This window comes from Pinus tabuliformis, chromosome 1_1 (assembly GCF_031772625.1).
Source record: "Pinus tabuliformis cultivar Carrire ecotype Pingquan chromosome 1_1, CPIR1, whole genome shotgun sequence".
In the NCBI taxonomy this organism is placed as follows: domain Eukaryota; kingdom Viridiplantae; phylum Streptophyta; class Pinopsida; order Pinales; family Pinaceae; genus Pinus; species Pinus tabuliformis.
The window spans coordinates 350,813,450-351,101,807 of record NC_142297.1 but is presented as its reverse complement, the minus strand read 5'-3'; the positions used below and the strand labels follow the sequence as shown (position 1 = coordinate 351,101,807).

The 288,358-nt window shown below is 39.2% G+C and overlaps 1 protein-coding gene across 2 annotated transcripts; it reads left to right on the top strand.

The window, feature by feature from the left end:
• The first annotated feature begins 62,237 nt into the window (after positions 1 to 62,237).
• On the top strand, positions 62,238 to 175,929 carry LOC149213032 (uncharacterized). 2 transcript variants are annotated; one of them, XM_089391937.1, is made up of 4 exons: positions 62,242 to 62,424; positions 62,759 to 62,827; positions 174,488 to 174,564; positions 174,730 to 175,929. In XM_089391937.1, exons 3-4 carry the CDS (start codon positions 174,496 to 174,498, stop codon positions 175,357 to 175,359), a joined length of 699 nt encoding a protein of 232 aa, XP_089248063.1. In that variant the 5' UTR covers positions 62,242 to 62,424; positions 62,759 to 62,827; positions 174,488 to 174,495; the 3' UTR covers positions 175,360 to 175,929. The 2 variants fall into 2 exon arrangements, with proteins under 2 accessions (XP_089248065.1, XP_089248063.1); XM_089391939.1 differs by lacking the exon at positions 62,759 to 62,827 and having other exon boundaries at positions 62,238 to 62,424.
• Positions 175,930 to 288,358: the final 112,429 nt, after the last annotated feature.

Sequence of the window (288,358 nt, the reverse complement as noted above, 5' to 3'; positions counted from 1 at the left end):
GTTTCAGTCAAAGAAGACATCCATATAAAAATTCCTCTTCACCTCACTTTCCCATGTGTCCTACCATTCACGATGCATCTACGTGCAACATATATACTCCATGTTCTCTTTCTTATCCATCTAATGAGTTATCTCCTTTATTGACACAAGGTAGTGAGTATGTCCATGATGAAGTTGAAAATAGTCTAATCATAGAGTGTTCTTCCCATTCCCCATCATCTCTTCGTGTGCATGAAGATGACTATTAAAATCAGATTATTGAAGCTAAAAAATTTGGTGAAACCTGTGACAAATATGGTTTCCATCCTGAGAGCAGTTTTTAAATCAACAACAACAACCATCCTCAAGCCATGCATGATCTAGTTCATGCTTCAAAATATGATTCTACAATTCTAGAAAGTTTCAGGATGTACTAGGGAGTCGAGGCACTTCAACGTCCATTGATGGTTATGTCAGGACCTCGCGACTTTGGTAAGCCCCCCGAACTAAATCAGATCTAGTTTCTCATGCATAATCCGTCTATCTACATGGTTTCATTCAATGTGGATCCCCGTGTAAAAAATGTTTGGTATTTTGGGTGTGATATTTCAAATTTTCAAAATTTTACTTATGACCAAATCCATGAATCTATTACAGCACATCCATCTTCATGCACATCTCTTACATCAAACTCAGGTTGGGAATGTCCATCTCTCATGAAATCATGGAATTGTGAAGTCGATCATCTCAAAGACTGTCTTTGCCTGCAATCATACTTATCGAATTTTCCCTCTCATGATCAACTCCTTAGTCTTCTTGCAAATCTTGTATTATGAATCTGCCCACTCATCACACCAGCAATCCCCCTTGTGATGATGCGCACACGAGCTATCACATGAATCAAGCTCCTCTCCCTAACTAGTTTCACGCATTTGTAATGTTGGAAGCTCTTTTAAATTCTTGTGATGACCATGATGCCTATGCAGTTTTTCACTAGTTGTAAGAAGGTGGTCTATCATGTCTAGCTCACAGTGAACTTGGTTCCATTTTTCAGAGCGTTCACAAGATTGTTCAAATGAATTTTTATTTGTTCATTTCAAACTGGGAATCTGACATCTCAACCAGCTCATTTGATCATTCCTCTATCTTGGATGACTTTCAGTCGGCTTATCATTTTCCCATCTGCGCATCCAATGATAGTTGTTTTGCGCTCTGTGATCTACAATTTTTAACATCTCTCTCTTCATATTTCTGTCAAGCAGATGAGGCACTTAAGCCTCCACTAATGGTTATGGCAGATCCTCACTTGATTTGAAAATGGGACACTTAGGCTTCTTGTCTAACTTACAAGAACCTCTCCCACTTCCAAAGCTTAAATATTCCCAAGTCTTTATGATTAACCAAAGCGGAATTAAATATGTACTTGAAAATAAGGTGTATGCTTATGGTTGTTTTAAATTGTTTATGTGTTGTAAATTGATTTGCTTAAACTGATATAAAACATATAATAGTGAAACAATGTAGCAAATGAGCATCACAAATAAGACAACAAGTTTAATATGGAGTTCACCCAAAACTCTTGGGTTACATCTCCTTGAGCTCTAGTGAATTCAACTAGGCTCTCTGGGATTATGGTCTAAGCTCTTCCACAAGATCCAAGCTCAACTCCATTGGTTTACACATAACACAATGGGCTCAGAACACCATCTTATCCCCTGGCTCTAAAGCTCTCGGCTTTCTGGCTCTAGGCTCTTGCTCTGGCTCTCAGCTCTAGCTCTGGATTTGGCTCTCGACTCTGGCTCTGGCTCTTGGCTCTGGCTCTTGGCTCTGGCTCGTGGCTCTGGCTCTTGGCTCTGGCTTTGGCTTCTTTGGCTTTCTGTAAATTTCAGCTCTCTGGCTTTTCACTTGACCTCCAAGTGACCCCAGAGACTCCCTCAGCTACTCTGCGTAGTAGCTTTTCACTCTCTCTGCTCTCTTGCTTCTGCTTTGCAATTGCCCTTGCTCTCAATTGAGCTCTCTGCCTCCTTTGAGGTACTTTTTCCAGCTTTTTGGCTACCCCAATGGTTTCTCTGCATATCATCATCTCTTTGTGCCTCTGCGGCTTCCCTGCTCCTTGTTAGTTCAACTGGCCATCTGGCTTTGTGGCTCTGTGGCTTCAAAATGCATCATTTCCTGTAAAAACACTTACTTGCAGCGTGGCATGAGGATTAGAAGCGGTTACAGAGGTTTTCGAGGCCTTCCCATAGCCAAAACCCAAAAATTGAGAAAAATCCCATTACACAGGTATTTTCTAGAAAATACACTATCGGGCGTGTATTTCGGACGTGAAATTCCATTCAATCGCCCCTAGAATTCCTATCGGGTTCGCCATTAGGTGTTATATCGCATCGCATAGGCATATTGGGTAAAATCCCAAATACACGGGAAATACGTGAAAAACCTGTCAAAATCCTTTTTTATCAGACTTCAAATTTTATCGCATCCGCCCTAATATCGCATCAGGTCCGCCTTTGGCCGCTATCGTAATCCCCACCATTGATCTGCGAGATCTTTGATCCAACAGTCGATATGCGATTTCGGGTGGCTTAAGGGTATGGAGGTTACCGGCATGAAAAGGTGGTTTTCCTCTCTCCTCCACCAGCCACGCGTCGACCAATGTGTGTGATCGGGTGGAGCCGGCCCAATACCATTTATCGCTTGAGGCCCACCCGCAATCCACCTTTGCAGAACTCAAATTTTATAAGCCGCGTCTATAATTCCCCTTCGGGTCCAACTTTATCGCTTTGGGCGTATTTCCTTTGTATTTCATTTTTTACACTGAAAAGTGTTAATACACAAAAAATCCCTTTTATCGGAACTCAAATTTTATAAACTGTGCTTATGAAATCCGTCGGGTCCGGCATTCGATAGTCGCTGATTTAATCCTAGCCGTCCATTCCTTTCCCGATCCGACGGCTGAGATTGTATGTCGTGATCACTATCGCATATCGCATCGCATACGGCCTAGGGGCTTTGTATATAACCGATGTCAATCCGCCGATCAGATAATCGACAAGCGGCATATCGCGTAATCGCAATCGCCAAGTCCAGGGTCTCGATATCGGATACGGGCCTGCCTCCGACCCAATTGATCGGATCGGCCGATCGGGGTTTCTTTCGCCTCCGCTTAAGTCTGCTTCTTTTGCCTTTTTCTGATGCGATTTCCCATATAAGGCCTTTTAGGCCATTTTTAGGGGATTTTGCCTCTTTTTCCAAAGAACAAAGGGCAACTTCTTTCTGTGATAACTTTTGCATCCTAAGTCCATTTTAGCCCATTCAAGTTGCAGTAGATTCAGAAGGAAAAGATCTCTGCAATGGGGCTATTTCCAGGAACTTCCTTGGACTTTCATTTTCCTCTGTGAGGAACACTTAGACTTAGGAGTCTATCCAAAATCCATTTTGGATCATCACTATCTTGGCATGACTTTTGAGGATGATCAGATTTATTTTTCCTTACGAGATTCCCATCGTGATCCTCTCTGTCAAATCAAAAATCCACCCTTTCATAGACCACGAGGCTGTGCAAACAACCATCATGAATTTCACAACCTAATCACTGAATGGCTGGAATCATCTTACTTGGCAAGCCATGTTTTAGGTAACAAGCTTCAATCATTCCTCGTGCTTGCTAAGAGGCTCAGTGCATATAAGGACACCCTTGCAAGAATTTTCGAGGTTTGTTTAGAAAAGGTATCCATAAAAAAGCAAGCACGTGTATTGGGTGGTTGTGACACATCTTTCTACCCACATGCAAGACCTTCCTTTCCGTGTGCAGCTTGTTCAAGTTTTTTGTATTTTCTGTTGCGCACTACTTTTTATCTGTTTTAATTGCTTGTATATTTGTGGATGCAAGTCGGGAGTGACTATAGTGGCTTCACTCTAAATTTAATTTCACATAACCGTGACCATCAAGCTGTTAGAATAGGAGTAGGATTAGTTGCATCTCAGTTTTCCCTTCCTTGTGCTCATCTTGCACTCATAGTCCGTCATCTTTTTCTTATTTTAAATCTTGTTGCTTTAGTCATTTTTCTTTCTTGTCTTCTGGTTTAGTTTCCTTGTTGTGTACGTCTTTCCTCTCCTCTTGTTTTTCATTTTGTGTTGAGTTTTTCGTTTGTTTGCACTACGCGAATAAGTGTTGTGTCTGCACTGTGTTCTGGTTTCTGAAAGGGTATGTTGTTGAAGTTCAAAGAGCCTTGTGACATTGCAGTGCTTGGCCAGTCTTGTGTTCGTCTTCTTTGTGCTTAGGTGTAACTTTTGGCCAATGAAGTGTTGACGGAAAATATGATCCATATTTAAGGAAATTTTTGGTTGAGCCATGAACCTATGTCTAGTCTAGGAAACCTCACGCCTATACTTAGTTTTCTACTCTGGTGTGTTCAAGCTTATCCAACTAGTAGAAACAGAGAAGGGGAAAATATAAATGAGCAAACCTGAATTAGAGGTCTTTATATGCTTCTATGAAGGAACAATCTCTCTTGCTCTCAATAAGTCAGGATCCCTCTTCCACACCCAAAAATAAATAAGTGCTTATGCACAATTCTCTTTCAAAAAATAACAAAGGCGAAAGAAGAGAAAGGCTTCCTATGCAGAGAGTTGAAGCATGCAACTCCACCGAGGTACTGTCCAAGCTCGCTCATAGTGAAACAATGCTTGTGTTCCTGCATGACTCCATTGGGGTACTGTCTAGGCCTACTAGCAGCGAAGCAACACCAGAGATGAAAAACTTATACTCTAAAAATCTTAAGCTCACGAGCCAAACTACCCTTCCCAATTTGAAACACTATGATTTGGCTGAATTTTATGTTTTGTTCAACTAAGTTGGTCCAAGGTGAACAGTGTCTGTCCATGGGGTAAGTGGGGAAGACGAAGTTATCCGCACAATCAATCAATCCTCCATGAAATACCAAGGTCCTTCACTGTAAATGAACCAAAATAGAGAAGCTCGTATTCAACCAGTGTGTCGCCAAGTGTTGTAGCGGCTGCAACATCCTCCAAAATTTTGGCCTACATCCAAATTTTGGAGCCTTCCTTGGTTTTTCCTTTGATGGTTGCAAACACTCGAGTTCACCCCATGAAGTGTTGACAGAAAATATGATCCGTCTATAAGGAAATTTTTGTTTGAGCCATGAACCTGTGTCTAGTCTAGGAAACCTCATGCCTATACTTAGTTTTATGCTCTGGTGTGTTCAAGCTTATCCAACTAGTAGAAATAGAGAAGGGGGAAATCTAAACGAGCAAACCTGAATCAGAGGTACTTATATGCTTATATGGAGGAACAACCTCTCTTCCTCTCAATAAGTCAGGATCGCTCTTCCACCCCAAAAAATAAATAAGTGCCTATGCACAATTCTTTTTCAAAAAATAACAAAGGCGAAAGAAGAGAAAGGCTTCCTACGCAAAGAGTTGAAGTATGCAACTCCACCGAGGTATTTTCCAAGCTCGCTTGTAGTGGAGCAACGCTTGTGTTCCTGCGTGACTCTGTCAGGGTACTATCTAGGCCTACTAGCAGTGGAGCAACACCAGAGATGAAAAACTTATACTCTGAAAATCTTAAGCTCGCGAGCCAAACTACCCTTCCCAATTTGAAACACTATGATCTAGCTGAATTTTATGTTTTGTTCAACTAAGTTGGTACAAGGTGAACTGTGTCTGTCCATGGGTTAAGTGGGGAAGACAAAGTTATCCGCACAATGAATCAATTCTCCCTGAAAGGACAAGGCCCTACACTGTAAACGAACCAAAATAGAGAAGCTAGTATTCAACCAGTGTGTCGCCAAGTGTTGTAGCATGTGAAACATCCTCCAAAAATTTGGCTTGCATCCAAATTTTGGAGCCTTCCTTGGTTTTTCCTTTGATGCTTGCAAACACTCGAGCTCACCCCATGAGCTCTTGTGAAGTCTTTTCACCCTTTTTCTTGTTTGACCAACGATCATATTTTGGCATATTGATTGTTTTGTCATGCTTGCGATCTTGTTCTGGTGAGTTTGAAGGTTTGTCTTTGTGTGTTTGGGTTGTCTTTGCTATGTAAACATCCATCATACTCACACACAAAGTTGTAAGCATTGTCACGCAAGTGTCGTCACGGTCATCCGAAGGTCTATCTCAAGTGTCGTGCTTGTCACTTTCAGCTCTAAGATAATCTCACCGAGGGCATGTTTTGTCTTATTGTACTGGTGGTCTATGTTGTCTCATTGTCAAAGTATGCTAAGTGTATGATCACAATGTCAAGTTTGCACAAGTTCACTTGCTTTCAACACAGCCATTGTCCTGAAAATTTGTCCGACTGGAAAAACCTCTTCCACTGGATCCCGACTGAATTGCACTACGCAGTCTCAGCCCTCAGTGACCTTTCTCTGCTACCCAGAACTACATAGTGCTTTAGGTTATTCTCCAGGTCAGTTGCACTGTGCAATCCCGGAGGTGAGCAGCTTGTATGCCTTCCAGAACTATGCATCAATTTCCTCCATGTCCAAATTGAACTGCACATTTCTTAAGCACAGTCATCAAGCTTCCTTCAGGTCTACCGAAACCCTGCATTTCACCAAGACCTAGGCCTCCATTGATCACTAAAACTGCAGATACGTGTCCTGCTAGTCCTCTACTAGCTTGCTCTGCACTGCCTTCAAAAACTACGCAGACATGTCCAACAGGCCTCCTATAGCCTGTCCTGCACTCATCTCCAAACTTGTGAAAATATTTCTAGATAATCCTCTATTGCCTTTCTCTATGCTGCCTTCAGAAACTACGTAGATATGTCTAGTAGGCCCTCTGCTTCCTGTCCTGCACTATTCTCCAAAATTGCACAGTCATGTCTAGCAGGGCCTTTGCTGCCTATCCTGCACTATTCTCCAAAATTGCGCTTTCATTCTCTGTAGGTCCCTTACAGTCCTATCATGCCTTGCTCTTGAAAAGTGCGCATAACTTCCCAGAAGGTCCCTTGCAGCCTTGTCTTGCCTTCCCTCCAAGAACTGCGCAAAAGTGCTCCTCAGGTCCCACCTTGCATCTACCACTGGTGTCCTTCACTGCACAATTATGCCTCCCAATGGTCACTGCGGAATTCTTCTCAACAGTGTAGGTTATCCTCCCAGAGTTCCTCATTCCAGCCTAAGCTACGCTCTGTACTGTCTCAGTGAGTTGTCCTCCCTCCCTATCACTCGAGAAACGATAACAATGCATCATGCTAGACTAGGAGGTTTTGGATTTAATGTCGTCATGTCATGATTGAATTGCAGGAACAGGTACATTAATAGATCATGGCAAGATGATGAAAGGGATGAAGAAGGAGCACACATTCTAGAAGAATTTCTTGTAGCTGGACGGATGTACCAAGCACATCAAGCAACAAGTGAAAGGAACATATGCATTGAAACATCATGCAAGACCAAGACCATCAAAGACCCTGCAACACTATGCCATGCAGAGGATAAGACAAAGCACACCAAGAGTACATCCATCACTCAACAACGCAACAACTTGACATAGACACCACAGTCATCTAGTACATGTCAATAGTGTCATGTCGAGTTGTGTCATGAGTTGTCTTGGCCACATCATCAAGATGGGCCAAAGTTGTTGTAACTTAATGTAATGTAAAGTGAAGTCCAATGGAAGCACACAATAAGTTTAAGAGTCATGTCAATTGAAAAGTCATTGTAAGTTGAACAGTCATGAGGGTAGTCCAAGAGTCACAAGGGTCAAGCATCACCCTTGGCTATATATACCCCTCCCATTGTATGAGTAAGGATTTTCACCTTGGCTCCTCCCACATAGCCTTGACAGTCTATAGTCTGTTCTTTGAAGAGTGAGGAGTGGCTCCAATGTCCCATTACTGGGACTAGTGATGTATGGTGTACATATGTGTCTTGGGACTTTTTCTTAATTCAAAACCTTGTTAACGCAAGCGTGTTTTCACATATGTTTTGTAGATGTTTGTAAGACTACTCTTTAAGCATTTGTAATGCATGTTTGCTTAACCTGTACTAATATAGTTAAACTACTTTGGTTGTTTTAGTACTTACATTGTTGAAGATGTGTTGTATTTCTTATCATCGTTGTCTCATCCCTGTGGACTACTCCGCGGGATACTAGACATGCCAACTTTGCGTACTGGCTATCACCGCTATCACATTCGTGTTGACTACTTTGTGGGATACTCGACATACCATATTTGTCTTATGGTTATAACGATCGTGACATCCGTGTGGCCTACTCTGCTAGGTGGTGTAGGTGTTGTCCCCTTCACCTCGGTTTTAATGATTGCCGCATCCGTTATGGACTATTCCGCTAGGTGTTGGACAAACCTTTCTGGTTCACGTGTGTCTCTTCCTGGGTGGTACTACTACCTCTCACTTAGATTCTTACTTTACTCTTGTTTCTGGGAAAACTAGTATTCCTAAAGAATGCTAGCCCTCTAGGTTTGGCAGCTACCCTAGAAACAACAGTTTAAAGCAATTCAATGATTTTTCTATGGGTGATAGATAAGAGAAAGATAATGGAACCAACCTGGAACTTTCGCTTAATCCCTTGCTTGATCTCTCTCTCCTTTCGCAGAACCTGCAACTCCTCCCCATACTTAACACACTTGAAGAGTACCTGCACAAGTACAGCAACAAAGAACCATCAAATCATTGTGATCTATTACAACATAAACATTGCAGAATCAGATATATAATGAACAAATGATAGCATTCACAATTGCACAATCATATGGGAGAAAAATTGAAGAGATTTATTAATAGAAAGGAGAATTAGAACCCAGTTGTCTGATCAAGCATCATCCTCCCAGCTTCAATCCTTCTTCACCTCATGAAATAGCAAGATCACACCAACAAGAATACAAAGCTCTCTCCTCAATGACAAACTATCAGTACTTCCTTGCAATTCACAATATTCCAGCCTCTAAATCTCTTGGATGAGGGATTCATTTATAGATGTTTGCAAGGGTGTGAGTCATTCATCGGGTTTGATTAGTGTCATTCCACTTGTTACAATTGCTTCCACAAAAGAAGGGATTGGAGATGGTTTCTTGATTCCCTTGGTCATCCTTCGGCGAATTCAGAGAGGCAAGTGGCATAGGAGAAGTTTCTAGAAGATTCCATGAGCGACCAACTAACAAACTGTTCCAGAAATTTGTCCATCCTTGCCCATCACACCCTATAGAAGGCCTAAACAGTATGCATCACACTTTGGCAGTGTAACACTCAGTATGCCTCGCAATTTTTCAATGGAGCAGTCAGTATGGTCCAGTTTAGGCAATTTCTGGATGGTTTCTCAGTTGGAACTTTTGGGGAATGATGTATTGGGATGACTATGTTCCTTTAGGGTATGAAACAACTCTTTTATGGGTTGATGAGCCCTAATACATCGACATATAAGTTTGGGGTTGATGTGCCCAAATATTTCTATAACAGTTGCCCCCTAAAGCATGAGGTCGTAAAAATTCATGTCGGGTGAAATGCTTTATCATGAGGATCCAAAGTTTCGAACTGGAAGGTGACATGCATAAGTTACAATACAATACACCATCATAATATGATTTTTCATGATCTAGCTGAGGGAGGCATTCCCATGCTCAGTTTTTTTTTTCATTTCATGTACATAGATCAGATAGTCGTCTGCAGATACAGACTGGTGATTCTATAGATGTAGAGTCATCATCCATGATTAAGCTGACCATCTATGTAGAGCCTTCGTACATTTGATGTTTTTATATCCATGAATATATCGTAGCTCGGATGGATGAAACTAGATTTGGGGTCTTCAAACTTGTTCAAACTTTGCTCGATGTACAAGTCAAACCATGTGAAGAGATGTTCTGAAGTTGAACATGGAAAGACATCGCCTAATTACCAGCCAATGATGTGAGCTGTTAACAGACGCGAGAGGGATCACCGATAATGATAATGATCCTCAAGGTACTACAGTACAATTCACGTGGTGTGAATACATGATCCGATGTCGAACACCACGCAAAATCTTTCGGTCGAAGGCCATTGATGTCAACTTGTCGCCGGAAGTGAGAAACTTGCCATTGATGTATGCAAGCTTCAAAGCACTGAAAGGGTTGTTTCTAAGTCAACTTCTTGGATAATGAGCTGATGTCGACAAGAAGTGACTCATCATAGGAGGGCCTTGATGTATCCCACATCTACGACACGAAACGAAGCAAATGATTTCTGGAGGTGAAAATGAACTGACGACACAAGGTTCAGGAATGGCGATCATGAAAAAAATGAAGGTTGGAGGTATTGCAGTGTATGAGACATTAACTGGATGGTGACTTCTCAACTGAATGACTTCTCTTGAACATGTCGGTGACACTGAGATGAATTGGTAGCGTTAACCCCAAAAGATGGATGGTATGAAAGACCAATGGTATGATGACCAGTGAACGGAATAACCCAACCCAACTCAATAATGGAGATGAAGTGAAAGTGTCATGTTCAAGAGTGACTTGCTACCATAAATTCTTCAAGTTTTTTCCCCTTTTTCCCCAGTCATTGCTGACCAGTACCTCTTTATTTTTTTCAAGCTTGAGGAGGATAACATATGCTTGTTCTATAATTCGCCCTTCGGGCAAACCTGTCACTATTTAATGTTTTAACAAGTCTAGCGACAGTGAAACTCGGTCTCATCTAGATGGACAAGTTTTTTGCTATTATTTTAACGAGTTTAACGACAAGGATAACTTGGTCCTTTTCATGTTTAGAGAGTTTGAAAAGGGATGAAAGAAAACTCCATAAGTTCTTTTTCTTAAAGTAATCCCTCAGGTCTGAAAAAGGATAAAATAATACAGGAGATGACATTTCCAATACTTTAACGAGCTGAAAAGGACAAGCACTCGACAATATTTTCATGTTTAACGAGTCTGAAAAGGGTTTAAAGAGGACTCTATAGTTTTCTTTTCATTTTTGAATCAAAGCTCGAAAAGCAGACAAAAGGTTTGCTTGGTGGTCAAAGATGTTCAATTCACTATTTAGCCATCAGATTCTTTCATCAGTCATTCAACCTGCTTAAAAATCCATCAAATTGATTAGAAATACATATATCTTAGACGAAAAATGAACTAAAACTAACATTTCATTTTGAAGTACATGAAAGATAAACATAAAAACTAGTTTTAACATTTCGTTTTCATCATTTCATTTCAAATTTGGGATTTGGAGCTCTGAAGCAGTTTTCCCCCTCAAATTTCATCACGCGATTTCGGGAGATCCGGTGGACCATTCTTCGCGCCATCAGGACCAGGTAGGAGCTATCCTTAAGCTCTTCATTTTCATTGCATCTTTTCTCGATTCTGAGCAAGTTTTCTAACTTTTCAGGGTCCCTAGGGTTTAAAGATTTCATTCCTCAATCATCGCACCTAGCTAGTATCGAAAGGTGCGATGCATATTAAGTTGTTAATAGGACAATTAGTATGCATCTCACCTTGCCCAAAGGCAGGGTGCGATGGGCGCAGAAAGGAAAAATTATACAGTGTTTTTCATCAAATTTTTACTTGTTTTTTGCTCAAAATCGATGCATAAAACACTGTATAAAGTCGACAGGTTTCTTTAGTGCATCCACTGTGCCCTGGTCATGTAAAGCAATCATGTCCTCCTCTTCATGTTCTCGTTCACGTCATGTGACAACCATATTGATCCAACAAATATCTGATCAGGCATTCCACATCAGAGGTAAATCTATTCCTTTCACAGTTGAGGATATTTATTTTTTGACGGGTTTGTCGAGGCGCGGTGCTGCTCTTTCACTATCAGGATTTGCTCGTGGGGGCGAATCTGTGAAAGATTACATTCGTCAGTTCTACGGGGATGGATCTCAACCCAGTAGAGATGGTAAGATTAATATCCGGGATGTTACTGATCGACCTTTAAGGACCATTATATTTACCTTTGCTAGATTAGCTAGCAGCGCGGCCTTACATTTAGCGAACAAATCCTACATGCAGTATGCCTTGGAATGCCTGGAACTGAATGTGTTCAATTGGTGTGAGGCAATACTTCCTGTCATAAAAGAACAACTATCTAAAGTAAAGAATGGAAGAACCAAGAATTTTGGTTATGGATCCATATTGACTGCTTTTGCTTTGGAAAGAATTCCGCTGATGCAACCTCAAAACATTTCACTGGGATTGCCTGCACCGAGGGAACCACGGATGCAGAGATGGGTGGACCTCATGGCTAGACGTGCTGGTCAGTCACATATCTCCTTCTCAGATGCCTTTTTCAAGTGGTTCAATCGCCAAGAGATGGTGTTTGCGGAGTATCCATATACCGGGATGGATTTCCGAGGCGATCCAGATTTGGCTTTACCAGTTGGTGAGCAGTGGAGTGCTATAGGTAAAATGATTTGACCACATCTTTGTTTTTCAGTTTTATATTGTTTTTGTGTTTTTGATGTTACCAAGACTAAACAAACTCATATGTGTGTGCAGATATTGGACCAGTGCGACCAGTGGCACGCCCACGGGAGGCAGATGATGCTCCAGCAGGGGAGGCTATAGGGAGGGTCGTTCTTCGGGATCTGGATATATCAGAGACCCTGGCAGTGCTGCAGGATCAGATTGAGGGCCTCACTCTTGTAATTCAGGATGTCAGGACCGATGGGTTACCTTTGAGGTTACAGCGCCATACCACTGGTGTATTGAGTTGTTGGACTAGGCTCCTGCGCATGATAGCACAGGCGATGACATGTTATCACCGGCATCACTGGTCTAGGATGTTTTGCTGCATTTACTTTGAGTTTCTTGGTCAGATGACCGATTTTGTCTTGGATACAAAACATTTTATGAAAACTTTCAAACAACTATCTATTTGACTTTTGGAGTTTTATTTTGGCTAAGTGATGAAATCCTAATGCAAATGTTGATGTGAAATGCCTTCTTTACATATGCTGCAAATGTCTATTTAACACATAGTTTGCTAATGAATCAGTCAATGTGTTTAAGTTTCTAGAAATGTGTTGATATTGAATGAAATCAAAATGTCTTTCCAAAATCCTAACTCTTAGGAAAATGCGATGAATAACCGGGTTCCGAACGGAATAAACGCCAGTAAGCTGTAGAATGATGAGTTGTGAATCTAGCCTAACAATGAGTCAGTGTATGCCATGTGAAATGGCATCAGAGAGAAGTTCAATCAATGCACTATACTCAGCAATGTTGTTCGTCGATCGACCAATACATATCCCCTTGAAACTCACTAACTCGCCGCTTGGAGCGAAAATGGCCTAGGCCGCAAAAGATAGGTTCCATGTACTATGACTAGCTCCGTCGGCATACCCAACAAATAGTTCTAAAAAGTATGACATCTACAATAAATATGAAGTGGATTACCTAACCAAAATGACAACTCTAAAAGAAAACACTCAAAAATGCAATAAAAGCATATGTACAATGAGTTTACTACACTTAATCAAGCATAGTAATGTTTAAGATACAACCCGTTTCGGGGCTACAACAGTGGAATCCCATCATAATCGACTAGCTCGTAGGCTCCTTTTGTCAATACACATTTAACGATGCAAGGGCCCATCCATAATGGTTCAAATTTACCTACTCTTAATTTTTCAGAGTCTCGATCATAAAGCAAGACCAGGTCACCTTCCGAGAAGACACGAGGCTTAACATTTTTGTCATATTGTGCCTTGATGCGTTTCTTATGTGCTTCGTTAGCCAATGTAGCATCACGACGGGTTTCATCCAGATGGATTAATTCCAAGAAATGAGCTTCTTCTTCAGAAGTTTCAGGAAGCAAGTCAATTGCAACCTTGAGGGATGAGATTTCGCACTGAATTGGTAAGACTACTTCTAGACCATACACCAAATGAAAGGGTGAAAATCCGGTCGCATTTCTCACATAAGTCCTATATGCCCACAAAGCTGAGTACAAGATTAAATGCCAATTCTGTTTATGGACTCCAATCATTCTTTGCAGCATGCGCTTAAGGACTTTTTTGATTGCCTCAACTTGTCCGTTAGCTTGTGGATAATATGGAGTGGAACTATCATGGGACAATCCCAATTTGGTAGTTAATTTGATCATCATGTGATTGCAAAAATGCGACCCATGATCTGTGACTATGGCTTGTGGAACACCAAATCTAGAAACTACATGATTGAAAAAAAAAAAGTGTAGCCATTTCGTCGCTGTTGTTCAATGTAGGCATCGCCTCGGCCCATTTTGTAAAGTAGTCGACAGTGACTATAATATACCCATGCCCCCTGGCTGAGGTGGGGCTACATGTCATGAAATCAATGCCCCATTTAGCAAATGGGCCAACATCAACGACTGGATGCAGTGGTGCAGGTGGTAATCTGGTTTTGCGATCGAAAATCTGACAGGCATGGCAACTTCTTACTGCAAGTATGCAATATTTGAATATGGTAGGCCAGAAGTAACCAACTCATAAGATTTTTTGTGTAGCAGCATAACCAGATAGATGCCCCCCACAAGCGCCTGAATAACAATCATTCAAAAAAAATTCGGCCTCCTCATGTGTGAGGCACCTTCGTAAAACCATATCGACACCACGACAATAAAGTATATCACCAACGATCAGATAATCTTTGGCTTGGTGTCGAGTACATCGTTGTTCAGAGCGAGAGGTGTTAAGCCTAAAAGTTTGGGTCTAGAGATACATCAGTATATCCCCGTACTACGGATCACTTGACGATATCAGAAACAGAGTCTCATCCACGATTGATACTTCTGATGTTAAATCGTTGGATGACGAGGGAAGGTCGCAAAGTAACTCTGCAAAAAAGAGAGACTTCTTTGATTTGGATTTGATGAATTCCATATCAAACTCCTACAAGATGACTATCCATTTGGAATATTTTCCCCCCAACAATTGACGTGACAAAATGTATGTCACAGGGTTGCATTCTGACACAATGGTAGTTTTGCGAAGGAGTATATAGTGTCGAAATCTCTATACTGCTTGAACGACTGCTAAAGCCAACTTTTCAACATAAGAGTACTTCCTTTCTGTATCACTAATATTGCGACTTAAATAATATATAGGATTTTCAATTCCATCATTTTCTTGCACTAAAACCATTCCAATGGTTGTATCTGCAGCGGCAAGATACAGGTAAAAGTCTTTTTGATAGTCAGGGGCATACATTAATGATGCTTTTATCGGGAATCTTTGAGAGCATCAAAGGAAGCTTGCGCGACCTGATCCCAATGGAAGGGTACACCTTTCTTCAAAATACGTGTATAACCTTTAGTGATCTCAACATAATTTGGAATGAACCTCCTCAAAAAGTTAGCTTTCTCTTGGAGTCTCTGAATCTGAAACAAATTTGAAGGTGGAGGCAAGTCAAGAATTGCCTAAACCTTTAATGGATCGAGTCGAATTCCATCCTTAGAAACTACAAAACCAAGCAGTCAACCAGAACCAACATAAAACACACATTTGTGCGGATTGAGTCGTATCTTGTAGTGTCAACAACGTAAAAATATGGCTCTCAAATGTTGCGGATGATTAGTCCATTTTCGTGAATGAGCAGGCAAATCGTCGAGATATGGTTGAACGATGTGTTTGATGTCATGGAAGGTGTAATTCATTGCCCTATGAAATGTTGCCCCTGTGTTCTTCAAACCGAAAGGTAATTTACGATATGCGAATGTGCCCCACAGACATATAAATGCAGTTTTTGACTGGTCCTGTGGGCGGATATTGATTTGATTATAGCCCGAAAATCCATCCATGAATGAAAAGATTTCGCATCCGGCACATTCATCAATAATCTGGTCGATGAAGGGTGTAGGATAGTTGTCCTTTGGACATGCTTGATTTACATCCCTATAATCGATGCACACTCTTATCATTCCTTGTTTTTTCATTACAGGAACAATATTCGATACCCAATCAGTGAGAGGAACGGGGTAAATGAAGCCAACATGCAAAAGTTTTTCAACCTCTGGTTTAATGGTAGCGGCTTTCTTTGGATGAACAGGTCGAAGTCGTTATCGTACTGGTTTGACATCTGGATACATCTTGATCTCATGTTCAACAATTCTCGAGTCAATGCCTGGCATTTCTTCATATGACCATGCAAAGACATCTCTGAATTCGCGAAAAAGAGCACAGTAGCTATCTAGTTCTGATGGAGAACAAGATTTGCCAACGTGAATATTCTATACAATATTCTGTTTGGTCAAGATATTAATGGTGATAGTCTCTTCAATGTTGGATAGATTTCACTTGGAATCTACTGTATTTATAGAATTTAATAAAAAATCAGCAATTAAAGGGTGATTGAGGTCGTTCGAATAATCTTCATTGTCATCTCGAAGGTCGGAACAATGATGATAATCTTCCCATGGTGTCTCTCCTATCATCATTGATTGGATGATTCCCTCATCTGTAGAATGTATACAAGACCAAGGATCAGAAGAGGTACCATATTCTAAAGACCTATCTACCCAAACACTCATTGAGTGTGGATTCGAGTTTGCCAAGCCCAGAAGATTGATTGCTACAAAGATTCAATGGGGCTTGGCGGCAGCGCCTCACGATGATCATCACTTTCAAAATAGTTGGAACTCTTCTTAAACTCAGATGATGTAGAAGAGATCATGTGGCAAGTTTCAACTGTGGCCACTTCTGTGAAACCAGATGGAGACGGGAGAGCAAAAGTACCCATCAAGGACGGATCTTTTAGGAGACCTACTCCAACATTTTAAAGCAATTGTGAACTTCCATGGATCAATGGAATGCTTCTAGTAGCTTGTGAAATAGTAGCAAAAAAGGCTAGTTGGTCAACGATTGTGATTTCACCTTTGAAGGGAAATGCAATCTTTTGAAAATATGTAGACACAACGACAGCCATAGCATAAACCCAGGTCCTTCCCAGTAAAATATTGTAATCAAGGAGTCCATCAACGACCTCGACTTTAACATCTACTGCTTTTCCCCCCAGTTCAACTTGCAAGCTACTTAAAATCCCATATGGAGTGTACGTTCTTCCATCGAACGTTTTTAATTTTGTTGGTGATCGTGACAAGGGTGGTGAAGCAAGAGTTTTCCAGCAACTCATTAACATAATACAGGTAGATGCCCCCTCATCAATGTTGGTTCGATGAACATTTTTATTGAGGGCTTTTACCAGTATAAGGAAAGCGAGTTGGGTCAATAACTATGGTGTATATCCATTATGATTAAAGACCACAAGATTGGAATCCGTTGGATCGATCCCACCTATTGCTGATAACAAAGCCTGCTTTTGGGAGGGACAATTTTGCAATACCTCAAGTGTCGACATAGCAGATGGCGATTGAGCCAGATCCTCCACTATATTATAATTCTGAGCAGCTCGAGCACAAGGATTAAATGTCGATTTATGTACGACTCCCTTTGGCAGCTTAATGGTTAATTCAGGAATAATGGGTGGAACAACTTCTGGCAAAGTCGTTGTCGAACCATTAGGTTGATCAGTAGCCTGGTTGTTCGACGACGATGGATTCCCATAATATTTACTCCTTGTCGATACCAAAACATCATTTTGCTTGTTTGCGATGGATAGCATAAGCACTTGGGATGTGGAAGCATTATCGGTAGCAACCATATGAGTTTCTGGGTTCAGAAACGGATCAGTCAACACTGCTGAGGTATTCGAAGCCTTCAAAAGTTTTGAAACCTCAGATCGATGTGGACAATCTCTTGTAAAATGCTCCTTGTTACATATCAAACATGGATAACGAGGAGGTTTCCTTGCCGCAGTAGGGTTTTCAGATGATTTTTCAGGAGTGGAATTCTCCTGTTTCTTCTTATTATTTTTCCCTTTCTTCTTGCCCCCTGGTTGCTTTGGATTTTTGCCTTTGTCAGATGACACAACATTAATCTCCGAGGCAAGAGAATTGTCATTTGCATTTTGACTAGAAACAGCAAGAGCTTGACCAGATGGACCTCTTGTGGTTTGTGTGCTTGAGGAACCGATCACACCATCACCAGCATGAGAGTCCCTACTCGATTTAGGAGGAGGTGGAACGGAAAAAGCTGGTCTAGGAGCGTCAGGAATTTTGTCATAGAGTGTGCCAGATTGTGTATAGATCAAATCTAAATATTGGGCACGAGCAATGACTTGCTCTTCTGTGACAACTCCTCCTTTCGCCACGTCCTCAGTGATAGATGGCAATAAGGACTTAATAAACCACTCAGCTAAAATCTAATCAGGAACATACGTCTTTACCATTCGACGATGACGCCACCACTCATGAATATGATCAGATATGTGAGTGGACGTGGTCTGTTTAAAATTGGTAAGGAGTTCTATTCCAGTTTCGTACCTGATGGGTAATTGAAAGTGGGTTAGAAAAGTAGTGGCAAGGATGGTGAAGTTATCAAACGAAGCTCTAGGCAATTCAATATACCATTTCGCTGCTGGACCAGTAAGCATTCTTTGAAAAAGGCAAAGTCTAATTGAATCATCATTTAGAGTGTTAGATGAGCACCACAAATGAAAAGTCATTACGTGATTAGATGGGTCTTCACCTGGATTTCCATTGAACTTAGGAATATCAGAGGGAAGTTTATGAGGAATTTCCGGCCACCAAGGGGCATATGCAATTGGATCATTCGTAAGCCGTTCAAATTTGGTAATTCTAGAGTTGCTACAAAAGGCAACTACTGATTCAGGTTGGGTGGAGTATACCCAGGATAACATGGAATTGCCTGAGCAGTAGGTCTTTGCATACCAACATAAGGCATTTGTTGCTGGTAACCTTGATAAGGTTGTTGGAAATAACCAGTATAGGGTGGTTGTTGATAACCGGTTTGAAAATGCGGCTGTCCATAACCTACAAATCTTTGTTGCCCAGGTCCTCGGTAGGCTTGATATTGACCAAATCCAGTCTGAGCTTGTGAACCAATCCCAAACTGAGATTGGGTTTGCTGGAATTGTGGTTGTTGATATTGCACCAGCCATGGTTGATGAACCATTTGCTGTTTCCCAGTACCAGAATATTGACCAAGTTGCGGATTGACAAGACCCGTTTGTGCCTAAGTCGTTCCAGATGAAAGAGCACTAACCTGAGGTTCCAGTTGAGCCATAGAGATAAGTGGCTATTGTATCACATCCTGAGAGACTTGAGCCTTTTGCCTCGAAACTTTAGGTTGCGAGGAAGAAGGAGCAAGTTGAAGTTGAGACACAACAGGTTGTGCTTGTGATTGCGGCATAGTCAGAATAGTAGGTGTAGTGGGAATATTCAACACAAGTTGGATTGGTTGCGTTGGATATACAACCCTTGGTTGTTCTAGCAGTATGGGTATCCAACCACTAGATGTAATTCTAGTTTGACCTGAATATTGTTGAAAACTCTCATATGGTTGTCCCCCAGAAAAGGGAGGAACGGTGAATAGGCATACTGCTCTCCATATGGCGGCAGTCCAATGTTTAAAGGATATACCGGTCTTTGATGACTGGATTGCCCATATTGATACTGATATGCAGGATCAAATGGTTGAGTTTCAACATAAGAAAAACCAAATGGGAGTCCGGATGAATAAATGGAAGCAGAACAAGGTGTCGAAGCAGCGCTTGAATGGACACCAGCTAGTGATTGATAACCAGCTAGAACAGATAGTGTACCATATAAATATGACTCAAGTGTACCAAAAAACATTGTAGGAATAGCAGCAGGAGATTCCACCGCAGTTGCATCAGATGACACATTCCTAGATGTTGATGGTTGCTTAGACATGGTTATCTTATCCAAAAGCTCTCCAAGCGATTCGACAGGAACTTGCAATGAAGTAGGATGAAAAGAACCAAAATCAGGAGTAGAAGGATACAAATGAATCCCAGTTCCAAAATGAAATGAGGTACTAGATGGGGGGTTCTCTACTATCTCCTTTATAGCAATCAGACCAGGTGGAAGAGATAGATCGTCAGGTTCGTAAAAGATTTCTAGAGTCGAAGAAGGTATAGTGTATGCAGTGATAGATACTAGAGGGGTGACACCTTCTGAATACTGAAACTCAAAGTCCAGATGTTCAAGTAAATGAACTTCAGTGTCAAAGGGAGGTTCTTGAACAACTACTGGTTCAAATGTAGCCTCGGTTTGAACTGAGATGGGTTCTGGATAAACTCTAGATGGAGTTGTTTTAGATACATAAGTGTTTACCATTACACTAGGATCAGTTCTAATGTCCTCTTGTAACTGTGGAACTTCCTCTTTGAAGGTAGATGTACCAGAAATAGTCAGAGTAACTAGTCTCTGACGGTGTTGAAACAAAAGTTTCAACCAAACCAGATGAAGTGGACTCAGTTAAACGAGACCACTTTGTCCGGATTGGCTTCGCTTCCGGAGGTAAATACAATTGACTCGCTAATCTCCGCGAACGACGGGGTTTTGATTGACTTTCTTCCACGATTGCGGATTACTTGATCAACTCAAAATTAAGGGGAAAATGATGTTATTCCAAATTCAATTAATTTTAATGACGCTTGGACACAACTTTGCTTTTTCATTTTTTAAGAGTTGAGAAAAAGCTAAAGATGACTCTAGTCTCCTTCGATTTTTAATGAGCCTGAAAGGACAAGTGCTCAGATGGACCTTTTCTTTTAGAGAGTCAAAAAGGAACGAAAGTGACTACTCTGGAGAATCTAGACAAATGGATTACCAAACCAATTGCAAAACTACAATATACACCTTGGTGATAAATTAAAAGAAAATTACCAAGGACTTATGTACAACAGTCAATCTTCCTGAATGTTGTGTTCAGTGCATTGCAATCAATAAGGCGGCAGACTCGGTTTCCTATGGATACAAGATTTAAGCCTATTGTGGTCCCCCAATATATACGTGACGGTACGGGGAGCACAAGTCCGTGCTATCACTTGTCGTATCAAGGAGGAGGAATCACCCAACCTTCAATGAAAACGATAGCCACTAGTTTTAACGATGCCAGAACATGTCACTAGCCTAGACCTCTAGATATGTTGCATTAAGTTCCAAAGCATTGTTAGGTTCATTGAAATTCATTTTAAATTTGATCTTGTTTAGAGTTTGTCTTTCAATAGTTCACCACGTAATGATGATCTGAAATTCCTAAGATGAAATCTACAATGATAAACAATCTTTGTTTATTTGAGCAATTAAAATCCTAGCTACTAGGAAAAGAAGATAAAAGTGCTTTTAAGCAAAGAGCAAAGAGCACACACTAGTGCATTTCCCTAAATCATCTTTTCGCACACAAATCATAAAATGCTAAATGCAAATGCATGTATTTGTTTTCGCCTTCCTTGATGTGAAAGATGCAAAAAGGAAGACTAAATGCAGCAAAGATCTGAAATATTTCACTCAAAATGACATTTTCAACAATTTCATCTTCAAAAGGGAAAGTAAGACTCAAAACAACACTTTCAATTTTGAATAAAAATGTTTTCGACACTTTGAATGTAACAAATCAAATCAAATGCATCAAGAAATTTTAATCGATTATCAAGCGAAGGAAGAATTTACGACACTTCTCTTTTCGATAAAAAACGACAATTATGACACTTTTTGTATCAAAGCGACAAATCGACTAAAACAACTTTTTGACAAAGTATTGTAAATGAGTAACAAATACACAAAAACATTCACTAATCCTAATGTAATTGAGGCTGATCTAAGTGATGCAAGTAAGCTTCAGTAAAGAGGCACTGTTCATAAGCAGCAAAATAACCAAACAAAACTGAAAACAAATCAAAACCCTCAATTTCCAGATGGAAAAAGAGTTCAGTCAATCATTGCACCTAGGCTTCACAAAAACTGAGATGCATCTCACTTACTACACTCGGGAGGTGCTATGCATACTGGAACACAGTGCAATGGTCCAGGGAACGCAACTGAAATCGGTTTTGGCTTAAATGTGGAGATGTTTTCAATGAATTAAGTTGGGTTTTGATGAACAATAATGAGCAAAGTATGATGGGATGTCTTGACAGGTTACTGGGCTACCAAAAGGGCATCTAGATGTGCTTGCAAGTCAAATGTTTAATTCATAAACTAAACTAGAGATTGATTGAAGCAACATTCATCTACTATGAAATTGCAGAGCAAGAGCAGTTTGAAGGCTACATGGCTAACTTCAGTCTCTGTCTATAGTTTATCAAATTGAACATAAAACAAACAATAACAACAAACATCTGGTTTCCCCAGTGGAGTCACCAAGTTGTTTATGGGAAAACTAGTATTCCTAAAGAATGCTAGCCCTCTAGGTTTGGCAGCTACCCTAGAAACAACAGTTTAAAGCAATTCAATGATTTCTTCTATGTGTAACAGATAAGAGAAAGATAATGGAACCAACCTGGAACTTCCGCTTAATCCCTTGCTTGATCCCTCTCTCCTTTTGCTGAACCTACAACTCATCCTGTACTTAACACGCTTGAAGAGTACCTGCACAAGTACAGCAACAAAGAACCGTCAAAGCATCATGATCTATTACAACATAAACATTACAGAATCAAATATATAATGAACAAATGATAGCATTTACAATTGCACAATCATATGGGAGAAAACTTGAAGAGCTTTATTAATAGAAAGGAGAATTACAACCCAGTTGTCTGATCCAGCATCATCCTCCCAGCTTCAATCCTTCTTCACCTCATGAAATAGCAAGATCACACCAACAAGAATACAATGCTCTCTCCTCAATGACAAACTATCAGCACTTCCTTGCAATTCACAATATTCCAGCCTCTAGATCTCTTGGATGAGGGATTCATTTATAGATGTTTGCAAGGGTGTGAGTCATCCATGGGGTTTGATTAGTGTCATTCCACTTGTTACAATTGGTTCCACAAGAGAAGGTATTGGAGATGGTTTCCTGATTCCCTTGGTCATCCTTGGGAGAATTCAGAGAGGCAAGTGGCACAGGAGAAGTTTCTAGAAGATTCCGTGAGCAACCAACTAACAAACTATCCCATTAATTTGTCCATCCTCGCCCATCGCACCCTATAGAAGGCCTAAATAGTATGCATCGCACCCTGGTAGTGTACCACTCAGTATGCATCGCAGTTTATCAATGGAGCAATTAGTATGGTCCAGTTTAGGCAATTTCTGGATGGTTTCTCAAATGGAACTTTTGGGGAATGATGTATTGGGATGACTATGTTCCTTTAGGGTATGAAACAACTCTTTTAGGGGTTGATGAGCCCTAATACATCGACATATAAGTTTGGGGTTGATGTGCCCAAATATATCTATAAAAACTCTCTCCCTTTGTAGTAAGAGAACCTTGACATAGTTACATTACGCACTCACCAAGCACACGTACCTTGTTGTTTGAAGATACCATCATAATGCTCTCATGTGCTAACAGCTAGAACCAAGGCAGATCTCTGAGTAAATTGCAACCGGGTCATCATACCAGATGGGACTTCTACACCAAATGGTGTGAGGTCTAGTTGGGAATTCATATCGGGGAGATTCCCTTTATTGGCAGGTCCAACACCGTCAACAAAATGGTGCTAGAAGGAGGGCTAGATGGCAAGCGATGCCCGTATAGTTTGATTTGAATCTCTTATTTAAAAATGGCTCTTCCTTGTTAGAGTCGGTATTTGCATACTGCCATCAGTGATAAAAACTCCTCTTTTATATCATATTAGGGTCCCATTCTGAAATTTTTGGTCATTCCACCTAGGACTTCATGCAAAATTTTATTCACTGATGGTAACCCAAGTCAAAAGCCTCACTCTCCCTTAAAAAATCAATACTTGTTGGCCCACCATCATGTTCTACTGAGCATACATCAATCATAAAAGGTCATTTTATCGTGTCTTTATTTCAGACAAGTCAACATGGAGTCTAGTCATTCAAGGTTCCATCAGGTCACTAGGTTTCATTTTCCAAGGTTCAAAAATACACTATTTTCATTCCAAAGTATGAGTTTTATTTCAGATTGTAATTTTATTCCAAAAAATAGAGATGTAATATTTTTTTTTTTTAATTTATGTAATTTTATGTCCATTATATGTAATAAGTTACTATTCCTAAGTTGTTAACTCAAACTCTATGTGCCAACTTCATCCAAGAAAATTCAAATGTGAAGAGTGCCAAACTCCAGCATCATCAATTTGCAAAGAAGAAAATCAGAGAGTAAAGGGTAATTAGCAAAGATTTCAAAAGGGTGAATTGAAACATTAGAAAGTGGGTTTTAAAGTTAAAAGATCAAATTCACTCAGGTATAAAGGCCTTCTTAGCTTCAAACTCAACTTCATTTGCCTCCTACCATCGATTGAGCAAAACCCAAGAGAACGTTTCTCATGATTCTCGGCGAATTTGAAAAAACAGAACATGTGTTGCGCACTTCCTTCAGGCGCTACGCACACCCTTCAGGTGTTGCGCACTTCCTACAAGCACTGCGCACTTGCCAGAGAAAGGGCACACTTCCTTGTGGCACTGCGCGTTTGTCCAAGAAAGCTAGAATCGCCTCCAAAGCTCCACCAAACTTGTATTCAACCTCCAACAAGTAAGTAACAGCTAAAGATAGCATGCTTCTTCCTCCTAAAGTCACTCTTATGGTGTTTTGAAAGTTTATTGAAGATTTGGTGTTTTTCTCACATCAAAACCCTAGTATCTCCCTCAAAACCACCCTTGAACTCTCAATTCCCAAATTTCAACTCCCCTACACTTTCATTCCCTTTCCCTAAACCCTTTATCCCAATACTCTATAACCTTTATCCCAAAACCCTAAGCCCTAGGTGCTACAACTACCTAGGCTCCCAAACCCCCAACATTGTAAACAATTTCCCCATCCTAAAAATCCATCATATTAATACTCCCTATCCCCTCCTTCATTACATAAGTCCCTAAACCCTTCTCCTTCAATTTCCCTTCCCCGTTCCTTACTCCTAAAAAACCACATTCCAACCACATAATACCTCCATAGGGTTTGATATTAAAACACCATGGCAGAAGAGGAAAAAAAACCATAAAGTGAGGGAGAAGAAACCACAAAAAGGGGGAAGAATACTCAGATTTGAGCCAACAAATCTTAGGGAACTCTTGGCATCTTCGATGGCTGTGACATCTTTCAAATATCTTGGCTGTTATGGTTTATGTGAGAAAATTCAAGCAGACCAACACCATGCTATGTTGACTAGACTCTTCATATCCAAACTCCATGATAACTAAGTTACTCTAGCTGGTGTCACTTTTAATTTATCTACTGTCATTATATCAGTGGCCACCAGGATCCCAGATGTTGGGGAGAAATGGTTTAAATAAGGTGAGTTGGAGAAACATTACTATGAGCCTTTCATAAAACCAAGGTATCGAAATAAGAGAAAGGGCTATTTTCCTTTTTCTCACCTCCTCGACAGGCCAATGATGAAGATTATCATGCAGAACTTTTCATGTGAAGGCAGATTTTATAGGCTTTATTCCTATCATATCCGGCTCTTAATGCATTTCAATAGGGTAAAATTGCTCAACATACCCTACTACGTTTTCTGGAGCATTGAAAAGATGGCATATATTGTCCAGAAAAGGGAATATGAACATCAAATGAAGAGTCCTTTTCATCATTCCCTCGTCAAAATCATAGTCCTCTATCATCTCAAAGAGTTGAACGTTGCATGGAGTACCTTCATAGCCAATCCCATATTCACTATTCCATCTATTAACAATGTTCAAAATGTCCCTTCATCATCTCATCCTTCCACCTCCATTCCTCCACCTCAGCCCATAGATCATTCATCATCATCAAATCAATCACTTTCACCATCACCATTTCATGAGCATATTGAGTCACCTAGCAAAGATGAGATCAGTGAGTCGGAGTAGATTGAGCAAGTTGAGGTCATCAAGCCTAAAAGGGCAGATTTGGGCACATTGGCACACAATTATTAGAGAGGCCATAGGCATGTGTTTGCCCCACATATTGTGGGAGGGACCTTGCCTTCTTCATCAACAAAGAAGGTACACAAAGGCAAAGAGAAGATGACAGAGACAGAGATTCAACATGAGGAAGACCTCCATGAGACAGAGCAAGATTTTGACTTGGTTGACCTAGGTGAGCATGATGACAATAAGGACACTAGCATTGTCATCAAGGAAAAATATGCACTCATCAGGGAGCTCCATATCAACTTAGAGAGGTCAAAATATATCATTTCATATTATGAGCAAGAGAATGAGCAGCTTCAAGCCAAACATGATGTCATGGAGATTCAACTCATCAAGGCAAAAAGGGAAGCAATGAAAGCCAAGGCATTGCTTGATGAGGCCTATGACAGGTATGGTGAACCTGAAGAAGAGAAAGAACCAAAAAGCAGACCTAGGACTAGAGGGCTGAAAAGAGCTCTAGAACTAGAGAAACAAAAGGAGGTTGAGCTTGCAAATGAGCTCACATGGAATGAGCAGTTTTCCATATTGATTAATGAGAACCGGGAGCATTGGCTTGATAAGGTCAATCAACATTTAGAGAACCTCCTAGACAAGGTGTTATAGCTCCAAATCTCACTCTTATGGTTTGTGATGCTGCACTTATGGCCTAGGGCAACCCCTCCTTCTAGACCTGGTCCAAAAATTTAAAAAACAGTGTTTTATTCCCTATACGCGACTTTGCCCTGTGTTAAACGCGTGTACACGCGGGTCTGTCATACCCAACCCGCGTGTATCTATTAAAACACTTAAAAAAATATAATTTCCTCTTTTTCGGGCGGTGATCGCGGGTTTACCTGCTGGATCACCTGTTAGTGCCCGTGGCCCAACTGTTCCCAACCAACTCCTAACTAAAAAACTACTTTGGAGAGGGTATAAAAAGACATCAAAGGGAAGGCCAAAGGAGAGAGAAAGGAGAGCAAGATTATTATGCTGAGATTTTTCCCTTAGACCAGGTCTGAAGTCCTTGGTGCATTCTGCACTTCCCCCATCTTGCATAGGAAACCCTTGTTTCCATGTGTATTGGTGATCATTCATCCTTGACATCATCATTGAGTAAGACTTGGAAGGAGCTCTTGTTGGAGGCTGGAGGCTGGAACGAATCCGGGAGGAAGCTTGCTTGGAGCCTGCTGAAGGTGTTCAGGTGATATCTTTCCGATATATGTACTTTATTTGCCTTTATATATAAAGAAACACGTCTTTGTTCCCGAATAATCTTTCTTTATGCTTATGAGATTCTTGTGTTGAATTCTTATGAAAGTGGTTACTTAAAGATTTTTTATAACTAACTTTATAGCATAAAGATGATTTATACATAAACTTCTATACATGTACTGTTGTGTTCTTTGATTTGTTTGTCTTGCAGGTCAAAGAAAGAAGAAGGGAACTCCAAGAAGGGTTTGCACCCTAACGGTCTTCTCGAACGTAGGACCTTAGGTATGTACCCTAAACATTAGAATTTGCTTAAAAGTAAAATGATGGCTGTGTGTGTGTTTCTTTGAATAAGCAATTTTCAGTCTGGTAGAGTCTTAGCCCAAAGGACCCTAGGGGTATTTTCCCTTCAACCAGAATTGGCGACTCCACTGGGGACAACACTCTTGTTGTTCCTAGTTTGGGTAGTCCTCAAGCCAATCAAGGCTCAGTCCCTCTGTTTGTTGGTTCTGACTGTCTGATATTTTCTTGAACTCCAAGCTTTTCCAGTTTTTCAGTTTGTCTTTTTTATTTTTCTTGAAAGACTTCATATACGCACTTTTTCTGGATTACAGAAGCGTATATACGCAAGTTGCACTAAGTGAACCCGCGTATACGCAGGTTTCCTTAGTTACAGTCGCGTATACACGCATTCTGCAAATAATTGCAGGCGCGTATATCACATAATTTTCAAGATTTGTAAATTTTCTGTTGGCTGAATGTTTGTCTGGTAGTTTGAGTCAGTTTTAAGCAGTTATTTTCCAGTAACAGTTCTCTGTTTGACAGGGGGCATCTTGTTCTGAACTCTCTCTAGTTATAAGGAGTGCTAGTCTTGTTTTTCGTTGATTGCAAGCGTCATTGATTTTTGACACACAAGATTTCTGTTTAAGAATCTTGATTGCTCTGTTTCGGCAGAGTGGGAAGATTGTCTTCAATCTTTGTGTCCATTTTGTTTTCATGACATTTGTGTTTGCTTAACGAAATCATTTTTATGACCATTTGCTCCTTCGTTTCGGGAAATTTGTTTGTTACCATTTTTCTTGAAACTTGTCTTTTGATATTTTGGACTTTCATTGCTGCTTTTGATTGTCAAAAGCGATTTCGAACACATTTTATTTTTGTTGAGTTTTCATCATTTGAAAGGTGTCAATTCACAAAAGTGTTTGGTTGCTTGTTTATCAATCATTGGTGTCAGTTTTTGAGAGCTTTCCTTTGAAAAAGACTTTTTGGTTTGATTGAAAGAAAATCTTTTGAAAGTTTTGAGTTTCGCTTTCTTAAACTTGCTTCTCATTTGATTTCCTTTTTTGCGAAGTGAAAGTGCTTTGTTTTTATCTTAAAACTTGTTTTTATTGTTTGGACGAAATGATTGGTAACACATCATCTTCTATCTAAGCATTTTAGTGGCAAGACAAAATTTGGTAAAGCAGCAACTTTCCTTCTTTATTTTTAGAGTATTCTTCGAATCTTGCATCCACATTTAGTTCTTGCATTAGGCTAAGATTTGCATCCCTTTTTATGCATACATAGCTTTGTTAGTTTTTGTGAGTGTGGAGTTTGAAAAGAAAGCAAAAAATTTTGTTTAATTTGAAGTTCCTCTGAACCCTCTAGAGATTACTTTTCATCGAACGAAAAAGTGCATGTGCATATAGTTAAGTTTTTATTAACTTCTTTTGCGTCAAAAAACACCACTAGTTTCATCTCCATTACCCTGTAACTTAAAGAACAACCTAATAAAATCAAGCGCTTAATTAAAATCCACTAGAACTTTTTGTTTTAGTTATTACACCAACAAGTTTAGGATTTTAGGGCCTTGGAATAGGCGAGTGGAGAGTTAACTCTCCAAGGCCACATAAAACGTCAAACATAAGAGTCTGATTAACGAGAGTAAATCCAATAGCGTTAGGAAGACCAGGAAAGCTCCGGATCTGGGAGTTAAGCACGAGGGTCTGTGAAGACAGGGAAGAGAGATACCCCCTCTCCTACTTGTCCGAACTTACCTCACGACTGTTCCGCCTGGCTTCTGCGACGAGTTGGTATCCATAGTTGCTCTTCCTAGGGAACTACACAGGTGGCTGCGGAGGGGAATCCCGTGGCACCTGAGGTCGACGTTGCATCACTCTCAACGGTACTACTGGAGGGCACCCTTGCGAAGCTTGGGGGCTTGCACCGGCGCAGGCTGTTGTTAGGAGGTCAGCGTAACTTCCTCTGTTACCTTCGCTGATAGGACTGGGCCGTCATTATCCCAGACTATCTTCGGAAGGCCCCTGACTCCGCTTTCTTGTATTTTGGTGTCCGGTCCTCACCACCCGGAGCGGAAATACTCGGAAGTTGTTTGACTGGCTGTATCTTTAGGGACTTTATAGTGTGTGCTCTTTGCTCCTTGTATATAGTTGGCTTTAGGTATTTTTGTCTAGTCACCTTTGGACTTTGTAGTCTGAGTGACTGGCTTGCCACTCTACCGATCTTGAAAGGCTTTTGGTCGTTCTTTCGGAAGTTGTGGAGTTGCCTCCTCAAGGGCAAAGGTTTTGATTGCTTATCCATATTCTTTGAAGAGTTATTTCTATATTCCCGCAAGGGAAAGGGTCTTTGGATCAGTTAGATATGGCTAATATTCCTGTGGAAACCAACCAAGGTACCCTTCCAAAAGGGGATCCTTGTGCTTTTCCTTTCTTTGGAAACGTTGGTACTCCCTTGATGGCCACTTTGAATATTCCTGGGTTGAATGTTGGACTACCCGTTTGGCTGTGGTCCACTCCGAATATTCCGAATGCTCTTGAAGCTTCTCCGTTGAATGCTTTATTTCAGGGGCATCATATGGGTGCTAATTGTTCATCTTCTTGCAAAGAGAAATCTGGGATTCCTTCTTCTTCTCCTTCTTGTAATAAGAAATCTAAAAAGAGGAGAAAAAGGAAGTCAAAGAAGAAGAATAATTCTATCCTTTCATCTTCAACCTCTGCGAGTCATGTTGGAGATGAGTCTTCAGTCGTTGCAAGTCATGCTGGGGGCACAAGTCTAGTCACTGCAAGTCATACTAGCACTTCATCTTCAACCTCTGCGAGTCATGTTGGAGATGAGTCTTCAGCCGCTGCAAGTCATGCTGGGGGCACAAGTCTAGTCACTGCAAGTCATACTAGCACTTCATCTTCAACCTCTGCCAGTCATGTTGGAGATGAGTCTTCAGCCGCTGCAAGTCATGCTGGAGGCATGAGTCTAGTCACTGCGAGTCATACTAGCAAAGAGTCACCGACCTCTGCAAGTCATGTTCAGGACTCTCCGCAAACCACTGCTAGTCATGTTGGCGGAATGGAGGTTGATAAGAAACCTGGACGTAGAAGTTTTAAACCTAAGTTCCCTTGTAAGATATGCAAGGGAGACCATCTTACTCATTTATGCCCTGGTATTCCAGAGGTTCAAAGGATATGGTCCGAGTCTGAAAGTACTTCTGCTCCTAGATCTGATTTGGTTTCTCATCAATCCCATCAACCATTGGTTGATAATGTGGTAAAGCCAGTGCAATCGCTGGCCGATTACACTCCTCTTTTGGGGGGTGAAGTGCCTAACAAAAGAGTCTGTTTGATCTCTAGTACAGAGTCTTCTAGTATAGGGGGCATTCCGGTTTCTTCGAATGTTCCCCCTCCAAGTTCTAAGAGTGTTTCCTTTGATTGGGATAGTCTTGTTGAGCCTCGTCTTCCTTCCGCTGCACCTTTCCAAATAAAGGTCAGGGTTAATTCCACAAATGTCTATCGATGTATGGTGGATGAAGGATCCTCTACAAGTATTATATCCTCTTTGACTTGGAAAGCTTTGGGTTCCCCAAAGTTGTTGACAGCTCAGAGTCAGTTGTTAGCCTATGATAGAAGGCCTGGTGAATCTATGGGGGTTCTTCCTCAAGTGCCTATCACTTTAGGTGGGAAGACTGTCTTAATCGATATGATGGTGGTTGATAGCCCTTTAGACTTTAATATGCTACTTGGGCGTGATTATATCTATGCTATGAATGCTGTGGTGTCTTCACTCTTTCGAGTAATGTGCTTTCCTCATAACGGGAATATTGTCACTATTGATCAGCTTGCATTTGATAATCACCACCCTAATTCGACTTTACTGCAGAATGCCCCTTGGTTTGTTCCAAGTGTTCAAGTAGACTCTACCCCGCCACGGGTCAATTATGTGGCATTGAGTCCTCAATGTTCAATTGCTTCTAAGAAGGATCCTTTGACTTATTATTCTCCTTCTTGGGACTTGGTCCCGGCAGTTGACCGAGAGATTCTTCCTATAGAGACATGGGATCCTTTAATTCCCTCTTTTGATCCTTGTAGTTCTCATGATTTCTCAGATCTTGTTTTGCCTTCACAGGAGGAACTCTTTGAAGCCATGAGTTATGACTACCAAAGGAGTCCTTGGTTTGAGCCCTGCAAGGGGTTTATTCCGAAGAGCTATTATACGTAAGCCGAAAGGTTGCGTGGTTCCCTGTACCATATTGTATATATGAGGTACGCATTTTCAAGTTTCGTATTCTATAACACAAAGATCTTATATGAAGTTTATATGTGGGATGTATTAACTTCGTGTCTAGTGTTCCTATTTATGTTTACAGAACTTGGAAGATTTCTCCTTTGGAAGTTTATGGTTGGTCCGTTCTGACAGGTATTGATTCTCGAAACTGGCATATAGGTTAGGTTTTTCCGCCTGCATTGTGCACTTATCAGTTTCCTTTACCATTTTGCCTTAGGATCGACCCCACCAAGTTATGGTGCGGAACCTTCTCATTGCTTAGAAGTATCATGACTTGTGTGGTAGAGCCTACCTTATCATGGGTGCCCTAGTTAGTACCTTGTTGTCACTTGGCACTCATGCAGATTTTTTTTATCCTTAGGCTCGGGAGTCCTCTGTAGTCCCGCCATGACTTGTGCGTTGAAGACTCATTCCTCTTAGCTTCTCCGCTTCGTTCTGGCCTTATACCCTAGAGGCTCCTATGTGTGTCGAGTTGTACTTCTGCATTGCATGTTGACCATTTGCACCTTTTTGGCCTATAGCCGGCTTCACTTGGACTCGTGTTTAAGCCAACTTTTGACCATGACGTCTGCAAAATCAACCTTGCATACCCTTGACCTCTGCAGCTTGACATACCCAGATCCGTGGAAGGAACATACCTCTGAGTGTCACTGACCAGTTTTTCACCTCCCTGCATTGAGCATAGGAACGTTCCTTTCCCAGGAACTAGATCATCTGTTTCACCGACACTCGTTCTTTCCACTGTACCATAGCATTCTTTTATTCTTTTTCCGGCTTATCAGAAAAAGACAAAAAAATTAAATATTCCAAAAAGAGCGGGAACAGGGACATTATTTCCATTTATTGTTGGCAGCTAGAGTCAGTCGTGTCGCCCTTGAACAAAGCACTCAAAACAAAGTCTCCTCCACATGGGTGGGATTTAGTTTGACTTAGGCAAGCCATAACCTTGTTATCGAGTCAGTTCTCCCCCGATTGGTTATCTCTTCCAATCATATGGAGGGTTCGTTCGTGCCTCCTGCATGACGAACTTATACAGATTCATTATATGCTGCCACATAGTCACATTGAGTCGTGCTTTTGTTCAAGGGAAGTTAGCCTGAGTCGGCCTTTCTGCGGTGTCTCTTGACTCATTTTTCAGTCGGCCATCCCTGGTTGTCAGTGTCATGTCTATCATCACATCAGTTATATTGGTCCTTCACTCGTGCCGGTTTGAGAAGGTCCCCATTGACTTCTTGCTGGCGGGTCTTGTCCTTATCGACGACGACACATTGCTCTGAGGGCAGACCTAGAGACCGCACCCTGGCCCTATTTTCATTATTGATAGGTCACCTTGTGCTCAGCATCGATCAGTATTATGGGTCTTTGACTGAGTGGTTTCCCTTGTGTTCGACATCAGCATACATTATCACACATTGGGATTCGTGCAGTACCTTGGTTTCCATTTGACCCTATTGGTGGATACCTCGCCTCTGTGTCAGCTTTCATTATTGGTTGGTTCAGAGGGTTTCTGCCGTGCGCTAGCCACATCTTGTGTACGCCGGAAACGTACTTCGGTTGGGTTACTACATCTTTTTCGTCCGATTCCTTCCACATTATTGGCCTACGGGTTACACTCGCGCTAAATTGATGGAGGATGCCTTAATGCCTTCCTTTTAGCGGATCTTTCCCTATCGACTCCGACTCATTGCTCTGGGGCAAAGATCTAGAGTCCATTTGGCAGTACCTTGGGGTTTGCAGTCATTAGTGGCAGATTCCTCGCTATCGACAGTGGGAAACCATCATTGTCTCCTGATTGATAGATTCTTACAGGTGTTCGACTTCAGCTCATCTATTCACACTTGTTAGATTGTACTGGGTACCTTGACGCTCATTATCATTATCGGTGAGTAGTCTCGCGTTTGTTAACGGTATACATCAATGACCGGTAATCAAACGATTTCTCACATGGTCGACTTCAGATCATTTATTCCCATGGTGTAGAAATGTACCACGGTGGTCGGTGAAGACCTCAGGTTGTATCAGCATTCATTGGTTCACTTGACAGTTGCTCCTGTTGCTGCTAGTTGATACCACTCCACCTTATATGTTGCAGTCAGTCATAGCGACATTCTATATGCTGGCACCTGAGTTTGCAGTATAGTACCATCCTATTCCATCATGTTCAGTTGGTACCTTATGGGATCAGTCTTTGATTTCAGTGATCCGTTGCATCTTTCAGCATCATTGACAGTTTTATATGTGATATTCAGACATGTACTTACTCATTATGATCAGATGATCCATTATGTATTTTACAGTCATTTATACTTGTATACTTAGTGGATCCGCTCGTACTTGATATGCAGACATGCTTTACTTTTCCTGAGCATGGGTATGCCCGCCTCAGAGAGTGTTTCTTTCTGATCTCCTTTCGGTGGCTTGGCAGGCTGAATTCTGGTGAAGTCCTCCTCGGTTTTTCGGCAGAGTTCCTTTCCTTGTACTTACTTAATATATTTAAGCATAAAGAAAGATTATTCGGGAACAAAGACGTGTTTCTTTATATATAAAGGCAAATAAAGTACATATATCGGAAAGATATCACCTGAACACCTTCAGCAGGCTCCAAGCAAGCTTCCTCCCGGATTCGTTCCAGCCTCCAGCCTCCAACAAGAGCTCCTTCCAAGTCTTACTCAATGATGATGTCAAGGATGAATGATCACCAATACACATGGAAACAAGGGTTTCCTATGCAAGATGGGGGAAGTGCAGAATGCACCAAGGACTTCAGACCTGGTCTAAGGGAAAAATCTCAGCATAATAATCTTGCTCTCCTTTCTCTCTCCTTTGGCCTTCCCTTTGATGTCTTTTTATACCCTCTCCAAAGTAGTTTTTTAGTTAGGAGTTGGTTGGGAACAGTTGGGCCACGGGCACTAACAGGTGATCCAGCAGGTAAACCCGCGATCACCGCCCGAAAAAGAGGAAATTATATTTTTTTAAGTGTTTTAATAGATACACGCGGGTTGGGTATGACAGACCCGCGTGTACACGCGTTTAACACAGGGCAAAGTCGCGTATAGGGAATAAAACACTGTTTTTTAAATTTTTGGACCAGGTCTGGAAGGAGGGGTTGCCCTAGGCCATAAGTGCAGCATCACAAACCATAAGAGTGAGATTTGGAGCTATAACACAAGGCTAATCAACAAAATGACATTCAGAGGAAGATGGAAAAACACTATGCCAACAGAGAAAGAAATGCAAGGGCAAAGCTCAAGGCTACAAAGGCAAAATTTGAAGCCCTAGCTCACCAAGAAGAGAAGAAGAAGCTTGATATACTTGCAGAGGCTTCGCTCCAAGCCTAGCCACACCAAAAATCAGCTCCTTGACAAATTTTGCAGCCCCCTGGCTCTTTTTTGTAAACATTGTCTCTTCTGTGTTTTTTTAGGCAATTTTATATCGGCAACATGGTCAAACGTGCAGTGCCCTAGGAGCTGCACACTTTTTTGGGGCACTTTTTGAAGAAATGGAGACCACCACTAGATGCATAAGGATAAATACATCTAAGAAAATCATTTTTCCAGCCTTAGTTTGCAAAACTGGCAGGTGAAAAGGGAAAAAGCAATCAAAAAATCATGTTTTTGCCTCAATTTTGACATAGGCGATGTGCACAGACTAGTCTTGGGAGAATCAACTTTTGGAGGGTCAAATCAAGCCCATTTTGGAAATTGAAGGCATATTTGGAAACTATACAAGACACGATTTCCAATGAGCTGTCCTGCGCTCAATTTGGACACCGGGAAGGCAGTCAAAAGCAACTTGCAAGATGGAGGGCGCACTTGACACTGTGATGGCGCAGTTGACCATTTGCCTAATTTTTCACTATTTTTCTCCAGATTTGATTTTCATCCTTGGAAATCAACTTTTTACTGATGTAATTAATATTTTAAATGTAATTATGGTATTTTTACTATTACCTAGGGTAAATACATTAGGTAAACAAACTTCATCAAGTCAAATGAATCAATTTCAATGTAATTAGGGAGGAGTCACTCAGAACTCCCTACACTCTAGGTATCAGTTCAGATTTTTGTGGATCTCTTCTTTAACTCAGGGATTTGACCCTTGAGGATGAGATAAGGTTGTTTGATGTCTATATCTTTCCTTTATTCACTCTTTTCAGAGGTTGGACTCAGTTGGATGTTGTACTAGTGATGAGAGACTATTTTATCAGATTCTTGGCCAGTATTAATAGATGAGTTGCAACTATTTCTTTGGGATACATGTGGTATGGATGTTTAGCATTTTTTTTTATCATTTGTATGAATGTTCTGTAAGCTCATAAACCATTTCATTTCTATTATATGGTAATTTTCAAGTTGATAGGCATAATGCATGTTTGTTCATGCTCTGTTTTAGGAAAGTTATCATAATTTGTCCATTTTTCTTCAGTTTAGGAAGAATACATCTCATATGCTCTTCCTAACTCCTCATCAGTCTTAAATCATCTCACCAAATCACCTTTTAAGTGCTAAGCCTCCTGCCTACCTTGCCCCTTTGAATGTTTGTAATCATATCTCATTTTCCCTAACCTAGCATCTTTGACCTAATACCCTCATCCAGCAATAACCCAATCAAATCAAATCAAAACAACCTCTACACTTTATACCTAGCCTAAAACCCTAATCCATCCAACCCTCTTGGCTGTGATTCTTTGGAGAGAGCCCTCTTTGGCCTGGTAGGGCTAGCTACCAAGTCAAAAGATTGGTCTGTGGTTACCTCAGCTGGACTCTTCCTTAGCCTTGGAGATCCAGAGGAGTGATAACATACTGGCACCATTTCTGGGGAATGAAAGATTCATTTTCCCTGGGTGTACAACAAGTTTTCATTGGAATTTGGTCCTCTGGATGATAGGACTAAGTTTCACAAAGGTTGATTCCATAATTGCAGTGTCAAGATTGTAGAGTTGGCTTCGAGGAGACAAACAAAATCAAAATCCAAATCCTGATCCAGCTGATTCAGTCAAAGATTTTCAGAGCTTGTTTGAAAAGTGAATAAGTTTACAAATCACAAGTTCAATCAAACCTCATTCCATTGGTAAGCTCTTGATTGTTACCTGTTTAAAATTTTCTCTTGAAGACATTCCTTTGTTGTGAAGTTTGAAGCTCTCTTTGTTCCGCTCAAGTCTGAAGTCTTTTACCTCACATAGTCTTTGACCCTGTTAAGATTCTGGCTCCGAAAATATATACCACGTCAAACCCTGACCCAAACCCTCCTTCTCCTGTTGATGATCTTGGAAAATTGTTAAGAAAACCTAAAATCCCTTTCCCCGAGAGTTAAAGCAAAAAATTGGAAAGGATCGCTTCCATGCCAGATCAAATACTGAGTGATGAGGATATTCCTTTTGATATTAAATTCGAGTTTTCCTTCTTTTGTTCGAAGTCTAAGTCTTGTCTTAGAGAGATAGTGTTTGATCCCATAAAGTTTGATTGATACTTACTTGCCTCAAAATCTTTGTTTAATCAACCTTCTACAACATCTCAGTTTTCAAAACTTGAGCACGAGCTTTGGTCTAATTTTGATAAACTTCAAAGCCTAGCTTATCAATTACAAATTATTGCAGAAAAAGCCTATATCCAGTATCAACTTGAAATCTTATCTTTTTCCATACCCTCTACTGCACCTCTAAAAACATCTGTATCCATACCTCCATCTTCTTCCTAGCCAACATAACCCATTGCAGTTCCCATACACCCTCCCCCAGTAGTCATGGCAAGATTTGCTCCTTTAGTATTACCTGGTAAGTTGGCATCTTTACCTCAGACCTATGGCCAGAGACTTCCTCTTTTTGATGGCAGCCCGGGAATCACAGCATAACAACATATTGGCAAAATGGCTGATTTCATTGATTTAGAGGAGGTTGATGAAGATGATGCCAAAATGAGACTAATGGCTCAAAGTTTTTCTAGTGATGTGAAAAAATGGTTCTGTGGTTTGGCAACTCACTCCATTGATACTCCTAAGAGGCTAAATGAGTTGTTGCTAGCCAGGTGGCAGGAAAAGAAGAATCCATTGCAGATCTTGGTGGAATATAATACATTGAAAAGGAATCCAAATGAGACGGTTTAGGAGTTTACTATAAGGTTCAATCAGATCTACAATTCCATTCCAGATAACATGAAACCTCCACCTGATTTGGCACTTCAACATTATCCGGATGCCTTTGATCCTAAGATGGCTTATCAACTAAGGGAAAGAGATCCTACAACTCTGGAAGAAATGCAGAATAATGCAGTGAGCGTGGAAGCAAATTTGATGATTAAAAAGTCTTAGTTGAAACATGAGAAACCAGAGAAGAAAGTAACAATTAAAGAAGAACCCTCTTCTTCCACCAATATTAAACTAGACGCACTGATCAAAACCATGGAGAGGATGGTCGACTGAATAATAAATTTAGATAGACAGCTGGAGCCACAAGTCAGAAATCCAAATTTCAAAAACCAGCAACAACCTCAGTATAGGATAAAACAAAGAGAGCAGAAAGCTCCTGAGGCATCAACATCTTAGCAACAAATTCGGACACCCTTGCAGCAGAATTATGCTCAAGGAGAATCAGAGGATGAAACATACCCGATTATCGAGGAAAACCACTTCTTCAAGGAAGATTACCATCCCATTTTCTTGACTGAAAATGAGAAGTATGTCGAGAAGACAGAAGAACCCAAAGATGAAGACTACATACTAGCAAATGACTATGCATTGGAAACCCAATCAGATGATTATCAAAGAGGATACTTGAATGCACTTAGCTCTCAGCAGAAGCAATATTCCTTGAGAAATAGGGATGTCTCGATCACTCCTATTTAGAAAAGGACATCGCAGCAGAAGGATACCCAACATAATACAAATCCTTAAGGTAATCAAAGTAAAGGTAAAGAGCTGGTAGCAACTAACCAAAACAAAGTAAATCAGCCATCTACAAGCAATCCAAACAAGGACCATGATAGTCAGAAGAAGGATCAGACATCAAAATATCTTCCCGAGAAGAGAGACATCATCCAAAGAGAGGTAGATAAATTTGGCTCATTCAATCTAGAAACTGAAATTTCAAAGTTGAAAGTGTCAATCCCTCTTACTGAACTAGTCAAAAATAGCCATTACAAGTCTGATATAGTTAAAATGTTGAAAGTTGATCCTTTGTCTGACATGGTTAATGTTGAAGATGACTAGCCTGAATTAATTTTTGGTCCAGCCATAGATGGCCAATTAGAAGATAGTGAAGTTCCTCCATTTTGCCTGAGTTTAAGAATCCACCAGTACATTCTCCATAAATCCATGCTTGACTCTAGAGCCTCCCATAATTTAATGCCCAAGGCCATCATGGAAAAGTTGGGTCTAGATATAACTCATGAATACCATGACTTATACTCTTTTGATTCCGGTAAGGTCTGTTGTCTTGGTCTAATCAAAGATTTGGTAGTATCCCTAGACCAAATCTTGGAAAATAATGTTTTAATGGATGTGGTGGTAGTTGATATACCACCACGGTTTGGTATGTTATTGTCAAGGTCCTAGGGAGCGAAACTAAGAGGCACACTGCAGTTAGACTTCTCTTATGCCACCATCCCAGTTTTCGGGCAATTGAGGAAATTGTACCGAGAAACCAAAATGAAATTCATGATAACTAGCAAGGAGAGGTCGAATAATCATCTTATAAATGTTGTACATACATATTTAGAATCATTTATTTTATATAATGATAGTGGATTGAATGATGTAGATAGTCAGCTTGTAGAAATAAAAGATGTACCAGAAATTTCTGATTATATGAGAACATTCTTAGATCAGGGAAAAGAAAATCTATCGAGTTCATCAGAACAATCATAAGACAAGGTAGAGACAGGCTCAAAACAACCATCAGAAAAGGTAATGGAAAATTCAGAAAAGCATGAAGAGAAAGTTCAGAAAGTCGAGCCAAAGAAAAAACCAGATTTACAGCCCTTGGAAGAGGAGCATGGTCTTTGGACCATGGACTTTGATGGTGCTCTTGGAAAATATGGGGCATGCATTGGCATTTGGATCCGAAGTCCACATCATCAACAAGGTGAGGTCCCTTAGAATGTTAGATTATGCTCATACAAGTTAGCTTTTGATTGCACTAACAATGAGGCGAAGTACGAAGCACTGATCACAAGTTTAAATATCTTGAAAAAATTGGGTGCACAAAGAATTTATGTGTATGGTGATTCAAAACTTGTGATCAAGCAAGTTAAAGGTGAATATCAAGCTCACCATCCACGAATGAGACAATATAGAAATGTTGTTTTAGATATTTTGAGAATGTTTCCTGAATATACACTTTCAGTTGTACCAAGGAGTCAGAATCTTATGGCAGATTCATTGGCTACAACTGCAAGCAATTTCAAAATCCCCATCTTTTCAAACAGGAAATTTGAGATTCATGTAAAGCATCGACCCTTTGTTCCTGACAACTTGCGATATTGGCAAGTGTTATGGGATGACAAGCAGGTAAATAAATTTCTTCAGAGTGAAGGAGAGTTTGAGAATTGTTCCATGGATGAAGTTTACGACAAGGATGATCAAGTCATCGAGGCAACTCAAGTTGATATACTACAGCTGAAGGACAACAATATTCTGAAAGGTCTTATACCTTTGGAAGACTTGTTTGATCAAGATGATGTAGCAAGGAAGCCCACATTGGTTCCTACAGAGAAAGGTGTTGAAGACATGAACATTGGAACAACAGACAAACCAAAAATGATCAAGGTGTCCAAATCATTATCTCCAGAGGTAAAAGAGAAACATGTTCATTTATTGTCTGAATTTCTAATGTTTTCGCGTGGGATTATGCAGACTTAAAGGAGTATGACAAGAAAATAATTCAGCATACTATCCCAATTAAACCTGATCAAAAGCCCTTTAGACAAAAGCTAAGAAGGATTAACCCAAGGTTGTTTCCATCTATAGAGAAAGAGATTAACAGACTTTTCAAGGTGGCCATCATTGTTCCTATCAGATTTTTCGATTGGATGTCAAATCTAGTTCCGACGAGAAAGAATATTGGGGAAATAAGGCTCTATGTAGACTTCAGAAACTTAAACAAAGTATCTTTGAAAGATAATTATAGACTTCCTAAAATGGACTATATCCTTCAGAGAGTTGTTGGCACTTCTCGGATGTCACTACTGAATGGCTACTCCAGTTACAATCAGATTTTAGTGCACGAGGATGATCAGGACAAGACATCATTTACCACACCTTGGGGCATGTTCAAATATGCAAAAATGCCATTCAGTCTAAAAAATGCAGGGGCTACTTTTCAACGTGCCATGGACATAGCCTTTGCCAATGAAAATGATGTTTTCTTGGTTGTATATTTAGATGATGTGACAATATTTTCACATTCAGATGATGAGCATTTGCATCATTTAAGAGTTATTTTCCAGAGATGCAGAAAGTTCGGGATCTCTCTCAACCCGAAAAAAAAGTTTATTTTCTATGGAGGAAGGCAAACTTCTCGGCCACATCATCTCAAAGGATGGCATCCGAATTGACCCTTCATGGGTAGAAGCCATTCAACAAATTGATTTCCCTCACAACAAGAAAGAAATCCAAGCATTCAATGGTAAGATGAATTTCTTATGCAAATTTATTCCTAATTTGGCTAAACATCTTAGAGAGATGACAAATATGTTGAAAAAAGATAATGATGTAAAGTGGTTCGAAGAAGCCTGCAAGTCCTTTCATGTGGTAAAACTTGCCTTGACCACTGCCCCTGTTTTAATCAGTCCTGATTACTCCATTGATTTCATAATATTCTCTTTTGCTTCTGAGCATACCATGGCAGTAGTATTAATGCAGAAAAGGGATAAAACCGAGCTGCCAATAGCATTTTTCAGTCGCAATATTAGAGATGCAGCCCTTAAGTACAACATCATAGAGAAACATGATTTGGATTTGGTAAAGGTGGTGAAAGATTTCAGAGTTTACATTTTACATTCGCATACTCTTGCTTATGTGCCTAATGCAGCGGTAAAAGAAGTTCTTGTGCAGAATGACCCAGAAGGTAGAAGAGGTAGATGGATAGAAGCATTATTAGAATATGATCTTGAGATCAAGCCGACCAAGTTGATCAAGGGTCAAGGATTAGCCAAACTCATGGTTGAGTCAAATATTCATGCTCTAGATATCAACCTTGTAGCAACATTGTCCAACAATCAAGAAGAAGTAGATCTCATTCATGTATCTGATATTTTTTTATCATCTCCACGATATTCTGATATTATTTATGTTTTGCAACATCTAAATCCCCCTCCAGGAATGTCTGAGGCTAAGAGCAAGTCATTGAAGCTGAAGGCTTCTAAATATTGCATTATGGACAACACACTTTTTTGGAAGGATCTTGGAGGTGTGTTGTTGAACTGTCTGACCGAAGATGAGTCTAAAGAGGTGATAAATGACTTCCATAAAGGAGACTGTGGGGGCCACTTGTACTGGAAGACCACAACCAATAGACTACTGAGAATGGGTTACTATTGGCCTACACTTTTTGCAGATATCTACAAGGCAGTGATGATTTGTCACGAGTGCCAAGTTTTCCAAGGTAAATGAAGACTTCTTCCTTTGCCTCTACAACTTATGTCAGTTCATGCACCTTTTTAGCAGTGGGGCCTAGATTTCATAAGCGAGATTAACCCATCATCATCCGCACAACACGTGGATATTGACAACTACAGACTATTTTACTAAGTGGATCGAAGCAATTCCAACCAGGAAAGCAACAAATTCAATTATCATTCAGTTTTGAGAAACTAATATCTTGTCCCATTTTGGTTTTCCTAATAAAATCATCACAGACAACACGACAACATTCAATTCTAAAAAGATGACTGAGTTTTGTGACAAATATAACATCAAGTTGGGACATTCAACAACATACTATCCACAAGGAAATGGTTTGGCGGAGTCCTCCAATAAATTCTTAATCAACATCATCAAGAAAATGTTGGAGGCCAACAAAAAGAATTGGCACAAAAATCTGATCAATGCATTGTGGGCAGATCGGGTGAGTAGTAAGAAATCTCTTGGACTTTCTCCTTTTCAAATATTGTATGGAGTAGATACTATTTTTCCTTCATCATTAGCAGTCCCAGTTATGAAATTGTTGCAAGAAGCAGGAAGCGAAGAGAATGATATACAATGCCAGATCAATCAGGTGATTCACCTACAACAGACACGAGATGAGGTATTTCAGAACACCTCTAAGCTCCATGATAGGATAAAGAAAATCTATGACTGGAAAACAAAGGAGGATGATTTCAAAATTGGAGATGTTGTGCTCCGTTGGGATGCCATAAACGAGGACAAGAGTAAGCATGGTCAATTTGAAAATATGTGGAAAGGCCCTTATCAAATTTCAGATTTCCGAGGGAAAAATGCTTTCATGCTAGATGAGATGAATGGAGAACCATGCTTAGGAGGACTAGTCAATGGTAGGCTCCTTAAGCACTATCTTTTCTGAAATGCGATTCTCAGAAATTTCCTGGTTTCATTGTACATAACAGTTTAACTTTCTGCAAGTGTGAAGTAGAGAATCACTGGAGTTCGGAGCCTGAAGTGAAGGCCATGGAGCTTCACTGGTTTTCTGCCATTTTCAAAGTTCAGTCGTCAGTTAAGTAAGTCAGTTTTGAGTCATTTTTTTAGTCTATTTCAAGACAGTTTTCATGTCAGTTTTTGGACACACTCTAATATTAACAATCATAGATTGTGCTAATAAGAAAAAATTAAAAGTACCTCACAAATAGTTATCATGGCGAGAATAATCTTATTAATATAATTGCCTTAGATTCTTCAACACATTTGTCTTTTGCTGATGTTATGACTTGTACCCAAAACAATCTTGAGTTCCACCTTGGAAACTAAGGGAACAAGGCTCCTATTGTTATGGTAGGTTTGCTAGTAAAGGATCTTTTTCAACCAAAACCCTTCAAATCAACATACTTATATTGCCAAAGGTCATAAAAATCATCAATATGGTTATATTACCTAAGGACGTACTCAACCCAAGGTAAAACACATAAACCATCAAAATGTATAATTAACAAAGTAAAAAATGCATGTTTTAAGGTGGACAAAAGATTGTAGATGGGCTTTTGAACATCAATTGCTAGGGCCCATCAAACACCTCTATGTATTTTGATTGATTCTTTGTTTTAGAAGCACCCCATCGAACATGCACCCTCATATCTTCTTGCTCATCATCTCCCATTTCCCTACCTAGTTTAATGATAACTTATCAATACGTAATAGAAAATTGAGGGAAACAATAAATATCATTTAATGAATTAAAATAAATTGTGCTAAATTTAAGTGATTGTAGAGATAAAGTTGATATATATTGTAAAATAGGTTACACAGATAAATAATAATGTTGGCAACTTGCACTATCAAATTCCACATCCTATAATATACCTATATTATGACATCAAACTCCATTTATAATACCTATATTATGACACATGCCATTTTGTAAAGTGGCATTATCTATATATCTATTATTGATAGACTTCACGTGTCGAGTTTACCTCCATGATATTCATTTTGAGTAAAAAACTAATGTGTACTTTGTGAAAAATAACCATGAATTCTAAATAAAAGCATATTTAACTTAATAAACTTTAAAATAAAAATAATACCTATACCTTTATTATAAAATGAACTTACAAAATAGTATCATATTTTTTGTTCTCATAAATAAATTCGTATAACCTAGCCTACATCATTTTTGTTTATGAAAAATAACATATCTATAATTGCTATTTATTTATTTATTTATTTTAAAATCAAATTTAAAAAATAAAAATAATACTTATACTGTTAATATTATTCTTTTTCCATTATTAAGTTAAATATTTATTATGACACACTCTACATTTTTCCCAAGAAAAAAACCATAATTTCATTGATTTTCATAACAAAATTATATTCAACATGTTATCACTTAGGTTGTCCTTAAAGCTCCTTAAAGGATACGGCCGAAGTAACCACAAACCAATCTCTGGACTGCAGGTCCTAGCCTACCAGCAGTCAGAGAGGGCTCTCTCTTTAGGATTTAGCTTTGTTGATGATGATTTTAGGCTAGTTATTGAATTCAGGGGTTTTGTTTGAGTTTTGATGGGAAGGATGATGCTTTCAAGTAAAGAGGCAGGGATAACATGAAGGTTTTAGAACCATTGGGCGTGGAGTCAAGGAGTAGGACTGCTGGTGCGTTTTCTTGGTCACAAGAAGGGAATATGGAGCAAGCTAGCTGCGCATGAAACAATGATTCAATCTTAAAAGGATGGAATGAGGGCTAAGGAATGAGAGGCAGTTAAGAATCTCTCGTTCAGCTTAACAGAGGGAAGGTGAATGAGCTCTATCTAGGAGCAGTGAAGAATCCCTAGATAACTGTCAAACATGAGTGAATTAGGGGAAATATGAGCCACAGGGAATTCATATTCATTACTAATCCAGATGAAAACATAAAGAAACAGCAGAAATTGAGCATAAAGGGCAATTTAAACCAAGTTTAGACTATTAATTCTTTCTACTATTTTAGATGGTATATCAATGGAAAACAAAGGTAAGAGGCACTTATTGAGTCATATTGCAGCACGAGAATTCCACATTTAATCCTTCAAAACATTAATACACAGCACACAGTCCATTCTCCAAGCTTTCAACAGTCTTTGATTAAGTAAAACATATCAGATATACAGTGCGAGTCTCTCTTGGAGCTATACAACCAACCAACCCCCTAAACAGTGAATTAGGGTTGTTTTATAAGTAAAATATCTACAAAATCAGATCTCAGACAGATCTGTTGTAATAAGTGTTTTTAACCTAACATATGTCTGAAATAAATGCAAGAAAATATCTCCGAGCTGCGCTAGGGGCAGCTGTATCAAAAAGAGTTAATGTGTTGTCTTTATGGCTCTGTGTTGATCACTTAGCCATAATTGTGCTTTGGGTTTTGATCCATGCTCTTGAGTGGTTCTGAGGTGCATTAACTGTGATGGGAGAGCCTCGATATAGCTCCACCGCTTTCTTTGACATTGTTGGAGGCCATTCAATGTTCACCTGCATTGGGAAATAGAGATTTACATTAAAAACTTTTGACTGATACTCTTTGCTGCTTCCTTGATATGCTTTGGCAAAGAATGTGCGCATTTCTCACTTCTGATACTCTTTAAATTGTTGCATCGACCTTTCATGGCTGTTGTTCGGCCCTCTGCGTGCTTTACAAACTATCTTTGCCCCTTTCTGAAACCTGCGCGAAGAAATTCTTGTCATTTTGCGAATTTCGGGCCTGTTGGTGGCCGAGCCATGAAAGGGCTTTCCATTTTGGCCTATTTCCCTTAGCGATGCACGATTAGGCACTAATCGCGCATCAAAAACTGCCTCAGATTTTCATTCCGGGCTCTCTTTGCTGCGATTTGCGCCCTTCGCGCTTTTTGACGATGACGTCAAAGGTGGGTCCCAGTACGACGGCGACGTGGCAGGGTGACATCAGCTGATGACGTTAGCAGTACGGTGGTGACGTGGCAGGATGATGTCAGCTGATGACATCAGTAGTACGGTCGGGTGACGTGGCGGTATGGTGGAGGTGATGACGTGGTAGTACGATGGCAGCGACGTGGCAAGGACACGGTGGCAGGAGGTCGACACAGGATGATGACATCATGGGGGAGACGTGGCGGTGACGTCACACGGGGGGGGGGGGGCGGTATCTGGTTTCGGGCGCACCGCTTTTGTGCAGAAGCGGTTTCGGAGGAGGGGGCTCCGCCACAGCCGAGAGGGTGACACGTGACGGGAGTGCGACGGGAAAACCGCCCATCTCCCGGATGCTAACCCTCGGCATGTCGAGGCACAAAATGACCCGCCCACCATAGATCTCGGGCGCACCAGATCGGACGGTCGGCGGCACAGTTAACGCGGCGGATGGTTAGGGATGGGGCCCGCGGCGCTTTTTATTTAAGTGTTTTAATCCGGCGGGGGGGAAAACTTTAGGAAAGTGGATTTTTGGGTTGTATACAAGCAGGGTTAAATATTTACAAGCATGACCTTAGGACAAGGGCGGGAAATGAGTATTGTAGGGTTAGGACTTGCGGAAATGGTTATTAGTGTGACCAGATGTTAGACTAACTCCAGGTTAGGACACGGAAGGGTTAGTAGGAGCCCCAGATGGACTACTATTTCTCAGACTTGATAAATATGGCTATAATGCCGAGGGGAGAGGAATATGTAATATTTTTGGGATTTTATATAGTTTTTTTGTACAGATAGGGGATAAGGAAATGATATAGGGAGCTAGATAATAAAGTTAGGAGTTAATATGAATTTGTGAGGTGAAGTGTAGGGGAGAGGCTAAGTTTGTGATCTGAAACTTTAGACATAAGAAGTGCATGGATTGTGGAGACATGTTTTTACACAAGAAATGTGGCTTCTTTTCACAGAAGAAAGTCAAAGCTTGACTTGGTGCTTTACAAAAATGAAGTGATAACAGGACTGGTTGGGCAGATCCCAAGGTCCTCAAGGGGATGTTAGTGAGTAATTTGGGGAATGAGAAGAAGGGGAAGTTAGAGATGCCTCGCTTGAGCTCCTCCAAAGAGGAATTGCCTTGCCCTGTGATCTGAATAGATATAACACTTTGAAAAGATGAAATGGATCACACAACTTGATTCTGCAACCGCAAAACTACTTACCCAGCCTACTTACCTAGCATTTTTTCTCCTTTTTTGCATGGGTGCACTTGGACTTGCAGACCCTAATTATCCTTTTTTCTTTTGACTGCCCTCCTATCTAAATCTACACTTATTTCTTCCAAGGGCCCAGATTAAGCAGTTGGGCTCCTTTGTTTCTCTACCTATCTACAAATCTGCCAAGATTAAGCTGTTTGGACAAATTATGATTCTCTATATTCTAAAACAAGAAATTGAAACCTAGGGAGGCCAAGATTGAGCTGTTTGGCCTACCCTTAACAGAAAATTATTCAAAAATGGTTAACTCATCAAAATTGGAATACAACAGTGGCATTTAGACTGGCACACTTTCATGGCCTCTTCTTTGGCCTCTTTTGGAAATATGGAGCATTGCAGCATGCAAAGTATGACATATTTGGGATGTAAAAATGTCAATCATGAAAGACAAACACCTATTGCAACAGGAGGCTAACAGTGGCTCCACTTGGGGATGGCTTTTCCTTGTGAAAAGCCAAGAATAACAGGTCAGACTGCCTTGATCTTCTATTGATGCTGTGGCCTGAAAAACTTCTTTGTGTTGGCTACTAAAAGTGTGAAACTTTGAAATATGAGCAGCCCTCTCCTCAACTGAAATATTGTGAAATACATAGCACTGCCTGCTTTCTTCTGCGTGCTTGATATTATATACAATGTTGCTTGAGCATTGCCTTTGAAATAGATCCAAAACATGGATCAAAACTAATGTATTTCCCTTAGCCTCTGATCTAGAAACAGTTGCTGATGTGAAACTAAAAAATGCTCCTCTCTTATTGATACTGTTTGACTGAAGACTGCAAGCTGCAAACAGTTTCTTTTTACCATGAATTGTTGTGATATGACAACGCTACTCTTGTTGTTTTGCTGAGATTAATGTAGAGATAGAGCTTTTAAAAATGGAATACTGGCATTGACTGTGTCTTCACAAACTTTGCTGCTGCTCCTCTAACACTCAGACTGCTTATACAAAAATAAAAACAAAGTGCTGATATATACAAATATCAATGTACAAAGAGATATATACAGAGCTGCATTGTATCCCTTAAAAGGGATCATGGTAATGTTTTAACATTCGGCCATTAACAGGGCCCTCTTCAGCAGTGCTGCCCTCTACAGATTTGAGGAAATATGTGTTATTTCCCTGAACAGCAGAAATAACAAATGGCCCTTTCCATAAAAAATCAAATTTTGCATGTTTTCCCTTGTCTTCTCTTCGTGAGTCCCACCTTAGAACTTTGTCGCCAATGTAGAAATCCTCAGCCTTAGCTCTCTTATCAAACATCTTTTTGAGCTTCTCTTGCAAAATTTGAGCTCTGTTATAGACCTGTTCTCTGGTTTGCTGAAGATGAATGGTCTGATTGATTCTTCTTTGAATATCATTTGGTTCTGCTTGGATCTCTTGTAACAGTTTGATGATAGGAGTGCCCAAGGAAGATGGAAATCTGGCCTCCATGCCATATACCAGCTCATAAGGGCTCATCCCAATGGATTTCTTTGTTGAAAGTCTGTCTACCCATAGGGCATTTGTGAGCTTTCTATGCCAGTTCTTTTTGTTTTCTTCTAAGGTCTTCTTGATAATATTAATCAGGCTCTTGTTAGATGACTCGGCCAAGCCATTACCTTGAGGGTAATAGGTTGTGGAGTGGCCCAAGGTAATGTGAAATTTATGGCAAAAACTGATCATCTTTTTGGATTTGAAAGCAGCGGCGTTGTCAGTGATGATCTTCTCAGGGCAGCCAAATCTAGAAAGGATATTGCACTCAAGGAATTGGATAATAATGGAGTCATTGGCCTGTCTACATGGGATGGCTTCAATCCATTTAGTGAAATAGTCGCTAGCTATTAAAATCCACTTGTGCTGGCCTGAGGAAGAGGGATGGATTTCCCTAATGAAGTCAAGACCCCATTGTTGAAAAGGTTTCTCGATTGAGATGGGCTTAAGAGGCAAGGGTAACAACTTTCTTTTGCCCTCAAAGATTTGGCATTTATGACATGAGATAGCAAATTTCTTTACATCTGCAAACAAAGAGGGCCAATAAAAACCAGCCCTTAAAATTTTATCAATAGTGGACTTCTAGTATAGATGTCCTCCACAGTCCCCTGCATGGAATTCTTTCATGACATTGTTAGTTTCATTCATGGTTAAACAATTAAGCAATATGCCTTCATGATTTTTCCAAAATAAAACACCATCTATGACACAAAACTTTGAAGCCTTCATTTTTAAAAATCTTTTCTTGGTTCTGGACAATCCTGGGGGAGCAAATAGGTTTAACAGTACAAAGCATATATCAGCATACCATGGGGATTGCAAAAAGGTTTCACTGAACTGTGGAGTCGCCAGCTCCTGTTCATTGTCCAATTGGTTAATGTCTAAGGCTTGAAAGTTTGTTTTGGACATCAGTTTGGCTAAACCTTGTCCCTTTATGAGCTTGGTTGGTTTTATTTCTATGTCATATTCAAGGATGTTAGCAATCCACTTACCTCTTTTGCCCTCCAACCCCTCTTGGGTTAATATGTCTTTTACAACAACATTTGGGACATAGGCAATTACATGTGAATATAAAATGTAAACTCGGAAATATTTGATTGCTTTAACAAGGGCATAAGCCTGCTTCTCCATGATTTGGTATTTCAAAGGGGCATCTCTTAAGGCTCGGCTGAAAAAGGCAATTGGCTTTTCAGCTCCTTGATCATCCTTTTGCAAAAGGACAACAGATATGGTGTGATCAGATGCAAATGAGAATATGATGAAGTCCCTATCAAATTGTGGACTGGTGAGGACAGGGGCTTGGGTTAAGGCAGATTTGATACTCTCAAAGGCTTGTTTGGTTTCAAGAGACCATTTTACCTTGGCATCCTTTTTTAACATGTTGCTTAACAGTCTTATCAATTCAGCTAGATTTGGGATAAATCTCTGTTGAGATTGCAACAAGATGATGGAGCTTAGTGAAAAGAGTCGCCTTCACTAAGTGGGCCCGCAGGCAAATTATGGCACAAGTTCTATTTTTGATCACAGTGTGGATGATCACAATGTGGGTGACCAAAGTGTGAGTGATCAAAGTGTGGGTGACCACAGTGTGGGTGATCAAAGTCTATTTTTAGACTGGCTGTCAAAAATAGAAAAGTCAAATATTATTGTCTCATAACAATATTTGGACTATAAACTTGATCTTATTCTCTTGGAGCACTTCAGTTTGAGCTACAGATGTGGCCCATGCGGATGTCAGAAGGAAGTACGCTTTTCTTATGAGTCAGTTGAGTTGTTGCATGCATGACTTCAGTTAGAACTCAATCAGTTGAGTTTGGTGGAGTTGATTGTGGAGTTGATGGAGTTGTGTTCAGTTTGACTTGGTTAAACTAGTTGTAGTTAGTCTAACTGCAAAGAGACTAATGATGAGTTGTTAAACTAATTATTAAATCATAATACAACTATAGAATACATCAGTTAACTCAGTTGCATGTCAGTGCATGTTCAGTTCAGCAGGGACAGGTGTTAAAGAATCAGATTGCTATCAGTTGTGACTATAGTTGTGCATCAGATCTTGCACAATCAAGGGATTGAGTATGCCAATGAGTTTGCTTATGTATTTGCCCAGTTTGTAGCTTCTGCTCACGTCTTACACATTGTGAGTGATTCTTTGGAGGTGAAATACGAGTTTGGTAGACCATTCTCATTCATTCTTGAGCAGGTATTGAGCAGTGGAGGCAGGTGTTTAGTCAATTTAGTGTTCCTAAATTGATGTCATTAATTGTCAACCCGGGGCTCGTAAGCTGATGAAGTGAAGGTGTACTATATGTACTTAAGCAACCTCTTAGAGCTTTTTGTCGTTTGGGGGGTGTTGTTTGTGGTTAATTTATCTTCCTAAGATGGAGTGATGATTATAAACAGATGAGTGAAAGTGTGTGTAAGGTGAATTCTAGATGAGTGAGAGTGTGTGATTGGTGGTTTCTAACTACTTGCTGAATTTGTAAAGGAAAAGAACTTAAAAGAAATGAATAACTTGAAATGAATTGAAAGCAAAGAACCACTTTCTAATGGCATTAGTCACTACTCATGTTGCTGCAAATAAAGAAAATAAGAAAATCACTTCAAAGACCAATGATAATGTTTATCTCTTCCTAACTCTCTGCTTCTAACACATAGTACTGTGTAAAACACGATTAGGAAGTAGCTAAAGACAAATCTAAGAAATGATAAAAACTCTAAATGACAAATTATAACACTACTATGCCTTTTTCCATCATACTGCTTCCTACATACATGGTTATGTGTAACAAGTGGAAAAAGAGTTAGTGCTATAAGCCAAGACTACTTCAAAACAAGCTGTAATTCATTAGTATTCTGCTCTCTTAAAGATAAACAATTCATGATAAAGAGACCATAAATCAGTTAGCATACAACTTGTAAAACTAAACTAAAAGCTAACTAGAAAACAGAGTAAAAGGGCAGCACTATGAATAAGACAACTGCAACTACCACTAGATATAAAGCAAATACACAACACACACACAATCCCGGGTTAAAAACCTGCAAAAGAACAATACTGATCAGTTTAAAATAAAGGCTGGAAATGAAATGACATGAAATCAAATGGTATGCTATTATACATGATAAAAGAAATAAAGATTGCTGAAAGCATGAAAATGAAATCAAACACTATGTACACGGGCTGTCACAGATGGGGGCCCTCCATCCACGCAGCCAACTTAGAAGATCAGCTACGAAAAGGTGAACAGAACAGTCTTCTTTTATAAAAACAGCATGTCAAAAATACAATGAAAAGTGTTGTAGGAACAGCCTTCTTAAAACAGAGTTTTTATACAAAATCAACGCAGCAATTACAATAATCAAAAAGCTAATCTACAAGCGTTGGCACACGCTTATTTATAAGCACAGAGGCAACTACTCTCTGCGTGAACTAAGCAACTACAGCTTAACCTATTAACTACGCATCAACACGCAGTCATAGATAATTAACTTGTGCAGCAAACACGTAGGTAACCCCGTGCACTTTTGAGGGAAACGGTCATCATGGGAGACAAATCTATGCTTGGATCCTGTCTTTAGCTGTCCTCGTGGCATGGAAGAGGTGCCAGCTACAGTTCCGTGTCCCAACTGCTCACGGCTCCTATGCCACCATTCAAAACTTGACTGTTTGACCGAGGGAATACCTGCGTTGACCAAAGGCATACATGACTGGTTTGGCTCAACCAATAGCATACGATCCATGTGGACATCCAACCTAACATGCCCATGTGGCTCGTTCCTTGAGAAGACACGTGGAGCATATCAAACAACAAAAAGGCTGCGGAATCATCAGATGGCTGCGGAATCGCCAGTCAGCTGCGGAATCTCTGCAAATATGTCAAAATCTAAACAAAACAGTCACACATTAGCAAAGCTCACTTGATCATGCTTAATGACATCTAATGTAATGATCTGGGTAGGTTTACAATGAAAATGAGGCAAAAGAGAGGGGTAAATGATGAAAAACAGTAGGGAATAATGGATGATGAGGTGTAAGTTAGAGGCTCTACAGCAGGCAAGCAGTGGAATAGATTTGGAGATCAGATCTTAGTTGTATTGTGTGTAACAGGTGGAGCTGGTACTGGATTGCTTGTGATAAGCATTGTACTTTGTAATGTTACATGGTCTCAATCATTAATATACATATAGTGTGGGGTTTTTAGCGAGATGCTTTCCCCGGGTTACATACTGTGTTAATGTGTGAATGCTCTTGATGTTTTATTGTTATTGATGCTGCTATATTGATGATCAACATAGAGGAGCTTACGTATTGTGTATGTATTCCGCAATAGTACATGATCAGGATAATCTCTGTTGAATATGTGTTAAATTATTCAAAATTTCTACAATATCCTTAGGAAATTAATCTTTCCAAGGAAAGCTTGCAACTCTTTTATGTTTCTTGGATATGGGATTTGGAGGATGGCTTGGATCCTTTCTGGATCTATTCTAATACCATCTTTTGATATGATATGGCCAAGTAGTTTGCCTTCTTCAAGACCAAAGAGAGACTTCTTGGGGTTCAAGGAAATGCCATATTTCCTACATGTTATGAATATTTTCCTCAAATGTTTTAGGTGCTCTTGATCAGATTTGGAGAAAGGGGTTAGGTCGTCGAGGTAGACAACTAGGAAATCATGTATTTCCTTGGCAAACGCAATATCCATTGCCCTTTGAAAGGTGGCACCAGCTTTTTTAAGTCCGAAAGGCATCTTCACATACTTAAATGTTCCCCACGGTGTGGTAAAGGTTGTCTTGTCTTGGTCATCCGGGTGAACCAGTATTTGATTGAAACCTGAAAAGCCATCTAGCAAAGATATTCTAGATGACCCCACTACTCTTTGTAGAATGTGGTCCATTTTTGGCAAGGGGTAGTGGTCTTTTAGGGAGACTTGGTTTAAATTTCTTAGGTCTACAAGTAGCCTAATCTCACCTGTCTTTTTTCTTGTGGGAACAAGATTGGATACCCATTCAGAGAATCTGATGGGTGCTATGATACCTGCTTCAAACATTCTTTTTACTTCCTTTTCAATCAAAGGGAGAAGCATAGGATTGTTTCTTCTAAGTTTTTGTTTGAAGGGCTTTTGGTTTGGTTTTAAGGGAATGGTGTGTGGATCACTGAGGTGTCATAGGACTTCAAGTCCTCATAACTCCAAGCAAATACATCTTGGAATTCTTTGAACAAATCAACATATTTGGGCTTTTGATCATGTGGCAAAGATTGAGATAGTTTGATCATTTTGGGCTTCTCTGCTGTCCCAATGTTGTGTTCTTCTATAGCAGCATTTAAGGGTTGCATTTTTGGCTTCTTGGGCACATCATTCGCATCAAACATATCTTCTAACGGAGTGAGGCCAGTAGGGAGAAAGTTATCTTTTAGATCAACGATCTCGGCCTCTATTTCGGCTATTTCCTCCAAATTCATCTGTTTCAGCTCTTCTATGTTTGCATTGTCAAAAATAGTTGGGTTCAGTATTTGTTTGGCTATTACAGCGGTTACAGCCTGCTAATTTTCATTTGTCTGCTGTTGTTCATCCGTCATAACATCCATGTCAATGTTAATATTTGAAAACTCATGCTCAAGAGTGAGGAAGTTGTTAATCTGGACATCACTTTCAAACACTTGCCAATCTTTAACATTATTTGGGATAGCATGCCTATGTTTTATCTCAGCAGTGAAATGGTGGTTTGGCTCAAAGGGAAGCTTGCATGTACTAGCAGAAGTGGCTAGGCTATGTGCATGAATGTTATGATCTCTTGAAATCTTGGCAAGCTTGGATTCAGTGAATGCATTGAGTATATTAGTGGCAGCAGTCCTATAGGCCCTCATTCTATTGTCATTGGTAACAAAGTTGCCTTTCATTTGTTGTATGATTAAATCAGAGTCACCTAGAATGGACACTTTTGCAGCTCCTAGAGCTTTGAGCAGTTTAAGGCCTAAAAGGAGAGCCTCATACTCTGCCATGTTGTTGGTGCATTTGAAATTCAATCTGTAGGCATGGCCTTTTGCATGATTGTTATGTGTATTGTGAATCCATACACCTGCCCCTGCTCCTAACTTGTTAACAGAGCCATCAAACTCTAAATACCAGGTGATTTCTTGCTTGTGGTTAGTATCAGGAGTTTCAGTCATTTCTGCAATGGGCAGATTTGAATTTTCTATTTGGGGAGGTTCTTCTTGTATGCTGGTTGCCTTAATTGTTTCGACAGTTTTATCAGTATGGGCAACCGATTCTTCATTGATGTGTGTGTCTAGTTCTAAAGCCAACGGCTTGTCATCTGTGGGAGGACTTGTTTTATCATTAAATAAAATAAAAGAATCCATATCAGAATGGATTGAGTGAATAGGAAAATTTTGGGGCTTGTCCTCACTAGTTACCACATACTTCATTAGTGTTTCTCTATACAGTCTCTTTGGTTGCCCAAAGACAGATATAGTGGCATAAGAGAGGTCTAGTTGGAGGGATCCTTGGAGTTTTTCTCCCCAAGATCTTGACAATAGCATGCCATACTTTGGTGGAATGTCAGCAACCACCACATCCATGAGGATTGTCTTGTTTGGGTATTGGACTAAGGAGACACACAAGTCTTTGATTAAGCCTAAACACTTGAACTGACTTGAGTCAAAGGAAAATAAGTCTTTGTAGGGTCTTGTAATATCAAGGTTTAGCTTCTCCATTACAGCTTTGGGCATAAGGTTGTGTGAGGCACCTGAGTCAAACATAGCATTGTGCAAGACTTTGTCATGTATGTGCAAACTGACATAAAAAGGTAGAACAGATCCATATGTTGATTTTCCATTAACTTCTGGACCAAACAACAGTTCAGGTTGGTCGTCAAGAACATTCACATCATCCTTAACCTCTGGCATTTGAAGTGATCTTTGAATTTGTTGCCTATACACATCATGTTTGGCAAGTTCAGATAAAGGGATGGATATCTTTAGTTTACCTATTTCTGCCTCTAAGTCAAATGATTTTTCAGATTGGGTTTTAATGTTTTGAGAGGCAGGCTTCCCTTTTTCCATTGGAGTATCAACAATTTGGTCTTGTTTATCAGCGTTAAGGGAAGTAATTGCTTGCGGTTTTTCAGTTTTAGGAGGGCTTTTTGGAACGCTGTTCAAATTTTCTTTCGAGGAAGAAGGTGGCAGAGGCTGATCATTAGAAGACTGCATGTCTGTGACATCCTTTGGATTAGGGACTGTTTTATCAGCAGTTTCTATGAGGGCAACCTTTTCTTTGATCTTCTTCGGCTGCTTGGTATCATTTGGTTTAACCTTTTCGAACACATCTATTGTTCTTGTCCTCAGCTTATATTGTTTGTGGACCTCATACACAGCAGTATCATAGCCTTGTTTAAAATCAAAAGACTCACCAGATTTAGTTTGAAATCGATTAAAGTCATGCTCATCTTGGTCTTGTTGAGTTAGGAAAATTTGTTGCTCAGCCTTCAAATCCACCAAATTCATGTGAGTGTCTTCCGTCTCCTCACTAGATGTAGATGCTTCAGCATAATTTTCATGAAAAGGAGGCCTTACATCATGGTCTGGGCTAGACCTACCAGCATTTGTATTCTGAGTTTTCCAGAAATTTGGGTTCCTTATGGTATTAGGTTGTTGTCCTTCCCATGATGATTTCCTCTCAACACTCTCTACTCTATCTCCCAGCCTGTGCATGCCACTGATAATAGCATCCAACTTTTGATCTAAGGCTGAGGGTTCTTCTTTAAAGGTGGTTCTTCTCTCAGTTCTAGCTCTGTTTCTTTTGGCAATTAGATTTGCCTCTACGCTAACAGCAACATTTTGCATGTCTGCAAGGGTTTGAGGGGCTCTTTCCCTCAACTGATAAGCCATGTCAGTGTCAAAACCATCAGGGAATTTATACAAAGTAAGATCAGGTGGAGGTCTTAAGTTTTGTGGTATTGCATTATAAACATTATTAAATCTTGCACAATAGTCCAAGACAGATTCTTGAGGGCCTCTTTTGATGGTGTCATATTCAGATAATATGTGCAAGGGGTCTTTCTTTTTCTCCCATCTTTTGATAAATGATTGGTATAAGGCTTCTGGGTCTGCTATGGAATTGGCTGTGAGTGCTCTAAACCAAGTCTTGACATCACCTGTCAAACTTTGGACAAAAATCTTCATTCTCAAGCTATCGTCATCTATCTCGTAGTTCTCAAAATAGTCTTGCATCTTCTTTGTATGCTGAAGGGCTGTGCAAGAACCAGTTCCATCAAAATATGTGATTTTAGTTTGATAATCATGAGGCATAGCCCCTGGATTAGCAGGTAATTGCAGGGGTGCATATCTATTAGCCATGTTTACAGGGATAAGTGGAACAATAGGGACAACTGGAACAGCTGTAACAACAACAATAATGGGAGTATGTGCAGTAAATGGAGGTGTGGAAGGAGTGCTTTGAGAGGTGGATGATGAACAAGGGGAAGTGGGGGTTGAACGAAATAAAACCTTGACAGGGGTTGGAACACAGCTTGGCTGAACTGTATCAGGGCTAAAATCAACAAAATCTTCTCTTTGCTCTAGCTTCCTGAGGTTCCTTGGGATTAAATTGGGATTTTCAAAAATAGCTGGGGGGTTTGGGTCTGGATTTGACCTTGTATAACGTGAATTCCTTTTGGGAGCCAGATTCTGAACTTGTTTTGGTATTTTCTGTGAATGTTTTTAGAATTAGCAAGGAACTGATCAAATTTTGGAATAGCTATGTATAACTTAAAACTAGCATGAAGATTGACTGAAGCAGCATTTGTTTACTCCTGTAAATGCAAAGCAAGAACAGTTTCAAAGGCTTCCTGGCTGACATTCAGGCTTCATCTGTAGTTTTAAGGAATATGCAGCAATTGGAAAATTCATTGTTGGCCCAGTGGAGCTTTCCAACTGGATTTGTGAAATTAACTGAGGATGTCCCTAGCGGAGTCGCCATTATGTTATCACTCACGTTGTCCTTAAATCTCCTTAAAGGATACGGCCGAGGTAACCACAAACCAATCTTTGGACTGCAGGTCCTAGCCTACCAGCAGTCAGAGAGGGCTCTCTCTTTAGGATTTAGCTTTGTTGATGATGATTTTAGGCTAGTTATTGAATTCAGGGGTTTTGTTTGAGTTTTGGTGGGAAGGATGATGCTTTCAAGTAAAGAGGCAGGGATAGCATGAAGGTTTTAGAACCATTGGGCATGGAGTCAAGGAGTAGGACTGCTGGTGCGTTTTCTTGGTCACAAAAAGGGAATATGGAGCAAGCTAGCTGCGCATGAAACAATGATTCAATCTTAAAAGGATAGAATGAGGGCTAAGGAATGAGAGGCAGTTAAGAATCTCTCATTCAGCTTAACAGAGGGAAGGTGAATGAGCTCTATCTAGGAGCAGTGAAGAATCCCTAGATAACTGTCAAACGTGAGTGAATTAGGGGAAATATGAGCCACATGGAATTCATATTCATTACTAATCCAGATGAAAACATAAAGAAACAACAGAAATTGAGCATAGAGGGCAAGCTAAACCAAGTCTAGACTATTCATTCTTTATGCTATTTTAGATGGTATATCAATGGAAAACAAAGGTAAGAGGCACTTATTGAGTCATATTGCAGCACGAGAATTCCACATTTAATCCTTCAAAACATTAATACACAGCACACAGTCCATTCTCCAAGCTTTCAGCAGTCTTTGATTAAGTAAAACATATCAGATATACAGTGCGAGTCTCTCTTGGAGCTATACAACCAACCAACCCCCTAAACAGTGAATTAGGGTTGTTTTATAAGTAAAATATCTACAAAATCAGATCTCAGACAAATCTATTGTAATAAGTGTTTTTAACCTAACATATGTCTGAAATAAATGCAAGAAAATATCTCCGAGCTGCGTTGGGGGCAGTTGTATCAAAAAGAGTTAATGTGTTGTCTTTATGGCTCTGTGTTGATCACTTAGCCATAACTGTGCTTTGGGTTTTGATCCATGCTCTTGAGTGGTTATGAGGTGCATTAATTGTGATAGGAGAGCCTCGATATAGCTCCACCGCTTTCTTTGACTTTGTTGGAGGCCATTCAATGTTCACCTGCATTGGGAAATAGAGATTTCCATTAAAAACTTTTGACTGATACTCTTTGCCGCTTCCTTGATATGCTTTGGCAAAGAATGTGCGCATTTCTCACTTCTGATACTCTTTAAATTGTTACATCGACCTTTCATGGCTGCTGTTCGGCCCTCTGCGTGCTTTACAAATTGTCTTTGCCCCTTTCTGAATCCTGCGCGAAGAAATTCTTGTCATTTTGTGACTTTCGGGCCTGCTGGTGGCCGAGCCATGAAAGGGCTTTCCATTTTGGCCTATTTCCCTTAGCGATGCACGATTAGGCGCTAATCGCGCATCAAAAACTGCCTCAGATTTTCATTCCGGGCTCTCTTTGCTGCGATTTGCACCCTTCGCTCTTTTTGACGATGACGTCAGCATGACATCAGCGGTGGGTCCAAGTACGGCAGTGACGTGGCAGGGTGATGTTAGCTCATGATGTTAGCAGTATGACGGTGACGTGGCAGGGTGACGTCAGCTGATGACGTCAATAGTACGATAGGGTGATGTGGCAGTACGATGGAGGTGATGACGTGGTAGTACGGTGGCAGCGACGTGGCAAGGACACGGTGGCAGGAGGTCGACGCAGGATGATGACGTCATGGGGGAGACGTGGCGGTGACGTCACACAGGGGAGGGTGGTATCTGGTTTCGGGTGCACCGCTTTTGTGCAGAAGCGGTTTCGGAGGAGGGGGCTCTGCCACAGCCGAGAGGGTGACGCGTGGCGGGAGTACGACGGGAAAACCGCCCATCTCCCGGACGCTAACCCTCGGCATGTCGGGGCACAAAAAGACCCGCCCACCGTAGATCTCGGGCGCGCCAGATCGGACGGTCGGCGGCACAGTTAACGCGGCGGATGGTTAGGGATGGGGCCCGCGACGCTTTTTATTTAATTGTTTTAATCCAGCAGGGGGAAAACTTTAGGAAATTGGATTTTTGGGTTGTATACAAGCGGGGTTAAATATTTACAAGCATGACCTTAGGACAAGGGCGGGAAATGAGTATTGTAGGGTTAGGACTTGGGGAAATGGTTATTAGTGTGACCAGATGTTAGACTAACTCCAGGTTAGGACACGGAAGGGTTAGTAGGAGTCCCAAATGGACTACTATTTCCCGGACTTGATAAATATGGCTATAATGCCGAGGGGAGGGGAATATGTAATATTTTTAGGATTTTATATAGTTTTTTTGTACAAATAGGGGATAAGGAAATGATATAGGGAGCTAGATAATAGAGTTAGGAGTTAATATGAATTTGTGAGGTGAAGTGTAGGGGAGAGGCTAAGTTTGTGAGCTGAAACTTAGACATAAGAAGTGCATGGATTGTGGAGACATGTTTTTACACAAGAAATGTGGCTTCTTTTCACAGAAGAAAGTCAAAGCTTGACTTGGTGCTTTACAAAAATGAAGTGATAACAGGACTGGTTGGGCAGATCCCAAGGTCCTCAAGGGGATGTTAGTGAGTGATTTGGGGAATGAGAAGAAGGGGAAGTTAGAGATGCCTCGCTTGAGCTCCTCCAAAGGGGAATTGCCTTGCCCTGTGATCTGAATAGATATAACACTTTGAAAAGATGAAATGGATCACACAACTTGATTCTGCAACCACAAAACTACTTACCCAGCCTACTTACCTAGCATTTTTTCTCCTTTTTTGCATGGGTGCACTTGGACTTGTAGACCCTGATTATCATTTTTTCTTTTGACTGCCCTCCTATCTAAATCTACACTTATTTCTACCAAGGGCCCAGATTAAGCAGTTGGGCTCCTTTGTTTCTCTACCTATCTACAAATCTGCCAAGATTAAGCTGTTTGGACAGATTATGATTCTCTATATTCTAAAACAAGAAATTGAAACCTAGGGAGGCCAAGATTGAGCTGTTTGGCCTACCCTTAACAGAAAATTCTTCAAAAATGGTTAACTCATCAAAATTGGAATACAACAGTGACATTTAGATTGGCACACTTCCATGGCCTCTTCTTTGGCCTCTTTTGGAAATATGGAACATTGCAGCATGCAAAGTATGACATATTTGGCATGTAAAAATGTCAATCATGAAAGATGAACACCTGTTGCAACAAGAGGCTAACACAACACATACACATACATTGTATAAGTGCATTTCTCAGATTTTGAATATGTCTTGTCACAATTTGCGCTGGTATAGCCCATCCCAAAAAAATATATAACAAATATAACTGTAGTCAAAGACCATAGGTCATGGTATGCCCACAAAATCTATCCAAAGAACATATTTCTGATCCATATAATGCCGCAAGGCCCGTTATATATATATATATATATATATATATATATATATATATATATATATATATATATAAGGACACTGACCCTCTGACTGAGAATCACCACAAAAATGCACATTGTTGAAAGGCCCAGTGCTACTATGACTGCTATCATCTATATGAAGGTGTTTGGTTCAACAAAAAAACATCAAAAAACTTGTCATTGCTTGGAATGCCTTACTCTACATTAATCTCAAAATTTTTAGAAAGTACTTTTTTTTAACAAAACTTAAAAAAAAATGATACCTATTGTGTTTTTTTACATGTGGTTCACGTACATCGGAGATCGGTGGCTACTACATCGCTACTACGTCCATAGTAATTATCTGGGAAAATCCACCCAAAGGGATCACTTCCTACTGACTCATTAACAAAGTCTAACCCACCTTTTTTTAATAATAAGTTCATAATTAATTTATATTAATTCTACCATTTTTCAAAAAAATCATTTAAATTTACGAATTAATTTTCATTTTTAATTTTCCTTTATATAATTTTAATGTAAAATCTAATAATTTTTTTATATAATTCAATTAATTTAACTTAATTTGTACAGTAATTCAATTAACTAAATGATGCAAACTATTTAAGATTCAAACTCCCTTAACTTAAAAGCTATACCAGTGATAGTCCAAAAAAAAAGGTGATAGTGGTATCATAAATCCAAAACCACCTCATTATTAATTCCTCTAATTAAAAAAAATTAAAAAACCCACACAAACCAAATAATTTACATCACATAAATAAACCATACACAAACCAAATAAATTACATCACATAAATAAACCATACCCTAAAAATGATCTATCTTTCTTTATACGATGCCCTTAAATTATCTCTTTGTACGATGCTCTATACACCCCACGTAGCTTCTAAGTTTTCCTTGGACGATCATCATCTTGAACCGAAAATTGACCTCCTGAAAAATCACCACCGCTTTTCTTTGTTAATCTCAAAGTTTGACTTAATAAACCATAAAATAAAAATAAACCGAGCGCCACAGAATGTGTATATTCCAAGATCCAACTGGCTCTTTGGTGCTCCAACGGCCTCAATTGCCGGTCACAGACTCTGTATTTCATCATCGACTCTGGAATTTTGGGTTGAGCTGATTTTGCCACTTTTTCAGGTAATCAACCTTTCTGATTTAAATAAATAGGCAACTCTCTGTTGTATTCTGAACCAGTTTGCCATGTTTTAATTGGGCTCTTGGGCAAGTGGGTATCCTTAACATATACTCTCAATAATCTACGTGTCAAAAATGATTGAGAGCTATGTCAGAGAGAGTCTATGCTATTCTGACACTGTGAATGAATGGTGCAATGAAATTTTATCGGAATATATGCCCAACCATCAATGTGCATCTTTCAGAGATTTGCCAGCCAAATATCTTATGGTCACACTACATTTTCCATAGAACTTCCCTTAAATTTGACCTAGTGCTATGTTGTTCTTATTAACAGGCTGTGTCTGATTTTGGAGCACTATTTCATTTCAGCAGCTTTTGGAAGTGAATATTTGTCCATTTAAAGGTACCATCTATGTTTTCCCTTGCCAATTCCTCTGATACAAGCATTCATTTATATTATGTGGATTAATTGTTGAACTGTTTCATTGTATGCTCACAAAGGAAATGCTATTTTGTTTCTGAATTACATTTAAATGATTCGTCGTTTGCGCTATGGTGTTCGATATCCTCTTACTGCCCTTTGTGTAGTCGGAGAAAGCTTTTGTGTATCTATGTTACCAAAAACCTGAGTAGGAGGCTTGTTTCGCATCCCGTTTCCTATTTCCCAATCCCATTGCGTCCTCACTCTTGTCATGAAACTAACTTAGCACATTATACCTCAATTTTATATACAGGATATGCACGGATCGGGTGTTAATGTTTGCTATATCGCAAACCCCTCTAGCTCTATTTCTTATTCTATTTCCATTTCCTGTTCACTTTCTGAAAATATAATTTATATTGTTGACACTTAAGATGACACATTTAGTTTATATCTCTGTTAGCTTAGCTACTACTTATAGTTTTATATTTGGGCCATAAGATCATTTAGTATGGGTGTATAACGTGAATCATCTTTTTTCTTTAAAAAGTGTGTCTGCACAGAGCAAAAGGTTAAAATTTCTGAACTCTTTCAAGGTTAAGTAGAACTTAGTTTGGTTAAAGTAGTCTGGACTGGATATTGTCTAATCATGATGGAGTCAGCAAGATACATAAGGTAAGCTATGCTTGCTCCCTTATCCCATTTTTGAAGATTGAAGAATGGTTGGAGGTCTAAGGGACACAAGTTAGTCTCCCTTGGTTCTTTGAATCCACATCCATCTCCTTTCTTTCCAGTTGTGTTGCTCGTCGACTCCATATGAACCAAAAAATATTTTGGCAAGCTAAGGGACTGATCTTTTATCCTCCATCACCTTTTTTCTTGTAAATCATTTAAACATTTTTGATAAGGTTTCACTGTCTTGGTGATCTCTTGGTTGTGTGTGTTTGGGGATCTTTTCCCTTCGATCTCAAACCTTGAAATTACCCAAAAACCCTAGCAATCCTATCTTCCACCCTAAACTCTAAACGATGTAATCCTGTAATTGGTGGTACTTGAAACAGAAGCCGTAAGGCTCTTTACTTGGTTTGACCAGACCATTAGATCCTTAAGATCTACTAAGGAGAACCCCCTTTGAGCTTTATAGGAGAGTTGGTCAGAAGCAAGGGGAGGGTTGGTGAGGTGACAATGGCCCCCTCTTAAGTACAATGGGGTTTACAGTGGGTTTCACACTTGAGCTTTGGGTTTTATCTCGAGAAGTGCAAAATTTTGCTTTAACAATACTTATCCCCAATGATTGCTCTTGCTACATTACAATTAGCAACAATATCAGTGATGACTTGAATGACATTGTATGGCCCAATCTCTTGAATGGTTTTAATTAAGGTTTCTACAATATTAATACTAGTCTTGTAACAATTTTATTTATGGGTTGAAGGAACACTGTAGCACTAGTAGACACACCAATAATATTTATTAGTGGCTTTCCTTTAACACGTGTCCAACTATCATGTACAATGGATACCCCATGTTTGCTCCAGTCATTTGTAAATTTTCTTAGAGCACTATGGATTTTGGCTCTTTCCCTATCAAGTCCCATTCTTCTAGCTTTGTCATAGTCAAGGCTCCTGTATCATTTAAGGGCACCATTGATGGCTTGCACCATTTCATGTCAATAGGTTGTGTTGTCGCCCAGATTGTACAGGCACCGTGACAATGCTTAGGACAGGGGTTGTCACTCTGATCCCCACCCACTCTGTTCTAGCTGTCTCCCTTCAACAGACTATGGGGGGTAATCCCTATGGAATGAAGTGGAGGAAAGCAAGTTGAGAATCAACTTACTTGGGACACATAGATGAGTGGCCTAGCCACTTGGTTGAAATTAAGCATGATTATTGATTAAATTAGATTTTCAATTATGAGGCCAGTGCCTTAATGGAGTCACAAATTCTTGCTTCTTATGAATTGGAACTAAATGACCGAATGGACACCGTCTACTTGAATGATTGGCTAACATATATCATATGCAAATCCTAGGACCTATGTGAGATGCAATGATCTTGGTAAATTTTAGTTAAATGCCTGGTCGAAGTGTATCCTTCCTTTAACTATTTTGAATCTAGTCTCCAAGGTAGGTTGTGGGAAGGAGGTTAGCAAGTAGTAGGCTAGGGCCTGATTAACGATACCTTCTATCACCCAATGCCTCCGGCGCTGTAGAGACTGTGTCTCTGACGACCGCAAGGTCACCATGTTAACCACCAAAGAGTTGCTAAGGTCCCTTAAGCTAGATAAGAAGGGTTGTTCTATATATTTCTATCAACCTAGCTTATGCTAGGAGGTAAATTATTAATGCAAATATAGGTCTAGTATGCTTATGCAAGAGATTAAGAGTGAGATTTACCTTGAGCTAAGATTTTCTTAAGTTGTTTAAGTACTTAATTAGAATCCTTTTAAGAGTACTTAACAATAGTGAATTGCAATCATTAGACAAGATAAAATGCTTAGAGATACAAGTGTAAATTTCAACAATATTCGACAAGATACTAAGTAACCTAAGATGCCAAATGCTAAAAATAGTCAATCAAGATGTTGATCACAGATTTATGACAATTTATACCAACACTACTACTTCAGAAAAATCAAATCTTAACAATGTTGTAACAGCAGTGCATAAACCACTTCAAATGATGAAACTTGCCCAACACATAAAACACTGAAATTCTAATGACCAACAAATGTAATTCAACTTGTTTAGATCACTTTAAGATGATGTATTCAGTAAAATTTCAGATCTGATTTCTTGATTTACAGCAGTAAGTAAAGACAGATCAACAAGATAAAACTGCCAAAAATAGATGGCCTATATGCCAAAAAATAGCAAAATACACCAGAAATTGAAAATTTCAATTTTAGGGCTTTTAGAGAGTTTGATTTAGCAATTTTCAGAACTGATATGTTTATTACAGTAGTGAGTTAACCACAAAGCAACAAACTAATCAAACCAAAAATAGATGCCCAATATTTCCAAATGTGTGTATATATATATATATATATATTTATTTATTTTCAGAAATTGAAAATATCTGTTTTTGCCGCTTATTAAATATTTGATTAAGAGATTTCAGAACTGCAGAAAATTTCAGCTATGCAGAAAATTCCATTAAGCTTAAATGTTAGATCTAGGTCAAAACTCAAATACCCAAGAGGCCAGATATTTGTGAAAATGAAGATTTTGCAATTTTAAATGACTTTGACCATTTAGATTGGTATTTTAGGGCTTAATTATTAGTAATTGGTTCGCTGTAATAAAATTGCAAAAAAACAAAAGTTTAGAGGTCAAACCCTAGGCCTAAGGCCTTGAAGATCCCACTATTGAAAATCGTTGAAACTTTAGGATCACTTTGCCGCTTCCAAAATATGAATTTTTAGACCTTAATTCTGCAAAACTGCGAAGTATTTATCCTTAAAACTTCAAGTTAGGGTTTTAGGTCAATTTAGGGCAAAAGAGGCTAAGAAAATGGAGAACAAGGCTAGGGGAGACGAATTTGCAAGGATAAAAGGCGCTAGGATGATAGATTGGAGGCTGAAATAGCAAGAGGAGGCAAAAAACTGAAAACCTGTGTGGCAATTTTTATTTTTTTTATTTTTTTTGTTCTAGATATGAATTTTGCTGTCAAATCTTCAGTAAATGTCCTTGCAAAATTGCCTAGAGACTAGATCTTACCTTCAAGGGCCTAGATCTAGCTCTTCTCTCACTTGATCCCTTGATCCAACCTGCAAAAATGAAAATAAAAACACCCAAACCCCAAATAGATACAAAATAGATCTAAAACCCCAACCCAAGTTAGAAAAATAATCTACACTTAAAACTACAAAATTATTTTACAAATTGTACATGGGTTTTTTAAATAAATTTTGAGAAAATAATTTTAAGGTATTTTTTCCTTGAAAGAATGGCTAAAACACTTAAGAAGAATTAATGCTCACTATAGCCCAAACGAAGATTCAATCCATCATATAAAAACTAGAGATCCAAGCAAAGTAACCCTTGCCCATAGTCTGTGAACTTGGAGACGAAGGATTGCGTACCTGCACACACTATGTATTATCTCAAAATAACAATATAAAGCACCACATAGGAAGTTTGTAGTCAATTCATATCACAGATCAATGACAAGAACACCTCGAGTTGCACTCCAAAGTCTTTTATTATAGTAGAAAATAATAGTTCCCAGCAGGACAATAGTTTACAAAATGCTTCAGCAACAATTCTAGTCAGAGATCAAGATGACTAGAGACTCAACTGACTCTCTAATTTATAGATAAATCATTCAAATGCAAAAATAATGGCTAGTTTCTTTGATCTTTGTCAAAATAATCTTGGCCGTTGATAAACACTTCAAGATCTTTTAATCTTGGCCCTTGATTTTTTTTATTTTGAGGAATTTTCGAATTTATTATTTTCCATTTTAATTAGCTCAAAATTAATTATTTAGAGCTAATTTTCTTAAAAAATTGACTTTGACTTAACCACCAAGGTCTAAGGGTCCAATTTTTTTGAAAATACAATATTCCCTTGGTGGAGGACTTCTAAAAATTGACTCTCTTAAGACTCACGAATTTTTCCATTTGGAGAATTTATTTTCCTACGACAATTTAACTTGATTCTAATGAATTAATTTTCTGGCTTAGGATTTAATTTTATTTTGCCAGAAAAATTAATTAAGTTTTTTTTTTGTAGGCTGTGGTTCACAGACACCCTGGTCAACGGGTGGCGCTACGTCCATGGAAATATCTGGGTTGATTGACCCCGAAGGGAATCTAGCCCCGTAGCCCACTAGCAAGGCTTGACCCCAAGGGCTTTGGGGAGATTGGACCCTGTGATCTCTCGATGGCGAGGCACTGATTTTGACCAACTGAGCTAACCCTTGGGGCTAGAAAAATTAATTAAGTTATACATGAGGGGATTTAATTATTTTTCCAACCCTCTAATATACATGATTTTTCATTTACAAGACTCAAAGTGGGAATACACATTTGTCTTAGGTCCTCAAGACACATAACCCATCTGCGATTCAATATGATCTCGTAAACCAAGTGATCTGTAATAAAATAATTAAGCCAATTAACTTAAATTATTCCCAAACCACTTTTACATTAGACTCGACTAAAACACTAGGACTCACCTTATAATTCGACAATGAATTTCACCCTAGCTTTGGGGGTTTAAGATGGAGGGAAAAAACTCTCTTCTGATTAGCCATGTCGAAAAACACAGGTAATCAGTGAAGTTAAAAAAACCTCCTAGGATGGAATTTGTCATCAAATGATAGGCTTACCTAGGTTGTTACATAGACTCAAGGTTTTACTAAGATAATTTACAATATATAACTTGCAGAATGGGATGACCATGACACATGGACTACTGATATGTGAGCCGATCATTGTTGAAAAAATTGGTGCTTATTTTGCCAGAAAAATTAATTAATTGACACTGGAGGGGATTAATTATTTTTTCCACCTTCAAATATTTTAGCCATGGTGTCTAAGTATGAGGGACCATGCATTAAAATATTTTTTTACATCAGATATTACAAATTCAACCCTCAAAGGGGGAATACATCTTTACATATAGACCCTCAAAATAATTACCCAATTCTGTGACACAACATGATCTAGTATACCAAGTGATTTATAATAGAATAATCTAGCCAAATAGCTTAAATTATTCTCAAACCACTTTTACAAAGACTCAATAGAACACTAGGACTCACTTAAGACGTTGCCAATGAATTCCACCTTAACTTTGGGGTTTAAGCTGGAGGAAAAACTCTATTGATTATCCGTGTTTAGAAACAGACATAATGCGGTGAGGTTACGAAACCTCCTAGGATGAAGTTCATCGCCAAAATCAAAGGCATATCTATGTTTTGTTACATAATTAAACGATCATACTAGCATCATTTACATTATAACTTGTAGAAATTGGGTTTACAATGATATGTCATGTAACTGGCTGATGATTCCGATCTTTAAAAAATTTTGTACATTGATTCCTTGGACTTGTGACAAAATGGGTGCAACAGATTCCATGGACTCCTTGGATCCTTCTCCATGTGCTAGAAAGAGAAGATTATGGTTTTGTGACACTTCACAGGTTGTTGATAGATATGCTGTTCCCCGAAGGACCTTCAAAGAAAGCAAGAAACCATGTTAGTTATGTTGTACCTCCGAAGATAATTCTAGGTTAGGAACTATGCCAGAGCATCTAAAATATTTTGTTGGTTTTTTTAAATGTTTGGATGACCAATGTTTTAATTTAAATAGGTGCTGAATCTTAATTAATCATGATACCAATAAAAGGGTTGTTCTTTACCTCTTGATAGAAATTTGCTTTTAAAATATGTGTAAGGCAGAAATCAAAGAATCTATGGTTTATCAGATATTCAAACATAGTATTTAATTAACCATGTGGAAAAGATGCATGTTGTTAGTTTTTGGTAGTATTGGATGTGGTCTAGCCATGAAAATTGGTGGAGAAGCTAAGGCACACGAGTTCTAAAGAACCCAGAAACTGTTTGGTGAAATTCCACCGGGATTGTGTTTTATGAAATAATTAATATTTTTAATGGGGTTTCTAAGTTTGAACTTAGGAAAATTAAAGTACTAATGTATATTAATCAAAATATGGGTGAGGATGTTCTAGAAAGCGGATCAAGTCAAGTTTTAATCTTAGTTGTTGATTAGAGACTTAATCTCGGCTGTTGAAGTCACAATGAGAAAAGTATAAGAAGGAGTCTCGGGGTTCATTTAGAGAGACACACAAAGAGAACAAATTGATCTGGAGTTTGATTTCTGGGGTAGGAAGCTGAGAATTCGAACTAAGTGATCATTCTGCAGTAGAGGGGCAGGGATAGTTCGGGAATATTGGACAGAGAGGCAGAGAGACACTAGTGGAGGCAATGCAACAATTAGAAGGACTGACGCTAGGCCAATCTGGGCCCACGCAGAGCCAGAAGGGCCAACACAGAAGTAGAAGGTGCCCTCATGTAGAAAGCCAGAATTGCCGGACAGCCGGGAAGGTTGACATAGGAGGTAGAAGAGAGTGCAGAGCTGACGTAGGGCTAGGGGTTAGCCAGTTTTGCTGCCGGATCAACTGAAATCTGCCGGGTGAAGTGAGGTAAAACTCACTAAGTTTTCCGCCATTGTATTTTCTCTGTCACTGGATTGCCAGGAGGGCATCGAACATTGTATTTAGAATTACGGCTAAATAATAGAAAACCCTAAGAGCTACTGCACCGGTTTTCCCGCATTGGGTTTTTCTGGGGACTATTTTGTCCAAAAATAACTGTGTCCTATGTATCTTGTTCTATGCTCAGTTTTCTGTTTCATGTAATCAAATTTAAAGTAGTGTAAGCTGCAGAAGTAATTTACTTTAGTATTAAGAAAATAACTTGATAATATTAAAATCAAGTAGGAGAAGTAAATTCGGTTTTTACTGTAGTAGGGGTTCCTTGGACTAGGAATTATCACACGTGTAACCTATGTTTACAACCCAACAAAATATATTTAAATTGATGAAGAAGTGACAATTTAAAGATGCAGAGGAGTTATCTCAAGTAAACAGTCCAATAAACTAATCTCTTTAATCTATTATAACTTCACAGGGAAATTCAAACAGGTTGACATTCAACCTTATCTTACCCAAATTTCTTCATTTAAAATTAAATATATGCAGAATTTACAATATGAAATGAAATAACTGTGAAAAACTCACAAGAACACAAGCTGCTTTGAGGCAAATCCAGAATCCTTTCATTAATATTAGAAAAACTTCAGATGAATACAATTCTGCTTGATAGCTTTTCCAAGGGTTCAACCCTTTGTACTTCGATCTATGAAGTATTTATACAACTTTTCTCAAAATATCTTGATTTAAATATCAAGATTTCTTTACAAAATATCTAAAAAACTGTTTACAAAAATAGTCCAAGAATATAGGAAAATTGAACTGCTCAAGCCTTTCTGGCACTGATTTCGAGGATTCTGGTGATGAATCGGACTGAAAAGGCTACTGCTTTGTTACTGAAGATTAATATATGTTTACCCAAGTAGTTGACATAATTTATCCCATCTTTCTTCACCTAGAATGGAATATTTAATTAACCTTTTATATGTTTCATCCACTTTGGTATATTTTTGGAAAGTGGGCTTGACTATAAACAGAGGTTTTATTTCATGCTTGATCAATAAGTCAAAACTTAAGCCTTCCAGGAAATCCTTCCCTATAATAGTTCCTTTTATGGTGGAAAATTTGGACTTATCTATTGCTATGGAATATAATTTCTGTTCATAATTTTCCAGCTGAATTAATTTGTCTCCCATCTCCTTTAAACCTGGAAGTCCTTTTTGATGCAGTATATTAAACTTCCTGTGGAATTTTTGAATGCTGGCCTCGAGATTCTGACATTTATTAACTAACTGTAACATTAAATTTCTTTTAGTAAGAACTCTTCTTACTTCAAGAATGGTCTTAGTTCTATCTTCAATCTCATATTCTGCCAATTCTTCTCTTGTCTTTGAATTTAAAACTTTTATCAAATCAATGGCTCTTCCTGCTTTCTGACCCAATTCTTCCTTTACTTCTTCTATTCCTCCCCTTGATTTTTGCACTAACTCTTCTTGCTCGAAAATAATTTGAATTGAAGGCCAAATTTCAGTCATGGACTCATTAATTTCTATCCAGATATTCTCCTTTGCTTGTGCAATTGTCTGTGCCATAGCAGATTCATTCTCTAGAAATTCAATCCTCTGAGTTAATCTGTGAGTTTTCTGAAGCTCTGACAAATAAACATTATCAACTTTCAATTTTTGTTCTTGGAGAATATTAAGTTGAGCTTTCAATTTTTCAATCTCCTGCCCTCTGATAGATAAATCTTCCATAGCTTGAATTAATTCAGTTGTTGTATCTGTAGACTGTGTCTCCATTGTTGTTAAAATTGGCAACCAGGGCAAAACTTCATGTGGGTCATCTTATTCATGGCTAATAATATTTTTATTAGATTCCTCTCGTCGAGAGGTGTAGGATTGATATAAAAATCATCCAATTCCGATAAGTATTCATGGAGATATGAATTTATTTTGATTATGGAATTATTATCAAGCCGACCTACAACTCATGTAGGCTCAGAAGCCCAACAGTCGCATCTTCACCCACCAACGTTGTGTATAAATATAAGAGGATTTTTCCTCATTTAGACTCACTCATCTCATCACATCTCTCTCTCTCTACTGCGCAGATATGAGTCTCTTCTCTACTGCGCTGAAATGGGTCTCTCTCTCTCACACATGTGAAGCCGAAAGTTGTTGAATCTGAAGCTGCAACTGCAGAAGTAAAGATTGACTTGCGTGGCCTAAAAGATCTCTTCTTTGGAACTGCGCTATAGGTTCATCTGAACCTCCTTTGAAAGCCGCAACTTTTGGTGGTGGAATGAAGTCAATCCGACGAACGGTTTGCAAGATATCGACTGCCCTAGTTTGAAGCCGGAAACTGCTGAAACTGAAGCTGCAACTGCAGAAGTAAAGATTGACTTGCGTGGCCTAGAAGATCTCCTCTTTGGAACTACGCTGTAGGTTCATCTGAACCTCCTTTGAAAGCTGCAACTTTTGGTGGTGGAATGAAGTCAATCCGACGAACGGTTTGCAAGATATCAACTGCCCTAGTTTGAAGCCGGAAACTGCTGAAACTGAAGCTGCAACTGCAGAAGTAAAGATTGACTTGCGTGGCCTAGAAGATCTCCTCATCTGAACTGCGCTGTAGGTTCATCTGAACCTCCTCTAGAAGCCGAAACTTTTGGTGGTGGAATGAAGTCAATCCGACTGTCGGTTTGTGAGATATGGTCTGCCCTAGTTTGATAATGAAGCCGCTAATGCTGATGCTACTGATCTAGGGTTTGCTACTGCTGATATGAATCAGATTTATTGTACTATTTCTCTCTGCTGAATTATTGAAGATAAAAGAAGATTTGATCAAAGGGTTTCCCCACACATTGTGGGGTTTGTCCCTGGCTAGCCGCCACATCTTGTGTCTCTTGTCTTGGCTTGTTTTCTGTCGATCGTTTAATGTTCTATCTGCACTTTACTTTATGTACATGTGATTGCTAATCGGTGGAATATAATAAGAAAAAGAAGTAAACTTTTATAAGCATAGAACATACCATAACTTAACATGGTATCAGAGCGGTGAAGACAAAGCCCGAGCAAGAGCAAGAGCAATCATTGAAGAGAAGATTGGCAAGGCTATCCTAAAAGAACTATGGGGTCCTCAACACTCTTTCCTGCCGAAGACAAGCTCCGTGAGAAAGCTGACTATCACGGATGAAAGATGTCTATCGATCTAACCCTTGAAGATCAAGGAGTGCTGGACCATGTAAGAGGCAATATTGTTGAGCCTTCATCAAATGCATCTGCTGCTGCCTGGAACAAATGGAAAAATGGAGAAGTCAAAACAAAGAAGATCATCCAGGACTCTATCGACAAGCGCTTGGTGGCCTACATCTCTGATCTAGACACCTCCAAGGAAATCTATGACAGACTGGTGAGTTTATTTAAAGTTAATGATGCAAATCAAGTTTTGTTTCTTAGAAATAAGCTGAGGGAAATCAAGAAGGGTAAAGATGAAAGTATGCAAGCATACTTCTTAAGAATCACCGATATCAAGAACGATCTCCTATCTATTGGGGAAACTATTACTGACAGAGAAATGGCACTCACAACTCTTGAAGGATTACCATCTGAATGGTATGTGTTTAGGACTACTCTTCTGAACTATAATGTAATCCCTGGTTTCGAGGAATTAATGGCTAGATGCATTCAAGAAGAAACAAGGGAAGAAGTGTAAGAAATGCCCATGCCTAAAGGTCCTCCTGATGCCTTTTCTTTTCATGCAAAGAAAAGAAATAATTCCGGGACTAAATCAAAAGGAAAGGCTGGACCTAAGGCTAGAAGAAAATGACGATGTTACATTTGCGATAAAGCAAGTCACTATGCAAGGGAGTGCCCTGATAGAAAGGACTCACTCTAGGACGATGATCAAAATCCCTCTGATGGCAATCAATGGAATGACAAATTCAACAGCAAAGGTAAGAGGAGAGCTGGGAATCAAGGAAGAGGACAAGCATTCAAGAAGGCCAGAAATTCCAGGATGTATTAAATGCACCTGACCTCAAAAAGAACCTAGTGTCCATCTCGGGAACGGAAGACAAAGGCTACAAGGTAACCTTCAGCGATGGCAAGGTATGTATATGGAAAAATAATGTTAAAGATGCCTTTACTCTTGGGTTTAGTGATTCATTATATCAGGTTGATGGAAGTCTGCTAGGTGTCATATCTTATGACACATCTCTTCAGTCTGAACTTTGGCATTAGAGGTTTTCCCCCCTTCATTATAGAGCTATACTCGGTGTAAGACAAATGGTGATAGCGATGCCCGAATTCTGAATAGAGAATGAAGGTGTATGTCCAGGATGTGCTGAAGGAAAGCTCAAAAGGGGACCATTCCCCTCAAGCCAAAGCAAGACCTCTGATATATTACAATTGGTTCACTCAGGCATACCTGAGGTTGGCATTAAGAGGGAGACTACTACACCACATACTCCTGAGCAGAATGGTGTGGTGGGAAGGAAGAACCGCACGATGATGGAAGCTGTCTGGGCAGTGCTACATGATCAAAGACTTCTGATGTTTCTATGGGCTGAAACTACAATCACCGTCGTATATATACAAAATTGATGCCGTCATCAAGCATTGGGTTCCAAGACTCCTAAAGAAAAGTTCACCGCAAGGTGAACAATCTTTCGACTTTGAGGAGCTCTCAAGAAGCCAACACCAGGGAACCGAAAGAAAAGGATGATGAATCAATGCCTGATGTAGAAGAACCCATGGATCTGATAGATTCTCATCCACATGAGCCTTCCTCTTCTAAGAAGAGGCCTTCATGGCTTAGGGGGATACTTGATGATGCTAAAGGACATGCTGCACCTTGAGGAACCTTCCGTCAAAGTAAGAAACTTAATAGGTATCAAGGATACCTGACCATCATGAGCACGATCCTACAAAATGAGCCTTCGTCATTCTCAGATGCCGTCAAGCATCAAGTATGGAAGGATGCTATGACCGTAGAATATGAGTCTATTATGGAGAATGATGTCTGGGAAGTAGTTCCCAGACCCTGGACAAGACAATTGTTACTTCAAAATGGCTTTACAAGATAAAGCATGTAGCAGATGGAAGCACGGAAAAGTATAAGGCTCGTTTTGTTGCTCGAGGTTTCTCCCAAAAGGAAGGTATAGACTATGACGAGATATTTGCACCTGTTGCCAGATATACGACCATCCGCTCGATCATAGCCCTTGCCGCTTCACAAGGATGGAACCTACATCAGACGGATGTCAAGACTACGTTCTTGCATGGCTCGATCAAAGAAGAGGTCTACGTGGAGCAACCCGAAGGATTTGAGATTTATGATCGAAAATCTCATGTATGCAGGTTGAAGAAAGCTCTCTATGGGCTGAAGCAAGCACCCGAGCATGGTATGAGAGGATCGATAGCTACTTGATGAAGCTGGGATTCACTAGGAGTGAAGCCGATCCTAACCTTTACTTTAAGGTTGAAGATGACAAGCCTCTCATACTGGTATTGTATGTGGATGACCTCTTTCTAACAGGTGCAGACCCTCTCATTCACAAATGTAAGAGGGAGCTGGCCTCTGAATTTGAAATGAAAGACCTAGGACTGATGCACTACTTCCTAGGACTTGAAGTATGGCAGAAGCCAAGGGAAATTTTCCTATCTCAAGGGAAATATGTGGTACATATATTGGAAAGATTTGGTATGATGGACTGCAAGCCTGTGACTACCTCGAGGATCTTAACTTCTAGAAGTTATATGGTAGTGATGTCGGACCAGATTTGGGAAATGCCTCTGAGTTTCATAAACTCATTCGCATTGATGTTCTTGGTGAACCTCCGTCCGAACATATTTTTTGCAGTTAGCATTGTGAGCTCATATTTGGTTGAGCCTCACTGGATTGATGCCAGGAATCTTCTGAGATGTCTTCAGGAATCAGGACACAATCTCTCATGGATTAAGATACACTGCCGGAGATGTGAGACTACTTGGATATACTGATGTTGATTGGGCAGGCAGTGTGGTGGATCGTAAGAGCACTTCCGGGTGCTGTTTCACCTTGGGATCTGCTTCGATATCCTGGATGAGCAGGAAGCAGAAGTCGGTGGCTTTGAGCACCGCCGAAGCAGGATATATTGTTGCTAGCATAACCTCGTGTGAGGTAGTCTGGTTGCGAAAGCTCTTCAGTGAGCTGTTTGGATTTACATTGGATACCATTGTGATTCTCTATAACAACCAGAGGTGGGATTCGATTATTGAGGAATCCCGTATTCGTCGATTGCTCCAGCAGATAGACATCATCTTGGATATGGTAAGTTGATGAGCAAGGAGGCTCCATCGCATTAAGATGATGTACAGGTTGATACACCTTGTCAAAGCCCCGAGGAAAGATCTAATCTGTGATTTTCCCAAACGACTTGGAGTCGGTAAGAAACCCTTGTACAAGGGTCCTGCATGTTGCATACATTGAGCTTTGGGAGCTCTAAGGGCTTGCGGTTATTACTGGAGCAACATACGACCACAGGGTGACTCACCCTCCCTTGGTGGTGCACACTGGAACAAGATGATTCGCTCTCTTGTGGAACAGGATGATTCGCTCTCCTGTGTAGCAGGATGATTAGTTCTCCTGTGAGGCCTGGATTGATGTGTTCTCCATGGCGATTGTAGCAGGATTGATGTGTTCTCCTGTGAGGCCTGGATTGATGTGTTCTCCATGGCGGCCTGGATTGATGTGTTCTCCATGGAAATTTTAGCAGGATTGATGTGTTCTCCTGTGAGGACAGGATTGATTAGTTCTCCTGTCGAGGCATCCTACCCATGCAGTCTGGGACTCATGGGAAGTACCTCTCATCTGATCAATGAGCAGGGAAATGAAGTTAGGGACCATAGTAGTACCGATGGACGCATCGTTGTAACTACCGTACTCCCTACGCTAGGATGACCTCCATTGATCTGGGATCAATGATACTGGTCTGGGACCAGTGGTAGGAGTTGTACCATACTATGACGCTGACTTCGGGTCGGTTGAGACTGGTCTGGGATCAGTGGTACATACTCTGAGACTGACTTTGAGTCAGTGGAGGATGATATTGGTCTGGGACCATTGGAGTTGTACTCACTATGACGCTGACTTTGGGTTGGTTGAGACTGGTCTGGGACCAGTGGTACATACTCTGAGACTGACTTTGAGTCAGTGGAGGATGATATTGGTCTGGGACCATTGGAGTTGTACTCACTATGACGCTGACTTTGGGTTGGTTGAGACTGGTCTGGGACCAGTGGTACATACTCTGAGACTGACTTTGAGTTAGTATGATACATCCTCGATCATTTCTTCTTCTTCATAATTCGGACAAAAGCAGAGTAGAACAGAACAATGCAAGAGCAGAGCAGAACAGAACAAAACAGTACAGATCAGTGCAGGGCAGATCAAGACAAAGCAGAACAGGCAAAATAGAGCGGAGCAGGGCAAGGGTCAGGCTGTACAAGGCAGTGCATTTGATGGATGAATAGTAGCGACCGATAGACAGATTGCAGATGAAGTTCTCCATGGTTGAGAGGGAGTGTTAAAATTGGCAACCAGGGAAAAACTTCATGTGGGTCATCTTATTCATGGCTAATAATATTTTTATTAGATTCCTCTCGTCGAGAGGTGTAGGATTGATATAAAGATCATCCAATTCTGATAAGTATTCATGGAGATATGAATTTATTTTGATTATGGAATTATTATCAAGCCGACCTACAACTCATGTAGGCTCAGAAGCCCAACAGTCGCATCTATTCACCCACCAACATTGTGTATAAATATAAGAGGACTTTTCCTCATTTAGACTCACTCATCTCATCACATCTCTCTCTCTCTACTGCGCAGATATGAGTCTCTTCTCTACTGCGCTGAAATGGGTCTCTCTCTCTCACACATGTGAAGTCGGAAGCTGTTGAATCTGAAGCTGCAATTGCAGAAGTAAAGATTGACTTGCGTGGCCTAGAAGATCTCCTCTTTGGAACTGCGCAGTAGGTTCATCTGAACCTCCTTTGAAAGCCGCAACTTTTGGTGGTGGAATGAAGTCAATCCGACGAACGGTTTGCAAGATATCGACTGCCCTAGTTTGAAGCTGGAAACAGCTGAAACTGACGCTGCAACTGCAGAAGTAAAGATTGACTTGCGTGGCCTAGAAGATCTCCTCTTTGGAACTGCACTGTAGGTTCATCTGAACCTCCTTTGAAAGCCGCAACTTTTGGTGGTGGAATGAAGTCAATCTGACGAATGGTTTGCAAGATATCGACTGCCCTAGTTTGAAGCCGGAAACTGCTGAAACTGAAGCTGCAACTGCAGAAGTAAAGATTGACTTGCGTGGCCTAGAAGATCTCCTCATCTGAACTGCGCTGTAGGTTCATCTGAACCTCCTCTGGAAGCTGAGACTTTTGGTGGTGGAATGAAGTCAATCCGACTGTCGGTTTGTGAGATATGGTTTGCCCTAGTTTGATAATGAAGCTGCTAATGCTGATGCTACTGATCTAGGGTTTGCTACTGCTGATATGAATAAGATTTATTGTACTATTTCTCTCTGCTGAATTATTGAAGATAAAAGAAGATTTGATCAAAGGGTTTCCCCACACATTGTGGGGTTTGTCCCTGGCTAGCCGCCACATCTTGTGTCTCTTGTCTTGGCTTGTTTTCTGTCGATCGTTTAATGTTCTATCTGCACTTTACTTTATGTACATGTGATTGCTAATCGGTGGAATATAATAAGAAAAAGAAGTAAACTGTTATAAGCATAGAACATACCATAACTTAACAATTGTTGTAGTAGCTGTTGAAGTAGAAGCCTCTATTGTTGATGTACCTGTGATTGGAACTGCTGTTAGAGGAATGACCGCTGATTGAGTTGATTGTTGTTCTTTCTCTTTTAGTAGTTTTTCTATCTCAGTCTCCATTTTCTGAATCTGTGCATTTTGTTCAATGATGATTTTGAACATATCTTCTTTCTCCTTTTCCAGTTCACTAACTTCCTTTGTTTGTGGATCTTCAGTAGATGGAAGTTTGAGCTGCTTATTTAAGACTGCAATATCAACATTCTTTCTTTTAATTATCCCCTTAGCAGCTTTTACATTACTGGGATCATATCTTAGTTTAATCACCAAATCCTCTAAAGAATTTATTTTGCTGTCTTTAGCCAAAGAAAATATTTTTGATAATTTTAATTGAGACTGGATATTATTAACTGAAGCCTGGAGTCTGGATGTTGTCATTGCTGAATTTGTCAGAGTAGAATATAACACTTAACCTGTTTGTTTATGCAAATCCATTTGATCAATAGGATGGATTTGTTCAATATGAAAAGAGAAAATGGACTTTTTGTAGTCATCTGTAGTTTTAGGAAAAGAAACTTTAGGTTCAAGGAAAGCTATTTGCATTTTTCCTTTCTCAGTATCAAAAGCAAAGAGAAGTCTGTGCTGTGATGATGCTGTTTGCTTCCAGAACTGAGAATAGGTTGTAGCTTTCAAAATTTCATTCTTCTTTTTGATTTCCTTATATCTTGCAAATATACTTGGTTTAGCCTGATCACGGGGTAATTGTCCTGTTTGGTGACCCTACAAAAATTTCTTCATTTCGAGGGAAAGTAGAAGCAAAAGGGCCTGTTAAGACTATTGTAGTCTGTGTATTTTCTTCTTGCAGAGACTCTTCTATTGGATTAGTTTTCTGCCTCTTTTTGTATATTTGGAATTCTTTCCCTTGAATTTCTGAAACCAGAGGGGAAACAGTTTCCCTTGGTCTTTTATCCCGCTTTACCTGTGGCACTGGAGTCTGTGATGTTGTAGAAGAAAGTACCTATTCCTTTGCTTCTTGCAATTTATTTTCTTGCCATTCATCTTGATTCATGTACTGCTCAGTTGCAGGTCTAGGAGTGTGAGCACAAGGAGTAGTTTTCTGCTCTACTCTCAACTTTGAGACAATTCCTAAAGGATCATATGATCATTAAAAACTGAGTGTAAATTTCATTTGTTTAAGGAGAAGATTTGCCTCCTTTGTTGCTGTTCCGACATTACAAATGAAAGGTCCAACTTGAGTTTTGATCTTAAACTGAGATTTCTTTTTGGTTGACACAAAGTGCAGCTCGTCCATATTTATCATTTGCCTAATATACTCTAATGCAAAAATCCTTATAGGAACAAACTTAGGCAATTTATATGGGGGCAATTCACATCCATATACCGTGATCTTTGTGTAGTTTTGATATAAGTACCAGACACCTGTCTTTGTCTGTTCACTGAGATGTAGAATTCTCTTAATCTCAGGTCCAATTATAGGTTTAACATCACCGTTGAGAAGGCAAGAAACTCTGTATAAAAACTGATCCATATAATCACTGAATGTGAATTCATTGGTATTCTTCCTTACCAAGGAAGTCCAATGAATCACAGACTGTGGATTTCCTTGTTCATCTAGTTTCTGCAGTGGAAATTGAAATCTATCTGATTGATGAAATAAGAACAAGTAAACCAAGATTGAAGCATGCTTGAAAACTCCTTCAGTGGAAAATTTGAGAAACTGTTCATGGATAACCTCTGCCAAAAATTCACTATAATGAAAAATAACTGAAGGCTTTTCTCTCGATGAGAACACAGATAGAAAACCTATAATTGCTTCATCAACCCATTGATCAATTTGATAGCCCAACAAACAGGAAACTATAGAAATGATTTGTTTTGTCATCTCTGGAAACATTGAGGACGAGAAAGGTGGGTTTGTTTTTGGCAATTGAACATTTTTAGGCAGAAATGTTTCAAAAATTTTAGCTCTGTGGGAAGAGTTAGGCTGTTGTAGAGTTCCATGAGGGAGTCTACAGAGAAAGGGTGCAGAGAGGCTGAATTTTGGATTTGTAGCATCTGGCATATGGATTCAAAGGTAATTGTGAATAAGATGTGAATTTTTTGGGCAACAATAGCTCTCTAACTAGGTATGTATTTGAAATGGCACCGCGAGACAAATTTTAGGAAATGGTGAGTTTTTGGAAAAACGAATTGAGGTAGGAAAGAGTCCCACAAACTCAATTCGTCATTGGGATCAACAAATTTTTGTTTTAACCAATTTTGGTGTTCGTAGAGATCAAACTCACAATTGGTTTAAGAGATTTTGTAATGCTGATCCATTGGTGATCTAAGTCAATTACAGGGGGAAGCATAGGGTTTTCCACTACGGCTTTAGATTTACGCTTTGAAGACATTCTGAAAAGAAATGGAAGAGAAGACTGTAATTACTCGGGAGTTGGCTGGTTGAAAGCTGTTTCGCTTGTTTCTTGGTTGCAGTAGCAGGCTCGGTTGCTCAACATCATAGAATGGTACAGAAAAGGAGCCGCTAAACAGGGTTTTTTATTTTATTTTATTGGCGAGAGCATTTTCCGTTAAAAATGTCCGTTAATGGAGCGGGTTCATTAAATCTTGACAACAGCTATATCCTTCAAAGGATAATTAACGGTAATATGATAGTTGAAATATGAACGTGACATTTGGCGAAGGAGGATTGGATTGGCGGGAGCGGGAATGATAGTTGTTATTTAGGCGGGATGGTGGATTTCGAAGGGGGGGTAAGCTGTAAGTGGTTTAGGTGGAGGGGAGTCCAAAATCATCAAGGGAGCGACACGTACATAAAGCGCGATAAAGGGAATCCACTTTTCAAACACCCCTTTGATTAACTATCAGAGGGGCAAGGGGGGGTCTGAAGTCATTTGAGGGCAGTCGATCTGGGCAGAAAAGATCGCGATGCTTTATTGTAGCGTTGTGGGTAACACATACGACAAACAAGTCATATCAACAAAAACTTTATTAGAAACTAACTAATCGCATTTAAAATTGCGATTTAAACTAATTAACATCATTTATTTAATATATAATGCGACATTTAAGCTGGCTCGCATGTTTTCGATTTTTCTAAGGGTTTTCATCATTTTTTTATTTTTTTGAATATATATCTATTTCTTATTTTAATCATTTTTTATATACCCTTTTTCATTTTTTTCTTTATATATAAGTTTTTTTTTGACATATAAATGTAAAATGTAGAATAATGTTACAACAGGTTCCAAGGATATGTTGTAGCCATGAGCAACATTATGAAGGATGAACCATGCACTTTTGAAGTAGTGAAAGATCAACTGTGGAAAGATGAAATGGCTGAAGAATATGAGTCCATCATTCATAATGATGTATGGTAAGTGGTTCCAAAACCACAAGGTAAATCTATTGTCTTCTAAATGGCTGTATAAAATTAAACATGGTGTTGATGGTAATATTGAAAAATATAAAGCTAGATTTGTGGCCAGAGGTTTCTCTCAGAAAGAGGGAATAGACTATGATGAAATCTTTGCACCTGTTGCCGTTATACAACCATCCGATCTATTGTGGCTCTAGCTGCTAGCCAAGGATGGTCTCTTCACCAAATGGATGTGAAGACTACTTTTTTGCATGGCTTCCTCAAGGAAGAAGTATTTGTGGAGCAACCACAAGGCTTTGAAGTACATGACCGGAAAACTCATGTGTGTAGACTGAAGAAAGCCCTCTATGGTTTGAAGCAAGCTCCAAGAGCTTGGTATGCCCGCATTGATAGCTTCTTGATGAAGCTTGGTTTTACTAGAAGTAATGTTGATCCAAATATTTACTTCAAGACAGTCCAAGGTATGCCTTTTGATTTTGGTATTATATGTTGATGATTTATTTATGACCGGTGGTGAACCTCTTATCCTCTAGTGTAAGAGGGATTTAGCTTCTGAATTTGAAATGAAAGATCTTCATTTGATGCACTACTTTCTAGGTCTTGAAGTATGGCAAAAAATAAAACCTAGTGAAATTTTCCTTTCTCAAGGAAAATATGTTGTCAAGATGCTAGAAAGATTTGGTCTGACAAAATGTAAATGCATGAATACTCCAATGGAGATGAACTTCAAGAAGCTGTGTGGTAAAGCTGCAAGTCTTGATTTGGCAAATCCTTCTAAGTATCGACAGCTGATTAGGGCGTTGATTTTCTTAGTGAACACTAGGCCAAACATATGTTTTGCGGTCAATACTCTGAGCCAATATACGATTAATCCATCACATGCACACTGGATTGCTGCAAAGCATGTGTTGAGATACCTGCATGGGACCATCAATCTTGGATTGAGGTATACTACTAAAAATGTAAGACTTCATGGATATACCAATATTGATTGGGCTAGTAACTCTGCTGATAGGAAGAACACTTCTAGGTGTTGCTTTAGCTTTCTGCCATGATCTCTTGGATGAGTAGAAAGCAAAAGTCAATTGCACTAAGTACAATTGAAGTTGAGTACATTACTACTAGCATGGCCAACTGTGAGGTAGTTTGGATAAGAAAGCTTTTTGGGGAACTGTTTGAGCAATTTCGAAACAAAACAGTTATATATTGTGACAATAAGAGTGGGATTCGTCTTGCATAAAATCCCGTGTTCCATGACAAGTTCAAGCACATTGAGATCAATACCACTATATCTGGGATATGGTGCAGAGAGAAGCAGTGAGGCTCCATCATATTGCGACTATTGATTAGATAGCTGACATTCTTACCAAGCCTTTACCAAAAGGAAAGTTCTTGGTTTTTAGAAAGCAACTTGGACTTATGGTTGTGACCCTTTTGGGAAGCAGTCACAGTTGATTGAGAACACTGAGCTGCCTTTTTCCCCTGTCAGAGCTCACATGATTAGGGAATGATTTCGGAAAGCTCTTGAGGATGAGGGACCTCTTGTGTAGTGTGTGCCACAAGAATAGGCCTCAATATGCATTTGACCCACAGTGTGGGACATGGGAAGAGCCACCTATCTGGCCATTAGGTGTAGTGAGACTTGTCTAGGATGTAGGTGTTCCACCACTTGACATTTAATGAAACTTGGTTGTGCGAGATCCTTGTCATGTGTTGACAAGTGGATACCCCCCAAGCAGTGATGAGCCTTGGATGTGCGAGATCCTTGTCATGTGTTGATAAGTGGATCCCTCCAAGCAGTGATGAGACTTGGATGTGTGAGATCCTTGTCATATGTTGACAAGTGGATCCCCTTAAACAAAGATGAGACTTGGTTGTGTGAGATCCTTGTCATATGTTGGTAAGTGGCAATCCCCCCCAAGTGAATATAGGGTGATAGATTAATCTCCCCTATTGTTTGTGGATATAGGGTGGTAACCGGAGCTCCCCTATGATGATTATTCTTCATTAGAGTGATACATCATTGTTCCAGATGATACAAAGCATAGATAAATGTAGGTGTTCCACCACTTGACGTTTAATGAAATTTAGTTGTGCAAGATCCTTGTCATGTGTTGACAAGTGGATCCCCCCAAGTAGTGATGAGCCTTGGATGTGCGAGATCCTTATCATGTGTTGACAAGTGGATCCCTGCAAGCAGTGATGAGACTTGGATATGCGAGATCCTTGTCAAATGTTGACAAGTGGATCCCCTCAAACAAAGATGAGACTTGGTTGTGTGAGATCCTTGTCATATGTTGGCAAGTGGCATTCCCCCACAAGTGAATATAGGGTGATAGATTGATCTCCCCTATTGTTTGTGGATATAGGGTGTTAGCCGAAGCTCTCTTATGATGATTATTTTTCATTAGAGTGAGACATCATTGTTCTAGATGATACAAATATTGGAACTACTACACACCTACATGCAGACTCTTAGTTAGAGCATGTGACTGCATGCAAGATTCCTTTTGCATGTTGGAACTACTACACATCTACATGCGGAGTTTTAGTTAGAGCATGGGATTGCATGCAAAATTCCTTTTGCATGATTTACTCCTTGATTTGCTCCTTCTCTAACTCCGCAACTGACTAGTTATCTCCGGAACTTGTTGTAGGTGTTGAGTCTTCTCATTGATCACCACTATAGTCATTACCTTGGGATCTTCACCCAGTAATGCTAATGAGCATTGTAACATAATTTTATATTGAATCATTCTTCTCTTCTTTCGATTTTCTTTTAGTGTTTTTGCTTTGCAAAGCTGTGTGTTCAAACTTTACTAGCTAGATTCATCTGTGCAGGTTTTCTAACACATTTACATGGTATCAGAGCCCACAGGTTGCTAGATAAAAGACGCACCAGTACTTTATTTTGCAAGTATTACAGCTTGGAGATCGAAGATTGACAGAAAAAATGGAGTTTCCCAAAGCATCGATCCTAACACCGTACAACTATCATGAATGGAAGGACCAAATGGCTCGATACCTTCGTCATAAAGGGTTGTACAGGATTACCATGGCTACAGAAGTGGAACCCACTTCAGCCATAGAGAAATCCAAGTACCTCAACCGTATGGATGAGGCCCACGGATCCATATGCATGTGCATCTCTCCAGAGTTGCAATTTCATCTATCTGCCTGCAATACTCCCAATGAGATTTGGAAAAAGGTTGAAGAGCTCTACGGGAAACAGGATGAGATGAAAGGACATCTGCTCGAAGTGGAGCTGCTATCATTGGATCCACGGAACTATGACAGAATTCAAGATTTCTTCACCAAATATAATGATCTATTGCTGCAACTCAAGGGTTGTGGAATTGACAAATCCAAGGAGGAGAGTCGCCAAGTTCTCTCTATTATGTCAAAGCTCGGACCAGAATACTCCGTCTTTGTGTCTACATTTCATTTAGTAAGGCTCGCAACAGGTAAATCCTACACTATGCCTTCTCTCAAAGAATTTATGGAATCCCTTATTTTTGAGCAAGATAAACTCATTGGCATGGGGAAAATCAAACCTCCAAAAGCACACGCACCTGCTGTGCATGATGGCAGCCACAATAAAAATCACAGATCTGATTCAAATCAGAAAAATCAGCAGCAAAAAGACAAAGGAAAAGCACATTCCCATCCAAAGAAGGAAGGGTACACCAAGCCCTTCAATGACTCCTCTGGCTCGAGAAATGAGAAAGGGAAGAAAGGAAACAGATGCACCTACTGTCAAAGAGGATTTCATCCAGAATCCTCTTGCATGAAGAAACAAATTGACCAAATGGCAGAAATCCTTCAGAAGCACAACCTTGGGGACCACATCCCTCAGGGCGCCAAGAAGAAAACTGAGGATCCGCCACACGGGAAAGGTAACAATTTTCATGCTTTAGTTGCAATTAATTCTTCTCCTGATGCATGGATTATAGATTCTGGTGCATCACATCATATGGCTGCTGCAAAGGAAGTCTATTCCTCTTTGGATGCATGCAAAGGACCTCCCATCCTCATGGGAGATGACTCACCTATTGAGGTCACCGGAAAAGGTAGAGTGGAACTTTTACACGGAAGCTTTGAAGATGTGCTTCATGTTCCAAAACTTTCGGTAAACCTGCTTTCAGTTTATCAGATCACTCATTCCGGCACCGGAAAGAGAGTGGAATTCACTCCAGATGCAGTGAACATATATGATCTACATAGCAATGCCAAAATTGCAACTGGTGAGGTAAACAATGGAGCCAGACTGTATACATTTTCTGAATTTATTGAATCTGAATCCTCCTTATTGCTTACACACGCTGATGATAGTAGTAGGCTTTGGCACGAGAGGTTTGGTCACTTAAATTACAGGTATATGCAGCAGCTAAGCAAGAATAAGATGGTGGAAGGCTTGCCAAATATCAGTTTCTCCAAAGGAGTTTGTGAAGGGTGTGTTCTTGGAAAACATCCCAGAGAAAAGTTTGACACCGGCAAGACTCACAGAGCATCCTCTCCTCTAGATCTGATCCATAGTGATCTCATGGGGCCTTTTCCTCATCCTTCCATCAACAAAGCAAGGTATGTGCTTACATTTATTGATGATTTCTCACGGTATACTTGGGTGTATCTTCTCAGGAACAAATCTGAAGTTTTTGAGCACTTTGAAGATTTCAAAGCACTAGTTGAGAGTCGAGACACAGTCAGAGAGAAAGATCAAAGCCCTCCGTACAGACAATGGGGGGGAATATGTTGACACAGCACTTCAGAACCTTTGCCTTCAGTCCGGCATACAGTTGCAGTATACAGTTCCATACACTCCGCAGCAGAACGAAGTTGCTGAGAGAAAGAATCGATCTCTTAAAGAGATGGCTTCCTGCATGTTGCATATCAAGTCACTGCCTCATAAGCTTTGGGCCGAAGCACTTAATTGTGCTAACTACATCCAGAACAAATCTCCTCATAGGTCTGTCAAGGACCAGACTCCCTTTGAGGCTTGGAGCGGCACTAAACCAGAGGTCACTCACCTCCGTGTTTTCGGCTCTCGAGCATGGGCCCGGATCCCCTCTGAAAAGAGGAAAGCTCTTGATCCACAGAGCATTGAGTGCATCTTTGTTGGATACCCTGATGGTGTGAAGGGATATCGACTCCTGATTCCCTCTACGGACAAGCTCATCATTGAGCGAAGTGTCAAATTTGAGGAAAGTCTCTCGCATGCACCTCAAGCGCCGCATGCAGACACTTTTTATCTACCTCATGTCCGAGATGATGACTCAGTGCATTCAGATGCAGATACAGATCATGCAGATGCCGAGGAAGAGCATGCAGATGCAAAGACAAAGTCTTCAGATACAAATCTAGTGCATGCAAATGATGATCCACATCCAAGCCCAGATCGGGCTTCCAGTAGTGAATCATATTCCCCTGTCATAAATCAGAGAACAAGGAGCTTACGTGAGATATATACACAAGACCAACCAGCTGCTAGAAATGGTCTTGTGGGGGATAATTCTGATCTGCAGAGGACTAGCTCAGAGTTTATTGAGCCTCCTCTTGTCCTCACTGCCACTGAACCATCGCCCTCCTGGCATTGTCATTTGGTTTAGTCTTCTGATCCACAGTCTTATGCTGAGGCTGCTGGGCATCCATCTTGGGAGTCCGCCATGGAGGAGGAGTATAACTCCCTCCTCGAGAACCAGACTTGGGATCTGGTCCCCCTTCCTTCAGGAAGGAAACTTGTCCGATGCAAATGGGTCTACAGGACCAAGAGTGCTGCAGATGGGCAAATTACCAGACGGAAAGCAAGGCTAGTAGCCAAAGGCTTCCAACAAGTGCATGGCATTGATTATGACGAGACCTTTGCTCCAGTAGCAAAGATGGATTCCATACGCCTTACACTTGCCATTGCGGCTGCCCAGCGGTGGGAAGTACATCAGATGGATGTGAAGAATGCCTTTCTTCACGGAGACTTATCTGAGGAGATCTACATGGAGCAGCCACATGGTTTCATTCAGGATTCATCTTTGGTCTGCAGACTGAAGAAATCTCTCTACGGCCTTAAGCAAGCACCGAGAGCTTGGTACGCGAAGATGGATTCTTTTCTCTTATCACAAAACTTTGAAAGATGTAAGTCTGATCCGAATGTTTACATGCTTAGGACACATGATTCTCTTCTTATCTTAGTTTTGTATGTAGATGATCTCCTAATCACTGGAAGCTCGGCTTCAGCCATTGCTACAGTCAAGAGGGCCTTGCATGATAGGTTCTTGATGACGGATATGGGTCCATTACACTTCTTTCTTGGTCTTGAGATCAGCTAGAATGCCACAGGCATCAAACTCTCTCAAGCTAAGTATGCACGGGATCTCCTCGAGAGATTTCGCATGACTGACTGCAAGCCAGCACCGACTCCTTTTCTGTCTGGGGTCCGCCTTGAGGATGGAGGTGACACTCCATTAGTTGACAGCACTCTCTACCGACAGCTAGTGGGGAGCTTATTGTACCTCACCCACTCCAGACCAGATCTCTCATACGCAGTAGGGGCAGTTTCCAGATACATGCAGGAGCCGCATGAGCTACACTGGAATGCTGCCAAGCGCATCCTCCGATATGTGCAGGGCACCATCACCTTCGGGATTCACTATGCAGCAGGCACTTCATTGAATCTCCTTGGCTTCACAGATTCTGATTGGGCGGGAGACAGCATTGATCGCAAGTCCACCTCCGGATATTCACTCAGTCTAGGATCTGGCCCTATCTGTTGGTCGAGCAAGAAGCAAGCTGCTATTGCTCTCTCTTTAGCTGAGGCTGAGTACCGAGGAGTAGTCAACATCACCATTCAGGCTCTGTGGCTACAACACTTCCTCACTGAGTTGGGCGTCCAGTTCCACCAGCCCATTGTCATCTGGTGTGACAACCAGAGCACTCTCAAATTTTGCAGGGATCCAGTACAACGGCAACGGACGAAGCACATAGAGATCCATATGCACTACATCAGAGACTTAGTACATGATCGGGTCATTGATTTGCAGTTCTGTCCTTCAGCAGAACAGACTGCAGACATCTTCACCAAGACATTCACTGAGCAGAAGTTTCGCTCTTTGCGTGATCGTCTTGGAGTGAAGGACACGATTGCTTAGCAACTGTATTTTTCTTCCTCTTCTCTTTTGATTACATTGTATTTTGAGGGGGGGTTTTTCCCACGAGGTTTTCCCTCTTTCCTCAATTTTAGTACAAGTTGCACTGTATTTTGGGTGACCTTTGGCCTTAGTTGCCAGGGCCCATTTTCTATTTTTCCCCATAGTGGTGTTCAGGGGGGGTGTTGGAACTACTACACACCTACATGCAGACTCTTAGTTAGAGCATGTGACTGCATGCAAGATTCCTTTTGCATGTTGGAACTACTACACATCTACATGCGGACTTTTAGTTAGAGCATGGGATTGCATGCAAAATTCCTTTTGCATGATTTACTCCTTGATTTGCTCCTTCTTTAACTCCGCAACTGACTAGTTATCTCCGGAACTTGTTGTAGGTGTTGAGTCTTCTCATTGATCACCACTATAGTCATTACCTTGGGATCTTCACCCAGTAATGCTAATGAGCATTGTAACATAATTTTATATTGAATCATTCTTCTCTTCTTTCGATTTTCTTTTAGTGTTTTTGCTTTGCAAAGCTGTGTGTTCAAACTTTACTAGCTAGATTCATCTGTGCAGGTTTTCTAACACATTTACAACAAAGCACAGATGAACAAAGATGAGTAGAGAATAGAGATTTTTATTGTAGAAAGAAATTCTTCTCTAGCCAAGAGGGAGTGTTGAAAATTGGCAGCTCAAGGATTAATTTCTAAAAATAGAAAGACTAAAAATAGAATTTCTAAAAATGGAAAGTCTAAAATTAGAAAGTCTCAAGATAGTAAATCACCTTGCATCAATTGGTAATCAAGTATTGTTGATGAAAAATCACTTCTGATCATCAATCAATCCTAATAGTTCAATTTCGACTTAATCATCAATATTATCATTAATATTATTACTATTATTCTTATGATACTATTATATTATTATTAAAAATAAATTCAAGTCTCTCAATCATGGCTCTCAATAATGTTCTCTTACACTCTCATTAATGCTCTTACACTCTCTTACTCCCATTAAAAGACTCGTCATAAAATATTCCTCTTACGCATGTCATAAAAGATTCCTCTTACAAGGCATGGCATGCAAGATTTCTCTTACACACTCATTAAAGGCATGTCATAAAAGATTCCTCTCACCCTCTCATCTAAGGCATGTGTTGCCTCTCCATAATGGAATTTGAATTGTCTCTCCTTAATGGCATGAGTTACTCTTCCCTAAATGGAAAATGTAACTCCTCAAGGCATGCGTATTGCTCCTCCTTTATGTCAATAATTCATTGCTCCTCCTATATATATGTGTCTCATATCATCTCACCTCACTTGTGCATTGTGAATTCGAACTTGAGAGAGAGTTGGAGAGACTTGAAGGAGATTGTGAGAGAGAGAGACTTGGAGAGTAAGAGCAGAACTTGGTGAGCCAAGGTTGATTATGTGTTTGCTTCAGTTGTTGCTACCAGTGATCTTCATGCTACAACTTGTTCAGATTTGGGTGAACTTTCTCATTCTCTTGATCTCTCATTGTACTTTGTATCTCTACTGAACTATTGATATCTAATAGAAGAAGAATCTGGTTGGGTTTTCCCCTTGTGGGTTTTTCCCTGGTCATTGGACCTAAATTCTTTGTCTCATTGTGTTCTTGGTTGTCTTCTATTGTGCATGGTTTACGTTCTATCTATAATTGCTTAACTAATACTTAAATTCAAAAAAGAGTGAAGGGATCTCAACTTGAATGGTTCATGAGGCACAATACTTGTTAAGGTTTTGCAAATGGGGTAGCAAGCTAAGTAGGCTTGATTGTGGGGAAAATTCCACAGTTAAGTGCGCTTGAGCCAGAGGCGATCTGGGATGGGTGACCTCCTGGGAAGTCCTGGTTACTGGGTGCAAGCCCCGAAAGTGATGATTGACCTATGTGATTCATTTCACTAGTTTCAATCCCACTTCTTTACCCTGGTGAGCATCACCAGATGCAATGAGTGCTAAGTGAACTATTCAAAAATCATGAGAAATTAGTCAGTTACGACTACCTCTCATGGACATGGTCATACGTGAATGACTTACTTAACATAGTTGAATCCCAAAATGATATCTAATATAATGCACTGGGTAAACCCCCATACTTAAACATAAAAAAGTTTTGTAATTTGTGATTTTTATGGCATAGAACATCAGAATTTCAACATAGTCATGTCTAGAAGCACCACTGTCCATGAACCGGGCACCCTTGGCTATAGTGCTAGAAAGGAAAGACAATAGTGAGAACTCTTTGAATCTCGCACCGAACTCATTGGCTTGAGTATTTGTAGAAGCTGCAACTTGTTGCGCCTTTCCTTTATCCTTCTTGTTCGGACACTATGAGGCATAATGGCCACTCTTGTGGCACACAAAACATTTTACTTTGCTTAGATCTTTTTTCTTTCCGTCCTGTGAAGTAGACTCTCCACCTGTATCCTTGTTGACCTTTCCCTTATTGAGAAATCGATAGGGGCAACAACTAGGGTCATTTATCTTTACTTGATTATTGCTTGTGAAGTTATGTTGTCTTTTTACTATTTTATTATGTTTTGTTCATCAAACAATTACCAAAACCATAAATAATGAAGATCACAAATAGATAATGGACACAAGATGTAGGCTCCAAGCCAGGGCAAAACCCCTCCAAGGGGAAAACCCAAAAAAATCTTCTCTTCTTATAGAATCAGATCAAATGAGGAATCCAAGACCCAAACAACAAGACCAAGACCTCCAACAAGACCCAAGTCAACCCTCCTTCCAAGCTCTTCTAGTAAGTCAAAGTCAAACCAAGTCAACTCCAACAACAAATTTCAACCCTCAACAACAAAATTTTGGTCCCCAACAACAAAATTTTCAAACTTGTAGTGATCTGTAACTTTGGTGCTATGGTAGCTTCAAAACTTTGCACGTGTGAGAGATTTAGGACAAAGTTTAGGGCAGAAACTTCGATTTTCTTTCTTCTTTCTCTCTCTTGCTTCCCAACTCCTCTTGAATTTCGCTCTTCTTGTCTTGGAGATCGAACTTGGTTTAGTGGTGCTTCAAATGAGGTCGAGCTCTCTCTATCTATACACATCTAGGAGGTCGAATTACCCCTTCCAGGGCCAAGTTGACGAGGCAGGGCCAACTTGGTCTTGTTTGTTAAAATTTGTAACTAGGTTTGATCTTCATAATATGTCATGTACTCTTGATTTTTGTATATTTTGTAAAAAGAAAGAAAGAAATTATTATTGTTATTTTATAGCATGGGTTTCATGCTCAAGGTCATTTTTATTTTAGGTCAAAGCACCCATTGTGTGCTTCTAGGGATTGTCAAAGAGTCATGGAGTCAATAGAGTCATTATCTTATGTAAAAGACCCCTTTGGGCATTTTGTAACAAGTCAAAGTATTTATTTTTGAGTAAAAAATGTAGATCTACTCTTCCAAGTCCAAGTCAGCCTGGTAGTGAAGAAGTCGGCCTCATTAGGGCTATTTGTCCTCCTTAGAAGCCTATATATAAGAAGCCATCAACCTCATTTGAAAAACTACCTCATCATTCGATCAAGGAAGCAAGACAAGAAGAAAGGAAGGCAAGCAAAGATCTAGAAGAAAGAAAGAAGGCCGAAAAATCTGAAATTTTCTCTCTATCTCTCACACGTGTGAAGGAGACTAGGGTTTTTGCTGCACCTACAAACCCTAATTTCTGATCTCTTAAGAAGGACCGAAATTTGAAGTGAGGAAGCTTATTTGATGGTCTACTAGCCTAGAAGGAAGAAGCAACTCAAGCAAAGGAGAAGAGAAGCCTAAAAGAAGCCCTAATCACCCACACGTGTGAATTACAACTACTGCAGGAGGGTCAAAAGTTGCAGACTTGCAGAAAAGGCCGAAATCTACTGTTGGGGTCGAAATTGTGCATTTTCAAGAAGGTTTGACTTTGTGAAAGAGAAGCTCATCTACAAAAGGTTGACTTGGTCTTGGAAGGGTTTAGTCTTGGGTCTAAAGGTCTTGGAATTCATCATTTGAAGATTCTATAAAAAGAGAAGAATTTATTGTGGGTTTTCCTCTCTAGGAGAGGTTTTGGCCCTCGATAGCAACCGACATCTTTTGTCCTTTTTGTCTATTGATCTTCATATTTGGTAGCTGTTTGATGATAAGAACGTTATAATAATCAAGAGAAGAAGAAGCTAATTATAAATTCTACAAGTGGAAGTAATGAACATCACAAACAATTATCAAAGTAAAGAGAAATCACCGTTAATCTAACTGCCCTAGATTTCTCGACATGGTATCAGAGCTAAGGTGATAAGGAAAGACAGCTTGAAGAACATATCAATTGAAAAGAATGCAAAAGGGCCAGACATAAGAGGAGAAGAAATAAGAAGAACTAGTCATCACATCCCAAGGCCTCATCATCATCTTAAAGAAAGGTCTCTTAAAAAAATAAAGAAGACCTAAAAGACCATACCTCCATCTCATCATCTAGAAGAAGGAAAGGCACTACACACTTGAAGCATCTTGGAAAGCCTCCCACATTCTACATCAACATCAAAAGGAGAAAGAAGACAAGTGACCTTTGAAGAAAGGATCACACCTCAAGCATCTTGAAAAAGAAGCATTGTCATTTTCGAAGAAGGAAGATCATCCCTCCCTCATTCTAAAGCTCACACTCTAGTGGAAGACATCATCATCAAGGAGGCATCTTCATTTGTCAAGTAAGTACTTTATATTCATGTCTCAATCTACAAATCAAATGACTACTTTCTGCAAGGAGAACAATAAACTTGTTGGGACATCAAACTACCTTGCATGGAAGAAGAGAATAGATTTGATTCTCACAGAAAATGAAGTTTTTGATTATGTTATGGGCTCCATCACCAAGCCTCCTCAAGATCAGGCTCAAGCATTATCAAAATATATGAAAGGAGAAATAAGGGCTCAAATAATCCTCATTGAATCTATCAAGGATTCTCTCATTTTCTTTGTATCAAAATTGAAGTCATCAAAAGAAATCTATGAAAAGTTTTTAGATCTATACTTTGTAAGTACAATTGGAGAAATCATATCCTTAAGAACTGAATTATACAAAATGAAAGTAATAAAGGAATAAAAGGGTAGCTTCATATCTCATGAAGATATCACAAATAAAATATCATCTACAAGAGCTAGGAGAAACCATGTCAGATCTAGAGATGACCACCTGTGTATTAAATGCATTAGCAAAAGAATGGGGCAACTTTGTATCAAGCATTTATGCAAAGAAGGAAGCTACACTGTTCAATGACATATGGGCTCTATGCAAAATTAAAGAAACAAGATTAAAAGCAAAGGACGACGTTGAATCAAATGAGCCAACACAAGCATTTGTAGCTATGTCAAGGAAGGTTTAGAAAATTTGAGCCTCAAAAGAAATTTCAAAAGAAAGTTAACATGTCTAAGATTCAGTGTTATGAATGTATGAATATGGGCACTACAAGAGGAATTGTCCTAAACTCAAGAAGGGCAACAAGAAAAGGAAAGAAAGAAGTGAAGCCCATGTAACCGAAGAAGTGGAAGAACCTAATGAAAAGAAAGCAAAGAAAAAAGAAGTGAGAGACCTCTACTATCAAAAGTCTCTCATATATTGAAGTTCATTTTCAGATAACAATGATGGTAGAAAAGCATTGCAGTTAAAATAGGATGCAATATAGCAGTATTGAGATAGCATCATATTAGAAGCATAAAAGGATAACTGATGTAGTAGTTTGCATGATTGAAGCAAGTCATCTAGCAAGATTGGAAGATAAGAGCTCATCACACCTCATCATCATTATATTGAAGTATTTACAAAAAAGGATCGTCAAGGTCCTCCACAAGAATCTTTGTTGAAAAGGTTCATCACTACTTGAAGAAGCAAATGTTACATAGATAGTCTACATTCCACTTAATGTGGGATCCATAGTTTAGAAGGATGAAGGTATGATGACAAGAAGTGCAACATAATGGTTTGATTGAAGTATTTCCCATCTTCAAACAAGGGAAAAGGAAGCTGCTAAAGGAAGTCTAGATGACCATATGAAGAAAGAGGTATGCATACATTTGATAACTTTTTGATAGATAGACAAAGTCATGTCTTCATTTTGTTTCAGAAAAGGATGATTGAAATGCTCTATCTCATGAGCATGTTTGAAGAAGAAGACTCCCTTATGGTTGATGCATGAAGGCATAGATATAATATGCCTTGAACTCTTCTACATATTGATAGAATCAACATTATATGACCTCATGAAGAATATGAGGTAGTGGGCAACAATTGTTCCTTTAAAGGAGCTATGTATAAAAATCCTGAGGAAGCAGTATGTGAAGAAGTTGAAAATAGAGTTTGTAAGATGCATCTACATGGATAATCAACATCTGATGTAAAGAAGGATTGGTTATGACATCTCCATGAAGAAATTAAAAAACCTTGATAAGTATGATGAAGAAGGATAACCTTGGTAATGGAAGCCTTGGAGATGGATTTGTATAGAAAAGGATGTTGATGTTGCAAAAGCAAATGATTTGACAAAAGGCCATCATAAAGAGGTAATTTTGGTTTAATGTTCACTTTTGATTTTTGAAAGAAAGCATTTGGTTGGATTGGAACAGGGCTACCAATAGAAGGTTGTAGAAATTCACCTACAACTAGTACACATAAATTTGGATGGATGATTCTGAAAGAAACATGACTTGGAAGAGGTAGCAGTATGAAGGATAACCAGATGATGACAAAGAAGGTCACTTTCAATGATAAGAAGGATGACATGACTAGTTCTACACTCTATTTTTTCTTTGAAGGAAAGTGATGAGAAAGATGGTCGAAGCCCTACAAAGAAGTTATGGAAGAAGATGGCTCCATGATGTAGAAGTTGAAGTTTATTCATGACATGATGATGCAAAAAAAGGAGCTCTACAAGCAACTGATAGTACCATGATCTCCACAGAAGAATAGATAACTGTTGTTGGAAACAAGTCCCTAGTTAAGAGGGAGCTTGGGTGTATTCCTTTCATGTAAAGGAATGAGTATTCCTACTTATCAACCAAGTCCATAAGTAGGGAGTGTTTTCGATGAGTAGATTCTCCCTAGTTGAGAGGGAGAGATAGACACATCATTCTTGTCTTCACATCATGAAGAAAGAATGGAGGATTGAATAAGCATATGAGACCGATATTTATTGGGATAGAAGTAGTCTCGGGAACCGATACTCTTTGAGGATGAGGTAGGGCATCCAAGACAAGAGTAGTCAAAGAGGAGATTCCTTGAGGATGTGTAAATCCAAGAGGGGAATGGTCCTAAAAGGAAATACCTTGTGAACATCCGGATGGGGTATGTGCCTAAAGACAACATCATAACATCATTCAAGCCCACCAAGATAGCTCAATAATACAAAGAATAACCTCTCAAGACGGAAAAATAATGAATATGATGAATTATTGGGCCATTGAGGGGGCCTGATGGAGTCAAAATGTGCCAAGTTGAGTGAAAAGGCTCCAAACATAGTGGACAAGGGGTTGGCCCTTGTTTTCCAAACAAGTCACATGTGGTGCTCCCAAGTGGGTGTGGGGGCACAATGACATCCTCATGGGTCTCCAAGTGGATTGATAATGCTTGTAAACCATCTGTAAGGGCTAGGATGATGACATATGCCCTCCTTTTGTCTCTCGTAGTGAGACACATCCTCATCTGGACCTTGGAACATCTGCCAAGTGTATGGTGCAAGTGTGGAGCCGGCTAGGCATGGTGAACCAGGTGCATCATCCTCATCCAAAAGGTGGAACACGAGCAATCACTGAATGGTGCTAGGGATCCATGAAGTGTTTTCTGCTATGGTGGAGGCCCATGGCTCTCTACGCTCACCCTACAAGTGCCAATGTGACCCTCTGGAGGGCTTGGACCCCATATAGGGAGACCAAACCCCAAATGGAGACCCACCTGCAATCCTGCATAAGATCCAATGTGTCCCCTTGCCCTCTAATACAACAAATCATTAGAGTAATCAAGTAAAAGAGCTTACAAATCATGGAATCAATTGGGCACTTCATGGTGGCATGCCCTTCCATAGTGGGCTTTGGCATGTACAGGTGTCTCCAAGCTTAATAAAGGGGTTAACCAAAGACCCTATTAGGTGGTTTCAACCTTTAAAGGGGGTGACATGTCCATGGTACATCCATCAATGGGTAGGTGGCATGTGATATAGTGATGGAACAGAGTGGGGATCAGGGGAAGGCTCCAGGCCACATGTCATGGTACAAGGGTAACTATGATGAGGGAAGCCCACACTTGGGTCTAATGAGTGTAGGAGGACAAATCGTGGTACATCAGTTATCTCGGCCTTTGTTTTTCCACCCTGCTTCATACCTTTTGCCTTTGATTGATTTTTTTTATAACCGCTCGAGGCTCCAGGATGAGAGCATGAAGTGTAGGATATAATAGTAGATTTCCCCCTTTAAGTGGGGCAAGTCATTGCCCACTAGGGTTGGGACAATCATGGGTTCCTTAAAGTGAAGGGGGCTCATCTAGGCCCATAAGAACCAGGGTGATGGCCATGAATGAGGGGTAGAGCTCATGTTTGGCTTTTGCCCACGTGTAATTTTTGTATTGCCGACCATCTTTTGCATTTTGTGGTACATATCCTATGTGAGTGGCCAAATTGTGCTTTTTCTTTTCTTTTTAGTTGCATCAACCTCTGGGCATTGTTTTGGGCCTGACCTAAAGTGTGGACAAGGGGAGGTGGAGGCTAACCCTATGTGGACCCAGCATGTGGAATCGAATGGAAAAGTGATGAATGGGGTTAAAAATGAGTGGAGGGGAGTGATGTATATGGTCGGCAAGGTTGGTCAACCTCACTCTCAGAACTTGGTCGAACAAATTGCATTCTAGTAAGCGTTCATTTTCTCAGATAGAAGCCCTCCATAATATCCATCTGCTTCTCCCCAACTAACTTTTCGATCTTTGCCTTTTGGATTTTGAGCTAGATTCATGTTCAAGTAGTGACTCAATTTCTTTCTTTTTTTACAAGACTTTCTACTAGAAGCTCGCTTCTTGTGGATCTCTTGTTTTTCTTGAACAAGGATCTCTCTCTCTCTGACATCCATTAGCTCCTTTTCCCCTTAAGCAAGTCATCATGAATGACTTGTTCGCCCCTTTGCATTTTACTAACATTCCTCATGATATTCCAGAAAGTGCCATTAATAAATTGCCTTCTTTCACGGGTAATAATGCAATCACTGCTACAAATCATCTCAATAAGTTGATCATTTTATGGAAATGTTCTGTGATTCTCGACGTTATGAAGACGTCAAGATGCAACTCTTTGTCCTTTCCTTGGATGGTGATGCTAAGAATTGGTTTTGTGATTTCCCTGACAACTCTTTTGATTCTTTACAAGCCATCATCAATGCTTTTAAAGATAGATATGGAGATCAAAAGGATTCACCTTCCACTAATTACAGTATAAAGAAAGATGACCTTGTAAAGGACATAACTATCGCGGAAGGGTTCAAGAGAACACGCCGCTTCAACCTTTTCCATATTGTAGACCTTGCGACCATTTCCATGATGAATCCCCTGTGCCATTGCAAGAAAAATCGTCGATAGTGGAAGGGCAAGGATGAAGGATCAAATTGATACTGATGATGAAAAAGAAAATGATAAACATCTTATCAAGGAATAAATCAAATGATTAAAGACATGCAATTCAGTCAAGATCAACTAATGAAAAACCATGAAGCTCAACCAGAGAATCACTCTGAGGAAATGAATTCCATGCACACCAAGTTGATAGCTATAGAAGAAAAACATGTTGAAGAGCTGAGCACCATAAAGGAAAATCATGAGAAAGAAATGAGCTCTATGCAAGACAGGGAAGTCAGTCTTCAGAACAGGTTATTAGCCATAGAAGAACAACATGTTGAGGAATTGAAAACCATGGAAATTAAGATGACCACCATGCAAGACCAGTTGATGACCATGGAGGAAAACCATGCCAAGGAGATTAATGCTATGAAGGATGAACATTCTAACCAAATGGATGCCATAAGAAATGAAAAGATCACTCTTCAGAATAAGCTGCAAATAATGGAAAAGACACAAGAGCAAAAATTTTAGCATAGATCAGATCACAAGCCTCCCAGCTCACTGAAGCATTTCCCATCTCATTGCGAGGAGGTCACTTGCCCCATTGGAAATAGGTTAACTAGGAGTGACATGGTTGAAAAAGAAATTGAGAAAGAGAAGGACTATGTATCACCTTTGACAAAATATATTCAGAATAAGATTGAGCATACTTCAGATTCTTTAGATCTTTCATCCGAGCACTTTCAAGATCAAGACAAAAAATCTACATTGGTCCCATTATTGACATCACAACCCACCGGGAAGAAAAGTAAAAAGCAGAAAAGAAGAAGGAAGAGGTTTGATGCATCTAATGGCTGAGAGAAGCTCGATATACCGATAAGTCAAAGTCCCAGGATCTTCAGAATTCAACATGGCACATCAGAGAAGCAACCCACAAACTTGCCAGAAAGTCGGCAGATGCTCAGTATGCACTATGTTGAAGACATTTGATGCCATAGGGCATCTTTGTATAGTATCTCTAACCCTACTCCCTTTCATTTATGTCATTAGTTAGTTTCCTTTTTATGCACTTATGTTATATGTTTTTACATTTCAGTTTGTTAGAGTAGATTTCTCTATTTCAACAGAGATTCTATATATCATGATGATTTTGATCGTGAGCAGATATCTATTTGAGGACTTCTTTTTTCTTGGATACATGATTTTGGATTGTCAATTCACTTCAATGAAGCAATGTGTCCCCATATGGAGCCAGATGTTGCACCTATTTTGTCACAAGTCCAAGGAAGCAGTTGTACAAAAAATTTCAAACGTTTAGAATCATCAGCCAGCCAGTTCTTATGTCATTGTAAACCCAATTTCTGCAAATTATAATGTAAATGATGCTAATACGATCATTTTATTATGTAACAACCTAGGTAAGCCTCTGATTTTGGCAAGGAATTTCATCCTAGGAGCTTTTTCGTCTCACCGAATTGTGTGTTTCTAAACACGGATAATCGACAAAGTTTTTCCCTCTAGCTTAAATCCTAAAGCTAGGGTGTAATTTATTGACAAAGTCTTAAGTGAGTTCTAGTGTTCTTAGTTGAGTCCTATTGTAAAAGTGATTTGGGAATAATTTAAAGCTATTTGGCTAAATTATTTTATTGCAGATCATTTGGTCTACTAGATCATATTGTGTCGCAAAATTGGGTAAATATTAGGAGGGTTTATAGTGAATGGGTATCCCCATTTGAGGGTTGAAATTGTAATTATTTGATGTAAAAAATATTTTAGTGCATCGTCCCTCGCAATCAGACACCATGGCTAAAGTATTTGAGGGTGGAAAAATAATTAATCCCCTCTTGTGTCAATTAATTAATTTTTCTGGCAAAAATAAAAATTAAATCCTAAGCCAGAAAATTAATTAATTTAGAGTCAAAAAATAAATTCTAGAGAAATTAATTTCTCCAAGTGGAAAATGACCAAAAATTCGTGGGTCAAAAATAAGTTAATTTTTAAAGGTCCCCCATAAGGCAAAATTGGATATTTTAAGAAAAATTGAGCCCTTGGACCTTGGTGGTTAAGTCAAAGTCAATTTTTTGAGGAAATTAATCCAAAATAATTATTTTTGGATTAATAAAAAATGGTTTTTATGAGAAATTCGAAAATTCTTCAAAAATAAATATTTTCGACGACAAAGATTAAAAGATGATCAAATATTTATCAACGGTCGAGATTACTTTGATGAGGATCAAGCCAACTAGTCGTTATTTTCCACTTGGAGGGATTTCTCTATAAATAGAAGGCATTTTGCTTCTATCCATCATCTTTGGCTGATGTAATTTTGTAAATGTTGGTGTGAAGCCACTGTTCTACTGGGAACATTTGAAATTCATAATAAAAGACTTTGGGGTTCAGTTCATGGTGTCTTTGTCTCATTGATCTGTGGTACGTGCTTTCCTATATTGTGCTTAAGTTTATACATTAGATGGTGATAAGAACATTCTAATAGATTTTGGGTCTATCTTAGGTGATTTGATTCACCATATGTCTAACAAGTTTTCTTGAAGAAAATATATAGAGTTTGCAGGTTCCCCAACCCTTGGGCTCCAAGTTCATAGACTGTGGGCACAGGCTGACCTTGTTTGGGCTTCGGGAAATTTATGTGATTTTCTTACTTCGCTAAGACTGTGGTTAATATCTATCTTTCAAAATACATCAAGCCATTGTCATTGTTATAAAAATTATTCTTCAAAAAATCTTTCAAGCATTGTATATTTGTATATATTTTGTAAATTATTTTTTAAAATAATTTTTGTAGAATAATTTTTTCTAACCCTTGTTTTGCAGCTATTTGGGGTTTGGGGTTTATTTTGAATTTTTGTATATATTGGGGTTTTGGGTATTTTTATTTTCATTTGTGCAGGTGAGATCCAAGCTATTTCAAGAAGATTTGCTGGGGTTTGAGCTAGATCTAGGCCCTTGAGGGTAAGATCTAGTCCAATTTTTTGCAGAGCCAACATCAAGGAATTTTGTAGTGATTTGGGTGATTATTGAAGATCTGAAGCAAATAATAATTTTTGAGGGTTTCAAAATTTTTTTAGGGCCTTTAGGCCCAATATCTTCCCCTCCTATCCTAGCCACAACTCTTGTTTTCTCTCCAGTCCTAGGCCACAGGCCTATTTTGGCCTTTCAAGCCTTAGCGTAGCCCCTTTGGGGCCTGTCGTCATCTTTTTAGGGCCTTCCAAGCCTGGCCATAGGCTTTTGTGGCCTCTTTCCTTCCTCAGCCGCCCTCTTTCTCCTTTCTTCCTTACCTATCTCCCTCCTTTTCCCCTTCGACTCCCTCTTTCTCCCAGCCGCAACCCCTTTAGGGCTTGCAGCAGGCCTTTAAGACCTTGGAACCCTAGGTTGTAGGCCTTAAGGCTTCTTCTAGCACCTTAGCCCCTTCTTTCCCTAGGCTGCAACCCTCTTAGGGCTTGTGACAGGCCTTTAGAGTCTAAGGCCTCCTTCCCCTTTGACCGCAGGCCTAACTGGCCTTGTTCCCTAGTCACTGCCTTTCCTTGGCCAATTGTTGGCATTCTAGCCTTCTTCTTAGCCCTCCTTTGCCCTCTTTCCATCTCTGTTTGGGTCATTTAATTTCTAAGCTAATTATTTACTTCTTGCAGCAGTATTGGGCACAAATTTGGTGGTTGCAGGTAGGAGAAATTGTGGGCAAGTACTCCATCTATCTCCAAGGTCTCAAGGCCTAAGGGTTTGATCTCTAAACCCTGTTGTCCTCGCTGTTTTCTACAGCAAGATAATTACTTCCCAATAGTGGTGAAAAATCCAAAATCCATATAAGTGACATATAAATCTCTTTAATCTATTATAACTTCACAGGGAAATTCAAACAGGTTGACATTCAACCTTATCTTACCCAAATTTCTTCATTTAAAATTAAATATATGCAGAATTTACAATATGAAATGAAATAACTGTGAAAAACTCACAAGAACACAAGCTGCTTTGAGGCAAATCCAGAATCCTTTCATTAATATTAGAAAAAAACTTCAGATGAATACAATTATGCTTGATAGCTTTTCCAAGGGTTCAACCCTTTGTACTTCGATCTATGAAGTATTTATACAACTTTTCACAAAATATCTTGATTTAAATATCGAGATTTCTTTACAAAATATCTAAAAAACTGTTTACAAAAATAGTCCAAGAATATAGGAAAATTGAACTGCTCAAGCCTTTCTGGCACTGATTTCGAGGATTCTAGTGATGACTCGGATTGAAAAGGCTGCTGCTTTGTTGCTGAAGATTAATATCTGTTTACTCAAGAAGTTGACATAATTTATCCCGTCTTTCTTCATTTGGAATGGAAAATTTAATCAACCTTTTATGTGTTTCATCCACTTTGGTATATTTTTGGAAAGTGGGCTTGACTATAAACAGAGGTTTTATTTCATGCTTGATCAATAAGTCAAAACTTAAGCCTTCCAGGAAATCCTTCCCTATAATAGTTCCTTTTATGGTGGAAAATTTGGACTTATCTATTGCTATGGAATATAATTTCTGTTCATAATTTTCCAGCTGAATTAATTTGTCTCCCATCTCCTTTAAACCTGGAAGTCCTTTTTGATGCAGTATATTAAACTTCCTGTGGAATTTTTGAATGCTGGCCTCGAGATTCTGACATTTATTAACTAACTGCAACATTAAATTTCTTTTAGTAAGAACTCTTCTTACTTCAAGAATGGTCTTAGTTCTATCTTCAATCTCATATTCTGCCAATTCTTCTCTTGTCTTTGAATTTAAAACTTTTATCAAATCAATGTCTGTTCCTGCTTTCTGACCCAATTCTTCCTTTACTTCTTCTATTCCTCCCCTTGATTTTTGCACTAACTCTTCTTGCTCGAAAATAATTTGAATTGAAGGCCAAATTTCAGTCATGGACTCATTAATTTCTATCCAGATGTTCTCCTCTGTTTGTGCAATTGTCTGTGCCATAGCAGATTCATTCTCTAGAAATTCAATCCTCTGAGTTAATCTGTGAGTTTTCTGAAGCTCTGACAAATAAACATTATCAACTTTCAATTTTTGTTCTTGGAGAATGTTAAGTTGAGCTTTCAATTTTTCATTCTCCTGCCATCTGATAGATAAATCTTCCATAGCTTGAATTAATTCAGTTGTTGTATCTGTAGACTGTGTCTCCATTGTTGTTAAAATTGGCAACCAGGGCAAAACTTCATGTGGGTCATCTTATTCATGGCTAATAATATTTTTATTAGATTCCTCTCGTCGAGAGGTGTAGGATTGATATAAAAATCATCCAATTCCGATAAGTATTCATGGAGATATGAATTTATTTTGATTATGGAATTATTATCAAGCCGACCTACAACTCATGTAGGCTCAGAAGCCCAACAGTCGCATCTTCACCCACCAACGTTGTGTATAAATATAAGAGGATTTTTCCTCATTTAGACTCACTCATCTCATCACATCTCTCTCTCTCTACTGCGCAGATATGAGTCTCTTCTCTACTGCGCTGAAATGGGTCTCTCTCTCTCACACATGTGAAGCCGAAAGTTGTTGAATCTGAAGCTGCAACTGCAGAAGTAAAGATTGACTTGCGTGGCCTAAAAGATCTCTTCTTTGGAACTGCGCTATAGGTTCATCTGAACCTCCTTTGAAAGCCGCAACTTTTGGTGGTGGAATGAAGTCAATCCGACGAACGGTTTGCAAGATATCGACTGCCCTAGTTTGAAGCCGGAAACTGCTGAAACTGAAGCTGCAACTGCAGAAGTAAAGATTGACTTGCGTGGCCTAGAAGATCTCCTCTTTGGAACTACGCTGTAGGTTCATCTGAACCTCCTTTGAAAGCTGCAACTTTTGGTGGTGGAATGAAGTCAATCCGACGAACGGTTTGCAAGATATCAACTGCCCTAGTTTGAAGCCGGAAACTGCTGAAACTGAAGCTGCAACTGCAGAAGTAAAGATTGACTTGCGTGGCCTAGAAGATCTCCTCATCTGAACTGCGCTGTAGGTTCATCTGAACCTCCTCTCGAAGCCGAAACTTTTGGTGGTGGAATGAAGTCAATCCGACTGTCGGTTTGTGAGATATGGTCTGCCCTAGTTTGATAATGAAGCCGCTAATGCTGATGCTACTGATCTAGGGTTTGCTACTGCTGATATGAATCAGATTTATTGTACTATTTCTCTCTGCTGAATTATTGAAGATAAAAGAAGATTTGATCAAAGGGTTTCCCCACACATTGTGGGGTTTGTCCCTGGCTAGCCGCCACGTCTTGTGTCTCTTGTCTTGGCTTGTTTTCTGTCGATCGTTTAATGTTCTATCTGCACTTTACTTTATGTACATGTGATTGCTAATCGGTGGAATATAATAAGAAAAAGAAGTAAACTTTTATAAGCATAGAACATACCATAACTTAACATGGTATCAGAGCGGTGAAGACAAAGCCCGAGCAAGAGCAAGAGCAATCATTGAAGAGAAGATTGGCAAGGCTATCCTAAAAGAACTATGGGGTCCTCAACACTCTTTCCTGCCGAAGACAAGCTCCGTGAGAAAGCTGACTATCACGGATGAAAGATGTCTATCGATCTAACCCTTGAAGATCAAGGAGTGCTGGACCATGTAAGAGGCAATATTGTTGAGCCTTCATCAAATGCATCTGCTGCTGCCTGGAACAAATGGAAAAATGGAGAAGTCAAAACAAAGAAGATCATCCAGGACTCTATCGACAAGCGCTTGGTGGCCTACATCTCTGATCTAGACACCTCCAAGGAAATCTATGACAGACTGGTGAGTTTATTTAAAGTTAATGATGCAAATCAAGTTTTGTTTCTTAGAAATAAGCTGAGGGAAATCAAGAAGGGTAAAGATGAAAGTATGCAAGCATACTTCTTAAGAATCACCGATATCAAGAACGATCTCCTATCTATTGGGGAAACTATTACTGACAGAGAAATGGCACTCACAACTCTTGAAGGATTACCATCTGAATGGTATGTGTTTAGGACTACTCTTCTGAACTATAATGTAATCCCTGGTTTCGAGGAATTAATGGCTAGATGCATTCAAGAAGAAACAAGGGAAGAAGTGTAAGAAATGCCCATGCCTAAAGGTCCTCCTGATGCCTTTTCTTTTCATGCAAAGAAAAGAAATAATTCCGGGACTAAATCAAAAGGAAAGGCTGGACCTAAGGCTAGAAGAAAATGACGATGTTACATTTGCGATAAAGCAAGTCACTATGCAAGGGAGTGCCCTGATAGAAAGGACTCACTCTAGGACGATGATCAAAATCCCTCTGATGGCAATCAATGGAATGACAAATTCAACAGCAAAGGTAAGAGGAGAGCTGGGAATCAAGGAAGAGGACAAGCATTCAAGAAGGCCAGAAATTCCAGGATGTATTAAATGCACCTGACCTCAAAAAGAACCTAGTGTCCATCTCGGGAACGGAAGACAAAGGCTACAAGGTAACCTTCAGCGATGGCAAGGTATGTATATGGAAAAATAATGTTAAAGATGCCTTTACTCTTGGGTTTAGTGATTCATTATATCAGGTTGATGGAAGTCTGCTAGGTGTCATATCTTATGACACATCTCTTCAGTCTGAACTTTGGCATTAGAGGTTTTCCCCCCTTCATTATAGAGCTATACTCGGTGTAAGACAAATGGTGATAGCGATGCCCGAATTCTGAATAGAGAATGAAGGTGTATGTCCAGGATGTGCTGAAGGAAAGCTCAAAAGGGGACCATTCCCCTCAAGCCAAAGCAAGACCTCTGATATATTACAATTGGTTCACTCAGGCATACCTGAGGTTGGCATTAAGAGGGAGACTACTACACCACATACTCCTGAGCAGAATGGTGTGGTGGGAAGGAAGAACCGCACGATGATGGAAGCTGTCTGGGCAGTGCTACATGATCAAAGACTTCTGATGTTTCTATGGGCTGAAACTACAATCACCGTCGTATATATACAAAATTGATGCCGTCATCAAGCATTGGGTTCCAAGACTCCTAAAGAAAAGTTCACCGCAAGGTGAACAATCTTTCGACTTTGAGGAGCTCTCAAGAAGCCAACACCAGGGAACCGAAAGAAAAGGATGATGAATCAATGCCTGATGTAGAAGAACCCATGGATCTGATAGATTCTCATCCACATGAGCCTTCCTCTTCTAAGAAGAGGCCTTCATGGCTTAGGGGGATACTTGATGATGCTAAAGGACATGCTGCACCTTGAGGAACCTTCCGTCAAAGTAAGAAACTTAATAGGTATCAAGGATACCTGACCATCATGAGCACGATCCTACAAAATGAGCCTTCGTCATTCTCAGATGCCGTCAAGCATCAAGTATGGAAGGATGCTATGACCGTAGAATATGAGTCTATTATGGAGAATGATGTCTGGGAAGTAGTTCCCAGACCCTGGACAAGACAATTGTTACTTCAAAATGGCTTTACAAGATAAAGCATGTAGCAGATGGAAGCACGGAAAAGTATAAGGCTCGTTTTGTTGCTCGAGGTTTCTCCCAAAAGGAAGGTATAGACTATGACGAGATATTTGCACCTGTTGCCAGATATACGACCATCCGCTCGATCATAGCCCTTGCCGCTTCACAAGGATGGAACCTACATCAGACGGATGTCAAGACTACGTTCTTGCATGGCTCGATCAAAGAAGAGGTCTACGTGGAGCAACCCGAAGGATTTGAGATTTATGATCGAAAATCTCATGTATGCAGGTTGAAGAAAGCTCTCTATGGGCTGAAGCAAGCACCCGAGCATGGTATGAGAGGATCGATAGCTACTTGATGAAGCTGGGATTCACTAGGAGTGAAGCCGATCCTAACCTTTACTTTAAGGTTGAAGATGACAAGCCTCTCATACTGGTATTGTATGTGGATGACCTCTTTCTAACAGGTGCAGACCCTCTCATTCACAAATGTAAGAGGGAGCTGGCCTCTGAATTTGAAATGAAAGACCTAGGACTGATGCACTACTTCCTAGGACTTGAAGTATGGCAGAAGCCAAGGGAAATTTTCCTATCTCAAGGGAAATATGTGGTACATATATTGGAAAGATTTGGTATGATGGACTGCAAGCCTGTGACTACCTCGAGGATCTTAACTTCTAGAAGTTATATGGTAGTGATGTCGGACCAGATTTGGGAAATGCCTCTGAGTTTCATAAACTCATTCGCATTGATGTTCTTGGTGAACCTCCGTCCGAACATATTTTTTGCAGTTAGCATTGTGAGCTCATATTTGGTTGAGCCTCACTGGATTGATGCCAGGAATCTTCTGAGATGTCTTCAGGAATCAGGACACAATCTCTCATGGATTAAGATACACTGCCGGAGATGTGAGACTACTTGGATATACTGATGTTGATTGGGCAGGCAGTGTGGTGGATCGTAAGAGCACTTCCGGGTGCTGTTTCACCTTGGGATCTGCTTCGATATCCTGGATGAGCAGGAAGCAGAAGTCGGTGGCTTTGAGCACCGCCGAAGCAGGATATATTGTTGCTAGCATAACCTCGTGTGAGGTAGTCTGGTTGCGAAAGCTCTTCAGTGAGCTGTTTGGATTTACATTGGATACCATTGTGATTCTCTATAACAACCAGAGGTGGGATTCGATTATTGAGGAATCCCGTATTCGTCGATTGCTCCAGCAGATAGACATCATCTTGGATATGGTAAGTTGATGAGCAAGGAGGCTCCATCGCATTAAGATGATGTACAGGTTGATACACCTTGTCAAAGCCCCGAGGAAAGATCTAATCTGTGATTTTCCCAAACGACTTGGAGTCGGTAAGAAACCCTTGTACAAGGGTCCTGCATGTTGCATACATTGAGCTTTGGGAGCTCTAAGGGCTTGCGGTTATTACTGGAGCAACATACGACCACAGGGTGACTCACCTTCCCTTGGTGGTGCACACTGGAACAAGATGATTCGCTCTCTTGTGGAACAGGATGATTCGCTCTCCTGTGTAGCAGGATGATTAGTTCTCCTGTGAGGCCTGGATTGATGTGTTCTCCATGGCGATTGTAGCAGGATTGATGTGTTCTCCTGTGAGGCCTGGATTGATGTGTTCTCCATGGCGGCCTGGATTGATGTGTTCTCCATGGAAATTGTAGCAGGATTGATGTGTTCTCCTGTGAGGACAGGATTGATTAGTTCTCCTGTCGAGGCATCCTACCCATGCAGTCTGGGACTCATGGGAAGTACCTCTCATCTGATCAATGAGCAGGGAAATGAAGTTAGGGACCATAGTAGTACCGATGGACGCATCGTTGTAACTACCGTACTCCCTACGCTAGGATGACCTCCATTGATCTGGGATCAATGATACTGGTCTGGGACCAGTGGTAGGAGTTGTACCATACTATGACGCTGACTTCGGGTCGGTTGAGACTGGTCTGGGATCAGTGGTACATACTCTGAGACTGACTTTGAGTCAGTGGAGGATGATATTGGTCTGGGACCATTGGAGTTGTACTCACTATGACGCTGACTTTGGGTTGGTTGAGACTGGTCTGGGACCAGTGGTACATACTCTGAGACTGACTTTGAGTCAGTGGAGGATGATATTGGTCTGGGACCATTGGAGTTGTACTCACTATGACGCTGACTTTGGGTTGGTTGAGACTGGTCTGGGACCAGTGGTACATACTCTGAGACTGACTTTGAGTTAGTATGATACATCCTCGATCATTTCTTCTTCTTCATAATTCGGACAAAAGCAGAGTAGAACAGAACAATGCAAGAGCAGAGCAGAACAGAACAAAACAGTACAGATCAGTGCAGGGCAGATCAAGACAAAGCAGAACAGGCAAAATAGAGCAGAGCAGGGCAAGGGTCAGGCTGTACAAGGCAGTGCATTTGATGGATGAATAGTAACGACCGATAGACAGATTGCAGATGAAGTTCTCCATGGTTGAGAGGGAGTGTTAAAATTGGCAACCAGGGAAAAACTTCATGTGGGTCATCTTATTCATGGCTAATAATATTTTTATTAGATTCCTCTCGTCGAGAGGTGTAGGATTGATATAAAGATCATCCAATTCTGATAAGTATTCATGGAGATATGAATTTATTTTGATTATGGAATTATTATCAAGCCGACCTACAACTCATGTAGGCTCAGAAGCCCAACAGTCGCATCTATTCACCCACCAACATTGTGTATAAATATAAGAGGACTTTTCCTCATTTAGACTCACTCATCTCATCACATCTCTCTCTCTCTACTGCGCAGATATGAGTCTCTTCTCTACTGCGCTGAAATGGGTCTCTCTCTCTCACACATGTGAAGTCGGAAGCTGTTGAATCTGAAGCTGCAATTGCAGAAGTAAAGATTGACTTGCGTGGCCTAGAAGATCTCCTCTTTGGAACTGCGCAGTAGGTTCATCTGAACCTCCTTTGAAAGCCGCAACTTTTGGTGGTGGAATGAAGTCAATCCGACGAACGGTTTGCAAGATATCGACTGCCCTAGTTTGAAGCTGGAAACTGCTGAAACTGACGCTGCAACTGCAGAAGTAAAGATTGACTTGCGTGGCCTAGAAGATCTCCTCTTTGGAACTGCACTGTAGGTTCATCTGAACCTCCTTTGAAAGCCGCAACTTTTGGTGGTGGAATGAAGTCAATCTGACGAATGGTTTGCAAGATATCGACTGCCCTAGTTTGAAGCCGGAAACTGCTGAAACTGAAGCTGCAACTGCAGAAGTAAAGATTGACTTGCGTGGCCTAGAAGATCTCCTCATCTGAACTGCGCTGTAGGTTCATCTGAACCTCCTCTGGAAGCTGAAACTTTTGGTGGTGGAATGAAGTCAATCCGACTGTCGGTTTGTGAGATATGGTTTGCCCTAGTTTGATAATGAAGCTGCTAATGCTGATGCTACTGATCTAGGGTTTGCTACTGCTGATATGAATAAGATTTATTGTACTATTTCTCTCTGCTGAATTATTGAAGATAAAAGAAGATTTGATCAAAGGGTTTCCCCACACATTGTGGGGTTTGTCCCTGGCTAGCCGCCACATCTTGTGTCTCTTGTCTTGGCTTGTTTTCTGTCGATCGTTTAATGTTCTATCTGCACTTTACTTTATGTACATGTGATTGCTAATCGGTGGAATATAATAAGAAAAAGAAGTAAACTGTTATAAGCATAGAACATACCATAACTTAACAATTGTTGTAGTAGCTGTTGAAGTAGAAGCCCCTATTGTTGATGTACCTGTGATTGGAACTGCTGTTAGAGGAATGACTGCTGATTGAGTTGATTGTTGCTCTTTCTCTTTTAGTAGTTTTTCTATTTCAGTCTCCATTTTCTGAATCTGTGCATTTTGTTCAATGATGATTTTGAACATATCTTCTTTCTCCTTTTCCAGTTCACTAACTTCCTTTGTTTGTGGATCTTCAGTAGATGGAAGTTTGAGCTGCTTATTTAAGACTGCAATATCAACATTCTTTCTTTTAATTATCCCCTTAGCAGCTTTTACATTACTGGGATCATATCTCAGTTTAATCACCAAATCCTCTAAAGAATTTATTTTGGTGTCTTTAGCCAAAGAAAATATTTTTTATAATTTTAATTGAGACTGGATATTATTAACTGAAGCCTGGAGTCTGGATGTTGTCATTGCTGAATTTGTCAGAGTAGAATATAACATTTAACCTGTTTGTTTATGCAAATCCATTTGATCAATAGGATGGATTTGTTCAATATCAAAAGAGAAAATGGACTTTTTGTAGTCATCTGTAGTTTTAGGAAAAGGAACTTTAGGTTCAAGGAAAGCTATTTGCATTTTTCCTTTCTCAGTATCAAAAGCAAAGAGAAGTCTGTGCTGTGATGATGCTGTTTGCTTCCAGAACTGAGAATAGGTTGTAGCTTTCAAAATTTCATTCTTCTTTTTGATTTCCTTATATCTTGCAAATATACTTGGTTTAGCCTGATCACGGGGTAATTGTCCTGTTTGAGATGTTCCTAATGGCTCTTAAGAAGCTGAAGATGCTGGTGACCCTACAAAAATTTCTTCATTTCGAGGGAAAGTAGAAGCATAAGGGCCTGTTAAGACTATTGTAGTCTGTGTATTTTCTTCTTGCAGAGACTCTTCTATTGGATTAGTTTTCTGCCTCTTTTTGTATATTTGGAATTCTTTCCCTTGAATTTCTGAAACCAGAGGGGAAACAGTTTCCCTTGGTCTTTTATCCTGCTTTACCTGTGGCACTGGAGTCTGTGATGTTGTAGAAGAAAGTACCTATTCCTTTGCTTCTTGCAATGTATTTTCTTGCCATTCATCTTGATTCATGTACTGCTCAATTGCAGGTCTAGGAGTGTGAGCACAAGGAGTAGTTTTCTGCTCTACTCTCAACTTTGAGACAATTCCTAAAGGATCATATGACCATTAAAAACTGAGTGTAAATTTCATTTGTTTAAGGAGAAGATTTGCCTCCTTTGTTGCTGTTCCGACATTACAAATGAAAGGTCCAACTTGAGTTTTGATCTTAAACTGAGATTTCTTTTTGGCTGACACAAAGTGCAGCTCATCCATATTTATCATTTGCCTAATATACTCTAATGCAAAAATCCTTATAGGAACAAACTTAGGCAATTTATATGGAGGCAATTCACATCCATATACTGTGATCTTTGTGTAGTTTTGATATAGGTACCAGTCACCTGTCTTTGTCTGTTCACTGAGATGTAGAATTCTCTTAATCTCAGGTCCAATTCTAGGTTTAACATCACTGTTGAGTAGGCAAGAAACTCTGTATAAAAACTGATCCATATAATCACTGAATGTGAATTCATTGGTATTCTTCCTTACCAAGGAAGTCCAATGAATCACAGACTGTGGATTTCCTTGTTCATCTAGTTTCTGCAGTGGAAATTGAAATCTATCTGATTGATGAAATAAGAACAAGTAAACCAAGACTGAAGCATGCTTGAAAACTCCTTCAGTAGAAAATTTGAGAAATTGTTCATGGATAACCTCTGCCAAGAATTCACTATAATGAAAAATAACTGAAGGCTTTTCTCTTGCTGAGAACACAGATAGGAAACCTATAATTGCTTCATCAACCCATTGATCAATTTGATAGCCCAACAAACAGGAAACTATAGAAATGATTTGTTTTGTCATCTCTGGAAACATTGAGGACGAGTAAGGTGGGTTTGTTCTTGGCAATTGAACATTTTTAGGCAGAAATGTCTCAAAAATTTTAGCTCTGTGGGGAAAAGTTAGGCTGTTGTAGAGTTCCATGAGGGAGTCTACAGAGAAAGGGTGCAGAGAGGCTGAATTTTGGATTTGTAGCATCTGGCATATGGATTCAAAGGTAATTGTGAATAAGATGTGAATTTTTTGGGCAACAATAGCTCTCTAACTAGGTATGTATTTGAAATGGCACCGCGAGACAAATTTTAGGAAATGGTGAGTTTTTGGAAAAACGAATTGAGGTAGGAAAGAGTCCCACAAACTCAATTCGTCATTGGGATCAACAAATTTTTGTTTTAACCAATTTTGGTGTTCGTAGAGATCAAACTCACAATTGGTTTAAGAGATTTTGTAATGCTGATCCATTGGTGATCTAAGTCAATTACAGGGGGAAGCATAGGGTTTTCCACTACGGCTTTAGATTTACGCTTTGAAGACATTCTGAAAAGAAATGGAAGAGAAGACTGTAATTACTCGGGAGTTGGCTGGTTGAAAGCTGTTTCGCTTGTTTCTTGGTTGCAGTAGCAGGCTCGGTTGCTCAACATCATAGAATGGTACAGAAAAGGAGCCGCTAAACAGGGTTTTTTATTTTATTTTATTGGCGAGAGCATTTTCCGTTAAAAATGTCCGTTAATGGAGCGGGTTCATTAAATCTTGACAACAGCTATATCCTTCAAAGGATAATTAACGGTAATATGATAGTTGAAATATGAACGTGACATTTGGCGAAGGAGGATTGGATTGGCGGGAGCGGGAATGATAGTTGTTATTTAGGCGGGATGGTGGATTTCGAAGGGGGGGTAAGCTGTAAGTGGTTTAGGTGGAGGGGAGTCCGAAATCATCAAGGGAGCGACACGTACATAAAGCGCGATAAAGGGAATCCACTTTTCAAACACCCCTTTGATTAACTATCAGAGGGGCAAGGGGGGGTCTGAAGTCATTTGAGGGCAGTCGATCTGGGCAGAAAAGATCGCGATGCTTTATTGTAGCGTTGTGGGTAACACATACGACAAACAAGTCATATCAACAAAAACTTTATTAGAAACTAACTAATCGCATTTAAAATTGCGATTTAAACTAATTAACATCATTTATTTAATATCTAATGCGACATTTAAGCTGGCTCGCATGTTTTCGATTTTTCTAAGGGTTTTCATCATTTTTTTTTATTTTTTTGAATATATATCTATTTCTTATTTTAATCATTTTTTATATACCCTTTTTCATTTTTTTCTTTATATATACATTTTTTTTGACATATAAATGAAAAATGTAGAATAATGTTACAACAGGTTCCAAGGATATGTTGTAGCCATGAGCAACATTATGAAGGATGAACCATGCACTTTTGAAGTAGTGAAAGATCAACTGTGGAAAGATGAAATGGCTGAAGAATATGAGTCCATCATTCATAATGATGTATGGTAAGTGGTTCCAAAACCACAAGGTAAATCTATTGTCTTCTAAATGGCTGTATAAAATTAAACATGGTGTTGATGGTAATATTGAAAAATATAAAGCTAGATTTGTGGCCAGAGGTTTCTCTCAGAAAGAGGGAATAGACTATGATGAAATCTTTGCACCTGTTGCCGTTATACAACCATCCGATCTATTGTGGCTCTAGCTGCTAGCCAAGGATGGTCTCTTCACCAAATGGATGTGAAGACTACTTTTTTGCATGGCTTCCTCAAGGAAGAAGTATTTGTGGAGCAACCACAAGGCTTTGAAGTACATGACCGGAAAACTCATGTGTGTAGACTGAAGAAAACCCTCTATGGTTTGAAGCAAGCTCCAAGAGCTTGGTATGCCCGCATTGATAGCTTCTTGATGAAGATTGGTTTTACTAGAAGTAATTTTGATCCAAATATTTACTTCAAGACAGTCCAAGGTATGCCTTTTGATTTTGGTATTATATGTTGATGATTTATTTATGACCGGTGGTGAACCTCTTATCCTCTAGTGTAAGAGGGATTTAGCTTCTGAATTTGAAATGAAAGATCTTCATTTGATGCACTACTTTCTAGGTCTTGAAGTATGGCAAAAACCTAGTGAGATTTTCCTTTCTCAAGGAAAATATGTTGTCAAGATGCTAGAAAGATTTGGTCTGACAAAATGTAAATGCATGAATACTCCAATGGAGATGAACTTCAAGAAGCTGTGTGGTAAAGCTGCAAGTCTTGATTTGGCAAATCCTTCTAAGTATCGACAACTGATTAGGGCATTGATTTTCTTAGTGAACACTAGACCAAACATATGTTTTGCGGTCAATACTCTGAGCCAATATACGATTAAGCCATCACATGCACACTGGATTGCTGCAAAGCATGTGTTGAGATACCTGCATGGGACCATCAATCTTGGATTGAGATATACTACTAAAAATGTAAGACTTCATGGATATACCAATATTGATTGGGCTAGTAACTCTGTTGATAGGAAGAACACTTCTAGGTGTTGCTTTAGCTTTTTGCCATGATCTCTTGGATGAGCAGAAAGCAAAAGTCAATTGCACTAAGTACAATTGAAGTTGAGTACATTACTGCTAGCATGGCCAACTGTGAGGTAGTTTGGATAAGAAAGCTTTTTGGGGAACTGTTTGAGCAATTTCGAAACACAACAGTTATATATTGTGACAATAAGAGTGGGATTCGTCTTGCATAAAATCCCGTGTTCCATGACAAGTTCAAGCACATTGAGATCAAATATCACTATATCTGGGATATGGTGCAGAGAGGAGCAGTGAGGCTCCATCATATTGTGACTAATGATTAGATAGCTGACATTCTTACCAAGCCTTTACCAAAAGGAAAGTTCTTGGTTTTTAGAGAGCAACTTGGACTTATGGATGTGACCCTTTTGGGAAGCAGTCACAGTTGATTGAGAACACTGAGCTGCCTTTTCCCCCTGTCAGAGCTCACAGGATTAGGGAATGATGTCGGAAAGCTCTTGAGGATGAGGGACCTCTTGTGTAGTGTGTGCCACAAGAATAGGCCTCAATATGCATTTGACCCACAGTCTGGGACATGGGAAGAGCCACCTATCTGGCCAATAGGTGTAGTGAGACTTGTCTAGGATGTAGGTGTTCCACCACTTGACATTTAATGAAACTTGGTTGTGCGAGATCCTTGTCATGTGTTGACAAGTGGATACCCCCCAAGCAGTGATGAGCCTTGGATGTGCGAGATCCTTGTCATGTGTTGATAAGTGGATCCCTCCAAGCAGTGATGAGACTTGGATGTGTGAGATCCTTGTCATATGTTGACAAGTGGATCCCCTTAAACAAAGATGAGACTTGGTTGTGTGAGATCCTTGTCATATGTTGGTAAGTGGCAATCCCCCCAAGTGAATATAGGGTGATAGATTAATCTCCCCTATTGTTTGTGGATATAGGGTGGTAGCCGGAGCTCCCCTATGATGATTATTCTTCATTAGAGTGAGACATCATTGTTCCAGATGATACAAAGCATAGATGAATGTAGGTGTTCCACCACTTGACGTTTAATGAAATTTAGTTGTGCGAGATCCTTGTCATATGTTGACAAGTGGATCCCCCCAAGTAGTGATGAGCCTTGGATGTGCGAGATCCTTATCATGTGTTGAAAAGTGGATCCCTGCAAGCAGTGATGAGACTTGGATATGCGAGATCCTTGTCAAATGTTGACAAGTGGATCCCCTCAAACAAAGATGAGACTTGGTTGTGTGAGATCCTTGTCATATGTTGGCAAGTGGCATTCCCCCACAAGTGAATATAGGGTGATAGATTGATCTCCCCTATTGTTTGTGGATATAGGGTGTTAGCCGAAGCTCTCTTATGATGATTATTTTTCATTAGAGTGAGACATCATTGTTCTAGATGATACAAATATTGGAACTACTACACACCTACATGCAGACTCTTAGTTAGAGCATGTGACTGCATGCAAGATTCCTTTTGCATGTTGGAACTACTACACATCTACATGCGGAGTTTTAGTTAGAGCATGGGATTGCATGCAAAATTCCTTTTGCATGATTTACTCCTTGATTTGCTCCTTCTTTAACTCCGCAACTGACTAGTTATCTCCGGAACTTGTTGTAGGTGTTGAGTCTTCTCATTGATCACCACTATAGTCATTACCTTGGGATCTTCACCCAGTAATGCTAATGAGCATTGTAACATAATTTTATATTGAATCATTCTTCTCTTCTTTCGATTTTCTTTTAGTGTTTTTGCTTTGCAAAGCTGTGTGTTCAAACTTTACTAGCTAGATTCATCTGTGCAGGTTTTCTAACACATTTACATGGTATCAGAGCCCACAGGTTGCTAGATAAAAGATGCACCAGTACTTTATTTTGCAAGTATTACAGCTTGGAGATCGAAGATTGACAGAAAAAATGGAGTTTCCCAAAGCATCGATCCTAACACCGTACAACTATCATGAATGGAAGGACCAAATGGCTCGATACCTTCGTCATAAAGGGTTGTACAGGATTACCATGGCTACAGAAGTGGAACCCACTTCAGCCATAGAGAAATCCAAGTACCTCAACCGTATGGATGAGGCCCACGGATCCATATGCATGTGCATCTCTCCAGAGTTGCAATTTCATCTATCTGCCTGCAATACTCCCAATGAGATTTGGAAAAAGGTTGAAGAGCTCTACGGGAAACAGGATGAGATGAAAGGACATCTGCTCGAAGTGGAGCTGCTATCATTGGATCCACGGAACTATGACAGAATTCAAGATTTCTTCACCAAATATAATGATCTATTGCTGCAACTCAAGGGTTGTGGAATTGACAAATCCAAGGAGGAGAGTCGCCAAGTTCTCTCTATTATGTCAAAGCTCGGACCAGAATACTCCGTCTTTGTGTCTACATTTCATTTAGTAAGGCTCGCAACAGGTAAATCCTACACTATGCCTTCTCTCAAAGAATTTATGGAATCCCTTATTTTTGAGCAAGATAAACTCATTGGCATGGGGAAAATCAAACCTCCAAAAGCACACGCACCTGCTGTGCATGATGGCAGCCACAATAAAAATCACAGATCTGATTCAAATCAGAAAAATCAGCAGCAAAAAGACAAAGGAAAAGCACATTCCCATCCAAAGAAGGAAGGGTACACCAAGCCCTTCAATGACTCCTCTGGCTCGAGAAATGAGAAAGGGAAGAAAGGAAACAGATGCACCTACTGTCAAAGAGGATTTCATCCAGAATCCTCTTGCATGAAGAAACAAATTGACCAAATGGCAGAAATCCTTCAGAAGCACAACCTTGGGGACCACATCCCTCAGGGCGCCAAGAAGAAAACTGAGGATCCGCCACACGGGAAAGGTAACAATTTTCATGCTTTAGTTGCAATTAATTCTTCTCCTGATGCATGGATTATAGATTCTGGTGCATCACATCATATGGCTGCTGCAAAGGAAGTCTATTCCTCTTTGGATGCATGCAAAGGACCTCCCATCCTCATGGGAGATGACTCACCTATTGAGGTCACCGGAAAAGGTAGAGTGGAACTTTTACACGGAAGCTTTGAAGATGTGCTTCATGTTCCAAAACTTTCGGTAAACCTGCTTTCAGTTTATCAGATCACTCATTCCGGCACCGGAAAGAGAGTGGAATTCACTCCAGATGCAGTGAACATATATGATCTACATAGCAATGCCAAAATTGCAACTGGTGAGGTAAACAATGGAGCCAGACTGTATACATTTTCTGAATTTATTGAATCTGAATCCTCCTTATTGCTTACACACGCTGATGATAGTAGTAGGCTTTGGCACGAGAGGTTTGGTCACTTAAATTACAGGTATATGCAGCAGCTAAGCAAGAATAAGATGGTGGAAGGCTTGCCAAATATCAGTTTCTCCAAAGGAGTTTGTGAAGGGTGTGTTCTTGGAAAACATCCCAGAGAAAAGTTTGACACCGGCAAGACTCACAGAGCATCCTCTCCTCTAGATCTGATCCATAGTGATCTCATGGGGCCTTTTCCTCATCCTTCCATCAACAAAGCAAGGTATGTGCTTACATTTATTGATGATTTCTCACGGTATACTTGGGTGTATCTTCTCAGGAACAAATCTGAAGTTTTTGAGCACTTTGAAGATTTCAAAGCACTAGTTGAGAGTCGAGACACAGTCAGAGAGAAAGATCAAAGCCCTCCGTACAGACAATGGGGGGGAATATGTTGACACAGCACTTCAGAACCTTTGCCTTCAGTCCGGCATACAGTTGCAGTATACAGTTCCATACACTCCGCAGCAGAACGAAGTTGCTGAGAGAAAGAATCGATCTCTTAAAGAGATGGCTTCCTGCATGTTGCATATCAAGTCACTGCCTCATAAGCTTTGGGCCGAAGCACTTAATTGTGCTAACTACATCCAGAACAAATCTCCTCATAGGTCTGTCAAGGACCAGACTCCCTTTGAGGCTTGGAGCGGCACTAAACCAGAGGTCACTCACCTCCGTGTTTTCGGCTCTCGAGCATGGGCCCGGATCCCCTCTGAAAAGAGGAAAGCTCTTGATCCACAGAGCATTGAGTGCATCTTTGTTGGATACCCTGATGGTGTGAAGGGATATCGACTCCTGATTCCCTCTACGGACAAGCTCATCATTGAGCGAAGTGTCAAATTTGAGGAAAGTCTCTCGCATGCACCTCAAGCGCCGCATGCAGACACTTTTTATCTACCTCATGTCCGAGATGATGACTCAGTGCATTCAAAATCAGATACAGATCATGCAGATGCCGAGGAAGAGCATGCAGATGCAAAGACAAAGTCTTCAGATACAAATCTAGTGCATGCAAATGATGATCCACATCCAAGCCCAGATCGGGCTTCCAGTAGTGAATCATATTCCCCTGTCATAAATCAGAGAACAAGGAGCTTACGTGAGATATATACACAAGACCAACCAGCTGCTAGAAATGGTCTTGTGGGGGATAATTCTGATCTGCAGAGGACTAGCTCAGAGTTTATTGAGCCTCCTCTTGTCCTCACTGCCACTGAACCATCGCCCTCCTGGCATTGTCATTTGGTTCAGTCTTCTGATCCACAGTCTTATGCTGAGGCTGCTGGGCAGCCATCTTGGGAGTCCGCCATGGAGGAGGAGTATAACTCCCTCCTCGAGAACCAGACTTGGGATCTGGTCCCCCTTCCTTCAGGAAGGAAACTTGTCCGATGCAAATGGGTCTACAGGACCAAGAGTGCTGCAGATGGGCAAATTACCAGACGGAAAGCAAGGCTAGTAGCCAAAGGCTTCCAACAAGTGCATGGCATTGATTATGACGAGACCTTTGCTCCAGTAGCAAAGATGGATTCCATACGCCTTACACTTGCCATTGCGGCTGCCCAGCGGTGGGAAGTACATCAGATGGATGTGAAGAATGCCTTTCTTCACGGAGACTTATCTGAGGAGATCTACATGGAGCAGCCACATGGTTTCATTCAGGATTCATCTTTGGTCTGCAGACTGAAGAAATCTCTCTACGGCCTTAAGCAAGCACCGAGAGCTTGGTACGCGAAGATGGATTCTTTTCTCTTATCACAAAACTTTGAAAGATGTAAGTCTGATCCGAATGTTTACATGCTTAGGACACATGATTCTCTTCTTATCTTAGTTTTGTATGTAGATGATCTCCTAATCACTGGAAGCTCGGCTTCAGCCATTGCTACAGTCAAGAGGGCCTTGCATGATAGGTTCTTGATGACGGATATGGGTCCATTACACTTCTTTCTTGGTCTTGAGATCAGCTAGAATGCCACAGGCATCAAACTCTCTCAAGCTAAGTATGCACGGGATCTCCTCGAGAGATTTCGCATGACTGACTGCAAGCCAGCACCGACTCCTTTTCTGTCTGGGGTCCGCCTTGAGGATGGAGGTGACACTCCATTAGTTGACAGCACTCTCTACCGACAGCTAGTGGGGAGCTTATTGTACCTCACCCACTCCAGACCAGATCTCTCATACGCAGTAGGGGCAGTTTCCAGATACATGCAGGAGCCGCATGAGCTACACTGGAATGCTGCCAAGCGCATCCTCCGATATGTGCAGGGCACCATCACCTTCGGGATTCACTATGCAGCAGGCACTTCATTGAATCTCCTTGGCTTCACAGATTCTGATTGGGCGGGAGACAGCATTGATCGCAAGTCCACCTCCGGATATTCACTCAGTCTAGGATCTGGCCCTATCTGTTGGTCGAGCAAGAAGCAAGCTGCTATTGCTCTCTCTTTAGCTGAGGCTGAGTACCGAGGAGTAGTCAACATCACCATTCAGGCTCTGTGGCTACAACACTTCCTCACTGAGTTGGGCGTCCAGTTCCACCAGCCCATTGTCATCTGGTGTGACAACCAGAGCACTCTCAAATTTTGCAGGGATCCAGTACAACGGCAACGGACGAAGCACATAGAGATCCATATGCACTACATCAGAGACTTAGTACATGATCGGGTCATTGATTTGCAGTTCTGTCCTTCAGCAGAACAGACTGCAGACATCTTCACCAAGACATTCACTGAGCAGAAGTTTCGCTCTTTGCGTGATCGTCTTGGAGTGAAGGACACGATTGCTTAGCAACTGTATTTTTCTTCCTCTTCTCTTTTGATTACATTGTATTTTGAGGGGGGGTTTTTCCCACGAGGTTTTCCCTCTTTCCTCAATTTTAGTACAAGTTGCACTGTATTTTGGGTGACCTTTGGCCTTAGTTGCCAGGGCCCATTTTCTATTTTTCCCCATAGTGGTGTTCAGGGGGGGTGTTGGAACTACTACACACCTACATGCAGACTCTTAGTTAGAGCATGTGACTGCATGCAAGATTCCTTTTGCATGTTGGAACTACTACACATCTACATGCGGACTTTTAGTTAGAGCATGGGATTGCATGCAAAATTCCTTTTGCATGATTTACTCCTTGATTTGCTCCTTCTTTAACTCCGCAACTGACTAGTTATCTCCGGAACTTGTTGTAGGTGTTGAGTCTTCTCATTGATCACCACTATAGTCATTACCTTGGGATCTTCACCCAGTAATGCTAATGAGCATTGTAACATAATTTTATATTGAATCATTCTTCTCTTCTTTCGATTTTCTTTTAGTGTTTTTGCTTTGCAAAGCTGTGTGTTCAAACTTTACTAGCTAGATTCATCTGTGCAGGTTTTCTAACACATTTACAACAAAGCACAGATGAACAAAGATGAGTAGAGAATAGAGATTTTTATTGTAGAAAGAAATTCTTCTCTAGCCAAGAGGGAGTGTTGAAAATTGGCAGCTCAAGGATTAATTTCTAAAAATAGAAAGACTAAAAATAGAATTTCTAAAAATGGAAAGTCTAAAATTAGAAAGTCTCAAGAAAGTAAATCACCTTGCATCAATTGGTAACAAGTATTGTTGATGAAAAATCACTTCTGATCATCAATCAATCCTAATAATTCAATTTCGACTTAATCATCAATATTACCATTAATATTATCACTGTTATTCATATGATACTATTATATTATTATTAAAAATAAATTCAAGTCTCTCAATCATGGCTCTCAATAATGTTCTCTTACACTCATTAATGCTCTTACATTCTCTTACTCCCATTAAAAGACTCGTCATAAAATATTCCTCTTATGCATGTCATAAAAGATTCCTCTTACAAGGCATGGCATACAAGATTTCTCTCACACTCATTAAAGGCATGTCATAAAAGATTCCTCTCACCCTCTCATCTAAGGCATGTGTTTCCTCTCCATAATGGAATTTGTATTGTCTCTCCTTAATGGCAAGAGTTACTCTTCCCTAAATGGAAAATGTAACTCCTCAAGGCATGCGTATTGCTCCTCCTTTATGTCAATAATTCATTGCTCTTCCAATATATATGTGTCTCATATCATCTCACCTCACTTGTGCATTATGAATTCGAACTTGAGAGAGAGTTGGAGAGACTTGAAGAAGATTGTGAGAGAGAGAGACTTGGAGAGTAAGAGCAGAGCTTGGTGAGCTAAGGTTGATTATGTGTTTGCTTCAGTTGTTGCTACCAGTGATCTTCATGCTACAACTTGTTTAGATCCAGGTGAACTTTCTCATTCTCTTGATCTCTCATTGTACTTTGTATCTCTACTGAACTATTGATATCTAGTAGAAGAAGAATCTGGTTGGGTTTTCCCCTTGTGGGTTTTTCCCTGGTCATTGGACCTAAATTCTCTATCTCATTGTGTTCTTGGTTGTCTTCTATTGTGCATATGGTTTATGTTCTATCTACAATTGCTTAACTAATACTTAAATTCAAAAAAGAGTGAAGGGATCTCAACTTGAATGGTTCATGAGGCACAATACTTGTTAAGGTTTTGCAAATGGGGTAGCAAGCTAAGTAGGCTTGATTGTGGGGAAAATTCCACAGTTAAGTGCGCTTGAGCCAGAGGCGATCTGGGATGGGTGACCTCCTGGGAAGTCCTGGTTACTGGGTGCAAGCCCCGAAAGTGATGATTGACCTATGTGATTCATTTCACTAGTTTCAATCCCACTTCTTTACCCTGGTGAGCATCACCAGATGCAATGAGTGCTAAGTGAACTATTCAAAAATCATGAGAAATTAGTCAGTTACGACTACCTCTCATGGACATGGTCATACGTGAATGACTTACTTAACATAGTTGAATCCCAAAATGATATCTAATATAATGCACTGGGTAAACCCCCATACTTAAACATAAAAAAGTTTTGTAATTTGTGATTTTTATGGCATAGAACATCAGAATTTCAACATAGTCATGTCTAGAAGCACCACTGTCCATGAACCGGGCACCCTTGGCTATAGTGCTAGAAAGGAAAGACAATAGTGAGAACTCTTTGAATCTCGCACCGAACTCATTGGCTTGAGTATTTGTAGAAGCTGCAACTTGTTGCGCCTTTCCTTTATCCTTCTTGTTCGGACACTATGAGGCATAATGGCCACTCTTGTGGCACACAAAACATTTTACTTTGCTTAGATCTTTTTTCTTTCCGTCCTGTGAAGTAGACTCTCCACCTGTATCCTTGTTGACCTTTCCCTTATTGAGAAATCGATAGGGGCAACAACTAGGGTCATTTATCTTTACTTGATTATTGCTTGTGAAGTTATGTTGTCTTTTTACTATTTTATTATGTTTTGTTCATCAAACAATTACCAAAACCATAAATAATGAAGATCACAAATAGATAATGGACACAAGATGTAGGCTCCAAGCCAGGGCAAAACCCCTCCAAGGGGAAAACCCAAAAAAATCTTCTCTTCTTATAGAATCAGATCAAATGAGGAATCCAAGACCCAAACAACAAGACCAAGACCTCCAACAAGACCCAAGTCAACCCTCCTTCCAAGCTCTTCTAGTAAGTCAAAGTCAAACCAAGTCAACTCCAACAACAAATTTCAACCCTCAACAACAAAATTTTGGTCCCCAACAACAAAATTTTCAAACTTGTAGTGATCTGTAACTTTGGTGCTATGGTAGCTTCAAAACTTTGCACGTGTGAGAGATTTAGGACAAAGTTTAGGGCAGAAACTTCGATTTTCTTTCTTCTTTCCCTCTCTTGCTTCCCAACTCCTCTTGAATTTCGCTCTTCTTGTCTTGGAGATCGAACTTGGTTTAGTGGTGCTTCAAATGAGGTCGAGCTCTCTCTATCTATACACATCTAGGAGGTCGAATTACCCCTTCCAGGGCCAAGTTGACAAGGCAGGGCCAACTTGGTCTTGTTTGTTAAAATTTGTAACTAGGTTTGATCTTCATAATATTTCATGTACTTTTGATTTTTGTATATTTTGTAAAAAGAAAGAAAGAAATTATTATTGTTATTTTATAAGATGAGTTTCATGCCCAAGGTTATTTTTATTTTAGGTCAAAGCACCCATTGTGTGCTTCTAGGGATTGTTAAAGAGTCATGGAGTCAATAGAGTCATTATCTTATGTAAAAGACCCCTTTGGGCATTTTGTAACAAGTCAAAGTATTTATTTTTGAGTAAAAAATGTAGATCTACCCTTCCAAGACCAAGTCAGCCTGGTAGTGAAGAAGTCGGCCTCATTAGGGCTATTTGTCCTCCTTAGAAGCCTATATATAAGAAGCCATCAACCTCATTTGAAAAACTACCTCATCATTCGATCAAGGAAGCAAGACAAGAAGAAAGGAAGGCAAGCAAAGATCTAGAAGAAAGAAAGAAGGCCGAAAAATCTGAAATTTTCTCTCTATCTCTCACACGTGTGAAGGAGACTAGGGTTTTTGCTGCACCTACAAACCCTAATTTCTGATCTCTTAAGAAGGACCGAAATTTTGAAGTGAGGAAGCTTATTTGATGGTCTACTAGCCTAGAAGGAAGAAGCAACTCAAGCAAAGGAGAAGAGAAGCCTGAAAGAAGCCCTAATCACCCACACATGCGAATTACAACAACTGTAGGAGGGTTGAAAGTTGCAGACTTGCAGAAAAGGCCGAAATATACTGCTGGGGTCGAAATTATGCATTTTCAAGAAGGTTTGACTTTGTGAAAGAGAAGCTCATCTACATAAGGTTGACTTGGTCTTGGAAGGGTTTAGTCTTGGGTCTAAAGGTCTTGGAATTCATCATTTGAAGATTCTATAAAAAGAGAAGAATTTATTGTGGGTTTTCCTCTCTAGGAGAGGTTTTGGCCCTCGATAGCAACCGACATCTTTTGTCCTTTTTGTCTATTGATCTTCATATTTGGTAGTTGTTTGATGATAAGAAAACTATAATAATCAAGAGAATAATAAGCTAATTATAAATACTACAATTTGAAGTAAGGAACATCACAAACAATTATCAAAGTAAAGAGAAATCACCGTTAATCTAGCTGCCCTAGATTTCTCAACATGGTATCAGAGCTAAGGTGATAAGGAAAGACAGCTTGAAGAACATATCAATTGAAAAGAATGCAAAAGGGCCAGACATAAGAGGAGAAGAAATAAGAAGAACTAGTCATCACATCCCAAGGCCTCATCATCATCTTAAAGAAAGGTCTCTTAAAAAAATAAAGAGGACCTAAAAGACCACACCTCCATCTCATCATCTAGAAGAAGGAAAGTCACTACACACTTGAAGCATCTTGGAAAGCCTCCCACATTCTACATCAACATTAGAAGGAGAAAGAAGACAAGTGACCTTTGAAGAAAGGATCACACCTCAAGCATCTTGAAAAAGAAGCATTGTCATTTTCGAAGAAGGAAGATCATCCCTCCCTTATTCTAAAGCTCACACTCTAGTGGAAGACATCATCATCAAGGAGGCATCTTCATTTGTCAAGTAAGTACTTTATATTCATGTCTCAATCTATGAATCAAATGACTACTTTCTACAAGGAAAACAACAAACTTGTTGGGACATCAAACTGTCTTGCATGGAAGAAGAGAATAGATTTGATTCTCATAGAAAATGAAATTTTTGATTACGTTATGGGCTCCATCACCAAGCCTCCTCAAGATCAGGCTCAAGCATTATCAAAATATATGAAAGGAGAAATAAGGGCTCAAATAATCCTCATTGAATCTATCAAGGATTCTCTCATTTCCTTTGTATCAAAATTGAAGTCTTCAAAAGAAATCTATGAAAAGTTTTTAGATCTATACTTTGTAAGTACAATTGGAGAAATCATATCCTTAAGAACTGAATTATACAAAATGAAAGTAATAAAGGAATAAAAGGGTAGCTTCATATCTCATGAAGATATCACAAATAAAATATCATCTACAAGAGCTAGGAGAAACCATGTCAGATCTAGAGATGACCACCTGTGTATTAAATGCATTACCAAAAGAATGGGGCAACTTTGTATCAAGCATTTATGCAAAGAAGGAAGCTACACTGTTCAATGACCTATGGGCTCTATGCAAAATTGAAGAAACAAGATTAAAAGCAAAGGATGACGTTGAATCAAATGAGCCAACACAAGCATTTGTAGCTATGTCAAGGAAGGTTTGGAAAATTTGAGCCTCAAAAGAAATTTCAAAAGAAAGTTGACATGTCTAAGATTCAGTGTTATGAATGTAATGAATATGGGCACTACAAGAGGAATTGTCCTAAACTCAAGAAGGGCAACAAGAAAAGGAAAGAAAGAAGTGAAGCCCATGTAACCGAAGAAGTGGAAGAACCTAATGAAAAGAAAGCAAAGAAAGAAGAAGTGAGAGACCTCTACTATTAAAGGTCTCTCATATATTGAAGTTCATTTTCAGATAACAATCATGGTAGAAAAGCATTGCAGTTAAAATAGGATGCATTGTAGCAGTATTGAGATGGCATCATATTAGAAGCATAAAAGGATAGCTGAAGTAGCAGTTTGCATGATTGAAGCAAGTCATCTAGCAAGATTGGAAGATAAGAGCTCATCACACCTCATCATCATTAGAATGAAGTATTTGCAAAAAAGGATCATCAAGGTCCTCCACAAGAATCTTTGTTGAAAAGGTTCATCACTACTTGAAGAAGCAAATGTTACATAGATAGTCTACATTCCACTTAATGTGGGATCCATAGTTTAGAAGGATGAAGGTATGATGACAGGAAGTGCAACATAATGGTTTGATTGAAGTATTTCCCATCTTCAAACAAGGGAAAAGGAAGCTGCTAAAGGAAGTCTAGATGACCATACGAAGAAAGAGGTATGCATACATTTGATAACTTTTTGATAGATAGACAAAGTCATGTCTTCATTTTGTTTCAGAAAAGGATGATTGAAATGCTCTATCTCATGAGCATGTTTGAAGAAGAAAACTCGTTTATGATTGATGCATGAAGGCATAGATATAATATGTCTTGAACTCTTCTACATATTGGTATAGTCAACATTATATGACCTCATGAAGAATATGAGGTAGTGGGCAGCAATTGTTCCTTTAAAGGAGCTATGTCTTAAAATCCTGAGGAAGCAGTGTGTGGAGAAGTTGAAAATAGAGTTTGTAAGATGCATCTACATGGACAATCAACATTTGATGTAAAGAAGGATTGGTTATGACATTTCCATGAAGAAGTTATGAAAAACCTTGATAAGTATGATGAAGAAGGATAACCTTGGCAACTTGGAGATGGATTTGTATAGAAAAGGATGTTGATGTTGCAAAAGAAAATGATTGGACAGAAGGCCATCATAAAGAGGTAATTTCAGTTTAATGTTCACTTTTGATTTTTAAAAGAAAGCATTTGGTTGGATTGAAACAGGGCTACCAATAGAAGGTTGTAGAAATTCTCCTACTACTAGTACACAAATTTGGATGGATGATTCTGAAAGAAACATGACTTGGAAGAGGTAGCAGTATGAAGGATAACCAGATGATGACAAAGAAGGTCACTTTCAATGATAAGAAGGATGGCATGACTAGTTCTATACTCAATTTTTTCTTTGAAGGAAAGTGATGAAAAAGATGGTCGAAGCCCTACAAAGAAGTTATGGAAGAAGATGGCTCCATGATGTAGAAGTTGAAGTTTATTCATGACATGATGATGCAAAAAAAGGAGCCCTACAAGCAACTGATAGTACCATGATCTCCACAGAAGAATAGATAACTGTTGTTGGAAACAAGTCCCTAGTTAAGAGGGAGCTTGGGTATATTCCTTTCATGTAAAGGAATGAGTATTCCTACTTATCAACCAAGTCCATAAGTAGGGAGTGTTTTCGATGAGTAGATTCTCCCTAGTTGAGAGGGAGAGATAGACACATCATTCTTGTCTTCACATCATGAAGAAAGAATGGAGGATTGGGTAAGCATATGAGACCGATACTTCTTGGGATAGAAGTAGTCTCGGGAACCGATACTCTTTGAGGATGAGGTAGGGCATCCAAGACAAGAGTAGTCAAAGAGGAGATTCCTTGAGGATGTGTAAATCCAAGAGGGGAATGGTCCTAAAAGGAAATACCTTGTGAACATCCGGATGGGGTATGTGCCTAAAGACAACATCATAACATCATTCAAGCCCACCAAGATAGCTCAATAATACAAAGAATAACCTCTCAAGACGGAAAAATAATGAATATGATGAATTATTGGGCCATTGAGGGGGCCTGATGGAGTCAAAATGTGCCAAGTTGAGTGAAAAGGCTCCAAACATAGTGGACAAGGGGTTGGGCGTTGTTTTCCAAACAAGTCACATGTGGTGCTCCCAAGTGGGTGTGGGGGCACAATGACATCCTCATGGGTCTCCAAGTGGATTGATAATGCTTGTAAACCATCTGTAAGGGCTAGGATGATGACATAAGCCCTCCTTTTGTCTCTCGTAGTGAGACACATCCTCATCTGGACCTTGGAACATCTGCCAAGTGTATGATGCAAGTGTGGAGCCGGCTAGACATGGTGAACCAGGTGCATCATCCTCATCCAAAAGGTGGAACACGAGCAATCACTGAATGGTTCTAGGGATCCATGAAGTGTTTTCTGCTATGGTGGAGGCCCATGGCTCTCTACGCTCACCCTACAAGTGCCAATGTGACCCTCTGGAGGGCTTGGACCCCATATAGGGAGACCAAACCCCAAATGGAGACCCACCTGCAATCCTGCATAAGATCCAATGTGTCCCCTTGCCCTCTAATACAACAAACCATTATAGTAATGAAGTAAAAGAGCTTACAAATCATGGAATCAATTGGGCACTTCATGGTGGCATGCCCTTCGATAGTGGGCTTTGGCATGTAGAGGTGTTTCCAAGCTTAATAAAGGGGTTAACCAAAGACCCTATTAGGTGGTTTCAACCTTTAAAGGGGGTGACATGTCCATGGTATATCCATCAATGGGTAGGTGGCATGTGATATAGTGATGGAACAGAGTGGGGATCAGGGGAAGGCTCCTGGCCACATGTCATGGTACAAGGGTAACTATGATGAGGGAAGCCGACACTTGGGTCTATGAGTGTAGGAGGGAACAAATCGTGGTACATCAGTTATCTCGGCCTTTGTTTTTCCACCCTGCTTCATATGCCTTTTGCCTTTGATTGATTTTTTTTATAACCGCTCGAGGCTCCAGGGGATGAGAGCATGAAGTGTAGGATATAATAGTAGATTTCCCCTTTTAAGGTGGGGCAAGTCATTGCCCACTAGGGGTTGGGACAATCATGGGTTCCTTAAAGTGAAGGGGGCTCATCTAGGGCCCATAAGAACCAGGGTGATGGCCATGAATGAGGGGTAGAGCTCATGTTTGGCTTTTGCCCACGTGTTAATTTTGTATGTGCCGACCATCTTTTGCATTTTGTGGTACATATCCTATTGTGAGTGGCCAAATTGTGCTTTTTCTTTTCTTTTTAGTTGCATCAACCTCTGGGCATTGTTTTGGGCCTGACCTAAAGTGTGGACAAGGGGAGGTGGAGGCTAACCCTATGTGGACCCAGCATGTGGAATCGAATGGGAAAAGTGATGAATGGGGTTAAAATGAGTGGAGGGGAGTGATGTATATGGTGTCGGCAAGGTTGGTCAACCTCACTCTCAGAACTTGGTCGAACAAATTGCATTCTAGTAAGCGTTCATTTTCTCAGATAGGAAGCCCTCCATAATATCCATCTGCTTCTCCCCAACTAACTTTTCGATCTTTGCCTTTTGGATTTTGAGCTAGATTCATGTTCAAGTAGTGACTCAATTTCTTTCTTTTTTTACAAGAATTTCTACTAGAATCTCGCTTCTTGTGGATCTCTTGTTTTTTTGAACAAGGATCTCTCTCTCTGACATCCAGTAGCTCCTTTTTCCCTTAAGCAAGTCATCATGAATGACTTGTTCGCCCCTTTGCGTTTTACTAACATTCCTCATGATATTCCAGTAAATTCCATTAATAAATTGCCTTCTTTGACGGTTAATAATGCAATCACTGCTAGAAATCATCTCAATAAGTTTGATCATTTTATGGAAATGTTCTGTGATTCTCGACGTTATGAAGACGTCAGGATGCAACTCTTTGTCCTTTCCTTGGATGATGATGCTAAGAAGTGGTTTTGTGATTTCCCTGACAACTTTTTTGATTCTTTACAAGCCATCATCAATGCTTTTAAAGATGGATATAGAGATCTAAAGGATTCGCTTTCCACTAATTACAGTATAAAGAAAGATGACCTTGTAAAGGACATAACTATCGCGGAAAGGGTTCAAGAGAACACGCCGCTTCAACCTTTTCCATATTGTAGACCTTGCGACCATTTCCATGATGAATCCCCTTGTGCCATTGCAAGAAAAATCGTCGATAGTGGAAGGGCAAGGATGAAGGATCAAATTGATACTGATGATGAAAAAGAAAATGATAAACATCTTATCAAGGAATTAAATCAAATGATTAAAGACATGCAATTCAGTCAAGATCAACTAATGAAAACCATGAAGCTCAACCAAGAGAATCACTCTGAGGAAATGAGATCCATGCACACCAAGTTGATAGCTATAGAAGAAAAACATGTTGAAGAGCTGAGCACCATAAAGGAAAACCGTGAGAAAGAAATGAGCTCTATGCAAGACAGGGAAGTCAGTCTTCAGAACATGTTATTAGCCACAGAAGAACAACATGTTGAGGAATTGAAAACCATGGAAATTAAGATGACCACCATTCAAGACCAGTTGATAACCATGGAGGAAAACCATGCCAAGGAGATTAATGCTATGAAGGATGAACATTCTAACCAAATGGATGCCATAAGAAATGAAAAGATCACTCTTCAGAATAAGTTGCAAATCATGGAAAAGACACAAGAGCAAAAATTTCAGCATAGATCAGATCACAAGCCTCCCAGCTCACTGAAGCATTTCCCATCTCATTGCGAGGAGGTCACCTGCCCCATTAGAAATAGGTTAACTAGAAGTGCCATGGTTGAAAAAGGAATTGAGAAAGATCAAACTTATGTATCACCTTTGACACAGTATATTCAGAATAATATTGGGCATACTTCAAATTCTTTTGATCTTTCATCCGAGCATTTTCAAGATCAAGACATAAAATATTCACTGGTCCCATTATTGACATCACATCCCACCGGGAAGAAAACTAAAAAGCAGAAAAGAAGAAGGAAGAGGTTTGATGCATCTAATGGCTAAGAGAAGCTCGATATACAGATAAGTCAATGTCCCAGGATCTTCAAAATTCAACATGGCACATCAGAGAAGCAACCCACAAACTTGCCAGAAAGTCGGCAGATGCTCAGTATGCACTATGTTGAAGACATTTGATGCCATAGGGCATCTTTATATAGTATCTCTAACCTGACTCCCTTTCATTTATGTCATTAGTTAGTTTCCTTTTTATGCACTTATGTTATATGTTTGTACATTTGAGTTTGTTAGAGTTGATTTCTCTATTTCAACAGAGATTCTATATATGCATGATGATTTTGATCGTGAGCAGATATCTATTTGAGGACTTCTTTTTTCTTGGATACATGATTTTGGATTGTCAATTCACTTCAATGAAGCAATGTGTCCCCATATGGAGCCAGATGTTGCACCTATTTTGTCACAAGTCCAAGGAAGCAGTTGTACAAAAATTTTCAACGTTTAGAATCATCAGCTAGCCAGTTCTTATGTCATTGTAAACCCAATTTCTGCAAGTTATAATGTAAATGATGCTAATACGATCATTTTATTATGTAACAACCTAAGTAAGCCTTTGATTTTGGCAATGAATTTAATCCTAGGAGGTTTTTCGTCTTACCGAATTGTGTGTTTCTAAACACGGATAATCGACAAAGTTTTTCCCTCTAGCTTAAATCCTAAAGCTAGGGTGTAATTTATTGACAAAGTCTTAAGTGAGTTCTAGTGTTCTTAGTTGAGTCTATTGTAAAAGTGATTTGGGAATAATTTAAGCTATTTGGCTAAATTATTTTATTGCAGATCATTTGGTCTACTAGATCATATTGTGTCGCAAAATTGGGTAAATATTAGGAGGGTTTATAGTGAATGGGTATCCCCATTTGAGGGTTGAAATTGTAATTATTTGATGTAAAACATATTTTGGTGCATAGTCCCTCGCAATCAGACACCACGGCTAAAGTATTTGAGGGTGGAAAAATAATTAATCCCCTCTTGTGTCAACCAATTTTTCTGGCAAAAATAAAAATTAAATCCCAAGCCAGAAAATTAATTAATTTAGAGTCAAAAAATAAATTCTAGAGAAATTAATTTCTCTAAGTGAAAAATGACCAAAAAATTCGTGGTTCAAAAATAAGTTATTTTTTAAAGGTCCCCCATAAGGCAAAATTGGATATTTTAAGCAAAATTGAACCCTTGGACTTTGATGGTTAAGTGAAAGTCAATTGTTTGAGGAAATTAATCCAAAATAATTATTTTTGGATTAATAAAAAATGTTTTTATCGAGAAATTCGAAAATTCTTCAAAAATAAATATTTTCGACGACAAAGATTAAAAGATGATCAAATATTTATAAATGGTCGAGATTACTTTGATGAGGATTAAGCCAACTAGTCGTTATTTTCCACTTGGAGGGATTTCTCTATAAATAGAAGGCTTTTTGCTTCTATCCGTGATCTTTGGCTGATGTAATTTTGTAAATGTTGGTGTGAAACCACTGTTCTACTTAGAACATTTGAAATTCATAATAAAAGACTTTGGGGTTCAGTTCATGGTGTCTTTGTCTCATTGATCTGTGGTACGTGCTTTCCTATATTGTGCTTAAGTTTATACATTAGATGGTGATAAGAACATTCCAATAGATTTTGGGTCTATCTTAGGTGATTTGATTCACCATATGTTTAACAAGTTTTCTTGAAAAAAATATATAGAGTTTGCAGGCTCCCCAACCCTTGGGCTCCAAGTTCATAGACAGTGGGCACAGACTGACCTTGTTTGGGCTTTGAGAAATTTATATGATTTTCTTACTTCACTAAGGCAGTGGTTAATATCCATCTTTCCAATTACATCAAACCATTATCATTGTTATAAAAATTATTCTTCAAAAAATCTTTCAAGCATTGTATGTTTGTATATATTTTGTAAATTATTTTTTTAAAATAATTTTTGTAGAATAATATTCTCTAACCCTTGTTTTGCAACTATTTGGGGCTTGGGGTTTATTTTCAATTTTTGTATATATTGGGGCTTTGGGTATTTTTATTTTTAATTGTGCAGGTGGGATCCAAGCTATTTCAAGAAGATTTGCTGGGGTTTGAGCTAGATCTAGGCCCTTGTGAGTAAGACCTAGTCCAATTTTTTGCAGAGCCAACGTCAAGGAATTTTGTAGTGATTTGGGTGATTATTGAAGATCTGAAGAAAATAATAATTTTTGAGGGTTTCAAAATTTTTTTAGGGCCTTTAGGCCCAATATCTTCCCCTCCTATCCTAGCCACAACTCTTGTTTTCTCTCCAGTCCTAGGCCACAGGCCTATTTTGGCCTTTCAAGCCTTAGCGTAGCCCCTTTGGGGCCTGTCGTCATCTTTTTAGGGCCTTCCAAGCCTGGCCATAGGCTTTTGTGGCCTCTTTCCTTCCTCAGCCGCCCTCTTTCTCCTTTCTTCCTTACCTATCTCCCTCCTTTTCCCCTTCGACTCCCTCTTTCTCCCAGCCGCAACCCCTTTAGGGCTTGCAGCAGGCCTTTAAGACCTTGGAACCCTAGGTTGTAGGCCTTAAGGCTTCTTCTAGCACCTTAGCCCCTTCTTTCCCTAGGCTGCAACCCTCTTAGGGCTTGTGACAGGCCTTTAGAGTCTAAGGCCTCCTTCCCCTTTGACCGCAGGCCTAACTGGCCTTGTTCCCTAGTCACTGCCTTTCCTTGGCCAATTGTTGGCATTCTAGCCTTCTTCTTAGCCCTCCTTTGCCCTCTTTCCATCTCTGTTTGGGTCATTTAATTTCTAAGCTAATTATTTACTTCTTGCAGCAGTATTGGGCACAAATTTGGTGGTTGCAGGTAGGAGAAATTGTGGGCAAGTACTCCATCTATCTCCAAGGTCTCAAGGCCTAAGGGTTTGATCTCTAAACCCTGTTGTCCTCGCTGTTTTCTACAGCAAGATAATTACTTCCCAATAGTGGTGAAAAATCCAAAATCCATATAAGTGACATATAATTCATCTATAAGTCATCTAAACAAATTTACAAAGCATTGCATGAATTAGGCATTCATTATTTGGCAAAAATATACAAGTTTTGATCACCATTATCTCTAGTATAAAATGCATCATAAGTTCTGATATAACAGTGATATTTGCATAAAAGAAAGGCTAAACTCATTTCAAGATCTTGCGTTGGCAAAATTGGTTTGACATTTGGGTTTCTATTGCTCACATTTTGCATGGATAGACATCTCATACTTTGTATCTAAAGAGCTCTCAATTAAATTTACTCACTGCAGGTGTAAAGTACACTTATAGCTCATTGAATATCATAAGAACATAAGTAGTGTTGTTATCCCAAGAAACTCTCCTAGGTTGTATCTCAGAGATGCTCGGGAACATTACAAACTCAACAAAGATGTTGGAAATTGGTGGATGAATGAAACAAATGCTGCATATTCAAGCCAGATAACCACTTCTACTATGATTGATCCCAGACATGGGTGAACACCCCCAGACTACAAGGCTTTAGACCACCAATTACTCACAGTTTGAGGATAAGGTGATAATGGAGAAGACTGACCATACCAGCAGATGCACAGGACCCTGTGATGGCCGACTGCAACCAGTTAAAAGGTTTGTAAATCTGTTTCCTAATACACAGACAGGATGACAGCGCTCTGGTATCAAGACAACAAAAACCTGCAAACAAATTCAATGATACATGCTAAATCCTAACACAGAGGTGGGATGACAGCCCCTCTAATGCTAAACATTAACAACACATGAATAGATGTAAAATAGGCACAGCCTGGAACAAGAAGGAGAAGTGGAAAGTGAGCAATTAACAACAAAAGAAGCTTGCATTAGCTGGAAATGAAAACCAGAAGCTGCAGGTTACACAGTAGTTACAGTCTTCAGAAGTTGAAGCTTACAACAGAATAACACTCATCAACCTCATTACATTTTTTCTCTGGGTATATATAGAGTCTGTTTACAAAATTGCTCTGCTAGGCTATGCGTGGAGGTGTCTTAATTGACCACCAACCGCATTTACAGTTAGATATGGGTCTTCTGCTACAATCTGAATGTTTTAATGAACAAAATGGCTCTTTCTGTACTCTGGTGTACTCCTTGAACATGTGAAGTATTATCTGCATGACTTTCAATAACTGTTGCAGTCATTTATCTACTCAAGGTGGTCCTTTTTGTCCTTCGGAGGTACACTGCGTTGAATACAGTAGCTGAGGGCTTTAATGCGCAGGTCGTTGGATCGTGGCTTCCCTCCTCCTCTGCGTGCACGAGACAAGCCGAAAACACTGAAAATTGCATGAAACTGGACGATGACCTGCAAATGAATATTGACCGTTGGATGAAAAACTGGACGGCGGAGATCGGAAGCGGGAGACGGATGATGGAATAAATGAGGACCGTTAGATCATGTAATCGGACGGTGGAGATCATTTGATAGAGGATATCAGAAGATAGCGGATGAAGAAATGAGGGCCGTCGGATCTGGACGCGGGAGATCCGATGGTGATCGAGAGCGAAAGGAGTAAGCGCGTTAATGGCCGGGGAATAGGCAGGACGGGCGGTAAAAGGTTTTCCCCGCACCACTTTCGGACTATGGCAGTATTCGTACAGGGCGGTGTGATGGAATGAAAATGTGACGTGTGTCTGACGGGACGGCGGGGAAACCGCTTTTCCCGCTGCCTAACGGACAAGCGGTTCACGGGAGCGGGGGTTGTGTATGGCGTTGGTTTATCAAACGGAGGATCGGATGGCCCAGATTTAACGCGCATATTTGGGGTTGATGTGACAGGTAAAGCCGCAGGCTCGGGGTTTTATAATTTTATTATATGCGCGTGTTTTAAAAGGGTTAGGACTATAGTTCGGGGGTAAAATAGAAATATATTAATATGGGGTTTATAAAATTATAACAAAGAACGCGCGGGGATGGGGAAAAAAGGTTTAATAAAATTATAACACAAAAAGCGCCCAAAAGTCGATTTAACGGTTTATGCGGGGCTATGGGAGGAAAAAACAAGGACAAAGGGGCTTAAAAGGGGAATGAGGAGAATTTAAGGGGAAGGAGGCAATGGGAATTATAAGGAGAAAAGGGAAAATGAAGGAGAAAACATGAAAAACTGCTGCCAGCCTTGCACAACCCAAACCAGCACTGCTCAACACCTATTTTGATCCATCAAGTATCAAAGAACATAGCAGAGCTAACACTGGCTCCTTCTGGGGATGAGATCCTCCCTGTGAGGTCTCAAGAACCTACAGACCACTGCCTTTCCAGCTGAAAGCAAACTAATCAAAATTCCTAGTGTTCCATTGGGCATGGAGTCTACTTTGCCTGCACAAAACTGATAAAAACAAAATATTTACAGCCTTTAAGGCCAAAGACCTTAGACAACATAAACTTTCAAAAATCGCCCATTAACTAGGCCATCAAAAACTGCTTCTCCTCCCATACTTTTCAGTATGAAGGTGTTGTTCCCTTGAACCTGTGAAATAATGAAAGGCCCTGTCCAGAAAGCATCAAATTTCCCATGGTTGCCTTTCTTTTCCTTTAGTGCATCCCATTTCAAAACCAAGTCACCAACCTGAAAATTATTTGTTTTTGCTTTCTTATCAAAGGCTTCCTTGATCCTTTTTTGATATGCTGCAGCTTTTTCAACCAGCTATTCTCTAATCTGATGTATTTCTGCCAGATCAGTGATCCTCTTTGTCATATGTTCTTCCTCATCCTGCTCTTCTTGAAGGAATTTTGCCACAGGTAGAGTTAACTGAATTGGAAATACAACCTCAGTACCATATACCAGCGTGAAAGGAGAATTACCTGTGGATTTTTTAATGGTCATTCTGTCAGCCCACAATGCATACTTGAGCTTTGAATCCCAATTCTTTTTATTGTCTTCCAACAACTTTTTAACTATCTTGATCAGGCTTTTATTAGAGGATTCTGCTAGACCATTTCCCTGTGGATAATAGGAAGTGGAATGAACAAGTTTGATACCCATTGAATCACACATTTCCACCAGTTCTTTTGCCCTGAAAGCTGCTGCATTATTTGTTATTAACTTATGTGGACAACCAAATCTGCTGAAGATGTTTTCTGTTAAAAACTTCATGACCACCCTATGATCAGCCTTCCTGGTAGGGACTGCCTCAATCCACTTTGTGAAATAGTGTTAAAATTGGCAACCAGGGCAAAACTTCATGTGGGTCATCTTATTCATGGCTGATAATATTTTTATTAGATTCCTCTCGTCGAGAGGGGTAGGATTGATATAAAGATCATCCAATTCCGATAAGTATTCATGGAGATATGAATTTATTTTGATTATGGAATTATTATCAAGCCGACCTACAACTCATGTAGGGTCAGAAGCCCAACAGTCGCATCTATTCACCCACCAACGTTGTGTATAAATATAAGAGGACTTTTCCTCATTTAGACACACTCATCTCATCACATCTCTCTCTCTACTGCGCAGATATGAGTCTCTTCTCTACTGCGCTGAAATGGGTCTCTCTCTCTCACACATGTGAAGCCGGAAGCTGTTGAATTTGAAGCTACAACTGCAGAAGTAAAGATTGACTTGCGTGGCCTAGAAGATCTCTTTGGAACTGCGCTATAGGTTCATCTGAACCTCCTCTGAAAGCCACAACTTTTGGTAGTGGAATGAAGTCAATCCAACGGTCGGTTTGTGAGATATGGTCTGCCCTAGTTTGATAATGAAGCCCCTAATGCTGATGTTGCTGATCTAGGGTTTGCTACTGCTGATATGAATCAGATTTATTGTATTATTTCTCTCTGCTGAATTATTGAAGATAAAAGAAGATTTGATCATAGGGTTTCCCCACACATTGTGGGGTTTGTCCCTGGCTAGCCGCCACATCTTGTGTCTCTTGTTTTGGCTTGTTTTCTGTCGATCGTTTAATGTTCTATCTGCACTTTACTTTATGTACATGTGATTGCTAATCGGTGGAATATAATAAGAAAAAGAAGTAAACTGTTATAAGCATAGAACATACCATAACTTAACATGGTATCGGAGCTGAGGTGAAGACAAAGGTCGAGCAAGAGCAAGAGCAATAATCGAAGAGAAGATTGGCAAGGCTATCCTAAAAGAACTATGGGGTCCTCAACACTCTTTCCTGCTGAAGACAAGCTCCGTGAGAAAGCTGACTATCACGGATGGAAGATGTCTATCGATCTAACCCTTGAGAATCAAGGAGTGTTGGATCATGTGAGAGGCAATATTGTTGAGCCTCCATCAAATGCATCCGCTGCTGCCTGGAACAAATAAAAAAATGGAGAAGTCAAAACAATAGAAGATCATCCGGGACTCTATCGACAAGCACTTGGTGGCCTACATCTCTGAACTAAACACCTCCAAGGAAATCTACGATAGACTGGTGAGTTTATTTAAAGTTAATGATGCAAATCAAGTTTTGTTTCTTAGAAATAAGCTGAGGGAAATCAAGAAGGGTAAAGATGAAAGTATGCAAGCATACTTCTTAAGAATCACCGAGATCAAGAACGATCTCCTATTTATTGGGGAAACTATTACTGACAGAGAAATGGCACTCACAACTCTTGGAGGATTTCCATTTGAATGGTATGTGTTCAGGACTACTCTTTTGAACTATAATGTAATTCCTGGTTTCGAGGAATTAATGACTAGATGCATTCAAGTAAGAAACTTAACATGTATCAGGGATACCTGACCATCATGAGCACGATCATACAAAATGAACCTTCATCATTCTCAGATGTCATCAAGCATTAACTATGGAAGGGTGCTATGACCATAGAATATGAGTCTATTATGGAGAATGATGTCTGGGAAGTAGTTCCTAGACCCTGGACAAGACAATTGTTACTTCAAAATGGCTTTACAAGATAAAGCATGCAGCAAATGGAAGTATGGAAAAGTATAAGGTTCATTTTGTTGCTCGTGGTTTATCCTAGAAGGAAGGTATAGATTATGATATTTGCACCTGTTGCCAGATATACGACCATCCGCTTGATCATAGCCCTTGTGACTTCACAAGGATGGAACCTGCATCAGATGGATGTCAAGACTGTGTTCTTGCACGGTTTGATCAAAGAAGAGGTCTACGTGGAGCAACCCGAAGGATTTGAGATTTATGATTGAAAATCTCATGTATGCAGGTTGAAGAAGGCTCTCTATGGGCTGAAGCAAGCACCCCGAGCATGGTATGAGAGGATCGATAGCTACTTGATGAAGTTGGGATTCACTAGGAGTGAAGCCGATCCTAACCTTTACTTTAAGGTTGAAGATGACAAGCCTATCATACTGGTGTTGCATGTGGATGACCTCTTTCTAACAGGTGCAAACCCTCTCATTCACAAATGTAAGAGGGAGATGGCTTCTGAATTTGAAATGAAGGACCAAGGACTTGAAGTGTGGCAGAAGCCAAGGGAAATTTTCCAATCTCAAGGAAAATATGTGGTAAATATATTGGAAAGATTCAACATGATGGACTGCAAGCCTGTGACTACCTCGAGGATCTTAACTTTTAGAAGTTATATGGTAGTGATGTCAGACCAGACTTGGGAAATGCCTCTGAGTTTCAAAAACTCATTCGCATTGATGTTCTTGGTGAACCTCCGTCCGAACATATGTTTTGCAGTTAGCATTGTGAGTTCATATTTGGTTGAGCCTCACTGGATTGATGCCAGGAATCTTCTGAGATGTCTTCAGGACACAATCTCTCATGGATTAAGATACACTGCCGGAGATGTGAGACTACTTGGATATACTGATGTTGATTGGGCAGGCAGTGTGGTGGACCGTACTAGCACTTCCGAGTACTGTTTCACCTTGGGATCTACTTCGATATCCTGGATGAGTAGGAAGCAGAAGTCGATGGCTTTGAGCATCGGCGAAGCAGGATATATTGTTGCTAGCATAACCTCGTGTGAGGCAGTCTGGTTGCGAAAGCTCTTCAGTGAGCTGTTTGGATTTACATTGGATACCACTGTGATTCTCTGTAACAACCAGAGGTGGGATTCAATTATTGAGGAATCCCATATTCGTCAATTGCTCCAGCAGATAGACATCATCTGGGATATGGTAAGTCGATGAGCAAGGAAGCTCCATCACATTAAGATGATGTACAGGTTGGTACACCTTGTCAAAGCCTCAAGGAAAGATCTAATCTGTGATTTTCCCAAACGACTTGGAGTCGGCAAGAAACCCTTGTACAAGGGTCCTGCATGTTGCATACATTGAGCTCTGGGAGCTCTGAGGGCTTGCGGTTCCTACTGGAGCAACATGTGACCACAGGGTGCTCACCCTCCCCTGGTGGTGCACACTGGAACAAGATGATTCGCTCTCTTGTGGGACAAGATGATTCTCTCTCTTGTGGAACAGGATGATTCGCTCTCCTGTGTAGCAGGATGATTAGTTCTCTTGTGAGGCCTGGATTGATGTGTTCTCCATGGCAGCCTGGATTGATGTGTTCTCCACGACGATTGTAGCAGGATTGATGTGTTCTCCTGTGAGGACAGGATTGATTAGTTCTCCTGTCGAGGCATCCTACCCATGCAGTTTGGGACTCATGGGAAGTACCTCTCATCTGATCAATGAGCAGGGAAATGAAGTTAGGGACCATAGTAGTACCGATTGGCGCATCGTTTTATTTACCGTACTCCCTACGCTAGGATGACCTCCATTGATCTGGGATCAATGATACTGGTCTGGGACCAGTGGTAGGAGTTGTACCATACTATGACGCTGACTTCGGGTCGGTTGAGACTGGTCTGGGACCAGTGGTACATACTCCGAGACTGACTTCGTGTCAGTGCAGTACTGGTCTGGGACCAGTGAGAGTGGTACATACTATGACGCTGATTTCGGGTCGGTTGAGACTGGTCTAGGACCAGTGGTACACTCTCTGAGACTGCGATACTGGTTTGGGACCAGTGGTAGGAGTGGTACTTACTATGAAGTTGACTTCGAGTCAGTTGAGACTGGTCTGGGATCAGTGGTACATACTCTGAGACTGACTTTGAGTCAGTGGAGGATGATATTGGTCTGGGACCATTGGAGTTGTACTCACTATGACGCTGACTTTGGGTTGGTTGAGACTGGTCTGGGACCAGTGGTACATACTCTGAGACTGACTTTGAGTTAGTATGATACATCCTCGATCATTTCTTCTTCTTCATAATTCGGACAAAAGCAGAGTAGAACAGAACAATGCAAGAGTAGAGCAGAACAGAACAAAACAGTACAGATCAGTGCAGGGTAGAACAAGACAAAGCAGAACAGGAAAAATAGAGCAGAGCAGGGCAAGGGTCAGGCTGTACAAGGCAGTGCATTTGATGGATGAATAATAACGACTGATAGATAGATTGCAGATGAAGTTCTCCATGGTTGAGAGGGAGTGTTAAAATTGGCAACCAGGGCAAAACTTCATGTGGGTCATCTTATTCATGGCTGATAATATTTTTATTAGATTCCTCTCGTCGAGAGGGGTAGGATTGATATAAAGATCATCCAATTCCGATAAGTATTCATGGAGATATGAATTTATTTTGATTATGGAATTATTATCAAGCCGACCTACAACTCATGTAGGCTTAGAAGCCCAACAGTCGCATCTATTCACCCACCAACGTTGTGTATAAATATAAGAGGACTTTTCCTCATTTAGACACACTCATGTCATCACATCTCTCTCTCTCTACTGCGCAGATATGAGTCTCTTCTCTACTGCGCTGAAATGGGTCTCTCTCTCTCACACATGTGAAGCCGGAAGCTGTTGAATTTGAAGCTGCAACTGCAGAAGTAAAGATTGACTTGCGTGGCCTAGAAGATCTCCTCTTTGGAACTGCGCTATAGGTTCATCTGAACCTCCTCTGAAAGCCGCAACTTTTGGTGGTGGAATGAAGTCAATCCGACGGTCGGTTTGTGAGATATGGTCTGCCCTAGTTTGATAATGAAGCCCCTAATGCTGATGTTGCTGATCTAGGGTTTGCTACTGCTGATATGAATCAGATTTATTGTATTATTTCTCTCTGCTGAATTATTGAAGATAAAAGAAGATTTGATCAAAGGGTTTCTCCACACATTGTGGGGTTTGTCCCTGGCTAGCCGCCACTTCTTGTGTCTCTTGTCTTGGCTTGTTTTCTGTCGATCGTTTAATGTTCTATCTGCACTTTACTTTATGTACATGTGATTGCTAATCGGTGGAATATAATAAGAAAAAGAAGTAAACTGTTATAAGCATAGAACATACCATAACTTAACAAATAGTCAGTGGCTACTAATATCCACCTGTGCTGGCCATTGGAATGCGGATTGATTTCATCTATGAAATCCAAACCCCACTGCTGAAAAGGTCCCTTTTCCTGAATTGGTTTTAGGGGCAAGGATTTCAACTGCTGTTTTCCTTCATATCTTTAGCACCTGTCACAAGATTTAACAAAAGTAAACACATCAGAAAATAAAGTGGGCTAATAGTACCCAGCTCTGAGAATTTTATGGGCTGTAGTCTTCCAATAGTGGTGCCCTCCACACATGCTGGAATGAAACTGCTGCATCACTTCTCTTGACTGATCTTTGTCCAGGCATCTTAACAATATTCCAGATGGATCCCTCCAGTAGAGCAGATTTTCGATAATGCAAAATCTTGCAGAAGTTTTAAAGTTTTGGCCTGACTTTGAGTAAATCCTAAAGGGATCTCTAGCTTCAACAAGAAATTAATTATTCCAGCATACCAATTACATGAAGCTAGATTCTCGGCCACTGACTGCTTTCGGTCTGGTTTAGCTGTTTCTTCTTCTTCATTTGTCTGACCGTTTTCTGCCATTGAGCATAGGAAATCAATATCTAAAGACTTGCAATTTTCTTCAGCCAATAACTTGGCAAGACCCTGACCTCTGATCAGTTTAGTGGGCTTAAGCTCTATGTTAAATTCTATCATTTTTGCAATCCATCTTGCCCTTCTTCCATCAGCATCAGGTTGAGTTAAGACATCTTTTATTGCAGCAGAAGGCACATGCAATTATCTTTGAATGCAAGATATAAACTCTGAAAGCCTTTAAGGATTTAATAAGAGCATATGCCTTTTTTTCTATAATATCATACCTTAGTTCAGCATCCCTCAAGTTCTTGCTGAAAAATGCTACTGGATGTTCTGAACCTTCTTCATCTGCCTGCAATAAAACTGCTGCAATGGTGTCTTCAGAGGCAAAAGAAAACATGTGGAACTCCTTGCTGTAATCAGAACTAATCAAAGTAGGGGCCTACATAATAGCTTTTTTACTCAAAAGATTTCCTTGCTGCATCAGTCCATCTTATCTCTGATCCTTTCTTCAACATAGAGGTCACATGCTTAACCAATTCTGCGAAATTTGAAATAAACCTCCTGATTAAATTAATTTTGCCCAGAAAGGATTGGATGTCCTTCCTTGATCTAGGGACAGACAAAGTCTGTATTGCCTTTACTCTTTCTAGCTCATTTTGAACACCTGCAGCAGACACAACATGTCCTAACAACTTGCCTTCTTGCAAAACAAATTGAGATTTTTTGGGATTGACTGATATTCCAAACCTCCTGCACTTCAGAAACACTTCTTTCAAATGCTGCAAATGATTTTGATGGCTACTGGAGTAAACTGTTATATCATCAAGGTAGATAAGCACAAATTTGTCCTTCTCTCCCACAAATGCTATATCCATAGCTCTCTGAAAGGTGGCTCTAGCATTCATCAAACCAAATGGCATTTTAGCATACATAAAAGTGTCCCAAGGAGTGGTAAATGCAATCTTTTCTTGATCATCTGGGTGCACAACAATCTGATTGAAGCCTGAAAATCCGTCCAAGAAAGACATCACCTTTACTCCTGAGACTTTCTGCAACAAATGCTCCATCTTTGGTAAGGGATAATTATCTTTCTTTGAGCATTTGTTTAGATTTCTGAAATCAACACACAGTCTGATTTCTCCACTCTTCTTCCTCACCACCACTAGGTTGGCCACCCATTTTGAATATCTAAGAGGAACAATGATTTTGGCAGCCAACGACTTTTTAATTTCTTTCTCAATTAGAGGAAGAAGCATAGGATTTATTGGTCTCAACTTCTGTTTGAATGGTATAGTGTCTTTTTCTAGAGGGATTTTATGCTGAATTATATTCTTATCATAAGTTTTTAGGTCACTATATTCCCAGGCAAACACATCAGCAAATTGCCTCATTAAATTGCAGTATTCAGCACTTTGATCAGCAGACAAATGAGTGGACAAATTCACATACCTAGGCTGACCTGGACTTCCTATATCATGCTTACAGATTGTAGATTGGTCTTCTTTTGGGCAGCCTTGTAAGGCACATCATTCTGGTCAAACAGTCTTTCAAGAGGAATTAGACCCTTAGGAATATGGTTACTAGGAAGCTGGACAATGCTGTCTTTACCAATTTTATTTTTAAGCTGGGACTGGGGGTTTTCTTCCAAGGCATAATTCTCTTGGTCAATTTGCATTTCAGAGAACTCATCAATGACTTGCAAGAACCTACTCAACTCATCATCATTTTCAAAAACTTTCCAATGGTGGACATTGTCAGGCAAGGAAGGTCTGTATTTCACTTGGACTTCATAAACTAGTCTGGGAGGCATAGGAGGTATAAATAGACTAGCAGAAACAACAAGGGAATCAACAAGCTGATTTTGGGCTCTAGGAATGTATGAAATACAGAAAAAATCAAAAGAATCTCTGATTCTCCATACCTCATCTCTGTATACTTTCAGCCTTGGGTGCTTTGCTTGAAAAGTTTTATTTATTTGCTGAATTATCAGATCAGCATCTCCAAATACCTTCAAATTCTTGATTCCTCTGTCTTTGGCTGCATTAAGGCCCAACAACAAAGCCTCATATTCTGCTATGTTGTTTGTGACTTGAAAAACCAGCTTAAAAGATAGCTGAATGCTTTCTTGCTGTGGAGATACTAGCACCACCCCTACTTCTGCAGTCTCCCTAGAACACGCTCCATCAAAGAACATCTCCCAAATTTGACTTCCTTGCTCTTTCTCAGCCTGAACTGTTGGTTGTCTGAGCTGCATTACGGCCTTTTGAGATTCTTCTATTTGGAGAATACATGCTCCAAAATCAGTGTCCACTGCATATATAGGATGATTTGTAGGATTCTTCTCATCACTGATAATATATGCCAATTGTGCTTCTCTGTACAATCTCCTGCTTTCTCCTCCAAACATTGGGACCGTTGCATAAGATAAATCATTCTGTAATGTCCCGCCTAGTCTCTTAATCCACCCTCTGGACAGCAGCATGCCAAACATAGGAAGAACATCTGCTACCACAATATCCATCATCATATTCTTCATGGGCAGCTAAGTTAAGGTAATGGCCAAATCTTTAATCAACCCAAGACATTTCACCTTCCTCGAATCAAAAGAAAATAAATCATGATAGTGTCTAGTGATATCAAGGCCTAACTCTTCCATGACAAATTTAGGCATTAAATTGTGGTTGGCCCCTGTGTCTAGCAGGCAATTGTGGAGGATTTTGTCATGAATGGTCAATGAGACATAAAAAGATGGAGAATTATTATCAGCAGGTTCAATCATAGGGCTGAGCACAATGGCAGGTTTATCATCTTGCAAATTAATAGAGTCAGTGGAGGTTTGTTTGGTTTCTAGCTCAAGGGCTTCAAGAATAGGCTTCCTAAATACTTCACTCTTCACCAACTCAACCAGAGGCACAAATATTTTCAATTTCTGAACTTCTGAATCAAAGTTGAAAGAAGAAGATGACTTATCAGAACTTCTCACCTCTTGAACTGGAGCTTTGAGGATGACTGGATTAGCTGTTGGTTTTCTCTGCTTGATATTCTGTGGTTCTGTTTGGACAACAACTTTTTGTGCAGGATTTTCTTTGACATTCTTTGCATTTGACCTCAGGTTATATCTCTGCTGCTACTCACTAGATTGTAGAACTTCTCTATCCCATTCTTGACTGTCTTGTTCCTGCAGTAATGATTGTTCATACTTAGCCATTGTCAAAAATGCTGTGCTGCCTTTATCTTCCATGCAGTGAATTTTATCCTCATTTTCTTCAAATTGTTCCTCCTCCATGACTACATCTTGGAAAGGAGCTTTAACCTTCTGTTCTTCCTTTGAATCTTTACCCCTCTGCATAATCTGTAACTGCTCATTTGCTCTTTTAAATGGATTGGGATTTCTTGGAGCAAATGTGTTATGCTGCCTTGTTTTCCCTGAATTCTGCTCAACCTTAAGCTTAGAAATTTCAGCAGCCAATGACTCTGTCATCTTAGTCATTTTGTCCAATTTGGGCTCTGAAGATGATGCAGAAGAAGTAGATGCATGATTTCTCTGTCTTCTCCTGTCAACTTGACTTTTTATTTTCTTTGCAGCCATGATGTTAGATTCTACTTCTAAGGCTGCATCCTGCATGTCTGCCAGCGTAACACATCTCCTTTCTCTCAATAACAAGCAGAAATCAGAGTCAAAAGCATTGGCATAAGTGAGTTTGGCAGAGGTAGGAGTAGGCTTTACCTCAGCTGGTATCTTACTATACATTCGATTGAATCTTTTATTAAAATCAGGTATTGATTCCCCATTTTCCCTCTTCAGATTACCAAACTCAGTATGATAATATAGCAAGTCCTTTTTATCTCCCCATTGCTTCAAAAATTCATCATCTAATGCTTCAATATCTGTTATAGATCTCTGGGGCAATTCTCTAAACCACTTCCTAGCCTCTCCATCAAGGCTCTGGACAAAAAATCTCATCCACACGTCATTTTCACTTATATCTAAATTATCAGCATAACTGTAAAAAGCTTCAAGGTGTTCTTCTGCTGTTACTCCCTCTGTACCAGTAAATTTAGGCATATATTTTTGATATTCTCCCACAGGCATAGGATTTAAAGGCACAGGCAATACCAATGGTCCATATCTGGCAGCTACAATTCTTTCTATGCTCGTAGGTGCTTGTTGTCCTGCCATGTTTGGAATATTTGGAAGAATGGTAACAGTTTGAATGGTAAGGAGTAAGGTGATGGATGGCAGAGATAAAGGGATGTTTTGGACTGAATGGGAAGCTTTCTTTGGAATGAGATTCAAAGGGGAACAAACTGCACAAGGGGCTGAACTAATCTCTGAAGGTTTTTCCTTATTAACAGAGCTGTGCTCTAAATCTTCAAACTGTAAATCTTCAACAACAACTTTATCTTTCAGAGATGCATGAGACTTCTTAGGCTTACCTGATCCTGATGCCCCTTTCTGTGATGCTTTCTTCGATTTGACAGTCTTCTCAGGTTCAGGCAGTGGTTCAGCTGGTAATTTCTGAGGATTTCTTCGGGTGTTTCTCACCAACTGAGCTAGAACTTCAATGTGGAGTCGCCGAAGGATGGTCTTCCTCCAATGGAGTCGCCAAACAGATGATTACAACCAGAAACTGTGTTCAAACCTTGTTTGTCATCAAAGCTTGAAGCTGTGTCGTTCTCCCAGGGAAGCTGAGCTTCAATTCTCCTCTCCTCGGCAACGACGCCAATTAATGTTGTCACTCCAAGAAACTCTCCTAGGTTGTATCTCAGAGATGCTCGGGAACATTACAAACTCAACAAAGATGTTGGAAATTGGTGGATGAATGAAACAAATGCTGCATATTCAAGCCAGATAACCACTTTTACTATGATTGACCCCAGACATGGGTGAACACCCCCAAACTACAAGGCTTTAGACCACCAATTACTCACAGTTTGAGGATAAGGTGATAATGGAGAAGACTGACCACACCAGCAGATGCACAGGACCCTGTGATGGCCGGCTGCAACCAGTTAAAAGGTCTATAAATCTGTTTCCTAATACACAGACAGGATGACAGCTCCCTAGTATCAAGACAACAGAAACCTGCAAACAAATTCAATTATACATGCTAAATCCTAACACAAAGGTAGGATGACAGCCCCTCTAATGCTAAACATTAACAGCACATGAATAGATGTAAAATAGGCACAGCCTGGAACAAGAAGGAGAAGTGGAAAGTGAGCAATTAACAGCAAAAGAAGCTTGCATTAGCTGGAAATTAATACCAGAAGCTGCAGGTTACACAGTAGTTACAGTCTCTAGAAATTGAAGCTTACAACAGAATAACACTCATCATCCTCATTACATTTTTTCTTTTATATATAGAGTCTGTTTACAAAATTGCTCTGCTAGGCTATGCGTGGAGGTGTCTTAATTGACCACCAGCCGCATTTACAGTTAGATATGGGTCTTCTGCTACAATCTGAATGTTTTAATGAGCAAAATGTACTCTGGTGTACTCCTTGAACAGGTGAAGTATTATCTGCATGACTTTCAATAACTGCTGCAGTCATTTATCTGCTCAAGGTGGTCCTTTTTGTCCTTCGGAGGTACATTGCATTGAATACAGTAGTTGAGGGCTTTAATGCGCAGGTCGCTGGATCGTCTCTTTCTCTGCGTGCACAAGACAAGCCGAAAACACTGAAAATTGCAGTGTTGATAATATCGCCGAAATATCGGCGATATTCGGAAATATCGCGATATTTTCGGCGAGCCGAAATATCGCCAACAAAATATCGCGATATTTTCGGCGATATTTCATATCGCGATATTTCCGAAATATCGCCGATATTTCCGAAAATATCGCGCGATAATCGAAAATATCGCCCAGTGACTGTAAAATTTTTCCGCATGGCCTATAAAAATCCGATTTTGGTTTTTTCCATATCATTTTCATTTTTTGTTGCTGGAGAAGGAAGGGGAGAGCTATGTGGTTTCTACCAAGGAGGGTTTGAGCGTTCTAGGCCCTAGTATTGATATGGTATTCATGGTAATGTTAAATTCTTAAAGTAAAAGTGACATTCTCCTTAATCTTCATTTTCATCCTTTTACTTAAATTTTTAACATTACCATGAAATGACTCAGGATGTTTGAGAGTGGTTCCGGCCTCATTGGATTTCATATGGAGAAAGTAGAATTTTAGATTTCATTCAAAATGCAGCAGACTTGTCAATTTTTTAGGATTTCAGGATTGGGAGTTTGTAATGTTTCCAGGTGACACCACTTGCCCAGGCTACCCCTGCCACCAGTAGAGGACGTGGTCTACCTCCTGTAGCTCCTACTTCCAGTTCTTCAGCTTCTAGAGCATAGCAAACTCCACTGCAACTCCACCAACACCAACATCTACATCTAGAGGGAAAGGGAAAGCTGTGGCATTTTCTCGCAAGAGGGGTAGAGGAAATCAATAGGATTAGACTTTAGTTATTTTCTTATGTGCTTGTAAGTTGTACATGAACAATGAACATTGAATATTCAAGAATCAAGACCAAGCATATCACATTCTAATTTCTAAATAGTAAATTTTGATTCTATTTATTTTTTAAAGTGAACTATGAACTTTGAGAAGTAATTATATTTTAATTTGATTAGATAGGCTGCAACCTGCAATTTAATATGGATAAAAAACTATATTTCGGTATATATATATATATATATATATAAAATGTGTCCCCCGTGTCTTGTTTCCAGGTCGTTGTGTTTCGTATTGAATACTCGTATTTACGTGTCCTCCGTGTCTCGTGTCCTCGTGTCATGTGACTTAGCTTAGAAAATATTGATGTATTGTCTCCATGGAGGGTGGAGTCTGAGGAGCCCCTCTTGGAGGAGTCACCTTCATGGTTAGAGCCAGTGGCAGTTGATCCATTAGAGCAGGGGCAGCAAGAGGAGGACTCGGAGTCAGAGGAGCAGCAGCACTCAGAGGAGTAGGAGGAGGAGGAGGACACTACGGGAGCATCGGCATCAACACCATCTGCTATAGATATAGGAGAGCATAGCCCCATACCTAGCACTCATTATTTGACATTAGGTGCAGAGGCAGGGTCAGGGCCTCCTATTACTAGGGGCAAGCCTGGCAAACAACCCATCATGTTTTCCCGTAAAAGGGGGAGAGGGCAGTGATTTCAGATAGATAGTTGCTATTTTTATTTGTTATGCTACATATAACTCATGATGATGAGATACTTTTATATATGTGATGTTATTTTGTATTGGTTCTCCACATTTGAGTCCTTGAATGGACAATTATTAGGGATCAGTAGGATTTGGTATCGCCTTTGATGTATCATTTCTATTTGACATCATATATATTAGTGTTTTCTTCATATTTATGTGCCAATGTGTTTATTTCATGTTGTTATTGCTTTATATGTTTAAAATCTGAAAAAAAATGAATATATTATGCATTTTTTATGCTTGCCGATATTTGCCGATATTTTGCCGATATTTTCGCCGATATTGCCGATAAGATATTTTCTGGACCCTCGCCGATATTTTCCCGATACCGATATTATCAACACTGGAAAATTGCATGAAACTGGACGATGACCTGCAAATGAATATTGACCGTTGGATGACAAAATGGACGGCGGAGATCGGAAGCGGGAGGAATCAGGAGGTGGATGATGGAATAAACGAGGACCGTCAGATCATGTAATCGGACGGTGGAGATCATTTGACAGAGGATATCGGAAGATAGGCGGATGAAGAAATGAGGGCCGTCGGATCTGGACGCGGCAGATCCGACGGTGATCGGGAGCGAAAGGAGCAAGCGCGTTAACGGCCGGGGAATAGGCAGGACGGGCGGTAAAAGGTTTTCCCCGCACCACTTTCGGGCTATGGCGGTATTCGTACAGGGTGGTGCGATGGAATGAAAATGTGACGCGTGTCTGACGGGACGGTGGGGAAACCGCTTTTCCCGCTGCCTAACGGACGAGCAGTTCATGGAAGCGGGGGTTGCGTATGGCGTTGGATTATCAAACGGAGGATCGGATGGCCCAGATTTAACGCGCATATTTGGGGTTGATGTGACAGGTAAAGCCGCGGGCCCGGGGTTTTATAATTTTATTATATGCGCGTGTTTAAAAGGGTTAGGACTATAGTTCGGGGGTAAAATAGAAATAGATTAATATGGGGTTTATAAAATTATCGGGGATTTATAAAATTATAACAAAGAACGCGCGGGGATGGGGAAAAAGGGTTTATAGGGGTTTAATAAAATTATAACACAAAAAGCGCCCAAAAGCCGATTTAAAGGTTTATGCAGGGTTATGGGAGGAAAACAAGGACAAAGGGGCTTAAAGGGGAATGAGGAGAATTTAAGGGGAAGGAGGCAATGGGAGTTATAAGGAGAAAAGGGAAAATGAAGGAGAAAACATGAAAAATTGCTGCCAGCCTTGCACAACCCAAACCAGCACTGCTCAACACCTATTTTGATCCATCAAGTATCAAAGAACATAGCAGAGCTAACAAGTAGCATAAAAGTATACTCTTGTTTATGTTCTAATTGCTCATTGTGGAAAGGATTTGCTTATGTTGTTTAATGTGATAGCATTTGACTTTGGAGCTGACATTCTCTTGTGAAAGTTACACTTTACACTAATAATCTCACTCCCTAAAGCACATTAATATCATAATTTTGTTAAATACTTACCTAAGTGAATAAGCCTAAGAATGAATGAAGAATCTAGAAGATGAAGTCGGCGTCCGTCCAAGAGATCATGTCGGCCTAAGCATCATGAACAACCTTGTATATATGGCCTCATTTGAAAGGCATGAATTCGGTCAAGCAAATCAAGTAAGAAGTGTGAGATAGCCTCTAGAAGAAGTCTCCATATCAACGAAGCAAAAAGAACAAGAACGAAGATACTCCAGTTTCGGTTTTGGGTTAGCTTGTCTTCCCACATGCGAAGAAAGTAGAGCCGAAGGTATCCAGAGGAAGTCGAAGTAGCTGATGTCTATTGTATGGGTGTAAGGCCTGTATGGGTGGAAGGAGCCGAAGAAGAAAATATTAGGGTTTCGGTGGTAGGGCTACTAGCTTACAAGAGAAGGTCAAGGACTAAGGTAGCTGAGACCAAGAAGAAGAAGAAGTCGATGACCAGAAGATCAAGGAAGCCGAGAGCTAGAAGGAGAAGTGCAGTTCGAGAGTCTAGAATGAAGTCGAGAAAGAGAAGAGGTAAAACATCAAGGAGGCTAGTGACAAGGGTCTTGGGAGGACACTAAAGTCAAGGGTATTTTTCATGGTCCTGGTATTCGTCAATTAAAGATCGATAAGAAGAATTTCTGATTGGGTTTTCCTCTCAAAGAGTGAGAGGTTTTGGCCTTGGCTGATAAGCCTACATACTGTGTCTCTTGTCTTCTATTGTTTATTTGGTAATTGTCTTGATGAAAAGAACACATTGATAATATAACAAAGAGAAGATCATAATACAAGAAGTAAAAGAATATCACAAGAAATTATCAAGAAGAGAAATTTCTTAATCATTAATGCGCAAGATTTCTCAACAATATGGAAGTCTGAAACATCAGGCTTCTTACCTGTGAAAGCTTCCTCTTGTGTAACTCGTCCATGAAACTTGTGTGGACTCATGTTCTACATAAATACTGCAGTGTTGCATGCCTCTGCCCACAAGAACTTAGGTAGTCCCTGATCATGCAACATGGCTTTGGCCGCTCCAACAATACTGTGGTTCTTTCTCTTAGCCACCCCATTCTGTTGAGGGTTATGAGGTGCAATCAACTCTTTCTTAATGCCCTTCTTCGCACACAAGTCCTTGAAGGCATTGGAGACATATTCTCCACCATTGTCACTCCTCACTGCCTTGATCTTCTTCCTGGTCTGGTTTTCTACCAAGGCCTTAAACTCCATGAACTTGGTTAAGACCTCATCTTTCTTCTTCATAAAAAATATCCAAGTTTTTCGAGAATAATCATCAATTAAAGTAACATAATACCCGTGTCTCATAAGGGATGAAGAAGAGAAGGGCCTGCATACATTTGAATGCACCAACTCCAAAATCCCTTTGGCTCTCCTGTCTCGGCCATGAAAGAAGTCTTGGCATACTTGCCAAGCGTGCATCCCTTGCACACTCCATTCTTGTCAAAGATGCATGTTGGTACTCTTGTGGCTATTTGTTGAAGAATCTTTAGCACCCCATTATGAAAGTGTCCCATGCGCCTTTTCCAAAGTTCACCATCTCTACCCTGCTCACCACTTGCCTTACTGCTCAAGGCTACGCATGTTTCAACCTGCAACCTGTAAAGGTTCTTCATCCTCATACCTATTTGCTTCACTGACCCAGAAGCTAAGTGTTTGAGGTACACCTTACCTCTGCTAAAGATGACATCATATCCCTTGTCCTCAAGGGTAGCTGCTGAAACAAGGTTCTTCTTCAAGCCTGGAACATGGATGACATCAGAGAGATGGAGAGGGCTCCCAGACTCCCTTTCAAAGATGATAATACCCACTCCCCTGGATGCATACTTTCCATCATCTCCTGGCTCGATCTGAAACTACATGTCCTTCTCCTTCAACTGGCTGAAATACTCCTTGTTCCTGGTCATGTGGAAAGACGCTCTAGAATCAATATACCATGTGCTGCTCCCTAATGAGCTTGCCATGCAAGCTATCAATGAGAAATCTTTCTTGAACTAAGAAGCAAACCCATTTACCTCAGCTGATGCAACCACATGATCCTTGCTAGATCTCTTCTTCCGATTAGGACACTTAGTAGCATAGTGCCCAAACTCGTGGCAATGGAAACACTTGATCTTACTTAGATCCTTCTTCTTCTTCTCGCCCTCCTAGTAGAAATCAGACTCCCCTTTGCCTTTCTTTCCCTTGGCTTTGCCTGCGAGAACAAATTTCTCCTCGTCCTGTGTCTTTGCTGATCTACCATCTCTGGTCCCTCTCTGGATCTCTTCTTGAATGCAATTAGTCCATAACCTTTCCCAACTAGGAAAATTTTCTCAGTCATTGACAACATCCTAGAAACTATACCAAGACTTATGAAGTCCTAATAGAGAAAAGCTCACAAGGTCACTCTCTGGTATAGTGATACCCACACCACCTAGCTCATCTCGAACTTGAGTGAACTTCGAAAGATATGTGACGATGGGCTCTCCTTTGCTCATCTTGATGCTCCTTAGCTTCTCCTTGAGAGCTAGCTTCCTGACATCACTGGTACCTTGAAACAGATCCAAGATGGCTTTGAACATCTCATATGCTGTCTTCTTCTCATAGAGATGAGGAATAATATGATCTTTGACCCCCTCTAGAATAATCCTCTTTGCCTTGATATCATTCTTAGTATGTTGGGCCAATTGTTGGGGATCTTGAGGTGGGTAGTATTTGATTCTTGATAAACTCTCCCACCCCATTATCCTCCAACACTATTGTGATCCTTTCCTTCCATGAGGAGAAGTTAGAGGCTCCCTCTAAACAATGATCTGCTCTCAGTCCTTGGTACACCATCCTCCTTGTCCAAAGAACTGCTCTTCACAAACTGATCTCTGTTCTTCACAAATCTAATCTTCTTGGTGCTAGTTTTATGTTGTTCTCTTCTCTAATACCATGTATTTTTTCCACGAAATTCAGCAGTTGCTATGATGAACAATTTGATACTAACTTTGTTTCACCAAGACACATAATTTCTCTACTGTAGATAAGCAATGAAACAAACACATAGATAAAGAACACAATCACACAATAACACAATGATTTTTCTTGGGAAACCCAACTGAGAAAACCCACTTCTCTACTGTAGAATTTATTGGTAGAGTTTGAGCAATAGATCTCTTACAAGGCAATACTGTCACTAGAAAATGTTAGTTTTTGGTAGCATCGGAAGTGCTCTAGCCTTGAAAAATTGTGGAGAGGCTAAGGCACATGAGTTCTAAAGAACCCAGAAACCGTTTGGTGAAATTCCACCCAAATTGTATTTTATTAAAATAATTAATATTTTTAATGGGGTTCCTAAGTCTAAACTTAGGGAAATTAAAATATTAATGGGTATTAATCAAAATATGAGAATGATCTAAGAGATGGATCAAGTCATGTTTTAATCTTAGCCGTTGATTAGAGACTTAATCTCGGCCGTTGAAGTCTCAACAGGAAAAGTATAAGAAAGAGGCTTGGGGTTCATTTAGAAACACACAAAGAGATTGAGGAAATCGATTTTCTGAAGTGGGAAGTTCTCAGGAGGAAAGTCCATTGGGGAGATCTTGCAGCAGAGGGGCAGTGATATTTCGGGAGGAATTTTCGGAGAATACAAGTTAGAGAAAGGGAGGGCTACGCTGGCCTACATAGTGCTGACGCAGAGGCAGCACAGTCAGTGTGGGGAAGTCTAGTTTCTGCAGAGGGAATTTGAAGTTCAGGTGCCGGAAGCCAGGGTGTGAGATTGGAGGCAAGAAAGTCGAATTCTCAGCCAGCAGAAGATCTAGTGCAGAGAGGCAGCGTAATACCCAGGAGGGGTGACATAAAAACTGCCCAGGGTGATGCAGTTTGACACAGAGTCCATCAGAAGATGATGCAGAGCCTCCCAGAGCTGAGGATTAGTCATTAATTCTCCAGTGACAGGGTGAGATTATTTCACCAGTCTTTTGTCTAGTATTTTCTTTGTAAAGAATTGCTAGTTGAGCATCCTAGATTTGTATTCAAAATTTTCTCCTGCATAATAATAAACCCTCAGAGCTGCTGCACTGGTTTTCCCGAATTGGGTTTTTCCGGGGACTATTTTGTCCAAAAATAACTGTATCCTATGTATCTTGTTCTTTGCTCAGTTTCCTTGTTTCATGTAATCAAATTTAAGTAGTGTAGGCTACAGAAGTAATTTGCTTCAGTATTCAGAAGAATAACTTGATGAATGTAATTAAAATCAAGTAGGTGAAGTAGATTCAAATTCTCTATAGTAGGGGTTCCTTGAGGATTAGGAATTTTCACAGAAAACACACTTGTTCTCTCTTCTTATACTTAGCTTGAACACCCTACAAGCAACCCGACCCAACTCCTACTTCTTTGTGCAGTCTCTGCCCCTATTTTCTTGCATGGGAAATCTTCTATTTCCTAGCACAAATTGGGCCCCTATTATTTAGGAATTTCCTCCTTAATCTTAGCACAAACTTGCAACAAGAATGTCTCTCTATCTTAGCGTATGGCTCCCCCAAAATATGCTCTCTCTACAAGAAGCTCTCCTCACACAAACTCATGCAAACAATAATGATGCAAACTTGTTCCTTTATCGTCCTTTTATCAATTCGACCCGTAGTATATCTGGCGAGTACAAACTTAGAACATGAGTTGAGTTTGACTTGTTAACTATGTCAAACTGACTCTCTAACTCGTCCTTGCCTCAGTTAGAAACTGAAGCTCCCACTCGTCCTCTTCTAAATTTGAATTGGCACTTGGAAGTCCGCTTAACTGTCCCCCCAACTCTGCGCATGAATAAACCATCTCCATGAACTTGTCCTATTCACCACGAACTTGTCCATGGTAAAAGGAAGACTAATTGTGGTCTTTCTTGACTAAGGCACGAGTCAAGAAGACCTTCCACGCTACCATTTTCAACACCTTCATGAAAGATCTTTCAACTAATGAAAAAATGAGGGAAATTTTGGGGTATTTCTATGTTTTCTTTTCCTTATTTGACAACCTCCTATTCAACCTACCCTTACAATGGACCCTACAGACATGAAGTGTGACTCCCCTACACCTCCACTCCAAATTGGTGACCTCTGACCTTTATTTCATGGCTAGAAGAGAGGTGTTGCAGTCCTGAAAGGATGCTTTTTCTTACAAGTTACTGTTAACCTTGTTTCATTCCAATGTTACATTTATTGTCTTGTTGAATTTATTGCTGAGATTCTGGACTATAACTTATCACCATTGTCAGAGAAGATATTGGGAAATAAAAAATATACAACAATATATTCTTTTTTTTCATTTTTTTAAGCATCTAAAGCAACAACATCAAACAAACATATTGCTACATAAATATAAAAATAAAACTGATATAAGATGTATATGATGTCAAGTGCTGCATCACAAATCGACACTGAAATATGATCTGTCTTGATAAGATGATACAAGATCACACCAAGCAAAAATAAATGTATCTCATGGGATGAATCATGGCAGTGAAAACAACTGATTTCCCCTTGTTTGCTTGATGGAAAATGATCACAGTATCCTCAGAGCTCAATCCCTTAACTCATTTTTGCAAATGAGGTTAAAAGACCAAGAATTTGGTTAGAAGGTGAGATCAGTGTTATAAAGACTGAACTGGACCAATGTTGCACGAAGCGGGAGCGAAGCGGAAGCGTTTTTTGGAAGCGGGGACGCCGAAGCGTCATTTTCCAAAAATCTAGGAAGCGAAGCGTCCGCGGAAGCGTCTGCTATATATATATATATTTTATATTTTTTTGCATTTATACTCAAAACAAACATCCCAAATACCAAATTAATTGTAGAAGACATGAAAACATGCATATTTTTGCATAAATCAAGATAGATATAACATCCATTGTACATTAATGATCTAGAATCTAGATTCTTCTCCTCTTGTCTAGCCTTTGCCTCTACCTCGATTGTCTAGGGATATTAGTCAACATTGCCCAATTTTTATCAAACTACCTAATTCAAGACTTAAAATATGGTAGAAAAAGCTTAACATGTTTGATCGATGATTTTGACTTGATTGAAAGGTAATTTTTTGCTAAGGGCGTGCCGCGTGACAAAGGAGTTCAACAATTAACACCATCAACACCAGGGTACATATAGGGCTTGGTGCTCTTGATTAAATGCTAATCGCATACCTTCATACTTGATATAATCTAATGAAATGCCACAATCCCATTGATCCTGAATACCTGAAAACTGTTAAGTCTGCTGAATTTTGAATAGGATATGAAATTCTATTTTCTCCATATGAAGTCCAATGAGGCTGGAACCACTCTCAAACATTCTGAGTCATTTCATGGTAATGTTAAAAATTTAAGTAAAAGGATGAAAATGAAAAATAAAGGAGAATGTCACTTTTACTTTAAGAATTTAACATTACCATGAGGGAGCATCTGCTATATTTATATTTTTTTTTGCTTTCATTTGTCACCCTAACCCAAGGTGGACCCACCCCCAACAAGCAAACTCACCTAAAATTTAAAAAAAAATTGAAAAAAAACGATTTTCTAAATGCTTTTCCGGAAGCTTTTCTGGAAGCGTACGGAAGCGTCTGGGAAGCGTCTGGGAAGCGCCTGGGAAGCGTCTGGGAAGCGTCTGGGAAGCGCCTGGGAAGCGTCTGGGAAGCGTCTGGGAAGCGCCGTACGAAGCGCGCTTCGGCGCTTCGGAAGCGCCAGCGCTTCCAAATTTCCAGGAAGCGTCTAAAAATTTCGGAAGCGCGCTTCCGGCCAAGCTTCCTAGGCGCTTCCGTACGGGACGCGCTTCGGGGCTTGGAACCGGGGGGGGGGGGGGGGGCGCTTCGTGCAACACTGAACTGGACTGACCAGTTTAGACTGACCTGACTGTTTTGAGGCAAAACCGGTTCGAACTGGTGACTTGAACCGTTTTTGTCTGGTTTGGTTCGGTAAATTCACGTAGAACATAGCAAGTGGGGCCAATTTTGCTTTTTTTCTTTTAATGTACGCCATAGTTGGGCACTAGCCCATAATAGGTGCCTAATATTCAAGCATATGTCCCTACTATTTCTATGCATTTCGTGGTAATTTATATTTCATTTTCATCCTTTTACTTACATTTTTAACATTACCATGAAATGACTCAGGATGTTTGAGAGTGGTTTTGACCTCATTGGATTTCATATGGAGAAAGTAGAATTTTAGATCTCACTCAAAATCCAGCAGACTTAACAGTTTTCAAGGTTTTCAGTATTGGGTGGATTACAATGCTACATTGGATTTTATCATGTACGAGGGTATGGAACCAGTATTTAATCAAGAGCACGAAGCCCTCTATGTTCCTTGATGTTAGTGGCATTGGTTGTTGAACTCCTCTATCATGATCCTACTAAATAAAATACCCAACAATCAAATAAAACAAAATCTTGACTTGACATGCTATGATTTTTCTATCTTGTTTTAATGCTTAGAGGGTGACATTGATGATGAAGATCCTAATACAGGCAATGATTTTGATGATATGTAGGTTTTTGTTGTAGCATAATTTTTTTTGTATGCTAGAGGTCATGTGGAGCTTGTTTGCTGATGTATTTTCGGTTTAGAGATGGATTGCACTTGGTGCTATTTTGGTGGAATTTCTCCAAAGGATTTCTGGGTTCTTGAGATTTCATGTATTCTAGCCCCTCCTCAAAATTTCCGAGCTAGAGCACATCCGATGCTACCTGTTGACCTCTACTGGTCAACTACCCATGCAGTACATCCCCCTTTTCTTTGCAAAAAGGGGCAGCACCTGATCAGCGTGTCCGTGCCATCCTGCAGTCATCAGCAGCTTAATCATTTTGATTGAAAACCCAGTCTGCATGTATTAATTGTAAATAATCTTAGCAGACATGAGTCATGTATGTAAATTGCCTAGGTGGACCTAACTTTCTAGTGGTAATCTACGTCCCGGAAGGTTTTTCGTTTCACCGATCCATGGATCGGCAGAGTTTTCCTTCAAACCTGACCCCAAAGCCGGGATGGATTTTGTCATTAGAACTTTAGGAGAATCCTAGTGTGTTGATTTGCTAGATTATAGTTGTGTCGCAGAAACTGGGTGGTTTCTGAGGGTCTGTATTAAAGGGGTTTTCCCCCTTAAGATGTAAATTTGTAAAAGTCATGATGTCATGTGTCTTGAGGGTTGAAAAATGTTTTGAATCCCCTCATGAGTCCTAAGTCCTAGGTCCTAGGTGATGATTTCGAAGGCTTGGTTCGATGATCCATTTAGCAAAATAATAAAATAATAAAAAATTAAAAAGTTAAAAAATAATAAAAAATAATAAAAAAAAATTAAAAAATAGAGCAAAAACCCTAAATAATAAAATAATAATATTTTAAGTGAATGCATGCAAAATATTATTTTTTAATAAATCGACGGATGAGATCAAGAGATGTCTTGATCTTCATCAACGGTCGAGATCATTTCGACATGGATCACTCGAACTAGCCGTTGGGATCATTTCCTTTGAATAGGGTGCTAGGGGTCATTTCAGGGTACTGAAAGAAGATCTGTGAGTCTGATACTGAAGAAGCTCTCTTGTAAATCTGTTTCTGGTTCATAAAAGAAGACTTTGGGGTCCATATCTTGTTGGTGTTACTCTCTTGAAATGCTGTGAGATTGTTTAATTTTCTGCATATTTTCTTTTCAGTCATTAATAATAGCTTTTTTGTAGAGTATTGTGGGCACAGGTATCTTGTTCACATGCTGGGGTTTGGGTGCTGTTAGGGTTTCTGAAGTAATGGCAGGTATCTCCATTACTTCCTGAGATCTAGCAGCATTTTTGCCCTCTTTACTGATGGTTGTTTTGAGTTGTGCAGAAGACTTTTACTGAAGAAGAGTGCCGGGCGTTTGGGGAAGTTCTCGGCTGAACCAGCCAACTCCCGTAAGCATTTTTTTTGCTGAGCCGAGTTGGATTTGATCCTGGGTCTATCATTCAGTTTATTTTTTCTAAGTTGCATGAGAGATTTTCTGAAGTTCTTCACAGTGAAAACCTGAAATCTTTGTTCTTTAAAATATCCTTGTTCTTATTGCTGAATCTGGCTGTCAAGGGGCCAAAAATCTGTACATTAATCAGCTGTTTTAGGGTTTCAATTTTTTTTTTATTAGGGTTTTTGATTTCGGTTTTATGTACATATTATTTTTTGGGTGATTTCATCATTTCAGGTTACAGGGTTTCTCTTCAGGGGTTTATGAGCAGAAAGTTTTGTGATCATATTCCAGTCCGTCATCAAACTGAGGTCAAGTTAGATGTGTTTTTGATGTTACGCACGTGCACATCAGCTGAGGAAAATCTTTACGTGAGCCGCTCTTGCCTCAGCGAATGCCCAGCCTGTCAGCACGTCTTCCATTGCCTGCAAACTTCAACGCTGCCACTGTGGCTCTTATCTGCTCATCCGCTTGCATAGTTCCCCTCATCTGCGCGCATTTCTCACATTCTTTCCTCACCCACGAACTCTTGCAAACGTTTATGCTATATGCTTCACGTTGTCATAGAAGCCTACAAGCCAGCCACAGATTGCTTAGATGATTTGCCTAAATCTAGTGCCGGAAGCAGCAAAACTGCAGCATCCTCAGGTATCAAAGCTGTCAAGCACATACGATTTGCAGATTGGACAGCCTCAGGTCAGCTCCAATCCTCATACACGCTGGAGCATTTCGAAATAAGCTTCAAATCGTCTTTGCTCATTCACCATTGACTGCGTAAGCTCAGGTACGCGTTTTCATCGTCTGCTTGACAATCTGGTTCACAATATTGACCCGGACATCTGCGTTCTTCATATCTGGCTCAGCTCATCGTATTCTTCTGACCTGATCTCTATATTACCTTTGATTAAAAGTGTTTATGAACAGGAGAGCTGTAACGTGCAGCGTGACGGCTTGAGGCACATTCGCACAAGTTTCTTAGGATTAGGGTCCAAATATAATTTCGTTTTGTTTAAAAAAAAATACGATTTTGCTTTTTGTTTTTTAAATTAACATAGATTTAAATTAGATATGTGCAATTTTTTTTAGGCGTAGTTGTTTTTTTAGGCTTAGTTTAATATAATTTAAATTTGATCATTTTCGTAGTTTATCTTTTAGAATTTAGATTAAGTTTTGTTACGATTTAAATTTTTAGATTTTAATCTTTATAATTAATCGTTTTCTTTTTTTTTTCTATAGATTTTTATTATATAAAATTAAAAAATAAAATAAAAAGATTTTAGACTTTGTTTTATTTATATAGTTTAGTTTTAATATAATTTAGTTTTAGAATAGATTTTAAATTTTAAATTTTTTAGATTTTTAGTTTTCATTTTTATAATATTGAAAAATAAAAAAAAATTGAAAAAAGATTTAAAAAATTTGAAAAAATATTAAAATTTTGTGGAAAATTAGTTTTGCCAGTTTCAGTGGTTTTTCATGTTATATCTTTCATGCTGAGATCTGAAATTTTTCAAGTCGAGATACGAATATGATATTTAGTTAATGGTTTAGGATTCTCGTGGTGGTTTAAAGCATTTATCTTTTCGAAACTTTCAGTTGCTGGATATTGTTTTGGTTATTCTTAAATCATTGTGTTTTAGCTGATGCCTTTGATGACAAATGATTGCTGTTCACGGTTTACTTTTCTACATCACCTAACAAGTAATCGTTTTAATAACAATCTCTTAAGGCACTGGTCTGCTAAATTAATCAAATCCATCGAGTCCTTTTTATATCGTATCTCGTGTCTCCCAACCAACTGGTCGACAGTTGGTCTCATCATCTCACAGGGACTACCCCCCTTAGCCGCGGGAGACAGGCTTAAACGGAGGGATCGGGGATCAGAGTGACAGCCCCCAGTCTGAGCGTTGTCGTGTCAATCTGTGCGACAACATTTTTTGGCGCCGTTGCCGGGGATACTTTTTCTCGGTGTTTCAACGACTTTTTATCATTCATTGTTCATCTTTCTATCATTCGTCTGGCCCGGCAACGCCAACATTTTTTGGCGCCGTTGCCGGGGACAGAGTTTTTCTGTTCCTGGAGTTTCATCGACATTCATCTTATCATCTTTCTCATCTCTCATTTGAGCTGGCAGATTCGACCTTTAAGGTTATCATTTGGATCTTTTATTGCCTTATTTTTCGCCATATCATCAGCATATCTTCGATGTGTTTCTTGTTTGGGTGGCGACTCCTTATTTTTCCCAGACAAGAAGCCTCCCGCATATCTGTTTGTTGATTGCTTCTGGATCTTAGAATCAGACTCGTTGTTCAAGTGGCGACTCCACTTTTTTCATCTTTTGATTTTCTTGAGCAAAGAGCTAGTTCTATCATCCATCTGATCCCTTATTGTTCATCATGGATTATTCATTTAAACCATGTCGTTTTACTCACCGTCTCCATGATTTTCCGGAGGAGGCCATTCCTGAATTACCTATTTTTTCAGATGGTGATCCAATCGCTGCTAAAAGGCATCTAGACTTGTTTATTCGCATCATGATCATATATTGCAGACCCCCTCAGTTTAATCATGATGATATCAAAATGCGTCTATTTGTCCTTTCTTTAGAAGATGATGCTTTGAATTGGTTTAACAATTTTCCTAAGGATTCTTTTACTTCTTTAAAAGACATTATAAATGCTTTTGAAGATAGATATGGTTATCCAAACAGCTTGCCTTCTGCCTCTAAAATTGTGCAACAGAATAAAAGTAGTTTGATAAGAGGTCCAGCTGATGGTGAAAGATCCCAAGACGACCCTTCATATCAGAATGTGTCATCCACCGAAAATATTGCAGATCAAGCTCATGATAGTGAAAAATCAGGGACAAATGACAATGAAAGGGAAGAGCAAAAACAAATTTTACGAGATCTAATGATGCTGGTAAAAAATATGGAAATCAATCAAACTAATTATGTCAATGATGTGAAAACTTTATGCACCCACCTGGAAAAACGTAATAGGGAGATTGAGGTCACGCAAAATCAACATGCTAAAGAAATTGAGGCCATGAAAACTAGATATGAAACAGAAATTGGAAACATGCAAAGCAAGATGTCAGTCTTAGAGGAAAATATGGTGACCATGAAAGCTGATCATGATAGGGAAATCGACTCTATGACGTTCAATCATAACAATCAGTTGGCTGACATGCAAGCGAATCATAAAGAAGAAATAAATTTCATGCAGCATTGCTTGATGGACATAAAGGAAAAGAATGATAAAGTAATAAAACACATGCAAGAACACCATGCCATACAAATCAGTGCTATAAGGGATGAATGCTCTAGTCAGATGGATGCCATTAGAATACAAGTTCAAAAGATTCAACAATGGTCAGATGATAAGAGAAACCAGGAGCCTTCTCATTTGCCGCAACAAGTTCCATCTTATTATGAGGAGGTCATTAGGTGGTTAATTGAAGATGATCCAGATAAGCTTAAAAACGATAAAAATCAGATGCAAGGCACAAAAAGACTTAGCATGCATATCTTACACACTTCATCTGATAGTTTTGAAACAGAAGGTACCAGATCATCAGTAATTCAACCTGCCAGAAAGAAAAAGCGCAAGAGAAAGAAAATAAGAAGAAGATTTGACGCATCAGACGGCTGTGAGCAGCTTGATTTTCGGATAGGAAAAAGTCCTACCATATGCAAAATTGGACATGGCACATCCGACAAGCAGCCGACAGATTTGCCTGAAAGCAGGCAAATGCTCAGTATGCACTATATTGAACACATCTGATGCCATGGGGCATCTTTTGTATCGTATTTCTAACCCTACTCCTTGTTTTTTCCGCATTTTTGTTTCTGCTTTAGATAGTCAATAAATGAAGAGCTTTTATCTTTCCTGTGCTTAATGTTATATGATGATTTTTGGATGGACGCTACTTATTTTTGTGTTGTATGGATGCAGATTCTGGATTCTCACATTCCTGCAAGCAGCAACGTGTCCCCAAGTAGAGCCAGATGTTGACCTCTACTGGTCAACTACCCATGCAGTACATCCCCCTTTTCTTTGCAAAAAGGGGCAGCACCTGATCAGCGTGTCCGTGCCATCCTGCAGTCATCAGCAGCTTAATCATTTTGATTGAAAACCCAGTCTGCATGTATTAATTGTAAATAATCTTAGCAGACATGAGTCATGTATGTAAATTGCCTAGGTGGACCTAACTTTCTAGTGGTAATCTACGTCCCGGAAGGTTTTTCGTCTCACCGATCCATGGATCGGCAGAGTTTTCCTTCAAACCTGACCCCAAAGCCGGGATGGATTTTGTCATTAGAACTTTAGGAGAATCCTAGTGTGTTGATCTGTTAGATTATAGTTGTGTCGCAGAAACTGGGTGGTTTCTGAGGGTCTGTATTAAAGGGGTTTTCCCCCTTAAGATGTAAATTTGTAAAAATCATGATTGCATGTGTCTTGAGGGTTGAAAAATGTTTTGAATCCCCTCATGAGTCCTAAGTCCTAGGTCCTAGGTGATGATTTCGAAGGCTTGGTTCGATGATCCATTTAGCAAAATAATAAAATAATAAAAAATTAAAAAAATTAAAAAGTTAAAAAATAATAAAAAATAATAAAAATTAAAAAATAGAGAAAAAACCCTAAATAATAAAATAATAATATTTTAAGTGAATGCATGCAAAATATTATTTTTTAATAAATCGACGGATGAGATCAAGAGATGTCTTGATTTTCATCAACGGTCGAGATCATTTCGACATGGATCACTCGAACTAGCCGTTGGGATCATTTCCTTTGAATAGGGTGCTAGGGGTCATTTCAGGGTACTGAAAGAAGATCTGTGAGTCTGATACTGAAGAAGCTCTCTTGTAAATCTGTTTCTGGTTAATAAAAGAAGACTTTGGGGTCCATATCTTGCTGGTGTTACTCTCTTGAAATGCTGTGAGATTGTTTAATTTTCTGCATATTTTCTTTTCAGCCATTAATAATAGCTTTTTTGTAGAGTATTGTGGGCACAGGTATCTTGTTCACATGCTGGGGTTTGGGTGCTGTTAGGGTTTCTGAAGTAATGACAGGTATCTCCATTACTTCTTGAGATCTAGCAGCATTTTTGCCCTCTTTACTGATGGTTGTTTTGAGTTGTGCAGAAGACTTTTACTGAAAAAGAGTGCCGGGCGTTTGGGGAAGTTCTCGGCTGAACCAGCCAACTCCCGCAAGCATTTTTTTTGCTGAGCCCAGTTGGATTTGATCCTGGGTCTATCATTCAGTTTATTTTTTCTAAGTTGCATGAGAGATTTTCTGAAGTTCTTCACAGTGAAAACCTGAAATCTTTGTTCTTTAAAATATCCCTGTTCTTATTGCTGAATTTGGCTGTCAAGGGGCCAAAAATCTGTACATTAATCAGCTGTTTTAGGGTTTCAAATTTTTTTTTTATTAGGGTTTTTGATTTCGGTTTTATGTACATATTATTTTTTGGGTGATTTCATCATTTCAGGTTACAGGGTTTCTCTTCAGGGGTTTACGAGCAGAAAGTTTTGTGATCATATTCCAGTCCGTCATCAAACTGAGGTCAAGTTAGATGTGTTTTCGATGTTACGCACGTGCACATCAGCTGAGGAAAATCTTCACGTGAGCCGCTCTTGCCTCAGCAAATGCCCAGCCTGTCAGCACGTCTTCCATTGCCTGCAAATTTCAACGCTGCCACTGTGGCTCTTATCTGCTCATCCGCTTGATTTCTCACATTCTTTCCTCACCCACGAACTCCTGCAAACGTTTATGCTATATGCTTCACGCTGTCATAGAAGCCTACAAGCCAGCCACGGATTGCTTAGATGATTTGCCTAAATCTAGTGCCGGAAGCAGCAAAACTACAGCATCCTCAGGTATCAAAGCCGTCAAGCACATACGATTTGCAGATTGGACAGCCTCAGGTCAGCTCCAATCCTCATACACGCCGGAGCATTTCGAAATAAGCTTCAAATCGTCTTTGCTCATTCACCATTGACTGCGTAAGCTCAGGTACGCGTTTTCATCGTCTGCTTGACAATCTGGTTCACAATATTGACCCGCACATCTGCGTTCTTCATATCTGGCTCAGCTCATCGTATTCTTCTGACCTGATCTCTATATTACCTTTGATTAAAAGTGTTTACGAACAGGAGAGCTGTAACGTGCAGTGTTACGGCTTGAGGCACATTCGCATAAGTTTCTTAGGATTAGGGTCCAAATATAATTTCGTTTTGTTTAAAAAAAAATACGATTTTGCTTTTTGTTTTTTAAATTAACATAGATTTAAATTAGATATGTGCAATTTTTTTTAGGCGTAGTTGTTTTTTTAGGCTTAGTTTAATATAATTTAAATTTGATCATTTTCGTAGTTTATCTTTTAGAATTTAGATTAAGTTTTGTTACGATTTAAATTTTTAGATTTTAATCTTTATAATTAATCGTTTTTTTTTTTTTTATATGGATTTTTATTATATAAAATTAAAAAATAAAATAAAAAGATTTTAGACTTTGTTTTATTTATATAGTTTAGTTTTAATATAATTTAGTTTTAGAATAGATTTTAAATTTTAAATTTTTAGATTTTTAATTTTCATTTTTATAATATTGAAAAATAAAAAAAAATTGAAAAAAGATTTAAAAAATTTGAAAAAATATTAAAATTTTGTGGAAAATTAGTTTTGCCAGTTTCAGTGGTTTTTCATGTTATATCTTTCATGCTGAGATCTGAATTTTTTCAAGTCGAGATACGAATATGATATCTAGTTAATGGTTTAGGATTCTCGTGGTGGTTTAAAGCATTTATCTTTTCGAAACTTTCAGTTGCTGGATATCGTTTTGGTTATTCTTAAAGCATTGTGTTTTAGCTGATGCCTTTGATGACAAATGATTGCTGTTCACGGTTTATTTTTCTACATCATCTAACAAGTAATCGTTTTAATAACAATCTCTTAAGGCACTGGTCTGCTAAATTAATCAAATCCATCGAGTCCTTTTTATATCGTATCTCGTGTCTCCCAACCAACTGGTCGACAGTTGGTCTCATCATCTCATAGGGACTACCCCCCTTAGCCGCGGGAGACAAGCTTAAACGGAGGGATCGGGGATCAGAGTGACAGCCCCCGTTCTGAGCGTTGTCGTGTCAATCTGCGCGACAACACTACCCAAAATCAACACTCCCTCTTAGCGAGGAATGTGCTCTAGTAACACTTCTCAACAAAAGTACTACACTGATCCACTGCATCGGTCCTTTGTGCTGTTGATGCTTGGCCTGATGCCCTTCATCCACTGCACTGCTGCTTCTTGTACTGTTGCCCATGACTCTGCCACTGCCATTGCTACATCTATACTGCAACTCCCTCTCAAGATGCTGCCTCATGTTGCCCATAGCACTGCCACTACTAACTGTTGCACTGCAACTCAGTTACTGAGAAGTAAGTAGTTGAAACTTCACCCAAGCACTGACATGTTGGTCAGTTTGGATGCCTCGTGATGCTAAAGCTACCTCTGCTACTAATCTGTGTTGACCCTCTATTGCTACTGCACTGCTGCAAACTGCTTTGTGCCTCTCACACTGCTACAACATCCACTGCGCTGCCTTAGACTTTGGCACTCTAGCAATGCCACTGTCGCTCCATCACACCTCGCTCCAATCGACACCCATCATTATGCTATTATTGTTAAGGGCTCCCGTAGTTGTATGTGACCCAAGAGTTTGGGCACCTCAAGGATCCTGCCCCTGGTTCATGTAGTCCTCTCGTTTACAACGCCAAGTCGCCCCACCTCTTCTCCAGAGGCGCATGAGCACTCATGGCACAATCGTCATCCTTGCCTTCCCTGTTAGCTTTCGTTGGAACAACCTTCGATTCAGAAGCTTCCTCCTTGCCCTTCTTCCAGGGGCACTGAGTGGCATAATGTCCAAGTTCCCCACACTTGAAGCATCTGACCTTGGAAATATCCTTCTTCTTCCGCTTCTGTTGCCCTTGCTGTCTCGATGATGCGAGAGTTGCATCCTCCTCCTCCTTCTTGACTCGGGCTCCTTTGTTGCTACCCCCCACCTTGGTCAACCTCTTGATCTCTTCTTGTCGAAGCGCTGCCCACATCTCCTCCCAATTGGGGAGAGTCGCTCTGCCTAAGATACTTTGGACAAAAGTCTCCTAGTCCTCGGTGACTACATTCAAGGCAGTCTCGACCATGAACTCAGGATCTGGTGTAGACCCCATGGAAGTCAACTGGTCTCTAATCCCTTGCAACCTGAGGAGGAAGGGATCGATCTCTTCTCCCTTTTGCATCTGGTACTGTCTCAACTGATTTTCTAATAGCATCTTCCGTTGAATGGAAGTGCCTTGGTACAATGTGGTCAATGTCTCCCACATCTCCCTTGTTGTTTCCTTCTCAACAATGTGTGGTTGTCAATTTTAGGTATGTTCTATGCTAGAGCAATTTATTTCAATTTCTTTTCCACATTAGCAATCACATCAACATAAAGTAAACTGCAGATAGAACATAAATATAAATTGCAGAAGACAAGCCAAGACAAGAGGACACAAGATGTGGCGCTAGCCAGGGACAAACCCCAATGTGGGGAAACCCTTGATCAATTCTTCTTTTATGTTCTTCAAAGTTCAGCAGAGAAAGTGAGAGAGATAGTACATTTACAATAGAAGTCAATCACTTTGACTTTTGATGTCGGCATGAGATCAGTTGAAGACATATTGCTTCAATTGATTCTCTAAGGTGACTCGTTCACCTATCATAGTGCTACATCTCGTCTATTTGCTACACATTACCGTGTGACACCTTGCTGTACTGTCACATGTGTTGAACCTTGATGACTGAGCTGCTCTCATCTTCATGCTGCTCATCATGCTGCATCTTCCATGGTCTTATTCATCATCAAGTTGCCCATGCTCATGATCTCATTCATCATTATGCTGCCCATGCTCATATCATCATGCTGCTTATTATGCTGCCCATGATCTCATACATCATGCTGCCTTCCTTCGGAGACAGATGCTCCGGCTGTTTCGGCAGTTCCTGGTAGTTTTGGCTTTTCCGGCAATTCCAACTTTTCTGGCTTTTTCGACTTTTCCTTAGGATCTCTCCTCCTACTAAAACCCAAAGACAAGTAGAGATAGGAAGAGATCCAAGTGTGTGTAGAAATGACTTGAAGTCCTCTTCTATTTATACTAAAACATAGAGGTTGAATAGGCATGACTGTTGGGCTTCTGAGCCTACATAAGTCGCTGGCCGACTTAACAATTTGTCCATAACATAAATAAATTCATAACTTCATAAATACTTATCGGAATCAGATGATCTTTAGATCAATCCTACACCTCTCAATGAAAGGGATCCAATAAAAATATCAGCTGCCATAAATAATATGACCCACATGGATTTTGGGCCTAGTTGCCAATTTTAACAGTGGTACTACATGATATTTGACCCCGTCTAGGATCATGCACTTAGCCTTTGCCTGGGCCTTCTCGTACTTCTTTAACGGATCAACGTTGACTGTAACAACTACTTTCAAGGCATAGTCCTTGATGTGATGTTTGTCTAGGATTGCCAGGATCCTGGGCTTCCAGATGACAAAATTGGATGCTCCATACAATCTGTCCTGATCCCTTAGTGCACTGACCGCCATCTCTGCTCAACAAATATAGGACTGGTTCTCTTCTGCCTCTCCCCTCTGCTAATCCAACAAGACTTGGGTTTGGATTTCTTTGGCGTAAGAAAACCTCTAAGGAACAAGCTCCTCTAGACTCCCTCTGAGCCCTGATTTCCTTCACGGAAATCCTCTGGCCAAATGTTGAATCACTCCTCTCCAATCCTCCTTTGTTGCTGCAACTCCGATCTAGATTTCTTCGGCTAGAAATCTGTCGAGGCAATGACTCCCTCTACCTCGGCTCTGTCTCCACAGACACTGCTCTGCACCAACAGCAACAACATCCCACCAGCTCCTCAGATCGAATCTTCTCTGCTCCCCCAGCCTTGGCAATTGAAGAATCTAAGCTCCTTTGGCTCTGCGCAATCACTGGGTGAGCTAGATCAGCTCCTCTTGGCCACTACGTCACTCCTGGTCCGAAAAGATGACAGGGCTCTGCGTGATTCTGATCTGCCCCTCTGCTTCTGCGCTAGCCCAGACAGCTGACGCAATTACTGTGTGGGCTCCTCCTAGCTACCGCGTCACCCTCACCTGACTCAGAATGCTGACGCAGGCACTGCGTGAGCCTTTGCGTCACCTCTTCTGCACTGCGTCACTCTCCCTCTGCGTCTCTGGCTCTGGAACAACCTGTCACTTGGGACAATTGCCTCTCCGCAACAAATTCTTTGGATCTCTCGGCTGGTGTCTTCAGTCTCCTATGATCTGCAATGCTCCAATACCATGTGAAATCCTACTGCAATCACTGGTTTTTCATCTCCTACTTGTTTTACATTCAACAAGTTATTTAATTATTTAAACAACGATGAAACACTATTGCAGACTACACATACATACAGATCATGAACTGAAAATAGAACGAGACAAATACACAAGGGACACCGTTATTTTTGGACAAACGTCCCCGGAAAAACCCAATGCGGAAATCGATGCAACAACTCTGAGGGTTTTCTATTATTAAGCAGTAGTTTTGAATACAACTTTGGATGCCCTCTTGGAAATCCAGTTACAGAGATGAAAATATACTAGCAAAAGCCTAAGTGAGATTACCTCACTTCACCCGACAAAATCTCTCTGTTCCGACAACTGGACTGATTGTCCCCGACTACAATTACGCTGCCCCTTCGCAGTAGCTGTGTGGGCCTGCGTGGAGCACACTGGGACACTGCATCAGCACTACGCTGCCTCCTCTGCCTCCTGGAGCTCTAACGTCAGCCTTCTCAGCTGATCCTGTTGCTCCTCGGCTGAATTTGGACTTCTGCAGGAGGGTGGCTCTACCACTATGCTGGAAATGCGTGTGCCCTTCCTGGCCTAGCGTCAACCTCCTTGGGTCTGTGCTACCTCCTCTGGCGTCTCTCTGCCTCTCTTTGCTGTGTATTCGAGGTCCTGAAGAAGATCCTCCAACCTAAACTATTCCTGCCCCTCTGCTGCAATAGATCCCTTGTTCGATTTTCTCAGCAAACCATGCCCCAGAAAAATCGAACTCATTGATCTCTCAAGTGTATCTCCAACTAACCGTCAAGCATCCTCTTATACTTTTCCTGTTGATGAATCAACGACTGAGATTAAGTCCCTAACCAACGGCTAAGATTAAAACAGACTTGATCCTTGTCACTTAGAAGTTTCTCACCCATATTCTTATTAATACTCATTAATATTTTTATTTTCCTAAGTTTAGACTTAGGAACCCATTAAAAATATTAATTATTTTAAAAACTCCTCATTTGGGTGGAATTTTTCCAAAGGATTTATGGGTTTTGGAGATCTCATGTATTCTAGCCCCTCCTCAAAATTCGGAGCTAGAGCACATCCAATGCTATCCAAAATTAACAAAAAGAAGTCAAAATCGACCTCCTTAGCTGGTAAAAGTCAGCCCAAAATAGTCATCCAAACAGCCGTCAAATTCGTTCAAATTTTGCCCTGGAAATGTGCAGTCAACCTGCAATTTATCTCTGCAGTCAAAGTGCTTAGATCACCTCGGTTTCTGTGCCAAATGGTACAGCCTGCCAAAAACGAAATTTTCCCACAAAAATTACAGTCAAAGGATGAGCCAAAGTGTCTATTCAATGCTGGTCAATTCCTGCAACAACTCTGAAATTTCGGCCCTGTAATCTGTCCAGAAATTCATCCTCTTTTCCAGCCACATGAGTGAGATGAAGAGCTGCCCAATAGCTGTATGAACCAATCAGATGAGGAGAGAGAAGAATGTGTGAGTGAGTGGGATGTCAAATGAGGTTGGAGGTCACTTATATTTATACAAGTCGTTGAGGGTGAAGTGACATGTCTATTGGGCTTCATGAGCGTACATGATGATGTGGCCGACCTGAACAATTTGCACATGTGTGGGCATAAATTCAAAAACACATTTCTTCTTGTCCAAATTTGATGATCTGTAGGTCAATTTTGGTCTTCTCAAAAAGAGGAATTCAATGCAATCATCATCTCCATCAAATGAGCTGTCCAAAGTGGAATTTGGCCCTAGTTGCTAATTTTTAACAAATGACTACTTTGTGGGATGTCACAAATGATAGATGCTGTAGGTAATGCCATTATGGTAGTGACCTAGCCATGAAAATGAGGGATGCAACATTCCTCTGAAGTCCAGATCAAGAAAAATAGTTATGCCACTAAAGAAAGTGGCTTGTAATTATTCAATGGTGACTACATTTTCTTTATGAGAAAACCTTCAGTAGAAAATGTATGCTACATGGGAATTCAAAACAAAACCAAAAAACTAACCACACCTATCTAATATTTGGTGCATGCTACACCATGAGGAATTGAATATTTTAGTGAATTTGTTTTGCTTATGTGACAATGCATGATGTAAGGTTGTCTGGGGTTGCTATAAATACTATTTATAGTCATCTAGTCTCCGAAGAGATTGCTAATCTCAGAGTACATAAAAGTTACCTTTTAAGTCTGTGAAATTTCTTTTTCCTTGATATGATGTCTTTGTGGGGGAATACTTCGGTTGGACAAACAGAAGTCAAGTTTCAATCTTCTTTTTGCTGGAGTAGGAATTCTTGTGTACCTCAACTGTTGTTTCTTTATTGAATATCTTTTATTGCCTATGCATTGCATGCCAGGAATCATAAGCTGTTACATGTGGTGTAAAATACCCATTGGCTTGATATGAGAAGCTAATCGTCTCAACTCTCTACTTGATTTATGTGCAGAAGCAGGGATGCTTGCAGTGTTATATCCTTCGACTTGGTCTACATCTGAACATTCATCCCACTTTCCCTATAGTTTGGTAAATCTAATGCATTCTCTTATTAGTTGCTGGGCTGTGGTCATGTGGATGTAAATTTATTGCCTCTAAACATAGACATATTTGTAGAACTTCAGTTTCAAGATTGAAGCTAACTTGTCAATTGCCACAAGATGCTAGGTCCTGATGCTTGCCTGGATCTTTCAGGTAGATGTAACATTATCTCAAGCAGATTTTATATCATCGAATATACACGTGTCTCCTAGAAAAAGAAGGGCAAGGTTTTGTAGAAGTCTGCAGGGAAAAGTAACAAGGAAACTAAAATCTAAGAACAGATATTCATATTATCAATCAATCCAATGCAATGTTGGCAGTACACAAAACGAATTAAGTTCTAGTCCTGAAACCTTCCAAGAAGAGAAACAGAAGAAATGGGGAGAATGCCGAGAGCCCTTGTCAATTCTAAATTTCAGTGTTGAAGAGGTGGATGTGATCCTCGGCAAATCTTTTGGCTGGGTTAATTCTCCTTACTGGGGGGAGGAGAGAAAAAAAACTGTGCCTGATAACAGTCTGGTATCTGCATTCTTGACCTATTTAAGAAGCCTTGGCCTCTCTGATGATGATCTCCACAAATTGTTGAAAAAATTCCCAGAAGTACTTGGATGTGATCTTGAGAATGGTGTAAAGAATAATCTGGCCACTCTAGAGAGGGAATGGGGCATCAAAGGGAACTCACTGCGGAATCTCCTCCTTCGCAATCCTAAGGTACTAGGATACAATGTGGATTGTAAAGGGGACTGCATCGCCCAGTGTACACGTTGCTGGGCTCGTTTCTAATCTGTATTTGTTTTACATTCAAAGAGTACTTGGTTCATCTCTGATTAGAATAGCTTTACCAGCAATTCAACAATTTGCAGCATGATATCTATGTTAGTCTCAGCAGTTTGTTTTAGCTGCTTTGCCAGTGATCAGGTTATTGGAGTTTGCTGTGGAGCTGCTTCTGAACTGATCTAGTAGAGTGGACTTGAAATGGAGCCTTCTGTGGAGTTAATTCACTATGCAACTTTTTATAGAAGTTGCCCCAGGAAATAGAGACACTTAAGAAAATATATGTTCAAGGCAAAAAATTTCAAATGGGTGCAACTAGTAATACAAGATAGCAAGCTATGACGGTATAACTCAAAGATAAATGCTTATCAGTTAATTATTGCAACCAACTTGATCTGGATTTCATTAGGAAGAAGATTTGAGTAAGCTGCACAGGTTAGCATTAAACAGTAACTGTTCAGCCTATTAAATAAATTGAAATTTGTGCTGAAGAATTCCCATTTCCTTTGAATCTAATGATTGTAGCTGTATATATTTTTTTTGGACAATGAAATGAAGGGGTGCAATTGTTGATATCTAGATGGCCTTTGAACTTAACTTCAAATACAAAGGTCTAACCTTGGGCATCTTTCTCTGAATAAGAGTAAAGTATTAATGTGGAATGAAATCCCACTATAGGGATATGCCACTGTTGTAGTAATAAATTGTAATAAGCAGATTGTGTGGCTTTTGGAGTTGACTCAGTCGGACCATACCTACTATGAAAATTGTTTCCAGATTATATGGGTACCAAAATGCATGCCTGTTTAAGCTCTCTTGAAGTTAAAATCATCATATATGTTTTTCATTTAGGCCCTAGGGAAATCCTTCATCAGATGTCCTTTGGTTTTGTGGAGTTGTGCCAATGAATACCACATTAGCTGCAAATTAGGCATAGATGAATTTACCCTACTAATTTATGCTTGTTTTAGAAAAAACACGTGTTTTGAGGAGGTAGATATCTCATAAGTTTATATTTTTGATCCCTTGATGATGGGTGGAGTGTCTACTCAAAACATTGGGATGTTTCCAAACTCCAAGACAGTGTTCATATCTAAAATGTTTTCCACAAATAATTTAAAATAGTTCAGTGGTGTCCATAAGTTTGGAATAAATTTCTTGAGGACATGAGTTTCTCTAAGGGAGCATCAAAATGAGCAGGATTTAGTCAAGCTTAGCAAAACACCATCATACATAGTTGTGCAGGGTGGAGTGTCTACTCAAAACATTAGGACGTTTCCAAACTCCAACACAGTGTTCATATCTAAAAAGTTTTCCACAAATAATTTAAAATAGTTCAGCGGTCTCCATAAAGTTGGAATAAATTTCTTAAGTACATGAGTTTCTGGAAGGGAACATCAAACTGCGAAGGGTTTAGTCAAGCTTGGCAACACACCATCATACATAGTCGTGCAAAATGACTAAATTCGGGAATGGGATTTAATTTGCGAAGTAATGAATAGCAAGAAAGATAGGAAATTATTTGTTAATCAATGTCACTAGTAGGATAATTATTGCAAGCGCATTCAACCAGTCCACAATGTCAACAATCAGTTTGGTAACTTGCGTGCAATCAAATTCAACGAGTTAAATGCATTACATAATTGTTTTCTTAACTTTATCAAAAAATGCCCTCCTTGGGGTTTGAACATGAGTCTCCTCAAAGGAAACATATGACTTTCAGCAATTCACTTATCCATGTCCACAAATGTATGGGCTTTGAACATCAGTCTCCTCAAAGGAAACAGACGGCTTTCAGCAATTCATCTTACTCATGTTGACAAAATGAAAATGTATCTTTTATTTTATTTCCACTACCCTTTTGTCTTTTATTAGTTACTTTGTCTCTATGATTCACCTAACTTTCTGTTTTATATAAATGTAGTAGACAGTGATCACTCACCACCCAATCTTGCAACCTACATATCCAGATTCCATACAATAGAGCGTACAACTTGTGTACAATTTGACAATCTCTTCTTATGCTTGCCTCTGCTCGCTCGTTTGTTTTGTGTGTAAAATATCTTGTCATTGTCAGTGTCCATATCAATTGGTATCAAACCCTAAATATTAGGGCTTTTAAGAGTTTTGCAATTCTAACATCCTCCGGAATCATACTGCTTAGAATTTTCAGTGAGATATTTATTTCAAGCTGTTCAAGTGATTTATATGTGCATCGAAACTCTACTTTTTGATTTCGTGCCTTTAGCTCACGTACAACACATTATCGCACAAAAACCATGCATTTTTTTGCAGCGATAGTTTATATCTATTTGTAATTCATAACACAGATTTTTGCCTTGTTACAAATTTTTGCACCCTTGTTTTGTGAGTTTTGGTACACTTTGTTCTTCGACTTTTTAGGAAAAATGTTTTACATGGAAAATATGCACAAAACCACAACTTAAGCTTGTGATATGCTTGTCCCCTGTGAGTTTTTACTTTATGCTGTCCATAACTCCATACCACCATTGTGACCCTCAATTTGGTACATTTTGGTTTTTGTACTGATTGTCTTTTTATAATGCCATGGCTCCTTGTCCCTCTTCTAAAGATTTTGATGGCTCTCAAGAGTCCACCCTTACTCAATATTAGCAGAGAAAATGCAAGAGCAATGACGTTAAAAGTTCTAGCTCTTGATGAAGCAACTTATGACACAATGAGAACAATAGAGTGGGTTTCAAGAAAAAAATGATACAATATTTGCTCACCATGTTCACTTAGATGGTGAGAACACAACATATCCTATGACATATACTACAACCACCACCCCTCCACAACACAATATCCCTGTAGGGATCCCCATTTTCCAATTGTCCTCCAAGTTGGATACAACTTTATGTCCCCAAATTTGATGGAGCCTTGAATGGGACAAACTTGCCTTTTGGCTTCACAATTCAGAGGCTTCCTTCTAGATCTAATGTATTCTAATAGAGGTGGAAAAGATTTTGGTCACTGAAGATCACAAGGACAAGGAAACACTCACATGGTGGAAGAAACACACCCCAACTCTAAATAGCGAACAATGAAACCTTTGTTTGATGCTTGAAATGGTTTGAAGGTTTCCATTCACATGTAGTTTCGATACAAGAATGAAACATTGTCAAGGTAGTTACACCTTATTTCTAAATAGACCACCTAACAATTACTTGTAGCCTTCAACATGTTGTCCATGAAACATGAGGTAAGTTATTCTAAAGACACCCTTTGTACTAGGTTTATTTTTGGTTCACTACCTCATCTTTGAAAGGATTATAACTCCTTTCCATTACTTCTATAGAACATGCCTTCTAACTTGCTTCCAAAATAGAAGCCAAGTTGTCTAAGCTTAATCCTACCAACTAGAAGAAACTAAATTCTCTTCCCTAGTCCTTAGATACTCCTAAGTGTAACCCTAATAGTCTTGCAGATAATATAAGATTGGATTACCTAGTACTGCCATTAGCACCGATCCAATTAGTAGGGTTGCTAAGGTCTCAATAGCCTCGCTGGATTGACATATGCAAGGCGAGGACCCACTGTCACCTCGGCCCTTGCCCCCACTCTTTAATCCCAACACCTCCTAAACGGTTAAGGGAGGCTTCCCCTAATATGCTCCACTGCTTCGGATATATGACTAATGCTTTTAATGGAGTCAAATGGGTGAGGTGTTTTCTGTTTGTTGTCCTGCTATGAATAAACACTAAAAACTTAGCATATTTCTAACAGTAAATTATTAATAGCCAAATCATTTGATATATAGCATGTAGCCTATGGATTTTGATCTAATGAGAATAATCTAACCAAATATGTTATTAGTTTTCCGAATGAGTGCACGAATTTTAGAGTTATAGGTGAAAACAACTCGCTTTCCTGTTGGATAGACTGTTAAGACTGCGTTAAAACACAAGGGAAACAAGTTGATTTGTTATTACAACCAACTCATAGTGTGCAAAAAATCTCTAGAGAAATCACCCTAAAGTGATGGAAGGCTAGAGGGTACTTTAGAGGCTTTAGGGCCTCCCCTCTATCAAATATTTCGTTGAAAATGCAATTTCCAGCTAGCTGGAAATTGCCCTTTCAGATTTCTGGTTATATTCACTTATCCATAAATTTATCCAGAATTTAAATAGTCAATTGTTACAGCTAGAAAATAAAGGAAATTCAACTCTTTCACAAAGATAATGACCATAAATGATTATAGAGCTGAAAATATAAGTTCTAGCTCATGATGCTTACATGTAGGCCTTGAGAACTTACTTTGTATGGCTGTAGAATGCAAGTCCAATAAGAATATGTTGAAGACTATAACTAGGTTCAGTCTTCATAATTGTACTTGAGTCAAAATGAAATATATTTATCAAAAGAAAGCAAAAGAAATTTTATTATTAATTCATTTCACTTGTTAAAGCATGAGTTTCATGCTTGGGTTAATTGTCATAGGTCAAGCCTCCATCAAGTCACCTTGCAATCGGCCTACAATTTAAATATCTACAAGTCAGCTTCTCAAATAAGCTCATGTCGGCTTATTTTCAGTGGGAAACAACTATAAATAGGCATGTAGACTTCGCTCAACAAAAAGTGCAGAGCTATGTTCAGTGAATTTCAAAGAGGTGAGACAGAAGTTTGGTTAATTACAGTCAAGGATAACTCGATGGTGCAGAAGGCTAAAGTGTCATTGCAGGACCGAAGTCTGGGCTGCCACCACATGACCAAAATTATGGGCTACCACCACCACAAGACCGGAATTCAGGGTTACTATAGAAGCACATTTGAATGTCACAGAACCAAAGTATAATACTACTGCAGTATGATCAAAGTTTGTTTGGGACTATCACAGGGTCGAAGCATGATGAAGACTGCCGCAAAATCAAAGTATGACCAGACTATAACATAACTGAAGCAAGAACATGGTGATACAAGAACGAAGTATCATTGAAGTATGACATTACTGTAGTATGACTGAAGCATACTTGAGGATGCCACAGAACCGTAGCATGATTTGGTTGCCACAAAACTGAAGTATGTCACCATTGAAACATGATCGAAGAATGACATAGTTGCAAGATTGAAACAGTATACTGAAGTTTGTCAAGGGGTGTTATCATATTGATGAACAAAGCATTGTCATACAAAATATCCAATACATAACTCAGAACTGAAGCATGATGGGACAAGGTTGACTTGATGGAAGGAAGAAGTCTTTGGTCTAGGTTATGAGAGTCTTGTTCATCTTGGTCTTTGTTTTGAATCTATTGAAGGAAGAATTCTTGAATGGGTTTTCCCCATGTAGGGGTTTTTCCCTCCCTGCGTGCCGACATCTCGTATCCTCGTCTCTTTATTGATTGGAATTAGTCTTGATGATAAGAACAAGATAAATTGAAAGAAGAAAACTAATAATGAAATATCACAAGATAATGTCATAATAAGAGAAATCAATTAATTTGCCACCCTAATGGATTTCTCAACATGGTATCAGAGCTATGGTGAATAAGGAGAAGGAAAAAGGCAACTTGAAGATCAAATTGTTGTAATCACATTTGAAGGGGATCAAAATTTATATTTCAGAGACTTGGAAGTAGTCTTACATGGCCAACATGAAAAATAAGACTTATAATCTATACAAAGACGCGAGTAACAAACATGAACATGACCCTACCTTGCATGGATGACAATAACTAAGAAGAAATTGCAGAAAATACAACCGAATCACTTAAAGGAATTACCAAAGATGAGAACATGCTACTGCTGCAAATACAAAGCTCTATCATGAGGATCCGAAGACTTCTATCAATTGCAGATGGTAACAATCTTTGCTATACTATATGTGATGCGAGTCAAATCCAAAAGTTAGATCGAAGATTTAGGCATTATGAAAAATCCTTCAAGTCATCTCAGTCACAAAGTCCTGAAAGAAGGTAACCAAATCCCAAAGGAAAGAGACCAAATCCCAAATAAATAAAAGTCTAGCGAGGAAGGCAACTATTCTACAATAAAGGAATATCAAATAAGAAGCATATTGCATTCATATTGGTGAATAAAGTATGATTGGTTTGGTACCAAGTTTGAAGGGTTATGGAGCCACTAGTAATCACATTGTGTAGAGCATTCCTCTTCAGAAGATCTTGACAAAAGTTTCAATACCTCTGAAGCCAACCCTTGAACTCAATTTTTTTTGTGATATTCATGAAGAAACCATTGCAACAGACTTATGAAGGACTGAGGTAAGTATAATTGTTTTTATTCATATAAGGTCTAAACTAATTTAGACTTGGGTTTTAAAATCTTTTTAGGGTTTGTAATGTTTAAAATTGTTGAAAACCCTAGTTGATAAACCCTAATCGTATTCTATTTTGTCCCCTCATAAGAAAACCTAGATTATGGTCTCTAAAGTTTGTAGGTAATCTAGGATGCCAAGTAAAACCCTAGTGTTGATTGAAAAAAGATAACTTGATTTTTGATATATACATGGATTATCTTAGGATTCCATCCTCCAATGTTGCATAGAAAATCTAGATTGAGAATTAACATCATGTTCTTGGTATTGCATATTTTACTTGGAAGTATTTGTTACAAGTATAAAAGATCATGGCTTAAACCAAAGAGAGCACTTCAAGGAATCCCTACAAGGTTTGTTAAGGAACATCTCCAGGTACGAATTAGACTATACACTTTATAAAATTCTCTTAACATAAAAGGTACATTCATTATCTTTTGAAGTTTGCGTTACATTACTAACATTGTTATGTTTAGGACCTTTGAATCATAATGATTCTTGATGAGGGTGATTAATCATTAGATAAATCTACCCTCATTAAAATCATTCATTATTTTGTGGAACCCTAAAAGGTTCTCTATAAAGACCTAACCAAAGGGTATGTCAATGCTAATGTGAAAACCCTAGTCTGCTTAGGGTTACTGATAAAATCTAGAAAAATTCTATTTTTTCAATATGTGGGGTTTTGAGGATGTCATGTTTAGAGTTTTGGTGTTATTGAGAAAACCCTAGTCCTTTAGGGTTTGTTCTGACCTTTAAGGTTTTGGTAAATTAGGAGTTATGAACAAAACCCTTATAGTATCTAAAGTTAGTTCCTAGGAATGAAACCTTAGGTTCATGTTTGTCCGTCTGATCAATACCCTAGCCTAATTGGAATTATTATATGTCTAACTCTAGTGTTTGGATATTTATGTCTTTAGTTCACCTGATATATGTTGTTATGATATGCTTGTGCATGATTATAAAATCCTAGATATGTATATGTGCTAGCCAAATTATTGTTGATCATAGTTCTAGGGTTTGTAACTAAACCCTAGTTGAAGTTTTGATATTCTAAGATATGATGTGATGATAAAATCTAGGGTTTACAAAAGGTTGGTCATATTGTTGAAACCTTAAATTGTGCTATGATTGGTTTTGATTATTGATATCTAAGGCTTAGTGTCTCAAAATGGAATCGAGGGTTTGCATTAAATCCTAATAGAAGTCTACAAATCTAAAGTTGTTATATGCACTATACTTGTTTGAATTGATTCTAAGGTTTGCAATATATATTGTAGAAGAGTTTGTAATATCTCTGAAAAAATATTGAGGTACTAGATATAATGAGACTGATATATTGATTGAGTTACTTTAAATGATGTGATCTAGGGTTTATGACAAAACCCGAACAAAAGATTAAAGTATAGAAGTATGTGTCTCTTGCTGATTATGAACCTAACTATGTTTAGGTATTTGATGTTTAAAGTCTAATGCTTCAATTATTGATTTTGATATAGTTATCTTCATGCTTCTCTATATGTTTTTGGGTGTACTTGTTGTTTAAGTTGTGCAAGTATATAGTCTTCAAGATGATGAAGATGTTCATAAGATTTGATTGTTAAGCATGATGAAGGAAGTTATATGAATGATGATGATCAAGATGACTTTGATGAAATGAATGAAGCCATGAAAGATTCTCCGATGATATAGAAAGAATTTGATCTCCCTAAGTTAAAAGGGAGCCTAGATAAAAGAGAGAGTATATCTCCCAAGTTGAGAGGGAGGGCATATTATAGTCATGATGGATACCTTGAAGAAGAAATTGGAGAATCTATATTGAGGTGATGCTGAAAGAAGGAAAGCAGGATCCGATTGTAAGAATATGTTGTTGCATGTGAAGTAGGGAAGGAAGCTACATGGGAAGCCTCTATGTCCTACTATGATAAATTGAGAAGCAACATTAAGATGTTTGAAGACCCTGAAGTTATGTGTTTACTTATGTGTATTTGAAAATTTGTTATTGATTGGGGTTGTGATTGTTTAGGTAAATCTCTCGAAGTTTTGAATGCATGTTGGAGGTTACCGATCTGTTTGATCGGGAGAGATTTGTTACCAATTTGAATAATCAAGAATGTTGAGGCTTTGTGTGTAAGACACATTTCCTGGGAGGACATCTGGCCGAACTATGTATGTTTGATGTCTTGATCCTGAAGAGGGAGGGTGGCATTGGTTTTGGAGCTCTGACCTTGGATACGCACTTGGATCCTTGGGTTCATGGTTACAAAGTAAACCTGATGGTATATAGACTGGCTAAAAGCTTTAGTCCATCTTAGTCCCACTCGGATAGATTGCCCTGGTTAGGAATCTAGTCCATGGCACTGAGTGTGCCTAAACTCTTCGTAGATCATGTGTTTTGAGATCTTCCATGTACCCTATAAATATATGTAAGTATGAATACCTCCATAATTAAGAGGGAGTGTTGAAGAATGTAACTAGGTTCGATCTTCATAATTGTACTTGAGTCAAAATGAAATATATTTATCAAAAGAAAGAAAAAGAAATTTTATTATTAATTAACTTGACTTGTTAAAGCATGAGTTTCATGCTTGGGTCAATTGTCATAGGTCAAGCTTCCATTATAGGCTTTTAGGATTTTCTATTCAAGTCAAAAGTCAAAATTATTTTGTTAAAAAGAATCCTCTATCAAGTCACCTTATGATGGACCTACAAATTAAATATTCTACAAGTCGACTTCTCAAATAAACTCATGTCGACTTATTTTCAGTGAGAAAGAAACATAAATAGGCATGTAGACTTCACTCAACAAAAAGTGCAGAGATAATTTCGGTGAATTTCAGAGAGATGAGACAGAAGTTCGGTGAATTACAGTCAAGGATAATTCGATGGTGCATAAGGTTAAAGTGTCATTGCAGGACCGGAGTCTGGGCTGCCATCACAATGCTGAAATTTTGGGCTACCACCACCATAGGGGACCGAGGTTTGGGTTGCCACCACAAGACCGAAATTCAGGGTTACTACAGAAACACGTTTGAATGTCACAGAACCAAAGTATAATACTACTGCAGTGTGATTGAAGTTTATTTGGGACTATCACAGGGCCGATGCATGATGACGACTGCCACAAAATCAAAGTATGACCAAACTGTCATAGAACCAAAGCAAGAACATGATGATACAAGAACGAAGTATGACATTACTGTAGTATGATCGAAGCATACTGGAGGATGCCACAAAACCGTAGCATGATTTGATTGCCACAAAACTAAAGTATGTCACCATTGAAACATGATCAAAGAATGATATAGTTGCAAGATTGAAACAATATACCAAATTTTGTCAAGGGGTGTTATCATATTGATGAACACACCATTGTCAAACAAAATATCCAATACAGAACTCAAAATTGAAGCATTAGGGGAATTTTGAGGTCTAAAATGGGTCTCTTAAGCAAAATGTACAACCAAAATAAAATTTTTAAGAACCAATGAGATTCAATATGATGATGTCAACTATGGGGGGTGATTCACCATTTTTGGAGTAAAAAATTAAAATGATTAAAAAATAATAAAATAATAAAACTGCTTTTTCAACTCGTATTTTCAACTTATCTCCCTAAGGTTTTATTCAAATTTCGAGCGAGAGTACTCATTGGATGCAAAGTTTAATTCCTCATCCAAGGAATACTCATGTTGCATACTTTCGATAGACCCTCCTACATAAAAAATGAGAAACACATGAAAAACGTGATTGCAATCACATTTTTCATTTAGTTCTTATTTTTCGTGTAGTAGGGTCCATCAAAAATATGCAACATGGATACTCCTTGGATTAGGAATCAAATTATGCATCCAACGAGTGTTGCCGCTCGAAATTTGAGTAAACCCATAAGGAGATAAGTTCCAAATACGAGTTGAAAATATAGTTTTTTTGTTTGTTTTCCTTCTAAAACTTGATGATGTAATCTAATCTTATTTTATTATTTCCACTATTTTATAATTTCCTTAGGAGGCCCATTTTAGACCTTAAAACTCCCTTAATGCATGATGTGACAAGGTTGACTTGATGGAAGGACGAAGTCTTTGGTATAGGTTATGAGAGTCTTGGTCATCTCAATCTTTGTTTTGAGTCTACTGAAGGAAGAACTATTGACTGGGTTTTCCCCTACGTAGGGGTTTTTCCCTGGCTACGTTCCTACATCTCATGTCCTCCTCTCTTTATTGATTGGCATTAGTCTTAATGACAAGAACAAGATAAATTGAAAGAAGAAAACTAATATTGAAATGTCACAAGATAATGTCATAATAAGAGAAATCAATTAATTTTCCACCCTAATGGATTTCCCAACAGAATAAACCCGCTCCATCTGTAGATCTGCAACCAATTGACTAGATACAAGTGTAAAAATATGGGAAATGAAATTTGTATCGAAATGGGAGCTTGGACCCTACGAATTTGACACTTCTACCCACTAAATAACTTGTTGAAAATGATCTAATAGTAATAACCGTCAAGGAAAGTCTTACCCTAATGCAAAAAAATAAAAGAAAATTTGTTTTTTTTAGATTTTTTTGGTGGTTGGAATACCTGTGCCTTGAGAACTTACTTCTTGCTGGGATGTGAAGTCAAATCCCTTCTATGTCATTAGGCTTGGCTTATGTCAAGGAAGTGGGCTTGGTTCAGGAGGAAATCGCTCCCATTGTTGCTTAATTTACCTTGAAAACTTTTCGATCCTCCTTAGGGGTAGCCTATCTTTGGCGTCTTCGACCTCTATTCTCTGTGTTTGGCGAAATACAAAATCCTTGGAATAATGAAGCCTTCCTTCAAAATATTCCAAAACTCTTGAATCGATTCACTCATAAGCAATATCAAACAAGTAGAAGAAACCCTAGTTGCTTCTCTCCATGTAGCATATTAGCTCTTCGATTAGAGATTATTAGTCTTTGAATAGATTTACTTACATGAAGAAATCGATTAGTTTTTTGATAAATTATGCCCAATAACCATAACCATAACAAGAAAAAGAACAAAGACGAAAACCATCCCACAATTGTAAAGAATTACAAGAGTTTGCAAAAATGAACTCTTTATTTGTGATAACACTTGTCTCAAGTGATAAAAAAAGATTACATGGAGGAGAGTCTAGATTTTAGAGAAAACATTCTAATGGCTAGTTGAATTTTCATTAAAATATTGCTACTCTTCCAAGACTTAGCAATTTTTTTTTTAATATTACAAAATAATATGAATTTCCCTGGGGGGTCGAATTTTTCCACACAACCCAAAATAATTCACGATTTCCTTTTGAAAATGGCCTTCAGTGGTCAAAAAATGAAGTATCATTATGATTCCCCTCAATGTCTAGCATTTTTGGTCCATAAGTGAGTTGATTTGTCCACATAAAAGAGTGTAAATTAACCAAAAGAAAACAACTTTGTCCCTTTAGAAAAAAAATAGTTGTAACGACTAATTAATAGGTTCATCTTCCAGCTTCTCTATCCAATTTGGTTACAATGACTAGACTTGACCCAATGAATATTTTTTTGACTTTTACTTGGCATTGAATATTCCCTTAACAATTTGACTTGGATCCATAGTGGTATATCTCCAATGCTTCAACTCTCTTGGAAAAACCAGAACCTGGGTTATTCACAACATTTCTTGATCTATACTAGATTTATATATGTTTCCTCATATCTACTAAGACATTACCACATCATCACTTTGACTGCCACGCCATACTGCTAATGTGCTTGATCACCACTACTGCTAATCTCACAATTATGACACTTGGGTTTTCTTCATATTGTCAAGCTGATCAATTTTGACGCAATGCATGCATGATTCTGTCTAATGCTTTGCCTAAAAATCCTCTGGAAACATTTCCTGTATTGTTGGCCAATTTTGAGTGGATTGTAACTAGACACCATAGAATTTGATTGAAAATTTTCCACGTGGCATGGAATCCTCTACTCATGCTCTGCAATGAGCCTGTGTTAACTTTTTACCCACCTAAACCGTTTTGCTTTGGGAAACATGAACTACCTTGGGAAACGTGAAAGTTGACAAATGAGACTGCTATGCTGTGAGAGTTCTAATGAGAAATATTACACCAAGGCCAAGGCCAAGGCCACGTACAAACTCTATAGACACGAAACCATGTGGAATGACATAGGTGCACCTTGACGCACGCTGGATTGGCCCATACATCGATGAGCACCCTTACAAAGACAAGGCTACCATAGAACCATGAGTCCTCATGAAAAACCTCCAAGGTCCTCCATTCCAGTTAGGGACAATATCACCAAGATGAAGCTCTTAAGGGACGAGGCATGGTCTAACCAATCATAATTAATACACACTCAAAAGACAAGACACTAGCTCTAAGATGCCTAATACATGGCTTCACATGGTTGTTCTACAAGGCTTTGGCTTGTGACCTTGTGCTCCTTGTGCTCATAATGGTGATAAATGATGTGTTTGAAAAAACTTTTGTACCCCCATTAATAGAGGGCTAACAGTTGGATCTAATCGCGGGACACATGCTCTAGCCGAGAGAATCTGAGAACCCCAAAATCTCTCACATGTCACCTGAAAGTCAACATTAAGATATTAGTACCCTATGAGGGAATCAAACCAAAATCCCATCCATTTCTACATAGCAACAAAATCAAAATAAAATGACAACTATTCTAGGAAATTGAAATAACATCTAACTAATCATATATATTATAACTAAGCAAAATGCATAATTAACTAAAGCATAGAAATAACATCTCTTCAATGAAATAGAAATCACAAAAACAAAGTTTGAACCATACTGGGATGAATGAAGACAAAATATTTAAACTAATCTAATGCTCATAAAAAAGTGTTTATTTGTCCCATCTTGTTCTAATATAAGAGAATGCAACATGTTAAGTAAAATCATATAACCAATGTAACCAACATAGGAATTTATCCTTATCATTGATTTTACCTTTATGCTTCGTTGCTAAGAAAAATAATGAAATGTCAAAACCGAGATAAGTATATTTGGTAACTTCATTCACGAACTTGAAAAAAATTGCAAATAAATCTACATCACGTGGATGAAAGTTGAAGAAGCACCAAGGTTTCTCTTTGCTACTACAAGCTACTTCAATCCATTGATTGATTGGGTTGATATAATGATATTTCTCATTGTAAACATAAGCCCAATCATCATTGTTGTTTGTTAAATTGGTAGGCAAGGAAGGCTTGGATGGTGGCTCCAACTGGAACTTGCATAGTGATTGTTGTCCTTCTTGGTTGCCCCTAATCACATGCACACAACAATGATAAGAAAATTAAAAAACATATTGAAAATGACCACTTAAGAATTAGCTGTTTCGGAAAAGGATGTTGGAAGCTTCTGAAGCATGTCTAGATTTGAAGATGTTGCAACTTTCCCACTACAACTAGATTGACATCCTTGTGAAGTGGATATTGTACCCCTGATATGGCTGCGCTAGGGAATTACTTGGTTGATCACGTGGCCAAAACTCCATAAGCCGATATCCCTCTTTGTTTGTGTCATAGATAGGTTCACCTGTGAATAGATAAAAACTCAAGTCCCATTTACATTTGTGTACTTTAAGGAATGCATCAATAGAGTCCATCTCTTCATGGTCACCATCCTCTTGAAAAGTATGCTTGTTTATTGAATCATCCTCTTCCAAATCACTAGTAGATGTGTCATAATGATCAATTGCTTGGAAAGGAGTGCAACTTGTCGAAATTGTGCTTTCATATGGAGGAGGGTGGTAAGGTTCTTGAATGATCCTATCATCAAGCTCCTCTTCATTTACCTGTTGCTTAGAAGTCCCTTCATTTTCATTGTATATTTCTTTAACATCTTCCGTAGGGGACTCCCTTTCTTCATCATTCCCTACAATGTTTATCAACAATGGCTCATGGGAGGGAGGGGAGAGATGACCCTCTTCCTTGGTAGGTTTCCTACCAAATAGTCTATTAGCCTTGTCTATTTGAAACTTATTTTCATTAAGATCGGTTTCCTTTAACAACCCACCCATACCTCCAAAGGTAGTTAAGGTACATGTGTTTGAGAAACCTGATCCCTTTGGTTCCCTCATATTATATCTCTCATGAATAGCCAGGAAAGTGAGTTTAGAGTGAAACTTGTCACATACTCTACAAAAAATCTTGCTGAATTGCTCAAGGGCATGGTTGGAATCTAGAGGATTTGGAGGCTTATGACTTTGGTATGGAGGTTTGAGAATGATTTTGTGAGAAAATATGTTTTTTGGTTGCAAGGGCCGTTGACCTCGTTTTAAAATGAACTAGCACATTTTGTTGGTAATGTACTATGTCCTTCATGATTAATTGTGTTTCTTTGATTTGCTTAGCTAGAAGATATAGAGGATCATAGTAATAATGTTGTTTATGGAGGTTTCTATTGTGTGCATGGTGCGAGGATTGCATCCAAAAAATAAGAAAACGTTTCAGGTCAACACTCCACCCATCCTTAGGGACCAAATGAAGTAGAATGATTAGAAAAGAATGCAAATAAGTTTAAATAGGTGTGAGAGACATGTTATAGTTCATTGGTTAATGAGAGAATTCAAAGGTTGAAGAGAAAATTCAAAGGTCAAAGGGAATGTTTGAGATGAATAATGAATACTATAATTTTACTAAGAGTAATTAATGAATTACAATAAATTAAAATGAATTGGGAATTAATAATTGAGAGGAGGAATAGATAAATAATGAATAGTAGTTAATGAAAATGAATTTTTATTGGTAATTAACAATTAAGGTTAAAGAAAAATTAATTAGAAAATAGAAAATTATAAGATCGTCAGAATTAGAAGTGGAAGCTTTTTCGTTGCATCTAGATGTTTTAGTTTGCGTTTTAGTCTTAGTTTTAGGAAGTGACATTTCTGGTTTCTTAGCTAAATTCCAACTCTCATCTATATATTTAGATTTTCTTTTAGCCTCATTAATGGTGTTAGGTTTAGCCAGATTAAGGGAGAGCAAAATTTCCTTACGCTTGGAGATAATAAGTTATAAGCATATTTTCAGGAGACCTATAATCTTGAGGTATATAATTCACAAGGCTATCAAATCTAGCATTAAATTCGTCAATTGTTTCAATTTCATTTATCTTAAGCGCATGCAAAGTGTTGAATTTTTTGATTGTTCTATGTTTAATCAGTTACTTTAGCCTAATATATCTTTTCATTAACAATGCATCCAATTATTAACAGTATAATTAATCATAAATGTAACTGAAGAAAGAACAATATATGTAGTGACAAAGAAGACAACATCACAACCATAAGAGACAATAGATTGGTCCAAGACCAGGGAAAAACCCCCCTAGGGGGCAACCCTTTCAAATCTTCTCCTTTAGTAGATTGTCATAAAAATATTTCAGTGGAGAGTACAATGAGCCCAATACATGTAATTTTAGCAGATAATAACATATAAGATCTACAGATTTGTGTAATAGCAGATAGAAATCCAGATCTACCAGATCACTGAAGTTAACTGAAGCCAATATGTTAAACCCTAGATCAGAACTTGGGTCACCCTCATCAACACTATCTGCGTGCGACCGAAACTCCCGGGTCACTCTCTCGGATACTATATGCGAGCGACTGTGACTGCAGAGTCACTCTCAGGAAGCCTTCATGCATGCGACTGTGGCATAATACAGTTGAAACCTAGAGTCTCTCCATTACTATAGATGTGCGAGCGATCGAGATGTCTTGGTCGCTCCCAGGATTACTCTGTGTGAGTGACCAGGGACAAGAATCCTCTGATCTGCCTTTGAACCTAGAGTCGCTCTCACTAAACTGTCTCCAAGCGACCAGAGAGCCAGAGTCGCTCCCTTGCCTACTCTGTGCCTGCGATCAGGGACGAAAATGTCCTTATTTGTGCCAGCGACCAGGGACGAAAATGTCCTGATATGTGCTAGTGACTAGCGATGAAAATTTCCTTTGGTCACTCCCAGGACTACTCTGTGCGAGCAACTGGGGACCAGAACCTTCCGATCTTCCTTTGAACCCAGAGTCGCTCTCACTAAACTGTCTCCGAGTGACCAAAGAGCCAGAGTTGCTCCCTTACCTATTTTGTGCCTACGGCTAGGGACAAAAATGTCCTGATATGTGCCAACGACTAGGGACGAAAATTTCCTGATTTGTGGCAACGACCGAGATCCATAAAATCCAAACTCAGAGCAAACCTTCCACCTGTGATTTCAGACCCTGTGCGAACTCCTTCCGACGTACCTGTGCGAGCGAAGACAAAATAGAAGAATAGAAAAATGATGATGATGTGTTGAAATGAACTTGAGATTGCTTCCTTTTATAGGCTTTTCTAAGGGTTAACTTGAGGTTAAGATTGACCCAAGCAGTTACCCATGTGGTTAGGCCTGATCCATTCCATAATGTATGTATGAATAAAATAATTCAAAATTTAACTTATGTTTAACCAAATTAGGTGATCGTTAGGTCTATTTTGGTCCTCTCGAAAAGAGGAATTTAATGCAGGAATCATCTTGGTCATCTGAGTTGTCCAATGTGGAATTTGACCCTAGTTGAAAAAATTAACACTTCCTCTCAACTAGGAAGAATTCCACCTTTCAATATCTGTCAGTTGATCAACCTGACAAGACTGTCTTTTCTCAACTCTATTTGCTGAAACTTTCTATGATCTAGAAGAAGAAACAAAGAGCAATAAATTCCACCCTTATCTAGAAATAAGATAACTCATCATACAGGGGAGTAAACCCTCAACCCTAGAATCTCATCAGGGAGCTTTACCCTCAACTCGACATTTCATCAGGGAGATTTACCCTCAACCCAGAATCAAGGATAATTTTAGGGGCGAATGTTCGCCCTTTGGTGAAATTAAGGGGTTTTAAATTTTTAGTGGGCGAATATTTTGTATCATAGTACATTTTTACAAATCACCTCAAATAGCCCACCTTATTTTAAGGGAGAGGGTAAAAAAGGTAAATTTAGCCCTTGAAATTAGGACTTACAACCTTCCCATTTTCAAGAATAGGTTTATTTAAGTGAATCCATTCGCCCATTTTCAAGAATAGGTTTTATTTAAGTGAATCCTATGGGCCAAATACCATATTTATAAAAGAGGTATGGTAAATTAATAAAAATATAAATAAATGAGAGGTATGGTAACTAAATAAAACATTTTTTATATTTACTCCATAAGTCACCTTATATACATGTAAGGGTGTAAACAAATAAAAATATAAGTAAAGTGGAGGTATGGTAAATAAATAAAACGTCTTTTTATACTTACTCAAAAGGTATGGTAAATAAATAAAAATATAAATAAACTAGACGTATCGTAAATAAATAAAACCTCTTTTTATATTTAGTCCATAACCCTCGTTCTATTTATGAAGGCTCAAGAAAGAGGTTTTATTTAAGTGAATCCTATGGGCCAAATACCATATTTGTAAAAGAGGTATGGTAAATTAATAAAAATATAAATTGTTAGGTAAACTTGACTTGAGATAGAGTCAAAGTTGACCAGGTTAAATAGTGATGGTTTTGGGGCACATGGTATTGTGCACCCATGGTATTCTGCCGTGGTATTATATGTAATGGAGCTTATAAAAAGCTGGAAGGACTTCATTGCAAGGAAAGACCTGGAGGTGAGTGGTGAAGGCTCACTTGGTCAGATTGGCCAGGGTTTTGGCCACTGCTAATGAGATCTTATTAGGTTGGGTTTTTCCCTGGATTTGGGGTTTTCCCGAATAAACATGCGTGTTTATGTGTTTATGGTTGTTGCTGGTTTTTTCTTATATTTATTCCTCTCAGTAATTATTTATGTCATGCAGTAAATTTCTTAACAACTGGTATCAGACCCAGATATTGGCTTCAAAGGGATTCTTTGATGCCAGGGGTTTATAGTGGCTGATGAGATCAATGCAGCCATTTTACAGATCTAGGTCTAGAAAATAATGGTGGAACAATCGTACGCGGAAGAACCTCGAGGAGAATTTGCGATATTTACTGGTTTGGAACATGCTGACGAATTGTTCGGGATTCATGCGGCTATTTAAAGAAGGTTGAGAAATACCTTTGGTAATATTAAAATTCAAGGCTGATTTTGTTGGGAGCTTTTTCGTAGAGAATCAATAAGGGATATTCCCTATGTGTTCTATGCCGTGTTGAAAGATGGAGTAGGCGTGGGCTGCATGCAGGTCATCAGAAGAAAATTGTTCACGCAACTTCGAAAATTGTTCGTTTTCTGCTACGTTTTTCTGCTACGTGAGGCGCCACCAGTGCTGGAATCTATGAGGTTCTCCCAGTTGGAGTGGTTTGATAGAAGTTTTTGAGCAAATCAAATTGAAAGAGGATGGATCACAGCATCAATAAACAAAAAAAATTTAATGAAGTCAAAATTATTGCATGTAAATGGGCATACTACTGTAAGACCTGATAAGGCATGTGTACCCCTCGGTGATCACCGGTAAAGTCTGGGTTAAACCTAGGTGATAGAGGGGATGTCGGGTTAACAATACCCCAGGTAAAAACTCTGAGGGGGGTAAGAGCTAGAGTGAGCGGGATTGTCTCACTTAGCAGGTTTGGCTGGAGTTAGTCAAGGAACCCCAAGTCAAGTTTAAGAGGGGAATATTGTTAGGTAAACTTGACTCAGGATAGAGTCAAAGTTGATCAGGTTAAACAGTGATGGTTTTGGGGCACATGGTATTGTGCACCCATGGAGTTAGTCAAGGAACCCCAAGTCAAGTTTAAGGGGGGAATATTGTTAGGTAAACTTGACTCAGGATAGAGTCAAAGTTGACCAGGTTAAACAGTGATGGTTTTGGGGCACATGGTATTGTGCACCCATGATATTATATGTAATGGAGCTTATAAAAGGCTGGAAGGACTTCATTGTAATGCAAGACCTGGAGGTGAGTGGTGTAGGTTCACTTGGTCGGATTGGCCAGGGTTTTGGCCAATGCTAATGAAATCTTATTAGGTTGGGTTTTACCCCGGATTTGGGTTTTCCTGGATAAACATGTGTATTTATGTGTTTATGGTTATTGCTGGTTAATTTTATATTTATTCCTCTCAGTATTTATTTATGTTATGCAGTAAATTTCTTAAGGTAAACAAATAAAACATTTTTTATATTTACTCCATAAGTCACCTTATATTTACGAACACTCAAAAAATGGGTTATATTTAGGTGAAACCTATGGCCAAAATACTATGGGACAAATACCATGGACTAGATTGTTATTAATACCATGCAAAAAACCATTATTAACCCTAATATTAGAATTAATAAAAATAAAAATGGCACATGGTATTGACCCATGGTATTCACCTGGAGTGTAGCCTATTTAAATGGGGGAATTAAACTAGCATGTAGCCTATGCTAAGATTCACTAGGACTTTTACAAAGTTTTATTATTTAGTGAAAGACTCGCCAAGATCTTACAAGATTTTATAATCGAGTAAAATATTCGCCATGCCTGGTGAGAGATTCGCCAAAAAATTATATATACATATTATATTATTGATAAAATCGCCTTTCATTTTTCCTATATACCATGGAGATTCGCCCATTTATTATATTTATAAATTTAGGGGGGTTCTTAAAATTTTCCTTGCCCAGAATCCTATTGCCTACCGATATTCCCAACAATGACTCTTAGTAGTCACGTGGTAAAACACATGCATCATAATCGCCTTGGGTTGTACACCCCAAGCACACCCTCAACTTGTCAGCCAAACGAGGAGTAAAATTCCCAACAAGCCCAACTTGTGGGTATGATGCCAACTGGGGTATACTTTGCAAAGACTAGACAGGGGAGTAAAACCCTCAACCATATGGGTAATAAATATGGGAGTGCCCTATTGTCAGATTTCCCTCAACCCTAGGAGCCCTTTTCCCTCAATTCCTCACCTTGGGAGCTCAATTAGGGGGGAAGAGTTGGCTTAGTGTTCTCAATGAATGCCGCCTCTTATCTAGAGGGGCCAAATCCATCAGTCCAAGATGCTCTTTGAAGACTGTTATAGACATATTTGGGCACTGCAACCCCAAACTCATATGTCCATAAACTAAGGGCTTCTTAAGTCCCTAAAAGTGTTGTTTCATACCCTAAGGGATCATGGTCAGCTGATTACATTATTTCCCAGAAGTTCCACATGAAAAACTACTCAGAACTAGCCAAAACTGGACCATACAGACTGCTCCATGGGCAAGGTGCGATGCATACTAACTGCCAAACTGGCCAGATGCGATGCATACTGAAATGGATTTCTGTGGGGTGCGATGAGCGAGAATAGACAAATGGAAGAGACAATTTGCAAGGTGGATGATCATGGAATCTTCTAGAAACTTCTCCTATGACACTTGCCTCTCTGAATTCGCCCAAGGATGAGTAAGAGATCAATGAAATCTCTAAGTGGAACCAAGAACTATCAGTGGAATGACACTAATAAAAAACCTAGAGCTGACTCACACCCTTGTAAGACATCTATAAATGGATCCCTCATCTGAGAGATCTCGAGGCTGGAATTTTGTATTTTGTAAGGAAGTGCTGTTGGTTTGGTGAGAAGAGACATTGCATTGTTGGGTGATTTTCTTGTTCATGAGGTGAAGAGGGCTTCTACAATTGGGAGGATGATGCTGGATCAGACAATTGGGTTGTAATCCTCTCTTACATTACTATTAATAAAGTTCTTTGAGTTTTCCTCCATATGATCTTGTATTTGTGAATCTTATTGTTTATGAATGCAATTGTATGGTCAATGTGTTTTTGATTCCGCATTGTTTATGATGTTTTAGATAGAGATGCTTTGATAGTTTGCTGTTACTTTGACTCTATAGGTACTCTTTGAAGTGGGACAAGTAGGAGAGGAGTGGCAAATTCTATCAAGGAAAGGAGAAATCAAGCTAGGATCAAAGCGGAAGATCCAGGTTGGTCCTCTTTTCTTCTCTTCCATCTATCACATTTAAAGGAACTCTTGAAAATCTTTCATTGTTTGTTTCTAAGATAGCTACCCGTCTTAGTGGGATTAGCAATTCGAATCGACATTAGTTTTCCCTGAAACAAAATGGCGACTTCGCTGGGGAATGAATAGTTTGTTTTGTTTGATTTATAAACTACAGACGGAGCGTGAAGTTAGCTAGCTAGCCTTCGAAACGCCTTTTATATGCAATTGCGAAGTAGATAAACGCCGCTTCAGTCAATCTCCAGGTTGGTTTATGAACTAAACATCTGACTTACAAAGCATTCTAAGTGCCCTTGTGGTAGCTCAGAACCTCATCAGATCTTACCCTTATGCTTTGTTTTTACTGTCCATCATTACTCAGCCTAAATCACTGAACTTAGCTGCAAATTTTGAGCAAAAACCAAGCTCAGTTTCGCTCCCTGGTCCATTGCATTGTTTGTAACTATGCAACCTGGATGCATCGCACCTCCCGTGTGTTGCAGGTGAGATGCATCCCTGTTTCCCTGTGTTGCAGGTGCGATGATTGAGTGATACTGTTTTCTTCTCTGAAAGTTTGGTTTTGTCTCCTTGTTTTCAGCTTTATTCAGTAGTTTTGTTGTTCATGATCAATACCTTCTTGCTGAAACCATCTTCCTTCACATTATTTCAGCCTCTATCAATATGAATTGTAAATGTTTTTGTGTATTTGTCAATCATTTACAGTCTTCCTTTGTTGAAAGCAGCCTAATCAAACTATCGTTTTTGATGCAAGTGTTGTAATTGTCATTTTAAATCAAAAGAAGAGTGTCGTAAAGTCTTACTCTTCTAGATAGTTGATTGTACTTTTGTCATTGTACTTGATTTGAGTTATTGGTATTTGAAGTGTCGTTTTACAGTTTCCATTTCGAAATCGAAAAGTGTCGTCTTAGTCTTCCTTTCTTTTTGAAAAGAAAATTGTTAGTAATGTCGCTTTGAAAGAAAATAGTTCAGATCTGTATTTAGCTTTCTTTTTGGCATTCACACATTAAGGAAGTGGAAAACAAATACATGCATGTGCATCTGCATTTTGACTGTATGCGAAATTTGATTTAGGAAAGTGCATTTAGTGTGTGCTCTATGCTCTCTGCTGAAAGAAAACCATTATCTTCTTTCCTTTGTAGCTAGGATTTTCATTGCTAAAAGAACATAAACCACTGTTTATCATTTTGGATTGCATATTTAGGAATTTCACATCTACATCACGCGGTGAACCTTGAAAGAAAAACTTCTAAGCAAGATCAACTCTAAAATAAACCTCAATGAACATAAAAACGCTTTGGAACCTAACGCAACACATTTAGAAGTCTAGGCTAGAGAAGTGTTCCGACGTCATAAAACCTGGTAACTATCGTTTTCATCAAAGGTTGGGTGATTCCTCCTCTTTGATACGACGAGTGCCAGTACGAACTTGTGCTCCCCGTACCGTTGAGTATATTGGGAGACCACAATAGGCTGATATCCTTTATCCTTAGGAAGCTGTGTTTGCCGCCCTATCGATTGTAATGCACTGAACACAACATTTAGGAAGATTGACTGTCGTACATAAGTCCTTGATAATTTCTCTATCATTTATCACCAAGGTGTATTTTGCAGTTTTACAATCGGTTTGGTAAACCCTTTGTCTAGACTTCCAGAGCAGTCACTTTCGTTCCTTTTCGACTCCTTAAAAGAAAAGGTCCATTTGAGAACTTGTCACTTCAGGCTCATTAAAAATCGAAGGCAACTAGAGTCACCTTTAGCTTTTTCTCGACTCTTAAAAATTGAAAAAGCAAGTTGCGTCAAAGTATCTTAAAATTCATTTAAATTGGAATAACATTTTTCCCCTTTAATTTTTGAGTTGATCAAGTAATTCACAATCGTGGAAGAAAGTCAATCAAAACCTTGTCGTTCGCGGAGACTAGCGAGTCAACCGTCTTTGACCTCGGAAACGAAACCATCCCGGGCAAAGCGTTCTCGTTTAACTGAGTCCAATTCACTTGATTTATTTGAAACTTGTGTTTCAACATCGTCAGAGACTACAATTACTCCAATTATCTATGGTACATCTGCCTTTACAGAAGAAGTTCCGCAGTTACAAGAGGACATTAGAACTAATCCTAGTGTAACGGTAGACACCTCTATTCCTGAAGCAGCTCCACCTAGGATTGATCCAAAAACTAAAGTTCGCTTGCCTGAACATCTGTAAATTGAGTTCCAGAATTCAGAAGGTGTCACCCCTCTAGTATTTGTTACTCTAGAAGCTATAATTTCTTCGGCTCCAGAAATATTTTACGGACCTGACGGTCTACCTCTTCCATCGGAATTGATTGCCATAGAAGAGATACTAGAGGATCTTCCACCCAGTGCTCCAGTGCATTTTGGAACTGGGATCCACCTACATCCTTCTATTACAGAAGCTAGTCCTTGTAATCATCCTTCATCACTAGTTCTTGTCGAATCGCTATGAAATCTTTTGGATAGACTAAATATGTCTGAGCAACCATCAACATCTAGGACTATGTCAACTGACACAGCTACGGTGGAGCTTCCTGCTGTCGTTCCTACAATGATTGCTGGTATACCATCTGTCCCGGCTAGTTATCAACAACAAGCCGGAGTCCACTCAGGGACTGTTTCGACGACATGGTCTGTTCCTATTCCTTCATCCGGGATCTCATCTGGTATTTCTTATGTTGAAACTCAACAAGTTGATCCAATGTGTCTTCAAAGGCCAATCTACCCTTTAAGTACTGGATTGCCACCATATGGGGGGCAGTATGCCTTTTCATTGTTCCCTCCTGGGGAACAACCGTATGAGAGTTTACAACAAAATTCATGTCAAACTGGAATTACATCCAGGGGTTGGGTACCAATACTACCTCAACAACCAAGGGTTGTATATTTAATGCAACCAGTCCATCCTGTGTCGAATATTCCCACTACACTTGCTATTGTGACTGTATCGCAAGTACAAGCGTTACCTATTGTATGTCAACCTCAAGTCTCTCAAGTTGCAATACAACAGCCTCTTGTCTCAGCATTCAATCACAACCTCAGGTTAATGCCTCCTTATTTGGACCGACTCAGGCTCAAATGGGTACTATCACTCCACATCTTGGTCAATCATCCAGTATTGGACAACAACAAATGGTCCAACAACCATGGCTGGTGCAATATCAACAACCGCAATTCCAGCAATCATACCAAGGACCTGAGCAACAAGGCTTTGTAAGTAACGAGCAACCACATTTCCAAAGCGGTTATCAACAACCATACTATAATGGTTATGCCCATCAACCTTATCAAAGTTACCAACATCAAATACATTATGCTGGTATGCAAAGACCTACTGCTCAGGCGATTCCATCTTATCCTGGGTATGCTTCACCTAACCTGAATCAATAGTTGCCCTTTGTCGCAACTCTAGAATTACCAGATCTAAACCGGCTGACGAATGATCCAATTGCTTACGCCCCTTGGTGGCCTGCGATTCCTCATAAACTTCCCTCTGATATTCCTAAATTCAATGGAAATCCAGGTGAAGATCCATCGAATCATGTGATGACATTCCATTTGTGGTGTTCATCCAACACCCTGAATGATGATTCGATTAGGCTTCGCCTTTTTTAGTGAACGTTAACTGGTCCGACAGCTAAATGGTATATAAAATTTCCTAGAGCTTCGTTTGATAACTTTAGCACCCTTGCCACTACCTTTTTAACCCATTTTCAGTTACCCATAAGGTACGAAACAGGGACAGATATCCTTACCAACTTTAAACAGACGACAACCACTCACATATCTGATCATATCCATGAGTGGCGGCGTCATCGAAGAATGGTGAAGACGTACGTTCTCGATCAGCTTTTAGCTGAATGGTTTATAAAGTCATTGTTACCCTCTATTACAGAGGATGTGGCTAAGGGAGGAGCTGTCACTGAAGAGCAAGTCATTGCTCGTGCACAAGTTTTAGATTTGATCTATACTCAGTCTGGCACGCTCTACGACAAAATTCCTAACGCTCATAGACTAGAATTTTCTGTTCCTCCCCCTCCTAAATCAAACAAAAACTCTCATGCCAGTGATGGCGTGATAGGTACGACAAGCACGAAAACCGCAAAGGCTACATCTAAAAAGGCCTATATGGTTTCTAGTCAAAAAGTATATGAAAAACTTCTCGCCTCGAAGGTCAATGCCGTGTCAATCGACAAAGGAAAAAATCCTAAGCAACTAGGGGCCAAGAAGAAAGGGACAAACAAAAAGAAGAAACAGGAGGATTCGACTCCTGAGAAACTTTCTGGAAACCCTACTGGAAAGAGAAACCTAATCAACCATGTTTCATATGTGATGAGGACCATTACACAAAAGATTGTCCACATCAAGCTGAAGTCAAGAAGTTTTTCAAAAAGACTTTAAATACCTCAACGATATTTACTGATCCATTTCCAAATCAAGAAACTAACTTGGTTGTTAGTGATCGTGCTTCCCCATCCCAAGTGCTTATGCTATCCATCTCAAAACAGCAAAATGATGCTTTGATATCTACAAGGAATAAAGATTATGGAAATCCACAATCGTCGAACGACAAGGCTACAGATCAACCCAGCAGTTCGACAACAACTTCATCAGAAGTTGTTCCACCAATCATCCCTGAATTAACAATAAAACCACCTAAGGGAGTAGTACATAAATCGACATTTAATCCTCATGCTCGAGGAACACATAATTATAATATAGTGGAGGATCTGGCCCAATCACCATCCGCCATGTCGACACTTGAAGTACTGCAGAATTGCCCCTCCCAAAAACAGGCTTTGCTATCAACGATAGGTGGGATTGATCCAACGGATCCCAATCTTGTGGCTTTCAACCATAAAGGATACGAACCTCAGTTACCGGTCCAACTCGCATTCCTTATACAGGTAAAAACCCTTAACAAAACTATTCATCGAACAATAATTGATGAGGGGGAATCTACCTGTATTATGTCAATGAGTTGCTGGAAGATTTTAGGTTCACCACCCTTGTCTCGATCATCAACGACATTAAAAGCATTTGATGGAAAAACATACACGCCGTATGGGATTTTAATTAACTTGCAAGTTGAACTGGGGGGCAAGACAGTAGAAATTGAAGTCGAGGTCATTGATGGAAACCTTGACTACAATATCTTGCTAGGAAGGCCTTGGATTTATGCTATGGCCGCTGTTGTGTCAACATATTTTAGAAAGATTTCATTTCCCTTCCAAGGTGAAATTACAATCATTGACCAACTAACCTTTTTCCCTAACAGTTCGCAACGTACTGGAAGCATTCCATTGATCCATGGAAGCTCTTAATCGCTTCAACATGTCGGAGAAGGTCTCCTAAAAGACTCATCCTTAATGGGTACTTTTTCCCTCCCACCTCCAAGTAATCTGGTGGAAGTGGCCACAGTGGAAACCTGTCATATGATATCTTCTACATCATCAAAGATTAAGAAGGACTCTGACCATTTTGATAATGTCGATCACAGCAAGGTTTTCATAGTTGAAAATCCGACTGACATGACTCAATTAAGTGATGTGGTACAATATGTACTGGGGCATTGGAACCAGATCTTTCCTTCATGACCCCTTATGAGTTGTGATCAAAGCTTGCCAGAGGATAGTTCGTTGACTGGTGTCAACCTTGTTAAAAAATGAAACCAAGGAACTGAGCAGAATTCCTTGTCTTGTATCAAGCTCGTTAAAAAATGAAACAAGGCTGAGCAAAGTTCTAAGTCGAGTCTTTCACTTGATCTCGTAAAGGAACCTTCATTCCATCCACCTAATTACCACCAGTAGTTTGGTGAATGTAACGAAGCTTAGGGGGAATGCACCCTTGTCTATTTTGCAGACAAACCCAACTGTAGAGATAAGTTTCCCTGTAAGTTATGTGATGGGTTCGAGTGACCTTTCACCTTTGTCTGTTTGGCGGACAAAGTGCAGGAAGTGTTTTGTCTAAGTATTGACAGAAAATCATCCTGCTTAACCACAGTAAGTTTCCATATGGTTACTGAAGACATTTTTATGCTGGGGGCATGCAAACCTTTTTATACAAGAAAAAACGACCAATTTCATTTTTTAGCTTTTTAGCTTTATAGTTTGGTCGTTCCTAGCTTACATAAAAAGGAAAATGAGCAATGTTTCCGCAAGGTTCAAGCTCGTTAAAAAATAAACCTGCCTATGAGCATAGTTTCTCCTGGTTCAAGCTCATTAAAAAATGAAACCACCTCTGGTAAATAACCTTTGTGATTGCCTTGCTATCAGCCCTTTTGAACCTTGGTTGTGTTCCTACTGTCACCTCCATTCTTTTGGCCGATCATACGCTTCCACTTGATTTTTTACCCTTTTGAGGAACCGCTGCGACGAGTGATTCAGATTGCCACCCTCTTCACACTGCCATGTTTTGAGAAGTTCCAAACTTACCTGGAACCAACTGCTACCCAGAAATACCACTCGTTCCTACAAAACGAGTCTCTTTTAAACTCTTTTTAAAAATAAAAAGATTGTCGAGCTATTGGCCTTTCCATCTCGTTAAAGTAATGGGAACGCCATCCCTCTACTATATTTTAATTTTTTTGGACCTGAGAGATTATTAAACAAAAAGATCGAGCGCTTGTCTTTGTCGGCTCGTTAAAACTATCGAAAAGCCATCCCTTTCGTATTATTTTACACTTTTTCGGACTTAAGGGATTATGCCACGAAAATGGACTATTGGAGTCTCCTTTTCGTCCTGTTTCAAAATCTCTAAATATGAAAAGGACTGAGTTATCTTTGTTGTTAAACTCGTTAAAACAATAGCGACAAACTTTTCCACCTAGACAAGAACGAGTCTCACTGATGCTAGGCTCGCTAAACACAAAGCGACAGGTTTGCCCCAAGGGCAAATTATAGACCAAGCATATGTTATCCTCCTCAAGCTTGTCAAAAATAAAGAGGTATTGGTCAGCAATGATTGGGGAAAAATGGCAAGAAAACTTGAAGAACTTTATTGTAGCAAGTTGCTCTTGAACATGACACTTTCACTCCATCACCGTGATTGAGTTGGGTTGGGTTTTTCCGTTCACCGTCATCATTGGTCCGCTGTGCCATCCATGGGGTTAACGCTACCAATCTATATCAGTGTCGCCAATATGTTCAACATAAGTCATTCATAGAATTCACCATCCAGCAAACGCCTCATCCACTGCATTACATATACCCTTCATTTTTCATGACCGCCATTCCTGAACCTTATATCATCAGATCGTTTTCACCTCCACAAAAATCATTTGCTCCGTTTCGCGTCGTAGATGTGGGATACATCAAGGCCCTCCTACGACAGGTCACTTCTTGTTGACATCAGCTCATTATCCAAGAAGTTGACTTAGAAACAACCCTTTTAGTACTTTGAAGCTTGCATGCCTCAATGGCAAGTTTCTCATTTCCAGCGACAGGTTTATATCAATGACCTTCGACCGAAAGACTTTGCGTGGTGTTCGACATTGGCTCATATATTCACACCACATGAATTGTACTGTAGTACCTTGAGGGTCATCATCATTATCGGTGACTCCTCTCGCATCTGTTAACAACTTACATCATTGGCTGGTAATCAGGCGATGTCTTTCCATGTTCGACTTCAGAACATCTTTTCACATGGATCGACTTGTACATCGGGCGAAGATTGGATGAGTTTTGAAGACCTCGAATCTAGTTTCATCCATCCGGGCTGCGATATATTCAGGAAAATAAAGACATCAATTGTACACAGAAGCTGCACAGATAGTCATCTAAGCCAGGGAAGATGACTCTTCATGCGAAGAATCACTAGTCTGCAACAACAGACGATTGTTTGTCCTATGTACATGAAAATGAATTTATAAAGCTGAGCATGGGAATGCCCGCCTCAGCCAAATCATGAAAATAATATGATGATGATGTATTGTATTGTATCTTATACAGGTCACCTTCCAGTTCGAATACCTTAGATCCTCATGATAAAGAATTTCACTCGACATCAGAAGATTTACGACCTCATGCTTTAGGGGGCAGCTGTTATAGACATATTTGTGCACTGCAACCTGTAATATCCCTCCCCTTAATAATAAATAATAAAAATAATAAATAATAATATAATAATAAATAATAAATAATGCAAAAATAATAATTAATAATAATAAATAAATCACTTAATAATAAATAATAAAAATAATAAAGATAATAAATCATAAATGTTAAATAATAAATGATATTAAAAATATATACAAGAAAATAAATAAAAATAGTAAAAAATAAAAATAGTAATAACCATACTAAAACTCTAAATAAGAATAAATAGAAATAAAACAAGAAAACTATCAAAAAGAAGGAAATAAAACAAGAAAGCTAAAAATCAAAAGAAAAGTAAAGAAATAAAACAAGAAAGCTAAAAATCAAAAGAAAGTTGCATGTAGACACATGGAGTGTGTGCATGTGGTTCTCCTTCCAATGTTGTTCTATTTAATAGATGGTGAGGGAGATGAGAGGCATTCCTGCATTCCATCATTCCGAGAGTCTATCTTTCATTCTCTTGGGAGAATTGTGTACTAAGACTTAGGAGTCATTGGCAGTAGTACGTTGATTGAGGGCTCGGGGGTGGCCAGTTGTAGCAAAGCCTTGCGCAATTGAGCCTACGGTTGGATGGAGAGTCGTCCCCAAAACCTTGTTGTCATCTGGCAGACATCGATCACAGGTAATATAGGTATGTACTTATTTGTTGATTCTGATTTTAATTAGGAAATTAATTTTATATTTACTTTGGGCTGTTACATATGGTATCAGGGCTTTGGCTCACCCTTAGGGCCTATGGGCATCTTAGAAAAAAAAATAAAAATATTTTGTTGGGATTTTTAACTTGACTTGTTTTGAAAGTTACAGGATGGTTACTTCCAAGAAAGCATCATGTTCTACAAACCCTCCCTATACACAATTTTTTTTTATTTAGTACATGCTAACTGCGTAGTTATATTTTGATGGTGTTCATTTTTAAAGTCATTCTTATGAGTAATTTCCAATATTAGCAGATTTTTGTTTTCATTGGCTGGAATCGGTTTTTCATGTCAAATTTCAAGAATCTAATCTCCAAGATCCAGAATTAGTAAAACATGACCGTTGTCTAAAGGTAAAATCGAGAGGGAAAAGATGGGATGGAGCAGTGTATATATATGTTAGGATCCAATGGTGTGTTCTGATTGAATATGTGGAACGCTCCCTTTGTTTTGTCTGTGTGTTTGTTCTTCGTTGAGTATGCAGATTTCTTGCATGTTTGTGTTGTCTCTTTGTTGTTTTTATATGTAGTTTGTTTATGAAATTAACCACCTAGAGTGAGCCAGTGCAAAACAGAGCGGATAACATTTCTGAAACATAGGTGTTTCGGTGAAACAAAGCCAACAATCTCCATTCAAAAGGATGAACGAGCTTCAAGGGCAGAGCACTAAGTGCGAATCGCTATCAGAAGGTACATATTTTAATTTTTTGGGTTGTAACATATATAAATAAATAACTATATATACTCAAAATCAAAGCGTGCATGTTTGAATGGACGAAGTTTATTTTTCTAATTTAGCGTCAAAAAAAAAAAAATCATGAGAAGTAAAGCCCAAATTCCGAGTGTGTGAAGGTTAAGAGTTCCATTCTCGTGGCTTCTGGTTCTGGTTAAGATAACTATTTTTAAAATAAGTGTCTTCTCTTTCGTTACGCTTCCTGTTTTCTACCACGAATATTTTGGGAAATTTGAATGTTATTTTAGGATTTCATTTTGACCATAGACCTGCGCATGCCCAACAATGAAAATTACTTTCCATAAACCTGCGCATGCCCAAATCTGAAAATTACTTTCCATAGACTTGGGCATGCCCAAATTCGAAAATTATAGAGCAAGGCAAGACGTGGTTGCATCTATTGATTGCAGTTTGGTTTTGGTGTCCACACGTGTTTAAATATATATATATATATAATTGTGTCTCTCAAACCCATGACCACTTGAGTCATTAATCCGCCTCAAGTACACGGAACAACCAATCGTATTTTCCAATTTAATTTAAAGAAACTGTTAAATTAAAAGAAAAAAAAAATCGCATGCAAGTACTGCTCATAGACATGCAAAGTCATTCTATAAACGTTGATAGACATGCAAAAAGAGGTACTGGCTTTTTAAAAGAGCGGAGTGAGTTAGACATTAAAATGGTTTTATAGTTGATGTCTTTATTGTGATAATGTTGTCCCATTTGCAATACTTATGAAAAAGTAAGAAAAACGCATGTATAACATGGAATTATTAAATTATTTTAATAAAATAATTCATGGATTTTATCCCAAGTCTCATCATTTAACTATTTACTATCCAGTGTTTATGTGTGGTTATTTTTTTTACCTAATAAGTTAAAGCTTAACCAGTCACACTCACTTAAGCCTACAATTTTGAGATTGTTATGGAAAGTTCGCTTTGAAATTTAGTCCAGCGTGATTATTACTACAAGCTCCTGCCAAGATTCCAATATTTAGCTTGGAATTCCTTTTCACATGTTTTCAGAGTAAGGCTAAAATATTGAATCAGTTTTGAATTTTTTTTTCTGTATTTCTCGGTTTAAGGCTATAATTATTGAAATTATGACGAAAAATTAAGCGTGAAGATTTATCTTGGAATTCCTTATTCTCTTCTTCGTTTAAAGGTTAAAATTTTGAAGTAATCGCTGCAAATCCTCCTCGAGATTAAGCTTGTATTCTTCTCATTTATGGATAAGAAGTTCAGGCAGATTGGCCTTATTATACTCTGCTAGTTTAAAAAAAAAACGGAAAACCTTACAATGTACTTCGTATTATCAAATTTATTCTCAGATGCAAACAAATTGAAAAACTGCTTTAATGCTTAGACAAGACTTATCCGGTGACTATTTGTTAAAATTAACATAAATGTTTATAATTATATTTAAAGGATTTTATTACGGCATAGGGATGATTTTTTTAAAATAACACTTAGCATCACGGTTCAAGTTTTAACATTAATATATATTAACAAGATTGAAGTTTTAGGATTGATATATTATTTATTATGATAAAGTAACTAGGTTGGTTGTAGAATCTATATATTTATATGTCTTCATGTTATTTATTGAAAATTTTATTATTTAATTATTATAGAAAATGTATAATTATTTTATAATGTAATTAATTTTTTAAATAATTATATTTATAATTTATATTAGTATTACATAAAATAAAATTAGGTAAGGAAATAGAGGATTTCTAATGATTAGTAAGATCAGATGTTCAAACATATAAGCTGCAAGTGCCAAACCTAATCGGCGAACTGTTAAGAAAGCGTCATGGGCTCCTGAGAACAATCTATGTCAGGTGTTTATCTTCCCCTTTTCCCATTTGGTTGTTTTATATTAGTCTTTGCTACTTGAGAGATGAGGGTATGACATTGAGAGAACCAGGTGACAGTTGAGAGAGAACTCTGTGTGAGCTAAGACAAAGCCAGATTATCTTCCACCCCTTTATTGGCAAGGAGGTCCGCTAATCTATTTGCATTCCTTCTGATATGAACGAAAATAATTGCTCGCCCTTCTGCAATGATTGCTGCTAGTTGTTAAACACCGTGGTCCAAGCGCCAACAACTTTTGCATTTGTAAGCTGGAGAGCCACCAAGTATGCAATTGGCTATTTGAGTGGGTGGAGATTATGTGATCGGGCTATTATTATTCCTTGCATGAGAAAATGGTACTATTGACCTTATAGTGTGTGCAGATTTCTCGACATTGTTGTCAAAAAGAACAATGGAATTTGCAGGAACACGCATAGCCATGGCCGCAAGCTTACAATCTTATGTCTTATGTCTTATGCAGACAATTTTATGTCTTATCCGGGAAATTATTATGGCTAAAATGTATTTTAATTTGAGGGATGGTGTTGCCTTCGCAGGTGCGCTTGCAGGCAGGCCATATAATTAATAAAATGATTTTATTTTGTGTTGGGGAGGGATAACCTTCCCAGTCATCCGATTCGGTTCTGGGTCGGGTGGCGGTGTCTCTTCTTTATGGTGTGGAATATTTCTTTGGTTATTTGATTTCTTAAATTTCCTTAGAGTAATCATTTAATAGCCATAAGAATCTCAAGATACATTCAATAAATTTGTTTAAACGATTTATTTTGCAGTCCATTTAATTCTTCTAACATAAGTTATGATTGCTTAAACAGATACTCAAAATATTTCACTCTACAACACATAATTTCAATTTATCTTAGCACATAAGGTCATGAATCTATAGACTTAATATTGGTGTGACATATAATTTCAAAAGTCATGGTGAATTTTCTTTCAGAATTCAAGTACCTTCTTAAAACAATACTGCCACTAATATTCTTAAGCTTTACTCATTGGAATTTTGATTTTATGTTGAGACAATTCTCTAAGTTTTAATACTACAAAATTAGTAATTATTGATAATTTGCATGATCAATCACACAGTTTCAAATTTGGCAATGGTCTGATTGCATGCCGTGCAGTAGGGGAAAAATATACAAAACAGTAAATTGAAATGAATCAAGAATCTTCAAAACTTTGTTGAATAAATTTGGCATGGTTAATACATATCTGGTTAAAAATTCACTGCATAATTATCACAACAATAATCTAAGTATTCTAAATGACTCACCTAATTAAAAGTATATAGTTTTGTTATGACTCATTGATTCATTGGAAACAATATATAATCTTGTAATCTTGGATGGTGATAATCTACCCATAATTAACGATGTATAATTGCTGGCATGTTTTTTGTAACAAATTTTTAATGCTGGTGTAACCACTCACCACTAGTTCATTTTACAACACAGTTGTTGAAGTATGTGGATAATTGAAGTTGAAATTTGTCACCAATTAAAGTTCTCTAAAATAGTGAAATCTGTTCCAATTTACAATGGATAAACTCTGATATCTTAGTCTCTTTAGATGATCATGGTTCACTAGCAATCTATTCATTATTTTACTCTTCAAATTTGATCTAAAAACATAGAGATAACATTCCTTGAATGTTGATCATACTATTCACTAATTGGGTTGGATTGCTGTTCTCATTTCCTTTAGCGTTAGCAGTTGCTTGGCATTTCTTGTGTATATTATTGCAAGAACACAAGTCTCTCAATATGATCTTCTAATAAATTTAATTTTGCATTGCAATTGCCATTCAGATTACATGTATCTGCTCATTTACTAAACATCATCAAGCTACCATTGAAGTTCCCTTCATTCTTGAGTGAATCAGTTGGGTTTTGCAGTATATATATAAACCACAAGAGGGTATCTTTTAGTCTCAGTGGCAAATCGTATAAATTTGGATTAAAGTTCAGAAGTTGAGTATAATGTTACATGAGGTTAGTGATTCAAGGTTAATTGCATATAATGGTCAAAGTTGTCTAAGGAGAAATGGAAAGGAGAAACTTGCAAATTTTTGGGATGATAACTAATGATAATTCATGTGATTATGGCTAACTTGGATCAGATAATTATGGTGGTAGCGAAGAAGTATCACAACAAGAGTAAGAAATCAGTAAGAAGAGACAACCTATTTTAGAACATATTGAAAGAGTTTAGTATAATCATCACTTGGTACTCTAAAGGTATCACTATAAGGTATATCTAAGGAAGAAAATATTGGCAATCAACCAGGGAAGTTGAAAAATCATGGTAATAATGAAGGTCATTTTAAGGAACCTGGAAGGTATGATAAAATAGAATGATTGGAGAAGATAAGTTGTGTGCATAACAACATCTATAACAATGGGAGAGCCGCATTGTAAGTTTTCCATAGGTGACTAACTATATGAATAAATTATGGATAACAAGATGAAGGATCAGGCAATTTTATTAGGTGGATGTCTTAAAATAGGATTACATTTGGTAGCCATCTTAATGAATTTATTTATCAAGGATTACCCAAGTTGGGAAATAGTAACAACATTTCCAAGGTATATCGGTGCTATGTTTAAAAGAGGAAGAAAAGAAACCACAATGACTGGAGGTGAGAAATTAAAGTCAAAATAGAATAAAGTAAAGAAATTTCCATTTTAAGCTAATAGACATGGAAGACTAGGAGAAAAATATATAATAATATCTGGTAGGAGGAAATGAAGGGATGTTCTATCAAGAAGAAAGGTATTGATGAGTGGAGCGAGAAACATGATGGGTAATGGTCATAATGATGATCTACATATTTTAAAAATGTGAAGGTGTAAAGTTCCATGATGACCAAGTGATAATAAACAAGGAAGATAGGAAGGAATGTTGCTAGAAATTTTATAAGGATACCTTGAGAAGGATTGTGTACATAGTGACAAAAGAAGTGAAAGTCAATTAATAGAGGTTGTACTTGACTAATTTTCACTCATCGTTTCATGAGTAGGACTTCCCATAAAGTTAAAAGAGGTTGTTTCCACATAACACCTCACAGTTAAATGGACAATGATGGTAGTAGTGTTTCCAACTATTTCAAAATTTAAAATAATGATACTATTTAATAAGAAAGAGTCTTTTGCCCAACTTGAGGAAACTGAATTTATGATAAAGAAATCAAGTGGTATTGAGCTACGAACTTTATGAACTCGACGAGATAAGAAAATATTTCTGTGGATGAAGTGCTAATTGTTAAATAAGTCAACATGGATCAACAAATCCTTGTGCAAGTAAATTAAGCATGATATAAAATTAAATCACGATGAAAAAAAATGTTTACAACATATTGGAATCAGTAAGCCAAAGGGTAAATGGATGTAAAATCAAAGGATTTTAATTTTGAGATAGATGATTTAATAAAGATGGTATCACTAGTAATATCTTAAACAATGAATTTCACCCAAATTTCCTTGGGGAAGGAAGAATATATGATGAGAGATTAAGACTTAAGATGATGAGACTCATATGAAATTTAACGATGTACTTAGATGATTATACCATTGGTGTAAATGGTCAACTACCTAGTAGAAAGAAGTCAAACTGATTATTGAAAAGCCTTTTCTAACTTGTTGAATGACTATTTTTGAATCCACGACCTCGACTACAACAAACACGTCTACTACCAACTAGGGTACACAATGTGGCTTAAGAGTTATGATGATATGAGGCTTATTGACATGTGATTCATTTATGTGAAGTTATGATATGTCTTTGATGCAAATACGTTGATGATCTAACTTACGAGGGTATTCATAAGGTGAAGTATGCAATAATTTCCTACAAATTTATGATATGCATGAGCATGCAGTTCGTTATTAGTGGTAATGCTGCGCTTAACAAAGATGAACGTTCTCATGGTGACATGCAAGAGTTGGAATGTGGATTATTTCCTATGATATTATGATGGTATGGTTAATGCATTGGATGCATGTTGAGATGTGATGATTCACAGGACTCCACAAATGGGCCGAGAGAGCCGGTTTATTTGATGATCTCGTGCGAGCCCATACGCACGAGGGAGAATACGTAACACCATATGGGCTGGGGACAAAACTCAATCAACACTACATATGCCAGTGGTTCCTTTGTCTTGTGTATAGCTCTTGATGGATAGCTCTTGAAGAGCTATGAGACCATCTTGAGGAGGCCAAGTGCCTGATGTTCTAGGCTAGGTGCCTGTTATTGGATTGGGATGCCGAAGTCTGGAAGGGTTGTAAAGGACTTCGATGCCTGGGGCTGTGCGCCTTAGTAGTTGTGGAGGGAGTGGGCCAGCCTTGCGAGATGCCCGGGGTCATTGAGTACCGGACCGGATGCCTGCCTTGGGGCAGATGAGGTCTGAGTCAGGCGTGAGCCTTGGGGCCAGCCTTGGACTAGGATACAGACCGGGTCAGGCTTAGCCTGGTGCCGAAAGTGGGAAAAAGGACAGAGATTCCTTGAGATTTCTTGGGGTGTTGGGGACTTTCGATGCCTGCTGGTTATACTAGTTCAGCAAAGGGTGTTGGCAACATGAAGTTAATAAATAATAAATAATAAATAATAAAAATAATAAATAATAAATAATTCAACTTAACTTCGGGACGAAGTTCCTTAAAGTGGGAGAGTATGTAATATCCCTCCCCTTAATAATAAATAATAAATAATAAATAATAAAAATAATAAATAATAAATAATAAATAATGCAAAATAATAATTAATAATAATAAATAAATCACTTAATAATAAATAATAAAAATAATAAAGATAATAAATCATAAATGTTAAATAATAAATGATATTAAAAATATATACAAGAAAATAAATAAAAATAGTAAAAAATAAAAATAGTAATAACCATACTAAAACTCTAAATAAGAATAAATAAAAATAAAACAAGAAAACTATCAAAAAGAAGGAAATAAAACAAGAAAGTTAAAAATCAAAAGAAAAGTAAAGAAATAAAATAAGAAAGCTAAAAATCAAAAGAAAGTTGCATGTAGACACATGGAGTGTGTGCATGTGGTTCCCCTTCCAATGTTGTTCTATTTAATAGATGGTGAGGAAGATGAGAGGCATTCCTGCATTCCATCATTCCGAGAGTCTATCTTTCATTCTCTTGGGAGAATGGTGTACTAAGACTTAGGAGTCACTGGCAGTAGTACGTTGATTGAGGGCTCGGGGGTGGCCAGTTGTAGCAAAGCCTTGCGCAATTGAGCCTACAGTTGGGTGGAGAGTCGTCCCCAAAACCTTGTTGTCATCTGGCAGACATCGATCACAGGTAATATAGGTATGTACTTATTTGTTGATTCTGATTTTAATTAGGAAATTAATTTTATATTTACTTTGGGCTGTTACACAACCCCAAACTCATATGTCCATAAACTAAAGGCTCCTTAAGTCCCTAAAAGTGTTGTTTCATACCCTAAAGGATCATGGTCATTTGATTACATCATTTCCCAGAAGTTCCACCTGAAAAACTACTATGAACTGGCCAAAACTGGACCATACAGACTGCTCCATGGGCAAGGTGCGATGCATACTGACTGCCAAACTGGCCAGGTGCGATGCATACTAAAACGGCTTTCTGTGGGGTGCGAGCGAGAATAGACAAATGGCAGAGACAGTTTGCAAGGTGGATGATCATGGAATCTTCCAGAAACTTCTCCTGTGACACTTGCCTCTCTGAATTCGCCCAGGGATGAGTAAGAGATCAATGAAATCTCCAAGTGGAACCAAGAACTATTAGTGGAATGACACTAATAAAAAACCCAGAGCTGACTCACACCCTTGCAAGACATCTATAAATGGATCCCTCATCTGAGAGATCTAGAGGTTGGAATTTTGTATTTTGTAAGGAAGTGCTGTTGGTTTGGTGAGAAGAGACATTGCATTGTTGGGTGATTTGCTTGTTCATGAGGTGAAAAGGGCTTCTACAACTGGGAGGATAATGCTGGATCAGACAGCTGGGTTGTAATCCTCTCTTACATTACTATTAATAAAGTTCTTTGAGTTTTCCTCCATATGATCTTGTATTTGTGAATCTTATTATTTATGAATGCAATTGTATGGTCAATGTGTTTCTGATTCCGCATTGTTTATGATGTTTTAGATAGAGATTCTTTGATAGTTTGCTGTTACTTTGACTCTACAGGTACTCTTTGAAGAGGGACAAGTAGGAGAGGAGTGGCAAATTCTATCAAGGAAAGGAGAAATCAAGCTAGGATCAAAGCGGAAGATCCAGGTTGGTCATCTTTTCTTCTCTTCCATCTATCAGATTTAAAGGAACTCTTGAAAATATTTCATTGTTTGTTTCTAAGATAGCTACCCGTCTTAGTGGGACTAGCAGTTTGAATCGACACTATTTTTCCTGAAACAAAGAGTAAGAGATTTCCTTTTGGTAATGCCTTGATGAGAATATCAACAATTTGTTCATCTGTCAATATGTGTGGAACTTGAAAACTCCTCTCTATACCATGTCTCAAATGAAGTGACATTGAATCTCAATATGCTTAGACTTGTTATGAAACACATGATTTTTTGCCAAACAGATCCCACTCTTGTTGTCACAGTATATCACTATAGTATCTAGGACCTACTCAAGTATCTCTCCAAAGAGATTTCTCAACCAGACTACTTCGCAGCTAGCCATGCTAGCAGCAATGTATTATGCTTCGACTGTGCTCAATGCTACAAACTTTTGTTTCCTGCTCATCCAGGATATCATGGAAAATCCAAGACTAAACATCCAAATGTACTTTTCATGTCGAGAACATTTCCGGGCCAATCAATATCAGTATATCCATGAAGTTTAACATTTCCTGCAGAATATCTCAGACCAAGTATGATCGAGCCATGTAAGTATCTCAATATGTGTCAGAAACTATCCAATGTGAGTGGTGGGGCTCGGTCATAAATTGACTCAATGTGTTTATTGCATAGCATATGTCTGGACGAGTGTTTACTAGAAACATTAGAGCTCCAATCAATTGTCTATATTGGGATGGATTTTCTAAGTCTGGTTTTGCAACATCTCCACATAACTTCTTGAAGTTCATTTCCATCGATGTGACCATGGATTTACATTCAGTCATTTGAAATCTTTCCAGTAAATTTACAACATATTTTCCTTGTGAAAGGAAAATCTCACTAGGTCTTTGCCACACCTCAAGTCCCAAAAAGTAGTGCATGAGACCAAGGTCTTTCATCTCAAATTCATAGGTTAGGTTCATCTTAAACTCGATCATCAAAGGCTCACTACCTGTCAGGAATAGGTTGTCAACATATAAAACCAAAATCAATGGCATACCTTGAACTATCTTGAAGTAGAGGTTGGGATCGACATTTCTTCTTGTGATTCCCAGCTTCACTATGTAAATGTCAATGCGTGCATACCAAGCTCGGGGAGTTTGCTTCAAATCATACAATGCCTTCTTCAACCAACAAACATGAGTTCTTCGATCTTCCACTTCGAATCCTTATGGTTGTTCAACATATACCTCTTCTTGTAACATGCCATGAAGGAATGTGGTCTTTACATCCATCTGATGAAGAGTTGTTACAGGTCTATTTGGGAACATCACTCCCATCATTCAGATCAATAATTTTAGGGCTCATCAAACCCTAATTCAGTTGCTACATGCCCTAGACAAGTCATCACATTGAATGCCATCATTCCTGAGAGTTTCCTGGCCTGAAGACATCCTGAAATGACTCCTTGAGGGACCAGCATAGCCTTGGTTAGGGGTAAGTGCGCTGCAGAGCACTTAGGCCCATTCAAGCTTGCTCTGCAGAGAACCTAGGCCCACTTTGACCTGCGTTGGGCGAGATTGAGCGAAATCTTCATAGGGTTCTGGGAATATTCTTTCATTCTAGACCATTCTAGAAGATTCCCACCTCTTATCCTCTCCTATGAGCTCGAAATTGGATAGGGAATGAATAAAATAACCTCCTATCCTATCATCCCTTCCTCCATGGAAACTAACTCCCAAATTGGAAAGCTATTCAATTCCCAATTTATGACCAAACCACCTCCATTTCCCTATAAATTGAGCACTCATCATAGTGATCGGGGGCTGGACTTTGAGAATTTGTAAGGAGATACTGTTGGTGTGAGGTTTGAGTTTGTAAGCAAGTATTGTTATGCTGCCAGAGTGTTGTTCTTTTGGTGTGATGAAGGATGGAACTCAAGCTGGATGAGTGACATGGGATCAAACTTCTTGGTTGTAACTCTTCCTTCTACTTAATAAAGTTGTCTACACCTTTTCCCATATTCTTGTCTTTATGTATGATGATTATATGTGTAAATGCTTTTGATTCCATTTGCTTATAGTAGATAGATCTCTTGCTTTGATTGGTTTTTGTCCTCTGTTTATGATTGCAGGTACTTATCGAGCGGATTCAGTTCGAGAAGGAGCGACGAGAGCTATTCAAAGGAGACAAATGGAAGCGAAAGATAACAAGTAGGTCCCTTCTCTTATTTATCTTCTATAGGAAAAGTTTAAACTCTTTAATTCTGTTATTCTAGGCGTAGCTACCCACCTAGGGAAATTGTGTTTATTCGTAGATGAAAAATTCCACATAACAAGAGTCCATCCCTGACCCACAGCAAGGGAAACTATAGAACAGATGGTTGTAGATCAAGCTACGAGAGAAAATATGTCATCATAATCTTCTCCCTCTTTCTGAGAGAAGCCCCGGGCTACGAACCTAGCTTTATATTTCTCAATGCTACCATCAATTCCATGTTTGATTTTGAATAGCCATTTTGAAGTCACAATAGATTTCCCTTTCGGCCTAGGTACAACATCCCATACATCATTTTTCATAATTGATTCATATTCTTCAGCCATAGCATCCTTCCAAACTTGTTCTTTTACAACTTCTTCAAATGTGGACAGTTTGGCTTGAATCATAGTACTCATAGCAACAACATATCCCTGATACTTGCATGGTTGTTTCCTTTCTCTGAATGGGGACATTTCTTTCAGTATCCTGTAGAGTATCGCAGAGCCAAAGTGGTCTCTTTTTAGAGGTAGGATCACTTAGAGGAGGATCTAACGGATCCATAGGCTCTATGGGCTCATCAACCATATCGGACTCAGGCACGTATGAACCATATAGAATATCCTAGTCATCATTCTCTTCCTTGGGAGGAGGAGGCGGAGGAGGATCTCTTGCTTTTCCAAGAGCTGCATCTTCATCCACTGTTACGTCCCTACTAATCTCGACCTTCCTTTGACCAGGAATATAAATTCTATATGCTTTAGAATTTTCACAATAACCCACAAACGTACCTTTTCTACCAGTAGCTTCCAATTTGTTCCTTTTGTCTTTCAGCACATGAAAATATATGGGGCATCCAAATACACGAAGATGGCTGATATCAGGCTTAATACCTGTGAATATTTCTTCAGGAGTCTTGTTTTCTAATGCTTGATGAGGCACCCTGTTTTGAACATATACAACAGTAGATGTCGCTTTGGCCCAAAGGAACTTTGGCACCTTTTGATCATGGAGCATAGCATGGGTAAATTCTAATATGAACCTATTCTTCCTTTCCACCATACCATTTTGTTCAGGAGTGTATGGAATAATTGTTTCCTTCTCGATTCCATCTTTGTTACAAAATGTTATGAATTCTTTTGACATTTATTCGCCTCCATTGTCTGACCTGAAGACTTTGATTCTATTTCCTCATTGATTTTCGATCAAGGCTTTGAATTCCTTGAATGTTTCAAAGGTTTCATCCTTGTGATTAAGATAGTATATCCATGTCTTTCTTTAGAAGTTGTCAATAAAGGTGATGTAGTAGAGATGACCACCAACATAGTGTACAGGCATCACACCACATATATAAGAATGAATGAGATGGAGGATGTATTTTGTCTTGTTTTTACTAGAGGGAAATGGTCCCCTTGTTTTATTTCCACTTGCACAACCTAGAAAAACTCCATCATGATGAGATTGAACATTGGGAATACCAGAGACCAATTTCTTCAATTTTGGAAGTGCATCATAGTGAAGATGAGCCAGTCTGCGGTGCCATAATTCACTCAAATGATTGGTATTATGAACCAATACTAGAAGAGGTCTTCCAATGATTCTATAGAGTCCTTAAAATCTCGATCCTAATGTGAATGCATCTTTCATAGGAGAATCCACAGGCCAAGTTAAAACTTTTCCTTTGATGAAGACAACCCTCATCCCTTTATCTTTCAAAGCAGATACATCATGAGCATAATGTCTTGTCTTGTGACAATTGAAGCATTCAACATGAGATAACGATTTTTCATATCTTCCTTTTGAATTCTGAGAAGGATGCTTCCTTGATGGATCTCCTTTTGCCTTCTTCCTTTTTTCACAAGAGATATATGCAACAGGCTCTCCCTCTTCATGTTTTTGAATCCTTCCTCTAGCAATCATTCTTGAATCTTCTTGAGTGACCTTCCCAACAATTTCATCAAATGTCGGAAGGACATTGCTGTTGTTAATTGTAGTAATGAAGATTTTCCAAATAGGAGGGAGACCTCTAAGAGTCACAACTACTAGCTCCCTATCAGACACATTTTCTCCAACTCTCTGCAATTGATCTCTAAGGCGAGAGATCCTCATAATGTAGGATTGAACAATTTCCCCTTTGTTCATCTTAGTTTCCTTGAGTTGATCTTTCAGAGTGATGATCTCATTCAAGTTGTTCACTTCATACATGCCGACTATCTTGTCATACATATCTTTGGAATTTCTTAAATTCCCTACATATGCAAGTAAATGATCTTGTAAGCCATCAACTATAATTTGCTTTGCTTTGGACTCACCTTTCTTGTACCTGTTCTTGAGGGAAGCAGAAGCATTTTATGGAGGCTTGGGCATTCTTCCTTGGATGTATTCCAACACATCATTGTTGTCAGCTATGATCTCCAATCTGACTTTCCATGCAACAAAGTTTGATGCATCACCCAACTTTTCATGCTCCTTGAAGGTAGAAGATGACATCTTGACCTTGACCCGGTAATTTGTTATCTGAAAGAGAGGGCTTCAATGCTTGTCTTATTTTGGGATTTTCCTTCACCTCAGCTCTGATACCATGTTAAATTTTTTGATTGTTCTATGCTGTATCAGTTACTTTAGCCCAATATATCTTTTCATTAACAATGCATCTAATTATTAGCAATATAATTAATCATAAATGTAACTGAAGAAAGAACAATATATGCAGTGACAAAGAAGACAACAACACAACCATAAGAGACAATAGATTGGTCCAAGACCAAGGAAAAACCCCATAGGGGGAACCCTTTCAAATCTTCTTCTTTAGTAGATTGTCATAAAAATATTTCAGCAGAGAGTACAATGAGCCCAATACATGTAATTGTAGTCAATAATAACAAATTAGATCTACAGATCTATGTAACAACAGATAGAAATCTAGATCTACTAGATCATTGAAGTTAACTGAAGCCAATATGTTAAACCCTAGATCAGAACTTGGGTTGCCCTCATCAACACTATCTGCGTGTGACCGAAACTCCTGGGTGGCTCTCTCAGATACTGTATGTGAGCGACTATGAATGTAGAGTCACTCTTAGGAAGCGTTCATGCGTGCGACTGTGGCATAATACAATTGAAACCTAGAGTCACTCCATTACTGTAGCTATGTGAGCGACCGAGATGTCCTGGTCGCTCCCATGACTACTTTGTGCGAGCGATCGGGGACTAGAACCTTCTGATCTGCCTCTGAACATAAAGTTTCTCTCACTAAAATGTCTCTGAGCAAACAGAGAGGCATATTTTCTTCCTTGCCTACTCTATGCCTGCAATCAAGGACGAAAATGTCTTGATCTGTGCTAGCGATCGAGATCCATAAAATCCAAACTCAGAGCAAACCTTTCGCATGTGATTTCAGACCTTGTGCGTACTCCTTCCGATGTACCTATGCGAGCCAAGAAAAAATAGAAGAATATAAAAATGATGATGATGTGTTGAAATGGACTTGAGGTTGCTTCCTTTTATAGGCTTTCCTGAGGGTTAACGTGGGGTTAAGATTGACCCAAGCAGTTACTCATGTGGTTAGGGCCAACCCATTCCATAATGTATGTATGAATAAAATAATTCAAAATTTAGCCAAATTAGGTGATATTTAGGCCGATTTTGGTCCTCTTGAAAAGAGGAATTTGATGCAGGCATCATCTTGGTCATCTGAGTTGTCCAATGTGGAATTTATCCATGTTTCAAAAATTAACACAAAGCATTCAAAAGGAATCTAGAATCCTTAGTTCAAACCACTTTTCCATGAATTTATCAATTAATTGACCAAAACCAGTTATGCTATTATTTGGCAGACTTGCAAACCATCTTGAAGCTTCACCTCTTAATGTAAGCACAAAACATTTCATTCCTACATCTTTATGTTGTATTATTTGTTAAAATTTACTTGAACCTAACACCTGATATTTAATTTCAAGTAACTAATTACTGAACAAATACATGGCTAAGTTCATAACACATAAAATTTAGTGGAAGAAAATTATAATATGAATCACATGAATCATAAATAGAAATTTTCCCAAAAATTTAGTTCATCATTAATAAAAGTCAAAACTTACTTGGGCTCCAGTCTTGGGATAATGGCCCTATTACCCACCAAAAATAGGCAACCATATAGGAGAATTTTTTCTCCTACTCTTCTACATCTAGTTGACTAACCAAAAGCCCCTAACAACCACCACTAGCTTATGATCTGACATCATACCATATCCGCCACCTGCATCAATCATATTCCTCTCACCCATCTCGCAGGAGCACGTGAATTAAGGTGGGCTTCCGATCAAAAGGTACTTTATTCATTTTGCAATCAGGTGCTTATGCTTGTTTGTATTTGGGCTTTTGGCATGGATCATGGGGTGACCTAGAAGAAATAGGAGTTTTGACTATGATCTTGTTCCCTCACCTTAAATGGGGGGTTAATATTCAACCCTATGCCAATGGGACCTTCCTTAATGGTTTAATGGGTATGAGAGGAGCACTACTTGGGAAGCCTTAATTACGATAGTGTGTTCTGTCTATCCTTTTTCACACTTACCACTTTCCATCTTAGATTACAATCCCTATATTCCACCTCCATTGTTCAACTAACCATTGGTTCTTTGGGATTTGACCCCCACATATCCTCATACCTAGGTGGTGTTAATTTTCCACTATTCTATGTTACAATCACTTTAGCCCAATTCTTTTCTTCAATTAGAAATCTTTAAAAATAATTTAATCTTCCATTGATCAATAGAAATTGTAGATAGAAAAATAAATGCAATGTATAATAGAAGACAATCAAAAGCAATAACAAGAGACAACAAATTTGGTCAAAGACCAGGGAAAAACCCCACAAGGGGGAAAACCCTTTCAAATTCTTCTTCTTATTAAACTGTCATAAAATGTTCAGCAAAGAGAGTATAATGATTCAATTCACCATCCAAGAGTCAAAGATCAACAACTATGACTTTCCAACAACCAATATCCAAAACTTTAAGAGATGAGCCCAAAAGTCAAATTTGGTCAAAATATCAAATTTGGTTAAAGTCAATAATAGTCAGTAGCGACAAATGATGCCCTAACCAATCATAAGTCAACATTAAAAAAACCTCCCAATTAACTTGGTCAAAGGTAAAAGGAATCTACCTTATTTGCTGTTCAAAATGAAGTCAAAATAGTCCCAAACAACTCAGTCAAACTTGGCCAACATAGAGAATTTATGTGGTAAAACTTTAGATTGCAGAGGTCAAATTAAAGAGGTAACGACAATCAAAAGTGCCTAGAAAATTTCATCTTCTCCACATAAAATCTCAACCTTAAGAAATCAAAATTTTCCAAGTCAAACGAGGTCAAAACACTAAGTCAAACTTGGTCAATGGCTAGACAAACTCTCCCTGCAGAAAGTAAACATAGAAAATCAGACTTTTCCTTCCTTTCCTTCGCACGTGTGAGAGAGAGACCTGCAATTTCAGATGTAAGAACCAATCACAAGAGGACAGAGAGAATAATGAATGAGTTGATGTGGTGCCAAATAAGGTTGACTTGTCTTGTATTTATATGCTTCCTTGGAGACCCAATTTGTCCTTTAGGTCGATTTGTACTTTTGTCCACTTGTGGATTTTCACATTAAAAATATACTTTTGCTTTGACCAAATTAAGTTCTTCCAAGAGAAAAGAGGGCCTTCTCTAGATGAGGAATGTTGTCCAAATGAGGTAATTTGTCCCTACACTGCCAAATTAACACTCCCTCTCAGCTAGTGAGAAATTTCTGACTGCAATATATATCCCATCTCAAATGTCTCATCATCATTACATCAAATGTAAGTTCTGCTCATCTCTGCTCATTTCTATTGAACACTCTCAAATATAAAAGAAGAAGAGTTTGACATCATAGGGGAGCTTAAGTTACCACCCTCTATCAATAGACAATATCTTCTTACCGCAAGGGAAAGGATAACTCTTTGTCTTATTGACCTGTGACAATAGGTGAGATTGACTTAAGGATCACACTCTATCTTATCGTCTAGTGACAATAGGAGAGATCAACTTAAGGATCACACTCTGTCATATTGTCCACTAATCCTCCATCTAGACCCTTAAGAGTTAAGTGGTAGAACACTTACATCCCATGACTTGAATGAGATCGACTTACCTAGTCGGGTAAGGATCACACCCTATATCAAGTTACCTCAACCCATTGGCCAGATGGGGAGGACCAATACCAACAAGCCCAACTTGTGGGTAGGATGCTAACAGGGGTATACTATGTCAAAGCGACAATAGGTGAGATCGACTTACCATAGGGGTAAGGATCACACCCTATCCTATTGTCTATCGTTTGCTCAACCCCGTGAGCCCTTACCCATTCCTCACCTTGGAGGCTCAACCTAGGGGGAGAACACATTCAGTGTTCTTGATCAGCTAAGACCCTTACCTATGAGGGTCACATCGATTAGTATAAACTGCTCTCTGAAGAACAAAATCTTCCCTTTTGATAAATGCTTGGTGAGTATATCCACTATCTACTCATTAGTCAAAATGTGATGAGTGTTATTGCTTCTCTTTGCACGATATCTTAAATACGGTGATACCTATCTTAATATGCTTGAAATTGTCATGAAATACAAGATTCTACGCCAATCAAATCCCACTCTCGTTGTTGCAATATATCACGGTCGTATCCAGGACCCACTCAAACAACTCTCCAAAGAGCTTCCTCAACCAAAATGCCTCACAACTAGCCATGCTAACAACAATGTATTCTGCCTCGACCGTGCTTAAAGCTACAAAATTTTGTTTCCTGCTCATCGAAGATATCATCGCAGAACCCCAAGCTAAACTAACACCTTGATGTGCTCTTCTTGTCAATAGCATTTCCAACCTAGTTAGCATCAATGTAACCATGAAGTCGTACATCTCCGACAATATATCTCAGATCAAGGTTGGTCGTCCCATGCAAACATCCCAATATGTGCTTGGAAACAACCCTGTGTGCATGAAGGGGATCAATCATGAGTTGACTCAAAGTGTTCACTGCAAAGCATATATTTGGACGGGTGTTCACAAGGAACATTAATGCCCCAATCAACTATCGATACTCAGAGGGGTTCGCCAAGTCAACTCCAACAACATTTTTGCATAACTTCTTGAAGTTCATCTCCATCGTTGTGGCTAGGGACTTGCATTTTACCATTCCAAATATTTCCATTAGATTCACGACATATTTTCCTTAGGAAAGGGAAATATCATTGGGTCTTTGCCACACCTCTAGTTCTAGGAATTAATGCAACAAACCAAGATCTTTCATCTTGAACTCAGAGGCCAACTCCCTCTTGCATTCCAACATCAAAGGTTCACTATCTATCAGGATTAGATCGTCAACATATAAAACCAAAATCAAAGGCATACCTTGCACCACTTTGAAGTAGAGTTTCAAATCAACACTTCTTCTCGTGAATCTAAACTTCACTAGGTAACTATCAATGCAAGCATACTAGGATCTGGGGTCTTGCTTCAAACCATTTAGTTCTTTCTTCAACTTGCAAACGTGAGTCTTCCTGTTCTTCTTCAAACCCCTGAGGCTGCTGAACATATACTTCTTATTGTAGTATGCCATGAAGAAATGTCGTCTTCACACCCATTTGGTGAAGGGTCAATCCTTGAGTAGCAATAAGGGAAACAATCGATCTAATGGTGGTGTAGCGAGAAACTGGTGCAAAAATGTCATTATAATATTCTCCCACTTTCTGGGAGAAACCTCGAGCCACAAACCTTGCTTTATACTTCTCAATGCTTCCATCAACTCCATGCTTGATCTTGTATAACCACTTCGAACTTACGACAAACTTCCCTTTAGGTCTCGGAACAACATCCCATACATCATTCTTCTTAATCGATTCATACTCTTCGGCTATGGCTTCTTTCCAAACCTGCTCTTTCACCGATTCTTCAAAATTGGGAGGTTCAACCCATATGATGGAGCTCATAGCTACAATGTATCATTCGTATCGACATGGATTCTTTCTTTCTCTAAAGGTCCCTTTGGCAAGAACATGTCTTTCAACATCCTATAATGTATCACGAAACCAAAGTGGTCTCTTCCTGTCAAGGGGATCACATGGAGGAGGATCTAAGGGGTGCATGGGCTCCATGGGATCATCATCAACATCTTTCTCTAATTCAGGCACATAAGGGCCATCAAGTAGGTCCAAGTTATCATCTTTATTCTCAGGAAGAGGCAGAGGATGGTCCCTTTCTTTTCCAAGGGAAACATATTCATCAAAAGTTACATCCCTGCTAAACTCAATCTTCCTTTGAGAATATATATATATATATATATATATATATATATATATATATATATATATATTCTAAATGCTTTAGAATTTTCACAATATCCAACAAACATACCTTTGTTTCCGGTGGCTTCCAACTTGTTTCTCTTTTCCTTCGACACATGAAAGTAACGAGAAAACCAAATATCCTGAGATCTCCATTATCAGGCCTCACACTTGTGAATACTTCTTTGGGAGTCTTATTATTCAGAGCTTGATGAGGAACCCTGTTTTGTACATAGAACATTGTATTTGTAGCTTCTCCATAAAGGAACTTCGACAACTTTTGATAATGCAACATTGCTCGGGAAGATTCCATGATGGACTTGTTATCACTCGGCTGGGACAGGTTGGGCTATATCAACCTTCAACCAAATGTAACTATTTCAAACCAAATTTAGACTGGAAGTTAGTCCTTCCAATCTGAGAGGGCTCTCTCAAAATATTTATAAAATGACTTGTGATAAACTCAAAATTCAGATGACTAACTCTGATCTCTTTTTGAGATTTTTGTAGGTGAAGAAAAATGTGATAACTGCCACTGGGCATGGAGTCAAATTAAAACAAAAAATGATCAACAACAGTGTTTAATGGAAGTTGAGGCATCTATGGCTTTAAAACTGATACAAATGAACACCCACAATGATACACAGTAAATGAAGGAAATTGGAGTTGTATGACAGATTTCCAAGTAATCAAGATACTATGTAAAACTAATAACAACAAAATAAAAACTCATAAAAGCCATAATAAGAATCTCAGGTACAAAAACAGAGTGTTGCAGATTTTCTATTACAAGAAAAAAATATTACAGAAGGCCAGTTTCTCACATTCCAAATCAACCCTTCTCAGAGTCAGAAATCTACTTATTTATAGAGAAAGATCTCTTTACATATCTTGCCACCTGGGCCTGATTCAATCCATTATTCTAGAGACATGTTCCTATCTAATTAATAAAACTTTGAGACTTCATCGGGATTTCTGTTACAACAGAATTCAAATACAAATGGAAGTCATATGAACAAAGCCTATCTAGCACAAATTTTCAGGGAAATGAAACTATTGTAGCGTTGGCGCTGTATTTGTGGAAATTCAGGGCATCCGACCTTTTGAATAGTGTTGCGCTGTTTCTAGGCTTTTAAATGAGAAATATTGTTTATCCTGCTGATAAGTGTGTTGTTTGCTGTTTGAAACATGTTTGAAAGTGCCATTATTGTTCCACTGTATCTATGCCTTGTTTTCTTGCCATCTCTTTAATGAACATGTTGTTGAAGAAACGCTAAAAACACTCTTGCTGTCTCATGGAGCGGAAGCATTCCATGATCAATTTGGAAATCCCATTGCGGTCTGCATTTATGAAGGAAAGGAGGAGGGCCACTTCTCTCGGAACCATTCATGTAGGATGGGCCATATGGTAACCAGGGATTGGAGGGAATGAACATACTATCGGGACGAGAGTGGACGTCCATGGTTGGGTTGGTGCATTGTGGATGGAGGCCGGGAGATGGAACAGTAATCGAGAGTTGGATCAGGTGGGAGGAGATACGTGGCAGTGGGGAAGTGGAGGTAATGGACATACTATCGGGACGAGAGTGGACTTCCATGGCTGGGTTGGTGCATTGTGGATGGAGTCCGAGAGATGGAACAGTAATCGGGAGTGGGATCAGGTGGGAGGAGATACGTGGCAGTGGGGAAGTGGAGGTGGAGCGGAAGTGAGGGTGATGTAATTGGGAGCATGTGTTATGGCGGGAGTGGGCGTAAGGGTTGAGTAGTTTTTGGAGGGGGGTGTGAGTGGTAAGAGGTATTGAGAGGGAGGGGTGCGGAATCATGTAGGAGGGACACGTAGCATCAGGCCCCGATGGGAAAAACCACTTTTCCGAACCCCCTCGATAAAGGTAGGATGGAAAGGGGGACTGAAAAGAATTAGCGACCATTGATCTGGTGGAGTGATAATTCGAGCCATTAAAAGATGAAGGGTCTTTAAATAGATGCGACCCTTTTAAAAATCGTGATTGCAACAGGGTCAAGGCCTGTGTATTACATGGGGGGTTATAGGACATGCTGGGAGTTTTCAGAAAACAAAGGGAAAAAGAAGGGGTTATCATAGATACTAATGGCTCCAATGGGGATGCTGCGCCCTTGTGGTGCAACAAAGAACTGGTAGACCAGTTTCCTTATTGAAAACTGAAAATGACGACATAATCTCCAAGTTTTTACGACCTTCACTTCAGGCTCAAAGTTGTCAAATATATCATCCACACCTGCAAATGAGAAAAACATAGAAAAAAATGGAATATATACAATGGTATTTATTTCAAGTGGATCAAGAGATATAATGTTTGAGAAACCTGCCATTAACAGGTCCTCCTGCATATAGTTGACCATCCATCTCTTGCAATATAAATGTATTATTCCCATGGTTAGTTGAAATTTTATACTTCCTCTTCGAGAGATTCTTGAACTTGCCTTGTTTTCCTTTATCTCCAATCTTAGCTTCCCACTTCAAAACTACTTCTTGAGGACTGAAATTTTCTTGTTTGGTCATTTTGTCAAAAGTATTTAATTCTATTATGAGATTGCTGTAGACTTCTTCTCTTTTTTCCTGCAGAGCAATTAGTTGGTCGATCCTCCTTTGGATATAATTTGATTATTCTTCTAGTCCGTGCAACAATTTCATGACCGAAACTCCAAGAGAACTAGGAAAAACAACTTCAGTTCCATAATATAACTCATAAGGAGAAACTCCTATAGATCTTTTAGTACAAATTCTGTCAACCCATAGAGAAAATTTGAGCTTTAAATGCCATGACTGTTGTGGGGAAAAATGCCTATGCAGGACGATCCTATCCACCTAAGGCGTGATAGGGCCTTAGCAACAAACGAATGCAGCTACTTCGGTTTCTTTCCTTTATGAAAATGAAAGAGAGGAGATTGGTAGACTTACCGTTATCTTTCGGTTGTCCCTCGATCTAGATCCTCCCCTTTGTGTGTCCGCAGCTACTTGCCTCCTCGCTTTTGCTCCCACGAGATCACAAGAGAACAACTACCTGTGACAAGAGAACAGCTACATGCAACAAGAGAAGGACACAATACAAAGGCAAATATACACATTCATAAATGATTCAGGATTAGAAGTAAATCAAATACACTAATGCAAATCATACAATAAACACCGGCATATAGGAAAGAACCAAGAAGCTTTATTGATTGATAAACAGGGTTCAGGAAGAGATACAACCCATAGGGTTCCAACCCAGCATCTCCTTCCCAGCAGCAAGGAATTCCTTCTTCAGCCCCTTTCAAAAGCATAAACACCCAATGATCCAACCACAATCCAACAACAATTCTTTGCAATACCATCCAGCCTCCCTAGACCTCATGAGAGAGCTCTATATATAGGAGTTTTGGAGAAAGGATGAGTCAGCTTGAGGCTGGCATGAAGCTGACTAGTGTCCTCTCTCACTTCAGTTCTTGAGTCCACTTGGAGATTCTAACTTCCACTTGGAGATTTGGAACCTCTTACTCATCACCAGTCGAATTCCCTGATCCAAGTGTCATTTTGGAAGCTTCCTGGGCATTGACACCTTGAGGAATGAGTCTGCCACTTGCCCAAGTACTCTCAGCGCAGGTGGCCTTCTTTGCAGTTGACATTCAGCGCAGGTACACAGTGGAGCACTTGACATTCAGCGCAGATGCTCAGTGGAGCAGTTGACATGATCCAGAATTTGCTTGTTTTTGAGTGTTTTCAGGTGGAGAACTTTTATAAACTGCTGTGGTTTGCTGGCCTTGTTCCTCTAGGGGTAGGAACAACATGTTTAGGGACTTTGGGATCCCTTAATTATTGACATTTCATGCTCAGTGATGCAAGACACAAAAATGTCTATAACAGTTGCCCCCTAAAGTATGAGGCCGTTTATCGGGTGAAATGCTTTATCCAGGGGAGTCCGAAGTTCATCCATTTGCTGGGAGGAGACCTGTAATAAGATACAATACAATACATTATGATTCATTCTGCTTTCATGATCTAGCTGAGGCGGGCATTCCCATGCTCAGCTTTATAAATACATTTTGGTACATAGAACAGACGATTGTCTGATGGTAGACTGATAGTTCTGGCGAAACTATCATCCTTTGAGAAGGATGATCATCTGCTGCAATGATGTACATAACAAATGTCTTTATTTTCCTGAATATATTATCGTAGCCCGGATGGATGAAACTAGATCCGGGGTCTTCAAACTCGTTCGATCTTCACTCTAAGTACAAGTCGATCCATGTGAGAATTTCGCTGAAGTCGAACATGGAAAGACATCGCTTGATTACCGGCCAATGATGTAAACCGTTAACAAGCGCGAGAGGAATCACCGATAATGATAATGACCCTCAAGGTACTGCAGTACAATTCACGTGGTGTGAATAAAGGACTTGGCGTCGAACACCATGCAAAATCTTCTGGTCGAAGGTCATTGATGTATACCTGTCGCCGGAAGTGAGAAACTTGCCATTGAGGCATGCAAGCTTCAAAGTACTGAAGGGGTTGTTCCTAGATCAACTTCTTGGATAATGAGCTGATGTCGACAAGAAGCGATCCGTCAAAGGAGGGCCTTAATGAATCCCACATCAGTGACACGGAACGGAGCTAATGATTTTAGTGGAGGTGAAAACAATTTGTGACATATGATTCAGGGTGGCGGTCATGAATGGATGAAGCATAATGTATGGCAATGGATGGGACCTGGTTGACTCTTTCTGAATGACTTCTCTTGAACATATGGCGACACTGATGCGATGGATCGGTAGCATTACCCCAATTATGGATGGTGTGGCAAGGACCATGGTGATGTGACCAGTGAATGAAACAACCCAACCCAATGTGATACGAAAGAAAAGTGTCATGTTCAAGAGCGACCTGCTACCATCAAAGACTTCTCGATTTTTCCCAATTTTTCCCCAGTCATTGCTGACCAGTACCTCTTTATTTTTGTCAAGCTTGAGGAGGATAACATATGCTTGTTCTATAACCTGCCCTTCGGGCAAGCCCATCGCTATGTTTTAACGAGCCTAGCGATAGGGAAACTCGTTCTCGTCTAAAGACAAGTTTGTCGCTATTTAATAATTTTAACGAGTCTAACGACAAGGAAATCTCGGCCCTTTTCATTTTTAGAAAGTCTGAAAAGGTACATAAAGTTAACTCCAAAATTCCTTTTTCGTCATCTAATCCCTTCAGTCCGAAAAAGTATAAAACAATACAGAAGGGATGAGTTTTCGGTATTTTTAACGAGCCAAACAAAACAAGCGCTCGATCTTTTTGTGTAATAATCCCTCAGGTCCAAAAAGATTAAAATCTAGAGGAGGGATAGCTCTTCCTGTCCTTTAACGAGCTGGAAGGCCAAAACTCGGCAATCTTTTCCTATTTTACGAGTCAATTGAAAAGAGCTTAAAGAAGACTCGTCTTTTGAGGAACGAGTGATAAACAAGGATAGCAACTGATTCCAGGTACAGGTTGGAATTTTCCAATCACGGCAGTGTCACAAGGATGGCTGGGTGAAATCACTCTTCGCAGCTGTTCCTCAAAATGGGTAAACAATCATATGGAGGTAAACGATCGGCCAAATGAACGGTGGAGGTGACGGTGCACAAACACGACCAAGGTCTTTTTACGGTTGATCAGGTTACATACTTAATGGTTATTTACCAGGAAGTTCATTTTTTAATGAGCTTAAACTTGCTCGAAAGCTTATGTTTATTTTTTAACGAGCATGAACTATGCTGCTAAAACTGCTCAAAAGCTTATGTTTATTTTTTAACGAGCATGAACTATGCTGCTAAAACTGCTCGAAAGCTTATGTTTATTTTTTAATGAGCATGAACTATGACGCTAAAACTGCTCGAAAGCTTATGTTTATTTTTTAACGAGCATGAACTATGACGCTAAAACTGCTCGAAATACCAGTCATAAGATAAGATTGTCTCATTGTGAGGTCGCTATTTTTTAAGGAGCTTCATCTCACTACGCTTTGCTCCGCATCCTTTCTTTATGCAAGCTCGGAAACGACCAATCCTACGATTTTATAGGGTTAGACCTACAGGTTTAAAGGGAAGGACCTAAAAATTTAAAAAATAAATAGTCGCCCCTTGCAAGCACTCCAAAAGGTTTGCATGCCCCCAGGTATAAAATATGATTTCAAGGTTGCCCCTCCTCTTTTTCACTTCTGTTTTTCTTTGGGTGTTCACAGCTACTTGTCATTGCAAGAGAAGAACACCTCTCAAAGACAAAACATTGGTGTTATTGAGGGAGGCTTACCTTTTTCTGGTTACCCAAAGATTGTCTTGTTAGATCAAACACTTCCTTGGCCTACCTTTTTCAGGTTACCTAAAGATTGTTTCGTTAAACAAAACACTTCCTTGGCAGTGCCTACCGAAATAGACAAAGATGGGAGACGGGCCCCGTCTCTTCCAAGTACCTTAACAAAAGAATCCTATTCTAGAACAACCCTCTTTCCTCCATGGACGGGGTACAGACTAGTCATATTCTTTCGCGGAAATCCTACCTTATACCCAGAGTTCTCCGCCGAAGCAGACCAGGGTGCATGCCCCCTGGGTTCCAGTCATGTCTTCCCGAATTACTCGCGCTTATCAGGAGGACGGACCGTGGGTTGAGACACTTCTTTCGTGAATAGACCATTTAGGGATGGTAAGCGACTATTTGCGATGTGTGATCCGGGAAACGAAAGTTGGTCCACGAGCTTGACCACTCTTCCTCCATCTGGAAAACACATTACTCTAAAGAGTGAGGAGACTATCGCTCCTATGCAAAATATATAGTCTTGTCCAAGGAGTAGGTTATAATCCAAGGGTCCTTGAACGACCATCACGTTCACTTGAACGGTCTTCCCCTTCAGTGTTATTGGCACATTGGGGAGGATTCCTAAAGGGCGACTGGTTCCTTTATCAAAGCCTGATAGATTTCTCATTTCAGGCAAAAGCGCAGGTGAACCAAGCGCTTTTTAAGCAATAGAGGAAAGGATACTCACAGATGCCCCCTCATCAATGATAGTGCCGGCCATCACCATTCTGTATATTTGACAAATAATTCTGAATGGTATACTAGCCGGCAACCGGGGTCTGCCTAGTTGGTTCCAATCAAAGGAAACAACTAGGTTGCTTGGTGGCGGGACCGAGTAAACGGCCGGATAGCGCTCTGACGAACTTCCTTCCTGCGATAAAGGAATGGTGGCATTGCCCCCTTGATCATCAGAGTCAGTGCTGATGAAGAGAATCTGGACGGTGTCGTCTTGATTCTCCTCTGTGATGGTGTCATTCGAAGATGGAGCCTCTGAAGGAAAAACTGGGTCAACTGCCGTATCAACCTTTTGACTTTCGTCAGGCATGGATCCAGATGGTTCATCTTCAATGACAGGTGCTTCGGCTGACCACCTGGGTGGGACAACCGGATTCTCAACTAGCGAGGGACTTGGCAAGAGTTTTTGATATCCAGGAGGAAGATTCGCTCGTAATATCGGGCGATCTTCCAGAACTCTTTTCACCTCGTCTAAGAAGGGACAACGGTGGATGGCGTGATCGTCTTCACACAGTCTGCAGGGAAATTTAGCTTTTCCGCTCTGTCCTGGAGTTTCACTCCCACTAGTTGATGGTGAACAATCGACATGGCTATCAGAGGTCGATGCTACCGAATTGTGAAAACGGGGGGACCAGTCACTTAGTATCCGAGGGATACATGGACAATCTCTATGGAAGTGGTCTCCCCTGCATATGACGCATGGCGATTTAGGCCTTATGAGTGCGGTGTGTGGATTTCTGTTAGATGACGATTGTTTGCCCCCAGTCGCCTTAGGCTCTTTCTGCTTCTTTTCTTTCTTCTTCTTCTCCTTTTTCTCCTTAGGAACTCGGTTCTTTGACCGACCAGTTCCGTCAAGCGAAGAGGAAGGAGGAGAAGAAGATGAAGTAGAAGGCTGGGAGGCAACTCTTGTCTGATCTAACTGTTGACTCGACTGCTCAGGAATGGTGGCATTCTGAACGACATTGGTTAAAAAGAGCCAAACAGGTAGGCCAATTGTCAATCCTGGAAGCGACAATGTGGCCATGTGGGGCGCACCAACATCTCCCCAAGAGGAGAAGGGACTAGGATTCCCACCAAGGGGAACTCCTTGGTTGGTGTGCTCCATCTTTTCAACCTAAAGATCAATGCGGGAATAACGGTGATTGTTCCGTTTAAAATAAATTGTTAACGACGCTTTTAGACACAACTTGCTTTTTCAGTTTTAAAGAGTCGAGAAAAAGCTAAAGATGACTCTAGTCTCCTTCGATGTTTTAACGAGCCCGAAGTGACAAATGCTCGGTTGGACTTTTTCTGTTATAGAGTCTGAAAAAGGCCAAAAGAAACTGCTCTGGAGATCTATGCAAAGGGTGTGCCAAACCTTTTGCGAAACCACAGAATACGTTTTACGGTACGGGTGGTCGATCTTCGTGAATGCTGTGTTCACTGCATCGCGATCAGTAGGGCGGCCGACACGGCTTCCTAAGGATAAAGGATAAATGCCTATAGGGGTCTCCCAATATATATGCGACGGTACGTGGGAGCACAAGTCCGTATTAGTGCTATCGTCTCTCAGGAGGAATCACCCACCGTCGTAGAGATCGACAGTCACTACGTTTAACGACGCCGGAACACGTCTCTACCTAGACCTCTACTGTGAGCGTTATGTTGCAAAGCGTTGTTAGGTTCATTCAATATATTTTAAGTTGATCTTTTTAAAGTTTGTCTTTCAGGATCACCACGAGATGTATTGGTACAAATTCCTAAATGCAGTCTAAGATGATAAGCAAGCTTTATAATCTTTCAACTTTGAAAATCCTAGCTACTAAGGGAAAAGAGAGCGACTATCTTTTCTCAAAGAGCAATCAACACACTCTAATGCACTCTTCCTAAATCCAACATGCAAACTTATCAAAATGCAAATGCACAATGCAGGTGTTTGTTTTCACTTTCTTAGTATAAATGCCTACAAAGAAAGCTTTTTGCACAACTTCGAATTTGCTTTTAAATGACTGAAAATAAACAAGTTTACTTTTTCCCAAATCAGCAAGGGTAGAAGAGATTACAATCACTTTGCGATTTTTCGAAAGAAATACTTGTTTCGACACTTAAAAGTAACAAATTCAAACCAATAAGCAGAAGCAAATGATAAATCAAACTGCAAACATCCAATGAACTCTCTTCTAAGATCACAATCAATCACTCAATCAGATCTGAATCAAGGCTACAGGATGACTATTTCGCTCATGCAAAGGAAAACTGTAAATGACGCCACAAACACATAAAAACACTTACAGTCTTTTTGTACAAAAATGAGGCGGAATACAAGCAAAGAAAAGGGATTACAGATGTGGTACCTATGCTGGTTAAAGGCAGCAAAAACAGATATCAAAACAGGCAAAAGACAGTAAGGAACCCCAGCTGCACAAGGCCACACTGGTTCAGCGCAGGTGCAACACTGTCAGTTTGACATTCAGCGCAGGTAGCCCTCACAGGACCTGCGTTGAAATGCAGACTGCCTTCACAGTGCCTGCGCTGAAAGGAGAAACTCTCGTTTCTCTTGGTTTCCGGGTCATAAAATGCTCAAAAATTCACTGTTTCAGGCCAAATCAGAAACACAAGCAAGGTATAAACAGAGGGATACTTTGAAAGGGTACTAAAGACTATCACAAAGGATCATCAAGTCATTTATGAGTCCATTGTTGAGATCATAGACAAAAACCCAGTAAAGGATCAAAGCAACAACATTCTACTTTGCAAAGCAGTTCGATTGTTGCTGTTGAGTCTATGAGGTAAACAATGATGCAAGCTCAAACAAAATGACTAAAAGCAAAGTTCTTCCCCAGTGGAGTCGCCAATTTGTTGTGGGGAAAAATGCCTATGCAGGATGATCCTATCCACCTAAGGCGTGATAGGGCCTTAGCAACAAACGAATGCAGCTACTTCGGTTTCTTTCCTTTATGAAAATGAAAGAGAGGAGATTGGTAGACTTACCGTTATCTTTCGGTTGTCCCTCGATCTAGATCCTCCCCTTTGTGTGTCCACAGCTACTTGCCTCCTCGCTTTTGCTCCCACGAGATCACAAGAGAACAACTACCTGTGACAAGAGAACAGCTACATGCAACAAGAGAAGGACACAATACAAAGGCAAATATACATATTCATAAATGATTCAGGATTAGAAGTAAATCAAATACACTAATGCAAATCATACAATAAACACCAGCATATAGGAAAGAACCAAGAAGCTTTATTGATTGATAAACAGGGTTCAGGAAGAGATACAACCCATAGGGTTCCAACCCAGCATCTCCTTCCCAGCAGCAAGGAATTCCTTCTTCAACCCCTTTCAAAAGCATAAACACCCAATGATCCAACCACAATCCAACAGCAATTCTTTGCAATACCATCCAGCCTCCCTAGACCTCATGAGAGAGCTCTATATATAGGAGTTTTGGAGAAAGGATGAGTCAGCTTGAGGCTGGCATGAAGCTGACTAGTGTCCTCTCTCACTTCAGTTCTTCAGTCCACTTGGAGATTCTAACTTCCACTTGGAGATTTGGAACCTCTTACTCATCACCAGTCGAATTCCCTGATCCAAGTGTCATTTTGGAAGCTTCCTGGGCATTGACACCTTGAGGAATGAGTCTGCCACTTGTCCAAGTACGCTCAGCGCAGGTGGCCTTCTTTGCAGTTGACATTCAACGCAGATGCTCAGTGGAGCAGTTGACATGATCCAGAATTTGCTTGTTTTTGAGTGTTTTCAGGTGGAGAACTTTTATAAACTGCTGTGGTTTGCTGGCCTTGTTCCTCTAGGGGTAGGAACAACATGTTTAGGGACTTTGGGATCCCTTAATTATTGACATTTCATGCTCAGTGATGCAAGGCACAAAAATGTCTATAACAATGACCTTTTATTTTCTTGTAAAATCTTCTTAATGATTCTTACTAGACTTTTGTTTGATGATTCAGCTAAGCCATTACCTTGGGGGTAATAAGATGTAGAATGGCCAAGAGTGATATTATATTGGTTACAAAATCTTACCAACCTCTTTGATTTGAAAGCTTGGGCATTATCAGTGATGATCTTCATTGGGCAGCCAAATCTTGACATGATGTTATTTTCTAGAAATTGAATAATGACTGCATCTGTATGTTTCCTTGTGGGAATAACTTCATTCCACTTTGTGAAGTAATCAATGGCAATTAGGATCCATCGATGCTGGCCTGAAGATGTAGGATGTATTTCGCCAATAAAATCTAGCCCCCACTACTGGAAAGGGGCTTCAACAAAAATGGGCTTCAAAGGCAATGAGAGTAACTTCCTTTTTCCTTCAAATATTTGACATTCATGACAAGCAACAACCTTTCTGTATACATCTCTGAACATTGAAGGCCAATAAAATCCTGCTCTGAGTATCTTATTCATTGTTGCTCTCCAGTAATGATGTTCTCCACAATCACATTTATGAAACTATTCAATCACCTTTTCAACTTCATCTTCTAATAGGAAATTAATAAGTATTCCACTTGAATCTTTCCAATACAAACATTTATTCAAAATACAATATTACACTGATTTCAACTTAAAAAATCTGGATTTTGACTTTGTTAGTTCAGGAGGAGATCTATGATTTTGTAGTACAAAGATAACATATTTATACCACTCTGACATTGTAAACGTTTCTTCAACATGGATCAACTCTTCATCTTCAATTGTATCTGAATTTTCTGCTACAAAATTAATATCGAGACAGTCAAAATTTGATTGAGTCATCAATTTTTCCAACCCTTGTCCTTTTACCAATTTTGTAGACCTGATTTCCAAATCATACTCCAGCAGAGTAGCAACCCATTTACTCCTTTTACCATCTAGATAAACTTGAGTTAATATGTCCCTTATTACAACATTAGGTACATAGGCAATAATGTGTGAATGAATGACATACACTCTGAAATCTTTAAGATCTTTCACTAAAGCATAAGCTTGCTTCTCCATGATGTTATATTTCAATTCAGAATTTCCAAGTGTTCTACTGAAAAATGAAATAGGTTGTTCATAACCTTGTTGTCCTTTCTGCAACAATACTCCAACAATTGTGTGTTTTGAAGCAAAAGTAAAAACTAGAAATTGCTTTGAAAAATCAGGATTTATAAGGGCTGGAGCTTGAGTGAGAGCCTTTTTGATTTCTTCAAATGAATGTTTAGCCTCTACTGTCCATTTAATATCACAATCTTTCCTAAGCATATTTGTGATGTATTTCACAATTTTTGCAAAGTTAGAAACAAATCTTCTCACAAAATCCACTTTTCTTAAAAGATATTGAATTTCTTTTCTATTTTTGGGCAGACCAATTTTCTAGATAGCGGAATTCCTACTTGGATCAATCTTAATTCCTTCCTTGGATATAATATGACCCAACAACTTTCCCTTTGTCAAAGCAACAATACTCTTAGTAGGATCTGGAGAAATACCGAATTTTCTGCATTTTTGAAAGACTCTCTCCAAGTGCTTGAGATGTTCTTCTTCTTTTTTAGAAAACACAGTAATATCATCCAAATATACTACTACATACCTGTTTATCTCATCTGCAAATGCAATATCCATACCTCTTTGAAAATTTGCTCTTGCATTCATAAGTCCAAAAGGCATCTTTGCATACATAAATGTTCCCTAGGGTGTGGTAGAAGCTGTCTTCTCTTGATCATCATGATGTACCAATATCTAATTATAGCCTGAGAAACCATCTAGCATCGACATCCTTTGTGATCCTACAATGCTTTGCAAAATATGATCCATTTTGGGAAGTGGATAATTATCTTTTAATGAAGCTTTATTCAAGTTCCTGAAATCAATGCATATCCTAATTTCCCCATTCTTCTTTCTCACAGGCACCAGATTAGCTAGCCACTGGGAAAACCTCAACGGTAATATGATCTTTGCTTCAAACAACTTTTTGATCTCCTTTTCAATTAATGGCAAAAGCAATGGATTTATCTTTCTCAGTTTTTGCTTGAAAGGTTTTTCATTTTCTTTTATTGGTATGGTATGTTGAATAACATTTGGATCATAGCTTTTCAAATCAACATAACTCCATGTAAAAATATCTATGTATTTCTTCATCAAAGCTAGATGTTTTTGTTTTTCCTCAAGAGATGAAATTTGGACAACTTGACATTCCTTGGATTTTCTGCAGTACCAAAATTATAAGTCTCAACCTCCTTATCATTAGATTTCATCTTCAGATTTTGGGCCACATCATTCTGGTCAAATAACTTCAAAAGGAATCAGTCCCTTTGGAATACAATTGTTTTTGAGTTGAACAACTTTGGTATTGGCTTTTGTTTCAACAAAGATGTTTTGCTGGTCAACTTGAATAGATTCAAATTCTTCTTTCAATTCCAAGAAATTTCTGACTTGCTGATCATTATCAAACACTTGCCACTTTATTATGTTATCAGGTATAGAAGGTCATGCCTAATTTCAACTTCATATTTATTACTAGAATGAAATGGAATTGTAAATAAACTTGTTGAAACAACGAAAGAGTCTGCAACACTGTTCTGTTTTCTAGGTTTGATGATGAAATTGTATTCTTCAAAATTTCCCTGTAATTCAAGAATCAAATTTCTGTATGCTCTCATTCTAACATCCTTGGTTTGATATGTGTTTTTAACTTGTTTGATGATCAATTCAGAATCACCAAAAATAGAGATTTTCTTAGCACCTAAATTCTTCAAGACTTCTAAACCCAAAACCAATGCTTCATACTCTGGCATATTATTTGTGCAATCGAAATTGAGTTTATAAGAGAAAAAATTACTTTCATCTCCCGTGCTAATAATTGATATGCCTGCACCAATCCCATCTTTTCCTATAGCACCAACAAAGCTCATGTGCCACCACCTTTTCCTATCAATTTCTTCAACTTCCTGCTCTTTTTCTGCATGCTGATTTTTTGTGTTGTTGGTTATTTCATTGAAGAGTATAGATGAGCCCAATTCAGTCTCCATTCCATATACTGGAGAGTTTTGAGGTTTGTCTTTGATGCTAATCATATATGCCATCCTAGACTCTCTGTATAATCTCCTTTGTTCAACAAAAACCGAGATAATAGCATAGGACATATCCATCTAAATAGTTCCATTGACTTTGCCAGCCCATGATCTTGATAGTAACATGCCAAACTTTGGTGGAAGATCAGCCACAATAATATCCATCAGTATAGTCTTAGCAGAAATTTGACTTAAAGAAACAACCACATCTTTGATTAGACCTATACATTTCACCCACGTATTTGTATGGCCTGGTTATGTGTAAACCCGATATTTCCATGATAACCTTAGGCATTAAATTGTGTGATGCCCCTGAATCTAACATAGCATTATGTACTGTCATGTCATGGATGTTTAAATTCACATAGAAAGGTGGTACCTCTTCATTCTACTCATCTTCTTCTCTAGGCCCTAGGAACACAGTAGGATGATCTTCATGCAAATTCAAAATATCAGATGATCCATCTTCAGCATTAAGCATTTTAACAATTTTCTTTCTGTATTTTGTAACTCTTATTATTTCTCCAAAGGGGACAACAATCTTTATCTTTGATATTTCATTCTCCAAGTTGAAAATTGGTTTTTCTTCTCAACTTCTTTTGCAAGGGTTTCTTTCTTTTGTTCTGTAACCTTTGGAGCATCTTTTTGAGGCTGATTTTTATTTGCAACTACAGGTACATTTATGTTTCTCAAATTACAATGATTTTGCATCTCTAGAATAGCATGCTGATAGCCTTCTAAGTATTTTGATTGTGGCTCAGTTTCATCACCATGCAAGTCATTATAAGACTCATCATGTTCTTCTTTTGTTAAAAACATTCCTTTCTCATCTTCATCTAGATAATGAATGGTATCTTCTTGGACTTCTGGTGGCATTTCCTCATCATCTACTAGGTTTTGATGGAAAGGAGGCCTAACTTGTTGGTCAGGTTGATTTCTCTGTTCTCTTTGCCTCTGTTGGATTTGAACCCTTCTGAAGTTTGGATTTCTAACTTGTGTCTCAGGTTGTGCAGTAGGAGGATTATTTCCAAGGGCTAATCTATCCATGAGTCTTTCCATTGTTTTCATCATGGTATCAAATTTAACATCAGAAGAGGTGGAAGGCTATTCTTCCTCCTTTAACTTTCCTTTAGCCACTTTAGATCTTTTTGTTGTAGCCATATTAACTTCCACTTTCACAACATCATTTTGCATGTCAGCTAAGGTAACAGATTCTCTCTCTCTTAGTAGGATGGAAAACTCATAATCAAAGGCTTCAACATAGTGTAACTCAGCAGCTCCTGGGGGAGGCTTAATGTGAGCAGGAATGGAATTGTAGACTTTATTGAATCTTTTTGAAAAATCTTGCACTAATTCATGGCTGGCCTTCTTCAAATTATTATATTCAGTCAAGGCTTGTACAGGATTAACTTTACTTCCCCATTTCCTTAAGAAGTCATCTTCTAATTCATTCCAATTGTGTAAACTCCCAGGAGTTAAAGCTTTGAACCATTTTTTCACCTCACCAATGAAACTCTGTACAAACAATATCATTTAACATCTTCATAATCTATCTCTTCCAGGTCTATAAATTCATTGAACTGGTCAACATGTTATTCTGCTGTTATCCCCTCCTCACTTCCAAATTTTATTATTCTAGTGGAGTACCCTTGAGGTAAGTCATGAAGTATGACTGGTAAAACAAGATGAGCATATCTAGCAGGGGCTGCCATTACAGAAATACTAGTAGAAATTCCAACAGGAGGGATAAAAATGAAACTAGTAGGGGTAGTGATGAAAGTAGATGTACTCGAAGGGTCTTGAGTGACAGAGACTTTTGTTTTCGAAGTAAAGGTACTTCTTTCAGGTAAAGGGAAACCAATTTCTTTTCTTGACAAAAGTTCAAAAGGATCAAATTATTTTAGTTTTTCTAAAGAATCTTGTTCAAGTGACAATTTTGATGCAACAATTTCCCAAAACCTATCTTTTACTTCTTTTGGAATCTCAAAACTAGAATCTAACTCTAGTTTTGGTAAATCATTCTCTAATTTAGATCTGAGCAATATAGGCTTATACTCTTCATCAAATCTAATACCTTCAATATCTTGAATATCTCCAGAGGGTAATGAGGTAGATCTTAAGAGAAATGAAGTACCTAATTTTGATGAGCTAGCATCTTTTCTGAGAATTTTTTTTGGATCATCAACTATTTCTAGTGGATTAGGGTCTGGATTGCTCCTCGTATGAATCTTATTAGAAACTACCTTTAAGTTGAAATTACCAGTGGAGTCACCTGTAGAAAATCTTGTGGATTCACAAGCTCATGTAATCAACTAAAACAAGAGACAAGAATCTACTTCTACTCTTTACAGTGGAAGCCCATAAACATCGAGAAAACAATAATCAATAGAGGAAGAGAATCAAAGGTACATAACACAATAAATATCTGGGGAAAGCCACAACTCAAAACCCCACTATTTGTTTTGTATTAATCCGGAAAATCAAGATGAAATTACAATGCTTGTTCTCTCAAGAACAATCCCAACACTCAGCAAATTCAATCTCCAACTCATAAGCAAGCTCAAGGCCAAAGCTTAGCCTCTTCACAAGCTCTCCAAGTCTCTATTCCAATGTGTAATTCCTGTGGAGAATAGCTTGTATTTAAAGGGAAATAAAGCCTCTAAAAGTAGCGCAATCCCTCAAGGATCAGTTCCTGAATGCATGCACTACCAGTGCAACTCAGAAAAATCTAAAACAAATAGTACACTGTCCCTACACACTAGCCTCAACTGGGTCTTTCTCAGAATCGACATGCATGAGTTTCTGATGGTGGAACCTTCAGTGAACTAGAGTAGCACTAATTAGGTCACTAGTGTCCCAACTGACTGTCTAATCACTATTATTTCTTGAAATTGGTTGGAACTAATTTAGCTAGACTTAACTCAATAAATTGAGTTAACTGATTATAACTCATTCATAACTCATCCTTAACTCCTATAAGTTAGGGGGAACATATACATGTCTTTTAAAAGACTTCCAATTCGATTTTTTAAAATTAATTAAGTTAATTAAACTTAATTAATTATTTTCAAATTTCTACGAGAAAAGAATTTTATTTTAATTCACAGTTTAATTCAAGGACAAATTAAACTGGAATTTCTTATTGCCATTTCTCAACATCGCCAAGGTAGAAATGCAACCTTGAACAATCTGATCTTCTGCTACCTTCAAGAGTTCATCTTTTGAAATTAAACATCCAGGATGATATAACTTTCAGACTCCAGGCAGACGCACCAAAATGGTATCACTCGGCTAGGACAGGTTGGGCTGTATCAACTTTCAACCAAATGTAACTATTTCAAACCAACTTTAGACTGGAAGTTAGTCCTTCCAATCTGAGAGGGCTCTCTCAAAATATTTATAAAATGACTTGTGATAAACTCAAAATTTAGATGATTAACTCTGATCTCTTTTTGTGATTTTTGTAGGTGAATAAAAATGTGATAATTTCCACCATTGGACATGGAGTCAAATTAAAACAAAAAATGATCAACAACAATGTTTAATGGAAGTTGAGGCATCTATGGCTTTAAAGCTGATACAAATGAACACCCACAGTGATACACAATAAATGAAGGAAATTGGAGGTTTATGACAAATTTCCAATTAATCAAGATACTAAGTGAAATTAATAACAAAAGAATAAAAACTCATAAAATCCATAATAAGAATATCAGGCACAAAAATAGAGTGCTGCAGATTTTCTATTGCAAGAACAAAATATTAAAGAAGGCCAGTTTCTCACATTCCAAATCAACCCTTCGCAGAGTCGAAAATCTACTTATTTATAGAGAAAGATCTCTTTACATATCTTGCCACCTGGGCCTAATTCAATCCATTGTTCTAGAGACCTGTTCCTATCTGATTAATAAAACTTGGAGACTTCATCGAGATTTCTGCTACAATAGAATTCGAATACAAATGGAAGTCGTATGAACAAATCCTATCTAACAATTACAAATTTTCAGGGAAATAAAAATATTGTAGCGTTGGCCCTGTGTTTATGGAAATTCAGATTATCTGGCCTTTTAAATTCTGCTGCTATTTCTAGGCTTTTAAATGAGCAATATTGTTTATCCTACTAATAGGCATGCTGTTTGTTGTTTGAAACGTGTTTGAAAGTGCCATTACTGTTCCACTGTGTCTCTACCCTATTTTCTTGTTGTCTCTTTAATGACCATGTTGCTGAAGAAACATCGAAAAACACTCTTGTTGTCTCACGGAGCGGAAGCGTTCATTGATATGGGCCGTTGATCAATTTGGAAATCCCATTTTGGTCTGTGTTTACGAAGGAAAGAAGGACGGCCACTTCTCTCAGAACCGTTCATGTAGGATGGGCCACATGGAAGCTGGGGATTGGAGGGAATGAACATACTATCAGGATGGGAGTGGATGTCCATGGCTGGGTTTGCGCATTGTGGATGGAGTTTGGGAGATGGAACAATAATCAGTAGTGGGATCAGGCAGGAGATACGTGGCAGTGGGGAAGTCAAGGTAATGAACATGCTATCGGGACAGGAGTGGACGTTCATGGATGGAGGCTGGGAGACAGAACAATAATCAGGAGTGGGATAAGGCAGGAGATACATGGCAAGGGGGAAATGGAGGTGGAGCGGAAGTGAGGGTGACGTAATCGGGAGCACATGTTATGGCGGGAGTGGGCGTAAGGGCTGAGCGTTTTTCAGAGGGGTGTTTGAGTGGTAAGAGGATTGAGAGGGGGGGTGCGAAATCATGTAGGAGGGACATGTAGCAATGAGCCTCGATGGGAAAAACCACTTTTCGGACCCCCCCGAGCTGATAAAGGTAGGATGGCAAGGGGGGGCCGAAAAGCATTATCAGCCGTTGATCTGAAAGAGCGATAATTTGGGACATTAAAAGATGAAGGGTCTTTAATTATATGCGACCCTTTTAAAAATCGTGATCGCAACAATGTCGGGGTCTGTGTATTACATGGGGGGTATAGGACACGAGGAGAGTTTCCAGAAAACAAAGGGAAAAAAGGGGTTATCATAGGTAACAAGACCTATTATTTCTTTTAGCTACACCACTTGCTCAAGATCGTAAGGTACAATAGTTTCCTTCTTGATTCTAGCCTCATTGAAAAAGTCAACAAACTCATTTGAAGTATATTCTCCACCATTGTCAGACCTGAAGACCTTGATCTTTTTCCCAATTTGATTTTCTATCAGTGCCTTGAAGTCCTCAAACATATCAAAAACCTCATCCCTATGCTTCAAGTAAAATATTCATGCCTTCTTGGATAAGTCACCAATGAAATTATGTAGTAGATATGTCGACCAATAGAGTGCACTGGCATGGATCCACATAGGTCAAAATGAATGAGTTGGAGAATATCACTAGTCTTGTTCTTGCTGGAGGGGAATGGTCCCCTTGTCTTCTTTCTATTGGCACATCCCTAACATACTCCATCATGTCCAGCTTGAACATCAGGCTTTCTAGAAACCAACTTCTTTGATTTCAGCAAGGATTCATAATGTAGATGTGCCAACCTTCGATGCCATAACTCACTTTGATGATTGATGTTATGGAACATTGCTCGTAGAGGTCTTCCATTGACTCTATAGAGTCCTTCAATTCTAGATCCCATGGTAAAAACAACCCTCATGTGAGATTCCATAGGCCAGGTGGGAAATTTTCCTCTAATGAAGGCTATTCACATCCCTTTGTCTTCCAAGGCAGATATAGATACCAAGTTCTTCTTTAGTCCCAGAATATACATAATATCATGAAGAAGAACGGATTCAGCAGAGTCTAAATGAAATTTGACAGAACCAAAACCCTTCACATGATGAGTAGTGTTGTCTGCATGGATGATTTTCGAATTTGTCTCTCTCCCAACCAGGTTTGAGAGGACTTCCTGGTATCTAGAGAAATGTCTAGAAGCCCCACTATCTACCAACCAACTATCATATGAATCCAGAGGGGAAGAACTAGAAAGAGCAGAAATAAGAATATATTCATATTGACTAGCAATTGCATTATTTTCATACCTGGAATTCCTTAACCTCTTTTGAGGATGATGGCCTTCTTCATGATCATTCGAAGCATTTCTTCTTCTTCTATCATCCCTTCTGCTTCGATCATCTCCTCTTCTTCTATTATTGAACCTATTTTTGTTGAAGCCACAATTGTTTTTGTAGCTGGATCTTGAATCATTTCTCTTTTCCAAACATTCTCGGGCATAGTGACCATGCTTGTGACAATTGAAGATTCAATTAAGCTTCCTATTCTATTAAAGTCCCTTGATTCAGGGGGAGGCCTTTTTGAAGAGTTGATCTAGTCGATCCCGGTTTCAATGCACTAGATGTTGGTACTCCATGCCAAGAGGGGATCTACTAAATGTTGGTACTCGATGAAGGAAATGACAGGTTTTAATGCCGGTACTAAAGCCATGACTCTTTTTTGGTAGTACCTGCCTTTTATCATTGCCAATAGCTGATACAAGAGGCAATCCAAAGTGGCGCTGCTGATAGGCATGATCCAGGTGGTGATCACTCGCCAAAAAAGAGGTGATCCACTCAATGAAGGAAATGACAAGAGTCAAAGTCTTCTTGCATGTTTTTGAACTGATGGAGCATTTCTTATTGGATGGATTCTTTTATGTTTTGGAATTGAAGCACGATCTTTCTTACGATGGCACCTATTTTGAGAAGTCGCTGAGCAAATTGTTGAATAATAACATATATAATAAAGCTGACAAGTTGACTCATCTTACAGGAGAGGCCTTGTTTCGATTCTCTAAACTGAGGAGTATTCCAGGGAGGCAAGTTCCAACAATAACTGCGCCATCTTCTGGGAGAGGTGAGTTTATTCAATTTGATTCTATAAAAGATTCATTCTATTATATTTTATAGAATGAGGTGGTGGTCTTGAGCAACAAATGCAAAGGGATCTCCTTCTTCATTCTTTTGAATCCTCCCTCTGGCAATGATCTTGGTCTCCTCTTGAGTACATTTACCAATGAGCTCATCAAATGTTGGAAGAACGTTATTGTTGTTTAGAGTAGTAATGAAGGTATCCAAACTAGGAGGAAGACCTTGAAGAGTGATCATCACCAACTATCTATCAGATATTTGATCACCAAGAAATTATAATTGATCCCTTAGGTGGGATATCCTTATGGCATAGGATTGCATAGATTCCCCCTTGATCATCTTCATGTCCTTGAGTTGATTTTTCAAGGAGAGGATATGATTCAAGTTGTTGACCTCATACATCCCAACCAACTTATCATAAATATCCTTAGACTTCTTCAAGCTTCCAAAATAAACAAATAAATGATCTTTCAAACCATCAATGAGAATTTTCTTGGGTTTGAGTCACCTTTCTTGTACTTGGATTTAGCCATAGCGGGAGAATTTTCTGAAGGTACAATAACCTTTCCTTACACATATTCTAAGACATCATTTTCATCTAATATTACTTCAAACTTGATCTTCCAAGCAACAAATTTAGATGAGTCTCCCATCTTCTCATAATCCTTGAAGGGGTAGACATCTTGACCAAGTCAAATAGGATCCTTCAACTTCATCCAAAGATGATTGATCATCTCTTGTCTCCATGGGATTTTCTTCACCTTGCCTCTGATACCATGTTAATTTGTTAGATCCATATAATACTGGTACAACCCCCTTATTGTTATTGTAGTCCCCTTATTGCTATTGTTGTTCCCATGTACTCCCCATAATGTTATTGTTGTGCCCCATAGAAGCCCACTATTGTTATCGTTGTGCCCTTACATTATTATTGTTATGTAGGCTCTGATTATATTGTGACCCCTTAGACTCCTATATATACAAAGGAGGTATTTTCATTTGTATCATGTAAGGATTGTTCATTTATGTAATGTAAAGGAGGTTTCCCCCTCGAAGAAGATACTTTTTAAGTCGTTGATCTATCTTTTTGTGAGTTGGTTACATAACATTTGGTTTCAGAGCTTTGGATTCTAGGGTTTCACTGCTTCAAATAGGTCATCGTGGAATTTTCACCATGAAATTTCAACCATGTGGAGGCGAAATCTTGGTGAATTTTGTGCCGAAATTCCAGATCTTGGTTCACTATATTTTTTGAGCTATGGTTTGAAGAAGTTAGGGTTTTTTCATAATCCAAAATTTAGTCTCAAATAATTGACTGAGGGAAAATCATCATAGCTTTCTCTTCAAGCATCGGATTGGAATTTCGTAAAAAGTGATAGAGAACAGACTGTAGTTTCTTGTGTATCAATTTCAGGGCCGAAGGTTGAAACAATGACATGTGGCATTACGTACAAGTTCTCTCTACTGAACTAGTCCATAATCAGGGCATTGTGGGATATTTGACATAACATTATATGGAAGAATCCAATTGTGGTCTGACTTGTGGTGTTGGAAAGAAGACTCAGAGGGCTACCACAAGAAGGAATTTTAGACCTTGGATATTCAAATTTACAGATTTATAATCGTTTAGAGATCAAGCTCCTAAAAGAAAGAAAAAATTGTGTATTTAATTGCATAACTTTTGTTTGAAAACTCAGTTTGAACTGATTCAAGGGGCATAATGAAGCTTAGATATCATTGCTTGATTCCAAAATTTCTCGAAACAAAAAAATGGACACACCTACTAAGCAACCACAAATATTTTCTATGACGCATGAAGAAGAGGAATAAATGTAGCGTGATATAGCAAATTTACGGAACCAAGTGCAACAAATTTCACTCTCGCAAAAAGTAACAAAAAATGAATTGGAAGCCATGATGAATGTTAAGATAGATGGTATAAAAAGGGACATGGGAGTTTTGAATGATGGTTTAAAAGCAGACATGGAAGCAATGATGAATGTCAAGATAGAGGGGTTGAAGGAAAGTTTGGCAAAGTTGCTAGAAGAAAGACTTCACAGTGGTGATAAGGTAATCCATGAAAATCATGATGAGGACAAAAGGAATATGAATTATGATTTTAGAGACTCCAATTTGGGGTTTAAGAACCACCACATTCCAAAGATATATATGAGGAAGTTTGATGGCAAGGATCCGATAACATGGAGACTCTAGATGGAGCAATATTTTGATCTACAAGATGTGCAACCCTCACAAAAAGTACGTATTGAATTTTTATATTTAGAACCCAATCAATTTGTATGCTATAGATGGTTTTTTTCTCGTAAACCACTTGTCACCTGGTCAATTATTACGGAGGAAATGATAACACATTATGAAGATACAAAGAGTAACACCTTCTTTAGCCAATTGATAAATCTCAAACAAAAGAGTTCAATGGCAGAGCACATTGAAGACTTACGAAAATTGAATATTAGGGTAACTGATATTCTAGAGGAGCATAAGATTGACATATTCATAGGGACTTTAAATAATAACATTCAACATTAGGTTCGCCTTTGGGAACCTGAGTCATTGGAGAAGGAATTCAGGGTGGAAAGAAAAGTTGAAAGAAAAATTATGGAAACAAAGAAGTCTACCACTCAAAACTATAAAGATGGAAGTGTTGTTGCTCCTAGTCTTCCACAAACTACAAGGTTGACACCACAATAATTGGAGGAAAAAATAGCAAAAAGGCTTTGTTACAATTGTGATAGAAAATACACTAAATGTCATAAGTATGATGCGAAGAAATTATTCTACATAAATTGCGAAGAGGAGGAAGAAAAGGAACAAGAAACATCAAAAGAGGAGGATATACACAAGGAACCAACCCCAAAGAAAGAAAAAATGAATCCAACAATATCTTGTAATGAATTTTTAGAAATTACCACTCCTCAAACTCTCAAGATAAAACGATATATCAAGAAGAAAAAGGTATAGTGCTGATTAATTTGGGCAATACCCATTATTTTGTTCATTGTAAGATACGCAAGGAATTGAATTGCTTCCTATATCCAGCACCAGAGTGTTAAGTGATGGTTGCAAATGGAATAACTATAAATTTCTCTAGAAAGTTCCATAATATAAATCTAACCATGGGGGGATATGTATTGAATAGTCCAATGCTTTCCATTCCAATGGGTTGTGCTGATGTTGTACTAGGAGTCCAATGGTTACAATCTTTGGGAACAATAACTTTCAATTTTCAAGAAATTTTCTTGAATTTCTTTTGGGAAGGAAAGGAAGTTGAATTAAGGGGTATTTCAGGGAAATCAAAATAGAATAAACTCTAATGGTATGAAAAAGCTTCTGAAGAAAGAAAAAGGGGGCGTAATTGCACAATTATGCTCACAAGAGGTTCAAACATTGAAATTATCTATTTCTCGAGATCTTCATAAAGTCTTGGAAAATCATTCTAAGGTGTTTGAGATTCCCAAATGCCTCCCACCTATTCGTGATCATGATAATCCTGTTCATTTAATTTCAGGAAGTGTTCGGATTATAGGGAGATCAACAAGCTCATTATTAAAGATAAATTTCCCATTCCTGTCATTGATGAATTGTTGGATGAATTGCATGGACCAATTTACTTCATGTAATGTAGAAGAGGTTTCCCCCTCGAGGAATATCCTTTTTAAGTCGTTGATCTATCTTTTTGTGAGTTGGTTACGTAACATTTGGTTCAAGAGCTTTGGATTCTAGGGTTTCGCTGCTTCAAATAGGTCATTGTGGAATTTTCACTGTAACTTTTTTTCTACGAAGCTTCAGAAGCTGAAATTTCAACCATGTGGAGGCAAAATCTTGGTGAATTTTGTAGGAATTTACAGGGTAAGTTCCTCAGACAGAACACCAAAGGAAACCGCTCACACATAGATCACAGATCAATACACCAGTATTTTGACGTGGTTAAAACCCTCAAAGAGGGAAACAGTCCACGGCTTGAGCCAACGCGGCCACTTCAGGCAATTTATTAATAAAAGAATGAAAATTTACATAAGCTTCTCTCATGGACGGTTAACCTACAAATGACCCTCCATGCTCTTTAAATAGAGATCATGGACCAATCGGGTGTTAAGCCACAGATCAAGTGTCGGTAATACCGAGGAGAGAATGAACCGTCAGATCACTACATATCGTGACCGTCGGATTGTAAGTTACAAAATGTACATAGTAAAGAAACACACTTTACCTAACTCTATACTAGACCAAGTTATACTTAACTATTTCCTATGTGTCGGAATATCCTAACATCCCCCCTTAAGAACAACTTGGGATAGGATTGAAGGATTTACAAATATGACACAATAGGAGAAGGAAGGAGGCACTAGAGCCTATGGTATCCTTTGGTGTTCTCTCTGAGGAATTTATAGGGTAAGTTCCTCAGACAGAACACCAAAGGACACCGCTCACACACAGATCACAGATCAATACACCAGTAATTTGACGTGGTTTCCTCAGACAGAACACCAAAGGACACCTCTCACACACAGATCACAGATCAACACACCAGTATTTTGACGTGGTTAAAACCCTCAAAGAGGGAAACAGTCTACGGCCTGAGCCAATGCGGCCACTTCAGGCAATTTATTAATAAAAGAATGAAAATTTACATAAGCTTCTCTCATGGATGGTTAACCTACAAATGACCCTCCATGCTCTTTAAATAGAGATCATGGCCCAATCGGGTGTTAAGCCACGGATCAAGTGTCGGTAATACTGAGGAGAGAATGAACCGTCGGATCACTACATATTGTGACCGTCAGATTGTAAGTTACAAAATGTACATAGTAAAGAAACACACTTTACCTAACTCTATACTAGACCAAGTTGTACTTAACTATTTCCTATGTGTCGGAATATCCTAACATCCCCCCTTAAGAACAACTTGGGATAAGATTGAAGGATTTACAAATATGACACAATAGGAAAATGAAGGAGGCACTAGAGCCTATCCCCCCTTAGTGACAACTTCCTGAACTCCAACCATAAATCGAATTTTAGTAAACTTCGCCTCTGTGAGAGCCTTTGTAAAGATGTCTGCAACTTGATCATCTGTTGAACAATATTGCACTTCAAGAACATGGTCTTGAATGAGCTTTCTGATGAAGTGCATGTGTAGTTCAATGTGTTTGCTACGCTGATGTTAGACTGGATCTTTGCATAGTTCAATGGCACTTTGATTATCACACCAAAGTGTAGTCGGATGCTGCTGCTGAAAGCCAAACTCTGACAGGATCTGACGAAGCCACAAGGCTTCCTCACTGGCTTCTATGGCACCACGATACTCTGCTTCTGATGAAGAAAGAGAAATGGCACCTTGTTTCTTGCAAGCCCATGTAATAGGTCCTGAACCAAGAGTGAACACATAACCGGCAGTAGACTTCCGATCATCAGGGTCACCAGCCCAATCGGAATCAGTGAAACCAACCAATAGAGGAGATGCTTCGGCATTGTAATGGATCCCAAACTGAATTGTACCTCGAACATAACGAAGTATTCTTTTAGCTGCTTTCCAATGACTTTCATGTGGGTTTTGCATAAACCGAGCAACAAGGCCAACATCAAAGGAAAGGTCAGGACGAGTATGGGTTAGATACAAAAGTTTTCCTACAAGTTGATGGTATAAGGTAGCATCAACTTTAGGAGAAGTACAAGTGACTGAAAGTTTGACTCCAGACTGAAAGGGAGAAGGGGCCGGCTTACAATCTTCCATGTGAAAATGGAGTAGAATATCATAGGCATACTTGGACTGGGAAATGGAAATACCTTCCTTGGATTGCAAGACTTGAAGACCAAGAAAATAGTGTAAGTGTCCTAAGTCTGTCATTTCAAACTTATTTTTAAGGCTGGACTTCACATGGTTGATAAGGTTGGGATCACTACCAGTGAGGATAATATCATCAACATAAAAAACAAGAATGATAAGAGACTTGCCCACTTTCTTGGTGTAGACAGTATTGTCAGAATGACACCTAGAAAAGCCAGATTCTAAAAGAAAGCTATCCATTTTGGCATACCAAGCTCGAGGAGCTTGCTTGAGACCATAAAGGGATTTCTTAAGCCGACATACAAGACTAGAGTCTATTTATATAAAGCCAACAGGTTGTTCCATATATATTTCTTCATGCAAGTCCCCATGCAAGAAGGCGATTTAACATCCATCTGATGGACTTCCCATTTGAAAGAGGCAGCAAGGGAAAGAACAAGGCGGATAGAGTTCATTTTTGCAACAAGGGAGAAGGTTTCAGTATAGTCAATGCCTTCAAATTGTGAAAAACCCTTAGCAACAAGACGAGCTTTATGTTTATCAACTTTCCCATCTGGTCCATACTTGGTTCTATAAACCCATTTGCATCTAACAAGTTTTCGTCCCTTTGGTAGAGGAACAAGATCCCATGTATCATTTGCCAGTAATGAATGATATTATTCATTCATAGCTACTTCCCAATCTGGATTCCCTGATGCTTCTGCAAAGGTGTCAGGATCATAATTCACTGAAGCTTGAGCCAATAAAGAGGCTCTATCGAACTGAGAACGTGTACGTCGCTGATCTGTAGGATCACCGGCAAGATCACCTGCTGCATCCCGAGTAGCACGGACCCATTTTGGAAGCTGAGGAGCTGAAGTAGGATCCTGAGAAGGTGGGGGGGGATTGTCATCCTCGCTTTCATCATCTGAAGAAGAAGTATTTTCAAAAGTAGAAGAGATAGGAAGAGGTGGCACATCCACCGAACTAGGCTCGTAGGCCGATATATTTTCAACAAACTTTACATCTCTTCTAATGATAACATTCTTGGACTTAAGTGGAATAAGTCTATATCCTTTGACATCTTCAGAATATCCAAAAAAAATACATTTTTCACTCTTAGGTTCTAAAGCTTTATGTTTCTCATCTGGAATATGGGCCCATGCTTCACTTCCAAAAACACGAAAGTGACTTACATCTGGTTTAATTGAGCTCCATGCTTCTTCTGGAGTGATATTCTTTAAAACCTTAGTAGGAGTGCGATTTATTATGTAATTTGCACAGTTAATTGCTTCTGCCCAATAATTAAGACTAATTCCTTTAGATTGAAGCATACAATTAGCCATTTCCTTTAAGGTGCGATTCTTCCTTTCAGCTACACCATTTTGTTGTGGAGTATATGGAACAGTATGTTGCATTTGAATTCCATTCTCAGTGCAAAAGTTGATGAATTTGTTGTTAACATATTCTCCACCATTATCAGATCTTAGCTTAAGAATTTGATGTCCAGATTGTTTTTCAACAAAGGCCTTAAAGGCCAAGAACATGTTAAATACTTCACTCTTGAGTTTTAAGAAGTATACCCAAGTGCGTCTGGAGAAATCATCAATGAAAGTTAAGAAATACTTGTAGCCAAAGAATGAAACAACTGGAAGTGGACCACATAAATCACTATGCACGAGCTGTAAAGGGGTTGAGGCGTGCCAAGAGGCACGTTTTTCAAAACTGTCCTGATGATGTTTTCCGAGTACACATCCGGAACAAACACCATCTCTGCAAGATACCATTGGAAGACCTATCACCATATTTTCTTTACATAGATTCTGAAGGGAGCGATAGTTTAAGTGACCAAATCGCTCATGCCAAAGTTTGCTCACTTCATCGTTATGAGCAACAAATACTGAGGGAAGATTTGATGACCCAAAGTTGTGAAACTTCTACAACCTTGTAGAATTGTCAGCAATGCCAGTAGCTAAAATCTGTCTAGGATCTCTTAGGTCCTTAATTACAACATCGTGAGGTGAAAATTCAACGATTTTACCTTCACCTGAATGAGTTATCTGATATACAGATAGAAGGTTGTAGGATAAGGTTGGAACACATAATACATCATTAAATTGACCATTGTCTATATGAACAGTTCTAGTCCCTACAACACTAAGAGATTTATCATCACCAAAATATATATTTTTGGTGTTCAATCATTTAAAGAAGAAAACATGGCTTTGTTTTTGGCCATGTGATAAGAAGCTCCAGAATCAATGAGCGACTCATGAGAATGAGAAGAAGAAGATACATTTAGTGCATAGCCAGACCAAGATGCTTGACAACCACATGCAAAAAGTGCCATTCCTGAAGATGAAGAGTGCTCCAAATGGATATTATGCTTCTTCATTGCTGCTTCCAAGGCTTCCATCTTCTTAAAGCATTTGGATTCTAAGTGGCCATCTCGATTACAATAGTTGCAATGTCTATCAGTCTTCTTCCCTTTGTTTTTATTTGTCTTATCATTTTGTTGAAATGATTTTTCATTTTGAGGCTGAAATTGCTTAGAACCCTTGTTTGGTTTAGGACCATTCCTTTAGGATACAACTTCTTAGGATTCTTTGAATTTGGTTTCTGCTGGGCGGCTAACGCTTTCTTAGAAGAGTTTCCAAGATGAAGAAGACCAAGGTGTAAGAGTTTTTCTTGTTCTCTTATTAAAGAATCACAAAAGGAATCAAAGGAAGGGGACTTGTAGGCTTGTCCTTGAGGAATGAAGGCTTCTCTTGTAGAATGGAAGGTGGAAAGAAACACAGAATAGGCTGGTCCCAACTTAGTAAGAATGGAGTAGAACAGGCTACTATCTTCTTTCTTAACCTTAACACCTTCCAAGAGAAGTCTAAGGGTCTTGAACTTGGACAAAAAATCTTCAATGCAAGAAAAATTATTGGGGTCCAATGTAAGCAACTCATTTTCAAGTTGATGGGCTTTAAGTTCATTTTTAATTCCTAAAACTTTAGTGATCTGTTTCATTTCTTCTTCAGGAGTATCAAGTTCTGCAATATGGAATCTAAGATCTGGAGAAATAGACATCCCTATCAACCCATGTGCTTGATCTTGCCTATTTTCCCATTTAGCTGCCTTATCTTCATCTTTCGGTTTGGTTTCTTGGCCTGAGGCTATTCTGTAGAGACATTTACTTCTAAGTAAATCCACAATGTAGGACCACCATTGGAAGTAGTTGGTGCTGTCAAGAATAAATTGGCATGGACTTTCCATTTTAACAGAAATTGAAGCTATAGATGCTGAAACTAAGTGTTCCAATGGAAAGATCTCGAAAAATTAGGTTGGTTAAAAAAAAATGGCTCTGAAAACGGCTTCCGGATGAAGAAGTTATGGCTTTTTGAAGAAAAGTTGATGAAGATGCCGACGAAGTGCGGGAATGTGCGGAAATGAAAAATCCGCCCCCACAAAAAGGAGACTTGAACTCAAGACCTCTACTCTCATAAATTAGCTTTGGACCAAGTGAGCTAAACTAAAAGTTGCTCTTTTTCCCTACAAAACAAAAAACACAAAACCCAACACGGACATACAAAAAAAAACGAACCTTACGGCTCAAAGTTAGCTTTAGCCGGAAACTAAACATTTTCCTCAATGTTTCTGATTTTCCGAGATCACACTAAGGCACATCAGAAAAGAGCATACGCATGAGAAAAATCCTTCCTTTCTGTTTCTGATTTGCCCAGATCGCACAGAGTCGTGGGGCAAAGAGCATACACAGAAATGAAAGGTTCAGATCCGGTAATAAAAAAAGCTAAGTAAATCGAAACCGAAATAAATAGAGAGAAAATAATTGTAAACTGCAAATAAACACTTTATACCTCCAGATCTTAAAAATGACGTAGCTAGGGCTACCGGAAACCTTTTCGCCTGAAACGAAAGGGGTTCCTCACTGGAACAGATGCTCCCAACACAATAGAGCAGTTCTCTCGGCCCGAAAGTAGTCAGAAACAGTAGATCTAGGAAACGACAGTCGGATGCAGTTCTACCAGCTTCGGATTTAGATCACCAATGGACGCGGCCCTCAAATAGCTCTGATACCATGTAAGAATTTACAGGGTAAGTTCCTCAGACAGAACACCAAAGGACACCGCTCACACACACATCACAGATGAATACACCAGTATTTTGACGTGGTTAAAACCCTCAAAGAGGGAAACAGTCCACGGCCTGAGCCAACGCGGCCACTTCAGGCAATTTATTAATAAAAGAATGAAAATTTACATAAGCTTCTCTCATGGATGGTTAACCTACAAATGAACCTCCATGCTCTTTAAATAGAGATCATGGACCAATTGGGTGTTAAGCCATAGATCAAGTGTCGGTAATACCGTGGAGAGAATGAACCGTCGGATCACTACATATCGTGACCGTCAGATTGTAAGTTACAAAATGTACATAGTAAAGAAACACACTTTACCTAACTCTATACTAAACCAATTTATACTTAACTATTTCCTATGTGTCGGAATATCCTAACAAATTTCGCGCCGAAATTTCAGAGCTTGGTTCACTATATTTTCTGAGCTATGGTTCGAAGAAGTTAGGGTTTTTGCATGAACCATAATTTATTCTCAAAGTAATGATTGAGGGAAAATAATCATAACTTTCTCTTCAAGCATTAGATTGGAATTCTGTAAAAAGTGACAAAGAATAGACTATAGTTTCTTGTGTATCAATTTCAGGGCCAAAGGTTGAAACAATGAGATGTGGCATTACGTACAAGTTCTCTCTATTGAACTAGTCCATAATCAGGTCATTGTGGGATATTTGACATAACATTATATTGAAAAGCCCAATTGTGGATTGACTTGTGGTGTTGGAAAGAAGATTCAGAGGGCTACCACAAGAAGGAATTTTAGACCTTGGATATTCAAATTTACAGATTTATAATCATTTAGAGATCAAGCTCCTAAAAGAAAGAAAAACTTGTGTATTTAAAAAAACAATTTCATAACTTTTGTTTGAAAACTCAGTTTGAAGTGATTCAAGGGGCATAATGAAGCTTAGATATCATTGCTTGATTCCAAATTTTCTCGAAACAAAAATGGACACACCTACTAAGCTACCAGAAAGCTCTTCTATGACACATGAAGAAGAGGAATAAATGTAGCGTGATATAGCAAATTTACGGAACCAAGTGCAACAAATTCCACTCTCGCAAAAAGTAACAAAAAATGAATTGGAAGCCATGATGAATGTCAAGATAGAGGGGTTGAAGGAAAGTTTGGAAAAGTTGCTAGAAGAAAGACTTCACAGTGGTGACAAGGTAATCCATGAAAATCATGATGAGGACAAAAGGAATATGAATTATGATTTTAGAGACTCCAATTTGGGGTTTAACAACCACCACATTCCAAAGATATATATGAAGAAGTTTGATGGCAAGGATCCGGTAACATGGATACTATAGATGGAGCAATATTTTGATCTACAAGATGTGCAACCCTCATAAAAGGTACGTATTGCATCTTTATATTTAGAACCCAATCAATTTTTATGGTATAGATGGTTTTGTTCTCGTAAACCACTTGTCACCTGGTCAATTATTACGGAGGAAATGATAACACATTATGAAGATACAAAGAGTAACACCTTCTTTAGCCAATTGATAAATCTCAAACAAAAGGGTTCAATGGCGGGGCATATTGAAGACTTACAAAAATTGAATATTAGGGTAACTAATATTCTAGAGGAGCATACGATTGACATATTCATGGGGACTTTAAAAGATAACATTCAACATTAGGTTCGCCTTTGGGAACTTGAATCATTGGAGAAGGCATTCAGGGTGGAAAGAAAAGTTGAAAGCAAAATTATGGAAACAAAGAAGTCTACCACTCAAAACTATAAAGATGGAAGTGTTGTTGCTCCTAGTCTTCCATGACCTACAAGGTTGACACCACAATAATTGGAGGACAAAGCTTCTGAAGAAACAAAAAGGGGGCGTAATTGCACAATTATTCTCACAAGAGGTTCAAACTTTGAAATTATTTATTTCTCGAGATCTTCAGAAAGTCTTGGAAAATCATTCCAAGGTGTTTGAGACTCCCAAATGCCTCCCACCTATTCATGATCATGATCATGTTATTCATTTAATTCCAGGAAGTGTTATTGATGCACAAGAAGGATGGATCATGGCATATGTGTCCGGATTATAGGGAGATCAACAAGCTTATTATTAAAGATAAATTTCCCATTCCTGTCATTGATGAATTGTTGGATGATTGCATGGACCAATTTACTTCATGTAATATAGAGGAGGTTTCCCCCTCAAAGAGGATACTTTTATGTCGTTGATCTATCTTTTTGTGAGTTGGTTACATAACATTTGGTTTCAGTGCTTTGGATTCTAGGGTTTCGCTGCTTCAAACAGGTCATCGTGGAATTTTAACTATAACTTTTTTTCTACGAAACTTTAGAACCTAAAATTTCAGCCATGTGGAGGCAAAATCTTGGTGAATTTCGTGCCGAAATTTCAGATCTTGGTTCGCTATATTTTCTCAGCTATGGTCCGAAGAAGTTATGGTTTTTGCATGAACCATTATTTAGTCTCAAACAATTGACTGAGGGAAAATCATCATAACTTTCTCTTCAAGCATTGGATTGGAATTTTGTAAAATGTGACAAAGAACATATTGTAGTTTCTTTTGTATCAATTTTAGGGCCGAAGGTTGAAACCGTGACACGTGGCATTACGTACAAGTTCGCTCTACTGAACTAGTCCATAATCAGGTCATTGTGGGAGATTTAACATAACATTATCTTGAAGAATCCAATTGTGGTATGGCTTGTGGTATTGGAAAGAAGACTCAAAGGGCTACCACAAGAAGGGATTTTAGACCTTGGAGATCCGAATTTATAGATTTACAGTATTTTAAAGATCGAGCTCCTAAAAGAAAGAAAAAGGTGTGTATTTTGTAAAAAAAATTACATAACTTTTTTGAAAACTCAGTTTGAAGTGATTCAAAGGCCACAGTGAAGTATATATATCATTGCTTGATTCCAAAATTCCTTGAAACAAAAAAATGGACACACGTAGTAAGCAATCAGAAAGCTCTTCTATGATGCATGAAGAAGAGGAAGAAATTTAGCGTGATATATCAAATTTACGAAACCAAGTGCAACAAATTTCATTCTTGCAAAAAGTAACAAACAATGAATTGGAAGCCATGATGAATGTTAATATAGATGGTATAAAAAGGGACATGGGAGTTTTGAATGATGGTTTAAAAGCAAACATGGAAACAATGATGAATGCCAAGATAAAGGGGTTGAAGGAAGGTTTGGCAAAGTTGCTAGAAGAAAGAGTTCACAGTGGTGACAAGGTAATCCATGAAAATTGTGATGAGGACAGAAATAATATGAATTATGATTTTAGAGACTCTAATGCGGGGTTTAAGAACCACCACATTCCAAAGATATATATGAAGAAGTTTGACGGCAAGGATCCAATAACATGGATACTATAGATGGAGCAACATTTTGATCTACATGATGTGCAACCCTCACAAAAGGTACATATTACATCTTTATATTTAGAACCCAATTAATTTGTATGACATAGATGGCTTTGTTCTCGTAAAACACTTGTCACCTGGTCAATGATATAAAGAAAAACACCACCTTTAGCAAATTGATAAATCTCAAACAAAAGGGTTCAATGGCGGAGCATATTGAAGACTTCCAAAAATTGAATATCAGGGTAACTGATATTTTAGAGGAGCATAAGATTGACATATTCATAGGGACTTTAAAAGATAACATCCAACATGAGGTTAGCTTTTGGGAACCTGATTCATTAGAGAAGACATTCACGGTGGAAAAAAAGTTGAAAGAAAAATTATGGGAACAAGGAAGTGTACCACTCAAAACTATAAAGATGGAAGTGTTATTGTTACTAGTCTTCTACAACTTTCAAGGTTGACACCACAATAATTGGAGGAAAAAATAGCAAAAGGGCTGTGTTAAAATTGTGATAGAAAATACACTAAAGGTCATAAGTATGCTGAGAAGAATTCCTTCTACATAGATAGTGAAGATGAGGAAGAAAAGGAACAAGAAAAATCAAAAGATGAGGATATACACAAGGAACCAACCCCAGAGAAAGATAAAATGAATCTGACCATATCTTGTAATGCATTGGTAGGAATTACCACTCCTCAAATTCTCAAGATGAAATGATATATCAAGAAGAAAAATGTAATAATGTTCATTGATTCGGGTAGTACCAATTATTTTATTCATTGTAAGATAGGCAAGGAATTGAATTGCTTCCTATATCCAACACCGGAGTGTTAAGTGATGGTTGCAAATGGAGGAACTATAAATTTCTCTAGAAAGTGCCATAATATCAATCTAACCATGGGGGAATATGTATTGAATAGTCCAATGCTTTCCATTCCAATGGGTGGTGCTGATGTTGTACTAGGAGTCCAATGGTTACAATCTTTGGGGACGATAACTTTCAATTTTCAAGAAATTTTCTTGAATTTGTTTTGGGAAGGAAATGAAGTTGAATTAAGGGGTATTTCTGGGAAACCAAGATAGATAATAAACTCTAATGGTATGACAAATCTTTCGAAGAAAGAAAAAGTGGGCGTAATTGCATAATTATGCTTACAAGAGGTTCAAACATTGAAATTATCTATTTCTCAAGATCTTCAGAAAGCCTTGGAAAATCATTCCAAGGTGTTTGAGACTCCCAAATGCCTCCCACCTATTCGTGATCATGATCATCCTATTCATCTAATTCCAGGAAGTGTTCCTCGAAGCATCAGACCTTACAGATATCCTTATGCCCAAAAGAGTGAAATTGAACATATGGTTGCAAAAATTCTAGAGGCTGGTATAATTCAATCGAGTCAAAGTTCTTTCTGGCTCTAGTAGTATTGATGCACAAGAAGGATGGATCATGGCATATGTTTCCGGATTATAGGGAGATCAACAAGCTCATTATTAAAGATAAATTTCCCATTCTTGTTATTGATGAATTGTTGGATGAATTGCATGGACCAATTTACTTCATGTAATGTAGAGGAGATTTCCCCCTCGAAGAGGATACCTTTTAAGTCGTTGATCTATCTTTTTGTGAGTTGGTTACATAACATTTGGTTTTAGAGCTTTGGATTTTTTTGTTCCTTAAGAAACCAATTTCCTGGATGTAGGGAAATTTTGCTTAAGACATTAATAATGATTGCTTACTATCACTTATTGTTTATTATATTCTCAAATGAAGGACTTGGAAAACTTGGCCTTAGACTCTTAATACATGTATGACCAGAACATTTCAGAATGCCATTTGTTGCTAAATATAAATGATGAATGAGGAAAGTTTGAAAGAGAAGTTAAAGACAATATGCTGATCTTTCACAAGAACTATTATCTATAACTTAGAGGAATTATGATTATGAGAAATAAATCATAGATAATTTGCTAGCCCTTCACAGAAACTACTATCTATAACTTAGAAAGGAAGTGAGGAATTTAATTATAGGAGCGCTCTTTAAGGGATTTTACCCTACAGCTTCATTACTATACTTAAAAAGAAGAAAACATTGCATGACACATGATAGCGAGAGTTACAAATTATATGTAACAACTCCTAGAAACTTCTGGTTGTTTCATTAATCAATGATGTTATCAGAAATATAGTGGCCTGGTTATCCAAAATTCCCCCCTTTCTTAGTAAATTTTTCCCCTTTATACATTTCTGGAACAGTGATTGAAACTGTCAAACTACTAAACTTCTTTTTAGCTATCTAAATTAAAAACTATTACAAAACTTTTCAGAGGTTTAAAGACACCTCAAGGAACATAACATAATAAAAAACTACTAAATTTTAAAGAAGACAATAATTGCTAACTTGCACTGCTAATCCGTTGTCGAATGCCTTAATTTGCTTAAATCATACTGCTCTGTGTTAGATTTTATTTAAACCTGGGCTTACGCATATATCGGATGCCTTTTAATCAGCCAAAACACCAACAAACCCAACCATTGCCTTTTCCTTTAAATTTAATTTTAACGCCAATTTTCCATTTACACAGCAAAACTGATGCAAAACACGTGAAGCGGAACTGAAAAGGAAATCCTGTTCAGTGTTGCATTGACTTTCCATTATAAATCGCAATCGCAATCGGCGCCTTTAAATTGTGTACCAGCTCCAAATCCTAACAATCTGCGATATGGCGAAGACAGTAGTATAAAACATGTCCGACCATCGTAATCACAAGCGGCCCTTTATGCACCTTTAAAAATATTGAACTTATATATAAACCCTTTGTATCTACGCTTTCAAAAATATAATGTAAGACATGCTTTTTCCACTTTTAACACTGCTCGCATGACTGTCGAGGCATACCCCTCGTCGCAATCGACAGTCGATTTTTTCCATATATATATATATATATATATATATATACAATGTGTTACTAATACGACGAACTCACCACAATCATAAAACACAATATATATCCTCTCGGGTCCAGCTTACCCATATCGCAATCGGTAATCTTTGAATACACCAACATACGTATTAATGCTTTACGGACCCGCCAGGCTGTTAAAACATAACGTAGATATGTTTTGGGTCTGCCAGCATTTATTGCAATCGGCGATCATTGAATGCACCAACCTCTATATTCATTGTTTTACGGACCCGCCAGTGTTATAAAATATGCCATATGAATTTTCGATTCTGGAACCCAATCGGTAATCGCAATCGGCGCTGCCGAGCCAACCACCCATATTTCGGACCTGCCAAAAGTTTAAAACATAATATATATGTGCTTCGGGTCCGGCCTTTTAAGCACTTATTTATGTTATAATATTTTATAATAGAAACACATATAAAATATGTAACCATACCATTTTCCGCCTTTTCAAAGCTTTGCACAGTTTTCAAGAATCGCAATCGGCGATCGACAATTCCTGTGTTAATAGTTCATGTAACTGCCCGCTGCACTTTTTGCGATTGCGATCTAATCGCATCGCTAACACACACACACACACACACACATACATATAAGACCCGCTCCATATAACTATTATATTGTGATTTGACTTTATCACATGGGTCATTTCCTTTATACTTGTTCCTTTTGCAATTTTGATATATTATAACAAATAAGTATTACTTTTAGACTTTGCGGAGTAGAAAGTATAAAGGGATTCATTGAGATTGAACCCCCTTAATGATTTTAGGCCACACATTGTGATAAAATTTATAAATAAGGCTAAAATCACAACATAAGCTACAACAGGTTCTAGGGTTTTGCTGCTTCAAATATGTCATCGTGGAAATTTTCACTATAACTTCTTTTCTATGAAGTTTTAGAAACTTAAATTTCAACCATGTGGAGGAAAAATCCTGGTGAATTTCGTGCCAAAATTTCAGATCTTGGTTCGCTATATTTTCTTATCTATGGTCCAAAGAAGTTATGGTTTTTGCATGAACCATAATTTAGTCTCAAACAATTGACTGAGGGAAAATCATCATAACTTTCTCTTCAAGCATTGGATTGGAATTTTGTAAAAAGTGACAAAGAACATATTGTAGTTTCTTGTGTATCAATTTGAGGGCCGAAGGTTGAAACCGTGACACATGGCATTACGTACATGTTCGCTCTACTGAACTAGTCCATAATCAGGTCATTGTGGGAGATTTGAAATAACATTATCTTGAAGAATCCAATTGTGGTATGACTTGTGGTGTTGGAAAGAAGACTCAAAGGGCTACCACAAGAAGGAATTTTAGACCTTGGAGATCCGAATTTATAGATTTATAGTCATTTAAAGATCGAGCTCCTAAAAGAAAGAAAAAGGTGTGTATTTAAAAAAAAAAATTACATAACTTTTGTTTGAAAACTTAGTTTGAAGTGATTCAATGGGCATAGTGAAGAATATATATCATTGCTTGATTCCAAAATGCCTCGAAACAAAAAAATGGACACATGTAGTAAGCAATCAGAAAGCTCTTCTATGACGCATGAAGAAGAGGAAGAAATGTAGCATGATATACCAAATTTACGAAACCAAGTGCAACAAATTTCATTCTCGCAAAAAGTAACAAACAATGAATTGGAAGCCATGATGAATGTTAATATAGATGGTATAAAAGGGGTCATGGGAGTTTTGACTTATGGTTTAAAAGCAGACATGGAAACAATGATGATTTTCAAGATAAAGGGGTTGAAGGAAGATATGGCAAAGTTGCTAGAAGAAAGAGTTCACAGTGGTGACAAGGTAATCCATGAAAATTGTGATGAGGACAAAAGGAACATGAATTATGATTTTAGAGACTCCAATGTGGGGTTTAAGAACCACCACATTCCAAAGATATATATGAAGAAGTTTGATGGCAAGGATCCGGTAACATGGATACTATAGATGGAGCAATATTTTGATCTATAGGATGTGCAACCCTCACAAAAGGTACATATTACATCTTTATATTTAGAACCCAATTAATTTGTATGACAGAGATGGCTTTGTTCTCGTAAACCACTTGTCACCTGGTCAATTTTTAGGGAGGAAATGATAACATATTATGAAGATATAAAGAACAACACCTTTAGCTAATTGATAAATCTCAAACAAAAGGGTTCAATGGCGGAGCATATTGAAGACTTCCAAAAATTGAATATCAGGGTAACCGATATTTCAGAGGAGCATAAGATTGACATATTCATAGGGACTTTAAAAGATAACATCCAACATGAGGTTAGTTTTGGGAACCTGATTCATTGGAGAAGACATTTACAGTGGAAAAAAGTTGAAAGCAAAATTATGGAAACAAGGAAGTGTACCACTCAAAACTATAAAGATGGAAGTGTTGTTGTTCCTAGTTTTCTACAACTTTCAAGGTTGACACCACAATAATTGGAGGAAAAAATAGCAAAAGGGCTTTGTTAAAATTGTGATATCAAATACACTAAAGGTCATAAGTATGCTATGAAGAATTCCTTCTACATAGATTATGAAGAGGAGGAAGAAAAGGAACAAAAAACATCAAAAGAGGAGGATATACACAAGGAACCAACCCCATAGAAAGAGAAAATGAATCCGACCATCTCTTGTAATGCATTGGTAGGAATTACCACTCCTCAAATTCTCAAGATAAAATGCTATATCGAGAAGAAAAATGTAATAGTGTTGATTGATTCGGGTAATACCAATTACTTTATTCATTGTAAGATAGGCAAGGAATTGAATTGCTTCCTATATCCAACACTGGAGTGTTAAGTGATGGTTGCAAATGGAGGAACTATAAATTTCTCTAGAAAGTTCCATAATATCAATCTAACCATGGGGGAATATGTATTGAATAGTCCAATGCTTTCCGTTCCAATGGGTGGTGTTGGTGTTGTACTAGGAGTCCAATGGTTACAATCTTTGGGGAGAATAACTTTCAATTTTCAAGAAATTTTCTTGTTTTTTTTGGAAGGAAAGGGAGTTGAATTAATGGGTATCGCAGGGAAACCAAGAAATATAATAAACTCTAATGGTATGACAAATCTTCCGAAGAAAGAAAAACGGGGTGTATTTGCGTAATTATGCTCACTAGAGGTTCAAACATAGAAATTCTCTATTTTTCCATATCTTCAAAAAGTCTTGGAAAATCATTCCAAGGCGTTTGAGACTCCCAAAGGTCTCCCACCTATTCATGATCATGATCATGATATTCATTTAATTCCAGAAAGTGTTCCTCAAAACATCAGACCTTATAGATATCCTTACGCCCAAAAGAGTGAAATTGAACATATGGTTGCAGAAATGCTAGAGGATGGTATAATTCAATTAAGTCAAAGTTCTTTCTCTGCTCCAGTAGTGTTACAGGGAAAAGTGTCTATGCAGAACTGCTAATCCCACTAAGGTGTGGTAGCTACCTTAGAAACAAACAAAGTAAAACTACTTTCGTTTTCCTTTATGAAAGATAGATGAGAGAAGAATAAAGGAGACCAACCTCTGTCTTGCGCTTGGTTCCTTGCTCGATTCCTCTCTCTTTTGATAGTCCTTTGCTACTCACTTCCTTGTATACCCAGCTTCACAGAGTACCTGTAGGATCAAAGCAGCATAACACTATACGAGAACATGGATCTATTATCATAAACAATCCAGGATCAGATATAAATTGACCATACAAATGCACAAAACATAGATTACACAAGAGCATGGAGGAAAACTTGAATAGCTTTATTGATAATCAAGAAAGAGCCAAGAGAGTTACAACCAGTTGTTCTGACCCAACATCATCCTCTCAGCAAGTAAGCCCTTCTTCACGTCATGCAAAGCTTAGATCACCCAACACTATGATGTTGCCTCGAGAAACCTACAACAATTCCTTACAAGATGCAAAATTCCAACCTTTGGATCTCTGGGATGAGGGATCCATATATAGATATCTGTAAGGGAGATGAGTCAGCTTGTGATTTGATTAGTGTCTTCCCTCTGATAGTTCTTGCTTCCACTTGGAGATTGATGATCTCTTACTCATCCATGGTCGAATTCAGAGAGGCAAGTGTCACAGGAGAAGTTTCTGGAAGATTCCATGCCTCTCCACCTCGCGGATTGACACTGCCATTTGTCTCTTCTCGCTCATCGCACCCCATAGAAGGGCTTTTTGAAATTCAACGCACCCACAGAGTGTACTTAGGTGAGATGCAACGCAGTTTTCCTATGGAGCAGGTGAAATGATCCTGTTTTGACCAGTTCTGAGTAGTTTTTCATGGAGAACTTCTGGGAGAAGTTGTAATCAGTTGACCTTGTTCCTTTAGGGGTTGGAACAACACTTTTAGGGACTTAGGAGCCCTTGGTTTATGGACATTTTATACTTGGGGTTGCAGTGCCCAAAAATTTCTATAACAGTTTCCCCCTAAAGCATGAGGTCGTTAATCTTTTTTGATGTCGGGTGAAATGCTTTATCATGAGGATCTGAAGTTCTTTCAAGCTGGGAGGAGACCTGTAATAAGATACAATACAATACATTATCTTCATAATATTTTCATGATCTAGCTGAGGCGGGCATTCCCATGCTCAGCTTTATAAATTCATTTTCATGTACATAGGACAGAAAATCGTCTGAGTGTAGACTAATGATTCTGGAGGAGCCATCATCCCATAGATTGGATGATTATCTGTGCAGCAATGATGTACATTTGATGTATTTATTTTCCTGAATATATATCGCAGCCCGGATGGATGAAACTAGATCCGGGGTCTTCAATATTGTTCGATCTTCACTCAAAGTACAAGTCGATCCATGTGAGAGATGTTCTGGAGTCGAACATGGAAAGACATCGCCTGATTACCAACCAATGATGTAAGCTGTTAACAGGCATGAGAGGAATCACTGATAATGATAATGACCCTCAAGGTACTGCAGTACAATTCACGTGGTGTGAATAAAGGACTTGGCGTCAAACACCACGCAAAATCTTTCGGTCGAAGGCCATTGATGTAAACCTGTCGCCGGAAGTGAGAAACTTGCCATTGAGGCATGCAAGCTTCAAAGCACTGAAAGGGGTGTTCCTAGATCGACTTCTTGGATAATGAGCTGATGTCGACAAGAAGCGATCCGTCATAGGAGGGCCTTAATGAATCCCACATCAATGACACAGAACGGAGCAAATGATTTTAATGGAGGTGAAAACGATATGGTGATATAAGGTTCAGGGTGGCGGTCATGAAAGAATGGAGCGTGAATGTATTGCAGCGGGTGAGACGCAGGTGAATTCTCTGAGTGACTTCTCTTGAACATATCGGTGACACTGACGTGATGGATTGGTAGCATTAACCCCAAATATGGATGCCATGATGGGACCATGGTGATGTGACCGGTGAATGAAACAACCCAACCCAACTTGGATGCAGAGTGAAAGTGTCATGTTCAAGAGCGACTTGCTACCAACAAAGTTTCTTCAAGTTTTCTTCCCAAATTTTCCCCAGTCATTGCTGACCAGTACCTCTTTATTTTTGTCAAGCTTGAGGAGGATAACATATGCTTGTTCTATAATTTTCCCTTCGGGCAAACCCATCGCTATGTTTTAACAAGCCTAGCGATAGTGAAACTCGTTCTTGTCTGCTATGGACAAGTTTGTCGCTATTAGGTTTTAACGAGTTTAACGACAAAGACAACTCGGTCCTTTTCAATTTTAGAGAGTCTGAAAAAGGACGTAAAGGAAACTCCAAAAATCATTTTTCGTCATTTAATCCCTTAAGTCCGAAAAAGTATAAAACAATACAGAAGGGATGAATTTTCGATACTTTTAACGAGCCGAACAAAACAAGTGCTCGATCATTTTGTGTAATAATCCCTCAGGTCCAAAAAGATTAAAATCTAAAGGAGAGATAGCACTTCCGGTCCTTTTAACGAGCTGGAGAGGCCAATGGCTCGGCAATCTTTTCATATTTTACGAGTCAGTTGAAAAGAGCTTAAAGGAGACTCATCTTTGAGGAACGAGTGATAAAATTGGGTAGCAGCTGATTCCAGGTAAGGTTTTGAATTTTCCAATCACGACAGTGTTACAAGGATGGCTAGCGGGATCACTCTTCGTAGCTGTTCCTCAAAGGGGGTAAACAATCAAATGGAGGTGAATGATCGGCCAATACAAAGTGGAGGTGAATGATGGGAACACGACCAAGACTTTAAAGGCTGAAGTACTACATTCATGATGGTTATTTACCGGGAATTGGTTCATTTTTTATTGAGCTTAAACGCTGGGGGAAACATTTGCTCATTGCTTATGTTTATTTTTTAACGAGCATGAAGTCCGCGTTAAAACTGCTCGATATATCCAATTGTATAATAAGGATGTCTCATATATAAAAATGAAAATTTTTCAAATCTTTGCCCCACATCCCTTCTTTATGCAAGTTAGGAAACGACCAATCCTACGAGTTTAAAGGGTTAGAGGACCTACAAATTTAAAAAATAAATGGTCACTCTTCACTTGCACACCAAAACGTTTGCATGCCCCCAGGTATAAAATAGAGTTTCAAGGTCACCTTCTATTCTACTGACAAGACATTCTTTTTATCAGGAAAGGTTTACCTCTTTCAGGTTACCAAAGATTGTTTTATCTGGACTTCAAACAAAACACTTCTTCGGCGATGCCTACCGAAATAGACAAAGGTGAGTGGCGCAGACGCCTCCACCCACATAACTTTGACAAGGGAATCTTATTCCAGTCCAACCCCCTTTTCCAATCACGGACGGGAGCATCAGACTAGTCATATATCCCTCGCAGAAACCTACCCTATATTTGAAGTTTTCCTGCCGAAGCAGACCATGGTGCATGCCCCTTGGGTTTCAGTCATGTCCTCCGAATCACTCATGCTCATCAGGAGAACGAACTAGGGATTGATGAGACATTCCTTGTGTGAAAAGACCATTCAAGGATGGTATATGACTAATTGCTATGTTTGAACCGGGAAATGAAAGCTGGTCTACGAGCTTGACCACTCTTCCTTCGTGCGGAAAACACATTACTCTAAAGAGTGATGAGACAATGGCTCCCATGCAATAAATATAGTCTCGTCCAAGGAGTAGATTATAATCCAGGGGTCCTTGGACTACCATTACGTTCATTTGAACGATTTTCCCTCTCAATGTTATGGGCACATTGGGAAGGATCCCTAACGGTCGACTGGTTCCTTTTTCAAAGCCTGTTAGATTTCTCATCTCAGGCAAAAGCGATGGTGAACCAAGCACTTTCCAAGCAGTCGAGGAAAGGATACTCACAGAAGCCCCTTCATCTATGATGGTACCGGCCATAACCATTCTATATATTTGAACAATGATTCGGAACGGTATACTAGCCGGTAAACGGGGTCTGCCTAGTTGATTCCAGTCGAAGGAAACAACTAGGTTGCTTTGAGGTGGGACTGAATAGACAACCGGGTATGACTCTGACGAACTTCCTTCCTGTGGTAAAGGAATGGGTAAATTGCCCCCATGTTCATCGGAGTCTGTGTTTACGAAAATAATTTGGACAATGTCATCCTTGTTCTCTTCGGTGACTGTATCATCTGAATATGGAACCTTTGAAGGCAAGACCGGGTCAACTGCCGCCTCGACCTTTTAACTTTCGTCTGGTATGGGTTCAAAAGGTTTATCTTCAATGGTAGATGCTTCGGTCGACCACCTGGGCGGGTCAGCCGGATTTTCAACTAGCGACGGACTCGGCAAGAGTTTCTTATATCCAGGAGGAAGTCGTAACGGTGAAACCGGACGATCGTCTAAAACTATTTTAGCCTCGTCTAAGAAGGGACAACGGTGGACGACGTGATCGCCTTCACACAGTTTACAAGGAAAGTTTCACTTTCCTTTTTGTCTAGGGGCTTCACTTTCACTAGGCGACGGTGCGTTTTCAACATGATCATCAGGTTGACGACACCGGGTTGTGCAAACGAGGAGACCAGTCCCTTAAGATCCGAGGGATGCAGGGACAATCTCTATGATAGTGTTCTCATTTGCAAATGACACATGACGATTTAGGCCTGGTCAGTGCAGTGTGTGGATTTTCGCTAGACGATGCTTGGTTGCCCCTTTTCGCCTTTGGCTCCTTCTTCTTCTTCTCTTTCTTCTTCTTTTCCTTCTTCTTCTCAGATACTTGATTTTTGGCTTTATCAGCCCTATCAAGCGAAGAGGAAGGAGGAGAGGAAGAATTGGACGAAGTAGAGGGTTGGGGGGTAACTCTGGAATTGTCTAGTTGCTGACTTGATTGTTCAGGAATCGCGGTGCTCTGAACGACGAAGGTTGAGAAAAGCCATACGGGCAAGCCAATCGTCAATCCTGGAAGTGACAATGTGGCCATGTGGGGTGCACCAACATCTCCCCAAGAGGAGAAGGGACTAGGATTTCCTCCAAGGGGAACTCCTTGGTCGGTAGACTCCATTTTCTCAACCTAAGACCAACGTAGGAAAGGTGATGATTATTCCGTTTAAAATAAATTTTAGACGCTTTGACACAACTTGTTTTTCAATTTTAAAGAGTCGAGAAAAAACAAAAGATGACTCTAGTTGCCTTCGATTTTTAATGAGCCTGAAGTGACAAGTGCTCAGATGGACCTTTTCTGTTAAGGAGTCTGAAAAGGAACGAAAGGGACTGCTCTGGAAATCTAGGCAGAGGGATTACCGAACCAATCGCAAAACTGCAGAATACTTTTTACGGTACGGCAGTCAATCTTCCCGAATGCTGTGTTCAGTGCATTGCGATCGATAGGGCGGCAGACACGGCTTCCTAAGGATAAAGGATTGAGCCTATTGTGGTCTCCCAAAATATACTCGACGGTACGTGAGAGCACAAGTCCGTACTGGCACTTATCGTCTCAAAGTGGAGGAATCACCCAACCAACAGTGCGAACAACAGTTACCAGGCTTTACGACGCCGGAATACGTCTCTAGCCTAGACTTCTAGATGTTGTGCGTTAGGTTCCAAAGCGTTGTTAGATTCATTAAATTTATTTTATAGTTGATCTTGCTTAAGAAATTTTCCTTTCAGGTTCACCGCGTGATGTAGATGTACAACTCCTAAAATGCAATCTAAGATGATAAACAGTCTTTTTATCTTCTTTGTGCAATGAAAATCCTAGCTACTAAGGAAAGAGATACAATATTCTTTCACAAAGAGCATAGAGCACACATTATATGCACTGTCCTAAATCAAACCAATCAAACAGTCTAAATGCAAATGCACATGCATGTATTTGTTTTCAGCCTTCTTAATATGTGAATGATAAAAAGAAAGCTAATGCACAAATCTGAATTACTTTTCAAGCGACAATTACTAACAAGTTTCTTTTCAAAATCAAAATGAAGATAATGAAAACACTTTACGATTTGGAAATGAAAACTTGCTTTCGACACTAGAAAAACTACAAATTCAGATCAAATACAACAGTAACAAGGTAATTGACTATCAGGAGCAATCAGACTCTCTTCTATGACTGAAAATGACACTTGCGACACGTTCAAATCAAGAAACGACAATACAATTACGTTACTTTTTTGCAAAGGAGAACTGAAAATGATTCAACAAATACACAAAAACGTTTACAGTTCTTTGCACAATGGAGGCGGAATAACAACAAAGAAAGGGGTTTCAAACAGAGGTATACTGACTACAGGCAGCAAAATTCTTGAATAGATCTGAAAAGAGTGAACACAGAAACCAACATTCAGGAACAATGCCTAGTCTGATCAGCGCACCTGTAACACAGTGAATTTGAAATGCAGCGCACCTACTACACTCGGGAAGTGCGCTGGATTTTAGATTCACAGAATAGAGAGTGCGCTGGGCCAGGGACGAGACTTTGCTTGGGTTCTGGGTCACAGTTTGCAGTTTAGTTCAGGGATTTTGGCCGAGCAAGTGGTAATCAGTAAATCAACAACAGGGATAGATCTAAGGAGGTTACTAGAGCCACCACAAGGGCGATTAGAGAGTTTGTAAATCAGTTGTTTAATTCATAAACAAAACCCGGAGATTGACTGAAGCGACATTTATCTACTTTGCATTTGCATAGAAAATGCAGTTCGAAACCTACCTGGCTCAACTTCAGGTTATGTCTGTAAGTTTATAAAGTAAACAAAGGTAGATAAACAAACAACCTAGTCTCTCCCCAGCGGAGTCGCCATTTTGTTACAGGGAAAAGTGTCTATGCAGAACTGCTAATCCCACTAAGGTGTGGTAGCTACCTTAGAAACAAACAAAGTAAAACTACTTTCATTTTCCTTTATGAAAGATAGATGAGAGAAGAATAAAGGAGACCAACCTCTGTCTTGCGCTTGGTTCCTTTCTCGATTCCTCTCTCTTCTGATAGTCCTTTGCTACTCACTTCCTTGTATACCCAGCTTCACAGAGTACCTGTAGGATCAAAGCAGCATAACACTATACGAGAACATGGATCTATTATCATAAACAATCTAGGATCAGATATAAATTGACCATACAAATGTAGAAAACATAGATTACACAAGAGTATGGAGAAAAACTTGAATAGCTTTATTGATAATCAAGAAAGAGCCAAGAGAGTTACAACCAGTTGTTCTGACCCAACATCATCCTCTCAGCAAGTAAGCCCTTCTTCATGTCATGCAAAGCTTAGATCACCCAACACTATGATGTTGCCTCAAGAAACCAACAACAATTCCTTACAAGATGCAAAATTCTAGCCTTTGGATCTCTGGGATGAGGGATCCATATATAGATATCTGTAAGGGAGATGAGTCAGCTTGTGTTTTGATTAGTGTCTTCCCTCTGATAGTTCTTGCTTCCACTTGGAGATTGATGATCTCTTACTCATCCTTGGTCGAATTCAGAGAGGCAAGTGTCACAGGAGAAGTTTCTGGAAGATTCCATGCCTCTCCACCTCGCGGATTGACACTGCCATTTGTCTCTTCTCGCTCATCGCACCCCATAGAAGGGCTTTTTGAAATGCAAAGCACCCACAAAGTGTACTTAGGTGAGATGCAACACACTTTGCCTATGGAGCAGGTGTAATGATCCTGTTTTGACCAGTTCTGAGTAGTTTTTCATGGAGAACTTCTGGGAGAAGCTGTAATCAGTTGACCTTGTTCCTTTAGGGGTTGGAACAACACTTTTAGGGACTTAGGAGCCCTTGGTTTATGGACATTTTATGCTTGGGGTTGCAGTGCCCAAAAATGTCTATAACAAGTAGTATTGATGCACAAGAAGGATGGATCATGGCATACGTGTCCGGATTATAAGGAGCTCAACAAGCTCATTATTAAAGATAAATTTCCCATTCCCGTCATTGATGAATTGTTGGATGAATTGCACAGAGCAATATACTTCACCAAGTTGGATCTTCGTTTAGGATATCATTAAATTAGAATGAAGACTGAAGACATTCCGAAAACAACATTAAGAACTCATGAGGGTCATTATGAATTTTTGGTCATGCATTTTTGCCTTACTAATGCACCTTCCACAGTTCAAGGTTTGATTAATTCTATTTTCAAACCCTGAAAAAATTTGTGTTAGCTTTTTTAGATGACATACTATTCTACAATAAGTCTTGGATGGATAATGTTGAACATGTTAACAAGATGCTCAAACTATTAGAGGAGAAACAATTATATGCAAAAACATGGAGACGTTTCTTTGGAGTACAAGAGGTGGGATGTTTGGGTCATATTGTGTCTCATGGGGGTGTTAAGGTAGACCCTAACAAAATTAAATCCATTAAGGAATGGAAAATCCCCATAACCATAAAGCATCTTCGGGGATTTCTCGGGTTGACAAAGTATTATAGAAAGTTTAATAGGAATTATGGGACAATAACGATACCTCTATCATCATTACTGAAGAAAGATGCATTTTCTTGGAATCCAGAAGCAACGAAGGCCTTTGAACATCTTAAAGAGGCAATGTGCCAAGCACCGGTCTTAGCTATGTTAGATTTCACAATTTTTATTTATTGTGGAATGTGAAGCCTCAAGAAATGGAATTGGTGTTGTTTTAATGCAAGAGGGAAGACCCATTGCTTTTGAAAGTCGTCCAATCAAAGGAAAGTATTTACACAAACCTATTTATGAGAAGGAAATGTTGGAAATAATACATGCACTAAAGCAAGAGCGACCTTACCTAATGGGAGGACACTTCAAGGTAAAAAAAATCATGATAGCCTTAAATACTTTTTGTAACAAAGCTTATCTTCAGAAGAGTAGCAAAAATGGGTGACAAAAATGTTGGGCTATGACTTTGAAATCATCTACAAAAAATGGAAGCAAAATGTTGTTGCAGATGAACTCTCAAGAAATGATGAGGACGTGGAAGCATTGGTTTGTGCCATTTCTATTATCCAACCTGAGTGGATAACCGAAGCAAGGGATGAATAGAAGAATGCTGAAGAGGTGTGGTCACTCATTCAAAATTTGCAACAAGATCCCAGTACATATGACACATTTAGCTTGAAAAATGATTCATTATGGTACAAAGATTGCTTATATCTTTGTAAGAATTCCCAACTCAAACAAAATATTCTTTTGGAATTGCACACCTCTCCATTAGGAGGACACTCAATATTTTTAAAAACTTACCATAGGGTCAAGTAGGATTTTTTTGGGATGACCTTAAATCTGATATTTAGAAGTTTTTGGCAGAATGTTTGGTTTTCCAACAAAATAAAGTTGAGACAATTAAAACCTCGGGTCTGTTACAACCTTTAGCCATTCCAAGTCAACGTTGGGAGGCACTCTCAATGGATTTCATCACGGGTTTACCCAAGTCTGAAGGATAGAGTGTGATCATGGTGGTAGTTGATAGACTTACAAAGTATGCACACTTTTGTGCATTATCTCATCCATTTAAAGCCAATATAGTTGATATTGCATTTATGGAAACAATTCACAAGTTTCATGGAAACCCAAAGATTATAGTAAGTGATAGAGATCCCATTTTCACTGGAAATTTTTGGACATAATTATTCTCTTTTCTTGGTACTCAATTAACTCATAGCTCATCTTATCATCCTCAATTTGATGGGAAAAATGAGATAGTGAAAAAATATTTAGAAGGATATCTTCGTTGCTTTGTATCTAATAAAGAAACACAATGGGTCAAGCGGTTACCTCTAGCTAAATGGTGGTATAACACTTCTTTCGATACTACAGCAAAAATGGCCCCATTTATGACACTTTATGGATATCATCCACCATCCATCACATCATCTTTAAGAGAAAATTCTAAGGTTCAAGCAGTGGAAGATCACATCGAGCATCAACAACAAGTTCTCAAAATCTTAAAGGATAACCTCACTATGGCGCATAATCAAATGAAACAACAGGAAAATCACCATCACAATGAAAGAAATTTGATGTAGGCATCTAGATATTTTTACGGCTACAGCCATACAAAAAAATGTCTCTCAAACAAACTAAGAAGGATAATAAATTATCACCTAAGTACTATGGCTCTTACAAGGTGTTGCAAAATATTGGTACTATGGCATACAAATTGGAGCTGTCTGTATCTTCCCGAGTAGACTCGATTTTCCATGTTTCATGCTTAAAGAAGGTTATCAGTGACAAGATTCTAATTCAAACAATGTTTCAAGAACTCGACGAAGAAGGCAAAATCATATTTGAGCCTGAAGTAGTCACTGAAACAAGAACCCAACAACTACAAAATCAAACAATTTTAGAGTATCTCATTAAGTGGAAGAACTTACCCATTGAAGATTCCACATTTGAGGATGAGAATTTTATACAGAAGTATCCATAACTACTGAAGCATTGAGGACACCACTCTTTTGAAGGAGAGGGGCATGGTAGGTCCTTATAATACTAGTGTAGCCCCCCCTTTTTTTTTGTAAATAAGATCAAATATATTACTATAAAAAGAGGGTAATTACAAAGGTTGGGTTGTGCAGAACAGAGTCACCGACACAAGAGCCAACAACACTGTCTGTTCTGGCTTTTGAATTGATCAAGCTACATTGCGACTTAACAAAATTTGGGTTCTGAGTACTATGGGAGTTACAAAGATCAGTATCTAGGAAACAATCAGAAACCCGATTTGTTGAAGACTCAAAAAGGAGATCAAAGGAATGAGTCGTGACTAGACAGACATTTCTAGGGAGATTTATTTTCGTGACTACATACTCAACTGCAGTCTGGCATCTGCGGGGGATATAAGACAAAAGATAACTTTCTGCGTTCATTCCAGACTGGTAGTGGTCGGGTCGTCGTCTAGACTGATGGGTTGATCCTGTGTGCTCCCCTCCTGTGGTGCAGTGGTGTACAGGCGGCTAGAGGAGGCACCAACCATCTCTTTATTTATGCTTGGCGAACCGTTGGCGGGTGAGTGGACCTTAGCCATGGATTTCTTCTTGATAATAGTATACTGCGGAGAATCACGAGTTATGAAGTGGTAGTGGTGAACCGCCTCTACAAAGATCACAAATTTTTCCGTAAGGCTGTCAATTTTTCTTTCGACCGCCTTTGAGAATTCCTCCTGCTCCTACAGTGCCAGACCCATGATGGTCTTCATTTGTCACTGTTAACACCCAGGTTGTTCCCTATGACTCCCAAGGGAATACGGCCGGGGTAACCACTAACCAATCTTTGGATCACTGTTTCTAGCCAAACTGTGATCAGAGAGGGCTCTCTCTTTATGATTTGTAACTGTTTATGATAGGGTTTTAGGCTAGCTATTATGCACAGGTTTTGTTTATGTTTTGGTTGAAGAATTTCTTTCAGATCTCTTGTGATGTAATTTTCAAAGAGTTAAATATCATTGGGCAATGGAGTCTATGGCTGTAGGTGTTTAGAAACCTTGAGATGAACTGGTGAAACTTACAGGGCCATTTGGATACTTCATAGAACAAATTTTGATTTATAACACGAACAGGAAAAACAAGCAGTGAGAGCATTCAAGGATTTTCACTAAATGCTTAAGTATTTTCACCAAACTGGTTATGAGAAATGGATGGATGTCTCAGGGGCAAACTTGAATCCCTGGGAATATCTATCACTGCAAAGATATAGTTTTAAAGTGCAGCAATTAAGAATTACACTTCTTTTACTGTATCTGAAGAAAACATGGATAATAGCTCAGTTTGAGTTCAGGGTAATCGGTGATTAAATCCTGGAACTATTCTTCTACTTTGCTATTAAGTGTAAAATATTTAGACAACAAAAGAGAACAAAAGACTCGAAAACATGTAATACAGAGATTTAAGAAAACTTATTGTTTTATGAAACACTCTGGAATCCTGCAACATTCACCATTCATCACAACGCATCAAATACACCAAGCTTTGGAAATTCCATTCTCCCTTTGTATTATTTCTCTGAGAATTTTTACAGCAAATGAGACTTCCGGAAGGAAAATAACAACAACCCCCTGAGCTTCTGCCAGGGGTGAATATATACTTGCGATTTTTACAAAAATATCTGAGTCCTGAGTTATCTCAGACTTAATATTCTCACCAACTTTGAGATATTATTATCAGAAATTTATTACAGCATTGAATACAAAATAAAGGCGCTTTAATGTTCTGTCAGAAGATATTTTGGCCTTTGGGATCTGCTGAGTCGGTTGAGATACTTTGATTAAATGCTGGAGAACCCGACTTTATGGCTTGTGCGCTGTATGCTGCGTTTGTCACCTGTGATTGTGACTGCTGCTGTGGTGAGAGAATAGCTCTGCTGAGTTGGCTCAGCCTCTGCCTCTTCCTTGTAGATTTTATTCATAAAAATTGTGCCTGCGTATGACTGCTCATGTACTGGAGAAAATTAGCGCTATAGGTTCTGGCCTGACAAAATTATCTGTGTCAAATTCCTCCATACTTCCTGTGTGGGCAATTGATGATTTATGATTGCCCCCATAGTCTCATCTGCCTCAGTATACTTAAAGAAATTCGGTGGTGTATCAAACAGATGATCAATTTCATTCATAATAAAAAACAGATTATCCACCCTATCATACAGATTCTGCCCTGATGCTGGCCCTGTGTCTGCTGAGGTACTGGGCTGTTTTGCAATTTGTGATACTGCATGGGCATCAATCCTTTTGTTGTAATTTTCTAGGGTGAGCAGTCTTCCTACACTGCTTAAAATGCTGGGGAGGCCTCTGTTCTGTAATGCCAGGAATCTGTCCAGGAATTTGTTGATTTCAGTCTGCATGTCCTGTGTTCTCCTCTCCAGTGTTCCAACTAGGCTTCTTAGTGTCAGGACTCGTTTAACTACTGAGATTGTTTCAGTCCTGTTAGTAATTCCCATGGCAGCTAGTTGAGAGCTAGTTTTGTTATTTAAAACATTGACCATTCTGCTGGCAGCATCTGGCATGTGGCCAAGGCTTGCTCTTGCTCTGTGTATTTCCTTGTTTGCCTTTGTGATGAGTACTATTTGCTCATCCATAGTCTCAATGTACTGCCACTGATTGGTGATGGATCGACCGATGTTACTCCAGAGGACTGCTTTTAGTTTTGCTGTTACCTTCTCTAGTGCAAGCTCCTTTTCTAGTTCAGCTATTCTCTTTTTTAGAGCTTTTATCTCTCTCTCCTTTGTTGCTTCATTCTGCTTGCTTTTGTCAAATTTTTCATTCACCTTGGCCAAAGTCTTCTTGACTTCATCAAGCTCTTTCATTTGGGATTCAAGAACTTGGATCTCAGCTTGTAGCTTCTGCATATCCAGACTGGGAGTCTGTCCTGGTGTTGGTGTAGTTGTTGCTGTAGATGGTGCTGTAGTTCCCGTTTGCTGAGGAGGAGGAGTAGTTGTTGGAGGGACTTCCTCAAGATTAATTATCACAGGAGGAGGCTGGGAGGGTTGGCCCTCTTCTCTTTGCTTCAGTATTGTTTGTAGTGCTGCCTTTGCAGCTTCAGATTGTCCTAGCTGGTCTTGAGTCCTAACCAGCTCCTTGTACAGGGATACCAGCAGGTCTGTAGCATCCTTTTCCTGCCTTTGCTGGGCAACCTCGTCTGTTTGTGGGTGGATGGTGGCTGGGAGCTTGATTTTCTTTCTTAAAGCCGCCATGTCTGCATCCCTTATCTTCAGGAGTTCTTGGATACCCTTAACATCTTTAGGATCATGTCCTATTTCTATAATTACCTCTTCCAAGGACTTGATCCTATTGTCCTTGGCTTGTGATGATGCTCTCTCCAATTCCAGCTGAGAGGCTGTATTATCAAGGCTGCTCTTCAATTTGTAGTTCTCCAATGTCTCACCTGCCAAGGAGGCATACACCATTTCACCAGTTTGTTTATGTAATTCAATCTTATCCATAGGGTGTATGTCTTTGGCCAGAACCTCCATGTTGGTTCTTAGGTAATCCGAGGTAGATTGAGGATGCAGCGTTGTGGGCATGAAGTGACTCATGATCATCTTGCCTTCACTTACATCAAAGGCAGACATGAGTCTTTGCTGATTGGTAGGAGCCAGGTTCAGCAAATGATCGTACAACTGTATTTTAATAGGATCACTCCTCCTCTTAATGTCAATAAATTGCTGTTTGATGCTTGACTGTCCTTCTCTGTGCTGGCTGGAGGAGCTGACCTCTCCTCCTATAGTTCTATCATGTTCATGCTGAAATGAACTGGCTGAAACTTCCCCACTGGGTGGGCTCATGCCCATTGCTCGCCTCACTGCTATATCCTCCTCTTGGGAGTCATTTAGTCTTTGTCTTTTCTCTCCCCGATTGATGGATGAAGTCAGGGGAGTCTCTCTATCCCTTTTCCTGGTTAAGTCCTCCTTTTGTGGGGTTTGGAGGACCGAGGTATCAACAGTAGTTTCTGCCCTGGGAGGCACTATTGTCTGAGCCTGTTGCTCAGTGGAGCTTGGAGGATCAGTCACTTTTTCTTGCTGCAAGGGCTGCTGTTCACTAAACTGTTCCTCTTCCTGTTGCTGCCCAAGTTCCTGCTGCTCCATCTCTTCTTGCTGCTGTAGCAATGTGTCCACTTGTTCTTCTGTCAATGGAGGTGGCTGCTCCACCTGCTTCCCTTTATCCTTGCTTGCTGTCTGTGGTGTTTTCTCGGCAGTTTGCTGCTGTGCTGTAGATGATGTATCAGCTGCTCCAAGTTGCTTTTTGTAGGAGAGGGGCACCTGTCCACAAGTTTCCAAGTCAGCTTCCTTTTGCATATTTCTAGCCTCTCTCTCAAGTAACTCTTCATTAGTAATTTCCTCCTCTAGGGTACCCTCTTCCCAATTTGATGCATTGGCATACTGTTCAATCTCGGGTTGTCTCTTATGTGCATAGCTACCCAATTTGTATCTAATCCTCCTGAGGGAGATAGCATGATTGGGGTCATAGGGTATCCATTCAAAGCTGGTTTGCAGTCTGAGGCCTTCCAGGATAGTGTTTGCCTCTTTCCATCCCTCTTCTTTCTTGTTATATAGGAAAGGACCCAGCTGGTTCCTTACCTTCAACTGTGACTTCTTGTTGTTGCTCTGAAAATGAAGATAGTCTGAGTTCCCAAACTGTCTGAAATATTCCAAGGCAAAAAGCCTCATGGGGACATACCTTGGCAACCTAAATGGGTTCAACTCACAGCCATATATCCTGATGACTGTGTGGTTTTGGTAGAAGTACCAATTACCAATGCTGTAGGACTTATTCAAATGGAGAATTTTCCTCATGTCATCAGTTAGTCTAGGAGGAGGAGTACCATGCAATACTGTCATGACTGGATGGATGAATAAGTCAATGAACTCAGTGTATGTGTAAGGTGATACAGAGGTATGATGAAAAACAGAAGTCCAGAACACAACTGACCTTGGAATTCCCTGGGCATTGAGTGGCTTCAAAGGAACAGAGAAGGTGGCTGGCTGATAGAACAAGAATAGATGGTATATATATGAAGTATACCTGAATAGTCTTTCCCTCTTCAAGTTCATAAACTGCTCATGGATTTTATCTGCAATGTAGGTTGCATAGTCATAATGTATAGCTGGGGGTTTACCAGGAGAGAATATAGACAGCATTGCCATTAGGCTATCATCCACATCCTCTATCCCCCTGAATCCTAGGACATAACTGATTAAATCCACTAACATCCTGCCCAATTCATTCAAATAGTGATACCCAATAGGAGGGGTTCTGACTGATTCAGAGCCTGGTCTTACAAACAATTGATTGATTTTAATGATTTGGTCATTTGACAGCTTGGTCCCTTTGTTTATCAAATTCTGTATAAAGAGGGGAGTCAATTGCTTGGCAGTTTGGAAGTGCAGCATTCCATTTATACTCTCTGGGGTAATCTGGAACAGGATTGAGCCTGTGGGGCTGATGACAGCTCTTTGGCTTGGGTCATAGCATTCCTGGCAGCTGTAGATCAGTTCTGGCATAGGATTTACTTGGGGAAGGTTGTAGATGGGCAAATTTGAGTCCCATATTCCCAAGATGTCTGCCCCACTCAGGTGCTGGGCTTTTAACTCATTCATCATCTGGATATTGTATTTGGTTCCCATAGGGAACCAGTCCATCATTTGGTAATCCATGTCTCCCAGGGCTTTCCATGCTAATTCCTGGTGAGGAGCATTGAGGGGCTTGATATTTAGAGCAATAGGAGTCTCCATAGTTCTTCAAAGTGCAACAATTGTAGGTGAATAGTCAAAATGGAAGCAACACAGAATAGAGGTGATTCTCTGTAAAGACAGTTTGTATTTTGGATACCAGAGGGGAATTTACACAACAGCAGTTGGAATACTGTTTGTTTTGGGAGCAGAGCTTTTCTAAGGTCTGACTATGTCCTCTTTTAGCGGGTAAATTGAGACCAACTAGGAATTAGCCGAGAATACGCAGTGAGTGTTGCTTTCTGGGCGAAAATACAGGTATTATGGCTCGGCTGGTGCTTTTTGGACTTCACAGTTACAATGGTGGACGTGCAGAGGGAAATGGGCGGTGCAAATGTGGTTTTAAGGTGTCTTTAGCTTTCTGAGCAACTTAAATTTCAATAACAGTCGTATGGAGGGCAGAACAATGGTAAATACCTGTTGATTGACGAACAGAGGTTGCGCAGGTGTGCACGGTTGCTGCTGAGGAGGTCGCCCGGGTTAAATCAATAGGTTGGCGGAAATTCGAACGTAAACGGTAATGCAGAGAAAACAACAGCGACAGTAGTGAAAATAGGAAAAAACACGGTTTTTTGGGTAAATATGGACCTTTTTTACCATTTTGGCGCTTTTTAGTGATGACGTCAGCATGACGTCATTGGTGGGTCAAGGTGAGGTGACGTCAGCTGACGTCATCGGGTGACGTGGCGGTAGACTATTGGTCAAAGGGGGCGATGAGGTGGCAGCCATGTCAGCGGCCAGGTGGACGAATAGCGGGAGCGAGTACAGGTGGATGTGACGTGGCGATTTGTTGGCGGAAAACAGGTGGCGGTTAGGACCATAGCGGTTACGGTTAAGGTTAACCGTTACGGCTTCTCGGGGCGGTTTAGGTACGACGCCGAATGTGTCAGGCCTGGCTCCGAGATACCTTAGCGCTTGACGCGTGGAGAGGCCCTGACGTGACGCAACGTCACCTTCTCGGGCGGTAAAGGACAGCAGTGGGAGCCGCTCCGATATTGACGTGGATCGTCGGATCTTCGGGCCTTGATCCGACGGTGGGCGGAACAGGAAGATGCTCGGGTTGTATGCGGGCGGAAAACTTTGGGTAGAGGGTTTTTGTTGGTTTTTCATTGTTTATTCATTGTTTATTCATTGTTTATTATTTAAAACAAACAATGCGCTAACCTTTGGAAATGCGCCAGAGGCGGGTTTTTTGGCTTTGGTAACTTTTGCAAAGGATTTGAAGGCGGAAGAGGGTTTTATAAGGGTTTTCCAATGCAAATGGTGGTTTGAGGAGCAGTTTGACTTGCAGCAAGGGGGAATGGGATGGGACAGGTTCACCAAAGTGACCAGGGGTCATTTTGGTCCCTTTTGAAGAACATATGGCTATAATGCCAAGGGGAGAGAGTACTTATAAGATTTGGGGCTTTATACACCATAGTGTTAATATTATTAGGGGAAAGGGTAAAATAGGGGAGCTATATAGTAAAATTAGAGGTTAATATGAATGAAGGGAGCAAATGAAGGGGATTTTACTGAGTTTATCTGAAATTGACTTGGTTTTGAGAGTAGATCAAAATGAAAAGATCTTAGACAAGAAATGTGGATTCTGAATGAACTAGAACCACCATAAACCATGATCTCTCTTCATAAATCTCAGCTAAAAGAAAGGAATGTTAATAATGAAATGAAGGGGGAGAGGGAGGTTAGTCATGCTCCTTGCTGTAATATGATGGAATTAACCACTTTGTCCATTGATAGATTTTGCCTTGGCAAAACACCTCTTGACATATGTGTAATGGTGAAAATACCCTTTCTGCAACCACAACTGCCTACCCAGCTATTTTCCTAGCATTTTTTGTTTCTCCATAGAGGGTGCATTTGGACTTGCAAACTCTTACTTGCCTTTTCTTTTCTTTGGCTTTTTCTTTTTCCTTTCTATCTACTTCTACCCTTATCTCTTCCAAGGTCCCAGATTAAGCTGTTGGGAACCTTTGCTTCTCTACCTAAACTAGTTGTCTGCTAAGATTAAGCAGTTTGGACAGACTTCTTTCTCTATTCTATAACTCAAAATTGAAAGATGGCATGATCCAGATTAGACTGTTGAATCATCCACAAAATTGAAATAAGGTCCTCAATACTTGAAACACTTTACCCACCTCTTGCTTTCTAGGAAATATGGGATCTTTGTGAACTCAAAGCAGAGCATATTTGGCCTTTCTCTTGCCAATCATGAAATATGAAACCTATTGGTATAGGTATCCAACAGTGGCTCCACATGGGGATGGTTTTTCTTCTGAAAGACCAAGAACAGCAGGTCAGATTGCCTTGTTCTTTGACTGCCCATCTCAATCTTTGAAATCTGCTGCATAAATGTGTCAAACTTGTGTGTTTCTCTTTTGGAAGACCTCTGATTCTATCAGCCTCTTGCTGGTTGGTGAATCACTTGGGAAAACTACTTTTTACAATCTAAAACAGAAGATAATATGTACATCTGTATATATACAATGAATCCTTAGGTTCCACTCATAACGAACAGTCAAAGTAGTGCTTCAGCATCCTGCCATTGACAGGACCTTCATCCAAGTCAGTTTCAGTAAGACTTTTGAGGAAGTAGGTGTTATTACCTTGTACTGCTTGGACAGCAAATGGTCCTTTCCATAAAGAGTCAAACTTTCCATGTTTCCCTTTCTCTTCTCTTCTTGCATCCCACTTTAAAACTTTGTCCCCTACATTGAAATCTTCTGCTTTGGTTCTTCTATCAAAAGCCTTTTTCAGTTTCTCTTGTAGTATCTGCACTCTGCTGAAAACTTGTTCTCTGGTCTGTTGTAAACCAATTATCTGGTTAATCCTTCTTTGCATGTCATTTGGCTCTGCTTGGCTCTCTTGCAGAAGTTTCATAACCGGCACTCCTAGTGATGAAGGAAATCTGGCCTCTAATCCATAGACTAACTCATATGGGCTGGTCCCAATTGATCTTTTAGTTGTTAGTCTGTCTGCCCATAAAGCATTTACTAGTTTCTTATGCCAGTTCTTTTTGTTCTCTTCCAACACTTTCTTTATGATATTTATCAAACTTTTGTTTGATGATTCAGCAAGGCCATTTCCTTGAGGATAGTAAGCTGTAGAATGGCCCAAAGTAATGTGAAATTTATGGCAGAAGTTCACCATCTTCTGGGATCTGAAGGCAGCAGCATTGTCTGTTATTATCTTGTCTGGGCAGCCAAATCTAGCCAGTATATTGTTTTCCAAAAATTGAATGATTACTGAATCATTTTCTTGTCTGCATGGGGCAGCTTCAATCCACTTGGTGAAGTAGTCTGTTGCTGTTAGAATCCATCTGTGTTGCCCTGAAGATGAGGGATGAATTTCCCCAATGAAATCCAAACCCCATTGTTGGAAAGGTCTCTCTGTTGCAATGGGCCTTAAAGGAAGTGGCAGCAACTGTCTTTTGCCTTCAAACAGTTGGCACTTGTGGCATGAGGCTGCAAATTTCTTAACATCAGAGAACATAGTAGGCCAGTAATAACCAGCCCTCAATATCTTGTCCACAGTGGACTTCCAGTACAAATGTCCACCACAGTCTCCAGCATGGAAATCTTGCATGATGTTGTTAGTTTCATTCTCTATTAGACAGTGCAGCAAAATACCTTCATGGTTTTTCCAAAGTAAATTTCCATCCATCACACAAAATTTAGATGTTTTCATTTTTAGGAACCTACTTTTAGTTCTGGACAGTCCTGGGGGAGCACACAGGTTTTGTAACACATAACAGATATCAGAGTACCAAGGAGATTGTTCAAAGGCTACATTGATCTTTGGAGTCGCCAGCTCTGTTTCACTGTCCAGTTGGTTGATGTCTAAGGCTTGGAAATTTGCTTCTGTCATTAATTTGGCCAAACCTTGTCCTTTTATCAGCTTTGTGGGTTTTATTTCAATGTCAAATTCTAGTATATTGGCAATCCATTTTCCTCTCCTGCCCTCTAAGTTTTCTTGGGTGAGAATGTCTTTGACAATAGGACTTGGTACATAAGCCACAACATGGGAGTAAAGGATGTAAATCCTAAAGTCTTTAATAGCTTTGATCAAAGCATAGGCTTGTTTTTCCATTATTTGGTACTTTAGGGGGGCATCTCTAAGAGCTCTGCTGAAGAAGGCAATAGGCTTCTCATTCCCTTGGTCATCTTTCTGTAATAATACAGCAGCAATAGTATGTTGGGAGGCAAAGGAGAAAATGATAAAGTCTCTGTCAAACTGAGGATTGGTTAACACTGGGGTTTGAGTCAAGGCCAATTTTATACTTTCAAAGGCTTGTTTTGCTTCAACAGTCCATTTGACCTTTGAATCTTTCTTTAGCATATTGTTTAGTAATCTGATTAATTCTGCCAAATTCGGGATAAACCTTCTTAAAAAGTTGATTTTCCCTAAAAATCCTTGCAACTCCTTGACATTCCTGGGATGAGGCATTTGTAGGATAGCTTGTATCCTATCTGGATCAATTCTTATGCCATCTTTTGAAATAATATGTCCTAGAAGTTTCCCTTCTTCTAAACCAAATAATGACTTCTTGGGGTTTAAGGAAATGCCATATTTTCTGCATGTTATGAAAATCTGTCTTAAATGTTTCAAGTGTTCTTGGTCAGACTTTGAAAAGGGTGTAAGATCATCTAAGTAAATAACCAAGAAGTCATGAATCTCTTTTGCAAAAGCAATGTCCATTGCTCTTTGAAACGTTGCCCCTGCATTTTTCAATCCAAAGGGCATTTTGACATATTTGAAAGTGCCCCATGGGGTAGTAAATGCAGTTTTGTCTTGATCATCAGGGTGTACGAGGATTTGATTGAAACCTGAGAAACCATCCAGCAATGATATCCTTGAAGCCCCTACTACTCTTTGAAGAATGTGATCCATTTTGGGTAAGGGGTAGTTGTCTTTGAGTGACACTTGATTTAAATTCCTTAAGTCTACACAAAGTCTAATCTCACCAGTTTTCTTTCTTGTAGGGACCAAATTTGAAATCCACTCAGAGAACCTGATTGGTGCTATGATACCAGCTTTGAACATTTTCTGTAATTCTTTTTCAATGGAAGGAAGGAGCACAGGATTGATTCTTCTCAATTTCTGTTTGAATGGTTTTTGATTAGGCTTGAGGGGAATGGTATGCTGGATAACAGACGTATCATAAGACTTTAAATCCTCATAACCCCAAGCAAAAACATCTTGAAACTCTTTAAAGAGATCAATGTATTTGGGCTTTTGATCAGGGGGCAAAGAGGCAGATAGCTTTATTATTTTAGGCTTGTCAATAGTACCAATGTTGCATTCTTCAACTCTTGCATCCAATGGCTGCATCTTTGGCTTTCTGGGGACATCATTTGAGTCAAAAATGTCCTCTAGTGGGGTAAGGCCTGCTGGAAGGAAATTGTCTTTGAGTTGTATGATTTCATCTTCAGCGTTGCTCACCTCTTCACAGTCAATTTGGTGAATTTGCTGAATGTTTTCATTGTCGAAAATGGTTGGACTGAGTAATTGTTTTGCTGTCCTAGGTGACATTGGGTGAGCAGACTGTTGAAACAGTATTTGTGGTTGACTTGCTCCATCAATATCAATATTTAATCCTGTGAACTCTTGTTGCAAGGTCAAAAAATTGTTTATTTGCATGTCATCCTCAAATACTTGCCACTCTTTGACATTGTTTGGAATAGAGGGTCTGTATTTGACCTCTGCTGTGAAACAATTGTTGGGTTCCAATGGGAATTTGAAGGTGCTGGCAAATGTTGCCAGGCTGTGTGCATGGAGATTGTGGCCCCTTGAAATTTTTGTGATAACAAACTCAGAGAAGGTCTCTAATATTTCAATTACAGCAGACCTGTAGGACCTCAACCTCTTGTCATTGGTGACAAAATTTCCTTTTACTTGTTGAATTACTAGGTCAGAGTCCCCCATGATGGAGAGCCTGGGTGCTTGTAATGATTTTGCTAGCTTTAGGCCCAGGAACAGAGCTTCATATTCTGCCATGTTATTAGTGCATCTAAAATTCAATCTGTAAGCTCTGCCTTCTGCATAGCCTTTCTCTTTGTTATGTATCCATACTCCAGCTCCTGCCCCTAACTTGTTGACTGAGCCATCAAACTCTAGGACCCACAGGATGTCTTGCTGAACAGAAGATTTAAGATTCTGTTCATGGGATGGCAATGTGAGCATGAGTTGGGGTCTCTTTTCCCGTTTATTTTCTAGGACAATTTCATCACTTGTTTGACAATCTTTGACAACTAGAGGAGGGTTAATGTGTATTGTTGGGCTGATTGAAGTTTGACAGGTGCTACTTGTTTGATCAGTGTTTTGCTCTTGTATGAGTGTTTCGGTCCTAATGTCATTGTTTGAGAGGCTTGTGCTGTCATTGAAGAGGATGAAGGAGTCTATGTCCGAATGGACAGCATATATTGGAAAATTTTGAGGCTTTTCTTCACTGCTGACCATATACTTCATGAGTGTTTCCCTGTATAGTCTTTTTGGTTGCCCAAAGACAGAGATAGTTGCATATGACATGTCTAATTGCAGGGA

Excerpts from the sequence above, each read along its gene's own strand:
- LOC149213032 (XM_089391939.1), top strand. The coding sequence starts at position 174,496 with ATGCTTGCAGTGTTATATCCTTCGACTTGGTCTACATCTGAACATTCA. Across the intron at positions 174,565-174,729 it reads CCCACTTTCCCTATAGTTTG|GTAGATGTAACATTATCTCA; the intron begins GTAAATCTAATG and ends TGGATCTTTCAG.